A 286,817-nucleotide genomic window follows, 5' to 3' on the forward strand; every position below is an offset into this window, starting at 1 on the left:
GCCTCTGGACAGCGCAGGGCTCGGGCTCCAGAGAGGGACATTGCAAATGGCACAGAGAAAGGGGCACAGAGAAATGCTATTGAATAGGATAGGGATTGTTGAGAGAGAAATGGAGCTAGAAACAAGTTTCAAAGGATGTAAATAAGACTGGATAATTTGGAGAAATAGAGCTATGAAACATGCATTGTAGTAGGACTTATGAAGGGTAATTTTAGATGACTGGCTTTAGGGCATTTACAGCATGGCCTGGCCAAAGCTGATAGGCCAAGAAACACTTCTAATGTAATTAGGAAATAGTTGGTTTTTGATTGTGATGGTGTGAATTATAACATCTATATTGTCTCACCCTTCTCATGAGACTGAAAATGGAATAAAGGTTTTTAAAATGCCCCTCAGTTGCCCCATCTCTGGATCAGAAAAGGGCACAATCCAACACCCAGGGTCCCTCCATGGCCAGCCCTGCTCCCCTGGGTCCCTCAGGTGGGCTCCCAGCCGGGCTGTGCTCAGCTCCCTGCAGGTGGCACTGCCACCCTGTGCTGCAGCAGCCCAAGGACATGCAGCCTTCTGCTCTTTGTGGGTATGTATGGCTGAGCAAGATAACGGGTTTATTTTAGTGGCTGCCCCCGTGCCTCCTGCATTTGGCTTAGTTTGGTCTGTGGAATGAAGAGGTGCCTTTGGGCTGCAGTCACCCCCAGTGCCTGCCTGTGATCCATTCGTGAGCAGGGCAGCTCCTGCCAGCCTCTCCCAGCAGTTCAGGGTAAGTGATCCCTCAAACCTCAGCAATTTCCTGTGCAGTTTTGCCCTTTGGGTTAGCAGAAGCTCAGATCCTCTGCTGGGGCTTTGCCTTCCGTAAATAAGATAAACTCAAGCCCCTCTACCCCCGGAGATGCTGAGCTCAGAGGAGCAGCCAGTCCCAGCCAGGCACAGGGATGGGGAAGGTGAGGATGGTGAGGGTGGGAGCTCCAATTCCCTGTGAGGAGCAGCCCAGTTGAGCCTGGCCACCTGAGCAAGCCAGTGGTGATGTATTGAGAAAAGAATCTGCTCTGAAGCTGAAAGGCAGCTCCCTAAATTGCCTAAATTACATCTGTATTTCAGGGAAGAAGAAGAAGCTGTAAATCGCATATTTACACAGCGGAGCACGCGAGTGCTCATACGAGAGCCAGATGTTCATTAGAAACATGGGCTTCTCTGCCTTGCTGCTACCCTGAAACTGGGAAAAAACTCAGCTATGTTGAAGGGTTACAAAAGAGCGAGTTAAGTCTACAAAATCCAGGAAATTTCCCGTTAAGACGAAAAACCTGGGGTACTGTTGTAGTCCTTTAATTCAGCCCCAAGACGTAAATTAAAGCCAGAGGATCAGGTCAGGTGCTCAACTCCTCAGACCAGAGCTGTGGAATTTCCAGGTTAAGTTACTTAAATTTTCCTGTTGCTGAATAAAGCTGAAATCCTGTGTGCCATATATTTGCTCATCATAAAATGTTCTCTCCTAGCCAGTAACAGCTTCTTTGTTGGCCAAGCCTGTCTGGTTCCTGAGGCTCCCAGCCTTTGTGCAGGGCTTGGGACTTAAGAACTTCCACGTGGCCCCTGCTCTGAGGCTTTTGTGAATAAGCAAGGCAAAACACTTGCTCCATGGCCAACAAATGCATGGAATATGGTTTGAATTCTCTGGGTTTAAATGCAAAGGATAATATTGATTTTGTTAAGGTAAATGTCTTTAATTGAACGCTGCATAAACTCGACTCTCACTGGGCCATAATGGGCTCTGGGCATCCCTCCAGCACAGCAGTATGAAAATGTCTCTTTTAGTGTCTCCAGCAGAGAAATGCAGAATTAAGATTTAGATGAAAAAAAGTGAAATGGAGTCCATCCCCAGTCTCTAAAAAAGCATCTACAGATGCAGAAGGAAATTACTGCTTTATTAAGGCTCTGCAGTACCTGCTGGTGTGGATTGTTTGGGGCTTTTTATTGGGGTTTGGGGATAGAAAATGAGAAGAGGGAAATGAAGAAGTGTCAGTGAGAGCAGCCTCAGCCACAGGGCCTGACCCAGAGGGGAGCTGAGCAGCCCATTAGTGATGAATGCTCCATGCTCTGCAATCCTTTGGCACAACACTCCTGAGCATTCCTGAGGGTGACAGGACAAGAAGACAAGTGGGTGACTCAGCCCCCTGATATTCATTTATCAAAGGCAGTAAAGGTATTCAAGAACAGACCAAACACTCTTGCAGCAGATGATGCCCTTTCATTTATTGCTAATCTACCATAGTACAGGCAATATATAAAAATACTTTACAGATAGCAAAAAAATCATTACATTGGAGGTTAACAACGTTGTTGTAGGAATGTGAATGATATAAACCCCTTTTCAATTGTGAGAGCTGGGTTTTTGAAAAGGCAACTTGATTCAAAAGACATCAGTCAGGATGATGTGAGTGCTCACTCGTGTGTCTGTTAAAATATGGCTTTACCTGAACACCCAGGGCAGGGAGGGCTGGCTGTGGGGGAATCACTTCAGAATGACACACTCAGAGGAAAATGTGAGTGCCAGCACTGGTCAGGCTCTCTGTGCCCAGGTGCCACCAGCACAGTGGTGCTCCAAGCAGAGTCCATGCTGCAGAAACTGCTGGTACAGCAGCACATCTGGGCACTCCTGGCCTTTACAAACATTACTAATTTCTGAGACTTCTGGAGCTTTCTGCCCAATGTTGCTATTTTAGGAGTTACAGAAGGAAACTCAATCCCCCCAGGTAACTTTTTGCATTTGAGGACATCTTTGCACCATCAGCACCTTTGGATGAAGTTTATTGCAATGTGCAGGTACTAATTTATATTTCTGTACCGCTGAAACAACACAAATGGCAAAAAAACCCTTGAACAGACCAGGGTGGGTTGGACACTGGCTGGTAGCTAAAGCTGGTGTCAGCTGGGAGCCCTGCAGTTAGAACCAGCAGATATTAAAGACACAGATGCCAATCTGATGTCAAACATTCCAAGGGAGGATTATCCATTGTGAACTGAGATGAATAAAGAATTACAATCTTCCACGTGTGATGGCAGAGTGCCGCCTCACAGGTAAGAAACCACTGCAATGTAAATGATGAGGAAAAGAGTTGCTTTCTGGAGAATCTTACAATTCACCCCACTGAGACCCAGCAGTGGCATCTCTTCCTATTGCACAGGAATATGGAACATAAATAACAAACACTCGGAATTGCAGCTAATCTGGAACATCAGATGATTTTAAGTGGTGTAAAAATTACGAGGATCTGAATCGTTTTAAGATTTGAAATTAAGACAGCCATTTTCCTGAGTCCCATCTGGCAGATCATTGTTCCCTATTAAGTAGCAATTTGGAAAGAAATGCAGGGGAAAAAGTCAGATTGAAATATTTAGAAACATATTTCTGAAGCGTTTAAAGCTGTCTTTGAAGTCTTTGGGAAATTTATCAAATACATCTTTTTTTTCTTTTTTTTTTTTTTTTAGGACAACAACAATTCAACAACAATTGCATAGAAAAGTAAGGCATTGAGAAAATGAAAACTGATCCTTTATAAATACAAACCTTAATCCAAAAGTTGTTGCATATTTGGTCAGACAAAAAGCACAGTCACTTTTGTTGTAAAGATATGGATTACAAAATGCACTTTAAAAAACATGCTAGCTACTTTGAGGACTGGTCTAGATATGTAATGAAGCAGCAGCTTTTTATACACTGGAGAATAACATAGTGCTGGTTCTGGAAATCCTCTACATTCAGGAAACGCTGTATTCCTATGGGGAGAATGGGGGAATACATATTTACATGGATACAAATAAAGCAAGTGCAAAACCCATGACTCTCCTACATTCTTTCTCCCAGTAAAAACAACATACATGAGACACTTTCACTCCTCTGCTGTTGCTCAGATCTCATTTTTTGCTCATTCTCATGGAGAAAAACAAAACCAGGACTTTGTATTTCATTGCAAGTATCTTCACAAGCAATTCCTCTCCTGGCAAACTCGACTTCCAACACTCATAACTGACAAAAAAAAATCTTCCTGATATCTGCCCACTCCCACTGCACTCTCAGACTGTTTACATATCATGAATGATGATTTTTAGTCTACGTATATTTGATGCAGAGTTTATAGAAGCTCATCCTGTATTCGCAGCCAAAGCTCGGATGGAAAAATGGAAGTTAAAAAAAAAATACACACACACACACACACAAAAGACAAATAAAAAGAGATGAACCTTTGAGTTCCAACATGAACTTCACATGGTGCAACTTTGATGGAAAATGCATTAGAGTTGTTCACCCCGCAGACAAGATATTTGTAGGCCTTTGGTACAATGGCAGGAAGGCACTGTGGTGAAACATTCAGATAACTGAGGAAAGAGAGAATTTCCTCATGTGCAAATATGGCTATCTTCCAGATAAAGTGAGAACAAATTGCTCACAAAATGCTATTAACTCTTCCAAGGCTAAGCTCGTGCTTCTACAGAGAGAAATTGTACTAAGGAACAGAAATACTAATACTGGAAAAACTCTGCTCAGCAAGGACAGGAAATAATTTAGTGCTGTATATATTGAAATTCTTCAGCCTAGCTATATATTTTAACATATCAGTTTCCTTTTTAAAGAGACAACAATGCACAACACTACATCTGAGGATGCTCCTTTTCTCCGGAAATAAATACAAAGGTGGTTGAAGCTGAATTATTTAACTACTGTTGCATGGAAAAGCAGGTGGGGCAGCAGAGCCTGAGCTCGTGCAGCTGTGGCTGAACCCCTAAAATTCAGAATACACGGGGTGAAGGCTCCAAGCTGAGCTGCTGGGAGGCAGCACAGGAGGGACCCAGCTCTGCACGGGTGTTCCTTTCTAACCATGGATGAAATAAAAAATGCACCCACAGAGAGCAGGGCATGGCCTGGGCTGGCAGGGACCTCAGGCACACCCAGTGCCACCGTGCCATGGCAGGGACTGTCCCACTGTCCCAGGATGTTCCAATGTCCAGCCTGGCCTTGGGCACTGCAGGGATCCTGGGCAGCCACAGCTGCTCTGGCAATTCCAGCCCAGCCCCTCCCCGTGCTCCCAGGGAGGATTTTTATCCTAATTTCTGATTTAAAGCTGTTTGAAGCCATTCCCCCCTTGTCCTGTCACTGCCAGCCCGTGTAAACAGCCCCTCTCTGCGTGGGTGTATTACATAAATGACATTGTGCACTGTATATGTACACAGATTAATACCTATGCATTAAAGAGGAGGAGGGAATACAGCCAGTGCAAGCATGGCTAGAGCACCTGTAGCACATTAAAAACCCCTTCCCCAAAAAACCCCCAAACAAAAAAATTCAGCCCCAAAAAATAAAAAAAATAACACCAAAACCAAACCCTAAAAAAATCCCTCCAATCAAACAACAACAAAAAAAAAGCAAACAAAAAAAAAAAAGCAACCCCCAAAAATAAATCCAACAAATGAAAACCCAACCCTCTGTCCCCTCTATAGCAAAGGGCCTGAGAAACACATGAGCACAGTGGAAATCTGGGGTATTTTGGCTGCAGGGCTGTGCCTGCCTGGCTCCCCCTGGGCCCTGAACAGCCTTTGCTCCAAGGTTTCAGCTACTCCTTCCTTTGGGGGTTAATTTAATTAATTAAATTTCAGCCTCAACAATCCAGAAGGCAGAACTTAAACACTGACCTTTTCCTTTGCTCAGATCCAGCACTAGATTTTACTTCCAACACCCTTTTCTAAATTGATATTATCTAAAAATAAATATGCAAAAAATTCTCCTAAATTGATGAGTAGCTGCTGCAGACAATCACCAGAGCAGCAGCAGCAGCACATCACAGATCTGAAAAGACCTGCCTGGGCTTCTTTGAGCTTCTATTTAAAATCCAGCAAAAGAGAAGGTTCTGCCACTAATCTGAAGATTTTTTTTTTTTCTGTGGATGGGTTTCTGGGTTGTTTTTTAAATTTCTCCTATACTTTACAGGTTGGATCATGGAAAACGTTTGATACATCCAAGTGTGAAACTGGGAGATGAATTTGGTCTGTTCTTTTACTCAGCTATAGCACAGAACTTCTGACAAGGCAACTTTTGGCCTTTAGAATATGTCAGAATTGTCTCATTCATCAGACTGCACTAAAAACCCCTAATATGTGTCAGATTCTGGCCCAGTGACAGCTTTGAACAATCCAAAATAGCTTTTTGAGGCGTGTGAGCCAGTCAGTCCTGCTGAGAGCTCCCTAACAGGAATTCCCCTCTTCAGCAAGGCTGGGCCTCACTTTTGTTTCTGTAAAAATCAGCAATTAAAAAATTAAAATGAAAAAAGGCCATTTTTAAGGCTTGGCCAGGGCACCTGCAGGGCAGAGCTCACCTTCTTCCTGATGGTCCTGAAGAGATTTCTGTTGGACCAAGCCATGCTCTGCAGGGATTGTGCAAAATCTTCCTTGAGACATTGGGGAACCAATTTTGAGGCTGCTCTGCTGTATTCCCATCCCCTCATTCCTGCTGTTCACGCTGGTATTCTGCCAAGTTTACTGTGACACAACTGAAAACGGGATGAATTTCACTGTGCTCTAGAGCAGAGCTCAGGCTCTGCATTCCCAAAAATATCAGCATTCTTTATTTATAAAACCAGGAAAGATTACTATGGAATTCCTACAATATTATGGCTATCTTTTACTGTACACTGGTTACCCACTCAGAAGCCTTTTTATCCCTGACTCCCCTAAATATTCTAACTTGTACAACTGCAGGTGGCAGTGGTTACCTGGAATGTGCTAAGCAGGAGTCAGGACAGGATATTCTAACACACGAAGCAAAACATAACAAAATGCTAACTCCCATGGAAATGGAACCTTTCCAGGAATTGCTGGTAGCTTTGCAAAGCTAAAGAGGCCAGGTGAATATAAATAAGTGTCTATTTTCTCTGGAATGTATGGCTTCTGCAAGATGCAATTATTTTCCTCTGCAGCTCGGGTGAGTAAATGTTCCAGCTGCTAAATGAGACAAGTTATGAGCCAAGAGCAGGTTCTACATGGAAAGAAACAGCAATGATTTGTTAGAGAGAAAATATCTAAGGTGTGTTCATACACTGCCTAAATACTAACAAGGATCAATCATAAAATCTTTGGATTTACTGTGACTCCTATATATTAATCTCTGGTTTACCTGGGTTTATTTTACCTTGGGGCAGGCATTGCAACTGCTGAATTGCTCTTTTCACTGGTTGGTTATGAGAATCCCTCTCCTTCACATTCCTATCCAGTCTGACAAGAAAAATGAAGAAAACTCCTGGATTCAGCAGAGATCTCCTGTCTGAAACACCAACCCCAGTGCTCAGAGCAAACTTTGATCCTGGACTGGCTGAAGGCTGAGCGAGCTTGGCTGCCTCAGTTTCCTACAATAATAACATTTCTCAGGAGGGCTTTGAGACCTGGAGGGCAAATCCCTGTCAGTGCCCTGCAGGATGGTGTTATATTCCATGAATACATACAATATAACTCTGTTCCCACCCCCAGTGCCCAGCCCAGGCTCTGAGCCCTGCCCAGGGACGGCTCCTGTCTCCCCCCACGGATGGATGGATGGATGGACGCACGGACAGATGGGCTGCAGCAGGCTTGAAGTGTTTCCTCAGACAGATGCTCTGTTCCAGGAGAACAATGAGGGCTCTGGATGGAAGGAAGGGTGTCCTGCGTGCTGTTTACACACAGAGGTGGCGAGCTGCTCAGCCAAGGCTGTCGCTTGGTGCCAATTCATTGTTCCTTGCACTGAGTCTCTGCCTGGAGATGAACTGCAAAGGAAGCCAGAGGTTGCAGGGGCGCTGGAAGGATCTAAGAGGTCACTTGTGGAAGGATTTGGTAAAAGTTGTCTCACAAATCTCTTCTTCTATGTCTGACTTCTGGCAGGGAGTCCAGAAAATTCCTTCCTGATAATTTCGTTAACTGGGAAATAAAAGAAAGAGGAGGAAACATTAAAGCACTTCCAACATCATGACAAGTAAAAAGTAAAAGCAATCCTTGGGCAGTCAAGCTGCAAACATCCCCCCTGCATTCGTAACTCAGTTTTATTAAAATCTAAATAATAAATAATGATCCTGTTTGCCCAGGTTACACATTTTTGGAAGGCAAGGGGGAAGGAGGGGAGAGAGGGGGTTTCACTGTGTTCAATGTGATTCAGGTGCCATAAAACAGAGAGAGGGATGTGCCCAGGGCCTGTCACACACACTGCCTGTGCCACAGACACTGCCCTTAGCCCAGGGGAAAAGGAAGGAACAGCTCTTGCTATCCAAGCATTTCAACACTTCCACTGGGCTGAACGAAAAATACTTTAAAGAGAAAAAGGCCAGGTGTGGAGGAAATATAGGGAACAGTGATGAAAACACAGACACTGCAATTCAGGTGGAAAAGGTTGCATTTGGGTGGTTTATGATTGGTATTTTTTAATCCCACTCTAGACTCTAGCTGCTTTACACCTTTATTATCATTTATTTGCAGAGTGGAGCACAAACAGCCTGCACTGTTTGTGGGAGAGGCTGGGACAGGCTTGTCAATAAGGCTCAAGAGAAGACACTGAAGAGCCCTGCTGTCTGTTTAAAAGTCAGAACAATATCACTTTAATTACAACAGCCAATGTCTCCTGGCAACTCTTCACACTCACTTGCCTAAAGCACCCTCTGGCACCTCCTGGAACAACAATTCTCTCTCTAGAATTCAGGTGCTCCCTAGAATTTAGGTGCAGAAATCTCTGCACTTTGATAAGAGAGCCCTAAACCATGAGCAATTGATGCAGAATCCAGAACTGCATTTTTGGGGCTCCATTTCACCTGCAGCCCCTTGGTGCTGTATCCATCACAGTGTGGAAACTGCTCAGTTACTCTGACTAATTTGCTTTTAAACAAGAACACTACATTTTCTAGATTTCAGACCCCAGATCTAAATGACTTCTCCCTGCTGATATTTAAGGGCTGGAACAGGGACTAACAAACCAAAGCTGGCCCTCGCCCAAGACTGATTAATCCTCAGGTTTGCAGCTCTAAGACTCCTCTATATTCTATCCAATTTCTAATAAATGTTTATGAGAAACATTAATTAACACAGTATTAATTAACATAGAATTTCACTACTTTCCCCTGTCTAAAAGACCTGGTGCCCAGTCTGTGGCAAGTCTCTGGGAAGGGGAGCACATGAATTAGTTTTTAGTATTTACAATTAATGGTTTGAAATCTCCTTCCTCTCTGCATGCTGGGATTTGTCTCTGAGGAAGTTAAATCAGTATTTTTGCAAAGCTCCTGGATGTGGGGGGCTGTACTCCAGGAACTCCATGCTCAGAAATGCCACCAGTAACAGCCCATGGCTCAGCTTTGCCTAACTCCAGCTGGAGATGCCTGATTTGAGCCAGATTGAGATGATTTGGGCAAGAAAAGCAGAATTCCTGCCCAGCATGCCACCTGCCAGTGCCAGCTGCTGGCTCTGGGGCGAGCTGTGGCACAGCAGGAAGGTTTGGGTGCTCGGGGAGGGCTCTGTGCAGTGCAGGGCAGCAGCCAGAGGGAGGGGAGGTCGGTCCAGCCTGAGCAGAGCCTCCTCTGCTCACTCACAGCTTCCTGCCTGCCCTACCCAGGAAATGACAGGAGCAGCTCTTCAATGGAAAGTTTTCACAGCCTCAGCTAAAAATAGCAGTGAGGTAAAAGAAGTGGGCACCCACTCTTAGAGGGTCATTTCCTTTTGAGAAACAAGTGGGCTGAGGCTGCAGGCAATTTATTTATCAACACACTTGTTTGTGCTACCAAAAATACCACAGATGAGTTTTACCTATTCCTTTTATCTATACAGTCATGGAAACAGCAGAGCCAGCAGTCATCTGCCTCTAGGAAGGGTTAAACATGAAGTGAAACACAGCAGATAATTCAGTGGAGCTCCCTGAAGAGGCTCTGAGTGTCCAGCTTTGGTTGTTCCCTCTTTAGGGCCGGCTCTGGGCAGGTGGGATGCTGTGGTGAAATGCTGACTCAGCCTGCAAACTTCACTTTCCCTCCCCTGAGGCCAGCAGTGGCTTCTGTGGGCTGAGCTTACAGGGGCTGCAGCCTGAGCAGGGCTGAAAGGTGCAGGGGAACAGTGTGAGCATTAACCCCATGGACAGGCACACCCAGCACCGCTCCCTCCAGCTCTCCCACATGGAAAATTGGGGGTTTTGTGAGAACCTGAGGGTCCAGAGCTCCCTGTTATCCCTGGCCTGAATGTCCCACAGTCACCCTGAGCTTCACCCAAATCCAGTCCAAGAGAGGAGTGTTAGGTGCAGGTGAGGCTGGGCATCACTAGAGTGTGTCAGGGCTTGTCCCAGCACTAAACCCTACAACCAGAGTCCCTAAAGGCAAACAAAATGTGAATTAACAGGAATGATCCCAAGGCATGGCTGGAAATCACCTCCAGCCCGAGGCCAGAGAGGTCACACATCCCTGGGGATCTGCTCCAGGACTGAGAGCACGTGTGCCCACAGCCAGGTTTGACAGAGGGCTGCACCAAAGCAGGAACTGAGCCTGGACCAAAGCAGAAACTGAGCCTGGAGCAAACCAGCAAACTGAGACTGGACCAGATCAGAAACTGAGCCTAGACCAAAACAGCAAACTGAGACCGGACCAAACCAGAAACTGAGCCTGAACCAAAACAACAAACTGAGACTGAACCAAAACAGCAAACTGAGACTGAACCAAAACAACAAACTGAGACTGAACCAAATCTGAATGGACCAAACCAGAAACTGAGCCTGGACCAAATCTGGCTTAACCAAAGCAGCAAACTGAGCCTGAACCAAATCAGAAACTGAGCCTGGACCAGATCAGAAACTGAGCCTGAACCTAAACAACAAAGTGAGCCAGCAAACAGAGCCAGGACTAAGTCAGCAAACAGAGCCTGGACCAAATCTGGCTGCACCAAACCAGAAACTGAGCCTGAACCAAACCAGAAACTGAGCCTGGACCAAACCAGCAAACTGAGCCTGAACCAGATCAGAAACTGAGCCTGAACCAAAACACCAAACTGAGTCTGGACCAAATTTGCCTGGAGCAAATCAGCAACTGAGCTGTGCCTAAACCTCAGAGGAAGCCCAGAGCGTGTGCTGAAGCTGCTCTTCTGAACTCCCAGCTATCTCTTCTTGGCAGTGTGGTTAAAATGTATCTCAAGTATCAGTTGTCATTATTTGCTCATTTCTAGCTGAGAGGAACAGGAGATGATGTGATTAATAAATAAAACATTGTTGTTTAAGGTGCCTGGCACTGGTTGCTCTGGAGCACACCACTATTGATCTGCTTAATGAGAGAACTGATTAAATGAGGCCACAGGCACACATGCAAGATAGTGAAAGATTAAATCATAAAGAAAGATATTGAAATCACAGCTGCCAGCAGCCATGCAGGTCAGGGAAACGCCTGCCTGGGCACCCTCAGCGCGTCCTGTGTCACCTGCTGCTGCTGTGGGAGTGGGACAGAGCCCTGGGGTGCCAGGGAGGTGACCCAGGGGCTGCTGGAATTGTGGGGGCAGTCTGTGTCCCTGGTGGGCACCAGCCCTGCCCAAGCCCCACTGACAGCCAGGCCTCCCTCATCCTCCCATGGAAACTGGGGTGTGTTCCTGTGGGTGACACTGGGCTGTGTGCCAGCAGCCAATGGCACCCTGTGAGGGTGCCACACTCACACCCCTCTGCACTGTGCCACCCACGCATCCCAGGTACCAGGGATGCCATGATGTTCCACACAGGTGGCACTGACCCTCTGGGACAATCCCACAGATCCTCTGGGTACCAGGGATGCGATGGGTATTCCATACATATGGCACTGACCCTCTGGGGACAATCCCACAGATCCCCTGGGTACCAGGGATGCCATGGGTGCCCCACACAGGTGGCACTGACCCTCTGGGGACAATCCCACAGATCCCCTGGGTACCAGGGATGTGGCACTGACCCTCTGGGACAATCCCACAGATCCCCTGGGTACCAGGGATGCTCTGGGTGCCCCACACAGGTGGCACTGACCCTCTGGGACAATCCCACAGATCCCCTGGGTACCAGGGATGCTCTGGGTGCCCCACACAGGTGGCACTGACCCTTTGGGGACCCTGCAGCAGTGAGGGCTCCTCAGGAAGGCTTGGCTCAGCCCAGTGGCTCCTCCCTGCAGTGCTCCATGGCCAGCAGGAACTGGGACATGCAAAGCAGAGCCCTGGGCAGGACCTGGTGCAGCAAAGCCGACCCTGGCTGGCACAGTGCCCTCAGACCTGCCCTGCCTGGAAGGATGGGATCCTTTAGCCCAGCATGCACAGCCCCACCTCTCCTTCCCTGCCCACCAGGCCCCAGCTCTGTGCTACACAAGTGGGGAAGAAAAAGAATATTAAAATAAATAAAATTAAATAAAACTATATATTTTAAATCTCTACGCCAAATAAAAAGGGGCATGACTTCTTAATTGAAAAACTAAATAAATAAAGGTTAAGAGAAACACACAGCTGGAGAAAAGGCAGAAAAATACCAATTACCTTTCTTTTTGATTGCTTGGATCAAAGATCACAGTCATTCTTTTTCATATAATGTTTTGTATCCAGCTAAGGTGTGTATCTATCAGCTCTGAAAAAGATTTGCAAAACCATTTTTGAGAATAAAGGTAACCTTTGACCTATGCTGCATGGCCAAGTGTTACAGCTTTCAGCTACTCTTCCATTTGAGGGTTAATTTCATAAAAGGACATTTCAGCATATACAACACACAAGGCAGAATTTAACCCCTGACCTCTCTGTTTGCTCAGCTCCAGCACTAGATTTTACTTTTCCCCCCTCTTTTCTCAGCTGATATTATCTAAAAACGGATATTCCAAAACTTACAGTCCTGGATTGGTGACAAAAGGTGAAAAGCTGATGATTTGGTCTGACACTCCAGGGGTCCCTGGGACCTGTGAGTCAGGTCAGACTCGTCACTGCCTTTGCAAAATTCACTCCTGAAGTCAACCCAGTGCCCAGATAAGATCCAAACTCAGTCCCTTTTAGCTGAGAGATCCAACCACAGTGGCTGTGAAAATCAGACTTTGCCTTAATTGTACAGAACTGGAAAGATCTGGGCAAAGAAATCATGAAAGTTACAGTCCTTGCTTCAAATGCAAATACAGTGACTTATTTTCCTCAGGAAAAGGCAGTATTTAAAATTTTCTGCCTTTTTAAAATTGCTTAATCTTTTTAGATTTCTTTTGAATTCACCATGAAAGAATTTAGCACTCCTGCAGAACCATGTGGAAATAATAATAAAAATTTGCAATATTAAGGAGTAAAAAGTGCTTCTTAAAAACTCAGTTTTGAGTGCAGGATTCAGAAGTGTCTTTGCTGCTGGATTTCAGGTGCCTATATATAGAAAAGCAGTATTTTGCTTGGCTCCCAGGGATTGTGCAGCCACGTATCATGCCCTGGAACCTCCCACTCAGTACACAGCCTATTTTATACTCTGCATTTGGAAAATCAGCTCCTGCACACAGGGAGAGCACAGCGACTCCCTGGCTAGGAAACGCCACTTTGGGTGCTCCAGGCACAGGAGCCCAAACCAACAAACTGTGCTGGGGAAAGTACTGGGAGTGTGAGGGGTTGTTCTAGAAACCAACAGCAATTCAAGGCTTTATTCCTGGAAAATGGGGATACACAATCACTGAGAGGTTCTCAGTGTAAAGGTTTAATTGCACATCAAACCCAGGGCTCCCTCCTCACTGAAATAATGCCAAGGGATGCACCCTGCATCTGTCTTGGCAATTTTCTGTAACCCATGGAGTCTGTGTCACCTGAGAGCCTCCTCCACGCCCTCCAGCCCAGCAGCAATCAGCTCACCCCCACTAATTAACCAAACTCTTGGAAGAGGTTGCTGACCTCAAACTAAGTGGCAACTCAAGTCCCAGGATGCATTTTTGCTGAGGGAGTATCAATAGACTCCAATCCCATTGGCATCTTTCCATGAATTTAGCAACATAATACAGATATCTGATGAAAACAGCATCTAAATAAAATGCATATTTTTGGCTAAAGCCCATCCCAACTGAAATCAATATCTGAACTGCTCTGGATTTACAGGATCTGGATTGCACTATGACATTTCAATATCCTTCCCTTATATTTGAGCACAGTGCCAGAGTGTGGTGCAAAAATCAAACAATTGGTATCTTTAGTATTGTCCTACCCAAATTTAACAGGAAGCTGGGTGTGCCTGCAAGAAAAGAGCAAAAAATAAAGATAGCATTTCTGCTAAAAAAAATGCAATGCCCTAAACACACTGTAGATCAAAACTAGCAGGAAGGAAGTACTCAAAACACAAATCTGTCTGTGACACCACCTCAGAAACACTAAGGGTTCTCTAAGCACTTTCATTATTGTCACTGTACTTCCAGACAAGTTCAACAGCCTCAAAGCTGGCAGGAAAAGTGACCCAGAGGGGAATGGGGGGACTCCAGGCTGGGAGCTCTGTCATCATCCTGCCAAAGGGCCTGGCCAAGCATCCCTGAAGGACCAGACCTGCCACAGATCTGCTTTGGGCTGCAAAACGCACAAAGGCTGGGAGGTCACACTCCTGGAACTCCAACAATCCTGCTCAGCTGAGAGAAAACGGCCTGAGAGGTGACAGCCTGCACAGGATGAGCTACACCCTCTGCAAATGCACTCTGCTGGCTGTGGGGATGGGGCAGAGAGCAGCACCCCCAGGAGCCCTGCAGGGCTGCTTTGAAGGCCTTAGGCAGGGCTTGAGACCCTTGAGAGCCCAAAGCACCATCAGGTGCTGAGCTCACTCAGGCAGGAGGACAATTACAGCACAAATTACACAGAAAATGGAGCAGGAGGACAATTACAGCACAAATGACACGTTCTCCTGCAGAAACAGCTGCCAAAGGCTGCCCTATGAGCTGAAGGGAACAGTGCTAAGGCTGATGGGTGCCATTTGTGGTGCTTTCAGTTATTCCACCCATTTGATCCCTGTTTGAATCTACTGAGTTTTCAAGGCACTTGTCCATGCCCCAGGGAATTGTGATATTGCAGGACACACATGCACACACGAGCTGGGATTCTGTCCTGGCTGCTGGCTGCAACACCACAAAGAGCAGTTTTTGCTCCAGTGTGATTTCCTGTTTGCTCGATGGATTTCAGCGTATTGTCACCACTTTTTTCATCAGGCAGTTCTGAGACTGGTGCAAGCCCTGCCCACACATGGACTGGAGGAAGAAGAGGAACCTTCAGGAACAAGTTCATGTCCTTTTCCTCCTGCCCCAGCAGGCTTCAGCAGATGCCTGTAGGCAGCCCTTGGAGCTGTTCTGCAGGCTCAGACCCCCTGAGCTGGGTTTAGGGGGCTGTGTCAGACACTTGGAGCACAGCTGGGAGAGGCACCCCAGCAAACTGGGGTGTTTCTGCTTCTTTCAATCTCATTCTCTGCACCCTTCCTCTGCCCAGAGCCCTGCAGACACTGACACCAACCCAAGGATGGTGCTCAGGGTGGCACCCAGGGCCAGGCACTGCCCAGGCCCTTCCCAGGTTACTGACCAAGGACTGGCTCTGGGTATCAATGCTGGCACTGCCAGAACTACATGGGCATGAAAGAAAAGCTCCTGTATTCCTGTTTGCTAGGATGGTGATAAATATCCTGTGCTTTATCAGGCAAACCCCTGAAATCTGTTTGGTCACCACACAGGAGGCAGAAAGGGGCTGCAAGGAGCTGAGCTGGCTCTGTGCAGCTCCTCCACCAGTGTCAGCAGCTGCTTTGGGAAGAGTACCTTGCAAGTGGAAAACTAGATCAGCCTGGGTGTGATGAGGAACTCCAGGCCACCGTGGATTTGGTTTGTAGTAGCTTTCCATAACAAAGTCTTTTTTTAACTGACTTTCTTTCTGCTCACATATATTTAGATCTGACTTTCATTCTGCAGCACTCTGATGCCAGAGAGTTTTGGCTGCAACTGCAAGGAAGGGACACGTGTTTGAGTCATGGAGTTGGCTCTCTCTCCTTGATACTCAGTGAGTTACTGAGAAAAGATGAAGTTTGTATTTAGCTTTAGTTTACATGCAACAAGACCAAGTAAAATATTCCAAGTAGAATGAGCACATAATAAATAAATACACAAAAACTTATACCAGAAGGGGATGGAGTTCATTTTATAAACCATGTAACTTGGCTAACCCATGCAGAAATATGAGGCTGATGGACTGAGACTTAGGAAGCACAAGGCAAGAGCCCTCATTTTGTCACTGCTAACTCTTGACTGCGCTGCTGCAAAGCACAGGGGGGAAGTTGCTCCTGTCTGGTTTATTGGGCATGGTTTGGACCTCAGGGATTGATCCAGAGCTGCTGAGATAAGCAGTGCCATTTGTACTAAGACACATTTCTTTTAGATCAAAACCAGCACAAGCAGAGGAGGTTGGTGATGCCTTTTCCCTGCAGCAGCACCTCATGGTTTAAAACCTGATGAAATTGGTGTTGGACACCACAACAGCTCTAAAACAGCAACTGCAGGGAAAGCACACGACAACACCTCTCTATCCACATGTCACTGTGCAGTTTCATCATTCTCCTAAAGTTAACCTATTTACTGGGGCAGGATGAGTCATTCAGCAAAGTGATTCAAAAACAGAGAGAGAAAAGGGAATGGATGCAAGAAAGGCATTTTTACAGGAAATAATTGGGGGGAGGGCAGAAGAACAGCTACAGCACGTTCAGGATTAGCTGAAAGTACAAGATAGGCAATGCTGCTGCTTTTTTATTTCTGTCACAAAGGAACAACCAGAACAAATATTTAATTGAGGGGAAACAAACCATGTAACAAATGTTTAATTAAGGGAAAACAAAGCATATTAAGCCTTCCCTTTAGGCAGTTTTGCAGGGGATGAACAGTCAATAATGGAATCTGTTTCCCTCCCTTGAGCTCTAGTGCTTATGTCTATTAATCCACAAAACTATTCACTGGCTCTAATTCTCTGGCATCTTATCTTGTGCTGTGTCCTCACTCTGACACGTCCCCTCTGAAGGGCTGAGAGCCCTGCAGAACCCCAGCCTCTCCCCACTCCAGCTTGCCCTCCTGACATGTCTGACCTGAGTCCTGAGCCTGGTTCTCAGGGGAAAACAGCAGAAAATCCCTGTCCTAAGGTAACAGGGAAGATACACAAGTGGCCTGTGAGGAATTCTGCCAAGCAAACCCAGACATGCAGATCTCCCTGTGCCTGCAATTTCTCTGCTGGACAAGCAGCCCCAGCCCTGAAACCTGCACGAGGCATCTGCTCCCATCTGCCTGATTGTCAGCAGGACCATGGGCACAGCACCACTCTGAGCAGGGGAACACACAAAATCACTTTCACACACGGATTATTTCTTCTATCGTGCCTCCACATCCTTCCACAAATGAATATTTGGGGGAAGATTCTTCCCCCCTTTGGGAAGTGCCTCCAAGGGCAGAGATGGGCAGCAGCTCTGCAGTCCTGCCAACAGCAGCCCAGCACTTGGGGGCTGCAGTTACTGCTCAAAGGCAGCTGGAAAGCATCCAGACCATGAAATATTTAACTGCTTACTGACAGAGTGTTACAATTCACATCTAATAATGTCAAGGAGGTGCCACATACAAGATACTGTGTGTCTGCCCACATCCAGCTGTTTGCTCTTATTTTGCACTCTGACTGGAACTCCTTTGAGAGAGGAACTGCTTTTTTTAACTTTAGTGTCAAAGCAGCATCTGCCACAACAGAGTGCTGAGGTTTCTACCATAAAATAATGTACTAATAAAAATACTATACAATACTATGGGGTGTATGTATAAATCAGAGACCATGAGACAGACCTAATTATAAGAGACAGGGATAACTGGAAAAAGGAGTGCAAAAGACCAGATACTGTAACTGGGTTTACATCTTGCCTCAAGAAGGCCAGGAACATCTGACAGTAAACAGCTTGAGAGAACAAGAAAAATGTTATCTGCATCATCCAAAGCCTTCAAACTTTCAATCTGAATCAATGGCTTGAACAAGAAAACTTTTGTTTCCAAAATGAACAGAAGATGAAAGAAAAGAAAAAGCATTAAAGGAAAGAGAAAAGAAGAGCTACCAATTACCAGAAACAGAATGAGCTCCTCCATGTCCAGCTGAGGTTCACCTTCAGCTGAAGTGCAGCCCATACTGCTGAGGTTGGGCAATTCCCAACCTCACCACAACAGCAATAACCTACATTTGCTCAGAAATTAGCCCTCAATTATTTCCAGATCTCCCTCAATTAGTTCAGATATCCCAATTCCAGATCAAGATGTAGGAACCACCACCCAAAGAGACTGCCCCAGGGAATCCTGCCTGGGATTTCATGATGAGCCATGCCCAGTTTTCCAGCTGTGAGGTCTGGGAGCTGTGTGGACCCCAGGCCAGGCAGGAGGAGGTGAATCCTGTGCTCAGGCAGTGTCCCAGGGGCACGCTGCAAGGTCTGGGATGCCTGGCAGGCCCATCCTGATCCCTCCCCAGCTGTGTAACCACGTTTTCCTTTAAACACAAGTGTGCTCAGCCAGCTCACAGCTCTGTGCCTCATACTGAACCTATTACTCTGCATTTAACCATGCACTGCTACACTTCCTGGGAGAATTCCAACCCACCAACAGCGGCCTTGGAACCACAGCATGATAAAACACCCTCCTGCCCAAGAGAAAGATCAAACTCGCTTAGGTCTGACATGATCTCATTGGAGCCCAGCACACACTCAGCAGCAGTTGGCAGGCCAGGAATGGGGATTCAATGGGAATGCTGTCTGTCCTGCAGAGGGAACCAGCCACGGACAGCTGGAGCACACAGCAGCAGCAGGGCCAAGGGCACATCCCCAGCCATCCCTGTGAGCAGTGCTGGCATGAGGAGGGCTGCCAGCAGGACAGAAATGGCCTGGTCACTCACACAGAGCAGGGCCACCACACGGAGCCTGCAGCAAGGCCAGTTCCTCAAGGGACCTGGGTGCTCATTCTGAACTGGAGCACTGGGGTCACACACCCAGCCATGTGTCACATCACACACACAGGGACAAGCACGTGTCATCCTCAGGATGGGGCACAGGCCGTGCCCAGCACCTCCAGGAACACCACAGGGAGTCCTGAGCAGGACTGGGAACAGCCTTTGGGATGGCCTAAGGGAAAGGCCTTAGGGATGGCCTAAGGGAAAGGCCTTGGAATGGCCTAAGGGAACAGCTTTGGGATGGCCTAAGGGAACATCCTTTGGGATGGCCTAAGGGAACATCCTTTGGGATGGCCTAAGGAAGCAGCAGGACGTGTCCATCCTGAGCTGTGCTCCCCCAGCTCCAGAGGCTCAGACACCTGGTCATGGGCTGCAGGCCATGTGCAGAGCCTGTCCCAGCCAGCCCTGGCTGTCCCCTGGCACTGCAGGCCTGCTTGGCACGGAGCGCATGCCACGCCTCCAACCACACTGGAGTTGTGCCAGAACAGGCCTGGTGAAGGGAAGGGAATGTCCCAGGTACTACAAAAATGCCACATTAAGAGACCTAAACATGGCAGTGATGGGAAAAACCATCCCCGAGGCTGTGTGCTCCTGCTCCTCGGCCAAGAAGTTGAAATTTGCTCAAGCTGAAGTGGGTGGTTAAGCCTTGGAAACTTCAGAACAAGTTCCTGCTGCTGTGGGTGCTGGGAGAGGGCAGAAGGAGCATCACAGAGCTGGAAACTTCCCCTGTTTTGAACTGGCAGCAAGCAGAGGCCTTGGGAGAGCCCCCTCAGGCAGAGCTGGGCTATGTCTCATGGCCAAGTCAGCAGCCAACATCCTGTTGGTGGGCTGGGAGTGTGCTCTGCCCTGCCTGGGTCACACACGGGTCACACACGGGGCTTTCCTTGGGGTCCCCTCGGCAGCACCTTGAGCAACCCCTCAGCATGACTAATCAACAGTGAAAATAATCACCCTGTTTGTCTTTGGGCTGGAGATCACCACGGGGAGTGGCCACAGCCAGCAGAGTCCCCAGAGGGTTTGGTCACTGCTGACCCTGGCTGGGAGCAGGATGACCCCCAGGAGAGACAGGCTGCAGCCCTCTGGCCACAGCTCCTGTGACTCAGGAGGGTGGCTGGCCCCACTGGGGACTCCCCCTTCTCATTCTAGGTGCTCAGAAACACCCTCAGCTGTTTTCTTTCCCTCCCAGGGGGGTGAGGTGCCCAGCCTGGCCCTGCATGGGAAGGGGCCAGACAGCAACTGCGTTGGGCTTGTCTTAATTTGAGAATGCCATCTGCATCCAGCTGTCAGCCTTTAGGAAATCTGCTGGCCTTTGTCTGCCTCGTGTGGCTGATGCTCCAGCTGCACACCCTGGCAGCCAGAGAGGTTGCTTGGAGGACCCAGACAGGAAAGGCTGTCCTGAGAGCACCCCCCTCCTCACTCAGGTGGGAATGGGGCTAAACTCCCCTCAGTCACACCAGGGGAGTGGGGAGGCTGCACAAGTGTGTACTCATCAACAAAACTGCAAACCATTACGGCATTGCTACCCACTTGCTCGTTTTCTGCTTTTTTCCAGTTGTTTTTTTTAAAATCCCACCTTGTGATGGGGAAAAGCAATGCTATCTGTGACTGAGAAAGAGGACAGGCTGGATCAGAGAGTCTTGAAAGGGCAGGGCAGACTGCAGAGTTATGAGCAGGTGGAGGCTTGCTGAGACTTATTTCCAAGGAACAAATCTTTAACGGGGTGTGGGTTATACGTGTGAAAACAGGGTGATTAGGTTAAGTTAAGGGACAGAGCTTTACCACTTGAATTCTTCCATTTGACAGCTGAATATCAAATCCCCTGCTTTTATCCACAACAGCTCCAATTCCACACTCAGTTACCCAGGGACATGGACAAAGCCATCCATCAGTGAACAGTCAGGTAAATACAAACCACCACTAACTGCAGCACGATCACAAAATTGGCCTTCACACCTTTCCTAAGCAACCACAGGAACGATGTGGGGTGATTATAACTCCTCATTATTTACTAAGTAAGCCATAAAATTAAGTCTAAGTGACAGCAAAGTGCATTTGGAGCAGTGCTGTGCCTGGGGTGCTCCCCTGGCAGGGGCAGCATGGCCCTGGAGGCAGCGATGCTGTGCAGGGCCCTGGGGGAAGGAAGGGAGGCAAAATCCTCTCTAGAGAATCCCCAACTCCTGCCGATGCTAAGCACATTGTACTTAAAATTCAACAAAGTAGAAAAGAAAACACATAGTGTGGGCTGCCTGTAAGGTCACTGAGCCAAGGAGAAGGAGCTGCTTTAATTTCCCTTTTACCTGGAAAGAAAAATAAACTGGAGAAAAAAAAAGCAGCCCAACAAAATAACCCCATCACCTTTTCTAAGGGCTGGAAAAAACCTGCCTGAGAGGGGGGATAGGTGCAAACACCTCGTTGAACACGGGCTGTTTTCCATCCCCAGCAGAGGCCTTGCTGTGCTCCCAGCTGGGCTGGACACAGGCGGAGGGCTGGGCGAGGAGCAGGAGGACGTGAAGCTGGCTGTGCTGTCCAGAAGATGAAAACACTACTGCTGTTTATAGAGGGAAACCCAATTCGTCAGCCCAAATGAATTCCTGGGCTAATCCATGCAGGCTTCATGTTTTCCACCAGCCCCAGCCACTGTACAGACTATCTTTAGGAGGCACAGTGTGTTTGGAAAGGAGCAGCTGGAAAGAGGGGACGCTTATGCCAGCTTGGAAGGCTCTCTGCTATGGAAAAACAGGAATGCTCTCTTGGGTCTCCCCACAAAATTAAAGCATCTTCATCCAGAGCAGAGCGATGCCAAGCACAACAAACAAAAGCGGCTTTCCCCAACTCTCCTGGGCAGCCTCGCTCGGGGCTCACAATGGTTTCCATAGAACTTGTTTTGCTATCACAACAAATTCGAGCTGTCCAGCCGGCATGGCCACGCTGTTTTCAAAGACAAGAAAATTCATTTCCTCACTTCTTGCCCTGCCAAAGCATTTCTGCCTCCGTGCCACAGACGGGGGCTCCCCAGATAACCCAGCATCCGAGGGGTGGTGGGAGAGACCCCAGAGGCACCCAGGGGCTGTGCAGGCTGCCCTTTGCTAATCCTGAGAGGTTCTGTGGCACTCAGGAGCTGGGCAGGCTGTGCCCTGTGCTACCCCTCATCCTGCAGGTCCCATCCTGCCAGCCTGAGCTCGGGCACTGCACCCATGTGGACCAGCAGCGTGTGCTCACTCAGGAGAGCGCGAGTGCCTGGTGCTGCTCACACAGACTCTGACACCAAGGCATCATTGCAGCCTCACTGGCATCAAGGGCTGGATCATCTGCCAGGTTCTGGTCCTGAGAGCTGCACTGCAATGTCCCTGTGGGATCATTTTCCAGGTTCTGGCCCCGAGGGCTGCACTGCAACGTCCCTGTGGGATCATTTTCCAGGTTCTGGCCCCGAGGGCTGCACTGCAACGTCCCTGTGGGATCATTTTCCGAGGGCTCTCAGCCTGGCACCAGGCTCCGAGAGCTGCACTGCATGTCCCTGTGGGCCCCTGCAGGCTGTGCGTCCGGAGAGGCTCCAGCCCCTGCACTGACACTGGTGCTCAGCAGCAGCCTCTGAAAGCAGAGATGTGTCCCTGCATGACAGACTGCAGGAGCATTCAGTGCTGCATCTAAACCAAGACTGTTATCTGAACAACCTGAAGTTCTCTGAAGCCATAATCTTGATCTAAAATTTACGTTGGTTTTGAAAAGCTATTAAGTGTAACCAAGAAAAAAACAAAGGCCCAGAGATACTAATTTCTAAAACAGACATAGCACTAGTTTTGTGTTTTAATAACAGCCTATAAAAATTGTCCTGAAGAAAAATTTTTATAAAAAACAACGGCATTTTTAAGAAAAGGAAACATATCTTACAACACCACTAAGTTATTTGAGGGTATGAAGCTGCAGGATGGCTTCAGAAGAGCCCTCATGTAACCCAGCCTACCTAGCTGAAAATCAGGGTCTACCTGCTGGAATCTTAGATGCTGCAATCTTGGACTCCTTTCCAAGGAAAGAGACAGCACCCACTCAAAGCAAATGAAAGAAGAAATCAGATAAGAGAAAATGTAATGCAGTTTTAAGGAAGAAAGATACACAACCGAAACTACAATTAAAAATGCAGCTGCTAAAAGTTCCCCTCATGTTTGCCTCACTCCTGATTTAAGCCTGGATCTGCCTGATGTCTGGTGTGTCCAGGCTACTTCCAGCCTTTGCAAACGTCATTTGTACAGAATTAGAATGACTTCATCTGCAGTGCCTTGAACTGGGGCACTTCCCTGAGTCCCAAGCTCAGATTCCTCTGCTGGTGACCAGGGGCAGAACTGGAGGCCCACAAGTGGCTGATGAAAACCCAGCTCTGGGAGGAATCTGACCCCAAAGGGAATGCAGTGTCTGCTCTGGCCCTGTGGCTGGGGAGTTTCTGGAAGCCAGATCCCACCAAAGAGCAGCTCATAATGACAGATGCTGAGCCCAGGGAGGTTTAAGTGTCACAGTACTTTCACCACCGACCCCCATACTTATGAAGTGATTCCCCCTTCTTTTAGTCACTCTCACTCTTTCCAAAGAAACTTAAAAACCACCTAAATAAACCAGCAGCCATCCATTGCAAATGTCACAGGAGTCATTCCTGTGCCTCACTATTTGTCCTACATTTGACTCCATTCATTCAGGGCTGATGAAGTCATCCATCATTAAGAAACCAAACCAAACCAAACCACACCACACCACAATTTGGGAACCTTTGACTAGACTGCCCTGGCAGAGCTGGTCACAGGGAATGATTGCAAACTCACACTTCTCTAATTCACTGCTGCCTTTGCCCTCCTTGCAGAGAGTCAAAGTCACCCCTGAGGAGGGACCACGCTGCTGGCACAGCTTGTGCAGGGTCCCAGCTTCGTGCAGAGCTCAGGGTCTGGTGCACACCCAGCCCTGTCCAATGCCACAGCCAGGAGCAAGGGACAGCCCCTTCTGCCCTTTACTTCCACACCTGACAATTATCCACGTGGAAGAATTCCCCCTCAGGTGCAAGCCTAGCACTCCAGCATCCACAGGCAGAAGTCAATCATCCTTTTCTCACTACATCTGAATTGTAATCTCACTCTAAAGAAGCAGTGTTTGTTCAGCTGAAGGCAGAGGTTAGTTTATATTTTGGAGTGCAAAGTTTCCAAACTAAAAATCCACAAAAGGACATGGCTTGGTTAAAATGGGAACTGTGTGGATTAGGAGAACGTGTAAGAAGATGAGGAGTGTCAGCCTTGTTTGTCACTGGGTCACCCAGAGCTGCTCCTGGTGCAGCTCTGTGATCCTCAGTGGTTTAACTCCAGCTAACAGTAGCTGAAGATTTAACTCTTTTATACCTAACACTGGCAAAATCCAACTCAGACCAAGTTTTCTGTCATTTGCAGACCATTAGTCATGCAAATTTGTAGAATCAGAGTTTTAATTCCAAACAGACTGCAGCATCCCTTGGAGATGTGCACACAAACTGGAGGATACGAATGCTTGCAAAATTGGGAATCCTTGGATTTCAGGTTTTTGCACAGACCCCTCTTAGAGCGAGGAGTCATCTGTGAAATCCCCAGCTGGATGCGTGCCCAGATTTCTGTGCTTGCAAAACTGCAGCATGGGGACTCAGTGATGATTCAGACACAACTGCATTGTTTATACATTTTAGGTTTCTCTTGGTAAACACAGAAAAAGCTGTATTACAGAGCGAGAGTGTGAAAGCCAGCACCTGCCTGAAAATCCAAACCAGCAGCTCAAGTTTTATGGTCTCAAGTATTTGTTCTTCCCCCATCCATCCTGACTCTCCCCTGGCACAGCCAGGATGTGCTGCGTGCTTTTCACATCAGAGGAGCTGCAGTGACCTATTAGGTCATGGAGCACCTCGCACAGCCAGTGCAGGACTGTCTTGTACATCTGCTTTAAAAATGCCTCTAAGCACTCCTTGCATCCAAATGGAGCTGGTGAGGAAACTGCAATAAAAGGGTTGGGCAGTGTAAGGCCATAGCAGCTTCTGCTGGGCAGAAAAGCAGCTCTCACTGCTCTGAGTTCTCACAAGAAAACTAACTCAGATGGGAAATTCAGATGATTCATCCTCATTTTCTTAATTTAAAAACAGCCAGAGATTTATCAATAAATACTGATTACAAATTATTATTATATTTCTAGATGTATAGTTAATTACAAATAAATTACATTATTATTTATAACAAACTATGAAAATCAGGTGGAAAAAAACAGATTTTAAGCTAATCAATTCTAGATCTCCATTCTTGTGAGACAAGAGGTCTATACAGACAAAAACTCCCCCACCAACTATCCCTACTCCTTGGCAGGAGGTGACCTGAGCTGAGAAATTCTGCTTGTGCAAGTAATGCTGAGAATCCAGGCATTTTTCTACAGTAGAAGACTCCATAACTGCCTTTCAGTTTGCACCATAAAAAGATTGTAGATCTTTAAGATGGTTATTCTTGCCAAGCATTTTATTTCACAACAGTTAAAAAAAATGTGCAGATGTTTTCCAAACTTTTCCGAGCAGCAAGGCTCTGTGCAGCTGCTCCCAGCATTTCAAACTGCAGCTCAAAAAGGAGTCGAGTCCTTTTCAGGAGCCATTGCAGGAGGAGCTGAATCCTCCCCATTATTACATCGAGCTTTAAGGGGAGAAAAGCCCTTTCCCCACCTCTGCACATTCCCAGCATGAACTCAGTTTGTACCAAACGAAGCTGTGAGGAGCAGCAATGCCAAACCCAGGCGTTCAGGGCTCATGAGTCAGGCCTCCAGCAATCATGAGACTGGTTTTTCAATCATGCAATCAACCTCCCGCCCCAAAGTTGCATCAGTTTTGTCTGTCTCAGTTTTGAAAGCCCGAAACACGCCACTTGTATTTTTAACATTTTCGTTTTTTCTTGGATAGGACGTAAAAAGATCGGTAAGAAAAGTTACACAGGGACTTTTAAATTGCTATTAATATTCCAAGAACTGCAATGAAATTTGCAAAGAATTAGCAAAAGCCACGAGCTGCCATGCGGACGTGAGCTATTCACTGATTAATATTCAATTACATCATGCTCATTCTGAAGGGGAGCTAAGAGGATTTTAGGATTTTCCCTATTTGTGAGGGCAAACACCCCCTTGCTGCAGGTACCAGGTCCCTCAGCAAAGCCTGGTCCTGGACATGAATCCAGCTTAGGGCATCACCTGTGCTGGGAGTTACTGGGACTCACCCTGAGGGGCTCAACAGACCAAGCAGGCTGAGCTCTGCAATTACTGCCACAGAAAAATCCCTTCTATTTCCCCACATGTTCACATTTACCCTGTTCCCAGGAGCAGGAACCAGCCCCCTGCCCTGCACAGCCACCCCAGCACAAAGCCCTGCTGCAGTTCCCTGGCTGTGCTGATCCCAGGCTCTGACACCAGCAGAGCTGTGTCTCTGCAAGGCTTTTCACCAGAATAGCTGTGTTAGCAAAATAAAATTAAAAACCAAAAAAACCCAACCACCTTAACCAGCCCAGCTCTGTGGTGAGCTGCTGGAGTGTAACACAAGCCCTGCTCGAGGTTTGCAGAGAGCACTTCTCTGGCTCAATGCAAAATGGAGAATTCAGCACCAGAATGAGTTCATTCCCTTTCCTACTTCACATGGTTTTGTTATAAACCATTTTCTAGCTGCACACCTCTCATCACCAAAGTCCTCATTTTTAAAAACTGCTGTCAAAACTGGTACAACTCTGACTGCACTGAAAGAATTTCTGTGTGAAGCAGCCAGAAGATCCCTTTTCCTCACACCTGCACTTGCTCACACAGCAGCTTTGCTCAGTCTCCAGATTCATCCCCAAGAAATGAGAATGTTTCTGCAGGCTGGCCCCAGTGCCAGTGACCTGCAGCCAATGCTCACTGCTGGGATGCACCTCCTGCTCTCTGACAGGTACAGCACGACAGGAGAGAAAGGAGCCAGGAGCTCTGCCAGTCCCTGCCCTCAGTGCAATGTGATTTAACCACCTCCAGCACAGCCAGTGCTGCTCCAGCTCCTGCACACCTGGGGGCACCTGGAAGTCTGGGATTCTCCAGGAGAGCCACAGTTCCACCACTGACTTCTTGCCTCAGCTGGAGCCAAGTCCCTCAAAGCTCTGATCCTGCTTCACCCAGCTGTGAGAGCTGGGGACAAGCCTGTCTGCCTCCTTCTGCAGTGGAATAATGTTAATCCATTACCATTTCCCTGCACTGGAGTGAAAAATGTTATTGTTATTATCCCTTTAAATTGAAAGTGGATTGAAGGAATCAAAGTAAATGTACGGTCTATTTTGGCAGATGCCTCCCAACAGATGGGTGTCTATGGTCTCCTTTGTAAGAGCTGTCTGCTGCCTGTGATTCAGACTGTCTAAGGAATGCCATGAGCCTGGACTAAATGGACAGCAAGTCTGGGAAAGGACTTTATTGTGGTTTAGAAGCTTTCAATTCCCAACTGCACGAACAAGTTCTTTTTTTCAAGTAACTCTTTGCCAGCATTTCAAAACTATCATTGCAAATGGCCGGCTGCCTCCCAAAAGCTGAGTGCTTTCAGTGATAACAGCCAGCCTCCAAAGGGGAACGTGCCCTGCTCCTCAAAGCCCTGAGCTGGGCTTTGGTGCCCAGGGAGAGGCAGCGGTGCCCCCGTGCAGCCCTGGGCTCCTCTGGGCTCTGCATGTTCCTGTGTGCTGCACAGGAAACGCTTTGTCACACAGCGCCTGTGGGCACTGCCTGCACCAATTACAGATTCCTGAGCTCCAGAACAAAGAGGTGCCAGTGGAACGATGGTTTTAATCACTCCGTTCATTTTCTTCCTTCCTCTAGTGCTGATTTGGGATGTAAGGGTTTTTCTTTTCCTCGCTTTGTTTGGGTTTGCATGCTTTGAGGCTGCTGGGAAAGGGCAGTCTCCAAATGGGGCTGGATTTGTCTGAGCTTTTAACAGAGAATTTTTGCTAGAGGTGAAGAAGAAGAGCAGATGGAGCCTGCTATAACAATACAAATACTTAATTCATATTCAGGTATGCAAGTGTAGGGATTTTTCTGAGAATCCATGTCTGTGCTACTAACACTAATTAATTAATGCTTAACTGTACAAGAGGGAAGGATAAAGCACTTTTTAATGATGGTAAACTGAAGTGCAGGGAAGTTGAATACTTTGCTGAAAGACCAAGCTCAGACTGAACCCAGACCTTCCTCCTCCCAGACTGATCCTTCTGCTTCCTGCCAACAGACTTGAGGGGTTTGGGAGCAGAAGGATGGTTTTTCCTCTTTTTACGTTGCCTCTAGAAAAACAAAGGCACAGGACAGGGCATGGAGATCCTGACACAAACCCACAGAGCAGTGATCCAAAAATAAAGCTGCAGTGTACTGAGGGAGGGCTGCAAGGTCCCAGCAGAGAACAGAAAATCTGTAATAATGTGAGTCAGAGCTCCAGGAATGAGCCTGATGAATATATAGATTTGCTAGAGTGTTTGAGCAAAATGTTTTGGAGAATATACAGGCTTCACTCTTAGTCAAACTCTGCCTGAGCAGAAGTGACCACACCTTCTATGAAAAGGAGTTCTAATTAAAAACAGAGCATGGCTTTTTTAGATGCAAGTTGTTGCTCGAAACTGAACCCCAGCCCATTTGTAGGACTCAAATTCACCCTGTCTAAAATGCCAGCAGACAAGAACATTCCCCTCTGCCCTGCCTTGCTACTTGACTCCGTGCATGGACACAAGATGGAAACAGCTACAAACCAAGCTAAAATCTGCCCCTAGAGCCACCAACCTCTGTGCTGTCTGTGCAGGGGCTCGGGACAGGGTTTAGAGAGAAAAGCAGCTGCTCTCAGGCAGCAGGACCCTGCCAGAGCAGCTCCAGAGCTCAGAGGGTTCCCTGTGGACCCCCAGCTGCCAGAGCTGCCTGTGCCAGCCCTGCATCCATGGGCAGGGCCAGCAGGATGCTCAGGACGTGCCAGAGCCCCCAGCACTGGCTGGCACAGGGAGCTCAGCCCTGCAGCAGCACTCTGGGCTCTGACAGGGTTTGCTGGAGTACTCCTGCCCAGGGAGAACAGAGCTGGCCTGAAAGGAAAGCTTCCTGTTGGATGTGATGGAAAGAAGTGAATTTCATGTCACTGTACCCGGGGACAGACTGAGGTTTTCTTGTACTGAATGAAAGAACACAGGAAGGAAATGCAGGGATGAGATGCAACACACTCTGAGTGGCGCTGGATGAGCAGAACTGCACACTGAACACTCAGCTTGTCATGGAGGGGATCTGAGGTGCTGGGTGGTGTGAGGACCACACTGCACATCCTGCACAGCCGCTTTCTAAAGAAATATCTGACGTGTCTCGAGTTTTCTGCGAAATACCTGAGCTCACTATAAAACATCTCTCTGATCAGCAGCCTGATAAACCACTACACAGCATCTGCCTTGCTCCTCTCCTCCCCAAAGGACATCACTGTGCACCAAAAATACTTTAGAGCTGCTGTATCCAGCAGACTTGGGAGTGTCAGATGTGGTCAGGCAGTTACTATTTGAATAATGACAATCATTTTTCTTTGCAAAGATCTCAATCTAAGGCAGGCAAGCTGATAACACTCAAGCTACACAAGCATGATCTGTGTGTGGAATTGAGCCTCGTGTCTGTGTCCCAGAGGGGGAACTGGCCCTGCAGGAGGAGCACAGTCAGTGCCCCAGCCCTGGGCCACCCCTTTCAATCCTGCCCCACCAGGGGACTGCAGACAGTGCTGCAAAAAACTACATTTGGGCTGGGTTTGTGCTTTAAAGAGTTAATCTCAGTGCTCTGAGGGCGCTACAGGAACTACATTCTATTTGTCAACATATTGATGTGGTTGTTTGGGCAACTTTTACCATCGTGGGCGGTTTGGTTATGAACAGTATTGAGATGAGGCCTCGGCTGAAAGGAGCTTATCACTGTGTCACCCCATGGCTTTCACTTGCATTTGAGGCTGGTCCCTGCTTGCCAGCCTAGCCTGGACACCTGATGCACCCCTGGCACTCAGGGACACTCCTGCACTATCCTCACTCCCCACGTAATTCCACAGGAATCAATCTCTGAGGCAGAGCTGTGTAACAAAGGTTCCCCTGACACTTTTTCATGAGCAGCCCCCTCCTCTGGGGACTCTTCCCAGTATTTGCCATCAGAAAGTTACAGATCTATCTATTTTACACCGAAATATGGAGGGGTATATGTGTGAAGGCAGTCCTGTGTGGCAATGCTGAACTTGCATCAGTCCCTGATGGGTGCACATCCAAATCCACCCTCTCTGTCTGGGGAGTGAGCCTTCCTTCCTGCAAGCCTGTTTGGCACCCTGGCTGGCAGGGCAGGGCTGGGAAGCTGCACGAGGCACCACAGCCTGGGCAGAGGCTGCACAGAAAGAGGAGAAGAGGGGCCAAAGTCTCCTTCCACAAAGCAAGTGGCAGCTCTGCACATCTGCAGCAGGGCCAGGAACCAGCTACAGCTCTGCTGAAATGGTCCCCAAGGGCTGGGGAGGGCACCAGCTGGCACCAAGCACTCCTGGCACATGACAAAGCCCATGGGAGGATGGTAAATCCTTGCCATCACCTGCCTTGGGCTCCAGGCTGGTTTGGCTGCACTCAACCTCAGGAGCCCCCAGGCCTGGAGTCCTCCTGCAGAGGGGAGAACAGCTCTCACCTTTTCAAGGCAGGTTAAATGTGCTGCATTCCCAGTGCTTTGTGCCCTGGGGGGCAGTGAAGGCTCTGAGCAAAACCAAGCCATGCTCTCAGGAAGGACAAATAACATCTTTTACAGCAGGGAGAGAAGACAACAATGAGGGGTGCTGCCAGCAGTGACTCCAGGGAGCTGAGAGGGGTGCAGAGAAATGACATGGTGTCAGCTGGGGATGCTCTGGGCACTGCCAGGACAGCCCAGCACCCTCAGCCTGCCCACCCTGAGAGGCACCAGCTCCAGCAATGGGGAACTGCCAGTGTGGGCCATGCCCAGGCCCCTCCACACAGCTCAGGATAGAAACAAAGCCCAGAATACCCAGGCTGTGGGTTAACCACCAAGGCAGTGAGCATGGGCTGCTGAGAGGAGGCACCAGAGCAAAGGGACAAAGCTGGATGTCAGCAGAACCCTGGAGAAAGGAGAACAAAGCAGGGGCAGCAGGAAGATGTGGGAAGGGAGGAAGGGCAGAGGGAAGTGAGAGATTGCCCAAGGGCAGCAGCAGCAGCAGCACTGGCCCGTGCCAAGCCTGCCTGGGCCAGCACCAGCTCCGTGTCTGTCCGTGAAAATCACTGCAAGGCCTCACAGCTCACTTTATCTCACAAGAGCTCTCTGGATAAAAGGGATTTAAGGGCAAAGCCTCCGTAATCCTTTGGGTTTGCTTTCTTTTAATACCATAAAGCACAAACCCAAACTTTCTAGTCAGGAAAAACATGGCTTTTGTTATGTTCTGAGTCACTTTTCCCCAGCAGCAAACAATGTGGCTTTTCAATTCAAGTCCCAAACATTTCAGAATGAAATGCTTTGCAAAGCCCTAAAGTAAATCACAATTCTCCAAGTCACACTTCCAGCTGATATAAACTCACTGAGATCAGTAGAGACTGCATGTGGCCCATCCTGCCTGGCCTGACTTGGGTGGCATGATTGATAAAGCAATCTGTGGCTGAAATCAACTGAAGATGATGCAGCCAGCCAAGGACAAGCCTGGGGTTTCATTAATTGCTGCAGTTCTGCCTAAAGGCTCCCTTAGCAGGAAGGGTGAGTGCATTCTGGGTGAGCTGTGCTGCCCTTGGGTGTCACTGGCCTGATGCAAAACTCAGCAAAATTAACTTTGCAGTCTATCTTAGGAGTTCTTTTAAGTGGACTATGGCCTGACTTTGAAGATAGAACCTTGAAGTAAAAGCTTTCTCCTTTCTTTCTTTTACAAGGTGTGTACCAAGTATTCTTAGAAATGTGGAAAAATATCTCAGCTTCTCATTAAAATTACCCTAAACAACAGTGCTTTGTTCTCCTGTCAGAAAGATTCTCTTGCCTTGTTATCATGCCCAGTTCCCTGAATGAAAAGTGAGTCTCCCAAGTTAAATTCAGGACTCCTGAATCTCCTGCTCAGAGAAAGGAGCCAGTAAAAGCCCTCCAGATTTTACTGCGATGGCACCAAAGCTGCATCACCCCTCTGCAAACACAGTAACAGAGAAACCATCCAACCTCTGCCCACAAACCCAGCAGTGAAGGCTGCACACGGAACAGAGCACTCAGCACCCAAGCTGAGGAAAGCAAAACTTTCACAGACACAACTTCACAATTACTCAGGTAAGTGCAGCAAAAATCCCGAACTGTTGGGTGCTTGGAGCACATCGTGGTGCACACCAGGAGATCCAGCCCACACTGCTGGCACAGAGAGGGGAGCAGAGCCACCATTTGTGACAATCAGGTCTGTGCTTCCTGCACAGGAACATCCTGCATTTGCAGCAGTGTTTCCAGCAGCCTCACTCTGCTCCCACTAAAATCAACGTTGGGTTTGCTGCTGCTCTCTGTGATTGCCGTGTCCAGCTGCACTATTAATTTTGCATTGATTTCCTCCTGCCAGAAACATGCTTTAATAAAAGAACCAATCAACCAGACTGCCAATGGCTGCCTACCTAAGAATAAGCAGGATATGTTCAAAGAAAGCTTTACTCTAACTTATGTTCATTCCTAAAGGCTAAATCAGCTGGCTCACAACAAAGGAACAGCATTGTTTAACTTATCAATGTCCCACTGTTCATCTAGAACATCTGCAATGGTTTTGCCTGCAGCACTACCCCATTCATAACAGGCCTTGATAGATTGCTCAATGGGCTTTTTTTTTTGGTACAAAATGTACAAGAGCATTTTACAAAGTGGACTTTGCCCTGATATGAAAAAATATAATAAAATAATGAAGAAGTAATTTCAGATCCGCCATTTTCCAAATTGCCAATGGGACCTTTGGCAAAGGGAGACAAAATGGGACCAGCTCAACGTGGCACAGAGCAAGCAGAGGGGTCCTGTGGGCGAGTGGCCAAAGTGCCTTGCCATCAACCAACAATGCACCTAATGAGAGACCCAATCCAGCCTGAAAGCACAGCAAATGCCCACAGCCACCAAGGGGGCCACGCCAAGCAACAGCAGCATTGGGAACTCCCACCTCCCACTCCAACAGAGCAGCCCTGAGAGGGGCACAGCACTTACCATCGTCCAGGTAGGCCTGGTCCAGGTTCTGCTCCTGCTTGATGGTGACTCCTGCCGGCAGCACGTCCTTGTGCTCGGTGCCCGGGGGCCCGTTCTTGGCCGCCCTGGTGCCCGGGGCCGCCTGCTGCTGGATCACCGTGGGGTACGAGCTGGGGCTCAGCCTCTGCGCCGGGCCGCCCTGCGCCTGGCCGGACCTCGACGCGCCGCCCGCGAAACTCTCGCAGCACATGATGTGCTGGAACTCCTGGTGGCCGCCACACCTCAGCTGCTGGTTGGTCGGGGAGTAGTGGATGACGGGAGAGGGCTGCTGGTGGCCCGGGGAGGGCTGCAGCACGGCCGAGCCCTGCGCCGGGGAGCCGGCGTGCACCAGCACGGACCTGTGCCCGTCCCCGAGCGCGGCTGGCGTGGCCATCAGGCCGGGCTGCTGGTAGCCCAGCTGGCTGGGGCTCAGGCTCTTGCTCCTCTGGTAAATGACAGCCGGGCTCTGCTGCTGGTACCGCGAGTCGGGAGAGGAGAGGCCTGAGCGCAGCTGCTGGCAAGGAGCCATGGTGGCCACGAGGCACGAGGGCGACTCGGTGGCCAGCGTGTGCTGTGAATAGTAAGGCTGTGTTACTGTCCCCAGAGCACTGTGCACTGGACTGCAGATTAGGGCTGGATCATAGTCATCAATGGGCTCTGTTTTGATGGATGGTACTAGAACAAAGCATGCAAAGGACGTTATTTGTAACCAGCTGAGGAGAAACAGACAGGTTTTCCTTGAAGCAATAAGAGACTTAAGCCTTTTACAAGATTTGTGTATCTAAATTCATGTGTCACAAGCACTGAGTTTAATAAATCACCCACATGCAACCACTGCAAAGATTCTTCAAAGCTAAGAGGTTCTTAAAAAATCTTAAATGCACTAAAGAGCCACAAATTGCTAAAGCTGAAAAATTCAACACTTCAGCTCCTGTTTTAATTCATTTAAGGGCCATTATGGAACACACACAAAATAAGAAGTCATAGATAGGTGTTTCATGCAGTACTTCCATCTCAAAGGAGACTGAATCAACAGAAATCCCAGGACATAAACAACTGCCCATCTTCCTGTCAAACCTCTAACCAGTGACCAAAGGCAGAGCTGAATATTCTAGAGCTTCTGTCTCTGCTGCACAAATTTCCTCAGTGCTGAGAGCTGAAGACCTGTCTGACACCATCATTTAAAAGACCACGATTTAGTAAGAGTTGTGTGAATCCAGGTGGAGTAAATGATGGTCCTCTACATTTCCAATGATTTTTTGGTAGAATCTTCCCCAAAACTCACTACAGAAACACCACACAATGGAAACCATACAGTGGTCATGCAAAACTCCTGTCTGGAAGTAAAGCTTCCTCGTCCTAAGTGGTCTATTTTAGGTTTTATATTGAGAGAGAAGTGTCCTTCTCAATGCTGTTCCAGAGCAGAACAATTTAGCAACTGTACAAACCCTTCACATTGGTGATACCCTATAGAGTTCATAAATTCAGGGAGAGGACCAGAGATTTTCAGGCTGGAGGAGACCAAAATAAGAGTCTGAATGAATGTTTGCCTTTCCTTAGAGACAAGTCAAATTAAGACATCATTTGAAGCTTGCATAAAATCTGGTGGGGTTATTTTATGCTTTCTGCTTTCCACAAACACAATACTCTGGTTTTCTCACAAGATTTTCCCCCCAGCCAAAGCTGAGAAATTCTGGGAATCTCATTAGTAATCCTGTTGCATTTATTGTGACATGGCTCACCAATCCCCCAGAGGAAGAACATCACAAAAGCATTCATATTTTTCTCAGCTAGCCTCACTCTGAAGAATATATATTGCTTGCCTTCCTCCATCCCAGGCCCTTTCCCAGATCTGATGTTTTCTTATTGCTGGACACGTCAGAGAAGGCAACACTGATGGTTTTCAGGGTCACACCGTGTCCCAGACTGAGCCTGTTCCCACTGAGGCTCTTGGCAAACTTCCACCAAGTGAATGGGGCAGCATCAGCCCATTGCCAGAATAACAGATCACTGACACCCCAAACTGATGGAAATTCCTGATCATAAATCACAGGCATCTTTTAAACCAAGCAGCTGCTGAGGGCTGAATTAAATTAGCAATATTTAGATCCTAAAAGAACAAGAAAACATCAGAGCAGAAAATCAGATCCTGCTCATGAACTCAGATAGCAACTGGCTCTGTCGCTGAGAATTACCTGGGTGGTAGGTGAAATGCTGGGGTTGGCTTCTTTTCCTTTTGCCATTGATGACATAGAAATTCACCTTGACGGCGGTGCGGATGTGCTTGTTCCTGTACTCGGGGATTTCCACAAAAAGCATGCTCTGAAAGAAACAACACAGGGGACAGCAGGGTCAGCACTGAGGCTGGCCAGGGCTGTGGGCAGCTCCCCCTGCTACACCTCCAGCCACGACAAGGGGAACTCCCTGTTCATCCCTATAAAGAAGGGTATGAGAAGAAAGGGGCAGATGGTGGAAGACCAGAAGATTTTTGGCTCTGACAAGTTGCTTTCTATGGACTGTACCCCTCCTGCACTTGGAGAGAAGTCTCAGCTGCAAATAAAACATGAAATGGTGACAAATGCAGAAGCTCTGCTAATCCCACAGTGCCTGATAAAGGAGCGTGCACTGCGGAATTCCCTCTTTTTGTCAGAGTAACTCAATTATGCTGTAGACTTTGGATTTACCCGCAGGCAGAACCAGCTGCCTCCAGGGCAGGCACAGCCCATGGCAGAGGCACTGCTGGCTCCTGAGAGCTCTGCCTGCCCAAGCAAGGTCCCAGCAAGCCAAGGGAGCAGAGGGGCTGCTTCCCTCCAAAGAGCACTGGGAATCCTGCAGGGCAAACCCTGGATGTGCCACAGCAGCCAGGGCTGGCCAGGGGCAGCATCCTGCAGGGCCCGGGCTGGCACTGTGGGTGTGCAGGGCAGCATCCAGCAGGGGCTCCCTCGGGGGGCTCTGCTGCAGGAATCAATCCTTCCTGCAGCATTTGGCACTTGGTCATTGTGGCATTGCTGCTCTTTCTGCTCCTGATTTGCTCCTTGGAGGCTCCCCTTGAACACAAGCTGGCAAGGACACCCCCTGTTTCATACTCACAGGCTGGCTCTTGTCTTTGTCCACCGTTGCCTCCATCTCCCAGATCTGCTGCCCATCTACAAGAATATCACAACATTAACTTCACTGTGGTGTGCTTTTTTTTAATCATAGAACTTATTTTTAAAAAGAGAGACAAATTAAGGGCATTAAGTTACCAAAGCTTTCAAAATGGACTTGATTTCAAGCACCTTCCCAGTCCTAACTGAAGGTACCAGCATTTCATTGAAACACATCACTGAACACTTCTCTCGCCAGGAAAGAGCTCACATACATATTAAAGTTCAATGTTTATGTAGAAATTAGCCAAACTGAGGAATGAAATATTTAGCATAGGTGCAACATCTGCTTTTTACCAGGCCTGAGTCCAGCCAGCCTGACTGGTGGAGGGCACCAGGAGGTGACACAACTTGGGAATGGTCACCCTGGGTCAGCAGCTCAGCAAACTCTGCTGCTTTGAGCCAAGACCTCTCGGATTCCCACAGAATGACCTGACAGCCCTAAAGCTGTGGTAAAACACCAAATATTCACTGTACTCAGTGCAAAAGCACTTCACTCCATGTGGGACAGCCTCTGCCCTGAACCCCTGCAAGCTTTGCTGCCCTTAGTTATTGCATCCATGCAGCTTGTCTCCATCCTGAGTTACACAAAATTACATTTATAGGAAAATAAAATGTGATCCCCCTGTATGGAGCAGCACCACAGTAACCCCTGTGCTGTTAAGAGTGGATCAGCAGTGACAGGACATTCATTTACAGACTGGCTGCTTCCACTGCTTACAAATATTCCTTAAGTATAAAAACATTTTTGCAGTGCTTTCATTCTTTATTTTTTTTAGATTTTAATCTTTACCCCTTTGATTTTCATATTCCATTGAGCCTTTTAGCCAAGCAATTTGCAGAAGAAAAATACTGATGGGAGGGAAACAAATTGCCTCATAGCTTTCTGAAAGCTTGATTTTAAACTGGCCAGGGGACACGTATCCCAATGGCCTGACGGACTGGGAATGCTGTAGCCAGAGCTGCTGCCTGCTTTAGGGTCCCCACACTGGGCAGGACAAGGGGGAAAATCTCCTAAACCCAGTCCTTCTAACACAGCTTTTTATTTTTCCCAACTCTTGGAAGTTCTGCAAGAGCTGCTTTTGTCCTCTGTTATTTAAGCACTTCTGCTTCTGGCAAAAAGGGAAATGAAAGAGTATTTTTAAATGCATTTTGCATTTCTTGTGTTGTTATGCTCTTTGTTCTGCGCTGGGCCCAGACAATGAGCTGACAGATGTGCCAGGCTCTGGGGCAGCCTCTGCCCAGCTGTGGCCAGGACACAGCCCCAGGGTCCCTTTGGGGACAGAACTCACCTGTCCCTCACCTGGACAGCTCTGCTCACACCCACGGGACAGGAGCCTGTCCTGGAGCTCACAGCTCTCACTCCTGCCTTGGGACGGCTCCTGGGGCTGCTGTGGGGCAGGGGGCACCAGGACCCCGCTGGGCTCCCTCAGCCAACCCTCCCTGGGCAGTGGGCACAGCCAGGGAGCAGCTGGGAAGAGGCTGCCCCAGAGCCTGGCACATCAGGAGACCCCAAAGAGTGGGAGTGTGGCCCATCAGGAGACCCCAGGCTTCCAGCTGCAAGGAGGGAACACTGAACAACTCTGAATTTTCTCTCTCTTTTTTGAAGTATGTATCACTGCCCACCCCCAGGGACTGCTGCAAAGGCATGGAAAAGATCCCATTATTTAATGTCATTTAACATCAGCCTCCACTTTGGCCACTGCTATATTCCATCTGTACCTGTGTTAATGCAGCCAGCTCCTTGCTGCTGTTGAGACAGAAACAGAAAAGGGGGAGCCAAAATATTGAGTTAATCCAGCAAATCCTTGTCTGATTATGAGGCAGCAAATGCTCAATGGGGAGATTCCCCTTCTAGGTGAGCTTTGAGAAAAGAAACCAGCACAGTGTGTGAGGAACCTCCCCTCAATCCTAAACATCCCAAAGGATAATTTTTTAGAGTTCTCTGAGGAGAAGAAGAGGAAAAAGGAAACAAGAAAATACATCATGAAGGGAGAGCTCTGATAGAGACACACATGGGAGCTGTCCCAGCAATGCCACATGAAGATGTCCGGACAACAAGGACAGCCAAGCAGGAATATTTGACACTGCTTTTGCTCCAGGCAGAATGTTTTCATCTTTGTTTCTGCACTGCTAAATTCAAACAGTCTGTGCAGATACAGCAGCACTAACTCCACAAAGAAGGTGGAAATCAAAAGGATTTGCTGGTCCAAAATGCATTAACTAAAGTAGAAACGGGCCTCCAAGTCATGTGCCACATCCAAGGAGCCTGTGGAACACATGCAACCACAACCACAGGGGATTTGATTTAGTAACTGAGCCACTGAAACTGCACTAAAAGCTAATGAAGCCAACCATAAAAACCAAATGATGTTCAGGCTGAGTCCAAAGCCTGTGTGGGTCAAAAGTAAGAATGAGAAAAGGCAAACAAGAAGTAAATGTATTTGGGGCTATAATTCCAACAATGATAGATGCTTCTGTTTGGATATATTCCATATTTGTGGCAGCTGAACAGGTTTCTAACAAATCTGTCAGCAGCAGCAATCCCTGTTCTTTGAGCCCTGTTGGATTTAAGCACTCTGCAGTTCACTCCCTGACCTTTATATTCAATATGATGATGTGGCTCCATCTGTCTCACTGCTTCACTTCAGCTCGAGACAATCAATATTTGCTTTTCCTTTAACTGCTCTGGATGTGCACATTATGGGGAGCTTTTGGCAGGAGGGTGAGGGAGGCTGTGAGGAAAATGAAAAATACAACTGCATTCACAAGTCTCTCTCTCTACTTTAACCTATTCTTTTTCCTGGTAATGAAAAGAAATCTTCTGATTATGCACACCCTGGGAGCTAATGGAGAGCAGGAGGAATAAACTGAGAAGTCTCAGGATCATTTCAGGAAATTCTGAATAGAGAAAACCTGCACCAAACTGTCAACACATTTATCACCTTTACAATGTGCATAAATGCAAATGTTTTTAGGAGGAAATTAAAGCGGGGGTTTGGAGAAAGCCCTCAGCAAAACCAGGATTCTGATTGTAAGGATGTACTGAAAATCCCAAGGCTGATGTGACAGTGGAGCACAGCCCCAGTGCAAACCCTGTCAGACCAAAGGCCCTTCCCTGAACCCAGGTGATGCCTGGCACCAGAAATGTTTAGCTCTGAGCAGGAGGCTGTGCTCGACCCTCCAGAGATCCCTTCTGGCCTCAATTACCCCATACATGCCACAATGGGGCAAACAGCTCCTGCTTGGAAACACAGGAGACTAAACGCAGCTTGATTAATAATTTAATCCAAAGTCTACAAGTGCAGATAGCTGCTTATTGCACAGAATTAAACCATGCCCACCATGGACAGGACAGAAAGCTGTAAGGATCACAGAGGAGCCCAGGGCCAGGTCTGTGTGTGTGGTGCCTTTCACGCTGTGCCTCCAGCACAGGGAATCCAAGCCCTGCCTCAGGAAAGGGCAGCACTCAGGATGATAAAATATTCCTGGATTTAGACCCTGAGGTCTCACCAGCCATGGCTGCCTCGTGCAGTATTTTTACTGTTGTGGTTCCCTGCTCATTTAATGGTTTGTCTTAGTTGGCAAGTCTTTAACACCACAGGTCAGTGAAATGTTCAGGAAATAGAGATTTTTGTGCTGCTTCAGGGCTATGAGACTTAGCATTAAACCCCGATGAGAGATCTGATTGTGTCAGCACTCTTTGGGGAATGAATGAGTTGTTGGAAGAAAGTAATTCTACCCTTCCTAACCCAAACTGCCATCATACCAAAAGTCCTGCTTCAAACTGGGGGAAATCAAAACGTCAGGCTGCATTAGGAACATTCTGGGTGATTCTCTGCAGCCCCTTATAGGACCCTTTTTAATTAGCCAATTAAAGGTTTTCTGAACCAGTTACAGCCTTTACACATTATTCAGGATCCCTTACTCATGACTTTGGGGTCAGTAACTAGCAGGGAAACAAACTCACTGCTTTATTTGAACAAGCATGACTGATGGACTGAGAGGCTCAGGAAATGTTCTTTGCAGTTCTCTGCAGCTGAAGACTAAATATACTATTGTGCTGATTCTGGATGGGATTCCACGCCTGCATGTGATTTTAGGCCTGCAAAGGTACACTGCTTTTCAGTCAAGCATTACACAAATTACTTAATGAACAACCTGTTACTGGTTCCCCAGAGAAAGCCAGCCTGGTCACCAGAGGGGCAGCGCTCTGACTGCACAGTTCTGAACATTTCTGAATATTTCTGCACAGTTCTGAACATTTCTGCACATTTCTGCACAATTCAGTTCTGCACAGCTCCCCCTGGGCCTGCAGGAACTGTCCCCATGCACTCTGATCCTTGGAAGGACTTCCAGAAAAGCACAATTATCTCTGTCAGCTTTTATCAGTAGATGACAGACACCTCTGGAACACAAAGAAGGGTTTTTAGAGCCACCCCAAGAACAAAGGGAGGGCAGTGAATGGTTTCCAGTTGGACAAAACCACTCTGGGCAGCAGAAATCTTATGAGGAACCCTCACTCAGAGTCTCTGCTGCTCTGGACAAATTCCAGACAAATTCAGGGACAAATTCTGATTTTAGCTGGGAACTTACTCTGCTTCAGGCCAGCACAAGGCTGCTCAGCATCTGGTCCTGAGCGGTTGTCTCCTTCTAAACTCTTACTTCAAAACCATTTTCAAACTTTACAGCAACTCAGCACAAGTGTATTTAAAACTCATGAAAAGCAGAACTATTACATTTATTCCTGAGTTTCATTTCCATGGATTTCTTTTTCTTTCTGAAGCAAGACTGCCCACTGCAGTTAATGGAGCTCTGTTTGTTGAGAGCAGAGGCCAGTGCCTTCACTGCACTGAGGACACAAGTTTGAGTCACCAGGGCTGGAGATACAAGGCAAGGTCTGGGAGGTAAAAGGGCAATGGATTACTCATCCCCCAGCCAGCCCAGCCCCAAATCTGACATTTTGCACAGTGAGAACAAGTCTAGAGGCGAATTCTCCCCATCTATTGTTGAGGAATTCAATTCCCATTAAAATAAAACATAAATACAGTAGTTGAACAGCGAAGCAGGAGGAACAGTATTTCATTCCAGAGCTCTTCCAAATGATTCCTTATGCCAGTTCATCAGAATAGATTTGTTGTTTTTTCAAGATTATAAGTGTGTTTGTGTGTGTGTATATAAATTATTAAACAAAAGCTTCTCTCAAAATAAAACCACTGGGAACCTCCATGTAATAAAATGAGTCACACCAGGATGCGATGACTAAGTGGGAGAACAGGGAATTCCACTCCCCATGCCAGCTTTCTTCATGATCAATTTTCTGTCAACAGGTGATGGGAGCTTGTCTCTCTGCCTTTTGTTTATGCCAAGAATTATGATTATTTTTTAATATTCTCCCTAAACAATTAAGCTGAATAATCAGGACCAGGCACACTTCCATCAGGCGCCCCCATAGTAAACAGTGAGCCAGGGAATCCAGGCCAGCAGTGGCTGCCTGTGTTAATAAGGATTTACCAGCTGTAAAATTCCAAAATCTTGTGTCATACGGGGAAACCTTCCAAAACACTGGATTCCACCCTGTCTCGCTGAGTCTCCAACAGCTATGGCAACTCCGTTTCTGCAGCCACACTCTTCTGCATTTTTCTCTGGGTGAGCCCTGGATTTTTTCCTGTTTTGCAGTGTTTTTTTGGAATCCCTGTTTTTTTGGAATGCCCCGTAGGATTACAAGAACACCTGGGGAGGCAGCACATCCCGGCCAGGGGGAATCCTTTGGGGAGAAAGGTTTGCTGGCTTTCAGCGGCTACAGCAGCAAGGAGAGGCACAAGGTGCCCCGTTACCCTGAAACTTTCTAATTTGCACAGCAGAACCTGGCAAACCAATCCTCCTGCTTAATACTCATTACCCTCACAGTCAATATTCAAAGTTGTTTATTTGCTCAAGTAGCAAACATCTCTTTTGAATGAACCTGGGAGAACACTGAAAGTTTTTTAAAAGCTTTTTGTCCATTTTATCGTGAATTTGCCTGAGGAAATTGCATCATTAATGTTGCACTATTAAGTTCACAGAGTTAACTGCTGAAAATCATTTGCTATTTTCTGCACTCCCCAGGAGGTTTTGGATCATTCATGAAACTGTCAGACTACAAAAAGGGCTTCAGCTCCCTGTTTGGAGCACGGGGAGGAACTGACCTAGCAGAAAGGGGAACACTGCTGTAGACAGAGTAGGAATTTCCTTCCATGTCTCCCACAGAGAACACGATCCTACCATCAAACCCACACAGCAGCAACCTTCTGTCCACATTAAACCTGCCCTGCTGCCATCCCACCACCGTGTCCTGCAGTGCATTGTCCTGCAGGATTCCTGGGATCCCCTGGCACACATCCCATGGCTTGTTTCCAGCACGTGGGGTGCAGCATTTGGGCACTGTGCACACAAAACCTCAACCTGCACCCAACCCTGCACACCCCAGCCTGAGCCTGCAGCCAGGACACGTCCAGGTGTGTCCAAGCACCACTGCTGGGCTCCAGAGCTGGCCAGATTTACCTTGTCACATTTATTTTGTTATTTTGTGGATGTGCACACCTGGGGGCCCTGGCAGCTGCCCCAGTTCAGAGGGCACAGGCAGCACCTCCTCTCCTCACCCTGCCTGGCCCAAGCTGGAGATTTCTGGTGGAGCCTCTCCAAGGATGGACGTTGTGTTTGGGCTGTTCCTTCACCACCCACATTGTCCTAGAGATGATTCACAATGTCCATGTGGCCACCAGAAGAGTTTGGCAGGGGAAATCACAGCCCATTTGCACTTTTCTCCCCGAGAAATACGAACCTCCTCTATCACTGACAGCTGAGCAGCAGTAACCAGTACACAACTGGGAGTAAACACAATGCAACCAGCATCTGACTAGCAAATTATTACATGACAATTAAAATAAATAAAAGGGGGAATTCCAGATCTCGTCTTTTTTTAACTGCACTGTAAGATCTGGGCCCCAACCAAACACTAACACCCTTGACCTTCACCCTATTCCAAGTCCTTGATAGCTCCAAGACTGCTTTTCAAGCTTTGCCTTCCAGATCAGAATTACAAGAACACAGTCCAATCCAGTTACTTCCCTGACCTACTTTAACTTAGCTGGGCTCAGTTACGTGTCTCCAAGTTCAGATCTCCAAACTCCATTAGCCAAACTCTGCCTTTGTGTGCTGGGCTTAGGGAATTCATGAGCTCCCCTGGCTCACAGCAGCTACACTTTATGATCTTGCATCAGCACGAGATAACCATAAGAAGAACCCAGAACTCTAAGGCCTGCGTGCAGATAAACTTTAGCATTCAGAAAATTAATGCTATTTATGCATCAGCATTTCAAACACAAGCACTTATCCCTCGGAGCACTGAGCTCCAGCCCCTTCTCTGTTTCCTGCTGCCGTTTCCTGTCGTGAGGCTGCGCCTGAGCCTGTCCCTGCCCTGTCCCCAGCAGCTCCTGCCACCGCCTGCGGCTCGCGTGACACGCCACTCACTGCCACACTGACATCCCCCACAATGCAGGAACTGTCCTTCTGTTCCAGGTGTTTCTATGGAAAAATGTGCTATCTGCACTTCTGTGAAACGACAAAGCAAGCCTGCTCATTACTGCGGATGGAGACGTATTTTTGTCACAAATGTGACCAGTTCCACGCTCCTCTGCCTTCCTAACAGTGGGTGAGGAATCGTCTACAAGATCCAGAGGAAATGGACAGAGGTTCTGAGTGTTCCCCTGAGGGATGAACCTAATTTACAACTGTGACCCCAAGCAGCAGCTCCCTCAGCTCTGTAAAGCACACGAGTGATGCCCTCCCAGCATCACTTCACCCGGATCCAAGGGCACCCAGAGTTTGGAGTCTGTGGAACAATGAACAGCACAAAATCTGGCTGTGCAAAAATACTTGAAGAAAGATTTTTTTGGGGGGAAGAAGAGCCCTCTCACCCTAAACCCTGGACACCCAAGCCAAGGAGCTCTGTGGAGCCTGGTGTGCCCAGAGCTGTGGGATGTTTGCCTACACCGCTGCTCTCACCCTCACTGTTACCACCACAGCTAAAACTGGTGGCACAAGTGGGAAATGCAGCAGCACTTGCCAGCACAGACAAGGCTTGTGAGCTGTTAAAATGAAACTCTAAGCAAACCAAGCTTCCCCTGCGAGCTTGCTGCATCTTCCTGCCCTGCCAGAGGTGTGATTGTCTCACAGGCTCTGCGGCACGCTCTGGAACAGACAGAGCCTGCTGCAGCTGGGGTCAGCAGAGCTGGGCTGTCACCCACCCCAGCGCGGTGCCTGTGGCTTCCCCTGCCCCTGAGCAGCTCAGCAGCACTTTCTGCACGGGCTGTGCAGGGCAGGGGAGCCGTGGGTGGGTGGCTGCTCCTCCTTCCACCCAGGCACTGCTCCATCAACGCCTGGGGCTGCGCAGCTGGGCTCGCTGCTCTGCGCTCCTGCAGCCCAAGGCAATGGCAACTACCAACAGAGATATTTAGAATTGTCTACAGTGCAGAATGAGGGAGGCTGAAAGCCTCAGGTGCACAAGATGCTGATTTTCAGGTGAGCTGGGACACTCATCAACCTCTGACAAGGCAGGCACAAAGCAATTGTCAGTTTGCAGCACTCAGCCCATGCATGATCTCCACATCCAGCTCAGCTTAACCTTCCTCACCTTAGGATACACCTATTAAACAAAGCAATCTTCATTTAAAAGCCCTTCAGGCACCTCTGCCAGAGGTGCTGCTGCATTATGGAACACATTCAGCACAGAGTCCCCCAGTTAACCCACTGCAAACCACACAGACCTCTGACTCAGCCTGAGGAATTGACTCTGGACCTCCCATCCTCCAAATCCCCTTCTGCCACTCATTTACTCAGAGTCCAGCAGGCTGAGACCGCCTGCAGAGGCCAAGGGCTGGGGAGAGGCAGGATATGGAACACCAGCAAGCAAATCCCTGCTCCAGACTGGGCACTGCTGCTGGGATAAGTCCTGTCTCTCCCCTACCAGGAGGGAAAAAAAGAGGAAAAAACCCTGCAGTTTCCCCAGCAGCGAAGAAAAGCTTTAGATTTAGTGTGGAAAATATTGTTGTTCTTTTTACTTTCTAACATCCCTTGCAGCCAGAGCCTTCTCTGCTCTCCTATGGAAACAGGGGCAGGGCGTTTGGGACGTTTCCTCGAAATGGCACCAAGAGCTGCCTCCTTTGAGTGGATCATCTCCTGCAGCTACTGCAGAGCATTCTTGGGACAGGTAGCGCTGCAGGCTGCCAAGATGTTCCCCAGCACCTTCCCCAGGCGCTGACATGGTGGAACAGTGGCAGCCCAGTGGGAAGGAATTAATCCATGGGCTGAAAGGAAACAGAGCGTGCCAAAAGAAATCCTCTGACTGCACAGGCTCATCTGAACCTCCACAGCTCTTCAGAGCCTTTCATACCTGCACAAACAGCCTGGCTTGCTGCTGCTGGGGGAAGGAGCTGGCACCCACAGGATGCTTTTCCCCCCCATGTCACCAGCTGGTGCCTGTGTATGTTCATGGATGTACATTCATTTTTGGCTCGATTCTGATTTTTTTCCAATGGCATTGCCCCATAGATCATGCACATGCTGCTCACTTGGGCAATGCAATCTCTTAAACTCCTTGCAAGTCACTGGACATATCACTTAAGATACCTCTACCTCAGTTCACTGACAGAAAACTTCCAAGCACCAGGTTTTCTTAACAACACAAAGGGAACACAAAGTTTACAATCAAAAATATGGAAGGAGAAGGGATTGATTATGTATAAAAATAATTTTATATAAAAGGACACATGTTTGTTTTTCCGCCACAGATTTCTAGAGGGAAGAAAAAATCTTTGCCTGTGGCTCACATCAATAAAAACGTTAATTTCAATGATGATTTCTATGGTAGCATTCACTAAACATGAGATTAAACAGGCACAGAGGAACACGTAGTGCTCAGCTCCTTTCTCTGCTAACAAATCCTGTCCCTGCTGATTCCCAGTGCCTGGATTCTTGTGAAGCAACAACACAAACAGTTGCTCCCAAGTCTAACTTTACTCACATGGTTTTACTTACATGAACTTCAATGGGACAACTCACTTGAGAATCATGACACAAATCTTATGATGAGATTTGGCACTACAGCTTTGCCTTATCCCGTTAGGGAAAGTTAGGAAAAACCTGCCTTACCTGATGTTTTTTCTGTGAACACCACCTTGGACTCTGCTGTGAAATTCTGTCCGGTGAGGATCATCTGCTGTCCTCCATAAACCAGGCAGCTGTCAATGTCTTGTCTTTCAACCATTGGAAGCTCATGAGCAGACCTTTGGGCTGTGGACAAATTGCAAACATGAATGAAACCAGCTCTGTTTTACCAGGACTTTCCAAATCTTCCCAGAACTATCCACAGATTGATCTTGTCATCGTTACCATCCCCTGACTGCCAAAGCAGCTTCTCCAGGGCGCTAAATTTAGGTCCGAGAGGGAAAAATAAACTTACTCAAGGCATTTTATTTGGAAACATTCAGGAGTTGGCTGCAGTGGTTCAGCTGTGCTGGCCCTGCTCCTTGTCCTTGAGAAAGGACAGCTTGGATGAATGAGCTGAAACTTGCCCATGCCTGTTTCCAAGTCAACGGCCAAATTTTCAAGTGCAGGCACACTACAGCCCTAGAGCCCAAAAATTCCACCTGCACAGAGGATTCCACTGAATAACACTGAATTCCTTCAGAGGGGAAAAAATAAAATAAAATGAACCTCTTTTCCAAAATCCCAGTGCCTCCCACAGGGCAGGCCTGGCACAGGGGTTGCCAACAACAGCTCCATCTCCAGCTCCAAGTGTGGGCACCGAGCCCTGGGGACAGCCATGAACCCCAGATGTGAGCAGGAGGGGTCACACCAGGACTGCTGCAGCCCAGGGCTTTCCAAGCACGTTCTGAACACCTGAGGAGCAGGCCCTGTGTCACAGACTGAGCCTGACTGTGAAAGGCAAGGGAAGGAAAGGTAGGGTGGGATCCAGATGGACACGGACATCAGCAAGGCTTTCTAAGGTCTTCACTGTTCTTGGCCACGAATCTGGAGCGTGACTTTAGCAAGTTATTCTCTCTTTCCCTGGCCAGAAAACCAGGAGAGCACCATCTCTCCACCTGCTTTCCTCTGATGCCATTAAACAGCCACTGCATGGTCAGAAAAGCCGTTGGGAGCCCTGGTGGCCATCCCTGCAGAGCCATCCCAAGTGTCTGCTATGGAGAGGTGAGAGCTGAGGGAAGTGAGGATGTGAGAGCTGTTCCCTACAACACAGACAGCTGGAAAACATCAGGAGCTCCCTGTGAGCAGAGCAGGTGGGCAGCAGCTCGGGGCTGGTGAACTGTGAGTTCATGACCTGCACTCCAACTCCTCCAGATCCATCCGCCCCAACGGCAAAGGCCTCCAGAGGCTCCTGCTCATCTCTTTCCCAGCTGCCTTGGCTGGATTTCAGCTCTCCCTGACAGAGACCCTGAGCACTGGTGCCTTCACTGAACGCTGGCTGCGGAGCCAGAAATGAGGGAATGCGATCCTGGACGTGCAGGGCTGGCCCTGACTCACACCCAGGCAGGCTGTGACCCGACCTGGCACTGCTCTGCAGCCCTCGCAAACACCAAATTCTCTCGTCACCTGGAGAAAATGTTGGAGTATTTGCTGAGAAAACTCAAGCATTAAACCTTTCACAGCAGCTTTTCTAGCTCTGCTGAACCCTTCAGACCCCAGACAGAGATTTTGCTCTTATTAAAGAATAGAGGTAATTCAATAGTTGTAACTTTCTTATACCATTTGAGAGGCATTTTTGAATTCTATTTGAAACTACTTTAGGACTCATTGTTCTTTTCAAGTATGTAACATCTGGGCTAATATACTGCCAGTTAAAAAATATATATATTCAGATTACTTTCAAAGACATTGCTAATTTCTTTCACATAGCTGTAGGATTAATTTATTTCCCAAAATACTAACAACATTTTTGATGAGTTCCTAATTAGATTTATCACAAAGACAGATCTGTAACCACAAAGGCTTAAGAGTAAATAGCAATCATTAAAAAGCATGTCTACAACAGTCAAGAGAAAACATTTAAGTATTTAAGCATTGCCCTGGATGCTCTTTATTCCTATTCAATCACCAAATTTCACTTCCAAAACATCCTAAGTCATTGAAATTCCAGATTAACCTACATCTCTTTGCAGCTTTGTTGTGTTAACAGAGAGCTTGGTACCTGCCACCCCACAGATCAGTGGTTTCCAAGGCATTTCCAGCGTGAGGAAGGACAGATTTTAGCCTGGAAGTGACACTGACCCATCTCAGTGACATTTGGAGCTGCTGTGCACTCCAGCTTTGGGCACCCCAGAGCTGCGCCTGCCCTGACACAAGAGGGGTGGGTGTGCAAGGCTCCTGTGCCTCAGATGTGCTGCACAACAACCCCACCTGGAGCAGTCCCACTGGTTTCCCCTGCCCTGTTCTACCTGAATTCCTCTTCTCCCTTTGGGTGGTCTGAAATCTTTTTCTAATAATGAAACCCCAGCCACTTTTCATTTTCCAAGGTCTCTTTTTCTCACCCAGGCATGTAAGAAGGCTTCACCCCTTTCCCCATTTCCACCAGCACAGAGGTTCAAGGTTCAGTGTGGAGCTGCCTCAATAGGATTATTTTTTTTTCCTCTGCAAGAAATATTAATTGCTAATAAATCCCCTTCCTCTAAGGCTCATGATGGGTGCACTGCATGCAATAATTTCACACTATTCCTTCTCTTCCCCCAGGGGTTGGCACTTCATAAAGTGACCTACAGCTACTGGAGTTTATGAGCTTTGAATAAACAAAACACTGTTGATTTAACCAGTTGGGGTGTTTACTTTCAATAGCAACAGTTACTGACACAAGGCAGCAAAGCAAATGCTATAGAAATACTCACACTTGGCCTGAAGCAGTGTGTCAACCTATTAACAGGGGACATTATTTTTCTATTTTATTTGACTGTTTGCAAATCAAGATGTCATGGATTCGTGGTGCCAAGAAATACAATGCACGCAGTGACACAAGGCAGAAAGGGAGGCACTGTCTGAGCCCTGCAGCCCCTCCAGGGAGCTGAGCCTGCAGGGAGCAGGGGCTGCCACAGCTCTACCCTGCTCTAGCAGCTGCAGAGAAGCTGAGGGTGGGCAGCAGGCTGAGCATCTCATGGGGATGCACCACTCACCATGGGGACTGTGCCAAGGCAGGCAAAAGTGGGGTTTGCTTCCCCCCTACCCACAGCGTCCATCCCTCTCCTCCTCAGCAGAGAGGAGATCTGCCTTTCAGAGAAAACGACATTTTGAGAAAAGTGATGACCTGGAGAAGTCTCCTGCAGCTCCAAATGTCCCCCACGAGGGTGTCACCCACTGCTGCTGGGAGGTGACAAAGGACAGTGCTGGGTCTGGTGGAAGGTGTCCCTACTCATGGCAGGGGGTGGGACTGGAGGAGCTTTAAGGTCCCCTTCAAGCCAAGACATTCTATAATTCTATAATTCTGTGATGACCTCCTGCTCTCTCCCACATGTGCAGCACTGACCCCAGAGCTCAGGTTCTCTGTTGTCCCCAGTGCTGACAGTGAGACAGCAGAGATTTGATGCTTGGGACACCTGATCAGGAGGAGCAGCCTGGGCTCAGTGCAGCCCAGCGAGGACAAAGCCACTGCTACCTGTGACTACCTCACAAGCCAATAAACCAAAACTGTGGCTGTTTAAGAGAGGTGGGGTCACAACTGGCACCCCAGTGCAGTGGCTTCACCAGAACAATAATTCAGATCCTCTCTGGACACCTCTGTCCTTCCCCTGCCCAGAGCTCACCCCAGCTTGCTGGAAGTCTTCAAGCTGGGCCCCACCACCCCTGACATGTCTTTGCAAACCTCCACAGGCTCTTGGTCCAGCCCCTGATTCCTGTTGGGTTTGAGAAGAGCAGCTAGAGCAGGATGTCTGCTGCTGAAGAAACCCTGACCCCTGGAAGCAACAGCAGAGGTGTAATTTGTTATGGGATTAATTCTTCCACCTCGGTGCAAACCTCAATGAGCCAAAGCAAATATTTCATTCCTGCTGCCACACTGGGTTTATTTACCACGAGCTGCCTGTGGTAGGATTGATAGGGGCAGAGCTGCTGTGCTCAACACTCATCCAACAATTAATGTTTGAGAGACTTTGATCCCCTCCATCACTCCCTGAAGCATCCTGGGCTCTGCAGTGGGAGCAAAGACAAAGGCTGGGCAGCCATGGGTGCACCAAGGGCAGGAGACATCTCCAGCAGCCAGGGAGACACCAGCAAGGCACCCTAGAGAGGAGCACATTCTGATCAGGAGGACAGGATCATTTCCCTCCTGGTAGGAGCGTGGAGCAGTGGAAGGCATACAAACCAAGTAAATAAAGCTAATTTCCAGCCCTCGTGGGGAAACCTTGAGAATGTGGTCTCAACACTCTGAAAAGAAGAACACAGTGTGACTGACAACAGTTTCTAATTTGCTGCCAGCAAGACTTAATCAGCAGTTTGTGCAGAGCCATCCAAGCAAAAAGCACCAAAAATAGAGAGCTTTTCTGCACCTCCTCCTCTGCAGATAATTTACGATGTCCTCGCAAAGGAGAAGTGACAAGCAGCCATGGCAGCAGTGTCAGATAAGTGTGAAACTTTCTATGAACTGCAGCCAGCTCAGCAAGCCAGTGTGTGATGAATGACAGGGCAGCCATGGCCTGGGTTCCCTTCTCTGTCACTCATCCCTGTGGGTATGCACAGCATTTCCCTTCCTTGGGCAGGGATGTGCTCTGTGGAATGCTGCTCTGTGTGCTGGGCTCTTTGCTTGTACCACAGCTGCACTAAAGGCAACAAGTGAGCAGGAGCTCACCCACAGCAAGGCTGGCATCCCCTTCACTCTGACTCCAGCTTTAATGACTGAAATATTTCAGCCGCACGTTCAGAGTGGCAAATGTTGTCAGAATTAGCTTTTACATTCTGTGCTTCAAGAGAGAGAAGGTGCTCTTTAGAGAAAGCACCAGTTTGTCTGTTTGCAGCCAACTGTGTGACTGTCTTGAAGTTGAAATGAAAGGGGGAAAAAATTTATCTAATTCAACTGGAAACCATGAGACTCCCATAATAATCAGGGTTATGGTTAAACTTGCAAATAGGTATCTCCCAAGTGCAAAGAGACCATTTGTTTCTGCTTTTCTAGCTGAATAAAGCAGGGCTCCTTCTTGCCTGCTGCTGTGTTCCAACAGCACAACTCCCAGCTGAGGAAAAGCACTCGCTGCCTTGCCAAGACAACATTCTTGTACATGACTAGCTCTTTCCTCTGCAGTTATTAATGTGTCACAAATCATAGGCTCAGATTGTCTCATATTATGGGAAAATCTACTAGAAGGAGAGAAAAATAAAGGAAACTTCCAGGGAAATTGATTAAAGGGAAATAAGAAATTTGACCCAATTTAACGGAACAAAATACGGTCAATAATAGAAACTATTTACATTCCTCTAGACGGACACACGGTTCTTTAGCAATAAGTTTTGTTTGTTTTGCTTTTTTACCACCTCGGAACATCTATTATAAGAACAAGATTTTAGTCCCCTTCTCTCGTGCCAAGTGCAATTTAAGTTTGCATTTTAGGGGATTCTTGAGCACAGCTCAGAGTCAGCAAACATGGACTCTGCAAAGCAGGAACTGTGACGGACTTTGGGAAGGTTTAACAGGATTCATTAGAATAAAAGCTGGGGCCCAGTGTAGGACACCCCTGAGCCTCACACTCGGACATTTGCATGGAGCAGTTTTGGTTGCTGACAGCACAGAGCACAACAAGCTGCCTTGCTATCCTGGATTCCATCCTGCTCCTCCTCTGCTCCAGGATTCTGCAGTCCAGGAGTGCAAACAGAGCTGGGGCACGCAGCCTGACTCCCAGAGGTGATGACAAATCTGCCCTGGAGAGGCAGCCCAGGGTTAACAATTTCTGTAACACCAGAGCCCACCCACCCCCCAAGAAACGAGCTCTAGCTCTTGGGGAAAGGCAAAGGAACAGAGCTGATGTTACAGAAATCGTCCTCACGGCTCAAAAATAACAGGCTGCAGTGTCCAACCTCTCCAGGGGCGATTATGTACATGGCTGTGTTGGAAGGGCCAGGTGAACTCAGTCACCCCTCACCTGCAATGTCACCAGCAGCTCTGTGACAGCCCTGCTGGCCCAACAGAGCTCACCCAGCACCTGCTGGTTCCAGCCCAGAGCAGGGACAGACCTGGGGCAGAGATGGGACAGGACCTAGGCCAGGCCAAGCTCAGGGTCCCCACATCCCCTGTGGGGCTGGCACTTCATTGCCCAGCCTGCAGCACACCAGGAGAAGGGATCATTTCACCTCTCCAGCACACACCTACAGCAGCGTGGTCTCCCACACCTGCCTGAGCCATGGTGCCACAGCTCTCAGAGGGATTTCAAACGCCTGTGCCTCCCCAGGGGCTTCAGGATGAACCAAGAGGCAACAGCAGAGAAAAGCTGCTGAGTGCTGCAGGCCTGTGTGGGTCTGAGGTCCATTCTAAGGCACAAGTGATCATCTAACCACACATCACCCCCTGCCCTCCCACACAGCTCCTGGGGAGGAGCCTGCTCCGGGTGAGGCTCCGAACCTGTGAAATCCCCTCCGAAAATCTGTCAGTGCCGAATGTGACACAGATGAGGTGGAATCAAAGAGCCCTCTGAAAAGCAGCTGTTTCACAGTTCTTGCTTCACTGCAGCTAATGATCTGCTGACACTGCTGGGAATTCCTGGGGATCAGCTTCTGGGGAGGAGAGAGCTCGGATACTCTGTTGGTATCCTGGGAAGGGAAATGGGCCGTGATCCTGGAGCTGCTGCTCACCAAGGCTTCCCAGAGGGACAGCATTTCTGCTACCAGATGGGGGGATCCTGAGGAGAGCCCCTGGCATTAGGGTTCTCAGCTGGCCAGGGCAAAAAACACCCGAACAAACCAGAAAACAAAGGGGGAAAAAGTGAATCCCAGCAGCACAGAAGGTGGGACGAGAAGAAAACATCCCCCAGCCCCAGGGCCCCTTCTTGGCAGGGCACCTGAGCCCACCTGGGACTGCCTGGGAGCCCTGCGAGGTGTGCACACTGGCTGGGACAGGCTGAGGTTACACCTCTAATGAGATCTAGGTGCACTGCTAATGCTGGCTGAGCCCCCTGACGTTTTAACTATCTTCCCAGAACCAGGCTGAGATAGGAAGTGCTACTGAAATGCAAAACCAGTGCTAAATATGCAACATACACACTAAATGGCAGAGGCTTAGTACTCCAGATCACTTCATTCCCTGCTTCCTTGAGTGCAGAAAAGCACAGTCCTTAACATATCTCCCTAAACTGCCTGTATATCCACTATTCCTAAAATAAAACTTTCTCATTTTATTTCCTTGGGGATCAAAGTATAAAAGTATTTAAAAAAAATACTTTTTTTTCTTGTAGGAGCTTTGCCGTCTTCTATGCAGCCAATATTTTAATAGTTTAATTATAAAAAAACTCCACTAACAATAAGCCACTTATACTGTATCTCCACCCTTGGCTTTTTAATACCCCTAAGACTCATCAATGCAAAGACATCTCAGAATAAATGCCTCAACATCTTAACCAAGGCTCTGCCACAGCACTCACTGCACAGGCAAATTAGGTGTGTGCATACAGCTCAGAAAAATGTGATTTATTCTGCAAACCATGCCTGGATTTCTGCTTGAAATGCAGCGATGGGCACAAACACAACATGCCATTGTGGAAGGCCCCAGGAATGCCTGGCTTACTCATGCTTGCTTTTCCTGAGGAGAATTTGAGTAGGTGGGGGTGATGTGTGGGGCTCCCTGTGGGATCCAGGCCAGCCTCCCCTGTTTTCCTGCCTGCAGGGTGTAGGAGTTACACCTGGAACTTCCCCACCCTAGGAGCTCCTCTCTGAGAGCTTCCTTTGGCAAATGGACCTTTGTTCCAGCAGGGACAGTTTGGGGTGGAGGCCACTATTGTTCCAGCCACCTGCTCCCACGGAGGAACGGGACAATTTCCTATGGACAGAGGTGCTGGCTGCTCCCACTGCTGTCCCTTCCCCATCACAGTGCCCAGACACTGCACACAGCTGCTAAAATGTTCTGATAGTTGGTACCTTCTCAGAAACACTGCCAAGAGACCATCCATAGCCATCATCCTCTCCCAGCATGGCCTGGGTTATTCACTTGTGCTGCTTTTTTAGAACTGCCATCAATAATTCATCAGCCAGTTTAATTTCCCACCCAGAACTGGCTCCTCTCATTCTAAGCAGCTGTATTTAAGTAAAGTCTGCATCTCAATAAATACAACTCACACATGAGAGACTCAGTGACTTTCTTCACATGACTTATGGCAAGACAGGTTCTGCTAAAGGGGTGAGTCATTCAGCAAAGGTAGAGGAAAACTGTTCATGATGTATTTGTGAAATCCCCAAACCACAAAAAGGCACCATTTAATAACAAAAAGCATCACAGGATGCAGAGGAACCAATAAAGTAGGTAGAACCCTTCCAGAAATGACTGTGACACGGGGGGCCTCATCAGAGGCCTCTCTTTCTCAGGATCCAGTCAGTTATAATGAGTGGGAGGTGCAGGTTGCGAGCTCACACATTTATGGGATTTGCACTTCAGAAATCAAAACTGCCAGTTTTCTTCTGTCCCTCAGGGGAATACCAGAACCACCTGTGCTTCAGCCTCCTGAGCTGTGCACCCCTTGGCACTGACAGCTAGCAAAAACAGCGACCAGAATGCACCTGACCTCAGAATCAGAGCTGTCCCTCCGCTCCAGCTGCGCTGCTGCCACAGCTCAGACCAGAGGACCCTGGTCACACTCCTCTGGCACAGGCTACAGTGCTTGGAGCCAGCCCAGTGTGAATTCAAACCTCCAGCCACCTGCCAGTTCGTGGAGGACGAGTTCTGATTGTGCCTCCACTCTAAATAAAGCCAGGAAAGCAGACAGCTTGCACACTTCACCAACAGGGACAGCACAGGTGTGTCCCTACATACACCCCACGCTGCTCCTAGGAGAGCCAGCAGGACCCAGCAGCAATGCACTGATAAATAACTCTGCAGAAGCCCCCAGACTTGCAGCACAGAGCTTGCTGTCCTCACAAGCCCCCCAAACCTCTCCGAGGACAGGGAATGCCTGGAGGGAAGGCAGAGCCGCAGTTGCCAGGCACGGCTGGCACAGGGGGCAGAGCACAGCAGGGATTGCCAGCCCAGAGGCAGGGCAGCAGAGCAGCAGCGCAGGGATACTCACAGCACTCGATGGGGTTGGAGGCCGCCTGCAGGGACACCACCCTGCCGCTGGGCTCGGGGATGTGCACGCGGAACACCAGGCGCACCCGCGTGTTCTTGCGGCCGATGTCGGTCTCGCCCTTGCGCAGCTCGATGTCCGCGTTGCGCAGCTTCAGGATCCCCGCGCAGTCGATGCTGCAACACACACGGAGCCCACTCACTGCTCTGCCCGGGGCCTGCTCCCTCCCCGGGGCTCACAGCAGCCCCGAGGACCTGCTCTGTTTGGGATCCACACATTCCCAAACGTGCAGCACACAAGGGGTGAAGAAACCTCAGACACACAGCACACGAAGGGTGCTGAAACCCCAAACGTGCAGCACACAAGGGGTGCTGCTGGACCTCTCCCCACTCTCTGGCCACAGCAGAGCTGCTCTCCAAGCATTAAATCCCCAAATGTTGTTTCCCAGTGCTAAGCACAGGAGAGCAGCAGGCAGAGCCCTCCCCAGGGCAGGAGCCCCCATCAGCCCAGCTGCCAGGGCCTGCCCAACATCCCTTCCCTGCCCACACCTGTGCAGGGCAGCTGAGCCCCGTGGGGAATCACAGCAGCTGGTTACAGAATCCCCACTGCCTGCACCAGCCAGGCACATGGAATTCAGCTCCAAAGCAGGGAGCACACTGCTGTCTCCTCCTGACTGCTACAGCCTGGCCCAGGTCACTGTGCCATCCTCCAAAGCCCGGGGACATTGAAAATCTGCTCTTGCCTTGCCTGGGAACATTCTCCCATTCACTGTGTCCCTGCACAAAGGGAAAGTGCAGGGAGCAGGATGGGGCTGAGCAGCAATGATTGCTTAAATCAGCACTGCAACTTAAATTTGGTCTAAGTGCAGATTGGCTTCTCCAGAATCCAGTGTAACCTTGCAAACACGCCTGTGTTAGGAAAATGTGACAATTATTTGTCAAACTCAGCAAGAGTTCTCAGAGCAGGCAGTGAGCACTGCTATTAAACAGGCACTGCCAGCCCATTTTGATATCAGTTCTAAAAACACATAATTTCTCTTCTCTTGATATGAATTAAAATCACGTTTGGGGAGGTATAAGCCCCAAGCTGCTTCCTACACCCACACTGCTCCTCGCCCTTGCATAAGTGCAGGGGTTTATTATTCCAGGGTTCCTTGTTAGGAATGAGGTATATTTCCTAAAAAAATATGAAGAAAGAATGCGGATTTTGCAATGAAATAGGGGGACTTAAAAACAGAACTGCTGTGCCAATTTTGTCAGGCTCCTCTGAAGGATGGAGATACAGCTCTTCCCTCTGCAGAGCAATCACTCTCATGCCTGGCACACATTCAAGCCTGAAGTTTTCAGACTGGTGCCCACTTCATCCCTCTGCCTCCATAAAACTGGAAGGAGTAATACAGACAAGATGTGCCTGTATTTGCTTTTCAGTTAACCTATTACAAGAGGAGCTCTCATGGCCAGAGCACTTGACTGAGTTTAGAAGAGATGCTTTGTATTCCATTAAATGTTGGAAAATGCATCCCAGCCCTGTTCCTCACAGTGTCCCTGCAGCACAAGGACCTGAGATTTGAGTCTTCTTTTCCTGAGTGCACCACGAACCCATTCTGACTGTGAGATGATGGATTAATGAGACACTGGCTGCCCCATGCCTGAAGTGTCCAGGCCAGGCTGGACAGAGCTTGGAGCAGCTGGGACAGTGGAAGGTGTCCCTGCCATGGCAGGGGTGGCACTGGACGGGCTTTAAGGTCCCTTCAAACCCAAACCATGCTGTGATTACAGCACAGTCACTGCAGAAACTGGAACACTGAGCAGAAGTGCCTGCATGGTCACCTGCTGGATGGGAACTCCCCCAGCAGCTTTAACCCAGGAGTTGTAGCTGCTTTTGTAAAAGGGCCTTGCCCTCACAAACCACCCCAGCATGCTGGAAAGGGGAGTCCCTCCAGAGCATCACTATTCTTTTAAGTGATCACTATTATTTTAATCTCCTTTCCCAAGAGAAAGAACTTCAGCGCCAACTCCATCCACCTCAACCTTGCTAACAAAAAGAAATCTACTTACGTTGCTTTCATGTTGTTTTTGGGCTCCAGGGGGATCTCTAGCACCTTGGTGTTGCCAATGATCTTCTCGTAGCTGGTGGTGGTGACGGTTTTGCCGGTGATGCGATGCACCTGGTAGAAGGCGTGGGGCTTCAGGATGCGCTCGTCCGCCGTGCCAATGAAGATCTGCAGCCCCAGGGGCTTGTTCTCCATGTAGCCGTGCAGCTGGCAAGACATGGAAACTGCTGTCACACACTGCGCCTGCAAGGCCTTCAGGACACCAAGGAGGCTTGCAGACACGTGCAGATAAATGTGGGTATCTGCACTGATTCACTGCTCTTGGAAACTCATCCTTCCCCCAGTGCTGGTTCACCTTCAGCCATTCCTCTTACACTATGCTAAAACACCACCTGTACAGGTAGAGATGGCACTTTGGGTCTGGGACTGAACAGCACAAGGATGTCTTAGTTGACCTCAGAGCCTGGGGTTTCTAGGCCTCAAGGACACACATTATTCTGTCTTCTTTGTTGTTTTTTTTATAAACACCATTTGCTGCAAGGAAACCAGAATGCCTCCATAGAGCAGGAGACAAGGAAATTTCTCCTTCCTTATTAACATTCAAAATTACAAATCAAACCATTCTAAATTTCTCACATAACCAAAAATGAGAACCAGACATTTATCTACCACATAGCCAGGGATCGAGCTGAAAGGGAACTTTATGGTCTGAGACATGCTAAATTTGTTTCCAATTACTCTGTCCACATACAAAACCTTGATGAAGCCATACAAAGCAAATAGTACTGGAAGATCAGAGAAAAGGAAGATTAAGCTAATGGTATTCATGGCCAAACCAGGGTTTTTTTCCTTTTTTTTTCTTTTCACCAGTCAGCAGGAGGTATCCTTGCACAGAAGGATTAATTCCCCCCTGGAAGGGGACCACATGCAGCATCAATGCAGTGCTGGCAGCCTTCCTCCAGTGTGGCAGATGTAAGTGACACTCACTCTGCAGAGCCACCACTCCTCACCCAGCACACGTTCTGGAGGCAGCAAAGCCAGGGGCTGTGCCCCAGAGACCCCAGGCAGGGCTGAGTGAGCAAACACCCCTGGCATGGACAGCTCCAGGAACAGCTCCATTGAAGGCACCAGGCCCTGGTTTTGTAGAGCAAACTGCAGAGCCCAGCCCAGGCACGGCCCGGCCCAGCCCACACCTCACTGGCAGCGTTCTGGAGCTGGGCAGGAGGGGAATGGGGCAGGAGGCTCTGTGCAAACCTTCAGCTGCCGCTGGGAGCCAGGGCAGGAGCAGGGAGCCGGGCTCGGAGCACCAGGGCTGGTACTGGAGGCACAGCATGGCCAGGAGCGTGAGAAATACAGCAGCAGCCACGGGCACATTCAGAAATGGATAAAGCAGATGGGAGATGAAAGGAAACAGAGGCCCAAATGAGAGATCTGCTGGGAACAGGCACTGATGGAGGAACAGCCCCTGCTGATCCACAGCCCAGATCCACTGGGAGCCTCACAGAAACTCACCCTAAGCACAGGGCTTTCAAAATCCAGCCCTTCCTGGCCTTCAGTGCAAAGCTCTTGTATCACCAAAAGCCATCCTGTCTGCACAAGGGGTGAGGGAAGAGAAGGTTTTGAGCATTGAGTGTGTTTATTGTCATGCCTGACAGAGTAATTCTTGGTGGAGCCAGCTACAACAACGAGAGCATCCTTTGGACAGGAGGGGTTATTACAGTGACAGCAAAGCAGCTTTTGCTCTCCCCTCTATCCTGGCAGAACAAAATCCCAGAGTTATTGGTGGGAGGCTGAAATGGAGGAAAACAGATAATAAATTACAAAAGAGAATCTGCCCCCAGTGAGCACAGTCAGTAGCAGCTCTAACAGAACTGGCTACATACACAGGGTTTCATACTGGCCACCTTTAAAAGTCATTTTAAGTGGTGTTTGCTCATGTACAGAATGAGTTCCCAAGACAAAACTGCTCATGGTTGTCCAATAATGTGCATGTCTGTGGGTGTGTGTTGTATGAATGCATACAGACTTAAAGAAGAGAGGAATTGATTCCCTGTTCATTGGCACTGTCTGTATCATCTGCTGGCCCAGGGGCATAAAACACACAGTAAAAGGCCTCCTGATCCTCCACAGAACCAGATTTTAAATCAGTTTGGTCAGGGGAAGAAAATTACTTCTTTTTTTGTAATTTATGGTATTATGGCAATGCTGTGGGATGACGTAATTGTAAAATCAGAACAGCATTATAAAATGCAAATACAAAGAGAAAAAATATATGTAAAAGAGTCAAGTGTCCCCAGTTAAAAGGGTTTATCCTTGACCTAATTGACTGCATTTTCAGGGCTAATATAGGTGGTCATTTACCATAACCAATTCCATCTACCTTTCACTTGCTATGAACACAACAGGATGACTAAGGAATTAGAAAACGGAGATGAACAGCTCAGGGAAACACTCCAGGAACTTGAAAATCAGAGTTTTACACTCATCTTCACCACCAATTTAGCACAGCTGTGGTCATGTCACAGCAGCTCTCTTTACCAGCACCAGGGAACAGTGACGCTCCCCCTGCTCAGCAGGGACGGAGCATCTGTGCTGCTTTTGTGTAGAGAAAATTCTGTGAGCTAGAATGACAGAACCCATCAGAGCCAGGCTGCAGAGATATGTCTCTTCTTAAAACTGAACTGCTGAGGATTGTCACTGTCAGTAAACACTCACCTCCACTACACCAGGCAGCTGCTTTAGTATTTAACCAAAGCGCCAATCTTTTCTTTGGAGAAGCAAAGGTGGAATAAATTTGACCCTTAAACAAACTTTGGGAGGTGAAGATTTAAAATGCTTTTTAAAATACTAACTTTGAAATTCATTTTTTCCTCCCTTAGCAACAACGAAGCTGCTCTGAAATCTCTGTGTTTCAGAGTTGTTCTGCTCATCAGAGCTGCTCCCTCCAAGCCCTGTCAGGGGAGCACCAGCCCCACACCAAGGTTTGCCTTCACTCCTTCTCACTTCTCTTTCCATGAAGAAAACAAAATCTGGATTTCAGTTTCAAGAGAGTGAGGATCAAGAAAGATTTATGAATACAGAACTCTGGGAGGAAATATTTTTGTGTATTATAAGGTGACCTATTCACAATAAAACTCCCCCAAACTGTATACAGATCGAGTTGGAAAAAACCCAACTCCTTTGAGTCACATTTGCCACAAGGGGAAAGAGAAGCCAGACATGATGTGTACCTTTCCATACTCTATTTTGGGACTTTAAGATCCTATTTCTTTCAGTTGAAAGATTTTTCTTAAACTTTGCTTTTGCCTAACTCCTACAATATTAACACAGCCAGACATAGGCTGGTCTGTGACCTGAGGAAATGCAAAGCACTTTGGCAGATAAACAAATAACATCATTCCGAAAACAAGGAGACTTTTCTTGTTTGGTTTGCTGCTATGATTGGGTTTCTAAACAAAATGGAAATGTGTGGCACGATTAAAAGCATCATCTCACCTCTGCAGAAATCAAATTCATTCTGCACTCCATCCATGGATCAATACCAGTCAAATTTGGGAAAGGGGAGGATTTGAGTGCCATTTGCAGAAGGCACCTGTGCAATTCTGTATGCAAAAACGAGCAGATGTGCCCTTGCTGCTGAGTTTGTTCAGTTACACACCCAACACCACCCTGTGATGGCCCTGGCACCGCAGCCATCGGGAGCACACATCAGGCACATGAAACACACCTCCTGCCCTGTTCCAAAACTCAGATCTCCTCACAAACTGAGACCCCAGCTCCAAATACACAGCACTTAAACCCAGAGGTGTCAATTCCCTTCTAAACCATTCCTTACCCAGTGCAGAGATGACCCAAACCCTGCACCCATGCACTGGCAGTGCCCCTGCCCGGGGGGATGTGAAACACAGCGTGAGTGCTGGGCTGCACAAAGAGCAGAGCTCTGCAGAGGCTGCAACGCTGCTCACTTGTGCTGAAATCAAGGGATACATTGACAGCAGAGCCAGAAAGCAAGGCAAATTCCTTACAGATTCTGTAGGTGATCGCCTGTAGACAACAACATACCTATACAGGGGGAAATCAGTGCAATTTTGAAATTTAGATCATTCAATCTGGGATATGCTTTCTTGAATTTAAATATTATTATAATTTATGTAGAATTACATTATCAGCAGGAAGAAGAGAGATTCATAGAAAATAAATACCTTTTTTTTATTCTTACCCAGAAGCCAGGCCAGAGAGGGGCAGTGATTTCCCAGGTCCTGCAGAGGGTGAGCAGCCAAAGCTCAGCGAGAAACCTGTGGTGCCATGTGCCCTGCTGCAGGGGATACTGATCCCATTCTGTCCTGCTGCAGGGGATGCTGCCAGTGAATGCTGACCCTGTCCTGCCAGCACCCCAAACTGGCACTTCAGGCACCGCTCAGCAGCTGCAGCACCTCAGTTCCCAGCAGCATTGCAAGCTTTGTCTTTTCACTGCTGGGCTGCAGAGCCAAATTTTCTCGGGGATTTCTGGTTTGGCTGCTGCACATCAAAATGCTCCGTGCAGAGCTGGCTTTGCACGCCGAAAGCAGCAGCATCTGCAGCTGGTACTGTGTGCTTGAAGTGCCCCAGTAAGAGCTGTGTGAGCCTGACTGCTCTAGAGAGTACAAGGTTGTCATGTATTTCCCTTTCACCCCAGCAGAGCTCTGCCTGTCGGTCTTTCTCCCTGGGATGGACCAAGCTGCATCTTTAAAGCACTTTCCTGTCTAGACAAGGCAAGCCGTGGCCAGGAGCAAAGTATAAACGTGGGGAATGGATTCTCTAGGGCTGGGGTCTTATCTGCTCGAAAGCACTCGGTCCCCCGGTCTCTGAGCTCGGGGTAAGCCGGGTTTGGTCCGTGACCGTGGATCCCCGGCTGTGTCCCCTGGAAGTCACTGGGATGTGCATGTGTGTGGCCAGCTCGGTGATTCACGCTCATCCCGGCCGGCAGCGAGCAGCGTTCAACGAGCAGCGAGCACAAAGCCGTGAGAAATCGCTTCCTCCGGGGCTCCCTTCCTGCTGCCGTGCCCGAGATAAGCGGGGCTGCCCGGCCGGCGGGGATGAGCTGTCCCGGCCGCCTGCCCTGCTCCGCTCCGGCACCGCCAGCCGGCCCCAGGGCTCCTCCCGAGCCTCTCAGACCCTCCGAGAGGATGCTCCGGGCCAACTGCCCCGTTTCTGTCCCCCCTGCCTGCTGCAAACAGCTCCAGCCTCGGGTTTAGATCGTTAATCCCCATCGTTAATACCCGCTGACCACAAGGATTTTTTTGGGAGGTCTTTGCTCAACAATACTCATCGCGAGATGGAAAATGTCACTGCATTGTCTCAGGGAGAGTGGCATATCAATAACTGTCAGGAATTCAACAAAGACCTCGTCCAGCCACTGTATCATGTAGCAGCTCCTCTGCCTGCTTCACTTAGAGCTGACATTGAGCAACAAAGCCCAATCTTCTCACATGGTTTTGTTCAATTTAATGTACTTGGGACACTGCAAAAGAACGCAAACCAGAAGGAAATCTTTGCCTTAGTTCCTTTTGCTCCCTACCAAAGCTGTCTAAAAAACCCTCTGTAGACAATCCTTTGAACATCTGATTCTGCTAAATTATAATTTTTTGATACTCAGTTTTAAGTGTTTCTTATTTTGGTGACAGTTTAGTCAAAATTCCAAGGGCTGAATCTCACTTGCTCTGCTGTTCCTTACAGTAAATGACAACCAGACTCCCAGTGTCTTACTGGGCTTTCTGCTTTCAGATGGGGATAATATAATAATAATTAATGTCTCTGTCTGGGACACAGAGACAGCAGCCCCTGGAGAAAGCAGTCAGGAGGGTTTGCTCCTGACTGACCTCACACTGCAATGTAAGCAAGTTGTTTCCTCTCTGGGCTCCAGTTTCCCTGCCCCTGTGAGGAGCTGCTCCTGTTTTCAGGATGCTTTGGCTCTCTCAGATGACACTTTAAAAGAAGAGGCACAATGCATCTGTCCGTGTGCAGGGAGGAGGGTTTGGAGCTCTCATCTTCACAGCTGGCTAAGAAAACCAACTGTGCCATTAAAGCACTTCCATGCACGCTCATGACAAAGGAGCTAAACCTCCCCAGCACGACAGAACTCACTGTGCCGCCAGGAAACCAGAGGGTGAAAATTTGATGATTTTGACAGAATCACACTGGAAGAGTCCCTCAGCACGGGGCTCTGGCACCAGTTAGCAAGGCTGGACCCTTGCCAGCTGTCAGAGGCACTGTGGAACAGCCCCAGCCCAGCTGCAGCAGAGCAGAGGGTGGCAAAGCAGGGCTTTTCTAAAACCTCACCTTCCTCTGCCACACTCAGCTCATCCTTCCCCAGGAGCCTCCCCCTGTGCCACCCCGGTGTGGCACAAAGCTTGACAGCAGCCATGGTGAAAAGGGCACTTCCAACTGCACAGACATCAGTCTGGAGAGAGCAAGGGAGAGCTGGAGGCTCAGCTGGGCAGGGAAGCCCATGAGCAGAGAGCTCTGGTGGGAGTTTACAGGATATTGCCCACCCTGTGTGAATCCTCCTGAGGACACTCCAGCAGGCTCTGGATGGGGTGAGCTCTGTGCTGGAAGTGCCCACATCTGAAATTCCAGCTTTGCTTTACAGCACACTGACCCCACATGCACAGTCCTGCAGTGAGAACGTACAGCAAAGAATAACTAAATCTTGCTGCTGCCTCTTCCAGGAGTATTTGTGACCCACAAAACCTGCACAGCACAGGCATCCCCCTCAAACCAGCTGGTACACGCTGCTTCCCCTGACCTCTGCCTAAACTCCTCTCCATCAAAAGCAATGTATTCTCAATCAGGCTCAAAAGTTTCAGTGAGAGCTTTTCATTCACCTCCACTCAGAATTACAGCCATGCTTGCAGCACAGCACGGGGCTGCTGACCTACCCTCACATTTGATGGCATATTGGTTCTGAAGAGGATTTCCCAGATGCAGCTGAAATCTCTGGTTTGGCCACTGCACATCAATCCCCGCAGCAGTAAATAAACCCAGGGCCCAGAGCTCAAAGCTCAAGAGGCCCCTGCAAGGACCCCACAGTGCAAACAAGCCCTGTACCCTGCAGTAAATCAGGTGTGAAAGGCGCAGGTGCTCTGTCACACCAAACCCTGCAGCAGCCCAGCCCAGCTCCAGAGCAGGCCAGAGGTGGCACAAAGGTGCTGTGCAGCACCAGCAGCTCCAGCACAGCCCTGCCCTGCACAGGGGCCTGGGGAAGGTGGGGAAAGGACAAACCCAGCTCTGGGATGTGCCCTGGGCAGCAAACCCCCCCGGCAGGGCTGACAGGGTTTCAGCAGCTCAGCTCCAGCCCGGCCCCACGTGTGAGAGTGCGAATCACCCCATGAGCTGTGATTTGGTTTTGAGTTTCCATCAAAGGCTCTGGTTTCACTAACACACCAATGAATTAGCTGAATGTTGGAAGTCACATACAGTTAAAAGTCAGAGCCCCATGGGAAGCCCAGGCTAAGAAACAATGTCTCCTTTGACTGTGAAACCACAAGAAAACACAGACGGCAAAATTCAAATATAAAAGGAAAGTGGAACATACGTTTGTTATTGTAAAGCAGCTCCTGTGAGCTCCACTAACAACTCTGCCATTCCAGCTTCTTTTTAATAAGAAAAATAAAAAGAGGCAGTGAAAGCCACCACAATTTTAAAAGTTAAACCCAGGGGAGCATTGGGCTGGCTGTGCTGAACAGGAGCCCCTCTCTGCACAGCTTTCCTGCTTGGAGAGAAGCAAGGGGAGCCTGGCACACAGGGGTGGAGGGGCTGGGGGTCCCTGTGCCTGCCCCTGCCCTCACCTGAGCACTGGGGTTTGGCAGCTCTGCTCTGCATTTGGATGTTGTACCAAGGTAAACAGTGGGAATTTAACCTGTGCCATTCCACTCCAGGGTGTGTTTGCTCTGCCACCTCTATCCCAGCTCTTTGCACAGCAGCAGCCACTGCCTTTCCCAAGGGACAGGCTCTTGCACAGCCCTGACTGGAGCAGCTGGGTACAAATAAGCAGCTTTGGGAAAAAGAGCTGGGAATCAAACGTGCCTTCCCCTCCTCTGTGATCTCAGTGACCAGGGGGACCTGCAGGATGGAAGGAGCAGGGAAACTTCAGCTTTGCTCTAGCTACAAAGCATCTCCTGGCTATTCTCAGCACCTTAACATCCAGGGGATACTCACATCCAACTCACAGCCCTAACACTGAGCCTCCCTACAGCTAACACGAGCTGTAAACTCCTGCCAGGAGTGACGCAAACACCTGAGCTGGGAGCCTGTGCTCCCCCATGGGACTCTGCACAGCCCTGAGATCAGACACGTGAGCATCCCATGGCCTGCAGGGCTTCTCCCCTGCTCCTGGCACAGCCAATGTCCCCTCCCCATGTCCAGCTGCCCTGAGGCCCTGACCACCAGCCCTTCTCCTGCCATGCTTGGAGTGCAGAGCCTGGAGCGCAAACTCGAGCCGTGACACGTGAAGAAGAGGAAGCAGCATCAGAAAGATAAACCACAAGATAAGGCTTGGGGGATATGAGATCTGCTGGTCTGTAGCTTCAGAGCACCCAAAAGAAGAAATCTGCATGCAAAATGCATTTTCCAAAAAATAAATATTGCAGGGCAGCACCGTGCTGCAAAAACCAGCCAAGATCTCTTCTGCCAGCAGGTTCAGCTGGGTAATTAGTCACATGAAGGGTTAATTAAAGGCTTTTTTAAAATCAGATTTGTTTCAAAAGGGATTGTATTTTAGAAACATGCTCTGTTTACATCTAACAAGAAGACAAAAGTTAAACTTCACAGAGAGGAAAGAAAGAGAGGGAAAGAAAAGATCCCCTGAAGCCAAATAACTTCTGACATGAAAACTTTGGATTTTACTAGCCTCCCCCAGCCTGAGATGTCATAAACCATACAGGTGCAACTATCTCATTACTTGGCATCCATATGAACCTGGTTATGTTCAAGTGAACACAAATTCAACAAATACTTCCAGCTTTACAAGAAACCTTCAGAAAGACACTGTCCATATTTTCCCCAGATGCAGACCCAGCTGTGCAGAAGCACATCTGCTCGGGGAGCTCAAGTGGACATTTGAATTTATAGTTTTAGATCCTGAAGCTTGATGGCAAATTATGATAAAACTAGCAATATTGGTTCCTGTCCTCAACAGAAAATCTAAATGCCTCTTTGATTGATATTGATTGCAGGAAGGAAACAAATTCTATTTGCCCATGTCACAAAAACTCCTTCACTGCAATAAGGACCCTGTTGATAGGAATACCTGGGGAGGGTAAGTGATACTGCAGTTGCAGCCAAACTGAGAAAGGAGCAAGTGCTGATTGCTATCATTCCTGCTTCTAGGCAGCTTCAAACACGCCACAGGAGGCTGTGAGCTTGTCAGCCCCAAACCAAAAAGCCTGCATTTCTGAGGTATGGCAAATGGGACTGCTGTTTATTATTACCCTGCACCCTTTACTCAAATACCCAGGCCATACATGTAAGTCCAGCTCCATCAAAGCAAACAAATTCATTGATTTAACAATTTATGGCTTGATTTTAAAAGGGGGTGAGCCTGCAGGGGAGTACTGAACATATGCTTGAAGTTAAGCACAAATCAACCCAGTGAAATTAGTGGTATTGATCACATGCTTGAAATTACACATAAATGTTAATGTTTTCCTGGTTCCTGCAAGCCCTGAGTGTGTCAGCAACATCTGTGGGATGCAGCCAACTTTGTTTAGTGAGGGCTGAGGCTGTGGCTGACCTGTTCAGCTTCCACACATCATTCCAGCACTCTCCCAGTGACACAGCACAGCCCCGACCCCAGCCTGGCTTTGGCTTTCCTTCAGGAAACATGGGCTGAAAACAGGGGAAATGAGGGAAATGACTGATGTGCCCCCACTTGGCCAAGCTGCAGCTACTCAGCCAGTATTTTACACCACCCTTTGAAAGGTGAAGGAAAAGCTGTTCACACTCCAAACAGAAGAACGGTTCAGCTCATTCAGCTCTCAGGTCAGCAAGGGGACAAATTCATTCTCTCCACCATGGCAGCCTGAATTTTGCTTCAGCAGTGACTTCCCAGGCACCTCATGACAGTCATGACAGGGGATCACACGAGGTTCATACAGCCCAGAAAAAGCAGCAAATACATTGCCCACATTTCTGAGCTTTCAGAAGCCAATCCAAACCAACCTTCCTGAAATCCTGGACTTCACCACGGCTTAGCTCACACCCTTTAAGCACATCCCAAGGTTCACAGGGTGAGCTCCTCTTTCAGGGACAGCCCCCAGACAGCATCTCAGAGATAAACTTGCCCCCCTTTTTCCTGCAGGAGACCCCCAGGCCTTACCTGGACCACGGGGTGGCCCCCGGTGGGAGCCTTGACGGCGCCGCGGCTGCCCTCGGTCTCGTAGTGCGCGCGGTGGTGGGGCTTGGGCTGCACCTCGATGCGCAGCTCGTAGGGGCCAGACTGGCTGCACAGGGGCCACTCCAGGGGAGGCAGGGACTGCACGGGCAGGCTGGGACACAGAGAGAGTCACACACCAACAGGGAGACTCCTGAGAACCTCATTTCCCAAAGCCCGGTCTCCCCTTCCTCCCAGCGCCCCACCCGGAACGTTCAGGAGTCTGCTTCAACTCCCATGAGGTTCTGCTGGACTGCTCACACCTGACTGCAAGCTCTGCTGAGAAGACAACTTCTGTGGGCCCATCACCTTGCAGAATAGGGTAAGATATTTCTGTTTCTTAAACAGAAATATCTGTAGCAGTTACATTTTTTCAAAGACCCCTCCCTTTTACCTAGCTCTTCTTTTTTCAAAGATCCCCCTCTTTTACCTAGCATTTGTTTATTCAAAGATCCCCCTCTTTTACCTTGCTTTTATTTATTCAAAGACCTCCCTCTTTTATCTAGCTTTTGTTTATTCAAAGATCCCCCTCTTTTACCTAGCTTTTGCTGTGTGTCTCCAGCTTGGATCACAGCACACGTGTTGTGAAATATTAACTCCATTTGCCACTACCTATCAGTTGTGTAAATTAACAGTTGTAAGATTTCCATAAATATGAAAATGCACATCAATAAAATGCTAAACATTCTTACCTGGTACTAGTTTTCCTGTTATGAAAATACATAAGGGTTTATGACATGAAATGAATACACTGCAAGGTACAACTAAAGCCTGCACTGGATTTTAAGCCACTCTCACTCTGTGAGCACAGGCTGCTGCCAGGACCGGTCTGACAGGCCAAGGGAGTCACAGCCTGTGCTCTTTCACTCACAGTTTGTGTTCAGCAGGTCAGGAACACCCTGGGCCAACCTCAGAGCCAGCAGGATGGCACTGACAGGGTGCCAGCAGGGACTGGGAGCAGAGTCACACACTTGGCACCCTCGGTCCTGGCAGATGCCATAGGGCCAGACAATGGAGGGCTGAGATTTGGGCTAAGGGACAGCTGACAAAGTGACAACCAACACAAAGTCACCAGAGTTGACTGAATGCTCAGTCTGACCTGGAGCAGTGAGCTCTGTTTGGAATCAGGCATTACTTCAAGCATTTTAATCCTTGAAGGAAATTGGTAAGTGACTTTACAAATTTTAAGAGCAGCAGGATGGCACCAGAGTGTTCAGCCTTTGTCAAAGGCTGAATCTACAATCTGCTATTTAGACAAATCATTTGGAAATTTGAATTTATAGTGTACTGTGCTATCAATGAACCTCTTTGGTGATGTTTCTTAAAAAACCTGACTTTTTCATCTCAGAATCCTAATGGACCAGGCTCCCATTAACCAGTGCTGTCCCTGGGCACTCAGCTCTGGCCTGCAGCAGGACCTGCCCAAGAAAACCCTCCCTAGGGATCATCAGCCATGACAGAGGACACCAAACCATGAAAAACATGGAAAACACCCACAGGAAGCATTACATACCTGCAGATTGGTATGGCAGGCACCAGCTGCTTCGTCCAGGATGGAGGAACCAACAGAATGGATTCTGGGGCCGAGTTTCTCCTGTCCTCCTGCTCACAAGGCCCGTGGAAGTCGACAGTCTGAAAGACGTGACACGGAATGCTGTTTTTGTGGGAAGCCATGGGCGAAGGATCGGGGCTGGTTTTCCAGATCTTGGTGGGGACGCCGCAGGAGGGATCCGTGGGAAGGCTGCTCATAGCATCCATGGCAAGGGCAGCGCTGGCCAGCTGCGTGTAAGTGGCTGCAGAGGCGTCCTCTCTCGGGGGCAGGCGAGGAGAGGGCTGTGGAGAGGGGCTGCGGGACTGCCGGGGCGAGGAGCAGGGCAGCTGGGCGCTGTAGAGCCCCGTGCAAGAGAACCTCCGCTTTGCGCCTGGCGACGAGGACCTTGAGTTGGGACAGGGAGATGGTGAGTGGCGTCCCAAGCAGGCTTCCTCCGTGGTGCTTGTTCGTGGTGACATTATTGGAGAGGTTCTAGGAGAATAATGAGTATGGATGTTTTGAAACTGCGGACAAAGGTCATCACTAGGACCATTATTTGGTGAAACACATGGAGACGTGCAAGGAGATACATTTGTCTCTGAAATGAAACTTGCAGAGGAGCCGCTACTAGCTGGGCTCAGACACAGTGGTTCTCTGTAGCCCTCAAAGCCAGGGACAGGCAGGGTAACCCTGGGGCTAGTGGTGGCTGAGTTTGGCTGATGTTCTGCCAACAGAACATCTGTGTCTCTGCTGCGGAAGGGCCCCCCCGAATGGATCAGTTCATGATATGGAGTTATTTCAATCCTAGGGCTCGGAGCAGAGGCCCCTGCAGCGTTGGCAGGGTGAGTAGGTGTTGGCCCTATGCTATCTGGCTGTCCATATCTGCCCATGGGATCTGCAGCAAGGCTAGGAAAAGGCAGGGGGCATGGCTTGAGGCCACAGTCCAAGACATCATGAGCGTATGTAACTCCAGAGGGTGGGCTGTTGCTTTTATGTGGAGTCGGTTCTTCTGGAAAAAGAAGGGTCTCTTTCAGACTGTAAATATTGTTACAGAAGCTGAGCAATCATGGATTAAAAAAATGCATATTTATAAACTGGTTTTGATCTGATATTAGCTTATTATTTCATTCTTTTTCACTGTGAGAAGTACTGGATTAAGAGCCAGGGAAGCTCAAGTGCTCAGGGCAGGTGCAGCATGGACAGAAGCACTGCAAACACCTCCAGCCAGGCTCCTGCTGCCTGAGCCTCACCTGAGGGATCCCTGGGCAGGTGAGCAGCGTGTCAGCCCCTCTGTCCACAGCCTCCTGCCAAGGACACCCGGGTGCTGTGACTTTGGTCGCATTTTGCCAACCAGGAGCTGGACTGAAACCAGCACATCACAAAATCGCTTCCAAACAGGTCTACATAAAACCAAATGTTGAGGAACAGCTTTTGGAGAAGGGAGAAACACCTTCCTTACACAGCCAAACCCAGCCAGGAAAGGCTTCATGAACCCAAGCTGAGCTCAAACTCTTAAACTGAAAAGTCAGTTCTGTGTGATGATTTGTTTGGCTCTGCATCATGACAGCAAGTTTGGTGACAGGATTCATGTGAGTCAGAAAACACATTCACAAATATTTGTTAGAGAAGAGACAGGGAGGAAGAATCCAGCCCTGTGGTTAAGGGCAATCCCATTCCAATTTCAGCCCAGGGAACATTTTCAGACAGGGGTTATAAAATACACAATAACAAGTAAGTGTTCAGTAGAACCCTCTCTCTGCTGGTACCCAAACCCCTCAATTTTCAGAGATTCCCATTTTGCAAACTCTGCCCAGGTTGCAGAGCACAGGGATGCTTCCAGGGAACACAGAATTCCCACCAGCACTGCAGAGCCCAGCTCCAGCCTGGTCCCAGCACCTGAGGATGTGCAATGGCAGTGGCATCCCAGAGAGCAGAGCCATGGCAGATATTCCCACGTACATCAGCCCCTGGAGCTGAAGAATATTTGTCATGACACAAAAACATGCAAAACATTACCAGGATTTGTATATGTTTTTAAAGATTTCAGTGTTTCCAGCAGGAAATACCAGAAACAGCTCCACAATTTGGGATTAATTCACCCTATCTGCTCACTCTGGGCACAGATCAGTGCATGTCACAGGCAGAGGGTTTCATTTAAATATTTAAATTACTGCTCCAGCATTTTGTCTAACTCCTACATGACATTAGACAGCAATTCCCATGAGAAAATACCACACAGAAAGCCAGGCAGGAGCTGACTGTGCTTTCTGCAAAAGCAGCAGAAGTTCCCAGTGAAACTTCTACATGCAGAGATATTCTGACTTATTTTCAGCAGGCTTCTGTTCATTTTTAGGAACTGCTGAGCCTTTGTGTTCAGTGGGAAACCCCAAGAGCAGAGCAAACAAACCAACACACAGAATGGCTGGGACAGGAGGGGAGCTGCGCACGACAGCCCAGCTTGCACATTTCTTAAGGTTCCCTCTGGCTTTTAATCCCAGCACACAGCTGGTTTGGGGATAGGAAAACAGCAACGAGTCACTGAATTGTGAGCCAAACGTATTTTTAGCGCCGTTGATTTCAGAGCTTTGGCACTCAGGAGCAGTGTGTCATCCCCATCATTCAGGTCTGACACATCGAGCCTCGAGATTGCTGCTGAGATTCCCTTTGAACAGAACTCGTCATGTCTGCACGCTGAGCAGAGCAACACACCCCCACAGCCTCAAAGCATGGCTCTGGGGACAACCATGATGCCAGGGGGCAAAACCAGCCCCAGGCAGGGCCAGGCTGGATGCCAGGCTCCAGGCAGGGTTTGTGCACCAGCAGGAGCAGAAACCTCTCAGGCTGAGCAGCTTCACCTCAAGGAACAGGTGAGCCTGTCAGCTCCCCGTGCAGCACACCCACAGCTAAGGCTGCCCCCCACACCTTAAACTGAATTATCTGTGCCAGGTACAACAGGTACAGAACCAAAACTCAACACAGCAGCAAAGCCAGTGGCGGGAGGTTCATGTTTGGTATGGGAAACGCAAATGTATTTGTATGTGCACGTGTAATTTAAAAGTCTGCTGAATAAAGAACACACCCCTTACTCACAGCGACAGCCCATCAAAACCCGGGCTTCAGACAGCGCACATTCTCCCAGCTTAGCCCTGAAACACCGCGTTTCAGAGAGCGCTTTCAGCCTGGCACTGCCCCACGGTGCAGGTGTGAATAACAACGCTCACACACACACAGAGCAAGCCCCAGCCTGCAAACACCCCCAGCTCCTGTGCAGCAGCGATGTTTATTTACCCTCCCCGCATGGCAAGCTGTCAGTGCTGCCCGTGGGCACGGCGGGGCACACACCCTGCCCTGCCCGGGCCGTGCCGTGCCGGGAGAGGCCGGGCCTGACTCACGGGCCGGGCTGGGGCTGCGGGAGCTGCACAATGCCGGCACTGTCCCGCTGCTCTGTCCCCACGGCAACGCCGGGATGCTGCAGCGGCTCTGACCTCAGCGCGCAGGGATGCGGGCACCGCGCTAAACAGCGCCGGCTGCTCCCACAAATAAACGCCCTTCCATGGAAATCAGCAGGAATGCTGCCTGTTGCTTCAGCAGCAAGGGACCGGCTGCTCCGCTCCGGCCAGCTCGGCTGAAGTCAGGAATCTGCTCGAGGAAAGGGCAGGGCAGAGCCAGCAGCCCCGGGAGAGGAGCATCACCAGCAGCTGCTTCTGTGAGCAGCGTCCAGCCCTGCCTTTGTGAGGGGCACAGGATGCTGGCCAGCAGCTCGGCTGCTTTCTCGCTGCCCTTGCAGCTGCCATGGGGACACAGAGCCCAGGACACAGCACTGGCTCCAGGCACATGGCCCCAGCACCACTCAGGCTTCTCCCTGAGCTGCCAAGGTGAGCTTGGGTAGGAGCTCAGAGCATCAAACCTCACAGTGCTGGCCCTCTGCCACACTGGGATGGCAGGAACAGCCCTGCTGGGCTCCCAGGGAGGGAGAGCCCTCACAGAGAACAGGTACAGCATGGATCAGCCCAGCAAAGGTGTTTTCCAAGGAATGAAGCAACTCAGAGATAAGCTTTGCTCCCAAGGCTGTGCCAGCATCCAGAATTCATCCATTCCTGCATATTGCACCCCAGAACACAGCCTGCAATACTCCAGCAAAGCACTGGCCTCTCCATGCTGTTCTGATGGAGATCTCACAGGCAGCCCTCAGCACAGGCAGCTCCAGCACTCCCCCCCTCCCTGCACTCAAGCATTTCCCAGCCTGAGGTTTCACTGCTGATTCACCCTCTGATTCAGTACCAAAGGATCCTTCCGCTTTCACAGGGGGGGTTAAAAGAAAGCGAGTCTCACACCCAGGCAGCACTGGCACCTCCTCGTGCTCTCAGTCAGCTCTGCTGTCAGCAAACACCTTGTGTCACTCACTCCTCTTCCTAGAGCAGTCTGGCCCAAGCCCTCTGGGATTTCACCCAATCTGCCAGCTCTCACTGCCCCTTTTTCCTACAGATCTTACACCCATGACTGTGTCTCTCACCACAGCAGGGCCCTGGATGCTCCTGTACTGCAAATAACCACCAAGGAGCATCTCTGGCCAGGCCCAGGAAGGGTGCAGACACAGCCCCACCAGCCTTGGGGAAGCCAGGCAGCCTCCTCAGGGGGAGACCCTCAGGAACCCAGGCAGAGCTGAACCACAGGTAAAAGACATCAGGGGATTTCAGTTCCAAAGGACATGACCCTTGATTGACCAAACTCCCTTTCACACATCTCTGAATGGCAGAAAGGAAAAGGAAGAGGCTCCCGAGGCTGCCCAAGGCCAGGGCCACAGCAGGGTGAGCACACATGGCTTGGGGACGGCCACCCTGCGCTGGTCTGAAACAAGGCAGCGCCTTCAAAGCCACCACTCAGCCAAATGTGACAATTAGCATGAAATGAGGGAATAAAGGCCCACCCAGCAGCTGCATTCCATGCTGGGTTTATCCAAACCATGCTCTAGGAAAAGCTAAAGATAGCCCTGTGCAGGCCAGGGGCACGAGTTGGGCTCTGACCTCACATCCGCTGGCTGCAGCTCCCGGGATTGAACTGGAGTCCCTTATTTGCATAAGGAAAAGAGTCCATTTTTCTTTTCTTAATTAACTTGCTTCTTGTCATTTGAATGGCTAGTCCAGAGCTTCTTTGCATTTTTCAAAAGCTGAGCTGTCTGTTATGTACACTAACTGCTTGGAAGCTCCAAGTGAGAGCTGGTTTCCTGAGTGAAATCTGGAATTCTCTGGTAGATGTGCATATTTGTTTCCTTATGGCAGCGCTGAACACTGCCTCCTGTGTTCCTGAGCCAGCCCCAGGACCCAACTGCATGCACTTTCAGTTTTTTTTCTTTTAATAGCTTTGCATCTGGAAGAAGAAAAAAAAAGGAACTAGGCAAATTATTCAGGTCTTGACACCTACAAGACGTGGCAATGTCCCTGGGAGCCTGTCTACATACAAACAAGCATTTGGAGGAATATTAATATTTATGGATGCTCCCTGCTTCCCCTCCCTACACTACACACACACACAGACCTTGTAGATCCATATCAGCAGATGCAGACTCAGAGTCTAATGAGCTACAGCAAGGGCCTGAGCCTCCAGAAAATACTCCTTCCCATGTGCATTCTTACCTGCTGTCAGGGCAGGGTTTCATCTGGAATCTTATTTAAACACAGATTTTGTTTGGATTTGCAGGACACCCCTCAGAGCATCAGCTCCCAGAAGGGCTGAGCTCAAGCATTAAAAATGAAGTGGCAGCTTTACCTCTCAGCAGATCATCCCACAGCAAACCCGAGGGAGCTGCTGGAGCACAGCACTGTCTGCAGCTCAGCATTTTGTCTCTCAGCAGCCAGCAACAGGTGTGAGGGAAGAGCACACCCAGCAGAACTCACTCCTCTGGGAGCCCTGTTTGCAGGAGCTCATTTGGAAACGCTCATTAACTCACCTGGCATGTTTGAAATGAGCTAAAATTTGGGCTATCACTGATACCACTACCAACACCTGCACAGGAACTCTGCAGGGAACGCATCCCACACTTTTGTGCTCAAAGGACACAGAAAACATCCTCACTGACCAAATGAAATCACAGCTTCCCCCTGAAAGCAGTGCATGCCTTGCCCACACTCCCAGATCCTGTTCACCTGGACAGGCCCCTGAGTTCAGCAGATGTTTCTTGTTTGCAAATCCTGAGAATATTGCCAATTAAAGTCTGGCAAGTAAAGGTAAAAAGCACTCTCAACTGCACTGCTGCTTTTGGAAATGGCTGGCTTCAAGAGGAACATCTAATATCAACAATATTGATTGCAGGATTTCTGTTGACCCTCTTTTTCCCTGTTGCTTTTATATCAGTCCACGGCACACACAAGCACTACTGAATGCCAGACACTTTCAGGAAGGATATTCTGGCATCCCCATGACAACAAGTTGTGATATAGGTCCTACTTTTAAAACACAACTTTGGATGGACACTGCCAAATTCCAACCTCTCAAAAAATTGTTTATCAGGAATAAACGTTTACCCCAATCCATTCCTAGAGCCACAAATTTACATTTTCCTGCATTTTTTAAATTTCAAAAATCCCTTTTAGCATGCTTATAGACGTGTTATTTCAGGACTTGTCATGAGCAGTGGGTGGAGCAGCCCAGGCTGGGAGGCAGGAACCAAATGCAGGAACCAGACTGAAGAGCTGGGACCCACTCCTTTGGTTTTGGTTCCACTTTGAATCCTGCTCTGCACAGGACTGTTTGCCCAAGTGCAGTTCAGATGAGGCCAGGACTGCACATGAACAATGAGCATCAGTTACCAGCAGCATGTGGACAAAGCCCTTGCTCAGAAATTGACCATTTTCTGCTCTCATGTAAACACGCTTTAATCTTTTGTACATTAAAGCTTGCGGATGTATCCTGGATTGCTTACAGACTGGAGCTGCTGCCTTTTCAAAGCCAGGGAGAATGTTCTCCAGATTACAATGCTCATATATATGGTTGGGATCTTTTTTTTTGTTTTAATGCTAATGATTTCCATCTTTGGAACAAAATTACTACTAATTATGGTTTCCAGTCATTCAAAAGTGAAGAAAGCAGGCTCAAGAAGGAAGTTACTTCTACAACAAGCACACACTGCTCTGCATTTATGTGGTTTGAAGATTAAACTTTCTACCCCCACCTACGTATGATTATATTCTGTAGAACTTCCCACTAAAGGCTTCACAGCAGCACTCTGTACTGTAAAGATGTGAACACACCAGCATCTGAAGCTTTCACTGACATTCAGTGTATTTTCATTAAAACCATTAACCCCTCCCCATCGTAGATTTATTGTAGCTTATTTTGATCTGCGTGAAACCTTGAAAGAAAATTCAGTTTTGTCCACCTGCTGGCATGAACCATCCCCAGTCAGCTTTGATGCTGGTGCAGATCTGTACACTTAAACAAGGACAGAGAGAATAAAACTCAGCAACAACTCTCCATTTCACTGACGACACCACAACTCAGCCCTCAAAGCTCTCCTCTTTCAGAGGAACACAACATCTCTGAGACACCCTAGGGAAAACCAGCTCTCCACTGAGTAGAATCCAAACTAAAGTATCTTAGAGACAATATCCCAACAAATCATTCCTCTGGGTCGTCTCTTTCGGCTTTGTCTTGTTTACACAAATCTATACTTTATGGGAAGTATCCCTGTTTCGTACCACCAACAGACCGAACTAAAATTTAGAAAGTCAGGGAACACTTGCCGCTGCTCTTTTAAGTATCACAGCATAAGCCTAGAAAAGCAGAACAGCCCGCAAAGCTTTCTCTTTTTTTTCTCGATTTTAACTTAAGCTGGTGCTGTTTGTCCCCAAGCTGGAGCCATGGCTGCGGGCGGGTCGGGCTCAAGGCTGGCAGCGGCTCCGAGGGCGCACAGAGCTGACAGCAGCTCCGAGGGCAGACAGCGGCTCCGAGGGCTGCTCGGGGCCGGCAGCGGCTCCGAGGGTGCACAGGGCCGGCTGCGGCTCCGAGGGCTGCTCGCCCCAGCGCTCCGGCTGCCCGGGAGCTGCCCGGGCACGGTGCGGGGACAGCGAGAGCCCGGCCGGGCTGTGCCGTGCGCCTCCGCTGCCCTGCCGGCTGCACGGCGCCGGGACAGCGGCGATGCGCCCGGCCGGCCCGACACTGCAGCCCGGCTCACACCGAGCCGCCGGGCTCCATCCCGGCTCACACCGAGCCGCTCGGTGCAGCGGCCCCGGGCAGGCACCTGCCGGCCCAGCAGCCCCCGACGGCCGCGGCCCAGCCCCGCCTGCCGGGCCGGCCCCGAGGAGCTGCCGGGGGCTCCGCCGCGCCCGGGCGGCCCCTCACCAACCTTCGATCGGCTTGTAGTCGTAGTCGTAGTCGAAGAGGATGGAGAAGTCGAGCTCCTCCTGCGGGCTGTCCGGCCGGGCCGGGCCGGGGCCGGGCCCCGGGCCCCCCTCCTGCGGGCCGGGGTCGGGGCCGGGGCTGGGCCCGGGGCCCGCGGCGCTCATGGCGGCCCGGGAGCGGGGCTGCCCCGAGAGCCGCGACCCGGCGGAGCCTCCGGCAGCGAGAGCCGGGCGGTCACAGCGGGGAAACGGAGACAACAACGCGAGGAAACGCCAAGAAATAAATGCCCTGGCTGGGGAGGCTGCGACGGGCGCGCTGCCCCGACGGCGGGTGCGGGCGGCGAGCCCCGGGCGGCACGGCTCGGCACGGCTCGGCACAGCACAGCACAGCACGGCACGGCACGGCACGGCACGGGCGGCAGCGGGGCAGCTTCCTGCTCCTCGCAGCCACCTGCGCCGGGGCCGCCCCCGGGGAGGAGCCGGCACCGGCCCGGCAGCACCGCACGGGCCCCGCGCCCGCGGCAGCAGCACCGGGATCACGGGGCTGGCCCGGCTCGGGGGCTCCACAAACGGCACCCTTGGCCGAGCATCTCCGCCCTGGTGCCCCTCGTTCGCTGTGACCGGCTGTCTGCCCCAGCCCCGCTCTGGAGGGCTGCAGCATCCCCGCCGCTCCCTGCCTGTGCGGGCTTCGCGCATCCCGCGCCATGTGCTCCCTGTGAGCACAGCACAGCCTCTCCTAGCTGGGGCACCTTTACAGGCACCGACCACCGTGCACAAGGGCTCTGTTCTCCTCCTGCCTCGCTCACAAACAGCGTTTCAGAGGATGGGCGCTCGCCGCCGTCCCTGCTGACCACAGCCGGGTGCTGCCAGCTTCCCCAGGTCCCCAGGCACCTCCACCACATTGACTGCATTCATCCCATGTGCCCTGGCCCTGCACAGGGTGCTGGCCACTGACCGACAGCCTCCTGCCCCTGGGACAGTGCTACCAGCAGCAGTGACTTCACTCGTGGGTGACAGGGGACCCTGGTTTGTGTGCTCAGCCAGCTGCGGTTCCCTCGCTTACCTGTTTGTGTGCTGCCCTTTATGAGTGTGCAGATGGCTGTCATCAGGTCTGTGAGTTTGAAAAATGCTCCCAGTCTGTAGACAGGGCAGGGAGGCAAAGGCTGAGGGACCAAGATCATTAAAAAGGTATTTTGGTGTTTACTTCAGCTTGTTTTTATTTGCTGAGCCTGTCAGCACAGTGGCATTAACTGCAAGACAAATCTGTAGGTTATGTTACTTGTGCAAGGTCACAGAAAGCCTGTTTTAAAGCACACATGAACCAGAATCTCTGCAGTCGGGTTTATAACCTACTGCCTTTCTCATTAATGCGTCCAGCCAAGTAATGACAAATCATTCTCATCACACCCTTTTGCTCCATCCTGTGCTCATCCAGAGGACAAGATCTCAGACTTTCCCTGCAGTTTGCAGTCAGGTTCTTCACTGAGTTCTGGAGAAGCCCAGGACTGGCTGGTCCCCCTGCAGCTCCTGGGGCACCTCTGGGTGAGCAGAACCACCACACAGGGCTGGGAGGCTGCACCAGGCCAGGTGGGCAGCACTCACACCACAGTCAGGCCTTGTGGCATTAATTTGTTACTGGGAGGTGCCAGGGGACAGGGAAAAGTGCCTGTGAGAAAGGGCAGGTGAGCCCGCAGACAGAATGTTCACTGAGGGATTCACAGACACTGCCAGCCCTTTGGGGAACCTGTGCTGCTCTCTCTGACAGCCTGGCTTGTTCTGAATTGTTTAAACATCTATTAAATTGGATTGTTTGTATCTGTTATCCAGTGATCCTAACCCTTTGCTGAGCACTGACCTTTTATCATTGCCTCTTCTATTTAAAATTCATTAGAAAAACAAAATCTACTTGCTGATCTTGGCTTAGCACTAAAGCGAGCTGTCATCCTCACAGCTGACACCACACGGAGCACGACTGGAGAGCATCAATTGGATTAGCCTCAGAAAGAAATGGCACAAAAACTTTGGGCTTTTCAAGTGAGATACAGGTGATTGGCAGGAGGGCATGGGGAGATGACCCTGACTTCTGCTAAAACTCTATCCCGTCCTTTGCTTCCCATGTGAAGCTTCAAACTTATCCTCAGCTACTCCTGTGATTAGCAATGCCCCACAAATGGAAATTGTACCTTTTGCTTTCCAAGAGCAGCGTGTCACTGCTGACACACAGAATCATCAGCCCTGCCTCTGCCCAGGAGCGAGGGCGACAGGACAGCAGTGAGAAAAGTGCTAGAGAAATGCAGGAATTAGCTCAGCTTATAGGATTCGGGGATTTTTGCCCAGCAGCCAGCCTGACAGATGTCAGGGAGCGAGAGGCACCAGGCTGTAATGCAGAGTGTCCCTGCTGCTCCTCCCTGCAGGGCACACCAGGACACCATCCATATGGTCACTGCTCAGAGCCTGCAGGAACAGAGTTCCCACATGCTCTGAGAGCACTGAGATGTGGGTTGGAGTGCTCTGTGGGCTGGGTTTGCACCTACCTGTGTGTTATTCCCAGCAGAAATGTTACAAATGCACAAAATGCATCAATCTGGCCTAAATATTAGAGGGGCTTGAAGCCGTTGGTAGCTGCAGAATCCAGCTCAAGTGACAGCTGCAGTTTTTGGAGCTTTCCAAAGGCTGAGTGGAGTTTGAGCCCACAGTGAAAATAAAACATTATAAATTAAGTTTTAGCTGTTAATAACTACATAACTGACAAATACTGCCCACAGTCTGTCATTAATAATTAGTGGTGAAGGAAAGGCAGGGGAGCTCCTAGACTTAAATAGAATGTGGGCTCTTCAACCCAGTTTATACACTCAGAAACATCAAAGAAAAAACCCCAACAATGTGACAAATGCTTCCCAAAGCTTGATTTTCACTAGGGCTGGAGTGAAAGGCTGCAGTACAGTGCCCAAAACACAGAAATACTGCTTGGTGTTCCTAAATCTCAATCTTTTTCACATCAGAGCCTTCCTTTCCCCAAGGATCCTCCATGCATTTCTCCTGTGTCCAGGGTCCTGGAGCTCTGCTCAGGCTCTCAGCACCCACCCTGGGATCCAGGAGTCAGCCCTAGCTCTGGGGTTTTTCTATAAAGCTGTTTTCACGAGCCAAAAAGGTGTTTGAAGGACTGAAGCAAAGCCTGTCCTTGGCAGCATTAACAGAAATTGCAGCCACGTATGCTTGCAGCAGGCTGCACACAGAGCGGGGCTGGAAATCACTGTGCTGCCATTTCAGGGAACTGCAGCATGGGAGCAGCCCTTTTCCACATACTTGGATCCGTGCTGCCCCTTGGCAGGGCTGCACTTCAATAAAACTCCTGAAGAATGTGAATCCTGGGCTACCTAGGTGCTGGGGGACGGGGAATCCAAAAACAGAGCTGCAGAGAGCACTCCTAGAGTAATACTGACTGGGAGTTAGAGAGTGCTCCACATAATTCTCAGTGTTTAAATGCACTGCCAATGTAACTTCTCATTTACTATTTTCAGTTTCTACTTGTACTGCCCCACTGTGTTCCCTGCACCAATAACTTCACTAATGCAAGGGAGCAGAGGATGCACTGAGGTGAAGAAATTCTGTTTGATCTCAGAAATATCTGTGCTAATTATTATTTGTCCCACATGATACATAATTTACTCTGGACCTCTAATACTGCAATACTGTCACATTAAACTTTTTAAGAGAAAAAGAGGTAGAAAAAGTGGATTAAGAAAGCTGCATGTCTATTTAGCTGCTAAACCCCAAAGAAAATATGAGTCAATGCTGTCTTAAAAATCTAAGTGTTCTAATGGTGTATGTGGCAGGCATTAGAAATTTAACAGGCAACTAAAACTTGCACATGGACTTAATCCAAGCTCTTTAAAATGAGCTCAGCCTGTGAGTGACTGGTTGCTTGGTCTGGAGAGTGGGGAGTGTTATTAGAGAAAAAAAAAGGAGGGAGAGAGAAGGGAGAAATATCTGCTGGTTCCTTTGAGAGGCACAGGCACACACGCTACTTTTCAATTTTGGGGTCAGCTTGAGTCAGAGATATTACCCCCCAATTTCAAGCTTAAAGTGGTTTGGCAAGAGAGGACAATGGAAAAATTGCTCATATCTTCATGTTCCCATTAAGTTCTGAAGTCTGCTGGGCAAACCAAAGGAATGCACATATCATAGTTTTTATAAAAAATAGATTAGACCAGTAGTGGAAAAGAAGTTCTAGGATATTATTATCCTTGGCTATTTTTTAAAAAATGAGTGATGAAATTTCACTTAGAATATCTGCTGGAATATTATAAAAGAGTTCTGACAGGGTCCCATCTGTGAATGTGATTCCTGCCCTGCACGAAGGACTCTGCAATCATTTGCTGGCTGTGGCTGCTGTCCCACAGGACAGGCTGGTGGAGAGAAAGGTCAAGGGACAGCCCTGGGAGCCCAGGGTGGCACAGGGACCCAGGGGCACCTGGGCAAGGTCTCTGCCCTGGCTGAAGCCCAGCTCGGGGAGCAAAGCCACCGAAGCAGCTTTTTGCTGGCAGGGTGTTTGTGCAGAGCCCTCATTCCTCATCCTGAGCCTGCTCCAATCATAAAAGGGGATGAGGGCTTAAAATTATTAACACATCATCATTTACACACCCTGCATTAGTAAGACTCCAACACTTTGTTGTGGGTGCAGGAATCCTCCCAGAGGCAGAGACTGATCCCAAAAATGCCATGTATTATTAACCCCTTGCAGTTTCATGCTGCTTTTTCCTTGTGGTAATGTGGGGAGCAGCCTTGTGACACAGAGGACAGCCAGGGGCAGGGACTGCTCCAATCACTCCTGCACCACTGACAGGGGCAAGCATAAGGCAAAAATACATTCTGGGCCCAGGAGCACGTTCTTTCTGGAGCATCTCAAGGCTCTCTGTGCAACTGATTGCACTGCTCCACTGGCTACTGTGGTCTCAAATATTCCATCTGGAAATAAAAAATACAATTAATGCTTTTCCTTCTGGGTGTGACTGCAGGGCCCTGGGGAAAGCAGAGCTGCCCAGCACTGTGGTGGTTGTGGTGCTGCCCCTGGTGCTGCCCTGGGGTTTGGTGCTGCTGTCCTGCAGCAGGTGAGGTCCCTGGCAGGAGCACGGATTCTCCTGTTCCCTTTGCTGCTCTGCAGAAAATAACTTCCACGGGCTGTTGTGAGAGTGACTAAGAGCAGCTGGAGCGCTCAGGAGAGAGGGAGTTTTGTCTGGAGAAAGCGAGGAGACACGAGGCAGGGCAATGGCCTGATCCTGAGGCGGTATAAAGCCACTCGAGAGCCTTTCCATTGGCTTGTCCGAGAATCGGAGCTCTCGGATGATCCCCTTTGGGTGTAGGTGTTAACGAGTGTGTTTTGGCAGGTGCCCGGGGAGCTCGCTCCGGCAGGAGAAAACAAACAGCGGCTACCAAGGGCCCTCAAAGCGGCCGCGCCGCGCTGCCCCGTCCCCCGGAGCCGCGCAGCCTCCGCGCCTCTGACTCAGCTCCGAGCGGCGCTGCCAGCGCGGGCGGGGGAATGGACAATCCAGGATGGAGCGGGCCGCTGGAAGAGCCCTTCCCCTGTGCCCCTCGTGCCCCTGCCCCGCACCGGCAGCGCTGTCACAGCCGAGCCCGCCCGGCACCGAGCGCCCGGGGAGCGCCGGGCTCGCTGCTGCTCGGCTGCGCTGCGGGACGGGGCTGCGGGAGGCGAGGGCTGCCCCGCTCCGAGCCGCACCCGGAGATGTGCCCCGTGCCCCGTGTCCCGCTCCGTGCGAGCCCCAGCCCCTCCGCCTCCGCCCGGCCGCGCCCTGCCCTGCCCTGCCCCGGCCCGCAGCCGAGGATGCCCGAGGGAGCCGCAGCATCCCCGAAGGCTGCCCCGTGCCGGGCCGGGGAACAGCCGCGCTGCGGAGCGCCCGGTGCCTCGGGCCGGGGCTGACAGCGGGGCAGGCTCCTCCTCTCGCCGCGCTCAGCTCTTAACTCTTAACTCTTGGCTCCTCCGTAACCCCGCACGCCGCCCCCAGCCCCGACCCCCGCCCGCCGCCCGGCCCGGCCGCGCCCCCGCCCGCGGCACCGGCCCCGCCGGGACCCCCGCGCACCCCGGGCGGGCCGAGCCGAGCGCCGGCCGTGCTGCCGCTGCCTCCGCCGGGCCCGGGCAGCGCCCCCGGCCCCCAGCCCCCGGGCCGGCCGGGCGGCGCAAGGGTTAAGCGGCCGCGTTAGTCAGCGAGACTCCGGGCTGATGGCTTGGATGAGGAGAGTCCCTCTGGCTGCAGTTGAAAGGACGCTGCTCCAGACGGATTTGTATCGCCGTGGCGGATCGCTTCAAACCAAAGCAAGCCTAAAGGCAGCCCGGTCCCTTCCCCGAGGGCCCTCCTGGCCGCGAACCCCTCCTGCCCACCCGGCTGCCAGCGGGCCGGAGCCGCGGCAGGACAGAGCGACACACACACAGCGCCCGGACACGCAGCACAACACCCTACCTTGATCCATAGACCTCATGATGTGGTGGTAGTGTACCAGCCTGCAGGCAGTTTCTCGCTGCATCAGGAATTAAAAAAAAAAAAAAAAATCTATAGCAGAAAAAATAATTAAAAAAAAAAAAAAGGGAAAAAAATCGCCTTTAAACCATCTTCAAGCAGTGCCGCCCGGACAGAGGGAACCCCTCTTACTCGCCTCCTCAGTAAGTGTTTGGAGGTGCAAAGAGGGATCCGAACTGGGCTGAGCGTGTTCCTGAAGTGAAGTCAGTTCTCTGCTCTGAGATGAGGGTTACTAGAGAGGGAAAGGCCACTTCCTTCCCTGCTCCGAGTGTTTATAGTCTTTGAATGCTGTAAAATAACGGGATTCCCTCACTGTTTCCTCCTGTTTATCCCAGTGCCATGGAAACCCCTGGATCGGCTCCATCTCCCAAACTGAGGGCTTTCCTGCAACTTCACACTCAGGAATCCATGACGTCTCCCAGCTCCGGGCCAAGGCAGCTCTGCGGCTTTCTCAGTCTGCAGCACAAGCACTTAATTGTTGAGCAGAAAGTTAGAGAGCGAGTAAGAAAGAAATATGGATGATGTTAAAAATCCCAGTGTGTGCTTTTTAAACAAAACTTGCAGGAACTGCAAAGCCTTTCAAAGCAACGGGGCTTCTGTGCAGAAGTTTTCCTTCTTCCCAGCAGAGACAAGCTCAGGCTGCTGCTGCATTTACCTTTGAATAAATCATTCAGAAAAGCGAAGTCCCCAGCTTATATTTATGTCTTTTAAATTCAGCAGCACTCTATTAATACCCATCTTGTTACTGGCACAGCTTTTGGCTTCTAATTACCACTGGCTCAATTCTTCATACAAAGACGAAAAGAAAAATTAAGAATCGGTGAATTTGTTTAGTGGCATTGCACAGACCTCTCTCTGTTCCTATTTTTAGATCAATTTAGGAGAGGAGCAACCCCATGGATTTCCACTGATACACGTGGAGCTTAGCAAGAGCGAAATAGCCAAGGAAGCCTCCGAAACCAAGACAACCCGTGTGTGTTTACATGTCCGATGTATAAACAGGAAAATAAAGCAAAAGAAAACAGGAAAATAAAGCCGGGGATGTCATGAACCGCGGCGGTCTCACAATGTATGGCTGTCACTGCTGAGTGAGGAGCATCTGCCTCTCTCTCCGGCTCGGTGTCTCCGTGCGGCTGCACTTGCACGGAGCTCATTCCTGCAGGGATGCAGGGTCACACACAGAAAGGATTCCCCGGGGAGGGGCAGCTCTGCGCCCCTCGGGGAGAGCGGCCGGGGTCAGCGCAGCCCCGGTGAGTCACGGCCGCCGGGCTTGGCCGGGGCAGCGCCGAGGGCTGCCTGGCGCCCGCCCCGCATTTCCATTCTTCACTCCCTCGCTCCCCAAATCCACTCGAAGGAGGTATCGCAATCACACTTTCTGCTGCTCGCGTTTGTTGTCCTGCAGGCTAGCAACTGCAGCAGCCCAGGGAAACTCAGCGCACCTCACTTTCCTATCCTTTGTCATCTTTGGACACGTCGGGGCGGAAATCCCTTCCCCGGCCCCGTTATGCAACCGGCCCGGGGACCCCTCTGGCCGCGGCTGCCCCGAGCCCCGCAGCGGGACCCCCTCGTACCCCGGGTCCCGGAGCCTTTTCGTGCCCGGCCGCGGGGCTGAGCCGCTGTCCCGTGAGGATGCTCCTGCTCAGCCCCGCCATGGCACGGCCCAAAAACTGCACCGGACCCTCAGGCTCGCACCTGCAGGCTTTTCCCTACACAGCCCCCTCCGAGAGCAGCTTCGAAACACGGGCGAGGTCCCGCAAAGCCCCGGCGCTGCTCGGCAGGCGGCCCCGGCATCCCCCGGCACAGGTATCACACCAGAAACACCCGCACCTGGCACAGGGGGCACACCTGAGACCCCCGCACTCCAGCACAGGTATCACACCTGAAACATCCGCACCCCCCTGCACAGGTATCACGCCTGAGCTCCCCCACCCCTGCACAGGTGGCACACCTGAGACCCCCGCACTCCCTAGCATAGATGGCACAGCTGACACCTCCCCATCCCCGCACAGGTAGCACATCTGAAACCCCCACACCCCTGGCACAGGCGGCACAGCTGAGACCCCGGCACTGTGGCACAGGTATCACACTTGGCACCCCCACCCCAGCACAGGTGGCACACTTGAGCTCCGCATCCCCTGGCACCGGTGGCACACCTGAGCTCCCCGCCGGCTCTGAGTGCATCCACCACCAGCAGCAGCACAGTCAGAATCACTGGATTCCTATTTGGGAACAATTAAGGGAAACCGAGGTTTCCCAAAGCTGCTGCTTTGTGTGGAGAAAAAACCCAATTTTAATTCAATACTATTCAGGAGAAATAAGCAATTAGCCCAGCCTCAGCCTCGCTGCGCTCTGAGCAGTGCCCCCAGTTAGAATTGCCCTGGGGAGCACAGGGGGCAGTGGGCACAGGCCTTGGGGCAATGGGGGCGCTGAACAGAGCTGGGCAGGGGCAAACTGCGGGCGAGCAGGATGAGGGGGGGCACAGGCCGGGGGCACCTGGCCAGGGGGATCCCGAGCGGATTTTGGGCCACCCCGACGGAAAGCTCGGCCTGGAGCCTCCCACGCGGAGCTGCCGGCCCCGGGCACGCAGGTTGGCTGCCCTGGGCTGCACCGTTTAAAAATACAATGTCTTTCTTTTAATAGCCCGGTTTGATCGGCTCCCGCTAGTTCACATGACAGGCTTTTCCTAAAATATCTTCTTCCACTAAGTTTTTTCCAACTTAAAACTGCTGAATCCTGCTGCCCAAATTAAACTCAGTGCAACGCGAAAAAAAAAAAGAGAAATAAATAAATAAAGAAGTGAAAGAGGGCTGGCGGCTGCCTCCGGACTAGCATTCCCCAAACCAGCATATGACACAACTGTAAGATTTCCAAGGCTTTTGGAGAGTTCAGCGAGAGAATCGTGTCCTCCACTGGCTGCAGCTTCCCCGCTGAGTTAAACTTTCCTGACGGAACCTTTCTCCATCTGGCCGCGGCTCCAGCGCGTTGTGAGCGGCCGCGGAGGAGAGGGGGATGCAGTTCAAGTCTTATATAACTGTGCAGCCTGGATGCGGGGGCAGAGACTTTCCCTAGAAACGAGAGATTTTTATATATATATAGTTATTTTTAGCTTCCTTTTTCAAAGGAAGGCCAAATACCTCCGACTTTCCTTTGCTTTCTTATTTTGGTATCACTAAGGGATTTTATTTTTGGAGGTAGGGAGCTATTAATAGCTAATATTTTTAGCTATTTATTCCCTCTTTAGGAGAATACTTCCTCTTCCTTTTAGGGGCACGTTCTGGACCGCATCCCTACCCCCCAAAAAACCAACCCAGCTGCCCCCCATGCCCCTGGCACCCTCTGGGACGTGCCCGGCAGGTGCCTGCCTTTGGGGACAGGGCAGAGATGCATCTGCTGGCCCCGACCCCAGCAGCTCTGGCTCGGGGGGAGGATTTGGAAGCTGAACTTGTCCCCGGGAACAGCCCGGCCGGGGCTCACCCCGGGCTCACAGCCCAGGAGGCCGAGCAAGGAGCTCCGTGCCCGGCCAGGGAGAGCTGCAGGAGCACGGGGAGAGCTGCAGGAGAGACAGGAGAGAGCTGCAGGAGATATGGGGAGAGCTGCAGGAGCACGGGGAGAGCTGCAGGAGATATGGGGAGAGCTGCAGGAACCTGGAGAGAGCTGCAGGACAGACCAGGGAGAGATGCAGGAGCCCAGGGAGAGCTGCAGGAGATATGGGGAGAGCTGCAGGAGCACAGGAGAGCTGCAGGAACCCGGGGAGAGCTGCAGGAGATATGGGGAAGCTGCAGGAGATATGGGAGAGCTGCAGGAGATATGGGGAGAGCTGCGAGGAGACAGGGGAGAGCTGCAGGACAGATCAGGAGAGCTGCAGGAACCCGGGGAGAGCTGCAGGAGCACGGGGAGAGCTGCAGGAGATATGGGGAGAGCTGCAGGAGCACGGGGAGAGCTGCAGGAGCACGGGGAGAGCTGCAGGAGAGACCGGGGAGAGCTGCAGGAGCACGGGGAGAGCTGCAGGAACCCGGGGAGAGCTGCAGGAACCTGGGGAGAGCTGCAGGAGACATGGGGGGCTTGGGGGCTCTGGGGGTCCCAGCCCCAGGGGGGTCCCTGACTTACCCTGGCAGCCGCCCACAGCATCGCCCTGCTGGAGGATGAGCCTCCCTGCCCGGCTCCACGCAGGCATTTGGCAATACAACTCATTATTTTTAAAAATTATTATTATTTCTCATGCTCTTTGGGAGATAAGGCATCAAGGCTTCCTGAGGATGTGCTCTCAGGCCATTGGGGCAGCTGCCTGGATTTTATCATCAGAGACTTCATGGAGACATCTCTGTTTTCCACTTGCAAAAGGTATTTCAGTCTCACAGCAACAATAAGTATTTTTGACAAAAGCTGCTGGCCCTTCCAAAGTAAATAGTGCTCTCCCCGAGCGTCCCTCGCACCCGAGGCTCCCGGAGCAGCCTCCACACGTCCGTGTGTGCTGCAGAGCGGGGCTGAGCAGGATTCCCACCCTCAGCTGTGCCCTCGCTGCCCTCCTGGCTCCTGCAGCCCCTTCCTGAGCAGCCCCGGAGCATCCTCACAGCCTGGGGCTGCTTCGGGCTCAGTCCTGCCCGTGCACCTGTCTGAATTACCTCTTCTCAATGAAGGACGTTCTTCTCGACTCTCTTGGCTGAGTTACACAGTGTTGGATCTTCACTGAGCTCCGCCAGCCCAGGGAATCCGCCCACACAGAGCTCTCCCGGTCTGCAACCAGAGCTGCTCCAATTTCCTCCCAAAGAGAGCTTGCTTTTCATCCACCATTGGACATTCTGCGTTGGGAAGAGGTCTGCAAGCAACAGCCATGAGAGAGAGGTGTCAATTCTTCTTCTTAGCCCTGGATTTTCAGGCCCAGCTACCTGGAAAATTCCCATTATTGGTTATATCAGGACTAGAAGTGGCTTGTGAAGCTCCTTCCCTTTGGATGGTGCAGGAGGGAAAGGGAGAGGAGCAAACAACAAGGACAGGCCCTGCAGGCCCAGAGGTGCTGGATCAACCCACAGCATCCCTGGAGCTGCACCCAGATTTCTGCCCTGCCCAGTGGAGCTGGGCACTCTGGGGTCTGTCCCTCAGTGTCACTGCACGCAGCAGCACAAGGGAGAGCTGCTCCCTTTGGTACCTGGCTCCCATGGAATGAGAACAGCATCATTCATTAATCAATTTTGTTTCACATAAATTCCCAGGGAATTGTAGTTTAGAGTGATATTCTCCAATCTAAAGACAGCCAGCCGCCCACTGGCAGGGCAGTGCATAAACTGATAGCATTTATTTCAGTTACACTGAGACATAAGTTGGTTTAATAATAATAAACCCACCAATTAATGAGGTTAAACACCTGTGCATTAGGTTCAGGATGGAAACACTGATGCAGTCATTCATTATATCATATGATGGCTAAACTAAATAAAGACAATAAAGAAAGGTTATGACTGTTTTGAAAAGGTGCCTTTAGTCCTTTCATATCAGCACCAGGGCAAGGGAATCTGATATTATATCCTGAACAGAATTTACAATTCATTACTGGGGCTCTGGCCACACCCGGCAGCTAATCTAGAATTTCACACATTTAATGAACTTCATACTTGAAATATGTGGTCTGTAAAATCTGATTTACACTGTTGTTAAAATAGCTGGCGTTTGAAAGAGAATATATTTTAAACTATGTATTTGTGCACAAAGTTTGTTGTGTTTTTTTTCTTTCCAAAACCCCCCAACCCATTCATTAATTCACCCCAACACGTATAAAACCTTCCCCACAGTGTAATTTCTGCTGCAGTATTTCTTTCAGCACCTCAGATTTACTCTCCCTGTTTCTTGAGGAGCCAAGTGCATGCAGTTATGCAGAGGGGCAGAGAGCCCCAGGGTGAGCAGGGCTGACAGCTCAGCCTGTGATGGAGTGCAGGGGCTGGAATTAGTCCTTACCTGCCCCCTCCACACAGCTCTGCATTAGCTCAGGCCTGCCTGGGCCGGGCCCAGCCAAGCGTGGCAGCTCTGGGGGATGTGAACACCTGGGTTTGCTGCAGGCTCTGCTCTCACCGAGGCTTTGTGGCACTCTGCTCTGCAGGGAGGATGAGCTGGGGCTGGGTAAATCAGCTCTGGGCTCCTGGGGGACAACCAGGGATGCTGGCAGCCAGCTGTCAAACACAGAGCTTCCTTTCCTTTGGACGCAGTTCATGGAGAGCACAGCACCTGTAAGGAGCAGCTCCACACTCCAGCAATGAGCACTGGCAAGAATTCAGCTCGAGCAAAACCCGAGGGTTGTGTGAGGGGTGGGTGAGGGTGACCTGTTCCTTTCCATCAGCCCCTGGTCTTGCAGCAGACACCAACTCCATGCTCACATTTCATCGGCTTTGGGAGCTCCTCTCCTCAAGGGTCAGTGCTGCCAACAGAGATTTCACTCAGAATTTGTCTTCTGGAGCCACTCTAGGAAAAATCAGGTATTAAAATCTGACAGAGGCAATGCTGATCCTTATAAATGTGCCTTTTATTCCAAACCCTAATCTCAGAACACAAAGGTGCAGAGGAGTTCTGCCTCTGTGGGCACCATCCTTTGCCTTTCCCAGCGCTTGTTTGAGCACAGCTTCTCCCCATGGCGATGACATTGCTGCTGGAGCAGGGAAATGCCTCAGTGAGACCATTACAGGGCATTTGATTTGTTTTATTTTTAATAGGAGTCCTGCTCAATAGCAATTTGCATCACTTTTTGTCCCAGGTTGGTGCCATCTGCACCAAAGGAACCTGAGGTGAGGTTTAAAGGCAGCAGAGGCAGCACAGGGCAGGCACAGCAGTGCCAGAGCTCCAGCAGGGCTCTGTGCAGCAGATGTGAGGCTCAGGAGTGAATCTGCTGCCTGCCAGCAGCACAGGGCAGCACACCCCTGTGTGTCCCAAGGCCACCAAGGGCTGCTCTGGGCTCACTGGGCACCTCCACTCACCTCCATTCATCCTGGGGGTAACTCTGCTCTCACCCTGCCAAACAACTCTCTGGATATCGTTAAGCTACTCAGAGTGTACATTTAAAATAAAATCTGTTTCACATAAAAGGACAAATGAGAATGACTATTACCCCCATCTTTACTGCGTTAAATTCTTTTGCACAGCTTGTTCTTGTTACTCCTCCTTTCTGAGGGAATCTGAAGAGCAGACAATATTCTGCCTTACGTGGACAATTCCAGCAAGCCAAGAGTGGAAGGCTTTAAAGAGGGAATGCAGTGATTTTAGAGCCCTTTTTGTAACCCACTCAGGCCTTGGCCACGAAGGGAGGAAGAGCAGCAGAGGGAAGGACATTCTTCTCACAGATCCTGCAGGAGTTCATCATCTCCAGCTTTAATTACAGCAGCAAAATTTCAGAGATGCACCACATAACCCAGAGAGCCCACAGCTCCCAGAGAGTTTTAGGCCATCAAATGCTCATGGCCTAAGGAATCCTCAGCACCAGCTTTGGAAGGAATCCACTGAAATGTTTGGATTGGGGTTTATCAACACTCCCAATCAGAAGGTTTTTAGAGCCTGCAATCACATTTCTCATTTGGCACCAGACATCTGAATACTCTGTGGAAGAAGGAACTTCCCTGGAAGATTGACTCCTATGTTTAAAGTGCTGAGAAAATCTTACCACCAAAAAAGAAATATTTTTTTGCTTCTTGCGCTCTTCCTGTGGGGCCAGCCCAGACCACTGGTTCTCCTACCTGGGAAAGGGGAACAGGAGGAGTTCCCTCCCTCTAGTGCAGATGGAAGATGATTATTTATTGCCACAGCAATTATTCAATGCCCCAGCAAGGCAGGGGAGAAGAGGCAGTGGCTGAAGGTGAGGACAGAGCAGCTCAATGAGGTTTCCTCTCCCCAAATGGTTCATGTGCACATCAGGCTCAGGGCCAGAGTGAGACACCCATTCCAGCCAGCACCTATTCTTTCTCCTCAGAAAAAGGAAAACCAGAGACACACCAGTGTCTAATACAACCCCAGTTTGGAAAACAAGGCCACTGGCATTCTTTGGTAAACCCAGGCAGAAAACTTACCCCAGGATGTGTGATCTTCCAAAAATCTGCCAGCCCCTGCAGTCTTCAAACTTCTTGCATGACCACAGCCACATGAAGAATGAAATGAAACCCCATGGAAATCTTTGACATTTCTACTATTATGCAATGTTTGGGTGAAAAAAAAAATTGCTGAAATTCTCCTTCCCTTCCAGAGTAAGTTTAGAAAAACTATTTCTAGCTTTTTTTAATTACACGTTTCACCATTAAAAAGAAACCGTCCATAAATTAAAGGAACCACTAGCCAGGGCTTATGTAACCCATTTAGAGTGGGAAATTGGTAACACTTGGGAGCAAAGTCTGTTCCTGTGATTTCTGGAGTCTAGACCATTCATTTGATGTGTGCAAACATCACAAAAATGGTTTATTTAATATTTGCATTAACTACTTTATACCAAAAAAGAGTTAGTCATTAAAAAGGGCATCTGTGTCCTATAGAATCTAAAAGAAACACTTCCATAGATGGCCAGTGATCCCAGGGATAGCTCATCACTGCTTCCAACAAACAGCCTCCCAAGTTAGAGATTTACTTTATCCAATTGCACTCTTAATTTTCTTGTTTTTAGGAGTGTTTATGGCTCTATTACATTTTTGTAGAAAATTGCTGTGTTTGCACTCACCATTATTGACGTTTCCCCTGTAGAGAATATTCAGTGTTCAATCCTGCCTCTCCCCCTGCCCCTGGGGCTGCTCTCGTGCAGAGCCACTCATGGATTCAAGTGTGCAAGGGATGAGAACATGCCCAGAAGAGCTGGTCCTAATGCTGCTGCACCCCTGCTCTTCCCAGGGCTGTGTTCAGTGACAATTCCCTGCTCATTCCCAGCAGCGCTGCCAGCAGCATGACCACTCCTGTTAAACCAAAGCTGGCTCTAGAAAGAATTTAACACAGCAGCTCTGATCAGCTCTTGGAGATGCATTTCCCACCCACAGGTACAACTTCCCTGTATCCTGACAATTCCCACACCTCTGGGACTGCCCGTGCCAGGACTAACCAGGTGCACCATACAGGGGTGAAGTAAAGAAGTTGCATAAAATTTATTTTTTCCACCTTGTTTTACAACATTCCCTTTGAAGGTCTTACACATCTGCGACATGTAACTCCACAGAACAATAAATAATTGGCATTCATGTTTCTCTTGACTCAGGATATTTACAGGTTGTTTAGCTGGATGACAGGTACAAAACATCGGCATCACAGTAAATACCAGTTTGACACCAGAATCCATTTCCCCATTAAAAATTAAATTAACTTAACACTGAGATTTTAAACAATTTTAACAATGAAAACTGTTCTCAAAGGCATATAAGTACACAAGTTGTCGTAGGCAGTAGTAATGGACCATATTGGCAAAGCTGTGAACCACAGGATTTCATGCAAATCATAGGGTTTAACACTTATGAAATAACTAATAATAAATAAAGAGCCCATCGTGCTGAAATGGCCCCAGACACTGTGGGACGAGCCCAGTGGCACAGGAACAGCTCAGGACACTGAGCTGCACAAGGCAGGGCTCACATCCCTGATGGGGCAGAGCTCTCTGGGCAAACCAGGGCCCTGTGGGGCAGCAGAGCAGCAGCAGCTTTCCCACACAGAAACCCCAGAGAGCAGCTGCAGGATTCCCTGACAAACCCAGCTCCCCTCCAGCACCACTCCCAGGCAGCTCCAGAGGCCCAGGCTGTCCTGGGCTGGGCTGGGCCAGCTCTGGGAGCACAGGAGAACACCCTGCTGCAGCCCCAGCACACAGTGCTCACCCCACGGGGACACCAGGGATGGTCCTGAGCACCCCTCAGCTCAAACAGCCCTGATCAGACCCTGCACAGTCTGTGGGACACAGAATGTTGGGTTTCCACTGCCCCACGAGCTGAGCTGAACAAATGTTCGCACAGGTGAACAGGACAAGCTCTGCAGAGGAGAGAAATGCAGAGGAGAGGGGATAGGGAGGGTGTGACACACCTGGAATTGCTGCAGAGTGTGCCACAAAGCCTCACCCTCAGCACGGGGTGATGGCAGCCACGGGCAGCAGGAGCACAGTGAGACTGCACTGGCAGCCAGGGGCACCACCTGGGGCAGCCCGAAGCACACAGGTCACACATGAACTGCTACAGCACAGAACCCACACTGAAAGGAATAGGAAGAACACTAAGGCCACGAACAAGATACTGCACAGAAGAAGAAAACAATGCTTCGCTCCCCAAAAGTACAAATTATGAGCATACTAGAGGAAAAGATGAAATTTCCAGCAGAGAATCCATTTATTTTAATGTACAGTAAATAGGAACATGTGTATTAAATTTTGTTTTTAAAAACATTTTTAAATAACTTATGAGAAATGGATTGCAAACATAAAGTGCTAAACTTGAAAAACAGAAGTGTTCATCTTTCCTGCTGTTTGTTAGATGGCAGTTTTAGTCTCTGACTGCTTTGAAAAGATGTAGTATATATCCAGGCAGAAATGACTTCTGGATTTACTACCTTGTGCAAAAACACAAACTGCAAAGAACATAATCCACGCCCCAAAACACAGCTCTAGATCACTATCAACTCTACTAAATTGCTACTAAACTTATGATTCAATAAATACAAATGAAATCACAGTTCACTCCCTTTCTTGGTGTAAGCTAATAGTTTGCAAATATGGTCCACTCAGTGTAAACTGTATTGACTTGAGGAAACAGTGAATTCTACCATTTATATGTCTCAAATATTTACACACAGTAGCTTGGCACTGTTGCTGTTGCAGGACACTGAGCTACCAACACACAGGAGAGGGGCAAGGCTGGGGACCAGAGCCCAGGGGGACTGGGCTGCCCAGTCACCACCTGGGGCCAAGAGGAGTTCTTGCTTCTTGTACTTAAACTAATGAAAGCAAATTGGATGGGATATTGAGAAGAAATTCTGGGAGGGTGGGCAGCCCTGGCACAGGATGCCCAGATCAGCTGTGGCTGCCCCTGGATCCCTGGCAGTGCCCAAGGCCAGGCTGGACAGGGCTGGGAGCAGCCTGGGACAGGGGAAGGTGTCCCTGCCATGGCAGGGGCGGCACTGGATGGGCTTTAAGGTCCCTTCCAACCCAAACCATTCCATGATTCTCTGAAATGCTGTCTGGGGACTCCAGAGCAGTGGCATGGCCAACACTATCCTGTCATGATGAAGACAACGTTGAGGACCTTTCTGGCAAAACGGCATTAATTAATTAATTCACAGGAGGCTGTGAGCCCAACTGCCAGAAGGGAGCCCTGGCTCTGCCTTGAGACAGGAGCCCAGGCCCCGCTCTGGGACAGGAGCTCAGGCCCTGGTTCTGCTCTGGGACAGGAGCTCAGGCCCTGGTTCTGCTCTGGGACAGGAGCTCAGGCCCTGGTTCTGCTCTGGGACAGGAGCTCAGGCCCTGGTTCTGCTCTGGGACAGGAGCTCAGGCTCTGCCTTGGGACAGGAGCCCAGGCCCCGCTCTGGGACAGGAGCTCAGGCCCTGGTTCTGCTCCGGGACAGGAGCTCAGGCTCTGGTTCTGCTCCAGGACAGGAGCTCAGGCCCTGGTTCTGCTCTGGGACAGGAGCTCAGGCCTGGGCTCTTTCCCCCTGGGCAGCCAAGGAACAAGGGTCCCAAGCAGTGCCAGCTCCACCCATGGTTTCTCTGATGTGGGAAGAAGACAGCAAGCAGCTAATTTAGCACAGACTGAGGAGCCTCAGACAAGGATGGCTGCCACTAAAAGCCCATCCGTGCTTGATGCACCAACTCAGCTCTAAAAGGTCCCTGTAAGTCTCTGTCCTTCTACTGAGAAGCCCAAGTACGTGTGGCTCTCTTCATGAAATGATAATGTGGACTAAATAATTATAATAATGACAGAACTCACCGAGTTTAATTTTTGAGAACAAAAAACACATAAATTTGCTCTGCACTCAGCCTAATGCCTTTGTCTGAACCCACTCTTGTGATTCAGGTTTGGTTTTTAGAGCCAAGCAAGTGCAAGGCTCCAAAAAGTGCCTCTCTGCAGGGAGCATGTCATTAAAACATCCACCTAGGAGTGCCTCTGCTTACTTGCAGCTCATCCTCAAAGTTTCACACTAACAGGAAACAGATTTCATGGAGCTGTGAGGAGTAGCAGCTCTGTGACCTCTCCTTTCAGTCTCCAAGGATTCAAGACACGTCTGCCACATTGTCTGCAGAACAGTACGAGACTCTTCTCACGTTGTCGACACATTTCAAGGATGATCAACTGCAAAGTTCTGTTCCAAAGAGGATTTGCTTTAGTTTAGATAATTTTCTCCTACACAAATAAATACAGAGTGAAACTATTATGTCACTGCTCCTTTTAACAGGAAGGACAAAAGCTAAACAAAACTGAATTTTCTCGTTTTGAGCTACCACTTTTCTGTCTTTATCAATGGCTGGATACCTCCAAAATCACTGGGGTGACCACATTTCAACGGAAGGAAAATCTCAGACACGCTCAGATTCTCCAGTGTGTGTAGATCCGACAGGCTGGAGCCCCATTATGGAAACAACATGCCATAAATCAGGAATCAGCTGTCAGCAGTGTAGTGCATCACCTACATTAAGGGATTTCCAAGATGTAAAAAGAATGTAACTACTTGAATCAAAAAAGACGAATAACATAAACTTAACAAAAGGTAACACAATGCAAAGGACAGTGTAGACACTTAAAAAATTCACTTCAAATTGTCAAATGTAAATCCCAAGGTCAGGTAGCAGCTTCCACAGACTTTGAACCATGCAAGAGAAACCCATTGCCATCGCAGTTCCATGCATTTGACCCCAGTTAAGTAGAACAAAAGTGCCAAGAACCGGATGAACTCAGAGCCTCCACCCTCCAAACAGTCCCTTGTGGTGTTGGGGTCCCGTCCAGGGCAGTCTGGAAGTGCCTCACCGCAGCAGCAGGTACCAGAGATCACCACGGGGCCCTGAGGGCCAGGACTGCTCATTGGGGAGCAGCTGGGGGGTCTCGGGGCCCTGGGCAATGCCTGTCTCTGTGTGCCAGCAGCAGCAGCCCTAGGACGTGAGCTTCGAGTAGCTGGGGGGAGAAAACCTCCGTCTCAGGTACTTGAGCACGTAGAGGGGCAGGCAGCTCACCAGGGTGATGACAGTGACCTTCCACAGGAACGACAAGGTGGCAATGAAGTAAACATCTGTGTGGAGAAACGAGCACAGAGTCAAAACCACGGGGAGAACCTTCTGGGAAGGGGTGCAGAAATGCAGCTCAATCCCCCACTGCTTCCTTCTGCCTGTGGGACAGGGTTGGACCCAGATCATCTTTAAGCTCCCTTCCAACCCAGGCCATGCTAAGAATTTCACAATTCTTAAAGCTGCCCCATCTCCAAGATCAAAGCTCATATGACACCTGGGTCCTCACTCCTCTGCCCTGCTCTTCCCCAGAAGATGCAGAGATGTGCTGAGCAGTGGGGTGTAAGGAGTGTGGCTCTCACAGGTAACTGCCCTCCCAAACCCCACCTGGAACAGGGACATCCTCCTGGCACTGCCAAGCACTGAGTGTCCTCCTGCTCTGGGAGCTGCCCCTGCTGCCTGGCTGAGCCCAGCAAACACAGCTCCTGACCCAAAACACCTCAGAACCTTTACAAAAAGAGCTAAAGCATCGTTCAAAATGGAACTGGAATAACCACATGCAAGAGACAGATCCAGCCAGGGGTAGTTATCCCTGTTGTCTTCAGTTAGGAAAGAGCTTTATGGAAGAAGCAGTGACATCTTGTGGCTCCTGAATGAACACTGAACAAGCCCATGGGTCTGATATTGGCAACCCGACAGTTACTGGGGGAATCTGGAACTCCTCACCCTTCTTCCTCTAGCCAGGGAATAGGATTAGCTCTGCCTCAGGCAACTAAAACACAAACAACCAAACCCGTAAGAGAATGGTCCCAGTGAACAGATACAATAAGGTAAGTTTTAGGAGGCAACTCCTTCTCCCAGTTTAAAAGACAAAATCTTTCAATCCAACAGCAGAGACTTCACCCTTCCATCTCAAATTCCCACATGGAAATAAAGGTCACTGCTACATGAGACAGCTGACATGTGCTGGTGCTCAAACAATGGATGAGATTCACTGGGTATCAGCACACCCTCCTGACCACCTTTACCTTCTCTAGCATTTTGCTGTGGGAAGAAACCATAAAATATCTTCCAAATGCCTTCAAATCCCACAGAGCTTACTGTGGCACCACTGTCACTGTGCCTGCTGCTGGCCCCACCAAGAGCCTTCTGCTCAGCTCAGTCCTGTCACCATCCAGGCCATGAACTGAGTGGAGGAGAGCGCGAAACCTCACCAATGAACTCGTGCAAGAAGACCAGGGAAGCGATGTAGCAGGAGAGGCTGAGCAGCTCAGCCACGATCATCAGCCAGTGCCACGTCTGGATGGTCAGTGCCACCATCAGCAGCTCGGTGAGGATCAGGGACGTGAAGGAAATGGCAACAATGTGCACAAATTCGGATTCAAAGAGGAGGAGAGCTCCATACATGATGATGCTACCTGCAAGGGAATGGAACTATTTCAGTCAAACACCAGGCTCAGCTCTCAAACCCACAGTTAGGTCCTGGAAAGGCTGAAACAATCCTATCTTGAGGCTGTTTTTCATGAAACCTGATGAATGTAATGACAACAAATCAGTTACTATTTAGGAGACAGAACTGATGAGAAGGCAGGGAAAAGTTACAGCAGAGGTACCCAAAGTTTTCTAACAGTCTATCATGTTCATAGACACATGGAGATAGGAAATTAATACATGCTGTTTTGGCAACTGGAGATCTCTAACATCATGAAACCCTATCCTCCCACAAAAGCACTTGGTCACTACTCAGAAGCTAAAAGATATCAAATTCTTCTATATCCTACCACACTGCCTCATGCCAAGAGGCAGCCAAGTGTTGAAATGCTCAGTGGATACAAGTGAGGCTCAATTTGCACTGCCTGAGCTGAGATCTCTCCCCTTTACACTCCCCTAAGAGGATCCCATTAAAGCCCTGCTAACGAGGCATTGTTTGTGCTCCGATGCAGCCTGGCCAGGGCTGTCCAGGCCACCTGCACAAATAACTCATGTGAGCAGCATGAGTAATCCACACCAACATCCATCACTCGGCCGCCTCCGGAAGGGAAAACCTGCGAGGGAACCCAGCTCCAGCCACAGAGCTCAAACCCAGCTGTGAACTTTCCAAACTTTTGGGCTGCTCAAGTTTTGGTCGGGCTCATCTCTGCTAGCAACTGGCCCCGTTGTTTGGCCGCTGTTTGCTGGTTCTTGAGCACAGCACTGGTGAAGTCACTTTAACCAAAGCCTGTAACCAGAGAGGGCTCTTAGCTCAAGGAGCAATCTTTCCCCCCATGCATCACCCCCTGGCTGCAGCCTTCCACCACTTGGGAGTGTTCTCTCCATGCCTTGGCTTTGCCATTGTGTTACTCAGCATCCCAAGCCCTTGATCCCTGTTGTAGGATGCCTGTGATAGATTTCAGAAAATAAAGTTAATGGAGATTTTACACTCCTAGATTCACTCCCTGCTGAGGATGGCAACATTAATTAAATCTGTAAGAATTACCTGCTTCTTTTGACCCCTTATTCTCACTCTTGTTGACAAAGAGAAAACAGAGAATTTTGCCACTTCAGCTTTTAGCTCCACATTATTGACCTATTTTCTACAACTCCCTGATTAATACCTACAGAGACCATTTGAATTTGAGAGTCCTTGATTTTAGAAAAAGACAAAATGAAAGAAAATACCTTCTTAGATACATACCCAAATTACTACATCCACTGTTGAAAATGCATTGTAATTAAGGCATTTACCTAATTGCTTTAGCAGCCTAATTAGAGTGTATCAGATATGATCAATAACGTGAGTTCTGAATCACAGATGCCTGTGAAGCAACCAGAACTCTTGCCACTTCCATTTTTGGATAAGATACAGAAGGCTACAGATGCTGCATTTTACATGCCAACAAAAACCTGCAAAATCCATATTGGAGAACTTTTCCCAAAAGAAGGGGAGGGAGAGTAATGAGCTCTGCTTTACAGAGGGGTAACTACAGCACTGCAAGGAACTTGCACAGAGTGACAGTGGATGGCTCTGATGGGAAGAGACACAATGGTTTGAATTCTACATCACAGCGCTGACCAATTACTGCCAATATTTGGGTTTAGATAATTTTTTCCTTTGGTAACGCTACCGACATTTTCCGAGACGAAAAAATATATATTCATCACCACAAGGATGCTTTGGGAAATTCATTTCATGCCTTACTTAACTTCTGCAATACCAAAACTCAGATAGCCACACACACTACAACATCTAAAGGCACAAGCAGAAGTTGATTTCTTACCTTGATAAATGCTTATCAAGACCCAGATTAAAAACGTTTTGTATGACAACGGTCGTCCCTGGGTGGGGGAAAAAAAGACAAAGCTCCATTGGGGTTTTCTTTTATGAAAATTCACTTATTGATCAACTTAGAAATCAATAAAAGAACTGGAAGGTGCTTTGGAAAAAATAAAAGAAAATAAAACAAATCAAGCAACGCTGAGGTAGTGTCCCTTTATTCTCATTTTTCTGTGTCGGATCTCAAAATCTCAGCCCTGAGATTCTGAGCCTCCGAGACCACTTTGGGGGTCTCGGGAGTCCTGGAATGTTGCCAGAAGTGTCTGGTAGCTGGACTTTAACCCTACACAGGAGACGACAAGGATGAGGGCTTCACCGGGTGAATGGTGAAGGGATTAGTTAATTAGAGGGTGAGACACAAGGTTTAGGATTTATGTACAGGGGGGTTTAGAGGAGTAAGATGGAGGAATTGGGGCGTGTCCTGTCCTCCTTCTTCTTCCTCCTCTCCTCCATCTTCTTTGGCCACGGTGGCACCTTTCTATTGGTTATTACTAAGAGTACACCGAGTTATAACAATAGATGGTATTGGGGAAAAATGATAAATATTGTATACGTAGCAAAGGGTATAAAGATAGGTGCCTGCCCGGAGGGCAGAGAGTGTGCCCATGGCTGACTGCTGAGCAGATCTCTGTCTGGCTGAAAGAACATCTTTTAGATAAACAATTAATAAACATAAAACCAGAAAGAAGAACTGAAGCCTCTTCTCGTCCTTTGATACGCGGGTGCCCCAAGGCCACCTCCGGGCCACCTCCGGGCTCCCAGGCCCCTCAAACAGCCGGGATAAACGGACACTTGGCGGTCCCTGGCTGGGCTCCACCACCACAACCTTTCGGGGGGAGATAAACCGGACATTTCTGCATGCATGGAGGGGCTGTGGTAGCTCAGGGCTCCCCAGCACAACCTGGCCCTCAGTGCACACACAATTCATCCAGTGCAAAGATGCCTCAGGAGTTGAATCACCATGAAATAGAAGATGTGTGTACACACATTGATGTGAATACATTAATACTGTATTTCTAGACACACACAAATCACCCTCATATTGAAGGCAGATAGATTTTAAAAACCCATCTCCAGCCAACACAGCTATACCAGCACAAAACCCCCTATGTTTAGACCAGGCCTAAGGATGGTTGAAGAATTAGTGGTTTATGACATAAGAGACAACATCCAAGTGAAACCAGATGGAGACTTATTGAGGCTCTGGAAAAACAGGCAGTGCTTCTCAGAGTATCTGTTTAACAGCAACCCTTGAGGGAAAGGAGCTGGGGAAGACTCAGTCCACCCTCTCCTCCAACTGAGAAAGATGTTCCCAGGCTGCATACCCCAGTTATTCAAAACATTTTCCAGGGAGGAAGAAAAAAGCAACCTAAGACAAGATCTACCTTCCTCATATTTCTATGGTAAACATCAAATAAAGTTTTCTTTGTTTAAGGAGAAGGGCCTGACATAGATGCTAAAGCTATAAAAATGGCACAGCAAGCAAACCTTTAGACCATGCTGCAGTCACATTTCTACTGCAGAAACTCTGGGATAAGCCCCTGCCTCCATCAAATGAGCATATCCCTTCCCCTCTTCCCTTTTCTGGCTTCAGGACAGTGCCAAATCCCCAACAATTTCTCTTTTTCCTTTATTATGGAACAAATTGGTAATATTAAATCCCCAGAATTTCCCACAGAATGGAACCTCTACTTGCCCAGCCGCTTTTAATAAATTGCATTTCATGCAGCATTCAATAAACAACTGCCAGAAATTCTGGTTCTATCTGTGGATTCAAATTTGACTTTAACACAGTTTTGCCTGAAAATGCCTGGTAAAGTTCTGGATCTCCTGGCAATATTTGACTTTACACATTTACAGTTTCAAATCAAGATGAGGATCTTGCCTTAAAGCAAAACGCACAAACAAGAGTCTCACACACCTTAAGAAGATCTTTGTAGAGCTCTGGGTACAACATTGCAACTTCAGACTTCACATCCTTGTCCAGGACAAGAGAAAACACAGGAAACATGGTGTAAATTGTGGAGTACCTGGGAAGAAGTCAGGAAATCAGTAAATTATCTCAGGTAGACATGAGCAAACAAATGCTAGGCTCCAGAAAGGAAATACCACATTCTTTAAGTGTCCAATAATGCACACATTATAAAAACTGGCAATTGAGCACATCAGAGTTTTGCAGGTAGGGAAAAGCCATCAGGATTGGCTTTTTGAGTGACTCTTGATCAGGAACACTCATACAAAAGTGACTGGCTCAAATATTGCAGTGGGTTTTTAATGGAGCCAAGGGCTGACCTGTGCCCATCCAAAGTCTGCTCTAGAGCTCAGGACTGATTCTGTTTGCATCAGAAGGCAATGAAAATGAATTTACTGGTTTTTAAATTATGTACTTGAAAGTATAAGAAGTCATGCTGGGATTACAGTTGCAATGGCCTGTTTTAGGGAGTTTTTGGGCAGGAACTAAGGTTGGGTTGTCTCTCTTCCTGGCACTGCCTCTCACTGCTGTGCAGACACCAGCCCAGAACAGCTGTCCCTCTGCTTTTACTGGGACCAAGGGAACATTCCTGGAGGCTGGGCTGCTTCACAAACACGACAAACCATCCTGCTGGAAAGGTTTCTGCAAGTGTCTGCCCTGAAGGGGACAAGGCTCACACCCAGCTCCTGAAGCAGAGTGGAGATGTGCATGGCTTGCATGTTAATCAGCCCAGGAGTGCTCACTGTGCAGAGATTCTCCTCATTACCAGTAAAAATGAGCTCTTACCCAATGATGAGGAAGCCTTGGTAGAGAGGAACTGAAGCAAAGTAAAACACTGATGAGAAAACAGCCTAGAAAAGAAATGAGCTTTTTAGACACTGAGATACTGCAGTAAAAGTAACAGCCTAAAAATACACTGCTCAAACTGGAACATGTTTGCAGTGGGCTCTCCCAACTCCTGAAATAATGACAGACTAATGGAACATCAACCCCTTCTATTCCTTTGGAGCAGTTGCTGGTATTTGTCCAACACCAGGAATTTTCTCATGTGCTTTCATATCAAAGTAACAATTTCAAGTCCTAACCCATGAAAACTTTCAGGGGAAGAAATAGCAGCATTGCAAATGAGACACAGGACCTTTCCTTCATGATTTGGCTCTTCCACCTCTTTTGGAAAGCCCCTCCTGGCAGCCCCTTTACCTGCATGGTGCTGATGCAGAGGCTCCTGTGGATCACAAACTGGCTGAGGGCTGCAGACCTCTTGTAGCTGTTCCTTCCATGGACCATGAGCAAACGGCCCAGGTGCTTGAACTGAGTGATGGAGAAATCAGCTGCCAGTGATGCCTGCTTCCCTTCCTGGGAACAAGGGCAAGGAAAGGCACAGTGAGATCATTCAGCACTGGAAACAAAGAATATCGTGTTATTATTATTGAGTTACCACTGGCACAATTTCCAGGAATATTTGCACTATGCTAGGTGAGGGAGAGCATTGCCTCAGTACTTCTCCTTCCACTGTGAGTTTTAAGCAAAGAGCAAAAATATGAGGAGAATTCCCATTTGAACCTTGGCCTCCAATTCTAAGCAGCTCTGGATTCTGATCCACAACACACATGTTAACGTGACACTCCTATCAAGTCAGTGCTGAACAAATTCTCAGTCTCAAAAGTTCACACAATTTTGGCTCGCTGCAAGCAGAGTCTGTCTGCTGCTGCCAATCCAGTCCTGCAGCTCCACACAGCCCCAGGTGCAGGAATCAGAGCTCCAACCCAGAGTTTGTTTTGCAAACTAATGTGAGCAGTTTTTAATTGTGCATGTGGGGTATATCTTATCAGTGTAATTATAACTCCAGCATTGGAGCATCAAAACCCCCCAAAACTAACCATGAGGGAACAAATTCAGAGATTCTGCCAAGAACCAAATAATGAACTTTAACTCCCTTTACCGGTAGTCTCCTTTATAGTCAAATTATTTCTCATTATAGGGCTACTGGTCTGATGATGATTCTTGTGGGAGCTTGTTTGCCTTCTTGCACAAATATCTGAGGATTCATTTAAGAATGGCCTGAAAACTGGCCACAGAAATTCTCATTAAAGATGAGGTAATCTCACCTTTCCTTCAACTCCAACACCACAGTCAGCCTCCTGAATCATGCTAACATCATTCCCTCCATCACCTGCAGGGCAGAACACAAACAAAACTGGGAGTTAAGCAACAGGGGCAACCTGCAACCCCACCAAAGTCATCTGCACCACACTGCAATATTATAACACTTAACCCAGTCAACAAAAGCAAGATTTTAAACAGAAATCATGAATTTAAGCTCTTAAGTTTTGTTTTAATGGACCCCCAGATCAGTGATTGATGTATCTCAGTCGCAGGTGGTACCATTACATCTCCAATGCTGAAAGCAGGTGGCACCATTACATCTCCAATGCTGAAACACAGCTCAGATTAACAGTGGCACTTCACCTGATCAGGTTCAAGCTCTGTTTTGCAAAGATGCCACCTGAAAGGGTGATGAGGAGTTTGGTATTGAATTTCCACGTGCAAAATTTCGATATTTTCTCTATCACCCCACAAAACCACCGCTCCCTAAACCACCATCTCCAGGGGGTGTGAGATGAGTGAGAGCTCACTCAGAGAAGAGATGGCAGCTGCCATTCCCGTGTGCCCGGCCCTGCTGGGACTCACCCACGGCACAGGTGAGCTTGCCCGTCCTCTCCTGCAGCAGCCGCACGATCTGCGCCTTCTGCGTGGGGGCGCAGCGGCAGCACACCACGGCGGGGCACTGGCACGCCAGCTCCATGAACTCGCACTCGTAGTACTTCAGGCACACCTGGGTACACACAGCACACCCAAGTTACACGCTGCACAGCCCTGGGTTACACACGGCACACCCCTGGGTTACACCTGCTCTGTGGGCACCAGCCTTTCCCCACAGCCCACCCTACTAATACCTTGAGAGGCTGCCTAGAACAGAGCCTAGACAGCAGGGATTTAATAAACTACACTATGAATAAACTAAATAAACTATTTCAATAAATACTTTAATAATGTAGGGATTTATTAAAAGGCCTTCAAAGGACACACCTTGGGTAGCAAAAGAGCCCAGCCCAAGATGGACACAAGATGGACCCTGAGTCACAAGTTTTCACACTTTGATAAGTTTTGGTCCATTTCCATATTGGGGTTAATTGTCTAAATTCCAGCTCCAGGTTAAGCAGTCCCAGACTGCTCTCCTCCATTCCCTGTTGTGTGCACTTTTCGGGCCTGAAGCTGCAACAGTGTCCTTGGTTCTCAGGCTAGAAAAGGATTGTTTTGTGTGACTGAGCTATGAAGAGAACTCACTAACACTTTACATGCAGTTCAGAGTTACACACTATGCAGTGCAGAATCTGGAAAACATGCAAGCTGACACTTGGGGCATCAGTACCTCCAGCGAGTCCCCTGAGATGACCAGGGCACAGTCGTGCTTGCGGCGGAAGGCGTTCAGCTCCAGGTGGGCTTCTCCTCGGTTTGTCACCTGGGGGAGGATGGAACTGAGCAAGGTGTGCTCCACTGGGGTGAGAAAACAGCAAAGAGTCCCATAGGGAACAAAAGTGACACAGCCAGGACAGGCAGCACACTGAGTCAGGGCAGCAGTCACAGAAATAAAAACTCAGAGTAGAGAGTTGGGGCAAAAGAATAAAAATACCCTGCTGGAAAATAGTTGGGATCTCACAGCCCTCCTGTCCCAGAGCTTGGGCCCCTTGAGGCAGGGCCTGTGGGTGTTACTCACTAGTCTGAATATATGGATGTCCTGTGTCCGTGTCACCAGATGAGCGTTCTTGGCCGTACACGTGGCTGTCTCCAGCTTATCCCCTGTCAGCATCCACACCTAAAATCCAAACATTTCATGTGTTAAGTGAAGCTCAACAACCACGTCTGCAGGACCTCTGCAAGTACCACCTGCCCCTTCAGGCTTATAAAAGGACTGTTAAAATACATGTACAAATTATTCTTCTAAAAACCCCTATTTTAAAACACGCAAGAAAATTCTCACATGCGAAAGAAAGCAAAGCTCTTACAGAGGCTGAGACACAGAGGAAGTTACAAACTCTGGGTAGCATTTTTCCCACCTGCAATATTTCAAGATTCTGCTGATAAACCCATGAAATGCAAGTAAAAAAATGTGTATTTGTGTGTTAATGTGTCCCTCCCCGGCCATTTCTCAACCGGGCCCTGCTGCAGAAAGATCCCTCCTGGCCCAGCCTGAAATGTGGATGATGCAACTGGGGTTAGCTCAGTGCTGATGTGTACGTCTGGAACACACTACCTTGCTTGAGGGTTTTTTTTAGATTTTTTTTTTAAATCTACACTGCTCCTTTTATTTTGTGCTGGTGAGGGGAGGGAGTCAGAAAGCAATGTCAGCAGCAATGGCTGGGAATTCCTTCTCCAGTGTAAATATATCACAGTGAGTTTGGTTTTTTCCACTGGTGTTTTTATTCTTTCAAGACACTGCCCAAGAATATTTAATGAAAAATACAAAAACATTAAGAAAATCTCAAAGCATCAACAAAAAAACCCACACAAAGACTCATTCATTTGTTAAATAATCTGAGGTTGGAAAGAGATTTGATCCTAACAAGACAGTCATGAACTGCAAGACCTCCTCCATTCTGGATTTACTCCTCACATGCAATGCCCTGAAGAACACTGCAGTGCAAGGGGTGCTCAGCACATCCCACACCTCCAGCTCCAGCCAAGGTGAGGAGAAAGGGAAGCAGAAAAACCTTTTTGAGTGCTGGGCCAGGACTCCAACATCACTGAGGAGCTCTGATTCCCTTGGTCTCACCTCTCTGCTGAAGTCTCTGTTGTTTACAGGGGTGGCCCCAAACAAAAAGCACTTTTGGAAGCTCATCCCAAGTATTGAATTCCCTGTCCTACCTCAGCCCCCAACACACAGCCCTGCTTTGCATTCACAGCACAGCTTTGGATTTTTGCTCACTTTGCAACTTAAAGCAGAGAAACCACAACCAGGACCTTTCACCTACTTTGCTTACCCAAATCTGAATACTTAATCCACTTTTTTCCCCCCTTTTGCAAGCCTGGCAAATTTTTCAGTGAGAGAACCTACACAGGCACCACAGCAGCTCCCTCACAGCTGGGCTGTAGGTGTGGAGTCACAGATGCCCAGAAAGCTGGGAAAAAAAAAAATCCAGTCCCTGATTCTCTTGGCTCAGACTCCCCTCTAGTGGCTACTGAAACGTGGATATCCACAGCTCCAAACCCAGCACAGGGGTTCATGCAGCACAAAGCAAACACAGCCCCAAACCTGCCTTGTTTCATGCAACTCCCTGAAGGAAGAACTGCCCCTAAATCTCCTGTTGGACGCCCCTTGTGCCTACCCAATTCCTTTCTGTGCAGGAAGAGATGAAAAGCACTAGAGGTGCCATACTCATGTGTTAAGATTTACCACCTGCAGCACGTTCTGTTCCCACAGTGATGTTTAAAACCCTCACAGGGCCCCCCAACATTTGAGGCACTGCCCGTGGGACAGTGGCACACACTCCAGAGGGTCTCAGTGCCCCTGCTGGAGCAGCCCTGGGCCAGGCAGACCTTAATGCCAGCGTTCCTCAGCGTCTCCAGCGTGGGCCTGACGTCCGTCTGCAGCTGGTCCTCCACCCCAGTGAGACACAGCAGCTCCATCTCCATCTCCAGGCTCTCGATGACCGTGGCCACCTTCAGGGAGCGGTCGTGGACACTCAGCTTGGCCTGGACGTAGCGTGCCTGGGGACACAGTTGCCTGGGTTATATTCTGGTTATTCAGGATTCAGGAACTGCTTGGGAGGGTCTTCCCTGGGATAAACACTTCATAGCTATCACTTGAAAAGCAACTTTGATAAAAAGAATATCAAGACATTTCAGAACAGCAATTCTAGCAGAGAGTTGGGAGGTGAGAGGCAGCATTATCACAAGAGTTTTGTGAGAATCACTCTAGTGACTGTTTAAAAACAAAGGAAAAAAACAAATAAAAACTTACTTCAAAGTCTTGGTACTGCTCTTCTGTCAGAGACTTCTTGGCCACGACAAGAACCCTGAGGCCTTCCCGAGCCATGTTACCACACTGCAAAGAAGGATCACATTGTAAACCATAAACTGCACTGAAATGATTTATGCACAGCAGCATGGAGATGGCAGTGTAAGATAGCAGGTTAAGAAAATAACCATCCCATTTGAGCAACCCCAGTGAGTCTGCAATATCTGATAAAGTGCATGATAAACTCGAGAGGAAAGAGGGGATCTGCAGTGGTTTGTGACCTAGCCCAGAGATCAGGAAGAAAAATGTCCTCACTACTACACCACGGGGGCAAAAACACCCCCACTGATTAGATTTTCTCTGTGTCTAAGTAAAAGGGGACAAGCCTGTGATTTGTAGACTTCACATCTTTGGCAACCAACTCTTTAAAATAAGCCCAAGTTATTATTATTTCTCTGAACACCAGAGAATCAGTAAGTGAAGCTACTCTTAAGGATGCCCCTGGATCCCTGGAAGTGTCCCAGGCCAGGCTGGACAGGGCTTGGAGCACCCTGGGAAAGGTGTCCCTGCCCATGGCAAGGGGTGCAATGGGATGAGATTCAAGGTCCCTCCCAACCCAACCCATTCTGGGATTCCATGAACTCTGTGCCCCCATTACTGCTAACCTGACAAACACACCCCAGCACAAAGCTGCCAAATGTAGTTTTGAAATCAGACCCTTCAGGCCAAAACAGATCCAAACACAGAATCAAGCCCAGGACAAATCTGGTGAGTGTCAGTCAGTTTTGAGCCAAACCCATTTTATTCCCAGGACTTATTCCACATTAACTACGCTGAACTCGCCACTGACACCCTTGTTCCTGTGGGTGTATCTGGCTGAGGACTCATCCAAGGAACTGCCAGGATCAGAACCTTCTGCCTTGCAGCCATTTCAGCAGTGAGCTGGACGTTTGAGCCCTGCTGCAGTGGCCTGGAGCAGAGCAGAGCAGAGCAGAGCAGAGCAGCCCCCGTACCTCCTCCTCCAGCCAGTCGTTGTACTGCACGATGCCAGCCATCACCACGTCTGCCCCCTTCATGTAGAACGTGATCTCTCCTGTGGATTCATCCTGCAGACACAACACAGCACTCACACAGCTGGGGGGCAAAGTGAGCCAGGAATTCTCAGCACAGCAGGCACAGAGCTGTGTGCTCTGCTCAGCTCCTGCTCTGGGGCCAGAGGATGCCTACCCAGCTCCTCCCAGCAGGAATTCCTGCTTTAGACAAGGGGGATCAGCTTTTAAATCAGCATCTCCACACAGACAGACCCTGCCCAGACAGCCCTGAGTGCCTGTGCCTCCAGAATAACCTCAAGCCCTCACCTTGAAACCTGACTCTGCTTACCTGAACAACAGGACAGATGCACAAAGTTTAGCAGAGTGAAAATCACTCTGATTTACCTGCTCTGTTACACCATATGGAATATGCATAATTAAAGCTCGTGCTTGCCACAGAAAGCTTAGACTGCTGCCTGCCTTATCTGATACAAGGAGTTTATAGGCTGCAAGCAAAGCATATTTACATTACCACAAATTAAAAGGTCCCTTCTAAGCAGGCAGATACGTAAGGAGGCCACAGCTCTGAGTATTACAAGCTAATGGAAACACTGGCAATTTCCTCAAATGAGACAAAACTATGAGCAAGGAACAAACTGCTCTGTAAACCTTGACAGCCACCAGGGATAGGAGGAAAACAAACGTAAAATGCAAAACCAAAAAGCCCAGGAAGGTCTGAAATAAATAGCTGTGAATAAAGGGACCAAAGAACTTTGGGAATAAGAAAAATGAAAGAAAAGCAAAGTGGACACTTCATTCTCTCACCTAATATTTGGGTCAGTCTGTTCCACCGTTACAGAAATTAATGTGGTGGAGGTTCTCACACATGAATAGGTTAAAAGCCCCAGGTTCTGTGGCACTGGCAAAACAGAGTTTAAATCCATAGCAAAAAAAAGAAAAATTGGCAAAATGTAGCACCTGATGTGGACACTAAAACTGCAAAGAAATAAAGTGTTTCTGCTGAGGAAATGAAGAAGCAGCCAAGGATAATGAAACTCCTTTGCTGAATATCTTTGCCAAGCTCACAGAGATATTCACAAGGAAGATGCTCATAACTGAGTCCAAGTGTGGTTTTCAATGTCCTGGAACATCCAGCCCTCACAGAGTGATACACATCCCACATCCCCAGAGGAAAATGGGTGTCACTCTTCCAAAACAACCAGAATCTGTTTAAATAAAACACACCACTTCTGGCAGTAGCCAAAGGTAAAGGTTTATCTATGAAATTATTTGATTAAAGAGTGTCTAACAACATCTCTGTAGGAAGCTGAATAAAGACTGCACTTCCCGTGCTGCAGAGCTGGCTTAAGATAGTTTAGATTTTTTGTCCAATATAAATACTGTATCAGCTATCTCCTTGCATTAGTCACTTCCTCTGCCCGAGTTCAGGAGGAGGTTAGTGCGTTCTCAGATCATGGCAAGATCACTCTATAAATCTGCACACAGATTTGCCAGTTACATTGTTTTGGGGAAGCATCTTTTTCCACCATGGTCTGCCTCTGGCCACGGTTCAAAGGCTCCTTTTCAATTCCAGATATGACAATTGCACTATCTCTGCTCTACAACAAAGATCATTCCACATGGGTAAGGGGAAAAAAACAAAGCAAGCGAAGAATGGAAAATATTGTGGTCAAACAAACAGGCCTTCTTCAAAGAGGAAGATAAGTCAGTGCACACTATGGTGAGGAGGCTGCTTGGGTAGAACAGGATTTCTTAGAACTGAAATAATCAGGTACAGAAATGACAGTTGAGTGCAAGGAAACACTCAGATATTGTAAAAATATTCCAAAGCAGGCAGCATCTGCTGCTTGTTTTCACTATTAACTATTGCTTTATTTACTAGAAGCTGTGTTGAAGGAGATCATTTCCTAGGGGCACAGCAGACAGGATGTGCAGGGAGATGCTGCCTGCAGGGCCAGCACTGCTGGGCTGGACACAGGAACTGCTCACTCTGTCCCCAGGCTGGGCAGCAGGCCTGGCAAAATACTCACATTCTCTCAAGAGCCTGAAAATTGCAGTTTGTAAGGACAGGGAATAGCTGTGCAGGTGAGCAGGAATGTTTCCCTTTGGGTCCTGCTCACTGCAGTGCTGGGGGCAGCTTCATCTCCCTCCCTGGGGTATTTTCTTCTGGATGCTTCATGCTGCTCTCCCTCCCCCTGTTTCTGTTTTTTAAATAGGCAGCACGGTTTAGGAGATGCACTGAAAAGGGGAACACCCTTCAAGCTGTGGATCAAACCAAATGGAGTGCCTACACAATCACAAATAAATGTCTAATTAAAGCAAATTTTACTTAAAAACTATCTATTTATAAATGCTTTTTTTTAAATGGAAATTCAAACCCTGCTTGAAGATACGATTTTGGAATATACAGAAATGTGGCAAAGTAACAAGCAGTCAAGGTCTGCTACTCAACCCTAATTCTGCAGAGGGCACACAGAGCTGATTTTAGTGGCTTGGAGCAGCTGAAGGGCTACAAAACAAAGGCAATTCACAGAGAGGGACCAATGCTCCTTTAAAGGTATTTACAGCCAGGATCTAGGCCTGATGTTGCTCCCACTGACCACAAGTGGGAGTTTTGCTGCTTCCGCCGAAAATACAAATGGCAAAATCTAAACAGAGAAATACAAACTAGAAACCTTTTTATTTCTAGTAGTGGAGAGGATAAAAATAGGTAATTTAAAAGGAATAAACTTCAAATCAAAGAAGGGAAAAGAAAAAGGAGCACTCTTACATTCATGATAAGAAAATTTCAGGGCATTCACTTCTGTTGAGCATAAAACCACAATTTTTGAAGCTCACCACAATTTAATGAAGCTCACCCTGGTTTTGATGGTTAGTCCACCTCTTATGCTATTTTATCAAATGTATTTCATCAAAAGTTTGCACTTGCAATAAAAGCAATGGGGAGGGAGGTTCTTTTGTCCTCCCTCTTCTATTGACAGTATTTCTATTCTAAGTTGTAAAAAGATTGCCCTTAGTGTCCACATAATCTCCATTATAGAAGCAATTGATTTGAAGAATTTACCCTTGCTGCACTGCAGTGCATACATGCTGCACTTGCTGCAGGTATTCCCTGCAGCCCAAGGTGCTTGTGGGAGCACTCAGTGTCTGCTCAGTGCACCCTGGGGCTCTCTGAACTCCCAGATTTAGCACAGTGATTCGTTTGTACCTGTTCAGCCTCTCATCTCCCTTGCCCTGCCATCCCTGCTCTGGGCCATGTGTTCCTACTCCAGAGCCTTCCAAGTGTTTCCCCTCGTGCTGCCAAGGGAGGGAGAGGATTGCCTTGCTGATAGCCCAGCCCTGGCTGCCTGCCCTGCTGTGCTCTGGTGACACCCCAGAGCAGGAGGCCAGCCCAGGTGAGCCCCAGGTGTGGCTGTGCCCAGGTGTGGCTGTGCCCAGGTGTGGCTGTGCCCAGGTGTGGCTGTGCCCCAGGTACCAGCCCTGGCAGCCCTTACCCGCACGATGATGCCCATGCGCTTGCTCTCGTAGGTGAAGGGGAAGATCTGCAGGATGGTGAAGTTGAGGATGTGCCCCCCTGGGCTCCTCAGCTGCACTGAGGACTGGTCTCTGCCCACCAGGGTCAGGCCCACGCTCTCTGTCCACTGCACCAGGGCCACCTGAGAGGAGAAGGGCACGGTGAGGGCTCCTGCCACAGCTCCCGAGGGGAGGGCTAGCAGGTGGCTGCAGAGAACTCACCAGTCATTAATTCACCAGTCATTAATTCACCAGTCACTAGCAGTGCTATCAAACACATCCACTGACAAACACAGGTGCTCCTCCATGGCTTTCCCAGTGGCTTTTTCCTGATTTAATCCCCAATTTTCCCTTCCTGTCAGGCTTTGGGCAGCCCAGCCCGTGTCTGATGTGTGTGGCACTGTCCATGTGTCCGTGGTCACCTTCTGCCTTTGACAGCCATGTTCCACTGGACACCAGGAATCTCCCCATGGAAAGGGTGCTCAGGCCTTGGCAGAGGCTGCCCAGGGAGGTTTGGAGTGCCCATCCCTGGAGGTGTCCCAGGAATTCCTGGAGGTGGCACTCTGGGCTGGGCACAAGGTGGGCACTGGGCAGAGTTTGGACACAATGGGCTGGGAGAGCTTTTCCAATCTAAATGATTCCATCATTTCATTCCAAAGGACAGCCCTCAGCAAGGGGCAGGCACTGCAATCCTCCACCCAGCCCTAGGGTGCCCAAACCTCGTGGGCACATCATGGAAACCCCTTTACAAACACTTACTTTTGGAAAGAGCTATTTCCCAGCTTGCTGTCTATGAAATTAAGAATTCAAAACAACACATTCACTCTGGATTTACAATTTCAAAGCCAGAGACACTAATGCAGCACATTAAAAATTCATATTAAAAAAACCCAAACAAAATGAGCTCTGTGGTATTCTCTGTGTATTCAGCAGTAACAGCTCATCAACAAATTTCAACAATTTTGCAGTGATCAGCAAGACAGCTGAAGGCTGGCTCAGGCACTTCTTAGCAGAGAACCCTTCTCCCTACACATTAAAAAACCAAAAAAAAAAACCACCCCCAAAAAAACCCCAGACTGGTTAAGGTTTAACTGAACTGAGGTGGGCATCATTTTGATTGCAGCCTCTACTATTTCAGGACCTAAAAATCTGAGTTATCTGCAAGCTTTCACTCAATTGCAACCAGACCAAAGCCTTTATTTGGCTTCCCCCAGAGTGCCCAGCTCAGCTGACACATCCATCTCAGCCTGAGCTTGCTGAGATTTAGCTCCAGAAGCTGTCTGGGCAGTAACAGATGGAGCAGCAGCTGACACGAGCCCATCTATCACTGGCCCCCAGAAAGGATCAAGGGATACTTTCCCTAAACAGACATGAAATACTGGAAGTGTTTTACAGTGACATTTTCAAAGGCACAAGAGTGCTGGGCACATGGTTGCTGTCGACTTGAAGGTTAATTATCCCTTCTGCCTTTCAGGTTCTGCCTCTACTGCCTCAAGCGACCACAAATACCTCAGTTAAAAATGGAATTGATTTTGGAAAATCCCATACCAGAGATACAAATGAAATCAGAACCTGTAAATACTTGCACTGAGTTGAGATTTTATTAATGAATTGATACATTTGGGACTAACTGAAGAAGCTTTTGTGAACTCGGCTCCTTTTCATCCAAAAGCTTAAAAGAGAACCCTAAACCAAACTTTTCCTTTCATAAAGTAGTCTTAAATTGTCAGATTAAAAAAAAAAAGTAACTGAGTTGGCTTTGCCTTGAAAGACCTTTAAGTCAATTTGAATCAATATTTGGCTTAATATTAACAAGTTTGTGCAGGCTTACTCCCAAAGATTACGACAAATCAAAGGCTCTTTCAAGCTTATCTTTCTCAAAAGTTTCTTCAAGCCATCCTCAGTGCATTAAAGTGTGCAGTTAGATAATCCTCCTAGAGCAGCCTCCCAGAGCAGAGATGGAGCTTGGCTTTCTAATGCACTGGTTAATAAATAATTATTGGGAATTATTCCCAGCATGATGCTGCGTGGCATTCAGCGTGTGAACAGCCCTGGCTGTTCTGCCTGTGCTGGTGAGCTCCAAATGCCTGGAGCTACAAACCTCTGCTCCAGCCTGGCCTGGTAAAGGTCTCCTCTGCACAGACACCTCCTCCCTCCTTCCCTGCCAGCACCTCACTGCCATCCCAGACAGCTCTGGAAGCAAAGCCTTGGAGGGACAAACGGGAACAAAGGGAAGCGGAGGGACAAACGGATGGGCAGCACGTCGGAGGTGGCACAGGGGACACCAGCACCCATGGCACCGGGGGACACCAGCACCCATGCACGGACACGCACCATGACAGGGACACCGCACCCATTGCACAGGGGACACCGGCACCATGCACAGGGACCCGCACCATGGCACAGGGGACGCCGGCACCCATGGCACCGGGGGACACCGGCACCCATGGCACCGGGGGACACCGGCACCCATGGCACCGGCCCCCATGGCACCGGGGGACACCGGCACCCATGGCACAGGGGACACCGGCACCCATGGCACCGGGGGACACCGGCACCCATGGCACCGGGGACACCAGCACCCATGGCACCGGGGGACACCGGCACCCATGGCACCGGCCCCCATGGCACAGGGGACACCGGCACCCATGGCACCAGGGGACACCGGCCCCCATGGCACCAGAAGCACTGCCAGCTCTCCTGCCATGTCTGGGCACTGGGCTGGGCTGGGGAGCACATCCCAGCTCCAGGTCAGACAGAACAGGTTTGCTCTGCCCCCTGTACAACTCAAGGTGCTCTCAGCCACAGCAGAAAGATGAGAAATAGTCAAGATGCAAAAGTGTATTTACAGCTTAGAGGAAGGAGAATTCAAAGCAGGCTTGAAATCCTTCAAACACCTTAAATGGAGCCCATGCTCACTGATGAGGGAAACCAATGAAGTCCCTGGCAGCGTTTGCAGCTCCAGCCAGGCCAGGCCTGATACAGATGTGAGCATTTCAAAGCACAGCAGCCCCAGCAGCCCAGCACAGTACCCTCCAACTCTGCTCTCCCCGACAATTAAATTACCCAAGCCACCACTGAAGTGAGTATCGACTAATAAATTTCATTCTAAAGAGACAAATTGATCCTTGTGTGCCATGAGCTGCTCTGCAGGGCCCCCTCTGGGTTGCCTAGGCAGGCAGACAGCAGGCAGAGACCAATTGATCCCACACCCTTTCATGTCCTGGCAGCTGCCGCCCTTGTCAGGGTTAAAGACTGTTTGCCCAGGAATCCCAGCCCTCTTATCTCTGATCAGATTATATCTATTTCATTTCCCCTGTTAGTTACTGTATGGCTACAACTGACAACTGGCTCGCAGAGCCCCAAGGCTGTAACTGATACCTGAATAAAGATACTTCAAGACTTCTAAATGGCAGCGTGCACAGGAAACAAATTTAGGAAATCCTGCTTTCTGTTACAGGAAATGAATCCTATGCCAACTGGTAGAAATTACCCTTGCTGTTAAAGTAAAGAGAATACAAGTTTTTGTACTCATTTCATAAACTGACCTTCCCTGCCATGGCAATATTTTATTGATATAGGATTTCAAAGGCTGGCTTTAACAGGAGTCCAAAGCCATTCCCCTACAGGGAATGTTATTTAACAGCATTACTCCCTTCTCAAGGGCTCCACTTGTGTAGCTCCTGCATTTTGTAACATCTAGGATGACATACAGAGCACGGCTAAATAATATTTGTATATCCAAGACCGACAGACAAGATTTCCTCGGTGCAGCAAAGCATATCTGATTTCTGAACCTGCTGTAATTCTCTACTTAAGAAAGGAAAAAAGAATTTAAACAATAATCTTGGAAGGATTAGTTATCATGCTATAGTAAAACAAATAAACAATATCCCCTGGGTATTTCAGACAAATTGCTGTGTAAATATTTTAAAGACAGAACAGTATAAAGAGTAAAAGTAAAAGAAAAATCACTGACTTCACCATATACCATAGTATATATGTAAATAAACAGAAATCTGTGCAAAAATAGCCTGTAAATGCTTTAGGAGAAAAAAACCCCTTAGATGCAGATCACAAAAATGACCATCTGGAAATCATTCAGAACTCGTTTCAGTGCAAAGGCAGTTGCTTTCTGTACACTGCCTTGTCAGGGGAGAGCAACCCTGCCCCAGCCACGTGGGACAGGACACCCACACCCTGCCCAGGGAGGAGGTGCTGCTGGCACCTCACTGCAGCCCAGCCATGCAGGGGCACTGCAGAAATGCAGCCTTTGCATGAGGCACAGAAGAAAATTAATATATATAAATATATATGAAACAAATGAACTGCCTACTGTGGGAGAAAAACACCATAGGGAAATTCTGAATTATGTAAATGGGCAAACCAGCTCTGTGCCAGTCTTTCAGCAACACAACAGCCCCAAAATCCTCTCTCAGTTGGGCTTCCAACAAGTGCATTGAATTCCATATCTCCAGCAATGAGGCAAGCCAGCTTCTCTTGTGATGGCACAGGTGGGAAGGTTATTAGCAGAGGCAAAGCTGGTTTGTCTGAGGCAGTACATGGAAAAGCCCTTTGAATGTAGTCAAAAGGGTGATTTGATCTCACACTGTCAGTGGGATTCTCAGGGGAAATCTCAAACTTCAGTGTCTCTCCAGCACAGAGCAAATATAATTATACATATTGATAGAAAGCAAAATGTGTTACTTTTGTTGCACTAAAAGGTGTATCCAAGAAGCATAACCAATATATGAAACCACATTTTATTCCTCCTGTCTTTATCACACAAGGAAATTACACTATAATTATATTTCCCAGATTTTGCAAGGGGTAGCAAACAGCATTTAAACTGTAAGTGCTGAATTGAACCTGATTTCCCAAATGCTCAGTAAAGGTCTCCAGTGAGTGTCTGAAGAGCTCCAAAGCTTCTCCCCACCATGCCACCTGCACAGCCCTGGCTGCACTGGGAGCTGGCAGAGAATGGCAGGGTCCAGCTTTGCTCTCCAATTACCCTGTGCACTTCACCCCCTCCCCAGAACTAACCTGGGCACTGGCTCTGCCCACCTGCACGTGGGATGTGCCATGGTTACAGCGATTCCCAGCTTTTCCCTGGTCTGGAAGGTCACACACCTCGCACAGCTGAGCTGAGGGAGCATTCCAGCCCTCTTCCACAAGCTGTCCTCCCCCAAACGAGATAAGATTGCTCATAATTTACCAAACCTGGTCAACGGGATTCCCAGAGTCGAAATGAAAAATACACCCAGGACAAAAGGTGCAGAAATAGGGACAAAATTCTGTGATGCGGAGGCTTACAGAACAGCCAGATACCAGCCTAGAGCTTCAGGCAGAGAGGCAGAACAGCCGAGAGGGCACTGACAGCCTATTCCCAGCTTATCAGAGCAACAAACACATTACAATATTATCCCCTTCACTAACCCCGAGCCCTTCCCCAAGGAACCACAGGGCTTTTAGCAGCCAGCAGGGCCATGGGGCTGCTCTGACTGACCTCGTCGGGGCTGGAGGCCTGGTACACCCTGCAGGAGTCCTCGTAGTGGCGCTCGGCCTCGGCCTGGTCGGTGACGCCGTTGCTCTCGTAGACGGGGGTGACGTTGTGGCACAGCGCGATGGCCTTGACGGCCTCGTGCACGCGGCTGCTCATGCTGCGCCGCACCTTGGTGGCCAGGGACAGCCCCTTCACGGCCGGGGGGTCCTGTGCCTGCTGGGGGACACACAACACGCTCTTACTGGGGGAAAAGTGACATTTGGGATCAGTTTGTATGGACTGCGCAGGTCCGTGTCCCCACAGACCAGGCACGCCCTTACTGAGGGGAAAAATGACATTTGGGATCCGTTTGTACAGGCCTGTGTCCCCACAGACCAGACATGCTCTTACTGGGGGGAAAAAGTGACACTTGGGATCCGTTTGTGCAGGCCACTGTCCCCACAGACGAGGCACGCCCTTACTGAGGGGAAAAATGACATATGGGATCAGTTTGTACAGGCCTGTGTCCACACAGAGCAGGCACGCTCTTACTGGGGAGAAAAATGGTATTTGGGATCTGTTTGTACAGGCCCATGTCCCTAAAGACCAGGCACACTCTTCCCACCCTGCAGCCCCACATTTCTCTTCACAGAGAAAAGCAAGGCACAATTCTTCCCAAGAATATTTCTGGGTTTTGCATTCTCTGAAGCTCAGAGAAAGAAAACACAATTCTTATCATTTGCTGTGCCTGTGTTTGTGCCAAACATGGAGATTGTTTACCCAGAGTGATGGTGTCTTGTTTCCTTGGCCTGTCAGGGCCACGTGTGTGTGTGTGTGGGGACAGTCACGAGATTCTGGGCAGTGTGTGCAGGGTTGAGTGCTTGGCAGATTCAGTTTTAGATGTATAGAATAATACAGTATAAGAAAGTAATTAATTAGCCGTCTGATATCCATGGAGTCCTCCTCATCATTCCTCCTTTGTCGGGGCCCTCACAGCATTGCCATACCACCCCTCACTCAGGCCACTCAGTGTCTCAGGGAACTCTCCAGTGCAGCTCAGCTCCTGGAGCATCGCTCCTCAAGGGCCCCAAAAGATGGAAGTTTTGGGACAGTACACCAAGAAAAAGCCCCTTAGCTGCAAATCCACCAAAAGGAACACACCATCCTCAAAAGACTCAGCGAAACCACTTTTTTACTCCACAAAGGACCAGTAGTTTGGGAAATTTAGTCACTTGGGTTTCATGTGAAAGAGAATACAATTGGTGAAAACACAAAACAGACGACTGGTATGGAGCTAGAAAATCTTAATTACATTCATTTATTTTTTAATACTATTTTTAGTATCAGAATGGGAGTCTTCAGATAATTGCACAATTACTAAATTATCCCAGTTGAAGAAGGGACACACAGTGATCCAGTTTCCTGCTCTGTTAACCTTTAGTGTCAAAAGGACAAAAGTTTCACTTCCAGGTCAAAGGGCCACAACATGGTAAAAATAAGAGCAAAGAATAAGAACTACAGTTCAAAATGAATCATTGCCAGCAAATGCTTCTCATTATAAGGAATCTCACTTGGTAATTATGAAAGTTTTATGAGACATATATCCTTTACCAGGCTAATTCCACACGTTATTTTCCACACTAGTGATTAGGACCCATAAGATCCTCAAATTTAGTATCACTGCCCATCAGCACTGCTGCCAAAATCCAACAGCAAACCCTCAGCTTAAGTGCACTCAGTCGCTGCTCACACACTGGACTAGTCAGTCACCCAAATGGTCCTGACAAATACTGGGCACTTTGGCAAATAATTAATCAGTAGTCAAGTTTTCTCTAGACATTCAGTATAAAATGAAGGCAAATAAAGCTGAAGTCTGAGGGTTTTTTGTTTTTTTTAAATACAGTTCCGTCATTTAAGAGTCTCAACACAAGAGAAGAACCAAATGCTAGGAAGGAGAAAGAAAAGAGATAGCGGGATATCTAAATAAAAGTTATTTTAGACTCAGACCTCAGCAGCAGGACACACTTGCACGTGATGTGAAACAGCCCACAGAACATAACGAGCAATCGTGGCATTATTTATGAATTAAGCATCCAGTGACCTTCAGGCTTTCCCAAAAGCAGCTCATAAGCAGATCCCTACCACATGAATTCCCCACTGGTGCAGTGATGTGAAATTTTGGGCAGAGGGAGCCAGGGGATGCAGCTGGTTGTACCTGTGTGTAAATGCTGAATATGTGGCTCTGCACCTCATCCATGGAGTCCAGGCCGTAGGCCACCGTTCCCAGGTGGAGCCTCTTGAAAACCATCTCGTTCTGGGTGAGAGTCCCTGGGAAAACAGCACCATGGCGTGGGATCAACACCCCTACCCAGCACACCTCCTGTCCCTGCTGTGCCCCCAGCACACAAACCTGAACGTGGGCCAGCAGCTGAACCCATCACTGCAGCACTCCCAGCACAGCCAGGGCTGGCAAAAAACCCAAAATCAACAGACCCGAGGGCTCATTCTCCTGGGAACTGGGGGTGTATAAATAACAGTGAGATTCACCCCACAGACAATGCCAGCAGGAGCTGCAGGCACAGTTCTGGTTCCACTGGAACCAAAAAAATTGGAAACTACTTCAGTGGGACCAGGATTTTATGTCAGACCAAGCTTTTCATCACATCTCAGGCCTTCAATTCAAGCTCAGCTTCAAAAGTGTAAGGGCAGCAGCAGACAGCTTCTTCCTACATATATGTTATCTTAACCTGGCTTTGAAAACCAGCTCTAAAAAGTTGATTTTAATTTTATTTTTATCCTCAGCTTTTGTTGTAACAGCATGCTTTAAGTATTCATTCAAGTAGTATAATATTCCTGTCCAACCTTACTTACAGCACATTTGGAACAAAAAAAAACAGAACTTTTTTTCAAAATCTGAATAAACCATTTGTCAAAGTGACAGGAAATGCATATTTCTTCCAGTCCTAAGAAATAACACATTATCCTCTTTTCCTGGCCAAAAACATAACAGAATCCAAACAACATGCCATGACTCAAAGCTGTATTTTCTGCACCAGTACCTGTTTTGTCTGTAAGCAAATAGGAAATCCTCCCCAGCTGCTCAGGGATGGTGCTGGACCGAACCACAGTGCCAGGGATTTTGGAATCTCTGCGGATCACCCAGCTGTACACAATCTTCCCCATGTCCAGATTCACACGCAAACTGCACAGGAAGAAAGAGAAAAAGGAAAATAAAAATTATCACCAGGTAAACTTTGGAAAAAATCCTTGTGCACTGCCACAGTGCAATGAAAGGACAACGAGTTCCACAGTGAACCTGAGTGCCAAAGAAGAGTTTCAGGAGTTTGTTCAAAGTCAGTGCTCTGGTGCCAATGTAATTACACTGTCATTCAAAGACGGATGACAAAATTGAATGAGAAGAGCAGATATGATTTGAGGGGAAGGTGGACAGAGTAAGGACAGTGATGGATACCAGAGAGCAGATTAAAAATGGAACTGAAATGAATCCCAGTCCTGCACCCAAAGTTACTAATCTACTTTCTAACACAGTACAATTTAATATCAAAGTTTCATTGCCCTCTAAATGCATTCCCCTACATTCTGTATAAAACACCCTCCTTTTCCATTTTTTACTCTGTTCTAATCACAGTAACCAAGTATTTCAAACACTGAGAGAAGGGAATTTAAATGCCTAATCCACAGTCTGAGCCAGTGAATGGGTTAATAAATTGAACAAATTCAGCAGAAACTACAAAGCAATTCTTATGTTTGAGCTTCATTTCTACTTCTGGCCTGGCTGAGCTGTGCAATGAGGAACAGTAAGAGCTCAGGTGCCCGAGCAGGCAGTGCTGTGCTGGGAGCATTCCCAGCTGTCCCCTCACCTGATGGGAATGATGTTTGAGAACAGCAGCAGGAACCTGATGATCTGCAGGTACCAACGGCCTGCAAAGTGCTGGAGGGCCACCATGACCAGGGACACCACCACCAGAGCCCCAAACAGGATCTTGGTGAGGCAGTTCACCTCCAAATCAAAGAGGCCAATCTAGGACAGCAGGAGAGAGAGAGTTCAGGCACACAGATGAAGGTGTCAGCTCAGTGCAATATTTACACAGGAAGTGAGCTGCCCCCTCCATCCAAAGAGCCATTCCATAGAAGCTACTAGTCAGCTTCTCTTCTTTCAAAACACTACAAACATATTCAAATTTATAATCAACACTCTTGCCAGCTTATTACATGAGATTTCCATCCCTCAGAAGCTCAGCAGAGGATGCAGAGGTGTGAGAGGGCTCATGCTGCCAAAAGCTGCATAAACACCCCTGCACTGTGTCTTAGCTGTGCTACAATGGAAGAAATGCAGCAAAATAAAGCTTTTCTATTCTAACAGGGACTGTCTCATTATAAACATATAAAACAACCTTTGACAACCTTAAAAAAGTGTCATGACATATATATATTGGATGAAAAAAATCCTATAGAAATCCAGGAGAAATAGGTTACTGTTCTGGTAACTATCTTAAACCACAGGCTGGAAAATATGAGTTATTCATATGAGGTTGTTCCTAGAGTGTGTACATAGAGTATTTAGAAGGATCTCCTTGTAAAAAATGATCTGTTTCTGCCCCTTGTTATTTATTACAAACCTGTTTCTTCAGCATACCTTACTTCTGGGGTTGGAGGTGTTCATCACACTGCGCAGCTCCCTGCCCGTGTAGAGGACAACTCCCACCACAGTACCTGCACACACAGAGGTTTTCTCCATAAAAACACTCCTCAGGTGGAGAGCACTTTCAGCAGGCTAATTTCAGAAGCAAGCAGAAATTCAAAAAGCTGGAATCTGCAACACCACACCTATGCAAACACAGACTGGAACAGGAGACATCCTCGCAGCAGTAATTCAGTCTCAGGGCTGGACTTGATGCAGCATCACAGACTCCATCAGCTCATGGGAAGAGCAGCCAGCTCTGCTCTACCTTCCCTGACCCCCTTTTGATCCACTATAGTCTCTCCAGACTATAAATAAAAGTTGGTAGGGATGGAGGATTTCTTGGATTTCCTCCCACCACTTGGAATCCCACTTAGGTGCTGCCTTCCATTGTATGTCCAAATTACACCAGCTCTGGGCTAGGGTTATTTACTGACAAAGGTTGAAACAATCAGAGTAAATCTAATTAATTCCAGAGCTAACGACAGAATTACCTTATTTTAAAATCTACAATTGACTTAAAGTGTTATCTAAATACTGTTCCTACCACAAAGTGAATCACACCAACTCCTACCTTCCTGGAACAGATGGAGCTGCTCGCAGCCCATCAGTGAATTTGAATGCTCTGTCCCACAGTTGCTAAAGAGCTGAGAGCAACAAAGTCCCCAATTTTCTTCTTGCAGAAACATAATTCACCATTAAATACAGGGTTTCTATGGGCTTTCTCTTAAAGACTTTGCAAAGAGCCATGAAGAAAAAGCTGTCTACCATCAACAGTTTAAAAGCTGCTATTGCCCAGAGTTAGGAGTCTGTAAAAATGGAGAAAACCAACTATAAAAAAAACACTATGCCAATACATTGCTACTTTATACTCTACTGTTCCCCTGCTCTCACTAATGATCAGTTTTAACAAGCTGCAGGTGACTTATTTTTAAATAAGGCTGATTCAAGAGAGGTGGTTTCTAAAAATATGCTGAGAAACATTCCTTTAAAAAAAACCACCCCCAAAAACAACAACAAAGCCTTGGAGCCAGATGGCAGGTGGTGGTAAGATCATCACAATTCAGATCAGCAGATGGCACAGCTACTCCAAATCCACTGCAAACAGTCAGAGTCAGACCCAGCCCTCCTGCAGCAGATGGAGAAAGACACATTGCTCTGCTTCCTCTTACAGGGGCTGCCCCATGAGATGGCACCACAACCCGACAGCAGAAGAAAAATAATATCCACATTTTCTCCTTACAGAAATAACCTACAACATGCTATTTGTTATTACCACAGGAGAAACAAAATCCAGTATTGTATTGATAAGTCAGTCAAAATGAGAGGAAGCACCTGCCAGGACTACAAGAAGCTTGAAAACACATTGATCTGTGAAAAGGGAGTGTTTCTGGTTGGTTTATGGCCATTTCAAACAGACTCAATTGCATAAACCCTTTGAAATTATATTTGCAAATGCATTGTCAAGTCTCTCCATTTGACAAGTCTAACTCCAGAGCTGGACTCCAGAATTGCACTCTCCTCCAGCTCCTGCCCAGCAAACACACTGGGCAGGAGAGGAACAAGGCTTTTACTTTGACAAGCCTCTACAGGGGGGCATTGATTAATCTCAGGCCTCGGGAGTTTATCGGACATATGAGTCAAAATCTGTCAAAGACTTGATTTTCTTTCCTTTCTTAAGAGTATATAGGACAAACTCAATGGCAGCACTTACCTGGAAATCTTTCATCTCAGCTTCTGTTCCCAGAATCCATTTGACACCATTTCTGTTACAGATTAGGATGTCAATGTGCAGAGCAATTAAGTGCTATTCTGCTCCTAGATGCTAAAGAAGGCCCCAAAGGCCACTCCACTTCTTTCTCATCTAGGAATGTCCAAGAGGCAATTAGATGTCAGCTCAGCCCCCCAGAGGTGTAAGGACAAGGGGGAAACCTCATTCCAACTGCTAATTTCTCCAACTGACAGAATTATTATTCCATCACAGAAATACCTTTAAAAATTGCTAACATATTCCCTTAAAAACAACTTTACATGGGTCTCCACCTTACCTGATGCAATCACTGTGCTGGCCCACAGGGTGTTTTCTATGCTTAAACTTTCATTTACTGGAGGGTCACTGTCCTCCTACAATGGGAAAAAGAGAAAAATAAACAAACTTGTAATGGAAAAGAGCAGAGAATGAGAGGTATTTGGGGAGTGATGCTGGGTGAGCTGGCAGAGGGATTTCTGATAGAATGGAGAATTTTCATAAACCCTGGTGACTCTGTGGTTGATTTTAGGCCCTGCCAGCAGACTCACCCTGGTGAAGGTCCCCACAAAGTTGTGGATGTCAATGTTGGGTTCCTCTGCGTAGACATAGGAGCGGATTTGCAGCAGGTCCTATGAAACAGACACATCCATCAGCCCTATCAGCTCCTATCAGCCAGGCACAGCTTATAATGTACAGGAGTTTTAGCACAACACTGCTCCAAGAGTTACTTGGCATGGTTTAGAATTGACTTGATAGCTACTGCAGCCCAGGAGTCCCCCAGAAAACACACCTGGGGTAGCAGGGCATTTCCTGGAGTAACACCCGAGAGACTCCTGGGACTTATCTGTGCCCAGGAAAGAAACCCCAGCCTGAAAACAGGGCTGCAGCATGCCCAGGTTTTCAGGGAAAGCCTGTCCAAGCTCCCAAGCACAGAGTGGCAGGCAGGTGCTCACAGAGGCCGTGGGCAGGCGCTGGGTGCAGGTGACAGGCAGCCGCAGCTTCCAGTCGGTCTCCCCGTCCAGCTGGTCCGTGCGCAGGAAGCAGGAGCCTGGGGATGGGAACAGCAGTCAGGGACCCTTGGCACACCTACAGGTAACTCAGGGGATGGCTTCCCCTCTAGGACACCCACATCCTTCTTTCTCTGGAAACACGGCCTGATTTGCATTTGTTAATAACAGAACGATGACGTTCCTGCACCACATTCCTCTCCCTCCACTAGGACAAAATTCTCTGTGCTATACTTTTTTTAAGACACTTGAAATGTTCCCATTAATCTGTTCTCTAACCCTTCTGATCAAACATTTCCTTATCCCACACTTAAAACGAGCCTGAACAGTAAGTAAATATATCTAAAATGCAACCAGATTCATTTACCCTGGACTCAACCCCTACATTCTTTGATTAGCAAACAAAACTAGAGTATAACATCCTGAGAAGTGGTGGTCCATAAAACCACTTGAGTTCCCCCTCTCTCTAAAACTTTACTATTATCTATTTCTTTCACATTTCCAAAAGATAATTTTCTCCAAACAACCAGTGAAAGGTTAATGGCTATTTTGACAATTGGTTCCAGATGTTTACCATTCTTCTCCGACGTCCTCAGGAAGATCATGTCAGCAGGGACCCTCTGGTTCTGGGGGGAGAAGAAAGGCCATTATTGTGCAGGCAGCCCTGCACGCGTGTGCAGCGCCTTCCCCAGAGCAGCAGAGGCACAAAGAGGATTCCTTTGTCAGCCTGGAGCCTGGGATTCAGTTTGCTTTGAATCCTCAACTCGCTTCCCTGCAGAATTCCAAGTGCACGATAATAACTGGTGCCAGCTCCCACTGATCAGACACAAGGGTTAGGTTTACAAAAGGGCTGGAGAGTAATTCTAGAAGTATGAAGAAATCTTAAACTAGTGCTGGTTTCCTTTCAAGGAGTCCCATGTTAGCAGAAAGGTTGTACCTGGAATCTGCAGCTACCAAGTTTCTCATTTTGTACTGAGCATTTCCATACTAATGGTTTTAGAGGTCACAGCTGCTTACAGAGAGTGGGTGGGAAAAACAAAACCAGTGGATTAAAAAAATACATTAAAAGTTGTACAAAGGGGGAAATATACGTCTATATACCAGTACCTACAAACAGATCACGTGGTCTCCCAAAACTGCAATGCTTATACCCAAAGAAACATCTGGGTGCTGCTTTTGTTCCAGGTATTTAACCTGTGTCCAACAGTCACAGAAAGGACAGGGAAGCTCTTTATCTTGCTATATTATAAGAAAAAAATTGGTTATAGGCATACCCACAGATTTGCCCTCATTTGTAAAGATAATGATGTTATTGGTGAGGTGGGAGAGCACTGTAAAGTGATTAAATATTTAAACTTGTGTTCAACACCTGATATTCTAAGCCTATTGTAAAGTAAGTAGGAATTCAAAAGACCTCATTTTCTATGGTCTTGCAAAAAAAAAAAAAAAAAACCCAAAACCCCAAAACCACTTTACACAGGAAAGAAGAGCATAAAGGCAAACCTTTTCCACAATGATGAGGTCACCCACTTGTATGTTAGAGCTCTTCACCTTGACAGTCCCTGCAAAGGAAAGGTGTTGGTGTCAGAGCAGAGCAGGACAGGGTTTGGGTGCTGTGTGCTGCTCCTCCCCTCCCCTCCTTCCCCTGCACTATGGGGCTGAAAATGGGAAATGTTTCCACTGCAGGGACTGGGCAACGCTGCCCTGGAAAGATTTCTGAACCCACTGTCCCCACTAAGGGGTGGCTCTCCCAAAAAGGGCTGGAGCCCCTCCTGTAACAGCTCCAGACACCAGCCCTGGCTGCAGAAAGCCCCAGCCACTCCCTAGTCACAACTCTGAAACAACTCCTTAAACTCCTTTTTGTAGTGCCTAACTCATGAATTCAAAAACACCTTCAGCATCAGGCAGGTGCCAGAGCAAGAACAGAAAGCTGCAGCAGGGAACCATCAAATCCAGCTCCTTTTCCTCAGGTGCCTGGAAATGCAAAGCTCGACTCTCAAGCCAAGGCCTGGAAGTACAATGGTCCTTCCAAATTCCAGCCTCATTTCCTGCCCTGCTGCAGCTCCAATCTCTGGCTCAGCTCTGCCACCTCTCCTCTGCCTCTTGCAGGACTGGCCAAACAAGCAGAGAACAGGTCCTACAGAAATCATGTAAATATTTATTCCTGTGCAGCTGTCAAACATTTCCCAGTTGCCTTAAAACAGGGGATTAATTTAACAGTTGGCTAGTAATTTCAAATCATTAGCCAGCTCTAGATTTGGCTTCTCAGACTAACTAGTGATTTATAATCAGTTAATTTGAACCCTGCCTCCACGTGTCTGTTATATTTCAACAAAAGCCTCTTTAATCTGCTGTGATTTGAGTGGAAGTGGGGGAGGCACGTGGAGCTCCCCCTGGCACGGACAACACTCCTACTGTACCTCAAAATTCACGGGCTAACTGGCCAGATAGCAGCTCAGGGGAAAGCAGGAGGGGGAAGGGAGGGGGAATAGAAATTAGCACAAAGCACAAAGGTCACTGGGATTTTACTACTGGCAGTCCCTTCATTAGCATCCTTCTCAGGATATGCTTCAGTGTTTCTGCTCCAAATTAACAATGAAAGCCATTCTGGGCTGGGGCAGCCTGCTGCTTTGGTGACACACTGTGTGCCTAACAACATGCTTCATCACTGCTGCTAATAAATGCAGACTTCCTTGCATGCTGTAATTATTCCTACAAATTATAAGCAGTCATGGCCCATTTCACAAATATCTCATAGGTCTTTCATGGATTCTGGAGTTTGCCTTGTGAGGGTTTTTGGTTAAAAAAAAAAAAAAAAGGTAAACAAAATGAATGCTGGGCTAAAGACATCTCTGCCGGGGCAGGAAGCAAACCGGGGATTAAGAGTCCATTACGCTGGGGCTTGAAAAGAAAAGCTGCACTCCAAGAGGATCAAAAAAAGCATCCCTGGCAGTCTTCTGTATGGGCTATACAAAGTTAGGTACTATGACACTAAAAGGGTCTGACAGATAACATCTCTTCCTCCCCTTTTAATACGGTTATTCACAAAGCAACAAAAAGTGCTTTTGAATATTCTCCTGTGCAAAGGGAGGGGGGAAAAGCCCGAGTGCTCTCCCCACACAGCCACTCCTGGCCCAATGTGCAGAAAAGCTGTGGATTTGTTTAACCATATTTTCTGTATTCTCTCCAAGATCACAAGGATTTATCTGGTGACTGTCAGCAGAAGCAGCGCTACCTGCAGGGTTCAGACAAACTTTTTTAGGTTTTCCTAAACAAGGTAAAAAATCATTTTGCAAAAGAGGAATTAATGCCTGGACAAAGCTGTAACGTGATGATTTCCTATCATTACGTACATAAAAGGCTTTTGGGATCATTATGCTGAAAACAGTATCATCTGCTGTAAAATTTTTCCAATTTGAGCAAACCCAAAGCAGCTGGAGCAGATTTGTCTTGCTCAGGAACCCTCCCAACCTCAGCTGTTGGAGGGTAAAACAAAGAGGGGACCTTTCTATAAGCAGCACACGTTTTTCTAACTCCTGGATAAATGAGATGCCCTTTTTAGGGAGCTAATTCCGCTTCTGCAGCCTCCCTGGCCCCCGTGGGTGACATCTCTGCAGCGTGCACACACGTCCTGCTAAGAAGGGCCAGGACCAGATGTTTCCTTTGACTCGGGACTCCCATAAAGAACTTGCTTGAATTAGTTTTATTTTGATCTTGGGAATTCTGTAATTCCCTTTTCTTTCTGTGGGGAAACTGCCACCTAAACATCAGATGTTTTCTCATGCATGTTTAAAACCAGCTAATAAGCACAACTGGTCCATTTCCCACAACTGCTCTATTTAAGTAATTTGTAATTATAAACTCCTGGTTTTGTAAGTGCAACTAGAAATGTTTCCTCTAAATACACACAGGTTTATCCAGCATTTATATCACTTTCAGTTTGTACTTCCTTAAGTTAATCAGAATAGAAGTTGGTGTTTATCACTTCTTAAAAGGAACTAGTCTTGATCTCTCATTCAAAAAAATCTATTGTTAAAATTTGTCCGGTATTTGTTTCATTCTCTGCTATGCCCTGATTTATCTTTCTTAAAGAAAAGAAAGTAAACAAAATCAAATGCAAACACTTTGCTCCAATTTAAGCTATGGTTTTTGAAATTATCACCAAATTTGCAGCATGATGGATGTACCAGAAAGCAGATAATTTCAAGTAATAAATATATTTGCCAGAAAAGATTCCCCTTTTTACCCTATGAGCACTTAGGTCAAAATTTCACAATAGTTCTGCAAAGCTGCACTGAAGTACAGATCCAAACAGAGGTTTACTAAAACAAGTTAAATGCATCTAAAACATAAAAAAAAAAAGAGGGGTGGGTTTGTTTGATGTGCTGCACCAAACTTTCGGCTTTTGTAGACTTATGCTGTGGAGCAGGACTCGCAGAGTTTGGGAAAATATTGTTTTTTTATGGCTGGTAAATGCCAATGATCTGTATCCTAAGTAGCACCCCTCAGTAGGAGGTCCCTTCCCACTTTTCTGTGGAGTTTCTCTCTATTATGCAGTGTTACCCAGGGAGGGGGGGCTGCAGGAGAAGAAAAACAAGCCAGGAATTTGCAAGCACAGTTCGAGCTTTCCATCAAGCACATCAGAACACAGACCCCTGAACACAGGGAGGCTTGTGGCTTATGAATAGGGGATTGAAATGTGATTATTTTTTATAACAATCCAAACAACTCTCCTTTAAATGCAGAGCTTTCCACTAAAAAAAAAAAAAAAAAGCTTTCCAGAAGTCTGCTGGTTTTGTCATTTTGGAACATAAATGGATCATCTGGGTAAAAAGATAAAGATTTAGGGTGGAGGTTTTTGTCATTAGTCTCAGCACAGGGCTGTGCCAAACCCCTGCAGCATGACCTGTGCTGTTCCACAGCAGCAACAAAAGAAAAGCCTGTAAAAACCCCAAGTCCTACTGTCAGCTACACTGAAAATTAATTGTTCACATCAGCTGTTCCAAATTTATTTTGGTATTTGCTGCTTCTGCCTCTGAGCTGGTGACACTCTCCCATGAAAACCCAGCTCCTTGTATAAAGGGGTGAGATAAATCAACCCCCAAATTTCCATCCCCAGCCTCACCAGGCCCTGCCCTGCTCCCAGGTAATTCCCAGAGGAGCTGAGGTTTTAATCAGTGGAAAAGATGATGAGCTCTCCCAAAAAACTAAGTTCTGAGATTGGGTGAGGGACAGAAAATTACTCTTCTCCCCAAACCATGTGACAATCATAAAAAATTTTCTATGATTTTTTCTACTCTAAACTACACTACAGTCTCATTCCTGTTTCTGCACAAAACTCATGTTAAATACAGTGGTTTGAGATTTTCAGCTAGTGCCCAGCTGCCAATCCTCCTTGGTTTCTTTCACAAAAATTAGAGAAGTTAAAGGACTGGGGGGAGGGAAATCATTCATGGGAAACGTAATAGCAATATGAAAAGAACTAAAGGAGAGGTCAGGCCCCTTATAGATCATTGAATAGAATCCAGAAGGCAACTCTTTTATATCTTTAAATAGATGTAGTACACCCCTCTTGGATGAGGCTTTTGTTGGTTGCCAAGCATTTTAAGTGTTGTACTAAGAACATGTTATTAAAAGGGGATTTAATATTCAGAAACTCAAACTCCCTAGTTTGGAGTTGCCTCATAACTCCTGGCATGTGAAATATATCCAGCCTTAAGCAATTATATTTGAAAAGCAGCCTTATCCCTACAAATGCAGCATTTTTTTACTACACCTACATCACTGCATCTTAATTCAGGGGTATAAACTTTTATAACTAAGAAACTGGAAATGGAAAAGAACCAAAACTTGCTCAAATTCAGTTCATTCCCTTTTTGAAACAGAAGCCTGGCCTCAGCATCTTTGTCATGGTATTAGGAGTAACTCCATAGTGAGGCAGCACTGGATTGCTCAAATGAGAATTTAAATGTCTTTGTTAGGTACAGCACAGCTGGAAACAATGGCCAGAGCAGGGTCAGGCTCAGCTGAGCCCAGCCTGGGCTCCCTCCCAAACGGGGGCTCCAAAGGAGCTCCAGGGGATGGACATGGAAAATGCAGGAGCTGACCCTGCCAGTGCTCAGGAGCCACAGCACTTGCTGCTGACAAACACACACCTCATTGTTTTTAGGGTCTTTTTTTAGGCTCTGTAGCGTGGTGATGCCCTGGCACAGGTGCCCAGAGCAGCTGTGGCTGCCCCTGGATCCCAAGGCCAGGCTGGACATTGGGGCTGGGAGCTCCCACTGTCCCTGCCCATGGATGGGGAGGCTCTGGGTGATCTTTAGGGTCCCTTCCCACCCAGCCCATGCCATGAACCCCTCAGCAAACCCAAGCCCCACCAGGCCTGCTGAGGAGCCCCCCAGGAGCAGCCCCCCATGCCAGGGCTCCGTGGCCACACAGCCACGTGCCTGGGAGCCCGAGCCCCCTCCCAGGCTGAACTCTGGCTGTCAGCAGGGCTGCAGGCCCAGCCTGGGGCTGACCTCTGGCTGTGAGCTTGCTGTAGATCTGCGAGTTCACCTCCTTGTCCCTCATGTAGCAGCGCAGCTCCTCGGCCGCCTCGCGGATCACGGTGACAGCCAGCACAAACCCCTGCCAGCAGCACGGGGAGACACAGGAGCAAAGGGTCAGCGAGAAATCACAGCTGCCTGCAGCAACAGCCACATTTATCAGTGCCAATGTAACAATCTGCATTTCCTTTCTCTGGCTGATGCTCCTGAATCAGTGCACTGAGATGTGCTGCTGTGCAATCCCCAGTGCCAAACCCACACCAGCTGCTTAAAAACACACTTGCTGCTTAAGAAACTGCCAGTTTTATCATGGTGCTCTCCCCAAGCACATCTTTATAAAGGTAATCCCCCTAGCAAGTCTTTGTAAAGTTTATCCCCAAGAAAACCTTTGTGGAGTTTACCTGAATAATGTAAGAACCAGATCTCATTTCACCCCACAGCTGAGTAACTAAGAGTGAGAAACCCAGGGTAAGGCAGACCCCTCAAATCCCAGTGCTCAGCACCTCAGAGCCACTGCAGTCAGCACAACTCATCTGGGAGAGTTCTTTGTACAGAAATATATACAGAAATGTGTATAAGCCCCTTTTTATATATTCAGATAAACAGAGGATGCATGTGCCTTCATGTGTACGTACACAGACACTCCACCTACACAAATAACACTCTAAAGATATTTATGTGCTCTGCTCATGGTATAATTACATGTTTGCCTGATTAGGGCTTCAGTCCTACTCTTCTGTACATCTGAGCAGTCATTTCATTTCCTCTTGCCATGAGGAAATGCCTGCATCACATCCTTCACTGCATAAAAAATAATTAATTAATGCAAGCCAATTCTTTATGGCCTTGGTATCACAAAGTCATGTTTCTACCAGAGACTATTAGCTCAGACTAAACAGTTAAAACACTCCTCAAGCACCACAGAAAATGAACTTTTTACAGCTTGTGCTGAAAGCTGCAACCAGCTACTGATTACCTCTGTCAATAAGGAGTTTTAGGAAGGGAGCAAGGTGATGATAGAAACTGCAGGTTTCTAGTACTTACACATATCCAAATGTGTGATCTAATTAATTAATATAGCAATGAAATGCATTCATTCATTTACCTGGAAATTCCTAACTGCTTTCCAAAATAAAACTAAAAAAGCATCAGCTATTTCCAGCTTAGGTTTCAGCTGTTTGAAAAGCCTTCAAACAATCACCCCAAAATATTCCCACATGTTCCAGCTGACTGTGTCATCTCATGTGTCATTCATGGAGATCCAGGCTTTAAAACAAATAAAATTCTAACAGCAGCGTCCCAAAGCTGCTTCTTCACTTCTTTCTGGCATTTACCAGGGATCTCACTGAAAGCTAAACCCTGCAACATGCACAGCACAGACCTCAGGAAGCAAGTTCAAAATATGATTGAAGGTGCAAACTTAACCTCACAGAAAAGGCAGCACAAGAAATTTTGTCAAACACCAAAACCTTTTTGGAGAAATAAACCTTGAAGGACCTACCAGAGGAACCCAGTATGTGTAAAGTGCACCAAGCCTCATCTCAACCACGAACTGAGAGCAGGCCAAGAGCAAGAAATAAAGGTTGAAGAAGTATTTGAACTGGTTAAACAACACCTAGAAAAAAAAAAAACAGACAAAAAGAGAAGGGAGGATGTTATGCATGTTGAAGTAACCACCAGAAACATTTCTGCATGCTTTCCTAGTGACTAAATGCTGACTTGGGGCAGTTTTAAAGCAGTCCTGGACACTCAGGACACTTCTGTGTCTGGCTTGCTGCTGCCCTGAGGCAGCCTTGGCATCAACTCCACCAAACACAACCCCATCATTTTCTCCAGCTCCAGATTCTGCACTTATCTCCTGTAAAACCACTGAAAATGGGGAAAGCAGTGGGGTGGGACGATGAAAAGCAACTTTAGCCATGCTTACCCCAGGGAGGAAGGTAAAGAAGTTGTACTTCTGGTTGTTGATGACATTGCGGGGGTACCTCTGCTCTCTCTTCTCTGGGTGCCCGAGCCAGACGCTGCGAGGCCTGGGGTCCCTCCTGCCACAGCACCTCAGGCACTCACAGCACCTGCACAGGGACCAGGCATTCATTAAGGAGCTCATTTCTGACACACCTGGGCTCACACACACCCCCTGCATGCAGCCCCTGCCTCAGCTGCTCCCCGGGCAGCGCCACACAACCACCATTTATATAAATATAACCACTATATCAGCACTTGCCCTTGAAACTCTCCGTTTTTGTCACCTCTACAAACTGTTTTTGCTTGTTAAAAAACAATCTAGAAGATTCTTCCCCCCCCCCCCATTAATGTATAAAATCCACACTGAAAGGCAGCTGGTTACCAAGACCAGACAAACAGCAAAACTGGTGTTAAACACTCAAATTCAGAAACTCTACTACAGAAATGTATTTTATGAGCTGGATACCTTTCAATTGCAGTTTGTTTTTGTGTTTGCAGGTGAAGACCTAAGACAATAGCCACTTGCATCCCAAATATATTGGAATAGAAGCTACTATAGATGGTGTTATTTGGATTCCAACAGAATATAGATAGACTCCAAAGAAAAAAGGGAGAAAAATGTGGCTTTCCTTCCTTCACAAAGGCGAAAAGGCTCCAAAATGAAGCTTTACCCAAGGGAGCAAATCTGGTGCCCACACAGCCTATTTCATCACAACGTGCTTTCCAGTTAGGAAAAATCAGTCAGTCCTTGCAATCAGACATCTGAAACCATTTACCTTTGTTTATTTTTGAGGCTGGGCCTCTTACAGGGATTGTACTCAACAGCAAAATAGCCCCACACCTATATCATAATATTTACAATAGGGTGACCCCTTGCAGCATTTCCCCCACAAACACACTTGTTGCTGTAAGAATGGGAATTTACAAATGCTCTGCTACTCCAGGCCTTGAGAAACAATCTAAAAAGAATGCAGCTCCAAGAATATGCAAGAAAGGGCATGGGAGAATCTGCTGAGTAAAAATAACAGGTTTGTGAAATCCCTGCCTGGCTGGAGCCAGTTTTTGCAAGCTCCTGAATTACAGGGAAAGCAAACTGAAAACCTAATTAAACAAACAAAAGGAAAACTTCCTGCCCAGCAAGTTTTGAAGGCAAATATCAGGAGTGTGGATGCCAGAGTAAAGAATATCCAGAATTTCTGTGGGAGTCTCCTCCACAGCCTTACAGCACGAGCTTCCTGTAAAATATTTAATTTTAAAATTGCCAGTGAACAGAATACTACAACGAGCACTGGGAGCCCCAGGTTGCAATTGGGGAGGTTCCTCAGCTCTCAGGAATCCCATTATATTACAGCCCTGCGCCAGGGAGGAAAATCCTGACAGCAAATCCTGACTCTTACCCCAGAAACGTTGCAGGATTTTTGTTCTGCAGGCACCAACTCAACCCCAGTGCTGGTGTTTAACCCTCAGCACTCTGTGACCGTGATTTCCCTCCTGTGCTGTGCTGGGGGGGCTCAGAGCAATCCACCACCCAAACCCTGCTCCAGCAGGAATGCTATCCCACAATAACTGCTCCAGGGCCAGCCCAGGAACTGCTGAAATCACTTAAAAGTGAAGTTTTGGTCAGAACAGAGCAATTTCTCAAGCACAGAACCATGTGCTCATTCTTCCAGGCAGATGTTTATCACTCCTCTCAAAGGTAGCCAATTGCCTTAATTTTTAATTATTTTTAAACTGTTGAGTGATGTCTTAAACTTCACTGGGGAAGAATCAATAAGATTATTAGTTCTTCTTTTTCCTCTGGAAACTGAACAACCTTAATGTAAAAAAGAAAAATTATTCATATGGGCACCAGAAACAAAGTACTCTGAGCACATACAAACGTGTTTTCAGATTAGCTTTGGTGCCCATTAAATAAGAAGTCCTTTTGACTGGAGCTGTCAGCTTTTTCCAGTTACTTTATTTATTCCTCTCTGCAAGAGTTCTGCAGGCACTGTGTAGTTCTGTGATCTGCTGTTTCTCTGGCTACCACCCCTGTTACAGATGCAGATGATGAGGGAAGAGGCTTCATTACTACAAAATTCTCTGCTCAGAGCAAAGGTAGTGGCACAGGAGGAAATTTCTGGCAGAGAATTATTTGCATTAGCAGGAATAATAAAATGTTTTCCATCACGAAATCTAAAGACTGCATCCTGGAAAGGGAAAGATTATCTAGAAAAACAGCTGGGAGTTTACATTGCTGCTGAGAAACGCTGATAAAATGAACGTGCACTTTCCAAGAGGAGGAATCACAATGTTACAGAAATGTAAACAGTTTCTGTAATAGTTTGGGAACACGTTCCTAAACATTTCTCCTTCTCCATTTTGCAGCTGAAGGACTGAAGGACAATCCTGCAATAACCCTGAAGTATAGAAAACTATCAAGTGAGGATAAATAATGGACTTTCAAAATCATCACCTTGCAGAAAGACCACGAAAAACACACGAGCACAGCTTATCTAGCACTGTGCAATTCACATTTTAAATCGTAACTTGGCAAAAAAGCAATAGGAAACAAACTCACAAGTCCTCAAACAGAGTCACAAGCACTGAACAGAATCTCCCAGGATGCAAACTGTACCTGAAGCTCAGTCCTGTAAGGGAGGCTGCCCTTAGTCTGCAGGGGGATCCCAATGAACAGGAGGAACTGAAGAACAGGTCTGCTCTGCACTTCACCTGGGATTATGTTTGCTCACAAAAACACGTTCCCAGTGGTGATGTAAGAGGCAGGAACAAGCAGAGTGACTGCCAGTTGCCAGGTGAACAGGCACTAGCAAGAAGCAGGTTTTATTTATAAATGTTTGACAGAGAAGTGTTTGAAGATCAAATAAAAAATACTCCCATGTAAAACAAACCCAATAGGAAAAAAGTGCCACTTTTGTAGGTGTGCAAACCTACAACCAAACCTGTTCTGAGGTGGCATTTGTCAAATTGGTGCTGATGTTCACTGGCATATTTAGTCACTTCTAAACCCAGCCCATTTCTCAGATTTCGTTTCTGTGACCCTCATGGGCCATGCTTGGCACCTTTAACACACAAACCAACCCCCACGTGACAGCATTCCAAAAGGAGGAGATAAATTTTCCATGGCTAAAGAAAACCAGAGTCATGCAACCACCTCACCCTTTAATGCACCTGCCCATGAGACACTGCAGGTGGAACACTCTGGAACATTCCCTCTGCAGGCCATGCAGCTGGTGTGGCTCTGGAGGGGCAGGGGAGCTGCAATTCCTGCAATGCCCAGGCTGTGGGAAGGCAGCCCAGCCCCAGGCTGCACGTGCCAAGGCACACCCACACAGGCTCTCCCAGGGCAGGAGCTGCCGTCCCTCTCTGTTGGCTCTGAGATGGAATTTGCCATTTTAAACAGAGCCAGAGTACACAGGCAGCACAATGGCTTTACAGCCTCAGCAAGTGTTCCTGCAAAGCTCCTCCTTCCCTCTCCTTCCCCTGCAGCTCTGGAGCCAGGCCTTTCCCACACAGCAGCTGCATGAGCACAGCGGTTTGCTGCTTTAAAAGGAGCCCTGCAGGACTGAGCACTGACACCATGAGCTATTTAGGGGGGAATTTGTGTCATGTGCTGAGCAGAGCACCCGGGGTGCTCCAGGAACCTGCAGCTCCTCCCTGCAGGACTGGGCCCTGGGCTCACTGCCACCCCACCAGGGCTGCTGCAGCTCTGCCATCCCTCCCTCCCTCCTCACAGTGCTCACAGGGCTCCAGAGCGATGCAAAGCCTCGGAATGAACAGGGCTGAATTCATGGCCCAGCACGGGAATTCAGAGCTCAGCCTTGGTGGCAGCCTCTCTGAAGCTGTGCTCAGGAACAGATCCCCACTCTCCCACTCACTTCTTTAAGCTCGTGGTTCTCTCCAGCACAGAGCTGAGCTGTCTGAGCCATCACTCATCTCTGCAAGGCTCCCGAGCCAGCTCCTCCCTGGCTTCCTTTCAAAGCATGCCAGAAACTGAGGGAAATGAAAGCCTTGCTGGATGGCACCTGCCCTACAGGTGAATTAGCCATTTCTTGCTTTTATTTTAACAAAACTCAAGATTTCTATAGAGACGTTCATGACCAGAAATCTGCTCCCCACTCCAGAAGACCACACCAACAAAAATCTGTCTGAAAAGTCACTCCCACTGCTGGGGGACCCCCAGAGTAGGAACCAGCTGGGGCGATGGCAAAGTGAAGCCCATCAACACTTGCCCATCCTGGTTTTCATATGCATCGAGGAACATAAATTGGATGCTTTAGTGTGGGTTTTTCCTCAGAGGGAACAGAAGAAAAGAGGCCTTGATTATGGCCTAGGATTTCCAGGCTGTGACACCAGGGACCCCTCCACTTGCTGGATGATTTGTTCTATGGTTTCTAACGCTGGTTTGGATTGGCTTGACTTCAATGCTTTGCTATCCATCGCTTGATCAAACACCAAGAGATCACATCACTAAAACAAGGGTTCCTCATGTATGACAAATCCCACCCCCAAACAATTACTGCACCGAACAGAAACCCCAAATCCAATTTATTTCAACTGCTATTGAGTAAAAGCCCTAGGCAAGCTTCCTTCCCGGCCGCTGGAATTTTTGCCAGCACTGGAAAGCCTCTCAGTGGCTGCTAATCAGGCAGGATCCCCAGGCAATGACCCATGGCTCGGGTTAGCTGAGGGCAGGCTCTGCTAGCAGCACTAACCACACTGAACACCCAGGAGGCTCCTGCTGGAGATTACAGAACTCCAGGAACAGAATCCATTCGAGCAGCTTGGAGAAATTTCCCAGGCCCTCACCTCTCCCCGCTCCCTTCAATCACGTCACCAAAGGCAAGGCCGTGGTGGCTGCACCTTGTGGCACTTGCTCAGCAGTGCATGTGACACAGGCACCGGGATTGCTGCTGCATCACACACACCTCCCTGCCCCGGGTACAGCACCAGCAACAACCCGACAGCAAGGAAAACACCTAATGCTGAATGAACTGTGTAAGCAATGTCAGCTACAGGGCTCTGAACACAAACTACCAACCAAAACATAAACAAGGCAAACGTGTATATTTCCCCTTGCTCTAACAGTGAAGATTTCTTTCGATATTTTGGTTTATTTTGCTAACATCACTCGCCACATTTAAAAACCCCAAATTCTCCAGGGACGAATGAAATGCTGTGCTAATTGACAGCCAGGTGACTCGGATACCACGTACACCCTGCTGTGTGCCAACCAACCTGTCTGCACAGTGGTGCGGTTTCGTAATGGAAGACTATTGGAAAACCATTTTCCTTATTTAACTTCCTGCATGGGCACACCGGTATAAACACTTCCCTACGTCTCCTTTAGGAACGCATCGCAAGCCCGGGCTACGGCGACATCGCCACCAAGGATATTGTATTGCCGAGCTGATACAGTAAATGGGAGCCGGGCCTTTGTTACACGCACCGCCGATGGATGCTCCTGCGCTCCTCCCAGCCGAGGCCGGCGGTTCTCCAGCCCCGGCTGATTGCACAGCGGGGATGGACGATGACAAGCATAAACCGGGCCGAGCCGAGCCGGGCGGGTGCGGCGGTGACACGGCCCGGCCCGGCCCCTCCGGACGCTGCTGCCCCGCCGTGTCCGCTCTGCCGGCGCTGAAGGCCGGGCCGGGCCGGGCCGCTCCCGCCGGGGCTGTCCCCGCTCCCGCAGCCCGCCCGCATCCTGCCGTGCGCCGGGCGTGCCGAGGCAATGGCGTCAGGAGCAACCTGTCAGCGCCGCCCGCCTGCCTCCCCCTCATCCTCATCCTCCTCCTCCTCCTCTCCTCCTCCCTCCCGGGCTCGGGCCGCCGCCCCCGTCCCCGTATCCCGAGCGCGGCCCCGCCGCCGCCGCCCCGGGATCGCGCTGCCGCTCACCCGCCGCGGTGCTTGCTGTCCATGCGCTTCTTCTGCCGGACCGGCTGCAGCGGGATGTTGTCGGTCATGGCCGCGGCTGCGGGGCGGAGCGGGGATGCTCCGGCTGCCGGCAGCGCCCAGCCCGGCCGCCGCCGTCTGGCGGCACCGCCGAGGGGCCGGCCCGGCGCCGCCGGCTCCCAGCACGCAGGTGCCGCGCCCGCCCCGCCGCCGGCTCCGCCCCGCCGCTCCCCGAACCGAGCGGCCAGGGATGCTCCGCCGGCCCGGCCCCGAGCGCCGGCACCCGGCGGCTCCAAGGGGCCAGGTGGGGTTGGGTAGGGTCGGGTCCGCTCCGCCCCGGACCGGGCAGGGCAGCCCCGCCCTGATCTGCCACACCCTCATCTGCCACACCCAGCCACACCCTGATCTGCCACACCCTGATCTGCCCCGCCCAGCCCCGTCCCCGGCCGTCACCTGCTCTGCCCTTCACCCCTTGTGCCCTTTCCCCGGCGCTCCGCGCCCGTTTCCCGTTCTCTCGCAGCCTCAGCAGCTCCTGGCCGGCCCGAGACCAACACCTCACCCCGGTGTGCTCTGCCACAACCCCGGTGTGCTCTGCGCTCTGCCTGCCGCAGCTGCGGGCTCAGCTCCCCTCCTGTAACGCACCCCACCCGCGGCACAGGGATGGCATCGCTGCTCCTGCTGCTCCCTCCCTGCCTGCTCCGTGACCTTCACCCCCTCAATGCCCCTTTCTGGATCCAAATTCAGATGTCCTCTGCAAATACAGGCTCAAATTGCTCCAGCATTTGTGGTTCTGATTTCAGGCATCTCGTTACACTATGGATTACAGCAGCACAAAAACTGCAACTGTCATTTAATGTTCTCCCTTACAGTTGAAGCAGAGTCATCCTGGCATTTTGCAATGAGGACGTTTCAGCAAGACAATGAAGAGTTACACCAGTTTCAGGCACCAGTACTGTTCAGACAGATATTTCCAATGCCATCCTAACTTGGGCTGTCTTGTTACAAAAACTGGTTGTAGGATTGATTTTTAGGCTGTTTGATTTTACATGGAGCAGCTGAAGCCCCTCCAGGTCATTCCTGCCCCACTCCAACATCCAAGAACGTGGGAGAAGGAACCACTGACTGCTGCAAGGTGACTCAGTCCCAGAAATGCTACAGGAGGAGCAAAGAGAGGCTCTGCAGCCTTACACAGAATCTGAGGAGCCAGAAAACCCCTCAAAGCCTCCTTATGGACACTGGTTTTCTGCCTTGTATTGAGACACTTTTGATTTTTAGTTATAAAATCACTCTGGAGGGTCTAGACCAGGCTGTAGCCCAATGGGCTAAACCCACTCCTTGGCATATTTCTGGCACAACATTTGCTTTGCTGGAAGGCTCCACTTGTGATCTCAGCAGCATTCACAGCAGGTATGAGCTCTCCTGGTTTCCAAGCCTTTGATTTTCATTCTCCTGTTGAGAAGGAATGCCCAAGGGAAAACCTCCAGCCTCAGTCTGAGAAGTTAGAATTGTTAAATCAACTGAAATAAACTGATTTTGTTTTTTTCTGATGCCACTGGCTTGCTTTGATGCTCTATTTTTGCAAGCACAGAACTTCAGCCTCACAAAGCAGCCCTGCAAGCTCCAGAATTAATATTGCACCGCTGCTAACTAAAAGGAGCTATTTTCCATAATTTTAAATCATTATCTATGTTGGTTTGGGTTTTTTTTTTTTCTCCCAGATGATTAAATTAACAGCAGAGCAAGCAGTTTTATATCCCTCCTTGTGATCCCAGCAAGGGATTTATCTTAGAACCAGAGCTGGGCCGTGTGGCCCCTCTGAGGTTGTGCTGTAGGGAGAGCCCCTCAGACTCTGTCAGTTCTCACCACTGCACCCCATCAATCCCTTTTAGCCCAGGAATGGTTCATTGGCAAGTCCAAGGCTGAGCCCCATTTGAACACAGAGGTTGGATGAAAGCACCAGGCTGTGGACTGGGGTGATTTAAGGCCTTTTCCTGAGCAGGCAGCACAAGCACCCCTGCCTTGCCAGCAGGATTGTGTTTGATGGGTCTCCCATGGCTCAGGCTCACACAGACAAATGGAAGCTGATCCTGGCAAAGCCCAGCCTATGGACACACCTGGCTGCAGGTGCATCTTAATCAAACCAGAAATTCCTGCGTCCCTCAGTCTCTGCCACAGTTCCCCACTGCTTTTGGAAGCCTTGCTGCCTCATCTCCTGCCTTTCTCCCCCTCAGCTCCGTGGTGCAGAGCTCTGTCCCCTCCTTGTCCCCTGGCTTTGCCCCCTGCTCTCTGCCCATGACACCAATTTCTCACCCACACCTGAAGCCTTCAGGGCCCCCTGATCCTCAAAGGCACCCAGGTCTCTGAGCTCCACTGATCAAACAACATGTGAATAAATTGTATTTTGGGGAGCAAGTCCTGGTGCCAGTTTCCCACTCAAACAATGGATGGGTGGTTCTAACAATGCATTTACAAATTGTACTCATTACCTGTTTAGTACAATATGCTATAAATTTTGTTCCATTACATTTCCCTAGTAAATAAATAATTGGGTATTTTATGCATAGGACTATTGTATTTTTCCTGATGAACACAGAGGAAAGTCATAATAATTATATCCTGTTTGACTTCTTATAAGCTGAAAGATTAATTCCATTTTGGAACTACTTTTGGGTTTATTTTTTTCCCTAACTACGAATATCAAAATATAGAGAATTCTGACATCTAAGGAGTTGTCTCAGACTAAGGGTGTATGACTGGTTGAACAAAATGTTTATAATTCCACAGGCAGCCCGAGTTGTGCCATTATTCTTTGTACCTGTTCTTATCTGATCCCATAAGTGCAAGTTTCACAAACACCAGGGTGCACCCCTTTGTCTGGAAGCACAGCCCGTTGCAGATGGCATTTGCAGCTTTGTTCCAGGGCTGTGTTTGCAGCTGCCCCGTTGGTGAGGAAGGCAGGAGAAGGGCTTTGGTTGCCAAGGGCAAAGGGGCAGCACTGGGCTCTGCACTGGGATAATTCCCTGGGCTCTGACTCACTCCCACAGTGACAGGCAAAGAGTTTGGTGCTGTGACACATCATGGATCCTCAAGCAGCACTGAGACAGGGCTGGGCTGTGGCATTCGATCCCCCCAAATCAGAGCCTGGGCTGGGGCATTCAATCCCCCAGAATCAGAGCCTGGGCTGGGGCATTCAATCCCCCCAAATCAGAGCCTGGGCTGTGGCATTCAATCCCCCAGAACCAGAGCCTGGGTTAATAGGCCTGTTCATATCCCCAGAATCAGAGCCTGGGCTGTGGCATTCAATCCCCCAGAACCAGAGCCTGGGCTGGGGCATTCAATCCCCCAGAATCAGAGCAAACCTGCCAAAGCTGCCCATTCCCAGCTCTGCACACACACACAGCCACTGCTGGAAGGAGCACTGAGAGCCAGGTGCTGCCCAGAGTTTCAGCTTTCATATTTTCCAGATTCTGTACTGCATTGGTACATAACTCACATAACTCTGAACTGCATATAAAGTGTTAGCAGTTCTCCTCACAGCTCAGTCACACAGAACCAACCTTTTCCATCCCCAGAACCAAGGACACTGTTGCAGCTTCAGGCTCCAAAAGTGTAAACAACAAAGAACTGAGGAGAGCAATCTGGGAAGATGGGACTGCAGAACCTGGAGCTGGGATTGGACAATTAACCCCAATATGGAAATGGACAAAAACTTATAAAAGTGTGAGAACTCGTGACTCACCGTCCATCTCGGGTGTAGGCTTGGCCAGGCTCTCGCACTGCCCAAGGTGTATCCATTAAGGCCCTCTAACAAATCCCTGCTTTATTCCCTAACTCTGCCCAGGCTCTGTTCCAGGGAGCCTCTCAAGGCACGCAGGGAAGCACAAGCCGAGCTGGGACAGCCCAGCAGGAGCCATCAGCAGGGTGGGATCGCTGTACAAGTGCCCTCAGCCTCCACGGGATGCATTCATCTTGGAAATTTATCTCTGAGAGGGCTGGGCTCAGACAAGAGCCCTGCCACTAATTGGGGGCTGAAACACTCCCAGATTAGTGAGCACTGTTAACACCTGCAGCCCCGAGCTGCACCCATGGCTTTGATATTATTTTGGCTTTTGACAAGTGGGCGATAGCGGATATCCTTTAAGCCGATATTTAATGAAGCCCTCCATAAATCCATCAACACTTGCTAAGGGAAACTACAATAAAGCTCCCACTGCCATGGGCTCTGCTGTGCGGGGAACATTTGGCATTCTCATAATGAAGTTTCAGAGCAGATACTGCTCTGAGGAAGTGCAGTCTTTGTGTAGGATCTTTTTCTTCCTCGCATAATTATATGTTGTGGATCAAGAAGAAAACAACCCTTTAGCACCTAATTTTTAAAACTGTAATAGTCAAACTGTCGTTCAGCTAGGACAGCTGTCAGCTTAAGAAATGAAGAAAGAAAAAGGCTTTTTAGACAAATACACTCCCACTTTTAGTTTATGTTTGTATTTTGTTAGTTCTTGACATGATCTGGCTATTAGCTGTAGCTGTTCTGTGAATTCTTGCCATACTGTTTTTGTGCTACACCTCCTGTGAGTGTGATAAAAAATGTAAGGCCATAAACTAAAAATATTTGTTACACATTTCATATGTGCAACTTTTATAAAACATTAAAAAAACCCAAAATCCCTACATAATGCAGTTATTTTGTCATTTAAGACTGGAAGAATTTAGGGGGAGACAGAAGAATAAGTAATGAAGGAATCTGATGTTTTTCAAATCTGCACTTTGGGACTTGAGAGGGGTGGAGTACTTTTAATACACACAGAACTTCAGGTACCCTGAGGCAGCAAATCACCTGAATGTGTGCTGAACTTTCAGGACCTAAGTAATCAAACTGGTTTCATGGGAAAGAGAACCAAAACAGTGTGTCAAAAAATAAAAAAAATTAAAAAGTTATGTTTGGTATTCTGAACATGTAGACTGCATGGAGACAAACTTTTCTAAAACAAACTTTGCCAAGTGGATGGACAGGACTGTGCAGGGCTGTGAAGCCAACCCAGGTAACCTGATTTACAAACATGCTCTGTCATCATGTACAGGGCTGCAGAGCCAGGGAGAAGCAGTGAGCAGAGGATTTCAGGACTGATTCTCTATCACTACTCTGAGAATACAGGTTATTTGTCATTCTTTTCCCCACACATTCTTCCTGCATCACCTTCTGTTCACAGCACACCATGGTTTGTGTCCCTGGCCCTCAGATTCCCATGGGTTCATAATCTGAGTGTTTGATTCAGCTCAGTTTGCTCAGTTTTGTCCCTCCTGGAAAGGGGGCTCAGGCCTTGGCAGGGGCTGCCCAGGGAGGGTTGGAGTGCCCATCCCTGGAGGTGGCACTCAGAGCTCTGGGCTGGGGACAAATAAATAAACATATATACTTAATAACATATTAAATATTTGCTACTATATGCTATATATTTAATAGATATTGTGAATTTTACTGGATGTGGGGTTTTAGTTTTCTTTAGAGAGTCATTTACACAAATGTTTAGTCGTGTCTGGATTTTGCCTAAGCCAAGTATGGAAAACAAGGCCCATGATGAGATCCACCTGTTCTCATTCTGACTTGAGACTCCCCTTTCTGCATGAAGCAATTGAGTCAGAGAAGTGAATCTTTGGCCTGTGAGATGTGATAATCAGATATGTCAATGAAGAAGTTTAAAAGGAGAGTGATGCTGCCAGAGAGTGGCTGGGAGTCCAGCACAAAATCACTTACAACAGGCACTAACAAACAAGCTTTCCAATAAAGCAGCAATCAGAACGCTGCAAAGGACACAGCCCCTTATGTGCAGTGAACTCAACGTGCACAAAGCAGGAGCCATGATAACAAAATAGATAGCAGGGTAATGGGCTCCAGGAGTGTGTAATTGCTGGCTCTTTCTGTGCCTCTGAGCTGTTTCCTGTCCTGCTGTGGCTGTGCGGTGCCAGGAGCTTTTCTAGGTCAGTGGTGAATGTGAGCTGAAGTCAAACACGTGAGGCCAGCACTCAGCACAGCCGGGCCAGCAGGGAGGCAGGGCAGGGGCAGGCACAGAGGAGCTCTCTGGGCTGAGCACTCAGCCACAAAAGCACCAAGAGAGCCTCAGCTCTGAGCAGGAACTCTGGGGATCACACAGACAGCAGGGCAGCTTTCTGTCTCTGCAGACAGAAATGACCACCTTCCCTGACTCCAGGCTGCAAACCCTGCCACGAGCACCATGGCCTTCAACAGAAAATAAATGAAAATTAATGTTATATTCATCTCTTTCCTGTTGTTTCAGCCCCTCTCTGCCATCCCATCAGTTCAAGCACCTCAGCCAGGTCCTTCCTGCACTGCCAGCTGTGGAAAGGCAAATCAGCCTCGCTGAGCTCAGCCCTGAGCTGCTCACCTACAATTGTCAAATTCCCTCCTCAGAGTTCCCACCGACTTTTTGGGAAGCTTTGAACAGAAAGGGCAGGTTAAGAGAAATATTTCCTTAGAGGAATACTTGAGGTAATACAATAAGGTAAAGCAAATGTACTTACTTACTGTTCAGGTTTTTGTTTTAAGCAATGCAACGTTTAAGTTCAAATTTGACATTTTAAACAAGCCAGATTTTACCTTAGCTCATGCAAGCACATCTGCTACTTACACACGCCTGCAAATCCTGAGTGAGGGGCAAAGCAAGCAATAACAAAGACCAACAAGTCATTCCTCCAGGCAAGAGGAGAGGCTGATGAGCAGAGACAGTGCCCACACCGAGCTCACTGTGCTCACACCACTGCAGCTGCAGCTCTGTAATCTCGCTCCTGAGCCACATCAGCAAGGCCACAGCACAATCAGCTGTCTCTTGTAATTGCTGAGATGCCACTGCAGCTGTTCCTGTGAGCTGAGCACACTTGCCACTGCGGGCAGTTCCAGCACACTGACTCGCCCAAGGCGTGGGTTCAGCTCTCACACATGGCAGAGCAGGTAATCCCCAGCTCGCTTTGCAAACACTGTCCCTGCAGCAGGAACGTCCCTGTGGCCCAGCTCCTGCTGTGGGGACAGGCTCAGATAGGTCCTACCTGCCACCCAGGAGCTGTGGGAAGATCCAGGACTTGCTGGCTTAGCCAGGGATCTCACCCTGCTCCAGCCTGGAGCTGCCTTGTCACCAGGCTGTCACTGCCAGCACCTGGCACACGGCCTGGAGAGCAGAGCCCTGAGTGCCCCAGGCCAGGAGAGCCAAGCCCTGAGTGCCCCAGGCCAGGTCACAGCATTCAGGCTCTGCCCCAAGGCAGGCACAGCCCAGCCTGACCCATTCCCCCATCACAGCCTCGTGCTGCCCTGCTGTGCCAGCACCTTCCTGGCTGCTTAGTTCTAGAGCAGCACTCAGGCTTTATAAAACTCCTTCCCTCCTCATCTCCCCTCACTGTCCACCCTGCTGGATAACCCACCTGAAGGCAGCAGAGCCCCACAGCTTGGCCAGAAATCCAACCCATGACTGTCAGGGACAGAACTTGCTCAGACTCATCCTGCCCTCCCCTACACCTCCCTTCAGAGCTTGGCAGAGATGAGAAAGCATTTGTTTTTGCCTCTCTTTGCATTCCCAAGGACTGAGCAAGGAGCACCACAATCAGGCAGCTCTGATGTTGGAAAGGTGCAGCTTTAGGGCTTCCTTTTCCTCCCCTGTTACCTCCCAAAGGCAAAAGACATTTTCTGGATTTTGTTGCCAGCATCAGGATCTCAGCACTCTTCCATTTTATCAGGGCTGCTCTCTCTCCTCTTTGCTCTTTAGGGGAAGTTATTTATCCCTTTTCCATGCAGCCAGCATCTTCAGGCGCTGGCAATTTGACAACTTAATATTCTTTTTCCCTTTGTAGGATGATCACAGTACAAAAATGATTGCACATACTCCTGTCATTCTATTCTAGTGGGGAAATCAACATCCCTGGCACATCCCAAGCCTTCCATCAAACCCCAGCTGTTCCTGAGGAATGGATCTCCAACTCCTCCACAACTCCCTAGCCCCTGTTGTTCTAAGCAATGAGCTAAAGCCCAGCTCTGGCTCCTGGATTTCAGGTCCCTGGAGTGAAGCAGCATGCTGCCTCCTGAACTCACTCTTCAGCAGACTAAAAGCTTTTTGCCAGAAAAACGTTCAGCACCAAGTGTGAAAAAGCCATCCCAAAATTTATTCTCAAAAATGTCAACAGAAACGCATCAGTAGATACTCAAAACTACAGAGTTCTTCCAAGTCATACATTCACAATGTAGAAATGTGACAATTGGGATGCCTTTTGCGTGGTCTATGTAACAATATCCATTTTACAGTGTAAACAGGTACTGGTATGTTCTTACCCACGAGTCCAGCAGGAAAGGCACAACTCGGCATACAGAGATCATCAGCAAAATCAGGTGCAACAACATCACACAAACTTTTGGTAAATCTGCATTTTTGGGGCCTTCCACAAGAGACTGGACTTGAAGATTTCCTGCAGCCAACAGCCAGGTTTCTCTCCCTCCTTCAGTCCTTCCACACCAAACGCTCCCTTTGCAGCCTGGTTCAGATCCCACTGCACATCCAGTTCCAGCAGGCGTTCGAGGAACAGTGAAAGGTCAGTCCAGCAACTCCTCAGCTGCTTCCACTAATAATACAACAGGTTTTGGTTTCACATAGTGCATGGAAGCATCTGCTTGGATCTCAGTCATTACAGTGGTCATTATTAGAAAAAATAGACACTACAACTACAAAAGGAAAAAAATGAGGTAGATAACTTAGAATCCAGATGACTATCCCAGCAACCTTCATACAACACACGAGGGTCATTAATGCCCATTTTGGTGGAATGCAAGCTCACAGACCACCAAAAAAACCTTAATGACCAGAGTAGGAATGCCATCCAAAAACCCACAAAACATTTAACCTAAGCATGAATACTTCATATTTAAATACAGGTTTACACAGACTGATCTCCTAAATTACCCAAACGAAAAATAAAAAATAAAAACAAAAAGTCTCTTGCTAAGGAAACCAGTTCCCATGGCAAATTGCAACAGTCACCTGAGATTCCTTGCAGAGCTTTCAGACCTGACTTCCCAAGGCAAGTCTTCCCTTTCAAGAGGAAACAAAACAAAAAAAAAGTATATACATACCCACCCATGCTTGTTTGGGGCTCTTGGTATTGAAATAAAACATCTAGGAAAAACTGCACATCTTTGGAAGCAGGAATTTTGGCACTATACTTGAAGGACTGTCCTAGTAGTAGTATTAAATAAGCAGCAGTCAACAACACAAAGAATTAATTACTTAGGAGCAGTGACTAAAGAAAAACAGCAACTTGCTTTTCATAGAACTTCTGAGGCAAAAAACCAAAGGAATTAAAAAAACAACTTTGTAGTTTTTATAGCAATTATTAAGAAAAAGTACATTCAGAAACCACACAGAGCCAAAAATCCAAACAGAAAAACTCTAAGAGGGTGGCAGACATTCTAGGATATTTACCCGCATCAATAGTTTCCATTTCTCATCAGTAAATAGAAGCTTTTCCATCAACAGTAGGTTGTTTCCACTCTCTTCAAAACCCCCATTATCACTCTAAACAAAGAGGTAAATATTCTAACCTTTGGAATTTCAAGTTGTAGAAACTTCTGTAAGGCTTGTACACATTAAAGTCACACGTAAGAACTACTTTGCAAGACCCGCATCTTTCCAAATAGAAGGAAATCCTATTCTTTATTAATTACTATTTGCAAAGCAATATCATGATTGTACTCTGGGCAACTCTTACAAAGACAACCATAAAATCATTTGCACGTCAATAGGAAAATAGGAGGCCGAAGTGGAATCTCTTAAAAATATACGTTTGTGTCTATATATATTTGTTCTTTCTGTAGGCGAGCTCCTGTCGAGTCCTTAGCTGACGGCGATTTTGTTCTCCTCCAGGAAGAGAGGGAACTGGTGTTTTGGCACACTGTCTGCAGCAGCAGCGCCCGCCTTCTCCGCCTCGGCAGCGCCAGCCTGGGCCGGCTCTGCCTTGGCGGCCGGGGCAGAGTTCAGGGGCGAGCCCCCGGGCAGGGGCACGGGCAGGGCGGGCAGGGCCCCGCTCTGGATCACCGAGATCTCGTTGGCCTTCACGGCCAGCCCGTTGCTGAGCACGGCCGCGTACTGGTTCCACACGGCGGGGTCGATGCTCACCGAGGGCGCCACCATCTCCTTGGGGAACATCTCCGACACCTTCTTGGGGTCGTTGCCCAGCAGGGCCATGGGGTTGTCGATGGACAGGCGCCTGCCCCGCCTGGCTGAGTTGTTCCACATGTGGGTTCCTACGTGGACCTTCCGGAGAGGGGGGAAAGCAAAGAGAATCGTTAATTCTGCAGTTCTTCCGTGGCGGACCCAAATTCTACTGTGCTTGCAGCCAAGTGGCCCAAAGAAGTCAGGCTTGCAAAGAGAATCGTTAATTCTGCAGCTCTTCCATGGCAGACCCAAATTCTACTGTGCTTGCAGCCAAGTGGCTCAAAGAAGTCAGGCTTGCTCTGTTTGCATTCAGGTAAATATTTGAGCTGGGTGGCTCACGTCAGAGTTCCCTTCGTGGCATGTGTCACACACAGTCATTCACTGCCTGACATCACCGTGGCTCTCTGGAGCTGGCTGCTAGAGGGCTTGGAGGACTGTGTTTTACACTTGGAATAAGTGCTGTTGGCAAAGACACCCTCTCTGCCCGCAAAACAGAAACCACATTATCTGCTGCAAACAGACCATGCTGAAAAAATTCTGGGTAATGAAAAAAAACACCAAGTAATTTGGCAGAGAGGTTCATTTAAGCTGAAATCTCCCACACCACATTCTGCTGGTGCTTCCAGCAAGGCACTGCTCACACACTGGAGTGTTTTCTCTCCCCATCAGTATTTGTGCAAGAGGATTGAAGAGCTTGAAGAGGTTTTCACAGGGAGGGAGAAGCCTCTGTGCAAGTGAGAGAGCTGAATCCCTCATGGGGCAAGTGGATTCATCTGGCAGAAGGACAGACTCACAGCACTTCTTCAGCATGTGCTTAGCCACAATCCCCAAGCACTTTGTGCCATCTCAGGATTATCCCAGTTTATCCCTCCTCATCTCTCAAAATTTCAAGCAGTGCAGTGTAATGCATTTACTCAGCAGGCAGCATTTTGTAGCAGTCTATGAAATGCTTATGTCTTGACACATCCAAATCCAAATTAAAAAAGAAAGCAATCTGCTTAGTGAGGGCTAAGCCTCCCCTTCCATCCCAAAAGGAAAGTCAAGGACAGCAGCAAAGACCCGAGGGTGATCTCAGTAACACTTACACAAAAAACTGTGTGGAGAAACTCAGGAAGGAGACAAGGGTCACAAGTAAGTATTCGAGGAACTAAGAGAAATCAGTGCTGCCTCAGAGGCAGGTCAAATATCAGAAACCCTAGTTTCTAATCCCCAGCGTTAGTCTCACAGACCAAGGAGATGACAACAGACAGGACCCACCTTCAGGTTGCCCTTGGTGGTGAAGGCTCTCCCACAGATGGTGCAGGCAAAGGGCTTCTCCCCGGTGTGGGTGCGCTCGTGGATCTGCAGGGCGCTGGCAGAGGAGAAGTTCTTGCCACAGGTAGTGCAGATGTGCTGTTTGGCAGGACGGCAGAACTTGGGGCGCGGCACCAGCAGAGGGGCGACCCCGGGGGACAGAGCTGGGGGGCCGATGAAGGGGCCGGTGCTGAGGGGGCGATCGCTGGGCAGCTCCATTTTTATCAGGGCTGGTGGGGCTCTGACAAACGCAGCTGGGATACTGCTGCGACCTGGAGGGAAAGCAAAAGCGGTGCTTATATCCCAGCCTAATTCTGCTTCCAAGCTTAAGCCTGGCTTAGAATCCAGGCTCTGCCTTTGAAGCTGTATGTGCCTGAAGAGCATGTCTGCAGAGGCCACCACACTTCCTAGGATACCCCAAAACCAATCAGTTCATCCCTGGGTTTGTTGATAAGCTTATGAGATAGAAAATCTTTCAGGTCAGATTTAGATCAACCTTAACCTCAATGCTACAGAGCCTGAAAACCCCACAGACTATTTCAGGGTTTCCACATCACACTCTTGGGATAACCACTTTTCCCTTAAAACACAAAGGTGTATTTTTAAAGAACTGTAAGGACATGTCAAATGAGCCCATGAAAGACAGAGAGGGCACAGTCTACATTAATTTCAAGGCGATGGCAGCAGTTAAACCTGAGAATTTTGGGCTTGACTTAGTCAGGAAAACTTTACAGGGCCTGTGTCCTATCCAAACAGAGGAGCAGGAAGAGGGGAAAGCTGAGGAAGTTTTGTTTCCTGTTGGTCCTTTTAGGATTGATTTCCTCCTGCCCCACCCCAAATCCCTGCCAGCACTCTGCATCACTCACCATATTCTCCATTAGCAAAGTGTAGCCCAGGCTCCTCCTTGATGACCTTCCGCCCGATGTTGCCGTACGTTAAATCCAAAGCTCCCACAACCCCTTCCACTTCTGCAGGAGCGTTCTCAGCGCCCTCAGCTTTACTCCCCGTGCCCGAATCCTCCTGGCTGGTGAAGGCAGGTGACTTGGACCTGACGCTCTCAGCCTGGCTGTTGGCTGGGGACGGTGCCTGCAGCGAGGCGGCCTCGGAGGCGGCGGGGCTGCGGCCGTTCTGGTAGTCGGCATCGCCCACCACCGAGGACGAGTCGTTGGTCATGCCATCGCTCTCTGCCGAGCCGTTGTCGCTGGACTTCAGACTGCTCTGCCGCTGCAAGCTCAGCGAGGAGCCCACCATCTTCATCTGGCTCTCCAGCGCTGCAGCCCCAGAGAAGGAGGCAGCTGCAGCAGGCGACTCTGATTGTGCATCATAGGGAGTGGGAGGTTTGGAGGAGCTCCTGGGGCCATCCTGAGAGTCCATGTCGTCTTCCATGTCTATGCTTTCCACGATCTCCTCCGGGCGCCCGATGTCTCCGTTCTTCTCGGGCAGGGCAGGATCCCCCTCGGTGTCGCAGGGGGGCTCTGGCATGGGGGTGTTGGGGATCTGCCCGCCCATGTGCATGCGGATGTGCTGCTGCAGCACCACGGCGTTCGTAAACTTCTTCTGGCAAATGGGACACGAGTGCTGCATCTTCAAGGGGGTGTTGGCCCGGTGGACACCATAGTGGGTTTTGAGGTTGCCTTTAGTGGAGAAGGCACGGCCACAGATCTTGCACTTGAACGGCCTCTCCCCGGTGTGGGTGCGGTAATGCATCTTCAGCGAGCTCTGGCAGCTCAGCACTCTGTGGCAGATCAGGCACTCGTTGGGGTCAGAAGTGGACTTGTCGATATTTTCAACGAGCTGCTGGAGCTTGGATGTCTCTGAGCCTTGCTCGTTTGACCCACCTACGTGGAAGATGCTCACGCTGCAGGCAGCTTGTGGTGAGCTCAAGCTCTGCTCCGTCCCCGACTCGTGGCCGACCGCCCCCGACGAGGAGGAGCCACCCTCGCTTTCGGGAGAGGGCCTCGACTGCAGCTCACTGGAGAACGTACCAGGCAGAGCCTCCTTGATGCCCGCCAGGCTGGAGATGGCCTGAGGTGTGCCGCTGGCCGCAGAGGTAGGCAGAGTTGTTAGGAGAGGTTTGCTGTCCACAATCAGGTTGGATTCATCCAGCGGCACAGACATCCCGTACGGAATTCCAGTGCTGGTAGGGACATTGTCCAGGTGCTCAGGAACTGGGTAAGGATTCATCTTTATGTGGGGGTACTTGTCTTTGTGACGCTGAAAATGCACTTTGAGGTTTCCTTTGGTGGTGAAGCGGTTCCCACAGATGTTACACTTATAGGGCCTTTCCCCGGTGTGGGAGCGGAGGTGGATCTGCAGGGCACTGTCGTTGCCAAAGACCTTCCCACAGAATTTACACTTGTGTTTGAAGAACGGCTCCTCCGTGTTGGGTTTGCTTTCAGACACGCTGATGTTGGGCGGTTTCCCCTTGCCCTTCTTTGAGGAATCCATCACGGACGAGACGGCCGAAAGCGGGTTCTGGAAGATGACCGAGCCGGAGGACTGAGGTAGCAGAGGATTTGGGAACTGAGAGATGGAGCCGGGCAGGCCGCGGCTCCCCTCTGGCTTCAGGGGGAAGGAGGAGGAGAGCCCAGCAGCCAGCGAGCTGGCGGCCGCAATGCCAGTGTTAGAATGAGGTAGTTTTCCTTGCTTCAAGGATTCCAGGGATAGGCTCTGGCTCCCAGCCTTCTGTCCGATTAAAGCCACGGCAGCCGAGAGCTGCTGGGACATGTGGGCACCCAGAGCCTTGAGCGGGTCAGCAGCAGCTGCGATGGAGGGGTGCAGGGCGTGGGGAGCCATCATGGCGATCTGGATGCGGATCTGCTCCGTCAGCTGGATCTGCTGGAGCTGCTGCTGCTGCAGGCACACCAGCTGCTCCAGGATCATGGGGATGGCGTTGAACCCGGCCGCCGAGGAGGAGATGGCGTCCGACGTCCGCTGGTTCACGGCCACCTTAGTGCCACGGATGGTCTGCAGGGTCACGTTAGTGTTCGGTACCTTGGGTTTTGGTAGATAGCTCAGGCCGGGGGCCGCAGGCGTCAGGGGGGGCTCTATTTTAAGGTACATTCCTCCCACCGGCTCAGCATCCATTTTTCCTTCTCTCTTTTCCACGGAGGCAGCGCAGCCCTTGGCCTGAATGTCCTTGCGCGCCCTGCCGTCCATGCGGTCGCTCGGGAAGGGCCCCAGAGGAGCCTCGGGGAAGCTCTCAGGGGGCACCGCTCCCTCGCTGTCGTTCATGATCAGAACAGGCGGGTTTTTAGTGCAATTTTTCTTATGCTCAAGGAATTCAGAGAGAACAAAGAATTCTGCACAGCATTTCTCGCAGATTTTGGTTTCCTCCGTGCGGCACCTTTTGGAACTCATTTCACCATCTCTATCACCTGGGACGTCTTGTGGACTCCCTTAAAATAAAAGAAAGTCACATTATTAATTGCCAGATTTAGACCAAGCATTCACTGTTAAGATCACTGCCTCCACCCCAATTGTAAATTAAAATACAAGACACTGGAATCAAGTTTGCAGATCAACCTGAAGTTCTGCTCTTTGTTTTGATGCCAATTCCTTCACAACCCAAAATAAATATTAATCTCAGTTCAGTTTACAAGAAAAAACATATTTTAAAAAAACTCTCACAAGGCTCAATGAAAAAAAGATTCATTCCAAATCCCTTTACACCGGTAAAAATCCCCTGGAACAGTTCTGCAAGGCAGCACCTGCAACACAGCTTAAAAGGAACACCAGGACAGAGGAGGCATTGAAACACCGAGCAAAACACCACACATGATTTCTGCTGTTTACACTTCAGGTTCTAATTCTTTGTTAACCATCTCTCAAAAATTCATAAAGATCGTTAACACAGGAATTTTAAGCAATTTTTACTGTACCGATCTAAACGAGTTTTGCTCTGCCATTATGAAAGTAATTAAAAGCCAAGAGGGCTGACAACAGCCGAGACAGGCCAATATTAACTCTGAAATCCTCTGAAAGCAAACACACCCCACCAACAATCTCAACATGGACACAGTAGCAAAGAATGATTAAATCCGGAACTTGGCACTCCAGTATGCGCCTCCATTGACACCCATGATTATTAAAATAATAATACAAGTAACAGGTCCTGCTCACAAAACTACACCAGGGCATTTCTGACCTGACAGGGGGCCTCCTTCAGCTGCCCCCACCACTCACCCACTCTGGGAAGGGGCAGGGAAAGCCAAGGTGGCTCCAAGTCCCCTCCTGCCCTTCCACCAGCAGCACAGCACGGTTCAGACTGAGCAGAATTGGTACGTGGACAAAAAAAAAAGAAAAAAAAAATCGGAGAAATATCTGAACTGCAAGAGGTTAACAGAAACGATAACCAAAACAGGATGTTTTTGCTCAGCCTTGCCATCCCTCAAACAACAAACTCCCAGCCTGCTGCAGGTGGGGCAGAGCTCAGGGCAGGAGGGAAAACTCCCAGCGAGGGGGAGCAGAAAGGGCTGGGGCAGGATCCCAGGCCCCAGGGCTCCCCATGGAGCTGCTCCCATTCCGGGGTGTCACAGGGGCAGGGGGTTCAGGGAAGGGTGTCACCACAGACCCCCCAGCTCCAGCCCCCATGGGCTCCCCATGGAGCTGCTCCCATTTGGGGGGTGCCAATGGTGCAGGGGGTTCAGGGAAGGGTGTCACCACAGCCACACAACTCCAGCCCCCATGGGCTCCCCATGGAGCTGCTCCCATTTGGGGGTGTCACAGGGGCAGGGGGTTCAGGGAAGGGTGTCACCACAGACACCCCAACTCCAGCCCCCAGGGGCTCCCCATGGAGCTGCTCCCATTTGGGGGTGTCACAGGGGCAGGGGGTTCAGGGAAGGGTGTCACCACAGCCACACAACTCCAGCCCCCATGGGCTCCTCATGGAGCTGCTCCCATTCGGGGGGTGCCAATGGTGCAGGGGGTTCAGGGAAGGGTGTCACCACAGACACCCCAGCTCCAGCCCCCAGGGCTCCCCATGGAGCTGCTCCCATTTGGGGGTGCCACAGGGGCAGGGGGTTCAGGGAAGGGTGCCCCCCCTGCCCAGAGCCCCCAGCTGCCCCCAGGGTGGGACCAGGCGAAGCTCAGGAGCTTCTCGTGGCTTTGGTCTGTGCAAGGTGAGGCCAAACCACACCTGGGTGTGTCCTGAACGCGGAGGGGACAGGTCCAGGTGACAACGCGAGCACATCACCCTGCCTGAGGGAGGGTATGGCAGCCCCTGCCATTTCTGACCCCAGCAAGGGCACTGTGTGCACTCAACAAAGCCAACTTCAACCGCTTAATGCTGTGTGGCACCAAGCGCATGTGAAGGTTTATTTGTAAAGATAAACATCTGATCAATAACAAAAATTCGCAAGTATCAGAGGCCTGTTCTGCTGCGATGTGCACAGCAATAAATCCAAACCTGCACAAGTCCTTGAACGGGGAGGAAGGGAGTTCTCAGCACAGCTATGGTCAAAAATGTTCCAATGCCTCCCATTTAAACAGGGAAAATTAAACACTTCCCCTTCAGCCCAAACAACTCCTGTAAGTGACAGAAACAAGAATGGCAGCACACATTTCCCACCCCAGATACCATTACAGGGATGTCTCTAAAGCTGATTTAACTCTAAAAACACAGAGAAACCCAGCCTGCAGGCAAGTACAACTACTGCACAATTCAGAACTTGGTCAACAGAGTCAACCAGCATCAAGAACAGATTATTTTAAACTCGTTTTGCAGGAGTCTGAGCAGATATACTTGGAAAGAAGGCACCTGGATTAAAAAAAAGAGGAAACCTCTAGAACTACTCTATGCTGACTTGGGAGGTTTTTGACTACTTTCCTGTTTCACAGAATACTAAAATAGGATTTCATAGAATACTTAAACATAAAAATCTCTTCCAAATCCTTTAATTGTTTGGGGCTTTCCCAGTCCCGTCCCCCAGGCAGAACAACACTGTTTCCACGTCACAAAATAATAAAAAATAACCTCAGCTTTTACTTCTTCCAGTGGCACAGAAATGTCTGCACCAAACACTGCTGCCCACCCCCAAGGAGATATTCCAGGATAATGTCTAGACAAGTCCTCAAACTTTAACTGCTTCAAAGCATCCGATCATTTATCTCCTTTCCCATGATAATACTTCTTATTTTTCTACTTCTGCGCTGATAAGATCACACTCAATTCAATGCCCCTTTCCCAATCTCCAGCACAGCCCACGCTCTTCAGCTCTTCATTTTTGTAATCCTGAGGAGCTCTGATGACTTTCCTGGCTCTGAGCACCAGAGAAAGAGACCCCAGTGCACGGAGGGTCCCTGTGCTGGGCAGCAGAGCCTGGCAGCCCTGCCCTGTCACACATTCTCCTTTCTCCCACAGTGAAGCATTAGCTGGACTCTGCATAAATTCAATTCAGAGCCTGAAACGACTTGCTGCATGACAAATAGGGAAGTTATGCATTATTTTACCTTAAAGAAAGGGTTTTAGATAAATTCACAAGTAGGACGCTGGGTTATTTTACAGTAGCTGGAATAACAAAAGGAACAATTGACGGTTTCTGTAAAAAACCCAACAGCTTATGTGAAAATCATCCTGATTTGTACCCAGCTCATCTTTCCTGGCCCAAGTGCTGCCATCAGAGCCCCTCAGTTACCACCAAATGAAATGACAGCCTGAACTCGGGGTTTTTCATGCCAGGAGGGCAGCTCTGCCCACAGAAATGAAATGACACCTGACTCGGTTTCACCAGAGGCAGCTGCCCACAGAAATGAATGACAGCCTGAACTCGGGGTTTTCATCCAGGAGCACTTGCCACAGAAATGAATGACAGCGACTCGGTTTTCATGCCGGAGGCGCTCCCCACCGACCGATGAGGATTTACCCAGCACTGCCCTGCCACCACAATTCCCCTGCACTTCACTTAACCCTCTCCAAAGGCTTCCCAGGGACAGGACTTCTACTGTGGTTTTTTATCTCCCCACCCCCGAATTTCAGGAATGTTATCTCTCAGCATCTAGTTATCCAATAAGTTAGAAGAATGCAGTAAACCCAGCAGGGGGGTTAGATTGAATCACTGGCAAATGGATGGATAAAATCCACTATTGTGTAGGACAAGGCAGTCATCGACAAGGAAGGCTGATAAAATCCACACCGCTCAAATGATTTTTTTTTTAAGGAAAACAGTAAAAGAAGTTAAGTAAAGCTGGTTTGATGTGATTTCAAGAAGGGTGCTGTTGGCCTACCACTCATCTAAGCCAATAGCGACTTTTTTTTTTCCTCAACTTTATTTCACTTGAATTGGGATGAAACAGAACTCAAGCCTTCCCGTCCACTTTTTTTTATTCAGGAGTTTTGATACCTTTGGCGAGCTTCCTTTCCCCACAGCCTACATCTGACCAATTTTACTTTAAAGTTAACAAAGACCATGCACCTCCCCGGTTTAAATTAACTCAGGGAGGATTGATTACCACCCTTCACTCCCAGACACGAAGCCTCTGCCATCAGCTCACTGTCGCTCGCAGGGTCCCTGATGCTTTTCTCCTTCTCCAAAGCAGAGGGCTTCCAAAAGCTCTAAACTGCCCCAAATCGCCCTTCTCCCACTACCAAACACCATTTAGTGCATTTTAACTCTGACAAAATCACTTTTTTGAGTAAGTAAAACGCCCAACTGGCAACTTACAGAGATATTCCAAAGGCCTCGATGCTTTCCACGCTGAATTCACCAGCTGCGTTTTTCTACCCAAGAACGAGGCAGAAACGCGTTTCCCCCACAATCACCATTTCACATCCTTACAGCCTCTCCCCCAAGGCTTCAATTATTTTATTATCTACTTACTAATTCCCCCTTTGGCCTATCCACAACTTCAAGCGAGATATTCAGCCGAACACAGAACAAACCACAGCGAACGAGCGAGCAAATTCAGCGCTGAAACCCGCGGGGAAAGCGGAGGCGCTGGGCCCCGAGGGCTCACCCCGCTCCGGGGCCGGGGCCGGCCGGTGGAGGGCCGGGTTGGGCCGGGCTCGTTGCCGCCCGGTGCTCGGTGCTCGCTGCCCGGGCCGGTCGGTGGAGGGCTCGGAGCCCCCGGTGCTCGCTGCCCGGGCCGGTCGGTGGAGGGCACTCACGGCCCGCGTTCGGACCCCTCCGGGCCAGCACCACCACCCCGGGCGGGGCCGGCGCCCCCCGGGCCCACCTGAGCCCCGCACCGCGCTCGGTGCCCACAGGGGGGGCTCCAGCCGGCTCCGAGCCCCCCGCCCTGCCCGGCCCTACCTGGAGCACACTTAACACCCGCGCGGTGTTTAAGAGCGAGCTAAACGGCACAAACCCCGCTGCCAAGGTCAATTGCATGAGAGTCCTAATTGTGAGCCTGACATCAACTTACCACCCACAGCAAGCAGGAGGAGGCAAAGGTTAGAGCAGCAGCTCTGTCAAAACGTCACATGCCGCCGAGCGCGGCGAAAGGGCTCCATCATCCCCGCTACCAATATAATGTTTCACTCACGTAAAAGGAAAAGCAAGCCGGGCATCGCCCCCCGCCGCCCCCGGTACCCTCTGCCCCTCGCCAGGGCTGCGGCACCCCGGGCACGGCGGGGATGCTCCCGCACCGGGGCTCCCGGGCCCCAACAGCAGCTTCGGGCAAGCGAAACAAACCTAGGATAAACCAGCGCAAAACTTGGGCTTTGCTCGTTCAACCTCTCCTCGGCCAACAGCCCTCTCCAGTTCTACAGAGCTCCGCACACGAACCGGAGATATAATTGAAGCAAAGCTACGCTAATTTTACCCTGAGGGAAAAAAAAAAAAAAAAAAAGAAAAAAAAAAGTTGCAGTTTGATACTGTATTTTTAAGAATGAATCCGATTTTTAATGGCAGCAATCCGGCACAATAGGCATTTTCAAGCCCTTTGTGGAAATGCTAATTTTCAGTATGTAGCATTATTCCCCTGTGACCACCTGCTGATTTTTTGACCTGTTAATGGATCCCCAGGTTCGCGGGACACTTTAACCCGCTGCATTGTTCACAGAGGTGGGTCCCAAATCGCTTTGCGAAAAAAGGGAATACTTGCAAAAAAGGAGATAAGGGCTTGATTTTATTATTACGAGTATTTGTATATCCTCGCTAATGCCCCAGACAAATCCCTGCGGAATTTCGACTTTGTTATGCAACTTCATCACTTATTATTTACGGGCACACCTGGAGCGGGGAATATCAGGACTATTCGGGAGATTGGCGGGCGGTCCGAGCCGCCGGAGCCGCAGCCCCGGGTTGCATTTCGGAGAGCGGAGATGCCGCAGGACGGGACCGGCCCCGACCCCCCAAACCCACAGCCCCCCACGAGCAGCGGGAGAATCCCCCCACAGCCGCAGCTCCCCCAGGTCCGCCGGCCTGGGCGGCCGCCGAGCGCTCCGGAGGGATCTCATCCCGGGTTTGGTTGTTAAAATTGAGAACGGGAGGGGGGGGAAAAGCCCGAACAACAATAACAAAAAAGCAGCTGGCCATTGCCCCGGAGAGCGCGGTGTGGAGCGATCCTCCCTCCCTCCCTCCCGCACGCCTCCCCCGCCCCAGCGCCGCATCAGGAGTGATTAACCCTTTTGTTTCAGCGCGGGGCCGGAGGTGCCTTTCCAGCAGCGGGCAGAGATTTACATGTGGAAACATCACCTCCATCCCCCAACCTAACCATATGCACAAAGGAAAACAGTCATGCATTAAACATGGGATTTATTGCCTTCTGGCCAGCATGCTGTTTCTTAAGTCACCATTAACCGGACCCAACAATTGCACATTTCGACTCAAAGAAGAGAAGGAGGAGGAGGGGAAAAAAAAAAATTAAAGAGCCCGAACCTCCTGCGGGCTGGGAATAAGCAGCTCCCGTAACGTGCATGGGTTTTCATCAGTTCTAAGCACGGAAACAAAACCAGTCCCAAAAACAAACAAAGATCCCAAATAAAGTTCTTGGGGGGCACACGGGAACATTTGGGCACAACAACAGCAACAACTCCGAGCAAACTCTGCCCGGCCGTGCCGGGACGTGCCCCGCTGCCGCCGCACTGCGCCCGGGAGCGGCACGGGCACGGCGGGAGCGTCCGAGCTCCGCGGGGAGCGGGGGAGAGCCGGGAGCCGCCTGCCCCGCATGCCCGGCTCGGGAGATGCCGCTCCGGCAGCCCCGCTCCCGTGGGGCCGGCACCGAGTGCCCCCTGCCCTGCCCTGCCCGCTCCAGCGGCAGCCCCGGCCGGTTCCGGCCAGGATTTCTGCGTTCCCCGCAGCGCGGCCCAGGAACGCGGGCTCCCCCGAAGCGGGAGAGCGATCGCGGTGCCGGGACCCCCTCGCCGCCCCAATACAAAGCGTTCGCGCACACCCCGCATTAGCTCACCGGAGTTATTTTAGGAAGTCGGAAATCAAAGATGGCTGGAGGTCAAGCTACAAAAGGTCCAGGGCGATTGTGATCTCCAACAAAAATAGTCCGAGCGTGGAGGCTTTTTACCCAGTTTTTGGTGTTTTGTTTTTTTTTAAGCCCCGCAAAAATTCTCATCTAACTCCCGACAAAGTGCTGAGCACGCCGAGGAAACCCAGCCCGAGCCATTTCCGAGCCCTGCGAAGTTCTCTGTAATTTCTCCCCCTGCTCCCCCACCCCTTTACCGCCATCCCCCCAATTCCCTCCGCCTCGGGGAGCCTCTGGGGCTCCCCTCCCACGCGGCCGCGGCCCCACGCGGGACCGGCGGAGGCTCCGCGGCCGCGGGGGAGCGTGCGGGGCAATGCGGAGCATCGCGGGGCAACGCTGCGCTCCGCGGCCGCCCCGAGCCGAACCCCCCCCCGAAAATAACGCGGAGCCCGCGCCTCGCTCAGCCCCCCAAAAAAACCCGGGGCGAGCCTCGGGCCGGCTGGCGGCGGAGCCCGCGGGGGGAAAGCGCGGGGGGCGAAGCACGAGGGTGAAAAAGCGCCCCGGGAAGCGCCGCTCGCTCCCGCCGCGCACCAGCCGAGCCCGGAGCCGCGGCCGCCCCGCGCCCCTCTGCGCTCACCACTTGCAGCATCTGGGGGCTGCTCCTCGGAGTTGATGTGCTGGGGCTTCGCCTGCTTCCGTCGCGACATGGTGCACCAGCATCGGGAGCATGCAATAGTAGCAATTATTTTCCTCTTCACAACAAATTCCTAGAGTTGGGAAATTTGGGCGGAATGCGCATGTCAGAGTAATTATTATTATCAATAATGCATTGCGATTTATCATGGGTCCCTGACGGCTGATTGGCCTGAGTCCAAGGGCTCACAGATTATTCAAATCAGCCCCATTGATCCGCGCAGCGGGGCACGCTGGGCCATGTAGTCCCCGCGCCCGGCCCGCCCCGGCGGGCGACAAAGGCGAGAGCCCTCGGGGCCGGGGCAGCCCGGGCCGCCCCCGCTGAACAAACACCGGGCACCGCCGCTCTCTGCCCGCACACCGACAGCACCTTTGCTGTCCCACCTGCGCGGTTTATAGCGTGCTTTAAAGAGTTTTTCCCCCCCTCCCCTAAAGCAAGCAGCAGCCCGGGACAATGCTCATTCTTCCCTTTGTCGCTCCATAAGGTGGCACGGGAAGAGCCCCGGGAGCTGCGCGGGGTCCCGCGGTGGGGAGGGCGGCTGGAGGGGCTTTAAAAGCGGATGCAGACGGAGCGTAATTAGGCTGGTTTGGTTCAGCTGTTTGAGGATTCTTTAAAGTCTCGATTTCTGGGAAGCAGGCGAAGCTGAGCCAGTAGTATTTTTAACAGCGAGTAAAAACGTGAGGCACGTGTGAAAAAGTTGAGGCAGCAGCGCTTTGAGAGTGTTTTCCCACACTAAGCTGGCTGCGTTAATGCAGAGCGGAATAATTTTCATCTTCGCTCCCCTTTTCGGCTGCTGGGCTCCATGGGAACGTGAGCCACGCGGAAATCTTCCCCCCGAGCCCAGCCGGGTGGCCCCGGCGCTGGGTGGCACCTTGGGGACACTCCGGGGGGCTGCGGGACCCTGGCACTGAACTGGGCTGCAAAGCCCCGAGTGCCACGGCAGAGTCACCCCTGCACAGCCACTGATCCCACAACAGCAAAAATGTGAGGATCCCTGAATGTGTGGGGATGTGGACTGCACATCTCCAAAAACTGCAAACACCCCAAACAACTCCAAAAACTGCGAAATCTCTGTGGGACACATGATTGCTTTTTGATTTAATGTAGAACACGCACACCCCAGGTCTATGCAAAATGAAGTGCTTTTCTGGAAAACTCTGGAGACTTATTTGATGAAGAGATGATGATGTTGATTTGGAGGAGGAGGACGCGAGATAAGGGCTCAGGAGAATCAGGTCCAGCTGAAGGCACACTGGGTTTGCCATTGCCATTGCATTCATCAGCGAGCCATGGAGCAGGGTCCGTGCCTCAGTTTCCTGCCTGTGCAGGGAGGGCTCAGGCTCAGGGAAGGTTCAGCTCAGGGAGAGTTCAGCTCACTGAGGGTTCAGCTCAGCGCTGCACCCACCCAGGGCCCGGGGCGGTGCACAAGGGTGGTGCACACTGGAAACCCCAAACCTGACTCGGCAGCGGGAGGGAGGAAGTGATGGCACCTCAGGCAGCCACACAACTGCCACAGGACATTGCACAACACCAGGGGCTCGTTTCACCTGGCTCTTTACTGGCACTTTTACCCTGCAGAACCCCCGGGGGCTGTACAACCTTTGCTCTGTACCAAAATGCGTGCTTGTGCCCAGTCATGCCAAGTACTGGTCAGGATTTTCTTTATTTTGGGGGTGCTTGAGGAGGGGGGACCTGGATGGGACAGGCGTGAAATCTCTTGCTGCTGTAGATGGAGGTGAGCAGTGCATCCTGATCTAATTAGCTCTGTGTCCTCTGGGGGTTGGTTTTGTTTTTACAGCGTCTCATAAGGGGGTTTTATTTAGCTAAGGATAACACAAATCTTGCAGAGCAGAAGGTGTCACCCTCCTCCTTGGACAACTACTGAACATGGAGGTCAGGGGACAAATGTTGGTTTCCAGGCCACTTTCTTCTGCAAGCAAAAAATAGTTTAAAACCCCCATTCTTGGTGCATTTTAATGGGCACATTGCATCAAGAGAAACTCTGTATTTACTAATATGAAATGAGAGAGATTACCAGGTATTTGAAATCGCTGACCGTTTTTATCTGGTGTTTACTCCACCCCCACGTTGCCCAAAGAGCTTCTCTATATTTGTTTGTTTAACCAACAGTTTGAAATGCTCTTTGTTCCCAAAGTGTGTCCTGAGGAAATAGACTGTTAAACAAGATTGATACCCATCGATCCACAGATAGATATTCACATTGATGAATCCTCTCCTTTTACACTTGATATGCTCAGTATGACCAACAGATTTTCAGTTATTACACGCAAAGCTCCCAGGCCACACCAATGAATTTATTAAACCACGCTGGTTTATGTATCCAGCTGAGAGACTGACAGCCCTGTACAGTAGATCCATACTTAAAATAGACAACTCCTGTGGAGCATTTGTACTGAATTTAAAGGAATATATTATATGAAATCAATAGAAGTTTTGGTATTGATTTCACAGGGCTGCGATTTCACTCAGCACGGCTCTAAAGCACAGATAAAATAGAATGCATGGGAAGCACTCATTTAAAATAAAAATTAAAAAGTTGCTGGATTTAAGGCTGGGAAGGCAGCACAAGTAGGTGAAAAAGCACAAAGAAAGTGAAGAATACGGGGAGGAAGAGGAAGAATGTGAGCAAGGGAAAGCTGTCCTGATTGTATTTTTCTGGGAAGGTGTTCCCAGCCCGTGGTGGTTATAAATAGGCTGCCCTGGCTGATTACATCATATGCAAAAGGCATTTTGCTTGGCTTCAGCACGATCATATGGATTAGCATGATTACAGCTCCCGGATTTGAAAAATAGCAGGCTTCCTTTTCGGGCTTGACATTTTATTTATTTTTTTAAGAAAAGCGCAGAAGAACAATCTTCTACCACCAAGGGAGCTGCGCAGCGAGTTTCCAGGAGCAGCTCGGGTGGTGATAACAGGAGCTGTTGGAACACCCTGCCCCAGCAGCACGTGGAGCTCCTGCCACCAGGAACTGCCAGCAGCTGGCTCTGCCCAGCCCTGGGAATTGCTGTCCTCTGGAATGGTTCCATCCATGGAAAAACCGGATAGGGATGTGTGTGCTGATGTATGTGTTGTGTCTGTCTCCCTGTGCTCATTGCTAACTCTCACCGAGGGAGAGGACACTGCCTCAAATCCTGCCTTGGCTCCTCTGGGCAGCTCCGCTTGTTGCTGAGAAGAACACACAAGTTTCAAACTTAAATCTTTCTTTATGTGTTCAGAACCCAAATGTAACTGAAAATGTCTTTTCGCGTGTGTTACCTACATCTTTAGAGCTTGGAGAGCCAAAAAAGAGAAGGGTCTTTGAAGCACAGCAGTTCCCTTGGTGTTCCTGCGCTGCTGCAGCTCCTGCCAGACAAAGCTCCCAGTGCTCACTCCCAGGGCTCAGTGCTCATTCCCTCACTTCCAGTACACTCCCAGTGCACACTGATCACTCCCAGTGCACTCTCCACTGCTCACTCCCAGTGCTCACTTCCAGTCATCCAGTGCCTCATTCCTCACTCCCAGTGCCATCTCCCAGTGCCATCCTCTCCCACTGCTCACTCCCAGTGCTCACTTCCCAGTATCACACTCCGCTATCCCAGTGCTCTCACTCCAGTGCTCATTCCCTCACTCCCAGTGCTCATCCACTCCCAGTGCTCATTGCACAGTCCACTGCATTCACACTGCCACTGCTCACTCCCAGTGCTCATTCCCTCACTCCCAGGGCTCCTCTCCAGTGCCCAGGAGGCACGGGGGAAGTTCCCAAGTTCCCCGTTGGAACATGCCAAGGGAGCTGCTGCGAGGTTGCTGATATGAAGTTGTCCATAGCTCTGCAGGCAATGTAAATCAGGGTGATTAGCATTCATGGTCGGGCCAGTTTATCAAGATTGAGTGCAGAGACTCAGACATTCAAATTCAGAGGCAGTTCATAAGGGTGTTAAACTGAGTGTTGGCAAGGGCAGTGACTCTTCCAGACTCTATCCCAATCCAAACCCAGGAGACTCCTCCCTAAACGCCTTTTATACCATTATAACTGTGATAATGGAGGGACTTTTTATTTGTATTTTTTTTCTCCTGTATAGCAAAACAAAGGTTATGTTTCCCCTCAGTCCATCCTCCATTCTAGAAGCTGCCGAGCGCCTCGGTCAAACCTGATCACAGGGGAGAAGTTCTGAAGACATGAGTTTGTGTTCATGGTGTGGCAATCATCACCTGGAGAGAGAAGAGATACCCAAATTAATGTGGTCATTGGAGGCAGAATTAGGGTTCAGACCTCACCCAGACGGCAGCCAGCGAGGCAGAGGCACCAAGTGGGACTGAGCAGGGGGACAAGGATGGAGAAAATCCTTCAGCAGCCTCAGGGAACAGCTCCCTGCTCAAACTGGCGGTGCTTTGGGTCCAGCTGCAGAAAACGCAGCACAGCGCTGCTGAAAGAGGAGAAGCAGCTTTTCCATGAGGGAATTGATGTTAATGCACTCAGGACTGAGCTGTCAGCTGGCCATGTGCCTGGTTTGATGTGTGATTTCAGGCTGATATCATCACGGGGTACCCTGGTCATTACTACCCTTCAGGCCAAAATCAGAAACCACCTTTCCAAATTCAACTGTCCCCCACAAGGGAAGGGAATATCACAGGAACTGGAAGTTTTTAAAAGAGCCACCAAAGAGCTGCCAGCCAGGAGGAATGAGAGGCATGTGGGTTAGGCAGGTAAACAAACAAATCTCTGGGTGTTTGTTAGAATGCCCCAGCGTTTCACCTGTGCAGGAATGAACTTCATCAGCTCTGATTTCTCAGTGTCCTGTGCAATGCCTTGCATTAGATGTCAATGCAAGCTGAGAGCAGGAGGTCCAGCCTTCCCCAGGAGTACCAGCATATTTCAGAATGGGTTACCTGGGTGTAAAGTGAATAACATTCCCCCTGCTCTGCAATATTTGTTCAATTACAAACACTTACTTGCTTCTGAATCAGCCCAAGATCAGAGGTAGGTGTAACTTGGCTTTGTCTGCTGTCCTCTTTGAATTTCATGGCCCAGTAATACATCAGGGAGAGTAACAGGAATGCTGTGAGATCCTCTCCTCCCAGACAAGGTACACAAACCCTTTCTTTAGCACGGGGCTGTAACGGAGCCCAGGGAGATGTCTCATTATTCCCCTTTTCACAGCAGTGCTGTGAGGGTGCACCAGGGCTGCCACAGCCTGGGCTCAGTCCCCTGCATGCTTTGGAATTGCATTATGAGGATTTTTTTTTTTCCCAGGGAATACCAAGCAATGTCTGAATGTGCCAGTGAAATATTGAACCAGATGGCAATGAAAATAAAAGTTAGTGGGGAGCCAATGAGGACCCCCTCCCCCGTGTCCCTGTCTCAGATACTGAGGCAGTGCTGCTCCATAACCCATTTCTTGTCACACTTTGTTATCCCAAAAAGCAGCAGGTGAAAGGCACGGGGAGCACTCAGCCTGTCCTGGCAAAGGGCTGGGCTGGGTCCCAGCTCTGTGTTCTGCTGCTTGCAGAGAAAATCATCCCTGTGGGGATGACTTGAAACAGCAGCTCGAGAGAGAATTATCAATTTCCTTGCTCGTGTCAGCAGAGCACCAGGATCGAAACTGAATTATTTTCAGATGTCAAAATACCACTTAGCAGGGGGCTTTTACTTAGTAAAATTAGCTTTCATTTTCTGCTTTTATGACTATGATTAATAACATTTTTTGAATGTGGTAGACCTAATTCCATTTCTTCTGCTACAGCAGTTTTTCCAATTACTTTTATCAGTTATATCCCAGTCCTAAATTTGGCTACTTTCCATATGGGTGAATTTGGTTCATGCCACACTTGGAGAAGGACTGGCAACCAATTGTTAGTGGAGATTCAGAGCAGGTTAGGGAAGTGCCATCTGCTCTTTGATAACTCAACTTTTAGTTAAAAAAAAAGAAAAATATTATCACCAATTAAAAAATTCCCAAGCCCCTTGTCTTCAACTGTTGTGGCTGGAAGTCAATAGGAAAACACCCAACCCAAAACATTAACACTTAAAAGCATGAATAGGAATGAACACAAAACTATCCAAATAAAAGCTGATAGAAAAAGGAGACAAATGTATGAGTTGGTTTTCTATGAAGTGTTAGGTTGGCATGATGACTTTTAACACCTAAAATGATCAAATTTAGTGCTCTACTCTCTGTGCCAGGAGGGAGGGGGAAATGCAAGGGACAGAACAGAATGATCACCCTTCAGCATCTGCAGAATTTACTGAGTGTTGTCCTTTTCTCACAATTTATAGATCTGGTTCCAAGAGTAAAGTGTGGAAGAAGCTCATCCCTTCCTTCTCCCCATTCCCTACAGGCCATTCCTTGTCCAACACTCAAAGCTGGTGCTGTGCTCTGCCTGCCATAATTATCTCAAGAAACCGATTTCAGTGCATTATCTCCAGCTTTGGTGACATTTCCAATACCACCCTTAGAAATGAACTGAGGGATTTTTGTCTGACTCCCCAGAGGTGCTGAAGTGCCGCAGCAGAGCGAGCCTGCTGAAGTTAGGATTAAATTTTTAATATTATTTGTATCTCTGCTCAGCCTGGGCACAGCTGAGGGTATCAGCTGCCCTTGGGTGCCAGGGAGGGCGGGTTTGTGGCTGCTCCAGCTGTGCCAGGGTGAGCAGGACGGGGCCAGGCAGCTGCAGGGCTCCAAGGGATGCCCCTGTGTCTCTCCCTCTGTGGGGGGAGCTGGGATGGAGAATTCAGGAGGAAGAAAACAAGCAGCCAAAGCTGAGGCAGCTGCATTTGGCTCAGAACAAAAGTACTTTTTAACGCCCTTCATAATAATGATAAACTTGGCAGGGATTTGGCTGCAAGGAGAGCTGGTGCAGGGCTTGGATTCAAGGAGGATAAACCCATTTCCATTGCCAGCCTCCCACTTTTCAGCTAGTTGTGTCTTGTAACTTGGTTATCCCTATTAACAGCTAAATTTTAATGTAGTTATGTTAGCTAAGGTCCAGTCTACTCCACAGACTTTAACCAGATTAAGAGGCAGATCAGCTATAATTGGAGCCCCTGATTGAATTAGATTGGGATTACAAATATAATTGGATACTACCCTATTTGAGACACTTCAAAGGAAATGTATCTTGGGAGCATGAAAGCTGAAAAATCAACAAACCTATGGGAATCCTCGAGCCTGTTTCCTGTGGGGACACAGCCAGGCCCGTGGAGCTCCAGAAGGATATTTTTTAACAGACAGTTCACCCATAAAAACCCTAAATCAGATTCCTGCTGTACATTCAAGTCGAAGGCAAGGTAACCTTGCCACTTTTTAATCTTGTGGTAGTGGTACAGCCAGATCCGGCTAAAACTGTTCCTGAAAGAAGCTTTAAAACCTGGTAACAAGTCCTAAGTATGGACTAAGGCCTCAGGTTTTATTGGAATAGGAGCAGGAGCCAGGGTTGAGGGAAAGAAGCCCTTTGGTGGATGTGGCTTTTGCAGAATTTCCATTTGAAAGGGCACTTGGGTGAACAATCCCAGCCTGGCTCAGTGCTTGACACCTCGCAGCACGGAAAGGACAAAAGCTGAGAACGTTTTTGGTTTTTTTTCATATGATATCTTTTCCTGTTTGTGGCCTCTGGTCTGTCACTGCTGTGAGCTCCAGCCCCTGGGTAAGTAGGTCACACCGAGAGAGAGCGGGCTCATCACCACAACAGGGCTCATAAAAACCCTCCTGTTTGGGGGCAAAACCAAAGGTGTAACTGCCTCTGCAGGGACCAGCCTTGAGAGCGAGGAAATCACAGCTCCACCCTCCAAAGGCCAGCCTGGCTCAGTGTGAGCCTCCCTGGGCATCCCAGCACTGGGAGGATGCTCCAGCACCAGACCACCCCAGCTCACATCTCACCCTCCTTCCATCTCCAATCCAGGCTTCCCCAAGGCCCCCAGACACTCAATTTTATACATTATTATGTGGGAGTGTTTCCAGGGGAAGCACCCAGCCCGGGCTGCTCTTTTTGCTGTTTGCTCTTTTTTGGATGTTCCCTTTCTTCACCTTCTCCTTGCACAGGAATTTGGCTCTCACAGAAGGAGCTGTGCTCACAGAGGGTGCACAGCTCAGCCCTGGGCTCTCCAAGTGCCTTCCACACATGAAATATGGGTTAAAAACACAAAACAGCCTCAGCAAACCACAATCCCTGAGCCATTCCTCACAACGCTCAGTCCTGGCTCTCCCCACCAATACTCAAGAGCAGCAAAGCCCCTTCACAGACACTGGAATACAGTTAATAAATTGTAACCCCCACACTCTTTGGCTGATTAATTGCTAACAACATCCCTGTTTAAAAGTGTGCCAGGACACGCTGGGTCCTGATTTATTCTTTTGACATCCCCCAGTTAGGTATTTTTAGGCAAAAAGACAAATGCATTAAAGTAATTCTGTGGCCCAAAGTGAGACCTGTAACCATGAAAAAAAAAAAAAGGAGATATGGGGCTCTTGGCTCCTTTGTGTGACAGATCACAGGTATCTGGGACGGGTTTTATTTATATGTTATTTGTATACACAAGATTTATGTTTGCAATTAAGTTTCAGTGTAAATTGGCCTGGCCTGGGTGTCTGTTTAATTGCAGGTGCAAATCCAGCTGGTAACACATCTCTCCTGCCCCTTCAGATTCGGTATCCGCTCACATCTGAGCTCCCAAAATCCGCGTGGGGATTTACAGATGGCAAAAAGCCTCACAGAAAGATCTGAGCGCTCACCTGTAAATGGGCCCTTACATGGATTAATTAAAGAGGTTTTTCCACAAGAAGCCGCCCTTGCACAAACTCACTCAGTTTTGCACATCAAGAGAGTAAATCGTCTCCAAATATTGATGTATGTTGAAACTATTGCTCCGGCCGAGCAGGTACGGTCCCTGCGGCTGAGAGTGCCCCATTTCCAAGGGCGGCGTTGTGTGACATCTGCAGCACGGGCAATCTTTATCTCGGGCTGGGTAATTGGGAGGGCTCAGGTTTCCTCCGGAGCCAGCCATCCCGGTGGGGGTTGCTGCCACTCGGGACATCAGCAATTCGGGCTCCAAGAACGATTCTTTTCAAACTTCTCTTTTCATCTCCAAGATCGACTTGGAAATTTCCAGGGAGGGAAGGGAGAATGGGCCGGGGTGGAAGCGCCAGGAGATTGGCAGTCACCTTGAGTGTGCTAAGGGGTGACCAAAGAGAGGAAGAAAATGCAATTTCCTTTATTTACTAACCTTGCTCCATTCCCGCTTCTGTACGACTTGGCAACAACGTATTGATTTTTCAGGAGTTTCTTTTTGCAATTACAAAAGAAAACGAAATTACTGATTGGGAAGGAAAAAACTTCTTTGTTCTGTTTTGTAAAAGAACCGGGGAGTTTTGTGTGTTCGGAAGAAATAGAAATGCATTAAAAGATGAAAAAGGGAAGGAAGAAGATGATGCCACAGAAATCAATACAGAGAATTAGGTGAAATGGAACACCTTGTATGTTCTTCAGAAAAATCATTTTCCATACACTAAATACATTTGCAGACTTGTTTCCTACAAACCTTTCCAAGTTGTTATTGGAGTAAGAAGCCACAAGTTTTAAAGTGGCTGAGAAATATTTCTTCTTTTCTGGGGGGGGAAGCAACAGACTGGGAAGCACTTGGGCTTTCAGAGATGAGATGAAGTCATCTCAAGAAGTGCACAGATTTTATCCTCCCTACAGCAGCTAGAGTTATTGCCTGGGGCTGGAAGGGCCCATCAAGGTGTGGGGTGTTACCTGCAGGTGAGGGGAGCAAGAACTGGAGGTGGAACATCCTCATCCTCAGGGCTGCTTCTGGCTTTAAAGGGAGTCACTGAACTCAGATGAAAAATGGTGAAATCAAGAACCCTGAGTTTGGGTGAAATCAAGGTTGGGGAGCCTCAATTTTGGGTGAAATCAAGGTTGGGGAGCCTCAATTTTGGGTGCTAATGCCTCTGGCAGAAATGGAACCACTGAATTTTGGGTGCTAATGCCTCTGTCAGAAATGGAACCACTGAATTTTGGGTGCTAATGCCTCTGGCAGAAATGGAACCACTGAATTTTGGGTGCTAATGCCCCTGCCAGAAATGGAACCACTGAATTTTGGGTGCTTATGCTCTGTCAGAAATGGAACCACTGCAGCCCCAAACCCTCAGCCTGCCCCTGGTTTTTATTCTGGGCCCTGGGTGTGCTCAGGGCTGTTACACCAGAACATGGCAAAGCCCAGGAGGCCCAGCCAGGAGCCCTGATGATGATGATGATGATGAAGTTACAGGTTGGGCAGAGGAAGGATGGTGGCAGCAGGGTTTGGGGAGGGTTCTGAGCCCACAGAGCCAAACCCCCCAGCTGAGCTCAGTGACACAGGAGCAGCAGCATGAACAGCATCCTGGCTAAAGCAGCTTGTGCTCCCACCTCGCTTTTGTTCTTTTTGTGCTGCACTGGCTGAAAATAACCCAGGGAAAAAAAAAAAAAAAGGCAAAAAAAGCTGCAGGCTCAGCTGGGCCGTTTCCTCAGCCCAGGGCCACAAAAAGTGTGTGAGGGGAGGCTGCACGTGGGGCTGGACACCAGTCCCAAAACTGCCCACCCAGGCTCAGCCCCGGTTTGTGCAGGAACATTTCTGCTCCTGAAAAGACTCTCTGGGTCCTTTTTTGCCACCAGTGTAACTTCACCTCTAGGAAAGGGGAAATTAGTCTGCAATTATGTAATTATCAGCCACCCTGAAGCTCAATTAATGTGTTTTTAGCTCTTCCGGAGGAGGGGGAGCCTGTTGGGTGCACGGTGTAAATGTGAACCGGGGGATTCTCCTGCAGCTCTGCCTGCTCTGTTTGTCCCAGCAGCGAGGGAGGGCTGAGCTCAGGGCAGGGATGGTCCCTGTCTGTGTGAGCAGAGCTGCTGCAGCCCCTGAATGCTGCAGGGACAGCCAGGGCAAGGCACACACACAGAGCCCTGCAAGGGATGCAGCTCCTGGGCCAGGCTGCATTTACCTCCCCATGCACAGCACAACTCTCTTAAAATCCCCTAAAATCCTCCTCTCCCTGCACTGTGGGTGCTCCCCGGGTGAAGCAGCTTTTCCAATATTGAGGTGTCTGCAGAGCCAAGCAGGGGCAGTGATACCCAAAAATGGCTTGGTATGGAAAAATAACTTATTAAGACCTTGACATTTGGTGTAACGAGGCAAGGCTTGATTCTGCCCCTGGGTTTCTCATCCCAAGGGGTGTTGCAGCCCCTCTGCAATGGATTCGCTCCCTGAGGCTGCTTTGCCAGGGAGTGCCAGTGCCATACAGGAGGGAAAGGACAGAGGAATCCACAAATTCGCCTTTTCACACTTACTGAGTCCTGAGGAGTGGCATGTCCAGCTCTGCTCTTGTTCCACAGCCAGAGAACAGCATCTTCTCCCAGCCCCATCCTCCAGAGCCCTCCTGGGATGGGTGGGAGTGCTCAGGATGCTCCTGGGCTGGCCCTGTGGGATAAATGGGGTGCTCATTAGCACTGGGGTGATGGGGAACACCTGAGCCTCCGGCCCCACAGGGCTGCCTTCAACATTTCCTCACAGAAAATGGATTTTATTTCATAGAACTGTCCCAAATAGGCATCACTTTTAGTACTGGGAGCGTGGCCCCATTTTTAACAGCACCACGGAGTGTGCTGAGTTAAAGGGACCCACAAGGATCAGCAAGCCCAGCTCCTGGCCCTGCACACACCCCACCTGAGAGTCCAGGTGATCCCTGAACTCTTGGCTTACTTTTGTGAACCAAACCTTACATGTGATTTTGTTATCTGTGAAACACGATGGAAGTTCCATCCATGAGTGCTCAAAACCAAGGAAAAAGGGGTTTAATTCACAGTGTGAGGGGCTGTTTGTGCAAACTTCCATAATTTTGGGGCTCTGCAGTCACAGAGGCAGCTGATGGTGATTCTGGAGATGAATGAGGATATTCAGAGCCCCGCTGCTCAATCCAGCAGGTTCTTGGTACAAACTCTGGGGTTTCGGGTTTCCAGCTCCCACGATATTTGAGGTTTCATTTAGAACTGGAGCTCCTGGAGAAACAAATGCTTGTCAGAGAGGCCTTTCTTCTGCAGATCTCGAAAGTCATCTTAAAATACAGGATAATAAAGAAGAGCTTGGAAATGTGGGGTCTTGGTGGGGTTCATCCTGAGGTCACAAACCCTCAGAAAGTAAACAGAATCTTTTTGGTATACATATTTCTAGTATATAGATATTTCCAGTATTTATATATAACCTCTCTCTCTGTGTATATGTATATATATGTATATATATATGTATGTGTATATATATATATATATATATATATATATGTATGTGTATATATATATATGTATATATATATATATATATATATATATGTATATATATATATATATATATGTATTAAAGTCTCAGATAACTTAAAGGTAATTTTGGAGGTTTTGGGGATAATTTAAGCTAATATCTGGCAGTGTCTGTATGCCTGTACTCTACAGGGATTTTTTCCTCCTAAAACTGTGAGCATAATGCTGTGTTTATCTGTTATGTGGAATTTATTCATCCAAACTCAGTGAATATTCAGCTTTCCAGATACTCTCAATGACAGGTGAATAAAGCAGGCAGGAAATCAGATTTCAGCCTGCTGGAATCTGAGCTCCAGCCCCTTTCTGAGTTTATTCTGACCATCACAGCAGGTGAATGGATTGTGGAGCTACAACTTGGAAAGGTATCAATAGTAAGGAGAAGAAATGGGGGATGCAGGAAGGGAGGGAGAGGTGGATAAAGGGAAGAGTTCTGGGGCTGGGGAAGGGTTTTCACCTTTCCTGCAGAGTGAGCACCAAAACTCGACTTTAGGACAACAGAAATGAGTGTGTGGGACAGAAATAACTAAAGCAGGAGGAGGGGAAGGTTCCTGTCTCATCCAGTAATGAGTTTTGATACTGGGCATCATTTGGTGCTCAGGAAAAATGGTGTCAAAGAGCAGCGAGATAACCAGGCACCACATTGGGTTCTGCTTTCAGTGTAGATCAGACTCTGAAGCCTGAGGTTAACCTAGCCTTGCAGAAATGCCATGAACACCACCAGTTAAACAAAGATACTTCTGTCATCCACTCTGTGCATGAAACTTCTAAACTCTCCTTGTCTGGGTGGCCACGAGTCCCACAGCTCAATAAATCACTTCCCTAGAAAGCATTTCCTATGAAGTTGCTGTCTCATATAATGAAATATCTCTTGAATGTCATGTCCCCTTTTTATGTGTCTCTCTCTGCTAATTTTACATGATTTTACTTCCTGCTGGAGTCGGGCTATTGTTTAATATTTCAAAGCCTCTTGCCAGATTTTCAGGAGTGCTGAGCACCCACAAAAGGAGTCAGTGGCTCTGTGAGAGCCTGAGATCCCTTTGGGACCAAGGTAGGATGTTCAGGCAGCTCAGTGCTGCCTTTATTGAACCTGTCGGATGTGCTACCTGCTCTAAAACACATTTAAAGAATTAAATCCAAAGCTGGGTCCAGATCCCAGCTGCTGTTCTGCACTGCCAGCTCACCTTTGCCTCTCCAGAGGTGTTTAATCCCCAGACCAATGCAGCACAACCAGCACAGGATGTTCCACACGTGCTGCAGTTCCAGCTCTTGCTGTGCTGATGTGGGTGGGCTGAAGGATGGATTCCTAAATAAAAGATGCACAGGGAGCGTTGGACCAGCCCCTGGTGCTGTTCTGTAGCTGAACTCGCTCCATGCAAGTAAAATATTTTGCTTATAAAGAATTTTCATAAACATGTCTGGGATGTGTATGGGAGGTGGGTGCTAGGATGTGCATTAGGGGAAAGCTAAACAAGCTGCTATAAACACAGGCCTGGCTCTGCAGGGGGAGCAGGATAAATGGGCTGGCTCTGCTCTGTCCTGGACCTGCAGCACCAACCCCAACCAGCTGGGAGAGACCCCAAAACAGAGAGCCTGCCTCGTTCACTGCCCCTGTCCAAGTGTGTTTAAACTGCACCCATCATCTCCAGCTAAAACACAAAGGGCAGGTCTACCCCAGGGGTGTAAATATCTGAAATGTCTCAGGCTTGGAAAGGACAAATCACAGAGAAGGAGGAGGTTTTGCTGGGTTTGCTGGTAAACATTTCCTCCAAGTGTCCTGCCAGGTTCTGAAAGGGTGGAGTTGGGCATGGAGGGGCTTTCAGGTGAGCCTGAGCATTTCAGGTGCCCAATTCCCACTGGAATTCAGACACACCTCAGGATTCATTTCCCTTTACTTTCATGTGCAGCCTTGATTCCCATCAAACCCCAACTTAGGCAAACCTCAGCTGGAAAAATCAGATGTTCAGCATTTAAACCCTGCTAGTTGCCTAAATATAGATGCAAGTGCCTAATTTGAGACTTCCACTAAACCCGAGTTTAAAACTACCACCCCTACAAAGGCACAAATCCCCCCTGAAGAATCAAACCAATAATTGAATTCAAACTCTTTCATCCAGATAAAGGGCAGCAATTGAATTAAAATCTGCAAGGATTTTTGGAGCCAGGGTGGACAGTGTAAGTTATAATCTAGTTTATGGTATAAAGTACTAATTATATGTCCATGGTATTCATCAGCCTAAAATGCTTCCTGTGTGAGGTAAGAAAAAGTATGGTAAAGATTAATTTAATTATACATTTTATAGATGAAACCATGTTTCTAATATTTTGTAACTAACAATAACTTTAAAGGGCAGCTGTAAATATATAGTATTTTGGGACCTTTAAAGATTAAAATAAATAACATATGGAGCAAAATAACGTGTGAGGCCTGCACTTTTGCTAACATCACTTTCAGAAGTACAATACCTTCCTGACAAGTGTGAGCAGCAGAACACCCAGCTCAGTGTGAGCTCTGAAATATTGCCCAGAAAAGGACTTTGCTGGGGGAGTTGGGAGGCATTGAAGCTAAATGGACAGAGAGTGGGGCTGGGAGGGCTGGGCAGGAGGAGGCAGCTCAGAGCCTGTGCTGCATTAGCAGAGCTGCCAGGGGATCTGCATTTCCCAGCTGTCAGCACTATCCACTGAGAGCCACCCAATAAATCACAGTTCCCACCTCTGATCTCATTCCTTGTGCTGCTGGCACCTCTGTGGTGGCACTTGGGAGCAGGGATGGATCCGTGTGCTGGGCAGGGGCTGGGTGCTGGAGCATCCCCTGTGGGTGCTGGAGCATCCTTTGGGTGCTGGAGCATCCCCTGGGTGCTGGAGCATCCTTTGGGTGCTGGAGCATCCCCTGTGGGTGCTGGAGCATCCTTTGGGTGCTGGAGCATCCTTTGAGTGCTGGAGCATCCCCTGGGTGCTGGAGCATCCTTTGGGTGCTGGAGCATCCCCTGTGGGTGCTGGAGCATCCCCTGTGGGTGCTGGAGCATCCCCTGGGTGCTGGAGCATCCCCTGTGGGTGCTGGAGCATCCTTTGGGTGCTGGAGCATCCCCTGTGGGTGCTGGAGCACCCTCTGGCTATTGGAGCATCCTTTGGGTGCTGGAGCATCCCCTGTGGGTGCTGGAGCATCCTTTGGGTGCTGGAGCATCCTTTGAGTGCTGGAGCATCCCCTGGGTGCTGGAGCATCCCCTGTGGGTGCTGGAGCATTCTGTGGGTGCTGGAGCATCCCCTGTGGGTGCTGGAGCATCCCCTGTGGGTGCTGGAGCATCCCCTGTGGGTGCTGGAGCATCCTTTGGGTGCTGGAGCATCCTTTGGGTGCTGGAGCATCCCCAGGCCCTGCTCTGCCCCTGCCCTGCCCAGGAGGGTGAGCTCCAGAGGAGGCAGGGCTCAGGTAAAGCTCCCTCTGCTCCTCCTCATCCTCAGCTGGAATTCAGGACCCTGCCTCACTCCTGGTGCACCTGACAAAGCCATTGGGGACATTGGGGACATCAGGGATGGCCCTGCTAACCAAACACCTGCAGTTTGCTCTCCCTGTGCAGTAATTAATTGTGATGATTATTTTTGAAGCAGAGGCTCTGCCCTGCTCCCTGCCTGGGGACAGGAATGGAATCAGGGCTGTGAGGAGGCAGCAGAGCTGTGGGAAGCACTGGAGCCCCAAAGCCCCAGCACAGAGGGAGCAGAGGCATTTCCTGGGACAGCAAACAAAGAATATCCATGGCAGGGGGTCTACGTGTGCTCTCTCTTGTCCAAAGCCTTTTCCCTTCTTTTTTCCCTGTTTATTCTGTGGCCTCTCTCTGATTAAGGCCCCTTTTTGTGTTCTGCTCAGCCTCCTAGGCTGCATCACTAACAACTTGGTGCTATTTAGTTTTATTTGCTCTTAAAATGAACAAGGCATTCTTAGGATGTGTTATGTGATACTCCTGGTTTGTTACTTCCCCTGGATAATAAACAGTCTGGAAATTAATGATTTATAGAGGGTTAGTGTTTGGGTGACAGAAACTAGGACAAGTGGCTTCACTCAGATCTCCTGTGCCTGTAACTCCAAATACCTCAGATGATTCTGAATAAATTTGCATTTATCCAGACTCCTGCCCCTCTTTCAGCACTCAGAGCTCAGATGAGCTTTTCAGCACTGATGCTGTGGCCTCTGATGAGGGAACCTGGTGCGAGCCATGGCTGTATTTTCTTTGCAATGAAATACACACACAGCTGAGTTATATTAGGGGGACAATTCTGCCTGGTAGGCTCCAACTGGGCCTTGTTTGATGTACAAATAAGCTTCAGCCCTCCAGGAATTCCAAAGACAGAGAATCAGGCCCTGCTGGGAGGGATTCTCCCATGGGAACAGGCTGGGGCCATCACCCACCTGAGCTGCAGATCCCACAGCTCTGCTTTCCAATGATCCAGGGCTCCCTTCCATGGCCCAAAATCCTTCCTGTGCTTGCCCACCTTGTTCTGGGATCTGTCACCTGCCCGGGGAACTGGTCCAGCTTAAAACCCCTCAGAAATCAGGGGATGAGACTGGGAAAGGTGTGATGGGGCAGGGGTGCTCTGAGCCCTGCTGCCATGGAGCCACAATCCAGAGGTTTGGGCCTCTGCAGTGGTTATCAGGGTGAGGATTGTGCTGCCTGGCACGTAATGAGGCTTGGTTCTACAATTAAACATAATTGCTAATTAACTAAGACAGCATTTGCGCTAAAATGAACTTATGATAGCTGCACACATCCTCAAATGCCTGGGGATTTTGGCAGCCAAGTGCATCAGCAGTGCTGAAGGAGGGATTGGAAGCTGCTCTGGACACTGGAAATTGTTGCTGTATTTCTCTGATAGATCCGTGCCAGCTTTGCCAGATAAGGGCCTGTCTGCAGGCTGCTAATTTATCACCACTAAAGCTTGGTTTAATAAACTTGTGGGAAATATTTTCTGCCTTTAAGAGCCTCTCAGCTTCAAAGGCCCCCGTTTGCTTTAGGGTCCCTGGGGATGCTGGTGCCAATGGGACATGTTTCATTAATTACGTTGCACAAATAAGCCAAATATTGCACAAGTGTGTGCACAATGGGTGAGGAATGCACACCCAGCTGGGTGCTCCTCTGAAGGACACTTGGTGCCTGCAGCACGCCTGGGACCTGCCCACAGCCCAAACTCTACTGTTCCTATTTGGGGCAGCACAGAATTGCCAATAATTGCCAATAATTACCAATAATTTCCCCCCTGGAATTCACAAACACCAGACTGTTCTTCCCAGCTAGGATTGGGATAGAAGGGAACAAGCAGAGATAGCCCCATCTCCCTGGGCTGGGAATTGTGCAAACACCATGAGATTGCAGGGGATAAGGAAGCCTGAGGTGTCCCAGAAATCTTCTTTGGCTGGCCAAGGGTCAGAGTGGGGCAGCTTGGTGAGGGCAGCCTGGGGTGGGATGTTGGTGCTCAGGCTCAGAGCACCAGGCTCAGGGCCCTTTGGGGCTGGGAAATGAAACAGCAGTGCTGTGATGGCACAGAGGGCAGGGAAATGCAATGCTGTGAGCATGGAAATGCAATAACAGCAGTGCTGTGATGGGACAGAGGGCAGGGAAATGCAATGCTGTGAGCAGGGGAATGCAATAACAGCAGTGCTGTGATGGGACAGAGGGCAGGGAAATGCAATGCTGAGAGCAGGGAAATGCAATAACAGCAGTGCTGTGATGGGACAGAGGGCAGGGAAATGCAATGCTGAGAGCAGGGAAATGCAATAACAGCAGTGCTGTGAGCAGGGGAATGCAACAGCAGCAGTGCTGTGAGCACTGGAAAAAATCTACAATGTCAGCAGGAACAAATTCAAGGGATGTTAATGTAGCTCTCATCATGCTTCTAAAAATTTCCCTGTTTCTCCCAAATTCTGATTGACTTTTCCATAACTCCTGCTCTGTCTGATATGAGAGGGGCAGGCTGGCCAGGGCAGCAGGGCAGGGGGCTCCGGGGTGCTCACACAGCCCTGACAGCCTGTGCCACGCTCAGGGCAGTGCTGCTGCTCTGCCCTGCCCTGCCCGGGAGCTGGGCCTGCCTCCTGCGCCAATTTTAAATGAATTGTTAACACATTTTATGAATCTGCTAAAGGGGTGCTGATGTGGGACAGAGCACGTGTCTGTTCTGCAAGATGGAGTAAATAAATCAGGAGTTCCACGAGATAAAACTTTATTGAGCAGCAATAAACGACAGAAATGCTGCTCACAGCGTTTAAAGGCATGTAAAAAATAAAATAAAGCACTGAGGGCTGAGTGCTGGGAACAGCTTGGGCTGGGCTGGGGGAGAGGGTGCCCTGCCAGGGGCAGGGGCTGGCACAGCCTGCCTGGCACAGCCTGGGCTGGCTGGAGCCTTCCAGCCCTGCTTTTGCTGCTCACAGTCTCTCCAAAATTTGGGTGCCTTTCCTCAGACAGAATCCTTCCCTCTCTCTCTTCCCCCACCATAAATTCCTCTGCTCTCTTGTCACCAGCACAGCTTTGGAGCAGAGGGCACATTGGCTGTGCCACCCTCCTGCCTGGGCTCACACTCTGAAGTTATCTGCATTACTATTATTATTATTATTATTATTGTTATTATTATTATTATATTGCTATTATTATTGTTGTTATTATTATTGCTATTGCTATTATTGTTATGATTATGGTTATCTATTACTACTACTATTACTACTATTATTGTAATAATAATAATAATCATCATTATTAGATAATAATATATAATTATATAGTAATATTATTAAGGATAATAATAATAATAACAACAACAACAATAATAATAATAGTCCCTAACCCAAACCACACACCCCCTTCTAGAGATATTTACTCCACCTGCAGAGAAGTTGGGCTCTAAATAGAATATTTGCTATTTCTACCAGCAGATTTAGTGTCAAATCCTCTCAGGCAGCAACAGATTCTCACTTTTGTTAGAAAGCACACAGATAATTTGTCTGGACATTCAAAACTGTAGAACTACAGTTCTGCATTATTGGCATTGCTGCTATGGATTTACTTTACAACTCTATTAATGGCAATCTCTAGTTGTGAAGGAGCAGGCAGCTCCTGATTGCTGGGCTCTGTTTGCATCTCAGGTTCTCTCCAGCATCCCTCTGGGCACGGGGCTGCATCTCCTCTCACTGGGGACAATGGCAGCCAGCCCTTGCGGAATTGGGGTTCTCCAGATTTACGTCTCTGCTGTGACTTTGCTCCAGAACTACAATCCCAGCTGTTATTTCTTTGGTCTTCAGGGATGTTGGGATGATTATAATCAGTCAAAACTAGGAAATGAAAATGATACAAAGATGTCAAATACCTAAAACACAGGGAGCATCACTGGCTGCTCCCAGGGAAAGCTGGCACTCTGCACAGACTCAGATTAATGCAATTATTCACTTAGCCCAGCTCAGTGCTTACAAAGAGGAATTTCCATCAGCCTAAAAGTTTCTTGGTTTCCAAAAAGCTCCCTTTCACCCCCAGAGATGCCCACAGAAGCAGACAGATAAATCTTCCTTCTTAGTAAAGTAAAGTAGAGTAATAAAGTTTAAAAAAAAGGGAGAAAGCCACTTGTGTGATGGATCCCTTTTGGCCGAAGGTGGATGGGATGAGCCCTCCTGCCATGGGCCAGCCTGGCTGTCCCTGCAGTGCCCTCCCTGGGGCTGCAGCCCCATAAATCTGCTCCTTGGGGTGTCCCCAGTCCCACAGCTGATGCAGGCAGTGCTGGGGGAGCACTGGATGACTCTGATGAGCCAGCAGAGACCCCAGATAAGGAACTTTATGTCCTCATGGCACTAATCCCCTCTCCATCCAGGCGTTTTTAAAACATCTCCATATAGAACCCAACCAGGGAGATGTGAAACGAGGTGAAATTATTCAGGATATACAATGGAGGAATTTTATTACCAAGCTGACTGCATTATAAATCAAGTGCTCTGTAAATGCAATAAAACAATTGTTTAGTCTGCATGATTCATACCACAAACCTCAGTATTCTGTGTTTTGATCTTATTGCAGCAATAAACTGTCTAGACAGCAATTAACAAACTGTTTTTCCTTCAGATGTTTGGAGTGCCTTTGCTGCCTGATCAGCACTCAGAAATACAGGGCTTTCTCTCTATTCCTATTAATTATCAGGTTGATCAAGAAGCAAGGTCAGCTGCAGTTGTACAGCATTTCTCTTCCCATGAATTGCTACAGGAAAGGTCCCAATAACAGTGGGTTTTATTAGCGCTAAGATAAGGATTTATTTACCATGATGCTCCAAAATGAAATTTATAAGAGCAGAAGGTGCCACTTTGGGTCCTGATTCAACAAAATGCTTATGCTTGTACCCAGGTTTGAACATTTCAGTAAAGCCAGGAGAGAGTGCCTGGAAATCAGCGTGGGTGGGACAGCCAGGGCTGGCACCAGGGCTGAGTTTGTGCTCCTCAGCCTCATCCCTGCCCTCCTGCAGCAGCAGCTGAGGCTCTGCTCAATTCCCAGCAGCTGGAAACGCTCAGTGCCCGATTTCCCCGCGATTGTGCCAAGGGCAAAGCAGCAGAGCAGGAGCTGGGGCTCTCAGAGCATCCCTGCAGGAGCTGCTGGGGCAGCCCTCGCTGGACAGCTCCCGGCAGAGCTCAGCTCACCTGGGATGGGATGGGATGGGATGGGATGGGATGGGATGGGATGGGATGGGATGGGATGGGATGGGATGAACTCAGCTCCCAGCAGAGCTCAGCTCACCTGGGATGGGATGGGATGAACTCAGCTCCCAGCAGAGCTCAGCTCACCTGGGATGGGATGGGCTCAGCTCAGCTCACCTGAGCACTGAGAGGGGATGGGATGGGATGGGATGGGATGGACTCAGCTCCCAGCAGAGCTCAGCTCACCTGAGAGGGGATGGGATGGGATGGACTCAGCTCCCAGCAGAGCTCAGCTCACCTGAGAGGGGATGGGATGGGATAAACTCAGCTCCCAGCACAGCTCAGCTCACCTGAGAAGGGACGGAATGGGATGGGATGAACTCAGCTCAGCTCACCTGAGCACTGATAGGGGATGGGATGGGATGAACTCAGCTCCCAGCACAGCTCAGCTCCCAGCAGAGCTCAGCTCACCTGAGCACTGAGAGGGCATGGGATGGGTTCAGCTCCCACTCTGCAGTGCCCCAGGAAAACCCACAGGAGCTGGGAGGGCACAGAAAACCCAACTCAGTGCTCCATGTTCTGTTCTGCAGGAATAGTTCCATGGGATCTGACTATAACTCCAAGTCATCAGTAAATACTTGATGTTTTCAGAACAAAATGAAGGAAATAACTTCTGAACAGCAGCCCCAAAGTTATTTGAATAATAAAAAGTGTCGCCTAACCCACAGACAAGTGCTTGCTGTGTTGGTTTGGGTTTCACATTGCACACCACTGACAGAACCCTCCTCCTCCTCAGTCACCTTTTTCTTTTTTGATAGAACTCATCCTTTTGGGAGCCTTATAAAGGAAGTTGTTTTCATTCAAAAATGGTTTTCCTCTATTCTGTACAAAGGCTGGGCACATTTTGCAGGGCAGCCCATGGAGTCAGACCTGCAGCTTTGATGTATTTCCCTGGAGGAACTGTTTTTCCTCCCTCAAGATAAAAAGATGTAGAACTATGCAGACCTTCCAAGCAGTGATTAGGGAACATGCACAGCCAGTCAAATCAAATTCTGAGCTTCCTAGCCTTGGCAGTGCCCCTTTAAATTAACTTTGCAGCCTGAAGATGCACAAACAAAAGGGTTTAAAGACTTTCTCTGAAGCAGCAGCATAGAGGAGGAAAATAAAATCCCATCTTGAATTTTTCCTAATTTAGCAATTTTAATCTTGGGCATGAAAACTCATTGTCACTGTTCACTTGGAGATTTTCCTTTGGCTCAAAGACAATGCAGAGGGTCAGGGCTGTGCGGATGAGCCTTGGGAAGGTGGGTGGGAGGGGGATACAAATCCAAAGTGTCTCTTTTGTGCTGCTGCATGCAACACTACAGCCAACCAGCAAAACAGCTGCATTGTTAAGCTAAATGGCTGAGTTTAATTAGCTTCTATATTTATTCCTTTCTTTTACACAGAGGTAAACCCCTGTTCTTACAGAAGATGGGAAAGGAGACTCCTTTAATTATTTTGGAAGATTTTTTTTTTTTTTTTGTAGAAGAACAAACCAGTTTCTGCAAGAGGGAGATGCTGCTGTAACTCTCTGCTAAACTAAATTCAGCTGTTGCACTATTTTTTCTTTCAGGTTATTTTTTTATGAATTGATGCTGCATCCTGTAAGTAACAAAAACATTGCTGGTACCCTTCTTGCAACCCACGAACTCTTTGGGGAAAAAAATTTAAAAGCATAAGAAGCAGGAATTGTTGAAAACAGAAATCCCATAAGGCTCACCTGCTTTGTAGCTTTATTCCAAATTCTACTTCTGTCATTTTCCCATTCACTGAATTCAGTGAAACACCAAAGTTTTATAGCAGCAGAGCCCCCCAGCTCAGAGTTTTATATCCACATAAAGGAAAAACCAGTTTCACCTGGCTGTGCCTCAAACCTCAGGTGATGTTCATCTATTCCAAACAACCTTTAACTACCAGAAGCTGCAGGATTTTCCAGCGACACCCCTTATCTGTCACCATGGGGCTTCACACCGCCCCAGTGCAGCCTCGGACACAAACCCAGGTTGAAATGTCAATATTCCGAATCCATCCCGGAGCTCGCTCCCAGTTCAGCTGGAGCCCAGCGAATCTCATTAAGTGGGCACAGGAGGCTCTTTATGAATGGAACGAACATAACCACCAAAGTAATCTCGTTACGTTGGAACAAGAGGTTAAATACCACTTCCTGCTATGGAGGAGCTGTTAAGTATAGTATTGATGAAAAATATGCTAATAACGCCTCGGAGAAGAAAGGCTCGGTTCTTGTTAGCTAATCTCCGCGGGCCGGTCCTAAGCGGCTTTTGTGCTCCGCTTTATCACATGCACATCAAGCACGAGCTGCTGCTCCATCTCCCACCCGCTTCCAAACCGGGGCTGCGAATTTACATATCCACACAAATAAATGAAAATGGAAATATAAAAATAAAATAACTGTAAATATCATTGTAAATGTCATTTTATATATAAATATAAATGTGATTTAAAGCATAAATACAACTGTAAATAAATATAAATATAAATATAAATATAAATATCTAAATATAAATACGAACATAAATATAGATATAAATATAAATATAGATGTAAATGTAAATATAATTTGTCTGCCCTCCAAACATCTGAAGAATAGGCACTTCCACCTTTTAGCAGCTCTGAGCTCCTCATTTTACTGCATAACCCAGCTGCACTGTAAGTCACCTTTGTAAGTCACAGCGGAGGAAAGAAAGTGAAAGAGGCGTGATTTCAGAAAAAAAATTATAACTGATTGCTTAAGTTCACTGTTGAGCTGCTTTGTTTCTCTGCACATCATGAGGGTGAGCAGTCGTCAAATTATTGTGCTGTGTTTTCATGCAAATAAAGTTCCCCAAGGAAAGAACATGTAAAGAATCAGAAGCCAAGGGAAGTGCCAGGAATCCAGCTGCTGTGGGCTTGCATCAGGTTATTGTCACCCTCCTCCCAGGAGCTCCCTGGGGTGGCTGAGAGCTGTAAGGAGCTGTGACAAAATGGGCACATGGGGAACTGCTGATGATGGCATTCCACACAAAGGGCTGGGACCCAGCAGCAGCACAGAGATCCCCACTGCAAGAAACAATTGCACAGCAGCTCCAGTGCTGCTAATGCAGGAAGGGATAATGTAAAGTCACTCAGCTCCTCCTGGGATGCCAGGTCAGAGTCAGAGCTGATGTTTCAGGGGAATTCAAAAATGAAATTCAATTGTGCCTGAAAAAATTATAGATCAGTGGAAGAACCACTGCAGGTTGAGATCCTTTATCAAACTTCCTGGGACAGAGCTGGAAAGCAGAAGCTGTGCTGGTGTTCTGTGTGGGACTGAGCTCTTCATTTTGGAACTGTTCTGTTCCAGCAGAGCATGGCTACTACATGTAACAATAGAGAAAGATAATCAGGTCACACGTTTGATTATTCAGTAAAAAATAGGTTGTAAATGATACATTTCAATCCAAATAAAGCTCATGGAGTGCCCTTTGGAACCAGCTGAAAAGCCAAGGGCAGCAATGGCCTGAATGCTCAGTGCTCCCAGAGTGGTGCCCAGAATCAGGGATTGCTCTCTCCATCCCACTGGAGATTCCCAGCACCCACCAAGGCCCAAGGCAAGGGATGAGACCCTCTGTGCCAGGCTGGGGCTGGCGCTGCACCCCAAATTCCCCAACCTTCCATTCCCTCTATCAATGCCAGGCAAGGAGGCAGCTCTGCTCAGACCAGGGGCTGGAGCTGCCCACAAACCCTCTTCTCTAACACCTTTGGGCTCCTCTGCTCTCCTTTTCACTGGCACCCACTCAGCACCTGGGGGTGCAGGCTGCTGCCCCTTCCCAAGGGACCCCAGAGCCTCCCTCCCTCTGCTGCACAGCCTGCAGGAACCCTGAATTTGGGGTTTTCCTGGTGCTGAGCCACCTCCTGCCCCATAGCTGAGGAAATTTCAGTTCTTTGCCCTTCCCAGACCCAGTGAGAGCAGCCCCGCTGCCCCAGCCAGCAGAAACCAGCAGATTCATAAAATGATGGTGCCAGTTGGAATTTGGGGCCATTTCTCCATCCAGGAATGGATGGGGAGGTTTCCCTGAGCCATCTCCCCACCCTGTGCACAGGGGAACACGGGCTGGGGCAGCTCTGAAATGAAAACAGCAAATTCCACAGTTATGACTCCAGTAAAACTCACCCAGGCATTTAAATAATGGAACTTCCTACTCCCCTGATATCTTCCTTTCTGAGGGATTGTCTCAGGAAGGGATAGCATCAGGGATCATAAATTGTCTTTTGGCTTTTCAGCACTTTACAGGCTCCCATGCATCGCCAACAATAGGACTGGGGAATGACTCTTAACAGCTCATTAAGGCGGTTTTTGCCAAATGCAAATAATAAAAAGGCCTCTTAAGAGGCTGTCTCATTTTTATTCAGAAAAGGCTACTGCAGAATATAAAAAGATGCCATAAAATGGAAATGCAATAGAAGACCCAGTGCAGTTATCTTTGGGGTCCCTTTGAAAGATTTCCAGGCTAACTTCAAATCTCATGGGAGGATTCTGGATGGTTAATTCAGGAGGAAAATTTAAAAAAACCCACAGATACCGATGCTGTGCTGGCAACACACAAATATCCGGGGAGTAAGGAGCAGAAACAAACTGGAATGAGATATTCACGGGCTTGCCTCACATTTGCCAGTTTTTATGCTCACAATTCCCTTCTGCACTGGTCTGGCTGCAGGTCTGGTGCTTTGGTGCTTTTGACCTTCCCACAGACAAAGAAAATCACTTTGGCCATGCTTGAAGCACAGTTTGGTGTCTCCAGACAGGAAACTCTCCCCACTCAGGGCCAAGTGCTGGATGAGTTCCCTGAGCAGGGCAAGCCATGGAGGAGCACCAGGGTGGGGTTTGGGGTTCCCAGGCACATCTCCCCCTTCCCCAGCTCCCCTTGGCTCCCCGTGCTTGGGGGGCAAAGCCCAGTGACCCCCATGGCCCCAGCGCCCCTGGGCCCATCCCAGTCACCTGGGAGAGTTTTGGCACTGATATTTCTTCATTTTTCCTCCCCACAAAGATGCAGGATTCTGGCTTGGTGATGTTGTCACATAATTTTTAGAGATGTTTTCTAGCTCCTCTAAATTTTCCTTCATTCCCTCATTCAGGGGATTGGAATATTCATTAATTCAAAGCCAGGCCTGCAGGCAGCCTGTGGTAAATGGGATATCTGAAGGTTCTTTTGGACACTGTGACATCCTGGTTTGTATGGACAGGAGCTTTGGATCCAGCTCCTCCTGTTGTTAAATCCCAAAGGCATGGAACAAAGATCCATGGATTTCAACTAAATAAGACAATTCCTCCTGCACAGCTTTAGAATGGCTCCATGGAAAAACAGAATGGCAATGAATAAAACAGATTGTCATTCTCCTACTGCCATTGATTTACACAGGTGACCAGTGGTGATGTATTTTTGAGATATTTACCTCATCTCTGTCCCAGAAAGACTTTCTTATATTGTCTGGGAAAAAATGCTTCCCAAAACCTGAACAGTTGCTTAGCTTTCAATGGTTTGAATGTTGGTAGATTTTCCTTTTTTTTATTATAAGAACTGGGATTTATTATGTAGCAACAGCAGAAATCCCCCAGCAAGAGCCAAGCTGCTGTTGTGGGAATTGAGCCTGTAACCAGAATTCCACAGAAAATCACTGAACACCCCCATGGGGAGCCTGCAGCCTGCAGAATCAAAACTCTTCATAAATTTACTCCTCTCTCTTAAATCAAGTTTAAGTATTAACGTGAAAATTGGATCTGGTTACTTCTCTTGAGCAAGAAAAAGAAATGAAACATGAGGAAAATCCACTTGTAGAATTTGGACCAGGCATGATCCATTCTGGGAACTATTCTTGGGCCAGTGCTGGCCCAGATTAACTCCTCCATCACCTCCCTCAGCACTCACCTCTGTTATAAACGATATATATACACATATTACACCTCTGTCCAGCCTGAGCAAGCAGGGCCACACCTGGAAATCTGGGCTGGGTTTTCCTGAAACAGAAATGGGGAAGAAAAAAACAACACAAACCAAAACCCACAGAACAAATCCCAACCAGACAACCAAACAACAGAAAGAGAAGGAGAAACAATACAAAAACTTTGGTTTGGGGTTTTTCTCTGGGGTAGGACCCAGGGAAGGATCCCTGGCTGACGCTGTGCCACACACAAGCTCAAACTGTGATTTATTGCACTTCTCACTTGGTGTTTCAGGGTGGAAGGAACGGGCAGACTTGACTTTTTAAAATGCAAATGAACCAGAACCTTGAAGGGCCTTGGAATATTTTCCTGACTTCCTGAAGCCCATAAAAACCATAAAACCCATACAAACTTTTCTCTGAGATTGTGTTGTGATGGGAGCCCCCCAAGAAGCAGCAGAATGCAGAATGGGCTGGAGCTGCTGAGGGCAGAGATGGAGCCAGCCCTGAGCTGGGCTCAGGCTGGGAGGTTCTGGGCCTGCTGTCCCTGTGATCCCACACTGACAGATCCCATGGATCCCACAGTGCTCCTCAGGCTGGGAGGTTCTGGGCCTGCTGTCCCTGATATCCCACACTGACAGATCCCACAGTGCTCCTCAGGCTGGGAGGTTCTGGGCCTGCTGTCTCTGTGATCCCACATTTACAGATCCATGGATCCCACAGTGCTCCTCAGGCTGGGAGGTTCTGGCCCTGCTGTCCCTGTGATCCCACATTTACAGATCCCATGGATCCCACAGTGCTCCTCAGACTGGGAGGTTCTGGGCCTGCTGTCTCTGTGATCCCACATTTACAGATCCCATGGATCCCACAGTGCTCCCCTGGCACTGTGCCCTCTGAGGCACCAGGTTTCCATTGTGAGCAGCCCTGAAAACTGCTGAGCTCCACCGTCTGGGCTGCTCTGTGGCAAGGAATATGCTTTATTGGCATGGCTTGGAGGTTTACAAGCAATCTTCTTGAAGTTTTAATGGTTGCTGGGGTGATTTATCCTGCCTCGAGAGTCAGTGCTGTTAGGAGGCACCCAGTTCTCGAGCTCTCGCTTTCCTTTATTATGAAAACCTTTAATCTTTCCTACATGTACCATAAATAACCCCATTATGGCCACCCAGAGCAAATGGAGCAGTCCCCACGTAAGTTTGGACTTTCTGCCCCACACTTTTATGAGCTGCTTTCACTTCACCAGGGGGATGCTGAATATACAGCAGCAGGACTTGGGGGTCTGAGGAGTGGCAAAGTGTCACATTCAGTTTTTGGCTTTGCAGCCATCAGGCCCAGCAGCATTTTCCATTTCCATTGCTGGCATGGACACAGGCACAGCTTCCCTCAAACCCTCAAGGGCATCTTTGTTTGTGCTGCTGCTCCGGGGCGCTGGTACCCCATATCTGGTACCTCAAGCTGGTGCTTCTCCCCATGTTGGTGACATCTGTTGTGTGTGGAAGGCAAAGGGACACCCTGGGAGCCTGGGCTGCACTGACAGAGTTAAACCAAAGGCACCAGGGTTCAGGTTCACAGCAGGACAAACATTTCACTCAAGACACCCCCTGCATGTATTTCAGACCAAATCCACAAACCTGCAGGACCTGCAGCACAAGGGAAGGTGGTGCTGCCCTTGCTGTGTCACCCTTTATGTCCTCATCCAGGAAAAAACAGGGAATAATGGCAGCAAATGCTCCAAACCTCTGTGCTGCACACCAGGGCTGCCTTTCCAGATCCATCAATGTGACTTTCTGGTCTGGCTCAGCTCATCACCAAAGTGCAGATGACAACGTTCACTCCTCTTGGGAAGCTCTGCCAGCTCTGTGGAGAGAAAAAAATCTGCATTAATGGTCAGCTCTAGTATGGCTATTATTTTCTTTAGCTTTAGTGATTCTGCCCCAGGGGATTTTCTTTAACAAAACCTGGTTTGCCTTTGGGACTATGATTACCACACCCATGGGTGGAAAGCCTCCAAATCTCTGATAAGGAGGGAACAATTAAAGAATTCAGACTGCTGCTTCATGCAAAAGGACGTTGAAATCAGCATGGAGCAGCAGAGCCCGGAGAGGAGGGATCTGTAATTGAGTCCAAGCTCTAAGTGCATCTCTTGAGCTAATTGCCATCTCAGAGATTGTAAAAAAGAGAGAGAGAGAGGCCAAAAAGGACTGCAGGGCAAATTACAACTTTGGAGCAGGGATGGACTCGAGTTAGAGGATGCATGTGAGAGTTATGCAGGGAATTTGCAAAGGGTTGGGCAGTGTTTTATGGAACATTTGCCCTTAAGTTTTAAATATGTCCTTGGCTGGGTAAGGGGGATGGGGAGGGCAGGCTCTGAGAGGCTTCTCAATTTGGATAGAGGACATTTGGTTTGAAAGGAGATACAAGAAACACATCAGCCATAACAATAACATATTAAATTAGGCCATCATTTCCTTACTCACAGCAATCCTGATGTCACAATGTGAAGACCAAAGCCAAGCCCAGTCCCAGCTCCAATACCCCAGCTGTGCCTGGGAGGTTTCCCCCTGCCCAGAGCACAGACATTGTCCCCAGGCAGGAGCAGGAGCCCAGAGCTGGCAGAGCAGTGGCAAACTGGCAAAACCCCACCAATAAAATCATAGAAAATCCCTGCTGGCTTAATTAGCACCAGCTCGTTTCTGTGGGAAGTGCATTAGTACACAGAGTAGATGGGGATGCTTTATCAATATCCCCAATAAATTGTCCAGTTAAAATCTAATCATAAACCTATATTGCTGGAATTCCAGAGGTTCAGATTCTCAACCCAATCCATTTGCTTTCTGTCCCACTTTGATATCTTTTCTCACAAAGAGACTGAAGACATTTGGAAAAGAAAGCACTTTTCCCCCCTCAAAAAAAAAATATTTTCAGCACCTAATACATTCAAAATCACGGATATTATGTATTTATATACTCCTGCAGCATGGAATAAACATCTTCTATTAAATTGAGATTTTAATTGTACTTTACTATTGTTATCACAATAATGTGGCTAATTTCCCAGTAAGATCTATGGGTGAAAAAGAGACATGTCAGTAGTAAACATATTTTTTTCTTCACATGCAGTGATTCTGGTGAGGGGAGCTCCATGCATGACACTCAGACACCAGTCCTGGAGCATTCCAGGCTGGGCAGTGGGCTCTGGAAGCAGCAGGAGTGAACCTGGCTGTGGGTGAAGAGAAACCCAGCACAAAGGAATCACATCTGGGCTCGAGTGCATCCCCAGGGAAGGGATCAATAACCAATCCTGCAAAACGAATTCACTTCATTTGCATTAGTGCAGAAACAGCCCCTTTTGGGGGAGGCCAAGGCAGCCCCAGGGCAGGCTGGTGCCGTGGCAAGGGGCACTCAGGGCTCTGCTCTCCCCTCCTGCCTCACCCACACTTCTCCCTTCTCCTGAGAGGATTTGGCCTCCAGAGGCAATTTGCTGGGATAAAGGCAGATTATACAAGTTAGCAATATATTATCAGATGCTTTCAGCTGCTCCTGCTATCACACAATCAGTTATGGATCCCAGCAAGCTGATCCCACGGACAAACTGCCATAACATCCCCAAAAGTGAGTGTTCCCCCTTTGGGGCTCCCACCTGTGCCTGTGGCCACACAGCCTGTGAGAGCTGTTTAACCCAGCAGCATATTCCCATCGGTCTGGGGCTGTTTCCCAATTCTGAAGATGGTGTGGGGAGGGGATTGGGAGCTGATGATAACGGGATGGAGGAGATTAGGCAGCTAAGCCATCCATTTTAGTTCCAGTGATCAAATTTCACAGTCTTTATCTGAAGCACTGCCCAGCTAACTCTCCAAGGGAGGCTGAAATGAGGGAGTGCAGCTATAACCAATAACTTAATGCTGCTGATCACCCCCACAGAATCAGCATTCACCCAAAGGTGCTGGCTCTTTGTGCCTCAGCTGCAGTTTGATCCTAGAAATGTTTGTTCTTGTTGTCTGCAGCATTACTTGTGGCACAAATTGATTGCAATCTCACAGAGAGCATCAGGAATGGCGTTTGTGAGATCTCTGCAGATACCGGCTCTGCTCTGGGGCAAACAAAATGCTCAAGGTTTGAATGGAAAATCTGCACTGGACCATTAGGCAGAAATTCCTTATCAAGGAGAGTTAAAAACCAGCTCAGAAGAATTGAAAGTCGGTGTTGCCCAGACATTTTACAAGGAGCTGTAAAAGCTTAATACTATGGGTGCAAAATGCTATGAAATACAATTAAATGTTATTAAGCTTTTTTATGGTAAGTGGGAACTTTTTCTTACAAATAGTTTTTAGCTAGCAGCTTTACTTGTTTATCCTCAAAAAGAAAGGTCTTTACATGTTGTATTTAAAACTGAAAATGCAGTGTTATACATATTAACATTCTTTGAAAGCTCCCAAGAGTTTTCCAGACCTCCCATAGGTACCCTGAGGGGAAAATCAAAACCACATATGGGGAAGTGTGGGGGTGAGAAGAGAAAGAAAAGTTAGTTCCACGTGGATTTTAATGCATCTGATCTCAGGAGGCATTAAACAAACAAAAAAAAGTGCATTTTACAAGGTGAACACTGTATTGATTTGAGACTTTTATATCAGAAGGAGCTCAATTAATCTGATTCCAATTGAGTGACAAAACATCCCCACCTTTCAAAACCAGAGGCAACTACCATAGCAACAAAACCTAAATAAGCTCCCAGCAAAGCCCACCAGAACTAGTGGTTAATAACTAAGAGCTAATGATGTGCATTGTTAAAAATGGCAAAGATTTTAGCTGAGGTCCCCAAAGCTTCTGAGGAGCTCACAGCAGTATTTCTGTGCCAGGGAAGACTCCAGGTCACCTTTAAATACAGATGGTGATTTGATCTTTGTTGTTATTTTATTCTAATGATTACATGCTCTATAAACAGAACTAGACAAGTCATGTTTCTCATGAGCTGCTGGAGTAATAAACAGGTTATTTGCATTATCCCTGCAGGACTGACTGGAGGGAGGGGCAGTGAAATGAAAAGGTGGGGAGGGGAGGGCAGAATTCAGTACCAGGCACACAGAACTCGGGTCCCTGTGGCTCAGAGCTGTGCCATGCCATGGCAGAGCTCTCAGCTCTCACTGGTGGCACTGCCCAGGATTTCCATGGGCACTGGCAGCAGCTGTGCCCAGCTGGGACACTGCCAGTGCTGCCATTTGTAACCCAGAAACCTCTTTGTGTTTGCTCCTGGAGGGAGATGTGTGACCTGGAGCTCCTTTGGGTATCTGGCCACAGAAGGTAAAAGGCACCTCTGTGTCTGAGTGTCCTCAGCTGCCCCCCAGAATGGACAGGGACACTCAGGGCCTACAGTCAGGAACTGTTATGCATATTGAAACACATTAAAATCTCATTTTCAAACGAGATTGGAATAACTAATTCCCATTATTTTGCCTTAAAGAAACACCACAAACCAAGCCAGTGAGAGCAGCAATTCCTGCCCGGTTTGTTTAGAAGGGATGCCCCAGGGTTTGGGCTGCAGGGCTGCCTTGGCATTGCAGAAATGGCAGCAGGAGCCTGCCAAGGGACTGTCCCTTCTCCAGGGGACACCTGGATGCACATTTCCAGAGAATCTCAGCCACAGAGTGCCAGGACAGGGCTGTGACCATGAATCTGCTGCTGCCCAGGCACCTGCTCAGCAGAACATGACTGAGACCTTCCCCACTTCCCCCAAAAAGGAATTTCTGGAGCAGGACGGTTTTCTTATCAAGAGCAGCAGCAGCTTTCAGACAGGCACACTCATGACTGCCGGATCAGATAAAGCAGCTATGGAATTTATATGGTCCCCATTAGGGAGTAGCTGAATATGATGTGTCACAACAGCACGCTGGCCTTGGGAAACACTGAAACCTGCACAGGGGGAAACTGAGGCAAAGGGAGCAGCCAGGGTGCTCCAGGTTGCCCAGGAAGGGTCCAGCTGAGGGAGGACAGGACGTGAGCACTGTGAGTGTCCTTGGCCAGCAGGGCGTCCTTTCCCTCTGCTCTTCTCTTGCAGAGCTCAGGGGCTGGCACAGTGATGGATGGACAGGGGGTCAGAGCTCTGCAAGGGCCCACACGTGTCCCTGTCATGCCCTGGGAGAACCTGTGCTGGCACAGAGAGTGACCAGGGCTGTCAGCAGCCCAGAGGACGGGCAGCTCCTGCTCTGTGCGCTCAGGGCACAGTCAGGCTGCCCTGCAGCTGAGAACTTCCCTCTGCCTGGGCAGTTTGGGATCTCAGGGTCAGTGAGGACACCAGAGGGCTGGGCTGGGGTAGAGGCAGCTCTCCTGACAGAAACCAGTGCTCTCAGACACCACCAGCCCCAGCTCTCAGCTTCCCCCTTCCCTCACCCCACACAGGGACCAGTCCCTACCCTGCAGCTTGAGCATCACGGGGATCTCTGTGTCCCCTCTGCAAGGAGCTGGACCCCACACCTCTCTGAGGGACTGATGGAACTGCCAGGGAGCTCCTGGAGGGACATCCTGGCCTATCTCCACTGCTCTGCTGCTGCCACTGATGCCTTGTGCAGGCTGAGCCAGAACAGAGGCTGGATGGAGCTACAGAATAAAGCAGAGATTTATCCAAAGGATCTCCTCCATGGATGCACCTTGGGCAGCACCAGAGCCCAGCCAGGGCTGCACCCAAGATGAACCAAAATGGCCCCAAAATGCACGGCCGGGCACGGGCTCTGTCCCTGGGATCAGCTCTGCTCCATTTGCACCTTGCAGTTCATTGTCCCATCCCAGCTTTAGCCCAGGCAGTCCCACCCTGCTTGTTTTTCTCTCTCCAGCCCACGGGGTTTGTGCTCTGGGCTGAGATTTGGGTCATTTGTCCTTGGTGCCCAGCTGGGGCAGGAATTGTTTTGTGTCCCTGCTCTGTGCACAGAGCTCACCATGCCCTGATGTGAAGCTCAGAACTGCTCACTAAGGCAGCACAGAATCTGAAAATAGAAAAGCCAAAAGCTGAGGCATCATCCCCAGACTGAGCAGGCCCTGTCCCTGCCCTGCTGTCCCTGTCACTGCAGAGGTGCCCAGGGCTCCCTGGCAGGTGAAGCAGCTCTGTCTGTCTGTCTGTCTGTCTCTGCCTGCAGCGACCACAATAACGGCCCCGCAGCAGCTGAGCCTGAGAAGAGCAGCAGCAACTCTGTGAATTAACCCCAGAGCTTTGTGCTCACACACAGATCTTATCTGCTCTCAGCAAAAGCCATTTTTGTGCGAGAGAGGAAGAGATAAGAGAATATGAAAAACATCAGACCTGTATTTCCTCTGCTCATAGTCGGATGTACAAAGCTTTAAAGTGTTAGAGGGCACTTTCTTAGGAGAGATTACAGAAGATATTGCCAGTCTAATCAAAGTTTAAGAAACAGGCTTGCTCAGGCAGCAAATTAGGAGTTGATAGACAGCTCTAATGAAGTTAACATTATTTAGATTCGAAATCAGAACAAAAAATTATTTAGATTCTAATCAGAACAAAAAATTGCCAAGAAGTAATTGCTTGGGTTTGATCATACTAAGCAAGAGAGGCTATTGAATAAATGCAACTGTTGCTTTTCAATAGTCAAAGTGCATCTATCCAGAGTGAGAGCACACGTGTAACACGGATTATATCATCACATGGATGTTGTAAACCTAGAGATAAACCTGGACCTTACATCTATAATCTCCACTGTATTAATTTTTTGAAAGACAAAAATCATGTTTATGTGACTTAAAAACCCCAGAATGCTCTCCCTGAAAACTTATGAATCCTGTCTTTGTTCCAGGTGATTGTAACGCTTCAGAATTAGCCAAACCATTTGGTGTGTGCGTGGAGAGCGGAGAATGAATTTTATTACAGCTACAAAACAGATTTTGGGAGTCGCTGAGTAACTGTGAGCAGATGAAAGGGAACCAGCTGAGATCTGTTCGCTGCAAATTGTTTCCCCATGATTAAACTATTTCATCCTCCAGGCTAACATCTCTGTACTTGTTTGGCAACAAGTGATAATGTTGGTGATAAAAGTCCCTCCTGGATGAGCAGGGAAGGATGAGAACAGTTATTAGTACCTTTTTTTGTGGTTAGCAATCCCTTCTTTTACACGTATTTTCTGAAGTACAATGAAATATGATTAATTAAAATCATCATCATAATAAAAATACTCACATTGTGCTACTGCAGCTTTGCAGAAGCTGGTGAAGAGTTTGTAGAGTTCTGCCTAGGGAAAATGCTGAGAGCACTTTGTTGGTATTTAAAAAGTACAGTATGTGGCTGTGTTCCAGTTTGCTTAATTATTTTTGCTTCAATAATAATATTTTTTGGCTTAATTAGGAATGATTAATGCAGGATTATTTTTTTTTTTTTGTACTCACAGCAAAACCTACAGCCAGCTACTAAATAACTGACTCTACAGAGGGAGAGAAATATTACTTATTGCCCAGGGTAAAATTTAATTAATACGTTGAACAAATGTTGCTCATTGCTTTGTTTTTTACTTTTTTGACAGTGCTACATTTTGGGCAGGGCACTGCAAACCTGTGATTTTCCAAGGTGAGTGCAGCCCAAAGCTGTACACCCATGTTTTGCTCAGCTCAGTGGGGATCTGAAGCATTCTGTAACTTTGCAAATTAAATCACAGTCACAGGTGCTGTCACAGGCTGAATTTTGATCAGTACTTAAAAATGTGGTTTGAGCCATGTCCTAAATAAAGGCTTAATTATCAATTCCTATGTTTGTTTTCAGCCATCCAAATTTACAGTTTAGCCTTCATTTGCATGAGTGTAAAAACTTTGAATCACCAGTTTCGAGAAGCACAGATAAGCACAAAGAAAGATTTTTTTTTTGAGGCATTTAAAATCAGATAGAGATTTTAAAAAAAAGAAATAATCTCAGGAAGCTGATAGCAATGGAGAATCACTGCTACAGGAGTGTGAGCAGCTGGAGTCCCAAATGCTGCTGGACACAAACCCCCCTGAGCCCAGCATCCGTGTGGGAGCCTGGGAGGCTCCTGGGAAGCAGCCAGGGAAGGTTTCTGTGCAGCCTATTCAACTGCACAACTTCTGCTCCTAAATGGTTTTCAAATACAGTTCATTTTCATGGCATGATCTTTAATGAAAAGTGCCTGCTGAGTGCAGTACAAACCATTTGGTGCCCCAGTGTCAGGGGAGGAAAAGAACAACATTCAGCAAAGCTGAAGGTTTTTATTATCACGTCGTAAATGAACAAATGGCATCTGTCAATACAAAGGAACTCATAGGGGGTATAGAAAGGAAGCTTAGTTATTACACTCAGGGTGTGCTGCTGAAGTGACAAACTGGAGTTTTATTAACATGCCAGTTATAGATCTCCTCTTCCTCCCCCACCAGCCAGCCCTTTTACCTCCCTCAATTTGGTCCTACCAGGACTGCTGTAAAACCAGCTCTGCTCAGACAGCGCTCACCAGCTCCTGCTGGAAGCTGCAATCATCACCAGGAGCAATTAAAAACTGGGGGGCCCCACATTGGGAATTAAAGCTGGCCCCGCGTTCAGCCCCTCTTTGGGGAGTGTCAGCACAGGGACCAGGGAGTCTCCAGGAGCCCTGATCCCATCAGAGTTTTCTATCTGGCCAATAAACATCTCTGCTGCCCTGATAAATGACAAAGGTGTTTATGAGCTCCAGGAAATGTTTATACCAAATGGATCAAGCCAGGGATGGGTTTGCTGCCAGCACCGAGGAGCTGGAGCTGCAGAGGGACGGGACGGGAGGCTCAGGGGGTGGCAACCTCAGCAGGGACTTTACTGGAAGGAATTAAGGTTTTCCTCATAAAAGGGGTTAGGGCCTGGAGCAGGTGTGGCTGCAAGCTGGCAAACAGCAGCCAGGGAGGCAGGGGGCAGCCCTGGGGAGCAGGGTCCCCCCTGGAGAAGGAAATGGGGCTGGAAGTGCCCCAAGGGCAGCCCTGGGGACCCTGCTCCCCTCTGGGGAAGGAAATGGGGCTGGAAGTGCCCCAGGGGCAGCCCTGGGGACCCTGCTCCCCTCTGGGGAAGGAAATGGGGCTGGAAGCGCCCCTGGGGACAGCCCTGGGGACCCTGCTCCCTATCTGGGGAAGGAAATGGGGCTGGAGGTGCTCCCTGTGCCCCACTGGGGCTGCAGGGTCACAGCAGGAGCGTTTCTGGGCCTTGGAAAGGGGAAACCTGGGGTTCTCTTTGGGAAAATGGTACAATCAGACCTACAGTAGAGAGAAAAGAGCTTAGCAGGCCTGAGCGAAATCACATTGGCAACCGTGCAAATACAGGACGTGGAGCATTTTTAATGGGAACAGGAAAATACCAGAATCACTTATGTGCTTTCCCAGCTTTTTCAAGGGCAGGGAGCAGGCTGCATTTATGGCCAGCGAGCATCAGAGCTGCATTTAGAGGGAGGCATGAAAGGAAGGGGCTCTCAGTTATGATGGTAAGCAGCAATTCCAATGAGACTTCCTTTGCAAACTGCCCAGAGCACCACGGCACTCTGCTGATGGGCTAAATGCAAGCAGGACTTTCATTCCATGCCCAAAAGAAAGGATTCCATTCAATGAGCCCAACTGGCCAAACAGTGAAGCCAGGAAATTCAGAGGATGCACAAACAGGTCTAGGTCCATTTGCAGCACAGACTGACCTTGTAAATTCAAGGCTGGCTGGGGCCTGGCAGTGTCTGGCAGTGCTGGGATGGTGGTGCCCACCCTGGGCTGGCCTGGTGGCTGTCCCCCTCCAAAGGAACATCTGTAGCTCCCCTTTCTAACACCAGGAGGGTTCCCCAGGTTTTAGGGAACACCACAGTTCCCAAAGGATGTGCTGTCCTGCTGGGGATGAAGCACAGACAGCCCCTGTTGCACCTCTGGCAGTGAATTACAGCCCTGAGTGCTGGAGCAGACTTGTCACAAGTGGAAATTGTGCAGCCCCTGAGCAGAGTGCCTGGGATAACACCTACTCATGATTTGTCACCTTCACCTCCCGATTCCACCTTGTTCAGACGTTACTAATGAAAATGTGTCACAAAAAGAGACGTGCATCTCTCAGATAGGCTGTGATATTGAAGAAAAAAACCCAAAAATGCTTGATCAAAGCCTTTTTGAGGTTAAGCTGTGCTTTGCAGGGATCCTGCCCTCAGCTACAGCTCTGGGTGGGCACAGAGCCTTTCACACCTGCAGGGAATCTGCCCCTGTGCCTTGTCCACTGCCTCTTGTCACACAGAGATTTATCAGAACCTCTGCACAAAAGCCACGTTTCCTTTCACCCAGGGACCAATTAAAAAGCCTCTTAAACCCAGAATAATCTCAGGGATGTCACCTTTTGTAGGGGATGGCTTTATGTGCCCATTTCCTTGTGCTGCAGACTCCTGCTTTTACAGCTTAATGACAGCAGGGCCTGGGCTCTGCACTGGAGAGAACAAACCCCAGCACCTGGCTGGGCCCTCCCTCCCCTCAGAGCCTCAGCCCCTGCTCTGGGAGCTCACACTTGGCTGACACAGGGAATAAACCTGACCTGTCCCAGCCACCAGAGCCCTCAGTGAGCACAGGACACTGCAGAGCTTCCCAAAACACTGATGCAGGAGCCTTGCCTGAGTAACCCCCGCCCTGCAGCACAGCCACACTGGGGCTCTGGAAATGCAGCCACCTGTGCCCTGCCAGGGATGTGGTGACATCCACAGAGAGGAACTTGCCTTCAGCAGAGTTTTAACTCAAAATTATCATAAAATGCTGATGGACAAGATAAAAATGGCCAGGCTGTTCTGTGGCTTGATGGGTTTTAGTGTGACATGGTGGAGATGAAAGGGGTTGTGTGTCTTTGGCACAGGGAACAAACTACAGGGTTTGTTTCACATTTAAAAACCTGCCTTACAGTAATTTTTCTTGGTTGTGCTCATGTCCTTTTGGTTTTGCCCTCTGCAAGGGATTTACTTGCTAGGGGAAATCTTATACAGAAAGAGCATCTGTAGCAGGAGTAATGAAATTAAGGAAGGTTTCCTGTGTATTTGGATACTTTGCAGCCCAATAAAGACTGAACATATCAGAGCCCTTTCTGCAGCCTGGAAATAAAAATGCCCTTCTGATGAAATGAATCACAATCTTTGAGACTTCTGCTCCCCCTCAAATTCGGGTCAGACCAGGCCACAAGTCTGGGAGCGGCTTGGGGTGAGCTGTGTGCAGAAAGGGACAGACACCACGTTATAACTGGGTCCCCTCTCCTGCATAAATCACCACAAGAGGCTTTAAATGAACAACTTGCAGTTTATAAAGGTTTACTTTGTCCCATGGGAACTGCAGGCTGTGATAAGAATACTGACTGTTCCTGTAGGTGCCCGAAATGCTCCCTTTGCTGGCTGCCCCTGCTCCTACAGAGGGTGGAGATGGTTAATGAGTTAATTATTGTGAATGAGATACCAGTCACGTAAAAGTTGCCTATTTTCTCTCTTAATGCAGATTTATACATAACATGCCAAAGCTCCTTTTGTAACTGATACGCATGTGACACGGTCACATGAGCAGTTTAAGCACAAAACTCTCCCCCCAAATTGTCATGTACAAACAAAGGAAAAATCCATTCAGTTGAGAAGGGGGAAAAGCTTCAGCTGAGGGGTTTGGGGTTTTTTATTTTAACGAGAAAGTAATTTTCTGAATCATGTCAGGAAAGGGGGTTTTATGAAAGAAAGCCCAGACACCATCCTTATCTAAGGACCCTAAAATAAACAGGGTGAGATCACCCAAAGAAGTTCTAAAACACACAAACTGTGCTGAGCACAAGCTCTGTGACCCACGGTCATCTTTGGTGCAGTATAGTGACTACAAAAGGGATATAAAATGTATGGAACTTTTTCCCCTTTTAGCTCATGCAGTGGTAAATTGTCTCGTCCTGCTGATACATTGCTGTTTGTCATGAGTGATCTAGAAATGAAAGGAACAAACACAAAACAAATCACTGAAACATTTCACACCTCACCATCAAACCCATGTTCAGAACTCTTTTGTTGTGCTCTACCAATAATCAGGAGGGGAGAATCAGCCCATATATTTTTTATGAGAGGCACTAAAAGTTCTGCTGTCACTGGATAAATCTCTGCTATGGATTTCTGAAATCTGTAATCTTTTTAAGAAGCGAAACCAATGTGGATTTATTGCTGCTAACACTTGACATCTTTTTAACACTTTTCAACTACCAAACTTCACAAAGTATTCCAAATGAGGGGGAACACTCTTTGTGTGATGAGTGTAACTGAACCTTTCTAGTATTTTTTCTTTTTTATTTTCTTTTTTTTTACGCTAGAAAATTGAAGCACCCAGACAATTTCTGTGCATTTTCCAGCACAACCAAGGGTACGCTGGGAATCCTCCCTGTCCTGTTTGCATCTAATAAATAGTTTATTTCACCAGCTGTTTAAGGAACTTTCCTTTTGCCATTCAGGGGCAGCACTGTTGGTTTTCTGGGACAGGCTCATTGTACTTAGAGCAGCTCAGACAAGCCCCAGGCTCACTCAGGGCACTCCAGAAGCCAGACTGGTTCACAGTAAGAATTTCCCACCGTGGCCCTGCTCAGATTCACAGCCAGAGAAATGAATCTGCCTAAATCTCTCCAAAGCCTCTGGGCATTGCACTAAAATTGTCAGGGGTGAGCCCAGGAGTGTCACTGGCAGCACTGCAGGGTGGCTTTGGACATCCAGGAGAGGAGGTGGCACTTGGGGGCACCCTTGGGACCTGGTTCTGCCAGCTCTACCTCGGGTTTTATCCCCCTTCACAGCCTCCATGTCCTGAACTGAACAAATCAGCAAATAAAGCCATCATGATGTGGCTTTTGTTGAAACTTAAGGGGTTTTTTTCCCCATTTTCCTCCCTGTGCCCACAAGAGCTGTGCTGGCACACAGAGGGGACAGTGGCTGAGCCCAGCATTATTATGGGCATGTCACATGAAGAACAAGTGATTCCAGGCACCTAGACACAATTCCCTGGCAGATCTGTGCTGGACAGACCCCTCGTGTGCTCAGGAGCAATGCAGCTCCTCCTCCTCCAGAGTGGGGAAACAGCCTCGTTTCTCAGAAAGGAAAACTCCCACTTACAGTGAATTTGAAGAAATTGAGTGTAAATATCTCTTAGCCTGCCCTGCTCCTCCTGCCATAAACTGCTGCATTCCTTGAAGATTTATGAAAGATGATTGGAGTGAGAAGCCAATGTCTGCCAATGGCTAACTGACCTTCCACCTGTGATCATGACCCTAAACCAGATGAGCCTTTTGAAGAAATATTTTGGATTGAGTTAGGAAATGGCAGTGTAATTGAAACAGACTTGGTGGGGCTGTTCAGCACTCTGGGAGGACAATGCCATGGTTGGGAAGCCTTTGTGCACTGCTTTGTCCTCTGGGCTGAACTCAACACTCCAGTTTTGCCATGCAAGACAAGACATGAGGAACTTCTCAGACAGCAGTGGTAATAAAAAACAAGAGTCATTTAAAAAAAAAAATTTCATGTCAAGAAAACAGTTTTCATCAGGTCTATAAATCAGCTGCAAATTGAGTACTTGAAGTGGTTTTTTGATTATTTAAATTGGTTTTCAGTGTCTGTCCATATTTCTGAACAGGGAGCACTGGACATCCAAGGGTTTATCTTTCAGTCTCTCAAAAGGCACCCAGACATTCAGACAATCAGTAATGCCTGGGCTAGGGAATAAAAAAGGAAGAGGCAGGAACACCACAAAGATGAGAAACTGTGTGTGGAGACCATGAATGATGACATTACAGCTTCCCAAGAGCTGCTGAGCCCAAGGTCCCAAGCACAGGTGGGGTTCCTGTCATGCCCAGGCACCAAAGCAGGTTCTGCTGGGGTTTTGGTGCCACTCTGGGGTGGCACAGACACCCAGGGGCTCTGCAGGGCTCAGCTCTGCTCCTCACTTTGGGAACAGCCCCCAGGGAAAAGGCTTGAATGCTGAACAGCTCTTGCATTTCAAACAATGGCATTAACAGGGCAAAATAAAAACCTGGAGGAATCTCAGAGACTGATTTCATAAAGGGATTGACTTGGGCAAGAAAGGCTGACAAGAGGAGAACTCTCAGCTGAAGCCACAATGGGGTTACAGACTATCACTAATTAACCCAATTTACAAACGAGCCCAGCCAGTGCCCTGGGCAGGGAGAGCAGTTTGCATCCTCTGAGTCTGGAACAAATAAATTTCAAACCATGCACTGGGGGCTGCACAGACCTCAATGACACCATGACATCCCTAGGCTTATTTCTGGCTTTCTTTTTCTTAATTTTAGTTCTTTTTTTTTAAAATTTTCATTAAGTGCTGCAGTTCAGATTCCCCTTCACTATTATTGCCTAAAAGAGGCTAAAATTCCAGATTAACTCTTTTTGCATGTTTTAAACAAGGGAGGGGGGATCCAGTGATTTATCACAAACAGCAATAAGATACAGCCACAGTGCAAGCTCTGCTTAGACATTTTAGTCATATGACCTTCATCTTTGCAAGGATCTATTGTTACATTCCATTTATTTTTGTCAATATTGACATCTGACCATGGACACAAAATGATCTTTTTTCCCTGCCTATACTCTCCTGTCCAACTTTGCATTAAGAAAGCAATTCAAAAGCCTAATGCATGGAAAGTGAATCTTTTGTATTCACTATAATGCCCAATTTTTCCTTTGGAGTTACCAAAGCTGTCCAAACAAGAGCTAGATTTTCCTTTTCAGGAGAGAATAATGGAAACTTTAAATGAAATCAGAAGGTTACTTGACCTGTTAGAAACTCTGAGGTAAAAGTAATGTGAAATTATAATGTGAAGCCATGTGAGGCAGTTATATAAAACATAGGAGTGCATTATGCAATCTCATATTTTCAACAGGGCTAAAGATGAAAAGAGCTCAGAAACTTGCAGTGATTAAGCCAGCTGCTAAACTATCCTATGCTGTGTTGTTGCCAGGATGGGAACCCGAAGATGATTTTATTTCAATTTACTCGCAGTGAAAGATTGATTAGAAATAATCAATCTGTCCAAAGGCCTTTGAAAGAACGAAGGAAAATCTTGCTGCTTGCAGCTGAATTTCCCTGATCACTGCAGGATGAGTGCTGGGTACCTCCTGCTCACCCCAACATTTCCATCCCATTCCCAGTCTGACACTCCTGAACCTCAGCAGCACTTTTACATTTCAGCTCCTGAAGTGAGCTGTAATTTCAGATATTCAGAGCTCAGCTCTTTCAAGGAGAGCTCTCAGAAAGCAGAGATTCTACCCCAAATAATAGAACCCCTCCTTGGAGATGCCTCCCCAGCCCTGGGTGGGAAGGACAGGGGAACAGAGGGGCACAAAGCTGATTTTATCACCTCAGCAGATCTGGCCCAGGGCTGCCCCACTGAAGGTGCCACAGAGAGGAAATTGGGATTTTTGCTTCAGCTCAGCTCGGGGTGTGTTAAAGCACCAGGGTAGGGACCAAATCGTGGGACTGCTCAGAAAAACCAGAATTTACTGCACTCAGCTCTCTCCTGGCTCCCTGATAGTGTGGGAGACAAAGAAAGGAGGTGGCACTGTGTGGCAAAAAAGGGGAAATTGTGTTTTCAGTCATTTTCCCAAAGCCTGACCAGCAGCCTGTCCCTGCTGCACTGGGGATGCCCCAGGCCCTGCTCACTCTCCTCAGGGAGAGGGAACCCCTGCCTTGGACCACCCCAAGCCCAGATCCAGCTCTGAGTTTCACCAGGCTTACAGGGACAGAGCCAGCTAAACACGCTTTCCCTTTAGTTTTCAGGAGAAAGCAGAATATTGTATGGAGATGGTGGGTAGCACATGAATATTTTGCCACACAGCCATTGCAAGCTCCAGCATTTCCCAGCATTATCCAAATGGGATCAGGAGTCTGCCTGGGAACTTTTTGCTTTACATTACAGACAAAAAAAAAAAAAAAAAAAAGAAAAAAGCTAAAAAAAAGCATATTTCAACAACTTAATTTTTTTAATGTACAAAAATGAAACGAATGGATCATACTGTCAGTGCACAGATGGGTTTGCCCTTTGAATCTTTTTGTCTTTCCACATGCATTTTGCAACCATTTCTTTGGGATGAAACCTTTTCTCCCCCATTCTGTGCATTAGGTTGACAATGCACAGAATTGCCAGACAGTTTTGTCGCTTATGCCTCAGACTTTACTCTTCCTTTGAACCCTGCCTGCGCAAAAGAAGTTTTTCTTAATAAGTAGTTGTTCATCCTTTGATATGCACATCTGGATGTGCCTCTTATCTGCAGCATGGTAATGCTGCTTCCTGAAGATAGTGATAAAAGAACAACTGCAAATAACACACACACAAAAAGAAAAAGAATGAAAAAAAAAAAGACCAAAATGCTTTCAGATTTCTTTCAAAAATAAAATCTGTGTGGAGAAAAAGGGAAAACAGTCTGCTCTCATTTTTTTGGGCTTTTATAGTAGCAAAACAAACACAGGAAGCCAAAAGGAAAATGGGTGAAAAATTTACATCTAGAAATGCATGGTATTATCAGTGTGATGATATATAATGCATTTGAAATCTTACACAGCTCAAACAGACCTTGTTTTGAACTCACTGTGCTACCTAGAATCAATCACAGCAGAGATGGGAATATTCCTATTTCAACCCCAGATTTCCCAGTGCAGCTGATGAACTGATGAGGAGGAGCAGCCTCTGCAGTGGGGCTGAGTCCTTCCACTCTGTGATCCTGGGCTGCATTTTGTGTCCTTAACGTTTAGGATAAAACTGTTCAGCATCACTTTAATCACACCCCCACCAGTTCTGCAGTCAGTCCCTAATCTCAGTTTCTTCATCAGTTTTCACTGCTGGATTTGAGGCAAATGCTTGGTGGGGCAGGACCCCCACCCCACACAGTGCCCTGCACAAACCCCTCTGAGATCCCTTCGTGCACAAGGTGACATCTGCCTTTTCCCTCACAGCCTAAAACTGCTCCAAAGAAAACATTTCCAGGGCCCCAAGTTCAGCCAAATTCACAGAAATCTCAGTTTTCAGTGCAGCTGAAGGGATTCCTTATCTCCGTGAATATTTCACAGCTGCTTTTCCACAGCACAGATCAGGAAATAGCAAATCAAACTTTTTGGTGGCTGCTCTGGGTCGTTAGCCCTGGCTGCTGCATATCCTCAGCCTGCCCTGGACTGAAGGTGAGCAGCACAAATCAGCCCTGCAAACCGAGGTGCTGAACGCTGCAGGGACTGGTGCTGGGCCCTTCCCAGCCCTACAGATAACAGTCATGAATTGATCCCTCATTAGTATGCAGCAGGCATGGGAAAATGATAAACTCCTATTAACACTGTCATGGCAACTGAAAAAATGGCTGCTTTGGAAGAACAAGGTCCACAACAGAAGAAAAGCAAAGGCCTCTTTCCTTTCTTCTGTTTGACATCTGTTGTTTAACATACGAAATTGTATTATAGTGCCACACACTAGCACAGGCCGGGGAAAGGGTTGGCAGGGATTGTTATCACTATCAGCTCCTGTTTGCAGGGCTCATCTCCCAAATTTCCCTCTGGGCTGGGACTGCCATACAGCATTTCAGCCCGGGGCAGGATTTATTGTACACATTTCAGCTGCCTTGTGGCTGGGCAGAGAAGAGAAATAAAAGTTGTCCTTAATTCATTTTCCTTTGGGACAAAACCTCAGCAAATATACTGTACATTTGCTTAAACCAAGTTAGTTTAAGTCCATCTCTCAAGAAACTTAGAGAAGTCCTAGATATCTTTAAAAACCTTGGGTGACATAATTATTTAAATCCAACTAATTATTTAAATTTAAATCTTTATTGCTAAGACACTATTAATGTATAATATACACATTTTATATTAATTTATATTTCCAGAATCTACAGAGTTTCCTTCCAGAATAAAGAGCTTGTGCCATTTCCCACTGAGCTCATTGATCAGAAGGTGGATTTTTACCACTGATGGATAATACCTTGTGTTGTACCTGACTGTAATTCTGGTGACCTTGGGGCTCAATTGTCTTGTTTTTAAACTGAGGACAATTACCTGCAGTTATGAAATGTTTCATTTGTCACCCCATCACGCAAAACAAGCGCAGAGTTGTCACGGAGGGGGAATTGATGGGTCAGAGGTCCCTGTGGTTGGTAATTACTGTCCCTTCCTCGTTAGGGAGTCAGAAGGAGGGAGGCCCATGGGCTGTGCTGCTGGGCTGGAGGGTCCTGCCCACCTTCCCTGGCTCTGCAGGGACAAACTGAGCTCCTTCGGGCACAGGAGACTCCTCTAAGCATGTAACAGAAGGGAAAACCCAAATCCAGCAGCCCAACCAATCTGAGGGTCTGGTTTAGGTCCATTCAGGTGCCATCATCTCCATCTCCATGGATCTGGGGCAGAAAGTTCCTGCTGACACAAAGGCCCTTCCTGCCCTGGCCTCCTGCCCTGTTTTTAGAGATCCATTTTCTGTTAACTGCACCTCCCCTGTCCCAGCTAACCCCACGCATTCTCTGGCTCTCTGGATTTCACTCCAGGATTTCTGGGCGTTTCTGACCCCACATTCTGCTGGGACACAGCACCAGCCAAGGCTGGGGTGTCCCTAACAGCTTTCTGCACGAGCTGCAAACGATTTACATCCCCCGCCTCAGACCTCTGCTTCGTTACTTCTGGAAAGGAGCTCTGGAGAAACAAGACATTTTGCTAATTATGAAATTTGTGTGAAATAAATCAGCCCCGGTATCTGTGAAATTTGGTGATTAGCATGTCAAAGGGCCTAAATATCATCTGCATACTTCAGAGATCTGTAAGAAATGCAGTTTTTTTCCTGTGCACCTGCATCTATTAATTGCTTTCCCACAAGAACTCCCTCTCCTCGAGACTGAAGCTGTGCTGTGTGCAGATAAATGCACAGAGGTGATCTAATTTAATTTCCTCTCATTAATAGCCTTCCTCCATGGCAACATATCAACATCTCAGCTGTGACAATGAGGACACCTGAGTATACACATATTCTGTGCAGCCTCCTTATGGGCAAGAGCCTGTCAAGCTTATTAAACGAAATAAAAAGAGACTTTTTAAATGTGTTTCAAGCAGCTTATGGAGAGTTTCTTGACCAGGGTCATATTTCGAGCAAGACATGGGTTTGGAGGGAAAGCTAAAAGCCAGGACTAGGATTTTAGCTTTTTATAGCTGCTGCTGGATGTTCATTATCCCTGCCAAGATCTCAGACAAAGGAGAGAGGCGCTGAGCAGCTGAGGGTAGGAAAGGGCCGGGGCAGAGGTGTGAACCCAGCTCTGCCACCCTCCCATTACTCTCACCCAGTTGTTAACTACAATGCTGGCCCATTTAAATGCTAATATTATTTAGCATGCAACAATCGTTCAGGTTGGAGTCCCGGATTTTCTGAGAGGAGAAAGAAAAAAAAGAAACTTTGAAAATGTTGCCTGAGTGTTGCCCAGCACAGCTCCTCAGTGATGGATTTTGGGAAGGAAGTGCTGGCAGTGCCTCACAGTCAATACACTGTGGGTTTGGTTTTTACCTTTCACCTTGTTAAATAGAGACAAGTTTTGCTTTTCTCTATTTTCCTGTCCTTTATCTGAGTGCAGGTTTGCAATTTTCTTTGTGTCAGAGCCCGTAACACTCCTCCACTCTCTCTGTTATTTTTCAGGGGAAATTTGGAAATGGAAAAGTCACAAATGGGTAAAGTGCAAGGCCCAAGGTGAATCCGTCATGTGAAGAGGAAGAAGAAAGGTCACAGGCTTTGTGTCTGAGCAGCTCTCAGCTTCCTCACAGGCTGTGCTGAATATCCCAGCACAGAACCTGCTCCTTGCTCCCATCCCAGGGCTGGGCCAGGCAGAACCACCAACACTAAAGGAAATCATCGCTGCCAATTCTAAACAGCAGCTCTGGACCTAAGGGAACACACCAAGGGCCACCCAGATCTGCTGCTCTCCAGGGAAAAGAGCAAAACCAGAGGGCTCTGAGGTGGCTGAGCAGGAAAACAGTCAGGTGGAGAGCTGCACAAACCCCACATCCATCCATCCATCCATCCATCCATCCATCCATCCATCCATCCATCCATCCATCCATCCATCCATCCATCCATCCATCCATCCATCACTGACATCCTGGGTTTAGAAATTCCTCTCCCAAAATCTCTTCATTCCCTTCAACATCCAAAAAGAGAATTATTCTGATAGGGTAACTGTGCTCCCCAGTAGCTGGTGACTGAAGGAGCTGCTGCAGTGCTGGCCAGGGGGAATTGCTGCCACAATCTGGGGGAAATTGGCTGGACATGAGTCACATAAAGCACGTGAGGAATTGAAGGAGCCTCAGGTCAGTTGAGCCATCTCAGAGGATGCCACACTTCCTTCAATCCCTAAGGAGCAGTAATTCCCATCACCTCAGACAAACTGGGGGAACCAAACCCTTCCATGAGCTGATTTCAACACTCAGGTTTCTCCCTGCTCTCGTATTAATAGGGACCTTGAAGTCTGCAATGGCTGTGATAAGATATTTGGTTACATTGATGTAATGTACTTTTTCTTATCAATATGCAAACAGGGCCCTAATCTATTTATCTCCTCCACCTTTTATTTGGAGGATGGGGGCGAGGAGGGTTGTTTGAAGGTACTTTGGTATCGAATGAAACCAGGCTGACTTCTAAGGCAAATGATAATGGTGATGTGCAGAGGGGATTGTTTCATTTCTCAGCAGCATTTTCCAGGTTTTATCCATCAGCTTTTGGAACAGCTGCAGAGGGGGTTTGTGTTGGTCACCCACTGCCAGCACCCAAATAAGGGATAATAACAGCAAAATAAGGGATAATAACCCATGGATATCCCTTGGGAGACCTGATGTAGGAGGGAAGTACATGAGAGCTTTCAGCTTTCCAAGGGGAGAAGTCACTTTGGGAGCTGTGGGGAGCCACTGACATCTGGACAGCTGCAATCAATTCATTTCAAGCAAACTACAGTGGTTTGGATTGCAGGAAACATTGATCTGGGTGATAACAGCTCCTGGTGCCATCCACTCCTCCCTTTCTGTGGGGTTCTCAGTTGTCCTGTGTGTGACTGGAAATCCTTGGCACAAACCCTGAGCCTTGGGGCTGAGAAGGGAGCTAAAGACAGCAGAAAAAGATAAACAGAGTTTTCTTTTCCCATCCATTTTCTTTCGAAAATTTTTGCTATCATTTTTATTTTCCCATCCATTTTCTCTCTAATCTTTTTTGCTATTCCTTATCCTTACCCAGCAGCCCAGAATATTTTTGGTCCAACAGATCATTGCCAAGTCCCACCTCATGCAAGTGGAAGCACAACACAAAATCTTGCACTAGCAGTAGGGAGATCAAGCAACCCCCTGTCCTTGTAATTTCCTGATTTCTTTCAGGGCAGGTTCTATTCTAGTTTTATTTGAATGATCAAATCTTTCTCTTGCTCAGGGAAAAACCAAACAAAACCAACCAAAAGCCACAAGAGGTAAAGGCACTGAGCTATCTTTTAAGACAGTGTCTCAGCAGGGAAGCCCCAGGGGCTCTCATGGTTTAAGGACCATCTGCAATCCCCCTGAACTCGCTGCTCCCAGGCACTCCCAGTTATCCCTTTCCTCTTTAGGCTCTTCTTTTCCAAATAACAGCAAACTGAGGGTGTGTATTTTCTCTCTGCTTATCAGAGGATCATTTCAAGCTGAGCCATCTAATCCAGAAGATTTTTTAGCCAAACAAAACTCCTGCACTTTATTGACTTGGACTGTGGCACGTCCCCAGAGGCTGAGCTGGGGCTCGTGGGCAGCCACTGTGCCCTTGGGGGTGCAGCATTCACTGCCTGGGGTACCACATCCTATGGATTCTACATTTCACTGCAGGATTTTCACTGCCTCTCTCTGTTGGCAGATTCTCTGCACGACTCTGAGCTCAGCACAGCGCAGGCCTTGCTTCTGTTCCATCATTCCCACAGCCCAAATATTTATTTAAAAAATATCTGCAAGGAACAATGCAGTGTTTGGCCTGGGCAAAGAACTGCCACCAGCCGTAACTGTGCACCTTATCCCTCTGTTTCACAGAATCATGGAGACATTTGGGTTGGAAATCCCTCCAAGACCATCAGATCCAAGCTGAGCCCATCCCCACCCTGTCCCCAGCCCAGAGCACTCAGTGCCACCTCCAGCCCTTCCTGGGACACCTCCAGGATGGGCACTTCAAACCTCCCTGGGCAACCCCTTCCAAAGCTGATGTCCAACCTATTTCCTCTTTTATAATAGTGACAAAACTCTCCCTTCACTCCCAGTCTGTTCCCATAACAAACCACAACAAAAAATTGCAATATATTACTCAGGGATCACAGAATGGCCTCCTTGCCAGTTAAGTCCTTGGCTGCTTTGTCACCAAAAAACAAATATTTGCATTGCTCCATCATAAGAGAATATGAAATGTGTAATTCCTGCATCAGCAGCAATTCCCTGCAGGACATCCGACAAACAAATCCTGATCTGTGACTCGTTTCACACCATGCAGGTCACTGCAACCCCAGCTCTGCCTGGATAGACAGAGTGTGAACATTTCTGCCCTGCCTTCAAGAAATGATTTTGGAGCATAAAGCTCAGAGTGTTTACAGCTGAAACACTAACACAACACGGCCGCATTTCCATACAGTGTATGGGAAACACCTGGCCCCAAAACTGCAGCTAAAATCTGCTGTCAACCTTCTGTTTGTCAAAAGGGTATATTTATCCTCTGACTTTCTGTCATGACCTCTGCATTCTGAAATGAATTAAAGGTTTATGTGCAGGAATGCAGAGAGCAGGAAATCAGGAAATAGCCTGGGAAATGGCTTTCCTGCCCGTTTCACTGCTTTACGTACTGCCACGTCACGGGCAGCACCATCCTGTCACTGAGAGCAGTGTCACAGCACCCTGTCCCTCCCTGCAGCACCATCCTGTCACTGAGAGCGGTGTCACAGCACCCTGTCCCTCCCTGCAGCACCATCGTGTCACTGAGAGCTGTCACAGCACCCCGTCCCTCCCTGCAGCACCATCCTGTCACTGAGAGCGGTGTCACAGCACCCTGTCCCTCCCTGCAGCACCATCCTGTCACTGAGAGCGGTGTCCCAGCACCCTGTCCCCCCTGCAGCACCATCCTGTCACTGAGAGCGGTGTCACAGCACCCTGTCCCTCCCTGCAGCACCATCGTGTCACTGAGAGCGGTGTCACAGCACCCTGTCCCTCCCTGCAGCACCATCCTGTCACTGAGAGCGGTGTCACAGCACCCTGTCCCTCCCTGCAGCACCATCCTGTCACTGAGAGCGGTGTCACAGCACCCTGTCCCTCCCTGCAGCACCATCCTGTCACTGAGAGCTGTGTCACAGCACCCTGTCCCTCCCTGCAGCACCATCCTGTCACTGAGAGCTGTGTCACAGCACCCTGTCCCTCCCTGCAGCACCATCCTGTCACTGAGAGCAGTGTCACAGCACCCTGTCCCTCCCTGCAGCACCATCCTGTCACTGAGAGCGGTGTCACAGCACCCTGTCCCTCCCTGCAGCACCATCCTGTCACTGAGAGCGGTGTCACAGCACCCTGTCCCTCCCTGCAGCACCATCCTGTCACTGAGAGCGGTGTCACAGCACCCATTGCAGGCCATGGGGCTGCTTTAATCCCAGTGCAAGGCACGAGAATATTCAGGAGAATATCCCAGTGAATACCCAGATTTCAGAGGTGACTCCTGTGGGGTTCACTGGGACACTGGCCATGTTTGAACCACCAGACACAATCAGCCCTCGCTGTGCTGCAGCTTCCAGCCCTCCCAAAAGGAACAGCAGAAGGACCAAATCTGCCCAGGAATCACAGAAATCACCCAGCACTGTCATTGCCACCAACTGATTTCCCTGAGGAATGCTCAGTGTGGAAGTAACGTTTCTGAACTAAAAGTGCAAGAAGAAAATTGTATTTTGCAACCAATTTTTTATCAGACTTCTACGTTTTTAAGCACTACACACCAAGGAGCCAGGTGGGCAAAGTGCATGACCTGTGTGGTGCTTAACAGCCTTATTGAAATGCATTGAAATACCCTGGTGGGGGGAATTGCTCAATCTGTCTCTCCATGGTAGCAACAATAAATTGCCTGAATTATTTTCAAGTTGCAGCACTGAACTAAAGGAGATACAATTTAAAAAGAGGCAGAAAAAATAGTAATAAAAAAGAAAACAAAGAGGTTTTACATGAGCTGGATACTTTCCATGAAAACTTATTATTACTATTTTCTGAAAGTGCTTGGTGGCTGCTGCTTAGTAGAAAATGGAATTTCTGAGTGTCTTAAGCATCAAATCTCTTTCACTCAAGTACTTAAATATGAGCATCAGGATCCAGCCTTAAATTAGCTGCACTTTGGCTTGGCAGCCTTTGGAAATAAGCAGTGTCTGTGGAGCTCAGTGGGAGCAGGGAGAGCTCCCAAAGCAGCAGAACTCAGGGATCACTCTGAGACCCTGAATTCTTATTGTCTTTCCTGCTGAATTTGACAGCAATTGTCAAATGTAGGACAGTAAAAAAGGCCTTTTTCTCAGCTTTCTCAGCAATACCCCACCTAAGACAAAAGGGCCAAATACTACAGTAAAGATGATCACAAAATGTCCATTAAAATTGTGCTCAGCTGAGCTTTCCCTTTGATTACACTGCTGCAAACAAATTCCAGATATACCCACATCATTAACTCTCTCCTCCCCAAAATAAATCTCACTATTTGTTCCCATATCTGGATTAAAAAAAAAAAAAAAAAAGACAGTTTTTTAATATTTTGGTTTCTATGCCTTTGTTTTAACAGGACTAAACCAGAGAGGTTTTCATTTGCCTGTTTAAATAGAGCATTTGGAAGCAGCGGGTGCTTACAGGAAGCTCCAAAACAGGGATGTATATTTTTATGCAGTAATTAGTGATTGTTTAATATACCAACTGGGAAGGCAAAGCACAGCATAAACACATAATTGTTACCAGGCAGGGAGAAGTAGAGCATTAGGAGATAGCATAAATAGTCAAACGTGACCTCCAAAGGTCAAAAGAGAACTAAACAATTTTGTCACAGCACTTGCTTATTTAAGTCAATGCAAGTCCAATTTCCTCTCTGCTGCCTTGCCTGCTATTTTATACTGTCCAGCATTATTCTTATTTGCCAGGGACACACAGGATCAGTTGTCCTGAGTACATTTACAAGTTGTGTGTGGCTGTTTAGAAGAATAATCCGGAGCATTTTGTGAGTCAAAGATGAGTATTTTAAACACAGAGCACTGAGCTGAAAATGCCCACGTTATATTAATTTCTAGCAATGATTTACTGAGGTCAATGACAATAAAAATGCAAGTCAGCTACAGAGGCATTTTGTAACCTCGTTGATTTTTTTTAACCCCCTTCATGCCACCATGTACAAGATTACCCTGGCACTGACTAGCAAAAAATTTAAAATTTAATCTCTGAAACAAACTATTTCCACTGAATTCATTCATGTTTCCCCCCCCCTCCACTCCCTCCTGAGAAAGAATCCCCTTTCTATTGCAATGCAAGGCTAGGATTTCACTGTGGGGGAGAAGCCCCTATGTATGAACCACATGGAAGACAGGATTATTTGGTTACACTTTAAAACATGTTCATTTTTAGTCCCTGTTCTTCATAACAAATAAGGCATTTTATCCTCATATTCTTTCTCCCTTTTTTTTTTTGTCCTTTTTTTTTTTTTTTTAAAGTTTCCTTGGAGTGATTATAAAAATCACTTAAATCCTGAAGGGGAACTATGCCTCAGTGACAAAACAAATTTGCCACAAATCATTTTACAAAAGAACAGCAGGACTTTAGACCAAACTCGGGAACTGTTCCTATTCATCATTCATTTGTTTTGGAAACTCCACCCTCCTCCTGCCATGTTCAATATCTAATTGGCATTCTGACACTTCAGATAACTAAACATCTGCTGCATGGATGCTTCTCAGAAGTCTTTTGTTCTGTAAGTTGGAGTTCAAGGGATACAACTCACCGATACACTACATTCGTGCCATTGTTAGGGCAACTACTCTTCCTGAATGGAGAGAAAACAGTCCCATAAAAGCATTTGGCACAAATACTTCCCCCCTCCCCAGCAGCTTCCTAAGGGGTTGCTGTATTAAAATTCAGATGTCAGAGCTCTGCTGTTTCTTGGCTGTTTCCTCACTTTAGGAAGTGGGGTCTTTGCAGCCCTCCTGTTAAGAGCTGTTGACAAAAGGTTAATTTCTGTTGCAGTGACAAGGAGGTTTCATCACCAAACAGAGCTGGATACAGACTCCATTTGTTTTCTTTGTTTTATTGGTGTAGCAGTTCAATGAATGTAAATGAACAAGGTGGGTATCCACCACCCAGGGCTGCTGCCAGACCTTGGCAGTTCCTGTTTTGAAAGCAGTTTGAAACACTTAGATCAAAAGATACCTGTGAAGCAATATTTGGTGGATCAAGAAATAAATTTTGTGAGCAAGAGCTGTTTCTGCTGCACGGTGCTCCTTAGCCTAAAGGTTTAATTACCTGATGATCCAGCCAATATTGTGAATATATTATCTGTATTTTAGTAGCTTCCAGAGTTTGCAGAGCAGCCTCTGTGTGCTGGGCCTGAGGAAAAAGCCACGACCCTCATGTGCTCATGGAAGGACAGGACAGGGAGAGCTGGGAGAGGAGGAAGGCACAGGTTGGTGCCTAAGCTGTGATGAGTCCTGGTAAAACCAAGCCTAAACCCCACAGGCTCCTCCTGCCCCACCATCAGATGTTTCACAAAGTGGCTCCTGCTTAACTGCAGCTGCTTCTGACTCACCCAGCAGACATTCCCCTGTTCATGACCACAGCAAGCACATTCCCTTCCCAAGCACAGCCTTCATGGCCAGAAACAGGTTTTTAAATGCCTAAAGGAACTGGCCAAAAAAAAAATACCCAAAAAAACCTGGGCAGAAAAAGGCCCAAGAGGTGCAGTCCCCAGGAGTGGAAATGGCTGGGCCCAAGGACTCTGCCAGGCTGAGCAGCTGCCCTGATGTCCAATGTTCCCCTGCCTGACAGGATTTCCAAGCTTTGCTTGATGCATTTTTAATTTTTTTTTCTTTTTGGAAAGCTAACATTTCCTGAAATCAAGTTCTGTGAACTTTGTGAGGCAGGTTTCAGAGGAGGGCACTGCTGAATGCCCCTAAAACCCCACTGTGCCCACACTGCTGCATGGAAAATCTGCTGAATACACAACATAGGAAACAACTCAGCCATTGTCCTCCTGCACACACAATCACTCAAATGATGCATGGAAATAAGAGATTTTATAGGCACATTCACTTTGCAAATCCTTCCCATCTATTCCAAAAGAGCCACACGGTAAACATGAACAGGCTGATGGTAAGGCTGAATTTAGCAGAAATGCTTCCAGTAACACATGAGTGGGACTGAGTTAGCCAGACCCTGTATTCCAGATACCTCACTGCCTACAGCCTCAGACTTGGGCCTGGCAAGCGTTCAGTGAGTTCAAAATCTCTTCTGTAACATCTAAATACACTGGCCTAGGAGCAGAGGAAGGGGATGAAACTGTGCTATTTGTCCAGCCAGGAAAAGGGATTGAAGAAAAAAATATCACAGCTACTTATTCAAAGTAATGTCTCTGCAGGAGCTGACACAGAATGGTTGGTTCACAAAAATATATTTGATACTTCTCTGTGCTATTTTTGAGGGTGGTTATAAAGAGCCAGATGAGACAGGTGACAGTGGAATAGCCACTTCTACCTCCAGATAACTACAGCCAAAGTGATCTTGCCCTTGTCAAAGGTTGATTTAATTCACTGTGGGTGAGCCCAGACTGGCAGGATGGAATTTGCATGTGGATTTGGGAAATCTGGGTTTAATTCCTTGTTTTCCTAAGCAAAATCTCTCTTGAGCTTGGCCAAGCATCTCAGCCATTGGATTTTCAATTCATATCATTTGGTGCTGCTGAATGCAAAAAATGCTTGTAACAGAGCCTGAAACAGCAAATACATCCCATTTCCTTTCATTTTCTCAGGGGATCTCCTAGTGCACAACTAGGATAATTAAATCCTCTGAGTAATTTTACTGAAACCACCTATCTGGAGGAGCTGCGGCCTGGGTGTGCGTGGGGCTGTGTGCGCCATGGCTGCAGTGCCCTGCTCCCAGGCTGGTACATCCCAGGAACATCAGGGTGATGCTCCCATGTGTATTTTCCAAACTGTTGGCCCAAAGCATCCCTTGCAGCACTTTTCCTCCTGCTCCATCCCCTCCCAGGCCTGCCCTCACATCCTCTCACTGGATCACTTTCTGGACGTGGCTCTTGGGGCCTTCTGCCAGCCTGTCCAACCCACTTTCCCTTTTCTCCCCCCTGCCTTTTTTTCCTTGTAAAGAAGAGAGATGAACATCTATGTCAATGAATCCCTGACCTACATAGGCTGACCCTGAGGAGTCAGAGATAATACACCAGAGTAAATGAGGTCAGAAATGGAGAAAAGCCCCCACACAGTGAACTTCCCACCGAGGCTTCGCTGCACCGCGCCTTCCCGCAAATCCCTCTCTGTGGCCTTCCGGCTCCTTTAGGCAAACTTTTTGGCAAGTTTTATAGCCAGAAAGGGTCACCCCGGGGAAGATAAGGGGAGGTTTTCCCCCTGCACCCTGGGCAGGGCTGACACGCTTGAGCGGAGGTGACAAACTCGGTTCTGCTGAGGACAATGCTGGGGATGGCCTATGGGGAGAGGACTGTGTCCTGTCTGGAAACCCAGCTGCACCCCTGGGACCCCTCACCCACCTCAGGGTGCCCTGGGCAGCCAGGGAGAGCCTGATCCTGGGTAAATATGGATAAATATGGGTCTGGAGATCACCACTCAATGGCAACCTGCGTGCTTCAGCCACCCGTACCTGGCACCAGGCCCCATGGAAACGTTCATCTGCATCACACAGCCAGGGACAAAAAGATGGGAAAAATGGAAAAAAGTCCTTTCACAAATGGGGCTGAGCAATTTTACCTGTTGCTGGCAAAGCAACAATGTCAGAATCCCATAAATTCCCCCCCAGCATGGAACAGGCTCCTGGGCTGCTGCTAACACAACATCCAGGTGTTAGGCCTCAACCCCACTTCAACTATTGTTTATTGCCTTTGCATGGATTAATCCCTGCTGTCAGTCCAGCCCGCGAGATGCTCTCAGAAAGAAAGGTCTGCATAGCATCACGAGTGTCAGATCCTGCTTTGATACACTTTATCTTCCCTTATCCCTTCAAACTCACCATGACTACTCTGCCTGACATGCTAAAAATGCTTTAGAATTGCTGCATATAGGCTAAACTCTGGTTTCAGGGGAAAAAAACCTGCCCACCCCCACTTTTCTTTTTTCCCCCCCTTTTTTGACAGAAATCATTGTTGATCTGATAAGAAGTTTGTGGAGTATCCAGTTACAAACTGAGAATCCCCAGAGTCGGTGATTCATTAGTAGTTATCCTGGTGTTACAGGAAGTAAACAGCTTTTAGATGTGCATTTTGCATCTAATTATGTCACAGTCCACTGGCCTTCTCAAAGGTGTGTTGTTTTTCAGGGTAATACATTAAAGATAACAGATTTTACAACAACAGCTGGGAAAAACAAAAATAGATAAGTCATGGGAGCTTTGTGAAAGAGGTGGGAGATCTTTGCTACACAGAGGAGACAACTGGGTGTCCTTTAAAGGAGGTGAAACTTTATCCAGCAGAAAGGGGTCTGGCAAAGCAGCTCTATTTTTGTGCTCATATTCACCTTCCAGAAAGATCCTGAATCCATTTGCTTTTGTACCTCATCACTAAATGATTAATTGCAGTGGTTTTGTTGCATTCTCAGATTTATCAAAGCAAACTGTTCTGGATTTACAAGGCAGCACGAGGGACAGAGCTGAGCCCTGGGATTGCTCCCATAGCAAGGTTTGCTTCACTCCGGGGGTCAGACCTGAATTGCCGTGTATCCACCACTACTGCCTTTTATTTAATGTGAATCATCTCTCGTTTTACCCGAGTTTTTAGGGGCTCAGGCAGCAACAGGCTGGATGCCAATGCACTGCTCCCTCTGCTCCCTGGCTTTTCCTGCTGCCCATTCCCCAGCCCAGCTGGCCTTGATGTTCCTCACCCCCCAGCACAGGACGGGCACTGAGCTGGCACAACCTGGCTGGTGATGGGCACTGGCACCAGCACAGAGGGGCTGATGGCACAGGCTGCCACCAGCCAGGGCACACCGAACCTGGGCCACCGAGTCCCACACCCAGAGAGATGCTCCTGCAGGCACAGCCTGCCCTGGCCTGGCACCAGCAGCACCTCCAGGATTTCACTTATTTTCAGAGATGCTAAAAAGGGGAGGACAGCCCAGTTTGGACACAAACAAGCACATTCCTTTGAATGCTGTCCAGGATGTATTTAAGTAGGGGATGACTGATCCCATTAGTCTGCTAAATCCCAGACTCAGAGGTGCAGGGAGCAGCTTTCTTAAAAAGCAAGTAGTATTATTTAGTTTTGCTTTTAGCATGAAATCAAATGAAAAGTCTAAATTACATGAAGATGAATAATAATCTGATAACAATTGAGAGGCTTCATTAAAGCACTTTTCCTCTGTCATACATCCTAAGATTCTGTCCCCCATGTGCCAGGAAATTGTTTAGTGATTTTAAAGCACTCATGCATCCCTTTTCAATTTGGGAGACTTCCGCTCTGTCATTTTGCCCTGTTTTATTTTGCTGGTTTGCCCTGCCCAGAGCTGTCAGACTGCCTGCCTGCTCTTCCCAGCCAATTCCAGCCTTCTCTCCAAGAGCCCCAGCATGAAATGTCCCCCTCCTTTGCCCCTGCCTTCCCTGGAGCTCTGTGTGCTCCTGCCCAGCACAGCACTGCCCACTCCAGCTCTGAGCACCAGAGTGCCTCAGCCCCTCCCATCCCAAAGGGAAATCGAGATTTCCTTCCTCATCCTGGCAGGGCACTGCCAAGACCTTCCTGCTGGGTGTGAAATAGTTCAGATCTGCTGATGGAGAGAAAGCCACATCCCTCCACCCCTGCAGCTGGACCTGCTATTGCACACAAGAGCTGAATTTAAGGAATGCCTGCGTTTTATTGTCACTTGTTAAAAGCAGCGTTCCAGTAACACAAACTAAAGTAATCTGCTTGAACTCCTAACTAAAGCAGTGGTTATGTTTCTAGGAAACTACCAAATGAATGCATTCGAGAGCACATTTAAAAAGAAATGCAAAAGTCCTGCTGGCAATGACAAAACAGAGTTTGAGCTGAGAATGGAAACCGGATGGGTTATAAATAACTGATGGCAAAACCTCAATTGATTCAGTTCCACAGTTAATCTATTATATTCTTCCAGTGGAATTTGTTTTGCTTCAAAAGGATTATATGAAATCATAACCTTCATTAACTTTGAGTGATTCATTTTTTTTTTTGTAACCAGATGTTTAGTTACAGCTGATAAAGCATGAAAACCTGCATTCCTCACAGCTTGCTCTGCATGGGTGTGTTGGGTAATGATGACAAATATTAAGGTACAACATTGCTCTTCTCAGCTGACATGGCAGTGACTGATCTGCTTATCAGATTCAGCTGGGGACTGGAATGCCAAAAGAAGGGCAAATATGAATGTATCTGATAGGGGCCTAATGGCTCCTGGGAGTATTTATAGCTCAGAACAGGCTGGGAGAAAATGAAATGCAAAAAGAATTGGAGAGAACCCAGACTGCCATTCTGTAGGGTAAAGAAGGCATTGTGTGGCTTTGAGATGGGATTGCTGTCCAGAGTGGAGGTGAGGGTAAAAGGAGCTACAGCTTCTCATTGCTTTGCACTGAGGCCACCTCCAGGGATGGGCACTGCAAACCCCCTGCCAAAACCTGAAAAGCACCAGCCAGAGCCCTGGGATCAGAATTGCTCTGAATAGCAGCTCCTCAGCCTCTAACCAATGGGAAATGTAACTCAATCTTTCAGAAATCAATGAAAACCTAGAAGGAAACTTCAAGGCTTTTCTTAAGGGAACTTTTTCTAAACAGATTAATCATTTCCAGAAATAGAAAATGTCACTCAGATCATCTTGTTTGACACGAGGTCAGCTTTCTGCAAGTGGGGCCAGTGGCATGTCAGATGTGCAGATAAAAGCAGGGCTCTGCTTTACGTGAGCCCAAGGTGCAGCTACCTGGGAAAGGCTTGCATTTCCCTTCTCCTGTTTGTTCCAGGGCTCTGCCCGGCCCTCTAGGAGCAAACTGAGGGACACAATTTTAATGTTGCTCTTTTGGACGTGCCTGTGCAAATGAGCAGTGCCCAATCTTTGGGTGAACACGCAGCAGTGTCAGACTGAGCACACAGCAGGCTGACAAATGGAGCTACCTGGAACAACTGGAGAATTTCCTTGTTTGTTTGCAAGCACCTCTCAGGCAGTCAGCACCAAGGCAGAGCCAGAGTGACACAGGGGCAGGCAGGAGCTGCAGCAGCCAGAGCTGCAAATATCACTGATCACTGCCTGTGTGACAAACTGCCCTGCTCCTGTCCAGGGAATTTCTATTTATGCCCCAGTGGTTTGGGAATGCAGCAGCACCCCAGCACAGCACCACTAACTCCAGCTGGGCTAAGGATTGGTGCTAAAGTGACTATTTTGGTCCTTCTTCATGCAGTAATGAGGTATGGATAAATGTGGAGCGTTTCTAGCAGGAACACTGATTGCCCCTCCCCAAATACTCAGGTACTTCATCCCTGTGCCTTTAGGCTCTGGGTGCTACAGGTAAATATATGAAACACAGCTCAGAAACCAGCACATGTAAATAAACATTATTATTTTCCTTCATTAGAAATGGAAAGTGGATTTTGAGGTAAAACATCACAGCCTCGCCATACTTAGCAATGAAACTTCAAATAACTTGCATTCTGTTAATGCAGACTGATGCCCTGCTGTAAATAAAGGAATTTAAGGCTGCATTTTCTGAAATATTGGCTGTGAAGAACACAAACCTGGGGCCTGAGTGGCTTTGTATGTTAAATTCTTGCAGCAAGCGCCTCACAAATGCTCACCCTCTCCTTCCCTCCTCTCAGCAAACCCTAATGTCTCCCTCCTGATCCCAAATATTCCACTGCCCGAGCTCACCCTTGGAGGGAGGCTGAACATGCCTTTCACTGATTAGGAACAGCATTTACTGCACTTTAGGAAGATGCTCACAAGGTGAATCTGAGCAGGCTCATCCTGACCTTGGCTAAAACCTGGACCATTTGAATGTACGAAGCACAGCTGGAGCATGAATAAGTCAATGTATGGTAAGGATGACACCCTGCAGAGGCCAAGAGATGCACGTGGGAGGGAGAGCTGAGGCCAGGCTGTGTGTTAATAGAGACTGACTGGTGTGACTTGAGGCAGAGCCTGGTGCAAATCCCAGCCAAGCACGCAGTGACAGCCTGGCAGGCTGCAGGATCAGCATGTCCAGCTTGCTGTGCAGCCCCAGAGCCAGGCCTGGGCCCCCACAGTGCGAGGTCTGCCCTGGCTGGGACCCCAGCTGGGCTCTGTGGGCTCAGGTCCAGCCCTGCCCAAAGCCCCTGGGGCCAGCAGGGAGCACGAGCTGCCCAGGACTGGCCAGCAGTGACAGTGCAAGCTGCCATGCCTGAGAAATAATGGCGATTGTCAACAGTTAATAAAACTGCTTTAGGAGGTGGATTGATCTCTTTTCAAAGGCAATCTTGCACCTGTGAAAACTTGTCCCTAGCAGTGTGTGTCACTGAGCTGTGCAAGTGGCACTGCAGTGGGATCAGCTGTTTGCACCTACAGAGTGCAAATCCAGCTGCCTGGAGGGCAGGTGAGCCCAGACTCCTGTTCCCTGTGCTTTCTCATGATTTGCAGTTCACAATGGGACATTAAATAATGCAGATATTTGCTGGAACAGAGCCCCATTTACCTCTCCAGTACAGTGCCCTAACCCTGAGTTAGGAAAATCACACACAGCCTTGTGCTCTCCTTGCAACTCCATTTTACACTCTCGTGATTCCATGGAAAGTGAAGCAGTTTCAGGGGGAAAGGCTGAGGATGTGCTGCTGGTTGAGAGGCGCTTTGGGGCAGGCTGGAGGAGGTGAGAGCTCCCTGGAGCTGGGGAAGGGCTCGGAGGGGAGGTGGGTGACCCTGGCAGCAGCACTGCCCATCCCAGGCTGTGCCCTGAGCTCAGGAACACCCAGCCAGGGATGGCACCCTCACATTCCCACCTCCTCCTGCTCTGCGGGACAAGGACAGGCTGGCTTTGGCACAGAACTGATACCTGGGGACAGCAATTGCTGAAGCTGCTTCAGATGGCACCGGCCCCTCCTGTCCTTTCAGAAACCCCACAGAGGAGCCACGAGGCACTGCAGCCCTCTCAGGGCATTTAATGAACCCAAGGACTAACCAAGAGACTTAATTTCTTTTTTCCTGCTTTCCTTTCTCCTCCCCCTGCCCAGGCTGGGTGCATTTCTTATGCAATGCTGATATGAATGACAGCCTGCAGAAGGCAGAGCAGAGGATTTCCACAACACCCGGGCTGGTATTGTGCTGCACCTTATTATCATTCCCTAACCCTGCACATATGGTCATCTTCCATTCTTCTAACTGGTTCCAGGGCCCTGGAATTCAGCATGACCCCTGAGGGCTATTCTAATGCAATCAGTAGGAATACTATATCCAGGGCCAGTCCAAAATCAAAGGCCTGGCCAAAGCCCAGGATAAATTACAGCTGTTATAAAGAAATCACCTTTTCACCTTGGCCCTCATATTCTTTCAGTTTACAGTCATAACTCAGCAAGGCCAGCAACATTTGTCATTAATAAACCTGGTTGGATAAACAAGACTGATGGATTAACAAGTCACATGTAAAGAAATCTGAGAAAGTGAAAAGCTTTAGACAGGAGGGAAGGATAAGCTGATTTCTTTTTTTCTCTCAGGTATGAGGAAAATTGACACATTTTTACATCTCTATCTCTGTACATCACGCTCTCCTGCGATGTGTGCTGACATCAGTGACAGCCCCATGTACAGTAGGGATGAGCAGCTGCTGATGGGAGGACACGGCCCTGGCCTGTGGGATTTGGGATTTCAGGATGCACGATGAGCACATGATCTCCCAGCCTGGTGTTACCAGACACCTTGGTTTCACTAAAGCTGGGACTTCTTCCCAGTATTTATCTTTTATCTTACTTGGACAACACTGTTCTCCTTCAAACAAAACCCTTTTGTGATTTTAAGTGAGAGGAGAGAATATCTGACTCAAAAAGATACATGGCCAGTTAAGTCCCTCATTTCCAAGTGAATTAAAGGAACACCTTGCATAAAAGTAATTTCATTAAGGATGTTAAATGGAGTTGTTCCCGAATGTGCAGTTCTCCCACTTGAACAACACAAGACTTTCCATTAATGAAACAAATACTCCACAGAGAGAATGGCATGCCAGAAAGGGAAGGGTTAAAAAAGAGCTCTTGGAGACCTGTGAGAAAGAGGAAGAGCAGATTATATTCCCTAATTCTCTTGGGAAAACCTAGGGGCCTATGATTTTTTGTTATTAATCCCTCTGTGATTTATAGGATCTTGATTTGAAAGTTGGTAAACACCTGTTAAAAACAGGGAGAGCAAAGGCTGTGAAACACATACAGTATATTGATCATTTATATAAAAGATTTATAGGAGTATATTACATTAAAAAAAACAAGTATCTGAACTGTACAGTAACAACAAATCTCAGATTAAAAATCCTCCCCAGTGCAACTCTGAGAGCACACAGGCAGCAAGGGACAAAACAGCTCTAAGAAAGTGATGTCCAGGTGTTCAGAGATGTTTGCATTGAAATTCAAACTGATTGAGAAGTCTGTAATCTCTCTATTTTTGTTTCTGACACAATTTGGTCTAATTAGTCCTAATTTGCCACTGGGGCAGCGCTCTGCAGGCAGGGAGGGAGGCTGGGTGGGGGGAGCTGTGAATGAATATGCAAACACCCCGTTCAGAGGCTCCAAACAATATCCGGGGGAAAAATAATTTATTGGGGCTCGGATGGGTGTTTTTTTAAACTATTTGGCCTTAAACTGTCTTCATGTGGCCATCAGCTGTTTACTCTGCAAACATCCCCACCCAGCCGGCACAATGCGGCAGCTGCGCCGCACCTTTTGTGTTTTCAATTTAAAGCCTCTGGGTTGATAGTTCACATTAACATGGAGAGAAATATACAACTCGTGAGTTTGAAAAGCAGTTTTTACTCATAAAAACCTTTGATAGTTTAGCCATCTGGTCAGAGTGAAAGAAGCTCATAAAAGAGGCCCAAATAGGGTCAAAGGTCTCTTGCTACGTGGGTCAAGGGGGCCGAGGAGGGTTTGCTGTAGTGGACTTTACTAAAAACTTGTCAGTGAGGATCTTTGACAAATTATGGCACATTCCATGGCTTTTTGGGAAAGTATTTGATTACAGTGTGCAGGAATGTTGTTGATATTTGCAAGCTTTAAGGAAAAAAGGCCTTTAAATCAGAAGCTGTGAAGGGCCTTTCGGAACCGCGGCGTGCGTGAACACGCGCGGGGAGGATTTTTATTTCACTCTGCTTTAATTTTTTTTTTTCTTTTCTTTTTTCCAGTATAAAAAGATTCAGGGGAAAACAAAACAAAAACCTCTCTACTGCAGAAAGCACAAAGGCTTTGACCTTTGATTCAGGTCATTTATTCTTTTAAATGGTCACAAATTATAAACCATCCAATTACTTTTTTTTTTCCTTCTTTCCAACCTTTGGTAAGTGACAAAGCAATAAACAAAAATGGGGGGAAAGAAAGTTAAACATCTCCCTTATTTTTCTGGTTTGTTCTTATCAACCTAAGTTAATTACACTGCCTCTGTTTAGAAGAGGTTGTTATGAAAAGTAACAGGATTTGAGCAGACTGAAAGCAATTTTCTTGTAAAGGCTCAGAAGAAAGCAGAGGAAATAACATTTTTATGAGGTGTTTCATGGCACCGCATTATAATAAGTCATAGTACAGTAGTCATGGCTTAAGGGACAGGGCTACATCACTAAAACCCACAGAAATCATTGTTTTGGAAGTTTTGGGTTGTTCTTTCATCCTGAGGGAGGGGTAAAAGCAGCAGAGAAATGAGTCAGTTAGGACTATGTACTTAAATATGCAACACTAACATTCCTTAGTAGAATTCCACCTATTTCAGCTTAATCCAACTTCCAGTTGTGCACACCATGGGCTGTGGCCTCAGAAAATGGGATGCACACTCATTTCACTTGGAGCAAATCCTGCATGGCATTTTCTGAGGAGCAACCTCAGTCAGGGCAGGGGCAAAATTAGGACTATTGCGATTTATTAAAACTTGGCTGGCAGGGCTGGCAGTTCGAAAAGCATTTTGCAAGTTTTGATGGAAAGGTATTTTGTTGTTTTTAAGGTGGCCGGGGCAGTTTACAGCTCCTGGGAGGGCGGGGTGGGGGTTCAGGGTTGCAAAAGCTGTTTTTTCTGTGCATGCACACAAAGCAGGGCTGTGCTGCTCCTGCACCTCCCTCCTGGGGACAGCTGAAATCAGACTCTGACCTGAAAACAGCGAGACATCGCGGCTGCCCGTGCAAAACAGAAATGCAGGATTACACCAAGGCAAATAAAGATATGCATCAGTCAGTTGTCACCTGACTGTTTTTTAACAAACATAAATCAGCTTTAATAAGTCGGATTAGTAGTTAAGTTTTCTTTTAAAGGAAACTCTGATTTCTGTACCTACTGCTGACCCTGAAATGTCTGTGTGTCATACAAACACACCAATTTATCTGACTTCTGCATATCCATATATCTTCTACCTCCTGGCTGGAATTTATTTTACATGGAGATTCTCAGGGGATGTAAATCAGTAAAGCCCCATTGATTTCAGCAGATCCTGGCTGCTGGGGGCAGGCTGATGCAGCCACAGAGGTTCTGGCCCAGGGTGTTTATACTGCCTCTAAATAAATAAATAAGGAGCATTAAGAGGTCATTATGTTTAGAGTGCAGCTCTGCTCCAAGCAGGTTACAGTGGGACAGTTAAACAGAAACCTGGCCTCGTTAACTACCCCTGAACAGATTTATAATAAATAAGCTCTTCCATTACTCATAATGATCGCTGTGGAGGGCACTGGAAATAAAGAAAGGAATAAAAAAACGTGGGAGGGCAAAGCCCCAAACTGCTAAAGGAATGGAATAGTCCTGGCCTGCAGCACAGGGCCAAAATAATCCTCCCAGAGCAGGGAGAAATTGGGCTCTCAGGACAGTGTTTGATTGACAAAAACACTGATGCATCATCCTGGTCCAGGACAGGAAAGCCTGGCCCTGGGAAGGAGAGCCTGGCCCTGGGGAGCTGCTGGGGCCACAGGCTGGAGAAGACATTGCCTGTCCTCATGCTGGTGGGTGTTTGCTGAACTCATGTATTGAGTTGCACAGGGAAGAAATTACCTTTCCTAAACCTGGAGAACGTAACCAGTAAATGCTCCTCTTCATCTCTCTAATCCCTAAATCCTACTAAACTATTTGCCTCAGTAATATCCCACTGCAGTAAATTCCAAGGGTTAATCATACACCAAACACAAGATTATTTGCCTGTATCCATTTTTGCTGATTTATAAATGGACTTTTTCTCTGCCATTTAGCTTTAATCAGACTCGTGGGCATGGGTGGTGGCCCCTGCCTTCTCCAGGACCTCATGGCCAAACCTCCAGGCACAACTGAGGCAGGAGCACCAGGACAAGGCAGATGTGCTGTGATTTCTCCCGAGCACAGAAGTTGGTTTCTATCACTGAAATTCCTCAGAGATCCATTCAGTTAATGTGGGACATCAGTTGCCCTTTGATGACAGAGCCCATGGAGGCTGGATGTGCCAGCAGCTGCTCTTTAATTATAACATTACCCCAGGACCTGTGGGGACAGGCAGTTGCAGAGCAGATGTGGGTCAGTAGCTGATGAAGCTGAAATTTATCATCGGAATGATGCCCAAGTGCTTTGCAAAGCAAGAGAATGATTAAGTATGAAGGTAGCACTAAGCAAGGTTTAAAGATTAGGTTCAGAGGAGAGGTATTTAAACTCAGATAATGATGTGAAAGCAATGGACAGTACTCCTGGTAAGATGTTAAAGGTTAGAAATACAAGGTTTTACAATAGAGAGGCACCTCTTGGCTCAGGAAAGCCTCTCTGCAGTCAGCAAGAGACCAAATCAACTCCCAGTCACACTGGCTTAAATCACAGAGTTACTGCCACTCATTCCTGGGTGAGGGAACTGAACTGAGCACTTCCCACTTGTCCCCACCTTCAGTCCATTCTGTTTCATTGACATATGCAGATGATTCCATTTGATACCACCCTGTAACACAGGAATAAAACAAGCACTGCATGGAAATGCAGACAGACACTGTGTCTGCAGGAAATTGAAATAGTTCAACAGGAGTGAGAGAAGAGCTCTGGTCCCAGCGCACATCAGGAATTGGCTTTCACATCAGCACTCCCAGACCCAAAGCTGCCCTGGCTGACAGAGCTCAGACTCTTTCCCTTTGGAGAGCCACAGTCCCCAGGTCTGTGCTGGCTCAGCTCCACCTGGGGCAAAGCTCTTCCCTGAGCACACACTGCAGTGCTCTTCTTGAGACTATCATTTCCTACAGGAAAAACCTAAAAAACCCCATCCCAAAACCTAAATCCACAGGCTGGCAGGTGACAGCAGGCTGCAGGGTGGACTGACTGTATTTCAGTCACCTCTGGTAGCCTCATTTTTACATGCCAGCTCAGGTTAAGAGACTGACACAGCAAGAAGTGACTAAGGTTTGAGTCATTCACTTGAAATATTTCCTCCTGAGAACAGTTTGATACAAACAAGGTTCCTGAATTTCTGCACCGTGGAATAGCTGCTATTTTTAGGTGAATGTATGACACCAGCAGTCCCATGACCATTGATTTAATTTTTTTAACAAACTCTTAACTCATCTGTTGCTCAGTTATCAACGGCTTTGTACTTCACCTGGTGGTTAACATTGGCCACCTCCTTCAAAGTCCTTGATATTCATAAAATTGCACAGACTGTAACCTGAGAGACTGTTTAGGTGCTATTACCACCCAATTTACACTCCTTGGTTTGTTCTGTTGCCTTCTGAATCAGGATTTTAAATTATCACCTTTCCAGCACAATAAACAAAACATGGCTGTTGTGCTGAACTTATCAATCCCCATTAATGATATCAGCAGCGTGGTGAAATCATCTCTTCTGCCATCTCTGGAATATTGCTTGCCTTCAGCTTTGGCTCTCTCAATCCGATTTGTAGATACTTATTCTGGCACTCCTGACCTCCTGATTGGATTATTGGAATTCTTTGCTGACAGCTCTTCCTGATAAGGCCTGCACAGGATTCAATTAATCCAAAGGCAGGAGTGAAGAGATTCTGTTGAACAACTGTTCTCCCTTGTGGTGAGCATAACCCTTGGGTAGCTGTGCTGGGAGCAGCAGAGGAGCCCAGACTGCATCAGGAGCAGCAAACATCTCACTGTGCCCTGCCCAGCCCTTTCACCAGCCTCCTCCCTGGCCCCAGAGCAGCATGTGCCCGTTTTGGGGGCTCTTAGCCTCTTTATCTATTCATCTTCCATCTGCTATTCCCTAGAAAATGAAATTATTTCATCCTCAGTATCACTCAGTGATTAAGGTGCAAAGTTCCCTCCTTCCCACCCTGCAGTGTGGCACTCAGCTCTGCAGTCTGTAAAGCTGAGTTTCCACAAGAGAAGATCTCGTGGAGCATCACAATTTTCCACCCCTCTCTGAGGGCAGAAAAAGTCTACAGGCTCTTCCTATATATACATATATATATGTATGTATGTATATATGTATATATATATGTGTATATATATGTATATATATATGTATATATATATATGTATATATATTGTGTGTATATATATTGTTATAATATATATATATACATATATATATGTATGTATATATGTATGTATCTTCCAGTCTATACAGAACCATGGATTCACTGAGGTTGGAAAAAACATCTCCCAGTCCATCCAGTCCCAGCTGTGCCCATGCCTTGTCCCCAGCCCAGAGCACTCAGTGCCACCTCCAGCCCTTGCTGGGACACCTCCAGGGATGGGCACTCCAACCCTCCCTGCCAAGGCCTGAGCACCCTTTCCATGAAGGTTTTCAATTAATTTTTGAATTAAAGTAACGAAGCAAGACTCCACTGAATATTTTTGAGATTTTCTCCGTAAATTCTTGCCACCATCTCAGGCCCTGAGGTACAGCAGCCTGGGGTGCACCCAGCCTGCAGTCAGGAATGCTGGACGGAGCCTTCCACAAGACCAAACCCTGCAGCACAAGCTTTGCTCTTGCTCCCAAGGTAAATTCCCTCCCAGATCTGAGGGCACTATCTCTTTGGGTTTCACCTTTAGATGAAGGGAAGAGTCTGGGTGACACCTGCCTGTGCACAGACCATGATGATTTCCCTGGGATGGCACCTGAGGATCAGTGCTTGATGGACCTCTCCCAAACCCTGCTGAAAGCTCTTTTTTGTTTTCATTATCATTCTAAAAAGATCTGCCACCATTATTTTTAATATGACCTGTTTTAACAACAACAGGGATGACACTTTCATATCACAATTATCACTTTTATATCACAGTTTCAACCTTTTAAAATAGCTGACTTCACTGACAGACACCAGAAAGCCAGAAAAAGAATTTCAGTTCTTTTTGCACAGAGCACTGATAATATTTATCAGTCAAAACACTAACTGGCTAAAAAAAGATACGGCTTTAAACTGATATGAACCAGGTTTAGACCTCCTTGGTTGTGCTCTCAGGACACAGAGGGGTGCAGGACCTGGCAAGCCAAGGTGCTGCTTCCATTTGTGAGACAAAGAGGAGAAGCTGGAGGTTATCCACACCAGGGCAGCCACGTGCCCACACATCCTGCTCACACACAACCTGTGCAAATATTTTTAAAATTCCAGAGCCCACAGTGCACGTGGGAGGGATGAGGGGACCCTCATGAATCTTCCCAGTAAATCCTGGGGCTTATTGAATATTTATCAAAACTTAGCCGCTGCATTGCCGAGGGTTTCTGATAGATAGAATTGAGATAAGTCCTGAAAACGAGGAGGGGCTCATGGAGCTCCCATGAGGAGTTTGTTGGTGAGGATCAGGAGCTCTGTCTGGCACAGAGTTCAAGGGTCCTGGTCTGGTGATATTTAAAGATACCAACATTTCGCTGCAGATTTCACTGGGTGGGTTTTACAGCACAGCAAAGCACGCTTGTGTCAGCTGAGGGGAGCAGAGCCCTGGGCACAGAGATCCAGCCCAGGACACAGAGATCCAGCCCTGGGGATGGCCCAGGCCAGGCCCCTGCCAGGCAGGTGGCACAGGGACGTGCCAGGTGGGTTTGTTTCAGACAGCAGGGACAAAGCTGCACGTGCCAGCACCCACTGGAGCTCTCACAGCGCGGCCTCCTTGCCCAAGTAAGATGTTCCCAGCCAGTGGATTATAAATGCCATGCTTCGTTACGTCTGCAACAATAAAAATGAATGACCCATCTCAGCGAGTGTCATATTTCTGGAAGGGAGGATAACCTGTGTGGTTAGGAACATGTCCTAAATCTATCTGCTCCATTAACCTCTGGGAGCTGGAGCAGCTCTGAGGTTTGAGAAGCAATTAATATCTCACAGGCAACAACATTCTTGAATGGATGACCCAGGACTTCAGTTACACCTGAGCAGAAAGTAATACCTCAGCAAGCTCTCCCAAAGCAAGAAAACCTCATTTGAAAGTGCAGTGAGAGGTCATAAAAATTGTGGATTACTTTAGTTAGTCATTTGTAACAGGTAAATGCAGGAGTATAACTTCCTGGAGTGGGGGGAAAGGTCTTTATGATTTTTCCAGGGTTATGAATACATAAATAGCAATGGTCACTTAAGAAGGACAGAAGCTTTGGGATTAACCTTTCTACACATTTCTAAGTAACCTGTTGACCCAGCAAAGGATTTTTTTCTTGTTTGCTCTCCACATCAATCATATCTATAGGAGATGTAAACATTTCACCATCTAGCTCAAAATGAAATCTAGAAAATAATCACTCGACCTTTCCAATTAGTTGTTTACACTCCAGCTGCCTTTGGGTCAATGCATTACTACAAGAGCTCTTGTGTAAGAAATGAGCACTTTTGGCACGGATTTCTCCCAGCCCAGCCCCACAGCAGGTTTACAGTGACCCTCCCCACCCAGGGACAGGAACCCCCTGCCCAGCACAGCTTCTCCAACAGGATGGCTTGGATGTTGGTCCCTCAAGGTGGGTCTGTTCCCAACAGGTGACCCCCCCCGAATGGGCATCTCCACCTGCCCAGCCTGGGGCTGGGTCAGCAAGAGCCCCAGGAAGGTAAGATTGGATATGTTCTTGTGGGCTTTGCCAGGGGATATTCTTCTTTACACTCCCCAACACATGGGTTTGCCTGGGGAGAGGAGAGGCCCAGAGTCAGGCTCTGCTCCTCCTGCCAGCATCCAGAGCTCACAGATAACTCCCAGAGCTTCCCCATGCAAGATTTCCAACACAAAGCACCATCACATGTCCAGAGTGGGCAATAGATCACTGAGCCAGCTCGCCATGGGGACTCCAGCCCTGCTGTGGCACTGGGATGGCCTTGCTGGGCAGCATCTCTTGGGTAAGAGCTCATTAAAGTGTCTCAGCTGAGACACTGCCTCACCCAGCAGAGCCCTGCTCAGGCTCCTCTGGAAGCACAGCTATTATTTATAAATTGTGACTCACATGGAGGGACACAAAAAGCTCTGCACTGGTGCTTTATGGAGCCTTCATCTAGTAAATAACCAGGGAACAAGGTTTGTTGATCTGAAAAGAAAATCAACTCCAGACCAAAGGCTCCATCCTAATCACAGAGAGTACATTAATCTCTTAATAACACGTCAGGCTTCCTTTGGGGCAATTCTGCCTTTTTCCACAAGCTTTTTGCAGGCAAGGAATTCTTTCTGGGTTCAGCTTGGTCTGGTTTTGTGCCTTTACAAGGCAGGCATGGAATCCAAGTGCTCAGCCAGCTTCCCTCCAGTGAAACCACACTGTGAGCATTATCACAACTCTGGTCCAGGCTGGAGAGAAAAACTGCCCAAAACTGCCCTGCAATGAATGGCACTACAGAAATGCAGCTCCTGCTTTACACTCGGGCTCCTCAGAGATGGCCACAGCATCTGGCACGTAAAAAAGCATCAAACACCAAATTGTGCCTTTAACCTGTCCATGAATACATCAGGAAATAACCATCCAAACTGAATTGCCCAATCAGCAGTGCCACCACTGCTGCATGCAGTAAATGCACATCCAAATTCAGAGTAATCCGCATGGAGACTCCAGAAATATAAATTCACAGTTTGCAAGTGCGTGATTTCACAGTGCAAAGACATTTGCAGTGTTTAACTGATTCAGTTTTGATTAAAATACTCAAACATCACCTACAAGTATCAGTTTGGCACCCATGGCATAGCACAGCTGGGCCTGAGTGCCACTCAAGAGTTCTGTTTCTATTTGGAGAAGGGAAACAAATAGATATAAACAGATATAAATAAGATTACTTGTTTTTCTGTAAAGGCTGGCTAAGCACTGGCATCAGAGATGCTCTCAGATTTCTCCCTTTCAACCCCAAAAGCTTTACTTAAAGCAGCCTCTGAGCTCTTTGCAATCTTTAGTGGCTTTTAGCCACATTCTAGAAAAGCAAAAGGAGCCACAACTCCTGCCTGGGGAGGAGGCTGAGGCTCACCATGGGCTGAACAAGGGGCTCAATGTCAAACAAGAAATCTGCATCCAAGACTTTTGCTTCATGGCTTATAAATGTAAGTAAAAAATCAATAAATCTTGAAACAACTTAATTTCTGCCAGTCCCCATCCCACCAACAGCACTGAGCAGTGCTGAGGCAAACTGCAGACTCCTCTCTGTGCCCTCGTGTCTGACAGCCAAGGAAATGGAGCAGAGAAACTGAAATTAGCCCTTATCGTGAAGGGGGTAAAGCGTGGCAGGGAATGTGCTGCTGCCTCCCCTCCTGCAGGAGCCCCTGTCCCTCCCACTCCTCACCGTGACTTTATTTGGCTGCTGCTTTTACAGAGAACTCCCAGGCCTGCCCCAGCACACACCTTTCTAACACCCTCCAGCCACAGAAAGGGATTGGCAGCACAGAAAGCTGCAGTGCCTTTAGGTCAGCACAGCATAGACATCCCCAGGCATTTGGGATTTCCATTCAACTCCAGGCAGAAAATTATCGCAGTCCAGTCCATCAAATCCCAAAATGATCCTTTATGGTGGGCACATTTCAAGGGGAGCAGAGGGATGGAGCACAGACTAATGAGCTAAAACTCATCCCAGAGGGGGAACACCCCAACTCCTCCATTTGAGAGCCCCAGCCTGCAGTCCTGCTAATACAGCACATGCTTTTATTAATGCCCAAGAGCAGCTGAAGTGGGGCAATAATTGGCAAGGACTGACCTTGGGCTAATTTGAACAAACCAACTCCAAAGGAAACTTGTGCTCTCATGGAGCACCTCTCTGTATTCACATTCCTCTATCCCAGGCACGGGTTTCTTTTTCTGCAGTAGTTTTCTTTTGTTTCTTAATTTTTTTTATTTTTTGGGGGTGGGGGATGACGACGGACTATACTAAGAAAAGATTTGAGGTTTTGACGTTATTGATAAACTTTAAAATCAAAGTTTTGTGTTTTGGGGTTAATTTCTCCCCCAGAACATACACATTGCCAAAAGTTCCCACAAGTTAAATGACAGAATTGTCTTCAAATGGCCACAGCGCCAAAGCTTGCTGCTAATGAGTTGCAGATCTACATCATAATTGAACATCCAGATTTCCACGTACAAAAGAAGGATGCGGTCAACAAGAACAAATAACACCAGAGAGCCAAAGAAACAATAATTTAGAAGAAATCTGCCGAGAGGAGAGTACAGTAAGTGCCATAAATATCGGCCTAATTGCTGCAGACAGGGCTCGTGAGAAGCCCCACCAGTGCGGGCAGCGCTGCCTTTGTGTGCCCGCAGCATCATCGATGGAGCCAGCCCAGCAATGGCCGTGCGCCCTTTCCCGGCTCTGTGCCCCGGCACAGGCAAGGCAGGGCAGGTTTCGGTGCCCTGCCCGGCTCAGAGGGGCAGGAGCAGCCAGGGAAGGCGGCAATGGCCGGACAAGGGCACGGAGCAGCCGCGGTGCCCGTCCCGCTGCGGGGCACCAAGCGCGGAGCGGGCACGGCCGGGCCCTCGCTGCGCCGCTAATTAAAACAATTACCGACACAAAGCGGCTGTCGATGGCATTCCGAGCGGCAAACAAAGAGATAAACTAGCCAAGATTTAAATCGCCAATGGGTGATCTCTCCAGGATGGTTTTCATGTGGGGACCACGTCTCTCCCCCAGTCTCTCTGTCCCCTCTCAAATCGGGGAGCTCCTTAATTTTTGGGTATTTCAGCACAAAGGGTGTGGGAATGAGGCTTCATTTTTGGGTATTTCAGCACAAAGGGTGTGGGAATGAGGCTTCATTTTTGGGTATTTCAGCACAAAGGGTGTGAGAATGAGGCTTCATTTTTGGGTATTTCATCTCAAAAGGTGTGGGAATGGGCCTCTAAAATAGTTTCAAAAAAAACTGCGGTGAAGTAAGGGTTTGCTGTTTGGAAGTTTCTGTCTTGTAAACTTGGGGTGGTTTTGTGTTGGGATTTGCAGGATGATTTGTTTAAAGCTCACTAAAGAGATTACAGCTTTTATGCATAACCCCCATCTCCTCTCTACCCGCAATTACAGGCATAAAACAGAAATGCTTCGGTTTTAATTCCAGGTTTTCACAGGCAGGGAGGATAAACATATATCATGGAGGGAATCAATAGGAGGAGAATAGATGGCTGCATAAATTAGGCAAGTCTCTCAGATCCTGTTAAAGATTTCCCCCAAAGTTTTGATAAAGACAGTTCCACAGAGCAGTCTATATATAGAAAATGGTAAGCAAGCTTGGAGTGTTTGCAAGGCAGGCTGGGGTAATACTTTAGACAAACACGCTTACCTTGAGCGAGCAGTGTAAACAGCGACAGTTGTTTTTCTCATACACCGAATTAAAGGCAGCTTCTCCAAAAGGGCCGTTCCATTCCATACCATCCATGTGCCCCAGCACAAAATGTTACTTTACAGAACCCCATTTTTCAACAAAGAGTTTTTTGGAAGCCTTTGTTGCACTGATTTTGTTATCTCCAGGCCAGTTTACCCAAGGCTTACTGTGAACTATAGAGCAACTATAGGCAAAAATATGTGAGTTTACAGGGGTTTTTCATTTGCTAAATTAATCAGAGTAAAGCAAAGAGCAGGGCTGGGTGTGGCAGCTCTGTAAATGCATTGCATTCTGACTTCTCTCAGCTGTTCTTTTAATCAACAGGATAAAGAGCCAAAAACTCCAATTGGCCAAGCAGAAACCTGGAGGGGCAATGGCAGCTTTTTCTGATTGTTTCCTCTGATGGCAGAAAAGTGATTGGGGATGCAATAGTTAGGGGGGTATCAGCAGCTGAAATAAATCAGTAAATAAACTGTTAACAAGAAAAATTGCAAGCATGGATTCTTTTTTCAGAACTGTCCCTTCAAAAATGTCTTTAATAAACTTGGAATTAAAAGATGCATAAAAGTATCTGCATAAATGTGCAGTTTCCCACCAAACCACCCCTGCAACTGTTATTAGGAAAACACAAACATTCTACCCACGTCTGAGAAATGAAGGACTGAGGATGGTAAAAGAGGAGCTCTGTTTTTAATGGGTTCTAAAACCTCTGCAAACAGCCTGAGAAAAACATGATTCTATGATTCTTTGTGAAAGAAGATGGTAAATCTGATTTTCCCTGCAGGTTCCATTTGAGTACATGTTTATACATGCAGTTCTTTACTGATGCTGATGGATCTCCATAACAGGGAAGAGAGGACAGAATGCAGTTTTATAGCTTATTAAACATATTTTTGCATGGGGAAGATTATTGGATTCATAGCCTCAGAATGCCAAAAGGCAATGGAAGCAAACCCCCGCTGAATTAGACTCTCACAATTTATTTGGAAAGAACAGAATGGCAGGAAATATCTATTTGATGTTTTAAACACGTCCTAAATGTAGTATGACTTTGTGAAGAGGCTTCATGAAATGATTGTTGTTATTGTTCTTTCATTGCAAAAGCTCCATGAAACCTCTGATTTCTGCTGGGAGATTTCATGCTAATTTTGTAGTCACTTCTACATGAGCAGGATGTGAATAACCTGAGGATTTCATAAATGAAAGCCTCCCAAACATCAGAAGGATTAGGCTGACACTGAACATTTAACTGCTCTGCCAAACAGAAAGAACACATTACACCCAGCACAGAAACATCAGCAAACCATGAATTCATTTAAACCCTCAAAACTCCCCTCACTGAGCTGAGCCCAATTTGTGATCTGAATCCAACCCTCAGCAAAACTGGCCCAGGATGGGTTTACAGCAGCCCCCTTGCAGGTGGCACCAGGGTGGGTTTTGGGCAGGGGCAGCAGCAGACACTGACCCCCAAGAGAACACTACATGTGAATTAAGGCCATAAGGAAAAATTCCAAAATTAAATACTAAAACTGACATTATGAGTGTGTATTTTGAATAGAAGTGTATAATATCACATAGTTGAAAACCAAGAGTTTAAAGGTTTAGAATATAGCAATACATGGAAGTTTTAATATGGAAGCTAGTCCTTCTTCACCTTCTTCTTCATGAGTTTAGGTAGTACTGTGTAATTAGATTAAAAAGTCCACATTGCGAAACACAAGTAGTTAGTTATTGAAGTAAAAATTATTTAAGTATCATTTCTTAATTAGACAGTTTATCCTTAAGCAGCCTTGCAGAAAGAGAAATACAGCTCCATTTTTAGTTTTAGGATTCCCTTGGGAGCTCTGGATGCCCCTCTGAGCCCCTCTCAGCAGTGTCCCCACCACTGATCCTGACTGGACCTGCCCATTCCCCAGCTGATACCAGGAACAGGAGGCAGAGCAGGCTCAGGAGGAAGCTTCAGGGCACTGAATCAAAGTAAAGAGGGACAAAAAGGAAGATTTGCTGGCCAATGTTAAAATATTCCTTCATACAGCCCCCTGTTTTCTCTCTCTCTGCAGGTTTTACAAAGCCTCTGTGGCCATTTCAGTTCTAACAAGGGAACTCTTTCTCTCAGCCATAAGTTGCAGTTACTAACAGAATTACATCCCACAGCTTCTGAAGAGGCTCCAGCCACTCCATTTTCTGACAAAACCCAAAACTTGTCCCTGGTTTTTATTAACCAGTGCAACTGCTTTGAACACATCAGGGAGAAAGACGAGGACTTAAAGCCCTGTTTGTATAATAATGGCAGCTCTGTGCGTACTGTTGGGCCCAACTCTGAAAACATCCCAACTTTTGTCTCTGCCACCAGCAGCAGCTTTAGGATCCTGCCCCACCACAACACTCCCTGGGCACTGCCCAGATCCTTGCCAAGCTTTCCATCGCACCCACGGAGCAGGGATGGAATTCACACAGAGATGGAATTCACTCACCTCTTGCTGTGAGCCCCCCTTGGTGGGCAGGGAGGTTCATTCTGAACAAAGCTCTGCAGCAGGGAGGGATGGTGAATGTGAGTGTGAGCAGTGAGCTGGCACAGGAGGGCACAGCCACAGCTCTGGGCACAGTGGGAATCCTCTTTCCCAGACCAGGACCTCTTTTACCATCCTTAGTCCTTCATTCCTCAGACGTGGGTAGAGTGTTTGTGTCTCCCTAATAACAGTTGCAGGGGTGGTTTGGTGGGAAAATGCACATTTATGCAGACACTTTTATGCATCTTTTAATTCCAAGTTTATTAAAGACATTTTTGAAGGGACAGTTCTGAAAAAAGAATCCATGTTTGCAATTTTTTATGTTAACAGTTTATTTACTGATTTATTTCAGCTGCTGATCTCTCCCTAACTATTGCATCCGCACTCCTCTTTCCCAGCCCAGGACGTTTGGGATGCTGCTGGGATCTCCAGCACAGGTGAGCACAGGTGGGTGCTGCTGCCTCCCCGAGGCACTCAGGGTGTCCCAGAGCTGCCTTCAGAGCTCCCTCCTGGCTGGGTTTGGTGCTCCCAGCCCAGCCCAGTCTCTGTGGGCTGCTGAGTTTGCTCCTTGTGAGCACCAAGTTTTGCATGTCCCAGAGCTTCAACCTCAGAGCATCACAGGAGCAGCCTTAGGGAGGGGGACTGGGTCTGTCTGAACACCCCAAATTCCCCTTTCCTGCAGTTCCAGAGCTCTGGGTGCAGTGCTGGTGCAGTGACACATTTACTCACTGTGTAACTGTTGTTCCTCAGGGCAAGAAGAGTTTAGCAGGGTCTGCCTCGGATAATTTCAAAACTCAGAGCATCCCCCAGCAGAATTTCTGGCTGAAACAAAACTAAAGTTGCTAAACAACAAAGGAACTAAAGCTGCTGCATTTGACAATTGTAATACACATAAGATTAAAAATTCCCTAAGAAATAATTCCTTCTGCTTTTAATAATAGCTTCAGTTAGGGACCTTTTCTACTTAATCAACCTGCTTAAAATTCTTGCCTCCAGCAGGAAAGAATCTCAATCACAGGGAGACAAACATTCATTAAGCCTTGTACAATAAACCTGCTCTGCAGCTGAAGTGCTATTAATATCATTTTACAGAAAGAGGAAATGGAAGAATAGTGAGATGGGAGTAACTTGCTCGGGGTCACAAAAAGGTTCACGAAGCCATGGTCGAGTAGTAAACCTTGAATCGAGAGCTCTGCCCCAGAGCCAGCACTGCCTCCCTCGCTGGGCTTTTCCACACTCCGCTGTTTACCATCCATTACTGGTTTGATTTTACAGCCATAAATTTTATAAGATGTGGATACATTGTTTTCTTGGAGATCTGAACGTTTAACACCAACGCTTCAACGTTCCACTCCTCAACACCAAGGCAATTCCTTTCATCCTCACTGATATCCCTAATTAATGAGCACTGGGAAAGGGGTGCAGCTCCCTCACTGCCCACTTCTCTCCCAGTACAGAGAACTTGGAGGAATCTGGCAGGCAACAGCTTTCCCTGCAAATAAACAAATAAATAAATAAATATTAAAAAATTAAAAATAAATAAAAATAATACAAATAAAAATTAAATAAAAATGAAAAACAATACATACTAAAATACATTAAATAATAAAGTTAATAATAATAAAAGATAAAAATTTAAACATGGAAAATAAATAGAATATTTAAAATAATTAATAAATAATTCATAAATAATAAAGAATAATTTTTAAAATCTCAGACCAACAGATATGATGGGTTTTGTCACAGATTTGTACTTCAGAGAAGTATCCTTTACTGAGAATTTATACATTGATTTTAGTCCTATGAATTAGATATAGATATGGAGTTGTTCCTACTGTGTTGTACTGGCTGGGCAGGAAACAGGGCAAGGAGAGCTCAAACTGCAACATCTGACAAAATATTTTTAAATTATTTTTTTCCTACTAATATTTTCTATTTTTATAGATTTTAAATATTCAAATATAGATGTGTATTTCTATATCTACCAATTGTATGTATGGGCAAAGGGGATGAAAAGTAGAACCTCTTTCCCAGTTTAACCTTGATCCAGTGCCAGATGCTCGGGGGACCTGCAGCATCTCTGAATGCACTGGAGTAGAAATTCCACGTTCAGCTCAGCTCATTGCAGTGCCCGAGGACTTCTCAAGCCAAGAGAGCTGTGGCACCAATCCCAGCTCTGTGGGTGTCAGCGTGATGGGCACTACATTGGAGGTTCTCAGCGGTTATTTTGGCCAAGGAACCTCTGGGAACAAGGAGAGCCCGGGGAGAGGCTCAGCAGCTGAGCACAGGGAGAGCAGAGAGTGCTGAACCTGGAGAAACCGGGACAGGGCTGGGAAAGGCAGAGAGATGTTTGGGTAGGGCTGGGAAAGGGGAGGGAAAGGCAGTGAGATGTTTGGGGAGGGCTGCCAGGGAAGATGCTCAGCTCTCGCAGGGATGCAGGAGCATCAGAGCCCATCTCCATCCCAGGCAGGAGCATCAGAGCCCAGCTCCATCCCAGGCAGGAGCATCAGAGCCCAGCTCCATCCCAGGCAGGAGCATCAGAGCCCACCTCCATCCCAGGCAGGAGCATCAGAGCCCATCTCCATCCCAGGCAGGAGCATCAGAGCCATCTCCATCCCAGGCAGGAGCATCAGAGCCCACCTCATCCCAGCAGAGCATCAAGCCCAGCCCATCCAGCAGGAGCATCAGAGCTCATCTCCATCCCAGGCAGGGCATCAGGCCCAGCTCCATCCCAGGCAGGAGCATCAGAGCCCAGCTCCATCCCAGGCAGGAGCATCAGAGCCCATCTCCATCCAGGCAGAGCAGACAGAGCCACCTCCATCCCAGGCAGAGCATCAGAGCCCATCTCCATCCCAGGCAGAGCAGACAGAGCCAGCTCCATCCAGGCAGATGAGTCTCAGGAGCAGGACAGACGAGCCCAGCCCCATCCCAGCCAGGAGCATCAGAGCCCAGCTCCATCCCAGGCAGGAGCATCAGAGCCCACCTCCATCCCAGGCAGGAGCATCAGAGCCCATCTCCATCCCAGGCAGGAGCATCAGAGCCCAGCTCCATCCCAGGCAGGAGCATCAGAGCCCAGCTCCATCCCAGGCAGGAGCATCAGAGCCCATCTCCATCCCAGGCAGGAGCATCAGAGCCCAGCTCCATCCCAGCCAAGAGCATCAGAGCCCAGCTCCATCCCAGGCAGGAGCATCAGAGCCCATCTCCATCCCAGGCAGGAGCATCAGAGCCCAGCCCCATCCCAGGCAGGATGAGTTCTCCAGGAGCAGGAGCAGACAGAGCCCAGCTCCATCCCAGTCCGAGCTCTCCTTCCCGGCTCTCCGGGCTCGGCAGAAGGAAATGGAAACGAACGGCACTTTTAGGGAGTTGCTGAACGCCTGTAAGAGCAGGCAGCTGCCATCAGCACCTTGTCCGTCCCTGCCGGAGGAGGAGATGTGTTATAAATAACAGCGCGTTTCCTGCCGCACACCGCGGCCCGGCCAAGGCGGGCAGTGACATCTTAAGGCTGCTCACAGAACTGAGGGCTGGACTCGTGTTACACAGCCCCAGAGCTCAGCCACAAACACCTGGGCACTGCTGGGGATCGGCTGGGTACCCAGAGACTGCTGCAAAATAACCAGCTTACAGAGAAAGTGCAAATTGTTTGAGAGTAACAATAGTAAAAATATAACCTCCCCCTACTATTAACAGTTTTTCCACGTGTAAACTGACCAGAAGGGTCTCTGAACCAAGCAGTGAGTGAGAGAAGGGCATATCTGAGACATCTCTTGTCCTTCCAGGGAGTGTTTGCAGAGCCCAGCTCAGGCTGCTGAGTTTAACTTTGCTGTGGATAATGCGGAGGAGAAACTTCCCAAGGGAGACTCAGACCCGGAGAGAACTGCTTAAAGTGCTTCCCTGTGCCCAGAGAGAGCAGGAAGGAGGGGAGCAGCCCCATTGGGGTGCCCAGCCTTTGTGACTGCCCCCATCACTCTGGACTGCCAGGTTATAAAAGGAGCTTTAAAACAAAAATGTTTTGAAAAGATGATTTGATTTACCTTCTGTTTGCACGCCACTGGAAGAGCAGAAGGTGCTCTATAAGCAGAACAAGGCCACTTTTATCAGCCCGCAGTGATAATCCCGAAGTTTCCCATCCACAGGAGGACTCGGTGCTATCAGCCAGGGCTGATACTGGGCAGGAGGCTCTGTCCCAGGGCCGGGAGGTTCCCCCAGGTGGCTCCAAACATTGCTGCTCCTGCTCTCTCCTGGAGCCTCAGAGCTGTGCCCAGCCACAATAACCCCATTTTCTCTAGGAGGGTGGGCAGAGCAGCAGCAGGGCTGACAGTGCTGCAGAAAGCACTGCAGACAACACACGGTGTGGTGCCCAGGAGGGCAGCAAAGCAGGGAGCAGCTCCCTCACACGGACACTGCCCAGGCCTGGAGGATGCACCTGAGGTGGGTTTGGGGGTGGTGGAGCTGGAATACCCAAGAAAAGGATGCAGGGAATGTTCTCCACCTGTGGCCTGTTGGCCACAGCAGCTCAGCCAGGACCAGGAGCGGCTGGGTGATCCTCTGGGCTTGGCCTTCAACTGAGGATGGTCTGAAAAGAAACCAAAGCACTCAGCAATTATCAACAAAACCTCGCTGATCCCACCCCCGTGGGAGACTCCGAGGAAGAGGGGGGTCTCCAAAAGTCCCTGTTTGTCTGTAATGCACAACACAGCTACACCTCAGCACGAGCAGCAGCCAGAGCCTTTGCAGAGCTCCAGCATTAAATTACTTCCTCCAGTCTCAGCACAGCGTAATTTATGTAGGATACAGCTGAGAGGATTCAAAGGGGGAGCTGTCCTGGGGGATGTTTCATTTCCCAGCCTGTGAGCTCACACGCAGGCTGAACAAGCTGCTGAAAAGCAGAGGTTGCCCTCCCTGCACAGAACAGGCTCCACACCTGCTGCCTGAGGACAGCTTTGCTCGTGGCCAGTGCAGGGAGGCTTTATTCCCTGTTTTATATCCACTCCTGCCTTGAAAGCAGGCTTTGAAAAGCCTGGCTGCTCTGTGGAAGCTATTTGGATACAGCTTGCTTTCAGTGCTGCTTATTCAGGGAGTCCAGGAGAGATGAGATGTCTGAGTGGCTCCATCCTGGCTGTGCTCTCACACAAGAAATGGCTGGTGCTTTTGAGCCAGTGGAGAACACCAGGTGTAACACAAATACACCTTACCTCCCTCTGCAGAGGTGCTTTGGGAGCAGCAGCTCACAGCTCTGTGAGGGCACACATTGCACGTCCTGTGTAAATAGGAATTCACTTGTCCTTACTCTTTACTCGAGGTTTAATTCATCACCTGATTGACAAACTGCTGCAAGGAGCTCCTGCCCTGCTGGCATCAGGGGAGGGCTGTGAGAGGTGGGCAAGAGCAGCCTGCAGTGGCATTTCCATGAAGTTTCTCAATTAAATCACTGAGATAGCTCCTCTTTTATCAACTCACCAGCCAAACACATCCCCCCATGTGCTCCCTCTGAGCCATGGCCAGATTTTGTCAATCGAGCTTGTTGGGAACCTCTGGCACACAAATGACAAATCACAGTGCTACCACAGCTATTGACACACATTTTTAATACATAACCAGCGTTGTTATATATAATCAGAGCTGACAGAGTCCAGCAGAAAGGCTATTTTAAAGTGCCAATAAAACCACTTAGCTTTTACAACACACTGCGTTTACTCCGGTCCCCCCTTCCTCCAAAAAAGCTTTTCTTTTGAACTGAGCAATTTATACATTGGGTCAGTGTTATAAAGTCGGTATTTATAGCAGATTTCAATGGAGTGGGAGCTGGAATAAAGGCAGCTTGCTTTTAAATGCAGCACGGAGGCATCTGTGCATTGATAAGATTAGCAGCTGTTTGTCCATGGGAGATGCTCACGTCCTCCTCCTGCAACTGTACCCACATCTATTTGCTTTTCTAACAAATCACTCCTGCTTCCATTTTTCTTCGATTCACTCGGTGTAAACTGAGTAACTGCTTTAACGACCAGGAGCCGAGCTGAAGAATTTGGCTGATAACACCACGATGCCTTTTTAATTGAATCCTTTTCTCTGCAAAGGCCACAATAAATGCATCACCAGGCCGGTGATAAAAGCGGCTCTGAGCTGTGTAACCACTGTAAGATGATCACATAAGCACAGTTGGCCATCACTCGGGCTTTGTTATGCCTCAGTCGGGTTTATCTTGGAAATCAGTTTGGTATTGATGGCATAACTCATCAGCAGGATGCTAAACAGCCCCATGCCCCAAACTGCTTTGATTGCCTCAGTGATACCGTGCTCCTTCAGAAAAAACAGCTCGCACAAAAGTAATCAACACCCAGATTTTTACCCAGCATGAATACAGGAAATTATACTCGATATTTAAATTGTGTACGACTCTTAAATGTTTACAAATTTAAAAGTTTTGGAGAAGTTCCCCTCAAGGAAATTCTGCTTTGTAATTTTTTTCCCTCTAATAACAATGCAGAAGGAAGGAATGTTCTTAATTTTATGGTACAGTCTCTGTGTCTAAATATGAGCTAAAACAATGACAGTCCTTGGGACTTAAAGAAATTAACATCTTTATAACATGGACAGGCACAAAAGGGAAAACCTTTGAAGAAATGGATTTTCTGTGTGAATTAATACTGATTTAATGGGGAACGTTTGTTTATTTTTTTTTTACTACTTGCTGTTACTTGTAGTAAACAGAAGATTTGTGTGTGTGGCCCAGATTTTTCTCCAAAGACAAAATATTTCTACTTACCAAATGCAAAAGCTGAACTCATGCAGTGGAACAGAGACAGGACAAAGAATAGAAATTTGCACATGCAAATTGACCAGTTCTGCACCAATGGGCCAAAGGCCTCTGGAATAAATCGGTGAAAGCTGAACCCAGAGCAGGAAACTGCCAAAAGGTGAAAGAACAAGTCAAGTTTCTGGTTTCTGTACCAGAGTCATTTCACAAAGCAGATTTTAAGGAGGGATCTGACCTGAAGTCAGTGGAAAGATCACTGCAAAGTTCAGTGGCTACATGGATAATTTATTCAGAGCTTAATACACCCAGAAACTTGTGTTTCTGCCCATGGGTTTTATGGATCCTCCCTTATCACAGCTGCTGGATTGATAGCTGGGTTTGTTATTTCAGATTTACTTACCTGAGGAGGAAAAGTGGATTTATTCTCATTGGAATTCCCATCCCATCCCATCCCCTGAGCTCTTCCTGGCACAAACTTTCTCCACATGGCTGATGGGGTCTCTGCTCTGCTGATTCCTCAGCCTTGTGCATGCTCATTAAATAAAAAAATAGGGCAGTGAATTTAGCAGGGGAAAGGGGAACAAGTGTCAGTTTTTGTTAAACGTGTCCTCTGCATTTTTGTGAATTTGGTGTTGGAAGGAGATGATTTTACTGGGAGGCATCATTGTTAATTTATGGTGCTGCCCTGAAGGACAAATAAAAGGCAGGTGGGTTTGGCCTGGGTTTGATCCCATTTTGCCATGGCCAATGTGCTGAACAGCACTCCGGAGGCAGTTTGGGGTTTGGTGTAGAGGATTTATGAAGCTGTAGAAGTTGAAAACAACCAAAGCAAAAAATCCCCCAAACCAAGTTAAACAACAACAACAACAACAAAGAAAAACAAACAAAAGCCCTAAAACAAAAACAACAAAAACCCAACAAAAAAAAACCAACCAGAGGAAAAAAATAAAAAGAAAAGAAGAAGAACCAAAAATGTTTACATGCTCTTTACTCCACTGCACAGGAATATAGGACCACTGGAGTGGAATTTAACCTTCATTTCAACAAAAGCATTCTCTTGTTTTCTTGCTTTATGCAGAAGATACCAGAAATCCATAGGAAAATGGCAGTAGGGGATAAGGGGTGTTTTCCCAAGACAAACACCTCCCCATCCCCAGGTATCCCTGAACCACTTTTCCCTTTTCCTTAGACAGACATTCCCTCCTCGACCTCCAGCTTCTCCATGGGTTCTACACTGACCACTCTCCCTTCCTCTCCCTCATTTTCCCTTCCTTTGGGAGCCTGGAATATTCTGGACTTGTTTGGCCCTGAGGAGCAGGCAGGGGGAAGGAGCAGCGAGTGTCTGTGCTCTGTTTCCACGGCAACAAAGATTCAAAAAAATGAGGAAAAAGGCACCTCCTGAGAGCTGCTGAGGTGTCTGGGGGCTGAGGAGCTCCCTGTCCCCCTTTCTCCCAGGGAGGATGAGGGTTAGGGTTAGCAGTCACTCTGGTGAGTGTGCCAAGGGAATTTAGGTTGGGTATCAGGAAATTTTGGATATCAGGAAAAGGTTTTTTCCAGCAAGGTGATAAAGTTCTGGAATGGCTGCCCAGGGAGGTGGTGGAGTCACCATCCCTGATGTGTTTGAACAGCCTGGATGTGGCACTGGGTGCCAGGGTCTGGGCTGGATGATCCTGGAGGTCTCTTCCAAGCCAGTGATCTGGGATTTAAGGGCTGTGAGAATTCAGATTGCACTCAGGCAGCACCCCCTGGTCCCAGGGGCTGTGGCACCTCTGCCATGCCCAGGCCAGCAGGGCTGAGCCATTCCTGGCGTGTCCCCTGCCCTGGCCAGCACTGTCCCTGCTGTGGCTCCATCCAAGGTCTGCCTTTGCCCAGGTGGCTCCAGAGCTCTGAACTCCCCTCCTGACCCCAGAGGCAGCACAAATGGCAGCCACTGACACCACACTGAACTTTTAGGGTTGCCAGGCCACTCGGCACCTTATTAATGCTGCATCCCAGGGAATTCCCACCCTCCATCCCCTCCCAAGAGCTTTGTCACACTGCAACCATTTAAATTTCACTCCAGTTGCCCCTGGAGGAGCTGGTGAAAGTTATAGCAGCTGTACATCCATTTTACTGGTTTTACCTTTCTTTTTTCTGACCATCAGTCTGTCAAGGCTATCGAGATTTACATTTAAATGTAAAACTGGACTGTCCACCAAATAGCCTTTGAAGCTATTAGCTGTGAAAGATAATCAATTGGGAATGGGCCCCTGCAGAGCACTTTTCAAGCAGAGTCATCACCAAAAAGCAATTTTGCTGGCAGGCTTTTTTTTTTTTTAAAGGAAAAAAATCATGAGCATCCCCAGCCAATTAAAGTTCTATCAATGGCTGATCTGCATGATTTTACAACAAAAGCAAAATTTAACATTGTTAAGGCAAAGTGATTCAAAGGATGAATCCTGAACTTTTAGGCAGAACTGAGCAGCAAGGATTGGCAAGTTTTTAATAATGCCCCAGCAATTTCATGTACTTTGAGAGCCAGAAGGATCCAGCGTGCCCAGAGACAAGGAAAAGTGCTGCTATTTAAGGTAATAAGTCTTACATCAGCCTTGTAAAAATTTAAACCCGAGGTACATTTTTATCACCTCTTTAGCTTTACAACTCTAACATGGCATCTCCCATTGCTGCTCTGTTCAAACTGTGCCACCATTTGTAGTCCCTTCCCTTTATTAGAATAAAAAAGCATGTTTCACAAAGAACTTTAATCTATTAATTATGACTGCCATGCATTATGCAGCGGAGCTTTATGCATTCCTGTTCTTTCAGATTTTCCTCTGGGCCATCAGGAGATGTGACTATCTCCAGGATCTATCTGGGAATTTGCATCTGGCTCATCACTGAGGTATCCAAGTTATTCCCATGCTCACCATATCCTTGTGAGGCACCTTCTGCAGGTGGGGAGTCCAGCAGCACAGCTCCAGTGCAGGAATGACAGCTGATGGACTGACATTGCTGATGGAATCATGAATTATGGCCAGTAATTAATTATGGCAGGAAGTGCAGCCACACTTTGGGAGGAGGAAGCTGAGAGCTGTGCTAGGAAAGGCTGTGGGGAGGATTTTTCCTTCAGTCTGACATGTAGAAAGTGCAAATACAAGCACCAGGCAGAGGAGGTGAGGGCTCAGGGCTGGCCTTGCTCTGCCTCTGCTGGCCCAGGGCTTGGGGAGCAAAGTGATGGGAAATTGTCTGGCAGCTCAGAGCACCAGGGACCAGGGCCAGCCTTGATTTCAACCCTGCCAGCACAGACAGCACAGGGATTTATCAGCTTTCCTTCCCTTTGCAGGACATCAATGGGAAACTCAAGCTGAAAACGCTGGAGGTTTCTCCAAGGCTTTTTTATCAGGTTGGATAAACTGGAAGACATTGATAACAGGTTGTTTTACCCAGCACCACAAGAAGGCACAAATGCATCCTTGTGCCTTTAAAATAAAACCAAAGACAACAACCAAATAAAAATACCTCAGAGCATTCTGCAGGCCCTCAGTTAATTATTTCCCAGATCAAGTTCAACTTTTACCTTCAAAATGCAGCCACTCTCACTAACCAGAGCTTTCACTTTCAGAATTAAAGGTAAGTTTACACAAGGTCTGAATCGAGGAACATAAACATTTCTGTCAAAGCTGAATCTGCAGTCAGTGACAATTCCTGGTTCTAGAGAGGCAAACACAGCTCCTGAGGCTTGTGGAACAAACTGGCTGATCCCACAGGTACAGAATTCACTGGTCCCATGGACACGGCTTGTAAAAATCCACCTCTGCTCTGCCATGGCCGCTTTTCCTTCCCTACAACATTGTGGAGCCTCTAAAGACAGCCCTGTAACCAAATCCTGGATGTTTTATGAGTCCTTCTCCATGCCCAGCCACTGGAATAAAGACAAAGCAGAACTGGATACCTGAGAGACAGAGAAAAGAAAGCTTTTCCTGCCACAGACTTTTAATTCACGCTGATACCTGAGACATCATTTCCTCGGGTCACTATAGAAACCTTTATCACCTCATGAAAGGTCACTGGGGAAGTGACAGGAGACATCAGCTTCTTGTAACAATATTGGTTTCTCTTCTTAAAATTTAAATAACAAGGCTAAAGATTTTCCAACTGGAGATGTAAAAAGCCATTAGAGTAGCCAGTCAATACTCCTGAAATTATAGGATAGAGGCCTTGCCATTGAGGACACAGAAAATATTTTTGCAGTCACCAGAATAGCACAGTGCAAAAAGGACAGCTGACTATGCTTTGACTTCAAACACAAATAAATAAAGAATCAGAAATACAGAATAAAACCACCTAAAAGATACAGCATCAGTGATAAGGTTTAATCCCCCATGCTGTTCAAACCCTACTAGGAACACTGAGCTGGGGTCCAGTCAGAACCAGCCTCCCCAAAACACAGTTAAAGGGGTCCCAACACATTTTTCTTCAGCATTTTTTCCTGTTGTGCTCCTGCCTCACAAAAGCCCAGCAGAAAAGCACATTTCAGCAGGTCTGCTGGAGGATCAGCTATGTGGAACCGGGTCTGGCTTTAAAAAGCAGCGTCAGGAACAGCAACAAACCCCAAAGGGCTGGGAAGGCCCAAGAGCTGGGGTTGGTTTGTTGGAAATGCACACAGGTTTTGCACCTCTGCCTACCCAGTTTAACCTCAGGTCTCTGAGCAGGCTGAAGGTCATCCCCAGAGAGGAGGGAGGCTGTGACACACCATAAACCCACACATGGGAGCCCTGAGGAAACCTGGGAAAAACCTGGGCAGAGAGCAGAGCCTGCCAGGGCTGTGCTGGGTGGGATATCCAAATTTACACCTCCCTCTGGAGCCAGGGCTGTGCTGGGTGGGATATCCACATTTACACCTCTCTCTGGAGCCAGGGCTGTGCTGGGTGGGATATCCAAATTTACACTTCCCTCTGGAGCCAGGGCTGTGCTGGGTGGGATATCCACATTTACACCTCCCTCTGGAGCCAGGGCTGTGCTGGGTGAGATATCCAAATTTACATTTACCTCTGGAGCCAGGGCTGTGCTGGGTGAGATATCCAAATTTACACCTCCCTCTAGGAACCAGGGCTGTGCTGGGTGGGATATCCAGATTTTCCCTTCCCTCTGGAGCCAGGGCTGTGCTGGGTGGGCAGCACTGAACACTGAGCTTTGCTCCTGGGCCCAGCACTTACCAGGGAGCGTGGGGATCTCCAGGCAGCAGGAACAAAAATCCATCCCAGTATTTGGTCCTGGAAAGAGCCAGCCTGCTCCAGAGCTCTGAGGCCGTGGCAGACCTCAGGGAGGGAGGGATGGGATTTATTTACCATGTGCTCAGAAGCAGGAGAGCTCTACAGGAGACACTTGTTCTGAATTACCAGGCTCCCTCCTGGGATGGTTCTGCTGATAACATGAAGAATGTATTAAGTGAACATCAGAGATTAAAACAATCTGCTGCTGCCAGCTCCAAACCACACACACCATTACTGTCACACACACAGAAATCAAGCCAGAATATTGGAAGGGAAAATTGAAAAGAAATTGCCCCCGTGTCAGCCTCGCTTCTCAGCTGGTTTTTCTCAGGGTGGAGGAAGAAGCCTCTAGATTGTTCACATGATGCAATCAGCCACACCAGGCTGGAGCAGCAGCACTAAGCTCTGCCTATTCACTCACACCATTTCCTTATCTTTCCTGTTCATCTCTGAGGCCCAGCACCAAGGTGAGTCTCTACAATGTGACAGATCTACTGGTTTCCTACTTGAGAAGGCTCTCGAGGCTTCCTGAGCAGCTGCAGTGCAGATAACAGAGCTGGGGCATCTTCAGGGTGGCTCTGGACTGGAGAGGACACTCCTGGCCAAGGGAAGCACAACCTGCAGCTTTGCCAAAATCCCTCGGGTGTTATCATTCCTGTAGTGCCTGACACCTGTACAGGGTGAAATTCATTGCCAGGGAGCAAAATATTATCAATTTTACATGAATTGTGAGGTTAGGTTTTGGCCCCAGATCTGCTTCTCGCAGAAAACTTTGGGCATTTCTTTTTATCTGCAGCTTTTTCTCTTAAGTGAGACTTTTACAGCTGAGCTTTTGGTAATGTCTTAAAAAGCTGAATTTTGCAATGTTTTTACAGGGAAGTGTTAAAAGAGGAAATCTCATCCAGGAGCCAGAGCACACTCCAGAGCTTCCCTGGGCCTCTGGCACCACCTATGGATGACAGGGAACACTGGGAGCTGAGGAAAGCCTGCCTGCAGTTCACCTCCACCACCCAGGACGGGCAAATTCACTGCTTTCAGTCTGTGCTACCTGTGCACGGGCAATTGCATAGCTCAAAATACAGCCTGGGATTCTTTCATCAGAGAAATGTCCATAATAAATCATATAAATATAATAAATAAATAATAATTAATTATTCATTAATAATATTTACTCCACAAACTGATTAATTTGCTTAAACTACAAACGGATTAATTTGCTTAATTATATAAAGAAATTAATTAATAAGTTATATTTAATAAATTAATATATATATTCTATATTATTTAAATATAATAATAAATTACCATCTCCTTGTGATCCAACCTGAATATCTGCTGGAGTGAAAAACCTTGGATTAGAAGATTTAAAAAAAATTTTAAATTAACGTGAAAAGAAGACCCAAACTGTAACACACCTTTACCACCCATTCAACTCCCAAGAGGCAGCATCAAAATAAAAACAAAGGGGAAGTAGTGTTTATAAAAAATATATTTCCCGTTGTTTTGCTCTTTAACCCACAGGCACTCTGACAGCCATCACCATGCCAGAGAGGATTTGTGTTGCTGCTAACAGAGTTAGTTACTACTGACAGAGGGACAAATTCTTTTACTTTCTGAAAACAATCACCTGCTCTCTGCACCAGCATCTCAAGTGCCAGGGGCTACTGATTCTACAGATACTGAGGAGCAGCCCTCAGATTTCACCTGGGCTGGAGCAGCAGTGGGGTTCCTCAGAGCCCAGCCAGGAGCACTGAATGTACACAGAGCACAGAACTGAGACCTCAGTCCAGCAGACTGCACAAGGGCTCAGGTTATTGTCTTTTCATCTGTGCATCAAACAACAAGGCTGCTCTGGAGGTAATTCAGCACAAGGAGAGGAATTCTTCTTCAGGCAGCACAGTACAGGAGCCATACCCGGGGGTGTCACTGCTGGGGGACACTGGCAGCAGCTGCTTCCCAAGGAGCAGGGCCTCTGCAGCAGAGGCACAGAAATACAGAAATACAAACACACCCTCCTACTCCTCACACACGAGATGCCTCAGTGTGCAGACAAACACAGCGTGGAAGTGGAAGGTATGTGGCTCTGGAGGACAAATCTTGTGTTCAGTCATGTGCTGTGTGTTCCTGGCAGGCTCAGCACTGCCACAGGAGAGAGCAGTGCCTGGAGCAGCCCCCGTGCCCAGAACACCCCCGTGCCCAGAACAGCCCCATGGAGCCCCGTCCGCAGAACACCGGCAGGGCCCGTGCAGACCCCCCGTGCATGAGCAGCCTGTGGGGCCACTCCAAGTGGGATGAGGCGAGAAAGGGGGCGTGGAGCCAGCTCTGGAGTGGATGCTCTGCGCCCTCAATGGTGAGACAGAGCATGGGGGAGGACAGCTGTGACACGGTGAGCTCTCCGCCATCGTGAAGTCCCTCGTGGCCGTCTGGATGAGGGCGTTGAGCCCCTCCAGGTCGGAGCAGCTGATGCCGGAGCCGGCGATGAAGGCCTGGCCGGCAGGGGGCTCGTGGCCGGGGGCGGCCCCGGGGAGCAGGGCCTGGTGCAGGGCGCTGCCCTCGCCCTGCTCGTGGGCGGTCAGCAGCACGGCCGGCTCTGCCCCCGTGTCCCCCGTGCTGCCTGTGGCCGGGGCCAGCACGCTGACCTGGCCCAGCAGCTGCAGGCGGCCGCCGCCCAGCACCTCCTCCTGGCCCGCGCCCAGCAGCCCTGGTGGCACCACGTTCACCGAGGCCGCCTGCACGATGCTGTTGGCCTGGGGAGGCACCTGGTGGCCCACGATGATCTTGACTCTGCCCTCGTTGTACGGGGCCACCTGAGCGGCCTGAAGCGGCACCTGGAGGTGGCTGACGGTGATGGGGGCGCCCGGCTGGCGGCCGGGATCCATCTGGAGCTGCAGCACGGCCAGCTCGCCGTTCTTGGAGCTGCTGTACAGGCTGTGCTGCTTCTTGTGGCTGCGCAGGGAGTCCTCCCGCACGAAGGACGCGTCGCACAGGTCGCACTTAAAGGCCTTCTTGGCGTCCAGCTTGGCGACCTGCCTGGAGCCGCCCTGCTTCGGCCTCTCCCCTTCCTTCTTGTCCGGCGAGCGCTTGCCGCCCTTGGCCCTGTCGCCGTGGGCCTTGCGGACGTGGGTGGTGAGGTTGCTGCGCTGCTTGGTGTCGAAGCTGCACAGGTCGCACTTGAAGGGCCGCTCCTTGCCGTGGATGCGCTCGTGCACCTTGAGGGCCGCCTTGGAGGAGCACGAGTAGCTGCACTCGGAGCACTTGACGGGCTGCTCGGGCTGGTGGCTGCGGATGTGGTGCCGCAGGCTGGTCTTGTTGCCGCACTGGAAGTCGCACTCGGGGCACTTGAGGGTGTTCTCCGTGCTGTGCTTGATGCGCATGTGGGATTTCAGGTTGCCCTTCATGGCGCAGCGCACCTCGCAGAACTCGCACTTGTAGGGCTTCTCCCCCGAGTGCACCCGCAGGTGCCGCTTCAGGTCCGAGTTGATCTTGAACTTGGCGGGGCACAGCTGGCACTGGAAAGGGGCATCCCCTGCCAACGGAAGGCACGGGTTACACAGGGGTTACATGCCAGGGGCCACTGCTGGGATGGGGCCCCTACAGCTGCCTCGTCCTGAACTCCCAACGCCTTTCTCAAAGTCAAGAGAAATTTCATGACACAGTATTATCACCTGGTCTGACACACTCGGATCTAAACCCATTATTTTGCATTTTCTGTATCTGCAGGCTGGCGTCACTATATCCATGACCACGTTAATGTGGAGCTCTGCTAATCAATTCCAGTGAGGCTGTTCTAAGGCCATTAAAAAAGAATCCAAAGCAAACTTAGCAACCTAACTAAATAACTACTCCCTTTTCTTTCTTAAATCTAAAAATACAGTTCTCTGAATTTTTCATCCAAGGATGAAGTCCTTAGGTAGGCATTATTTTGAACAAGTGGAAGAATTGTTTTTTTAGGTTCTAAGACACTTTTGGTGAAAGGAGGAAAAAGAAAGTGTATTTAGTTCAAGAAGCATTTATCCTCTTTAATAATCAAACTGCAAATGGCTGATTTATTTTAGAAGTTAATATTTTATAGAGTTTGTGAGAGCTGTATAATTTTGCATAATTTGCTTATCCAGCTACATATGTCATAGGTTTAGCCGCATATTTTTCAAATCGAGTTGTGGCCTACTGTGCTAATCCATGTATCTGTTTAATAATTGAGATACATGGTGTACTATCTGTATTAAACAGACTTTATTAATGAAGATGCACTGTTTGTTCATCTAGTTTATTTTACAGCCTCAGCTGCACACTCAGCTACTGAATTTTTATCTGCTTTGCTGATGAAGGCACAGTTCATATTTCAATGACTTAATTTTCATATACAGAGTAGCACAATATATATGAAAAAGAATATAGCAAAAAATTCTGTTTGTTTAAAGAGTGGCCTACTCTGTATTTCTTTACATTTCTGCCCATCCCTAACTGACACTGCCAGGATTTAGATAAAAATTTGTGTCTGACCACAGAATTACTAATTCTAAGAGTAGCTTCACAGGAAGCTGATGTTTAGTGATTAGTTCAACAAGTGAAGACGATCTCGCTCTGAGCAATGGGCACTACACTCACCTTCTAGAGGATTATTAATTTAATTCCAATAAGAAATATATTCTACATACCAGTCTTACTTTTCTCCTAAAATTGGGTGGTTGCATGACAGCTTTGAAAAAAAGATAAATTTTGGAAAAATAGAAGAAGCAACAAAACTAAAGCTTGAGTTTTAGCATAATTCCATTGCTTAAGATGCAACAGACTGAAATGCCAAAAAGAAAGGTTAGTCTAAAATCCCTTCCCAGCTACTGGACTATTGAATGGCACAGAAATCTAATTCTGCTGGAAATACCAGAGAGCCACGAGCATCCCCAGGTGCTCACTCAGGGCTCACTTGCCCAGGTTAGAAGGGCACAACCTCACCTGTGTGCGAGCGCAGGTGCACGAGGAGCTGGCTGGAGCTGTGAGGACAGGTCTGGCACTTGAAGGGGCACTCACTGGGAATTCAGATAATCCCTTTTGGACACCTATGCATGACTTAAAATCATCTCTGTGATCCTCTGACCCTTCCAGAGCAGAAGCCCACCTGCATGCGAGCGCAGGTGCAGGGTGAGCTGGCTGGAGTTGCGGCTGGCACAGGGGCAGATCTGGCACTTGTAGGGGCACTCATTGGGAACTCAGATAATCCCTTTTGGGGATCTGAACACCTATACATGAGTTAAAATCATCTCCATGACCTTCCAACCCTTAGTGCCATGGATATGAGCAAAGCCCCACCTGCGTGCGAGTGCAGGTGCACGGTGAGCTGGCTGGAGTTGCGGCTGGCACAGGGGCAGATCTGGCACTTGTAGGGGCATTCAATGGGAACTCAAATCATCCCTTTTGAGGATCTGAACACCTATACATGAGTTAAAATAATTTCCATGACCTTCCAACCTTTAGTGCCATGGATATGAGTAAAGCCCCACCTGTGTGCGAGCGCAGGCGCACGCTGAGCTGGCTGGAGTTGCGGCTGGCTTAGAAGCAGATCTGGCACTTGTAGGGGCACTCATTGGGAACTCAGATAATCCCTTTTGGGTATCTGAACACCTATACATGAGTTAAAATAATTTCCATGACCTTCCAACCTTTAGTGCCATGGATATGAGTAAAGCCCCACCTGCATGCGAGCGCAGGTGCACGGTGAGCTGGCTGGAGTTGCTGCTGGCACAGGGGCAGATCTGGCACTTGTAGGGGCACTCATTGGGAACTCAGATAATCCCTTTTGGGTATCTGAACACCTATACATGAGTTAAAATAATTTCCATGACCTTCCAACCTTTAGTGCCATGGATATGAGCAAAGCCCCACCTGCATGCGAGCGCAGCAGCATGGTGAGCTGGCTGGAGTTGTGGTTGGCTTAGAAGCAGATCTGGCACTTGTAGGGGCACTCATTGGGAACTCAGATAATCCCTTTTGGGTATCTGAACACCTATACATGAGTTAAAATAATTTCCATGACCTTCCAACCTTTAGTGCCATGGATATGAGCAAAGCCCCACCTGCATGCGAGCGCAGCAGCACGGTGAGCTGGCTGGAGTTGTGGCTGGCTTAGAAGCAGATCTGGCACTTGTAGGGGCACTCGCTGGGAACTCAGATAATCCCTTTTGGGGATCTGGACACCTATACATGACTTAAAATCATTTGTGTGACCCTCCAACCCTTCCAGAGCAGAAGCCCACCTGTGTGCGAGCGCAGGTGCACGGTGAGCTGGCTGGAGTTGCGGCTGGCGTAGGGGCAGATCTGGCACTTGAAGGGGCGCTCGTTGGAGTGGATGCGCTGGTGCTTGTTGAGGCTGCTGCTGTCGGCCGCCGCGTACTCGCAGTGCTTGCACTTGTAGGGCTTCACGCCCGTGTGCGAGCGCATGTGCATCTTCAGCTTGTCCTTGCGGCTGAAGCACTTGCTGCACACCTCGCACTTGTGGGGCTTGTCTCCTGCAAGAGCAGCACTCACACTCAGCCCTGGGCACGGGGATGGTAAAGCAGAAAGCACAGACTGACCACAAAAGAGACTCGTTTGTAGGGCATAGCTGTGACAAACAGCAGGGCCTTTGGAGCCTTCGCCCTTTGCAACTCCAAAATTAGGAGCTAAAATCGTGGAACTGCTTTAATATAAAGAGCAAAGCAGTGTGCACTCCCACCACACTGCACCCTGATAAACTCATGGTGTGCACCCAGAAGTTAAGCTGTGCCTCAAATCAACCTCCAGTGTTCTCAACTGTGCCTGACAGGGCATGTCCCCAACAGGCAGTTCCTCAGGCACAGGCCAGGACAATGCTAGAAAGTGCAGACATGTCTACATCCTGTTTATAGAGACATTACTTCATAGGAAAATGGCTTTTGTGAAAAAGCTGAAAGGAGGAAACCAACCCAAAAGCAAATATAGGAACACAAACCTGTGTGCGTTCGCCGATGACGTTCCAGATCCTTCATACCATAGGAAGTCTTGAACTGGCACCCTGAAAACAGGAGGACAAAGATCATTAAATTCAAGGAAAATCTAGCAAATAATAAAAGTACATTACCGTATTCTGGACGTGTTTATTTTCAACAGCATTTTCTTTAAAATTCACTGTTAACAGAAAGTTAATACCTCATCTTGTTTACTGACATCTGCTTAAAACAGTGACCAGCCTACCCATGAACTTGGATTTTCTAACGCTTCCCCTCAGAGGCAGCTCACTCCAGAACTGCTGCAGGCATCAAACCTCCTGTGTGCCACTAGAGGAAAGCTCTCCACACTCAAATGGTGCAATCCCATCTCACCTGGGTACAGGCAGCTGAGTTTCTTCAGGGGCAGGGAGGAGGAGGATTTCTTGGACCTTGCTTTTGGTGGTGTGGAGACGACAGCAGCAGCTGGAGGCTCCGTGCTCTCGCTGGGCAGGTAGGTTTGGTAGCCATGCTCAAAAACAAACTCTGGGGCAGAGACTAAACACACAAAAAACTTCATGAGAGAGCATTAACTTCTTAATCAGATTTAAAAAAAAAATCTAGTTATTGCCTAGTTTAATGAATTCTCTTTTCTGTTTTTTTTTCCTAGCAACATTCCTGTTCCTGGGTTGCTCTTTACCTGGGGGAGGAGGAAAGGAAAAAGGTTTTTCTCTTCCAAATACCAAATAAAGATATATTTGTTTTTCAACTCTGTCTGTGTTACAGCCCAAATGAGAAAAAAGTATCACTATTTATATGGCAAATGTTGTCAAAAGGCATCACACAAATTATTTTTGTAATTGTTAAAAAAGTTCAGCCTCTTTCAACTCTACTGTTTTTAGCTGTTACTCACAAGAATAACAGGTGAAAATATCTCAGCCAAAGTAACAGCTTTTAAATCAATTAACCAACACTATAGCCCAAAAGGGCAAATGGATAGAACTGTCCTCATTTTAAAGATGAGTAAATATGAAGCAGAAAAATGACTCACCCAAAACCCACACTGAGTTGAGGGATTATAATACAAAAATTCCTGGAAGTGGGCCCTGAATTCAGTTTGTTTCACTGCTCTTCCAGATTCTCTGCCTTAACCTGTCTGTCCAAATTAGAGTCAAATAATTTGGGGTTTAGCAAGGTCCCACACCAAAATAAAACAAAACTATATATAGAAGGGCAAACCTTCACACACGGAACAAGATCCTAATTTTATTTAAATGTCTCCAGGATCAGGACCTCACTTGAATCTTCACATAGGCAGAAATTTTGAGTAATATTTTTCCTGCCAATTAGTTGAGGGAGCAATGTTAGGGAATGCAGTGTTCTCACATAAAAAGGTCTGGATGGGTGCCTGACAGCAATTCTGTGTGTATTTTCCATCTAGAGCACTCTTAAAAAAATAAAATGCATAGTAATTTCAGTATTTTTCATAAGTATCGACAATTCTAATTAATTTGGACAAGCTGGTTCCACAACATAATAGACTTGAGCAATTCTCTGAGAGAACTTGTACCTCAATTAGCAAATTAAGCAACTATTGTTAGAATAAACCCAAGAAAGCAGCACAGCACTATTTCATTTCCTTAGTTACATGACAACTGATGTGAAAACTGTTATTTCAGCTGGGTGATGGGGACACAGGGACAGAGGGCTGGCACCTGGCAGGTGACACGGAGGTGCCTGTGATGGTTGGATACCTGTGAAGGTTTGTGCCTCAGTGATGGCTGGGTACCTGTGAAGGTTTGGGTACCTGTGAAAGTTTGGGGGTACTTCTGATGGGTTGGGAGTACCTGTGAAGGTTTGGGGGTACCTGTGCAGGGTTGGGTACCTGTAAGAGTTTGGGGATACCTGTGCAGGGTTGGATACCTGTGATGGTTTTGGTACCTGCGCAGGGTTGGGCACCTTTGAAGGTTTGGGGGTACCTGTGACAGTTTGTGCACCTGTGAAGCTTTGGTACCTGTGATGGTTGGGTAGCGGTGCAGATTTGAGTACCTGTGATGGTTTGGGGGTACCTGTGCAGGGTTGGGGGTACCTATGACGGTTTGTGCACCTGTGAAGCTTTGGTCCCTGTGAGGATTTGGGGGTACCTGTGATGGTTTGTGTCTCGGAGGCGATGGTCCTGCTGCTGCTCTGAGCCTGTGTGCTCGGCACAGTCTCCTCGGACACGAACTGGACGGTGCTGGTGGCGCCGGCGGTGGCACTGGTGAGCTGGCAGCCGCTCTGCTTGTGCCCCACGAAGGCGTCCAGGTTGTTGAACTGCTGCTTGCAGATGCCGCAGATGTGGATATCAGGTGTCAGCTCCACCAGCACCGTGGTGCTGCCGGGGACTGCGGGGACACGGCGCGGTCAGCTCGGCCCGGGGGCGGTGATGGGTGACACCGCTCCGGGTGGCACGGGGACATCCCGCTGCCCAGGACCCCCGAGCTGCGGGGACCCCGGGCAGGGGATGCAGCCCCAGGGGGCTCGGGGGACACTGCCAGCGGCTGCGGCACCGCTGCAGGAGCGCTCCGGGGACACACGGACAGCGCCCAGCGAGCGGGGACAATCCCCCCGGACAGAACCACCCAGTGAGCACGGATCAGTGCCCCGGACATACGGACATCACCACGCAGTGCCCATGGAGCGGGGATAATCCCCCAGGATCCACGGACCACTGCGCCGTGCCCATGGAGCATCCATTCCCGAGATCCACGGACCACCGTCCGGGTCGCACAGACCATTACCCAGGACCCGTGGATCCCCGCTCCGGCCGCACTGACCCTCCGGCCCCACTGACCCCCACTCCGGCCCCGCTGCCCCCGGTCCCGCCCGCCCGCCGCTCACGCAGATTCCCGGGTTCCCCCCCGCCCCCCAGCCATGTTCCCGGGCTCCGCTCCCGCCCGTTTCATGCGCTACTCAGGTTTCGGGGCCCGGGCAGGCCCCGGCTCCCCCGCGCTGGCGCGGCGCGGGCCCCGGAGCGCGCATGGCGCAGCACTTACACTGCACGGGGCCGGGGAAGGCGGGCGCCGCCCCCGCCCCGCCGCGGTTCATGGCGGGCCCGCCGCCGCCTCGTGCGCGGGCCGAGCCCGCCGGCACCGGCACCGCTCCCACAGCTCGGCCGCCCGGCGCCGGCGGATGTGCGGGAGCCGAGCATGCTCAGTGGCGGCCGCGAGGCTGCGGCGGTGCCGGCCGTCAGCGGCCCGGGCAGGCAGGGCCGGGAGGCAGCGGAGCGGCGGCGGTGGATCCCGAGCCGTGCCCGGTCCCAGCCTGAACCCAGAACCGTGCCCAAACACCAGAGCCGTGCCCATATCCCAGAGCCGTGCCCAGTCCCAGCCTGAACCCAGAGCCGTGCCCAAACCCCAGAGCCGTGCCCGGCCCCAGCCTGAACCCCGCTGTGCTGGTGCATTATTTGCTGTGTTGTTAATAGGACACTACTAACGGGATGTGTTAAATTAACGTACACAAATTCAGATGAGCTGAGCTGCTGTGGCATGGCAAAGAGGAATCCCTGCACCCTTTCCATCTCTCCTCCTTGCTGTCCTGCAGAAAGGCTGGCTCAGGAGCAAACCGCACTGCTCAGTCCCTGTGCTGTGCTTCCCACCGCGGGAATTTCCCAGCAAATGTGGGAATTCTCAGCTCTTTTCCTTCAGGGAGAACGTGAGGTGGGGCCGAGTTAATGCTTTTCGTGGGGATTGCTGAATTTAGGTAATGGCTGTGCTGGGAAAGGTTTTTCAGGTCATGGCAGCTCCACGTGGTTAAAAGCAGAGGGGAAGAGGCACAAGCAGCAGAAGCAGCAGTGGCTGGGCAGGCGCCTGAGGGTCAAGGCCTTTGGTGTGCCAAGGGAATTGTGACTGTCAGATCCCTCTCTCTGAGCTCTGTTCTACAGGGATGGTCAGAAGAAGAAAAACTGATCACTGGCACCGACTCTAACACAACTCAGAGCTTGAAACTGCTGCAGAGAACAGCAGGTTTCAGACCCATAGCTGCCCACGGGGGCCTCCGATATATGGCCTGGCAAAATAGAATTATGGAAGGACCGGAATAAGAAGTTGTGCCAGGGGAGGCTCAGGAGGAATTTGTTATTGGAAAGGGTGGTCAGGAAGGGGCTGCCCAGGGAGGGTTGGAGTGCCCATCCCTGGAGGAATTCAGGGAATTCCTGGAGGTGGCACTGAGTGCTCTGGGCTGGGACAGAATGGGCACTGGGAACAGTTTGGAGGTTGTTTCCAACCTCAGTGATGATGGGATTCTGGCTTTGGCACAAACATTGCAAGCACCATTATTATCTTATGAATAACTAATAACTCTCCCAGCCCAGGACTTTGTGGATGCTCTGCAGGAGCTCTCCCTTGCCTGGCTGAGGATTGATGTCTGAGAGTGCACTGAGCGCTTGAGTCATGGAGCAGAGCTGTGCTGAGATCACACTTGACACGATTTGCAGCCTCTGAGGCATAAATCAGTGTGCATGTGTAATGTTCCTCACCCTTAACCCCGCTGACATGAAAATACTGCACTGCTCCGGGCTCCCCACAAGTGCAGTGCAAGCAAACAAGGCCCAGAAACGACAAATGCCAATCATGAGGGACAAGGGAGAAGGAAATCAGAGGCATAGAAAAGTCAGAGCTCGTCAGAGCCTCGCAGACAGGCCTTCCCTCACAGCTTGGACAGCTGTGGCCTCAGCGCTCTCCTGCAGACAGGACAACAAGAAATGGGTGGATTTTGCCTTTGTGCAGAGCTGCCATCCATCTCCTGTCACCCGAGACCACACAGGATCCCACCCTGAGCCCACAGAAAACACAGCCCAGACCTGTGCAGGTGTGGGGAAGAGAGGTACCTGCTCAGGCAGCCAGGAGAACAAACCCTGATCCTTGAAATGCAACACCATTCATTGTTCCCTTTGCCTTCACATGGAGGAGGGTGTCTGAAAGAGAAAAAGGCATTAACCAGCAGTATAAATGAATAAATGATCAGGATATACCAATAAGATGCAAAAGCCCCTCCAAACCCATCTGTATCCTAGGGAAAGAGCAGAAACTTGGTTACAAACCTGAGGTCACTGAAGAGGGAGAGCTCTTTCCTGAAGGCCCTGGTGCAAGATCATCCCAAGTGAGCTTGGAAATGTGACCTAGGGGACAGACAACAAACTGAAATGCCAACTGTAATTAAAACTTAAAGGTATTGAAGGTGGAAACAAACAAATTACAGATGTGGAGGAAAAAACTTAAAGATTCAACCCCCAATTTTTAGCATTTTGATGGATAATGACACACACAGCAACAGAAATGCTCTGAGCTCAAATTAATTATGTTAAAATAATAGGTAATTTGTCTCTGTGTTGAGAACATATAATTATGATGATTTTTTTTTCAAATGTTTTAAAATAATGTCATTTCAATTCATAATGTAGGGTAGGGATTTTGCTGCTCAGTGTATTTGCTGTTTATACAATATTTTCAATGTCATTGCTTTCCTGTACAATAAATAAAGCCAAAACAATCAGTTAGTACCCTAAGATATTCCTTACTGCTGTAGGAACTGTAAAATAACTCAATATGAAAATGTTATTCACTGCAATGGCACATTGACAACTGTGATTAAGCCTCAAACGAATACTGGAACAAAGTACAAATGTATTTTTTGTTGAGTTGTTTAATTCTTCTCTGTCAGGACTCGGCCCAAATCCACCCAGGGGAAATGTCAGGCATTTATGGGGTTAAATGTGCCTCAGTGCCTTTCCCCCCATGGAAAATGTGCAGTTGGGATAGAGAAGTAAGGGATATCATTTCAGGACAGAATTCAGCTTCCTGCATCTCTTATCTCTTTGCATTTCTCTCTCAAATAATTTTTTTTCTAAATGCAAATTGGCTGTTCTCATATGAGCAAAGTTTGAAAACAAACTCACATGATGATGATGATGATGGTGGTGGTGATGATGAATATGTCACACCTGCAAATGAACTCCTTAATTTATGGAATATATTTCAGCACTTTTTGTATAAATATAAAAGCACAGTAAAACTCCACAGGGATGAACATGATAACAAATAAATGCTGAATCTAAGGCTGTACAGCTCCAGTCTCACATTTAGTCATTTTTATGATTATATTTGGGTTAAAAATGGAAAGCAACACCAGCAGAGGGACTCCCTTGATACTCCGTGGAGCTCTGCCTGCTCCCTGGCAGGGCATAGAGGTAATTTTATTCTGGAAGCTTTTGAATGCTTTACAAGTAATAGGAACCAAGTGGGAAAAGCATATTCCATATTTTAGTTCTGACATCCTCATAGAATAGAATATAGAAAAAAAAAATTAAAGATTCAAAATAGTTGCCTGTGATTCAGTACCTAAAGGCTTGGTGGTGTTTTTCAGAATCCCCTTGGGATGTGTAAATGCTTCGGAGCTGGGAGTACCCAGGGGAGCTGGAGGCACTTTTGCCACTTCATCAAACTAACGAGCCTTTGAGTGATGCTGCTCCCAGCTTCGGCTCTACTGGGGGGGAAAGCAGAAAACCAAACTGAAATTTAGACAGAATGGAATTCCTAAGAGCTGGGACAAGCAGGATTTATTAATCCATGCACTCCCAAGCTTACAAAAAATAATCTTCTGCCTTCAGTTGTGCTCTATAAATCTCGCCCTCCTTCACGAGGTCTGTGCTTCCAGAAGGCTGCAGAGCTCTGGGACAAGCAGTGCCTGTCAATGAGGCACAGAAACCCTTTTGGGGTCACAGATGGGTGTTTCACTGCAGGGACAGCAGCACTTCTCATTTCCAGCCCTCTCCAGCTTCTAACTGACAGGAGTCCCTCACTGAATGAGCTGCTGGTAGAGAAAAAGAGAATTCTGTTTGTACTCCCTAATTATCCATCAGTTATTAAATACCACCTCCCACAGCACTGCAGCTACAGGAAGGAAAGTCCTGTTCTGAGTTTAGTGGGATTGTCCAGGTGAGCAGGAGCTGAATCTCTATTTATCCTATTCTGGATGACATTCGATAATGTTAAAATGATGAACAAAATATAGCAGACACTTTCTTGTGTGCAGATTTTAATTTACTCAGATATGGCACAGAGAACTAGTGTGACTGCACATATTCTTAATCAGAAATTAATTTGAGCTTTGCTGTTGTACAGAGCATGCTGGGATATTCCAGCTAAAAAAATTTGATTTACTGGTCCTTAGTTAGCAGGTATTTAGCTTAGTCTGTCTTGCTGTGAACAAATAATAATAATAATAACAACAGCAATAATTTTGGTTTAGTATCACAGTGCTGCTATTTGTGAACTCTGTATCACCCACTACCAAAAAAAAAATAATCCTTCTGGAAAAAAGGCTTCTGCTTTGTGTTTGTGTCACAAGATATTGGTACTTGACTTTTTCAGGCACTGAAAAGATCATGAAAAGGGTAACAAAGATGAGAGGGTTTGCTATTAGAATAATGTCTGCACGCAGAAATGACAGCCAGGGAAATACTATCTGAACTTCAACTGCTGCTCATTGTCATTTTACAATTAAATCTTTATCAGGCTAATATTCCCCGTGGTCAGAGGTGTTTGCTTTCCAGGAATCCTGCAAAAATTCATTCATCTGTGAATTTCAGAGAACATGGCAGGGTATTCATGGAGAGCAGATTTTAAATGTGAATTGAAAACTTCACCATCAAATGTATTTGGTCAAGAGGCAGAAACAAAAGAGCATCTTCCTGGAGAAGGCAGAATATCAAATAAATAAAAGATATTTTCTCTTAAAGCACTACAAAGTAAAGTGTATCTCCACAAGTAATTTTTCTATAGTGGGAAAACCATCTTATTATAATAATCTTGGAAAAGGGTCAAAATGCAGCATCTGCTGGATACAGAAAATGATTAACCTCGATGTGCTGAGTGACCCACCTGAAAGATCTTCCAGTAACGATCAAACCATGCTGAAAATGAACCTTTCATAATTAACACCTCCCTTTACAGCAAACGGAGCCCCTGCTTCTGGTAATTCATCGTGATTTAAAAGAAAACACAGAGGAAAATCAGAGCGGGTGGATATTTCCATGTTTTCCGTGGGGATGGATGGGAGCGCTCTCCAGGGCAGCTCACCGTGTCCCCGAGGATCGGGCGTGCAGGAGGAGCGCTCGGAGCTGTGGCCAGGAGAGGGTGCTCTTTGGTTGGCTTTGGCTTTTTCCTCCTTCTCCCGAGCCCCTGCTCCGACTGAGGATGCTTTGAGATCTCCTTCCACACACACAGTTTTATTTTAGGCTCATTAGGATGAAATCCCGTTTTAAATAGCACAGCCTAGCCTAGCTGTGAGAACTTCGGTGCCAGCAGAAATTCTTGCTCAGCTGCGTTGAGCAGAGCACCAAAGAAGTTTAAGTTCCAGAGGTCCTTTGTGTCTCCTACGTGGCTCTTGTGACAGAAAGGTGACTTCAGCTAATAGAGTTCTGTTCCCTGGGGTCTTCAGAAAATCCTCGGGAAAATGAGAGGCACATCCTGCAAGGATATTTCTGGGAGCGCTCACAAAGGGGAAAAATATCTCAGCAAAACGAAGAAATAAATCCTCCTTGCACAGCAGTTGTTCTGTTTAAAACAACCTGAGAGTTATTATCTAATTATCAGCCTCGCCCTCCTTGCAGGTGAGTGTTTTTGGGAAGGGAGGAGAGGGGAGCTGGCAGTGCCAGGCTGGACCAAACCTTCTCCTGTGCTGCAGCTGCCACTCCAGGTCCTTGTTCCCGCTCTCCTTGGACCCTTGTGCTTCCAAGGGAATTCTCACCCCGCTCGCTGGGATGGAAAGCAGGGACAGTGACACACATCAGCCCTTTCTGGCATTTCTGGCACAAACCAGCTTTGTGTGGCTTCCCATGCCCAATGTCTCCTTTTCCACTCCTCAGCCCTGGCCTTGTCCGTGCTGGGGATGCTGCAGCTGCTCTGTGTGCAGGTAAAACAAAAGGTTTTAATTAAAAGTGACATTGCTGCACCTTGTGCTGCCAGTGACAGTCTGGTGAAAGGTACCTGAGACGTGTGGAAGCCACTGTAGGGTCCTGCCCTCCTGCTTGCATCCCAGCATCCATGTGCTTCCCATGCTGGCAGGTGAAAACATCCCCTCAGTTTTTCTTTTGTAATGGAAAATAACTTTTCTGACTAAAATCATCCTGCAAAGCATACAAACAAATATTTGTAATGCTAGTTTTGGCCAAAATGTGAAGGGAAAAAGGTCATTCAGAGCTCTTGGAGCTCTCAGCAGACAAGGACATTGTCCAAGCTTTTCAGGGGAAAACAAGTTCGCAGATGTAACTTTTCCAATTAAAAATCAATTTTTGCCAGAAAGCCGCTCTGATTAGTTTTAATGAGAGGTAAGCAATGGTAAATGACATCCTGTGTCTACAAATTATGCGTTTGGGTTCAGAGCTGCCCTGCAGCCTCCACTTAGCACCACGAGGACCTGGATCAGCGCCTTGTTTTGTAGCGCTGTGACATTTGCAGGATTCGCAGGAGCCGGATTTCTGCAGGGCACTGCCCATTAACCCTGCCTGGCAGGGCAGGGAATTCTCAATTACTCCGTGCCACGTGCCCCCTCCCCGTCTGCATTTCCATTTAAAGCTTGGCTTTTCGGCTCTGGAAGAATTGAAATCCTTACGGGAACCACGGCACGGGTGGGTTTGTGTCCTGTTGTGTGCCACCTTTGGGGCTGTGCTGTGCAAAAGGGAATTTCGGGAGGGACCCAGCAGCCTTTCAGCCCCATGTGGACTTCATTAGCCCCTAATTTCCTAATGTGTGTCCGACATGAAGCTTAAATGCTCCTAAATTGTGGGGAAGAAAGCACAGCTTAAAACGACATTTTCTCCACAACTCAAATTTTGTGCATTCAGCCAACAAAAAAAAGTTCTATTTCCAATTACATTGTTTTTAATTGTAAATATAATTATGAGTGTTGAGGCATGCATTTTTAATTCTGAAACACAAACTCATATTTCTACCAACATATTCCAGGGAAAAGTCAAGCAGCAAAGAGTTTCCCACTGATAAGAAACTGCAAAACTTCCATATCTTCCATTTTTCTGGTTTGCTGCTCCTCAAAAAGTGACTACATCCAGAGTAGAAAAACCAAACCACCATTGATTTAATAAACACAAATAATTTGAAAATATTCTGGACAAGTCTGGAGTGATTGACTTTGTTTGGTGTCCGTGATCTGCCAGCTGGAGCGGGACACTGGGCACAGCAGTGAGGGGGCAAGGGCTGGACACTGGCCTGTGGCCACAGCCAGTGCCAACATTTGTACATTTTTATATGGTTTATGCTCTTCATTGTACAGGCAGAGCCACAATGATAATCCCAGCCTGGAGGAGTTTCCAGCTCCTGTAAGATCAAACTCTGGCTGATCAAATCCTCTATGATCAAACCCACTGAATTTCCTTCCACAACTTTTTCTTTTTTAAATTGAACATTCACCTCTCAAAAGTTCTCTGAACCCACAATTCTCCCCCGACACCAAATCCCACAAGTTTGGAAAGTGCTGCAATCTGGGGGACACACAAAGAAAATTCCAGAGATTTGGTCAATTCTTAACCCTAAACCACTGAGTGTGCAGTGACAGCTGTGATTCCTGCCCTGTCCTGAGATCCCTCTGAATCTCTGGCATGACCAGCCCAGGAGCAGCCTCAGGATGAGGTTTGCACCTTTAAAAACCAAACAAGGAGAGCAAACCCCAGCAGGGCTGGCCATGCCCTGTCCCAGGGGCACCAGGAGGATCCAGGGCTGCCCTGGACAGGGCTGAGCACACCCAGGGCACAGTGTCTGCTAAGAACCCTGCAAAGGCCAGCCCTCAGGGACTGCAGAGCAGGGCAGGCAGCAGGAATCAGCACAGCATTCAGCCTGACACGAGTTCTGATCTGCTGAGGAGCTGAATGGATTCAGGCTACGCTTGATAAGCTTATCTTGAAGTAAGACAGAAGCTGGGCTGCTGGAATTCCTACTGTTGCTCTGTCATTATACAGCTGAAAGTCAGGAACTGTCAAATGACATGAATAATATCTGTCCATATTTAATCCAGCCAGCTGCTGACAATTGCCTCTCACCCTTCCCCTCGGTGCTCGAGCTCCTCCAAAGGGTTTGGAGCGATCTCACTGAATTCAGGCAAATCTGTAGCTGCAGAACCACGCTCCAGATAAGAACCTCACTGTGTCTGAAATGGAGAAAAAGAGGAGATAGCAGCAAGCACAAGAAACTACAGAGATAATTCTTCCTGGACCACAGCAAGGAAAAATGTTGGAGATTGTGCTGACACTGGTGACGTTACAAATGCTGTGGGGCTGAGGATAATGCAGAGCAGACTCTTTTCCCCCTCCCCATTTCGAAACAATCACATTCTATCTTCTTATAAGATATGAGGAAGATTGTTATCTCACATAATGAAAAGCAAATGACAGGCAGATAAACTTAGGAGCTGTTTATAAAGCCTTGTACAGTATTCTCCATGGTACACAGATAAGGAAATCGCATAATTGAAATGGCTACAAACAGCATTAAAAAGGCATAGAAGAGGAAAATGAGGAGATCAAATGCAGAAGGCAGACAAATTTCACATTACTGGTGGAGGCATTTGGGCACTCCTCTCCTCGTGGGAGCTGAGCCCCTCCTGCTCCTGCAGCCTGAGCCCCCAGCCCCATTGCCCTCCTTCCCAGGGACCCCGAGCTGTGACACTTGGGCTCTGGAACAACCCCCAGCTTTACCTTCTCCTCACCATTCTTTGCCCTGTCGTGCCTTCAGAGATCTCCTTGTGCTTCTTCTGAGAGCACGAGTGGAAGGCTCCAGCAGCTGCTTATTGTTCTCTGCAGAAACGGGAGAAATTCAAGTCCTTTGCTATCTGAGTAAACAGCAAAGTGTTTTCTGAACTTTCTCAAGCACAGAAATACCATGGAAATGTTTTCAAGCGTAGGTAGAATAACAGCAGAGGAGTTTCTGCTCTGAGGCAGATTTAAATGGAAACCTCATGGTTAATGTGAGATTTCCTGCATGTCCCAGACCCCCCAGACCTGAGCCAGGGCCCTGTCGTGTGTTCCAGTGCAGCATCTCCCAGGAACTGGAATTCAGGTCACACTGGAAGCCCTTACACTGCAATAATCTTCCCTAATTAGAGGAGGAAAAAAGAACTCAGCTGGACAAATGAGCTAAAATCAGGAGAATCTTGAACAAACATCTCAAGCATTAATCATTTATAGAGAAAGAAAAAGAAAATCATCAAAATAATTGAGCAATTGCAGACAAATGTCACAATGCCTTGTATTGCCAAAATCTCATCATTGGAAATGTATACGTCTGATTTCCAGGTTTATTAATGAAACAAAAAGGCATCTACAACAGATAAATAATACATCATATGGAATTCACACAGTCTATTTATAATAGAGATCAGTGACACCTATCAACTCACATTAAATCACATCATGCAGATTTTGCCTCGTCTGCACATTGTCAATCTCTGCTTCCTCTTTCCCTGCCGTGGTGACAAAAAAGTCACTTGAAAAGAGTTGTCTCCAAAATCCCTGCAAGAAGGCTGAAAAGAGCAGCAAACCAGGCAGACTGGGGGCTGGGGAGGTGCTGCCCACCCCTCCCTTGGCCCAGGAGCAGCGCTGAGGGCACAGCAGGGCCTTGGCTCACACACTGGGAAATCAGGGTCACACCGAGAATCGAGGCCGTGGGATGAGTCAGTGCCAGGTCTGGGAGCAGAATTGGGGTATCAACCTTCTGAGCTGCCAAGCTGAATTCTCCTCCATCCCTGACCTGCGCCCTGATGGAAAAAACCATGGAATTAAGCGGGTTCTGGAAAAGAAGGTTGAGTTTTTACGAGCATCACCATTAAAACATAACGTGGGTTTAGAAACATCCTTCAAAAACAACATAAATAAGTTATTTTGCAGAAGAATTATTTACCATGAGAAGAGATAGAAGTTCATAAACCAGCTCAGAGATCTGTAGGGGAAACATTCTCATTGACATCATCAGAAATGGGGGCTGAGGAGGCTGAAACCCCTGGATTTTGCATGCAGCTCCTAAAATATAATTAGTGATCTAACATCAACAGACGTCACTGGCTGTGGTAATGTCTGTGGCAAATAAATAACAGTGGAACACAATAAAACTCCCTGTAATGCACTCTGCTGTAATATTGATGGCAGCATATGGCAAACATCTGACAGCTGTTGAACAGATGTGGCAATTAGCAAACCTTCTGGCCATGCTGGTGGGATTATTATGCAACACGTTCTCCAGGAGAAGCTCTCGCTCTGCACGAGGGCACTGCTGCTCCCAGGCCCCTTCCTCACAACCCCAGTTTCTGTTGGAGCTGCTGCCTCGTGGAGGATTCAGAGAAATCCCCAATTTAAACAAGAACAATATCAATTCAGCACTGGAGCAGATACTTCAATTATAATAGCTAATGGACAAATTGAGAGATAAAAAGACTTTTCTATCATGTTGAAATTCAATGAACAGTTTTCAATTAGGCTCTAAGTATAAAAGGGGAAAAAAGGAAGATACTTTTCCTTGATGTTAACATTGCAGGAGAAGATGAGAGTAACTTCACTTTTTCATTATACAGAAGAGGTGCATATAATGATGCATATTTAAATTATAAATCAGGTCACTATCTGCCAAATGAAAGCAATATCAATTAGAGCTGGGGTGGATCAGGCTTTAAAACTCCTTATATTTAATGACAAAAGTATGACTGTTACCCTCACCCAGCCAACAAAGGGATAATTTAAGGCAGTAAGAAATCAAAGAGTGATGTCACAAAAATAAGCCCTCACAGCTTTTTGGATGGGATTATTATAATTAATGGACTTCCAATGACTTTTTTTTATATTTTTTTGCAGGTTATGGGCTTTCACAAAAGCATTTATTGCAGGCATAAAACATATAAAGCTCTAAAGAGTGGGTTTGAGTAAGGTTGACTTGAGGGTCCTTAGCCTTTCTACTCCAGTAATTCCTGTAAAATCAGAGTTTCATTTATAGGCTCAATTTATAACGTTGAATTTATGCCAGTTCATCTGATATCAATCATGATAATAGCATGATCTATTGTATGTCACTTGTGCTAATGCAAATTAAATATCATTACATTACAAAAAAGCCTTATGTTAAAATAACACGGAGTGTGTAACTTGAACCAAAAAAATTAAGGATGAATTAGCAATTTGGGCTGATCATATGTACAGATAATAAATGTAAACCCTTGCATATCTTATATATAAAATGATATGGATGCTGAAAAAAGGAAAGCTAAGCAAAAAATAAAATAGATTAAGGTTTGTGTAGCAAGATTAACACTGATTTTCCCTCTTCCTTGTAGTTAAGGTCAAGTAGTGAGCAGTTTATTATCTTCCTTTTAACCACTGTGGTTTTGAACCTCTGCCTTTGACACAGGAGCCCTGGGAACCAGCTTTTAAAAATCTTCAGATTTGCAAATGTCGTGGTTTGAATCCCCCTATGTCTTTATAAATTACATCCCCACACTCTCATCATGGTAGCTGTGCATTTGGGTATAAAACTCTCCAATTCAGGGCAGCTGAAATGATGAGTCCAGCCAGGTAAGATAGGGTGAGATTAAATGCAACCAAAGATTTTGTTTAAAATTGGTTCTTTTTGAGTCTCACTGCAGTCCATGCCCTCTCTCCCCTGCTGAAGGGTCAGGACACCCTGTCTAGATTAAGTAAGAGACATTTCCGTGCATAATTGCAATTTTCAGTGTAAAATTTGGGAATATAATAATAATAATGTGATATATAATAATAATAATAATAATAATAATAATAATAATAATAATAATAATAATAATAATAATGTGATATTTGTGCAGATCCTCATGCTGTAAATGTGCTGCAGTTTTAGGCAGAACGAGCATTTTTCAGCTGTGTCTCCTGAGCATTGCACACCATTCACACAGCCCAAACCCCACAGGGCTGCTCTGCAGTTTGTTCTCAAAGCGAGGAGCAAGGTCTGTGAGCTCTGCTGGCCAAGGGGCTCCTGTGGCGTTTTTGGGTCTAGATCAGAGATTTTCCTTTGCAGGTACCTGTGGGGGTGAGTGCTGCCTGTGCTGAGGTGAAGCTGCTCTCAGTGCTGTGTTTGTGACTGTGAGCAGTGAGAATTTTCCTGTTCCTGAGTGTCTGAGCTCTTGGCCATCACTCCCACATCCAGCCATTTACCTCAGAAATGGGGTGCTTTCCTTCCTCAGGGGGAAAGCTGCTGCAAGAGACTTTGGGGTCACCTTCCAGTGCCTGAAGGGAGCCTAAAAGAACATGGAGAGAGTGACGGACAAGGGGGAATGGCTTCAAACTGCCAGAGAAAAGGTTTATTTCAGAGACTGGGAGGAAATTATTCCTGTGAGGGTGGGGAGGAATAGAATAGGAATAGAATAGGGTAGAACTCCCAGAGCAGCTGTGGCTGCCCCTGGATCCCCGGCACTGTCCAAGGTCAGGTTGGACACTGGGGCTTGGAGCAGCCTGGGAAAATAGAAGGTGTCCCTGCCGTGACAGGGGTGCAGCTTTCAGGTCCCTTTCAGTGCAGGTCACTCCATGATTCTGTGATAGCAATAATAGTAGCAATAGTAATAATAATAATAATAATAATAGCAGCATTCCCAATAACATAATAAAGACATTCCCAAACCTCCTGAACCCCCATCCAGTGCTGCTGTCCTGGGGCCTGGGAACCTTCATGGAGAAAAAGCAGATAATTTTTGAAGTCGTGGCTGCTGAGACTGGCTCGTGTTGTGCTGGGATCCCCTTCTGTCCCCGACTCCTGGAAGGAAGGGAACACCCAGCACAGTCCTTGGAAGGAATATATCAGTAAATGATCCACACCTGGGTCAGTAAATGATCACACCTGGTCCCACATGTGATGAAAGTTAATCTGCTCACATTGTAAAGTTCAAACACATGGATGTGGCTGCCAGGTTGTCCTGGTTATACCAAAAATATCCCAGTCCTTGAAGGAGGGGAGCTCCCAGCCCAGCCAATCCCTTGCAGTGCTCTGTGGCTCTCTGTGCCAGGGTTCACATTCTGGGCAATGCCTTCTCCAAGTTTTACATACTTACCTGCCCTCCTTAGAGGTGGAGAGGGGAAATCTGGAGATGAAGCCTGGCACGAGGCTTTGCACATCCCCTGGCACACACAGCAGCCTGATCTGCAGAAGCATATTCATTATTTCACATTTTCCTCCTTCAGATGGTGGCACTGCTTGTTTCAGAAGCAGAGCTGACACTCTTCACTGCTCATCGCTACAGATGTTAGAGAGATTCTTTAATGTTGGAAGGAAACACAAACCTCCTAATGGAGATCTTGGCAGCTAAGTGAAAGGAAAATAGATTGTTTTAAAATATATTTATAGGTCTTTTAACACATATATACTTTGACAGTGATCTGGGAGTTTAAAAAGTCTATTATTAAATTTGTTTTAACACCTCTGTTTACAAAGTTTCATGTGCTGCTTTCATTGCCTGCTTCATGCACTAAAATTCCAGGTTTTCCATTGCATTTGGACAAACCTCAGCGTATTTTCATGGACCTCTTGGAAACTTTATCCCCAGTTAAAATAAACCCAGTGCTAGTGCTGGGCTTAACCCTTTGCCATGAGATGAAGTCCAGTGTTTACAGATCCAGAAAGGTCTTCGATTTTCATTTTCATTTCTGTCTGGTTCCAGGTGGAAATTCTGCTGTACTGGAATGGTGCCTCAGAAAATGCCAGGTTCTGAGGTGTCTTCCCATTCCAGAGGAGCTGACAGCCCCCATCAAACCCCTCTAAATGTGCCTTGGATTTCCCATGAATTATTCAGTCTGCAAATAATTTATTAGGTGAATTTAACCCCCTTTTTCTGTTCACAGATTGCCCCTGAGCATCTTTCAGCTTTCTCTTTGAAATTATTAAGTGGGTATTTTTAATGAATAATTTTGAGGATCAGACTCTCCGCGACACAGAAGTGCTCAGATCTGTCTGAGGGGCCTCTGTGCTGCTGTTCAGGTGTGACAGGGCTGGGGGTTTGCCTCAGAAACCTCAAAAAAGGGTGAGGAGAGAGGTCAGAGCCTCAGCATTTCTGCTTCTCAGAGCTTGGCAGGTGCCCCAGCCACAGCCCTGGCTCCTGTGCTGCTCACCTGGGGATGCTGTCCTGCACCTGCAGGGGGATGCAAACAGCTCTGGGGCTGTTGGACCCTAAACACAACCAGCAAAGTCCTTGGAGCACCCTCAGAATGCAGAAATGAAAATCGGGGCTTGTGCTTTGGATCTGCAGAGAATGGAGCCAGAACCACCTGCCAGAGGTGTCCCTGTGTGACAGGAGCATCAAAACCACAACTCTGAGAGCTGATGGGAAAACTCTGAGAGAGCAGCAAATCTCCAACATCCCAGGGAGGTCATGGAGAAGGGTTTGGGTTTGGGTTTGGTTTTGTGTTCGATTTTGGGTTTGGTTTTGGTGCCCTCCCAACTCATTCCATTCCTTGGGAAATAAGAGCAGAGGGAAGATGGGGTGGAAAAGAGCAGCATCAAAAGTGCCAGCACCACGAAAAGATAAAACCAAATCAGTATTCAAATTACATGCGTGTCTCAATTTTGCTTTGTTATTGTGTCACTATTTTGAAAAGCCCAAATTATGCTCATAAAAACTTAAGCTATCCATACATATGTATGAAACCCTGAGCTTCAGCAGGGCTGAGACAGACAAATCTGGGAGTGGGATTCTTTTCAGGCTGTGAGAAGCAAATAATAATCAAGTGTAGATGAGTTGTGTGAGATATTGGGCCTGGAACCTCCTCCTTTGTCTGGCTCTCCTGCAGGAGGCAAGGAGCAGGCTGAAGGAATCCTGCTGTCCCAGCTGGGGACTCAGCCCCGAATCCAGGACAGTGAAAGCTGAGTTCAGTGCCTGGGCTGGGCTTTGCCAGCATCCTGCTGCAGAAATTCAGCTTTGTCCTGACCCAGGTTCCCCAAGCTGGGCATGGAGCAGCTCCTGTAGGATGGCTTTGACAAGGGGGAAATTCCAGATGTGTTCAGTTGTAAATTTACAATGGATCTGTAATATAAATAATAATGCTTTCTCCACAGGTGCGTGATTTCATCTTGAAGACACTTTTTTCTCCCTGTTGGGTTTTTCTTGATGCTCTCCCTGCTCTCGCCTCTGAGGATTCACAGCTTCCCCTCCTGCCTCAGAAGATCCATTTCTGCACACACTCCCCGCTGTTGGAAAGCCAGGGCTGTGGCCAGTCTGACAGCTTTGACTCCCATTTGGAGAATTCAAGGAAAACCAGCAGAAATCTATAAAACCATTATTAACAGGTTTGCTAAATGGACATATTTCACCACTTTGCCAAACTTTTGAGACTGAATTGTCTTGGACTGCAGCCCCCAGTTTTGATTAGAGCCTTGTAAGATAAATATTCAGTAATAACACCTGTAATAGAAATGGAGAACGCAGTTTCACCCCTTCCTTCAGGAAAATGTTATCCCACTCAGTGATTGCAAAGTGGCCCCAATTCCAAGAGCTCAGTTTCAGCCTTCAGCACATTTCTGGGGAAGATTAGAATATTCTCCCGCATTCTGTGATGAATTAGCTGTGTTTGGTTGTATTTTTGAGGGGGGCAGGGGGAATTACCATATCACTATAGGCACAAGAGATCAAATGTATGATTAAAAATATTTATAATACTGATGTGGAAAAGAATGATATGTTAAACAGATAAGCGTATAATAATGCATGTCTTACCCATAAAATTTAATTTATCCCTTGGGCAGGGCATAAACTTTGCTCAAGAACAACATGTTTTCCATCTATAGATTGCAGAGCTAAACTGCTTAATTTTACAGCAAATTGATCACTGCTGTAATATTTCAGGAGCAAAATGATCCTCAACAGTCAGTTCAGTTTCAAAAGCCCAAATTTATAGTTCTGCCTCTGATTTAGTGATAAGGTTTTTTAACATATTGGGCATTTCATCACTTTCTATCGGGAGTCAGCGTTGCACCAACAAAGAAATATTTTTTGAAATCAACAACAACAACAATAAAAAAAGGGCCATAAATAATATAGATCCAACTGACAGAAGAGTTTAATATTCCCTTCAGCCTGGGAGGAGATTACTCAGGTTCCTGTCCTTGTGCTCACTCGTCCTGTGCAGGGGACCTGCTGCTCTGCTCCCAAATCCCTCCCCAGCTGCTCAGGAAACTATTCCCCTCCTTTTCCCCGGTGGCCAAACTTCATTCCACCCAGAGCACATAAAATTTAGTGGATCTAAAGTTACTTGACACTTCTGATATGTTTAAAATAAATGTAGAGGGATTTAATGATGTGAAAGTTCATGACTCAGTAAAGATTGCTCCCTCGCCAGGGTCTGAGGATAGACACCTATAAAATCAAATTATTATTATCACAGGAGCCAGGAGAAAAAAGTAGGCCCTGCTGAGCTCTATTCACAGAGATTTTGCATTCATTATGCTCCATCTAGTTATGAAACAAAGGGACCAGGTAGGCTGAAATCTCAGAAGGTTTTCTCAAGTAATTCTCTGCAGCAGCTCTTTGTGATTACTACAGTGAATTTTTAGAAATCCTATCCTCGTGAAGAGGAACAGGAGACGTCTCCCTTGCCTCAGCGTGGCTGTGAGTGCTCATTCTTGAGCAGCACCCCCTTAATTAGGGACTGTGGCAAAGCGGAGGTGAAGGCACGGAGGGGATTTGCTCTCTTGAGCAGAGAATTCTGGCAGGAGTGACTGGGAGTGCACCCAGCCCAAGCTGTGTGTGATGCACAGGGCAGGCTTTGGGGCTGAGGAGAGCATCAGCTTCAGCTCCCTGCTCAGCCCCACAGCTGCCCTGTCCCTATGGGAGCTGCTGGCAGGGCTGTGGGCACATCTGTGCACAGAGCATCCCAGATGTTCTGCACAAAACATCCCTGTGGCACTTCCACAGGACAGGGAGCTGCCCAGAGCTGCTCCTGCCTTCCTGCAGGGTCTGCACGCTCACCTGGACATGGAAACTGCGGCCTTTCCCTGGCCCTGGTGCTCCTTTGGAGGCTCCAAGGGTACCAGGTCTGTGCACAGTGCAGTGGGAAGGTTGTGCTGTGTAACAAAAACAAGAGAAAGATCGAATGCCAGCAGGTTTGTTTTTGGTGTGTGAGCAAAACAATAATTAAGGGTGCATATTTCACCTGCAATTATTTACAACTGGAGTTTAGATCAGGAGCTGGGTAAGCCCTGCTGGAAGCTCCAGGATGGAGTTAAGATCAGGAGCTCTGCTGGGTTTCTGTGCCCTGCTCTGGCCCTGTTTGGTTTGGGTTTCTCTGCCCTGTTATGGCCTTGTTGGGTTTCTGTGCCCTGCTCTGGCCCTGCTGAGTTTCTCTGGCTTTTTTGGGTTTCTCTGCCCTGTTGGTTTCTGTGCCCTGCTCTGGCACTTTTGGGTTTCTCTGCCCTGTTCTGCCCTGTTGGTTTCTGTGCCCTGTTGGTTTCTATGCCCTGCTCTGGCACTTTTGGGTTTCTGTGCCCTGTTCTGCCCTGTTGGTTTCTGTGCCCTGCTCTGGCACTTTTGGGTGTCTGTGCCCTGCTCTGCCCCGTTGGTCTCTCTGCCCAGGCACACACGGCCCTGCCTGGCTCCTCACCTCTGCATTTTCCCTGTCCCTCCATCTGATGCAGCTCCCCACAGCCCCCTCAGCCAGGGTTTGTGTTTGCTGCTCCTCCTGTCCTACATATGTCAGTAACTCCTGCAGAGTCAGGCTGTCTCCCCTGAAGAGTTTTGTGTTGTCATCACTTCTGAGCCCCACTCCAGTTGCTGCCCCTGTTAATTCCCTGCAAAAGCTGCTCAGTTTGTGCCACCAGCAGGGCTCTGCTGGCTCTCCTCCATCCTTTGGCACACCACACAAAACCTATTTTCTGGACATAAAAACAGCACAATTTCTTGGCTGATAGATCAAATATTAAAGTCTTAGTTTTATATCAAATATAAAGTCTTAATTTTAATATTACAAATATTAAAGTCTTAATTTGTTATTAGCTGGTGGTGTGTGTGCTTTTGTGGAGATGCTCTTTGCTAAATACCATAATTCTCCCCCAAACAAATGCTTTCACTGCATTCTTTACACATTTTTGTGCCCCTGCTTTTTCAGCTCTTTCAGAATTATAACCCAGGACATTACAGAAGAGAGATTTTCATAGACACAAATGGAATTAAATGTCCAATTCAATTGACTTTTAATTGTACTGAACAACTAGAAAGCCTTTGAAGAACTCTGCTACACTGAACCTCTTAATTTACCCTGAACCTGGTTGTTGATGAAAATCCCAACTCCTCAGTTTCCCTTTGCTCCAGTGGCCACATTATCACCCACAAATATCCAAGGAGTCTGGTGTTAGTTCAGTTCATACCTGCCTGAGACACAGACTTGCTCTGATTTTCTACCTTATGGTCAAACAATAGAGAAATGTAACTACAATGAGCAGGAAAATCAATAACTTTTACATCACTCTTATTTTAGCAAATAAGTTATTTGTTAAATAAGTTATAAATTTGTCAAATAAGTTATTCTATGTTTCAGTCAAACATGATTTCCTATTGCCAAAAAACCTCCCTGTTTTGTAGTGGAAATGGACAAGTGGGGATATTTTTAGTAAAAGGAATATTTTTGAAGTTATTTCTTTAAATTATAGTTGTGCTCATTAGGACAGACCTTAACAAAATGCAGTTCCTGATTAAAATAATTACAGAAACTTGCACAAATTTCCCCAGTTCTTTTTGATGCATATAAAGATAAGTAAAACAGATCTTTAATATATCAGAAAGGGAAGCATCCAGCCCAAATCTGGTACCAGGGAGGAGTCAAAAATAGAAGTCCAGTTTGCATCTCTGAGAAGACAATTGGGATTTTGGAGATTCTGGCTCAAGCCATGGGAGATGTCCTAAACCAAGGATAACAGGAGCACCTTTTCCCCACATTCTCTCATTTTTCTCTCCAATCCATCCCCTTGGTGTGTTTCTGTGGTGGGGCAGGGCTGAGCAGGGCAGCCCCTCGAGGCTGGCTGATCTCTGCCCCTGCTCACCAAATGCAGATTTCCCTCTCTGCCTTTGCATTCCCCATCTCCTGATAAGGGAGACAAATGCCCTCTCACTGCCAAGGCCTCCAGGGAGCTCTGGGGTGCAGAGGATATGTGGTGATGGTATCTGGAGCAGTTTGTCCCCCTGCCCCTGGCAGGATTGATTGCTGTATCAGGAGTGATCCCTGATGGATGGCTCCTGGGGCTGGGCATCACTTAGAAGTGAGGATGATAATTCACTTTTACTGATGCCACTGAAAGGGGAAGTTAATCTATTAAATTGTTTGGAAGTTTTACAATTCCCCATGAAGTGTTTCAAGCAGAGCTTCTCCACCTCTGCCACTGCCTGACCTGCTCTTTCCTCTCCTCCTGCTCTTCATCCATGGATTGTGTGCTCGCGGGCCTCAGAGCAGGTGCCTGCCTGAGGCAGACCTGGTGATGGACATTGGGTTGGGCCTTCAGCCTGCAGGGGCTCCGAGGAGGGGGATCCCACACACACATCAGGGTGATGGGAGCATTGGTTATGGGTTACACATTACAGAGCCTGCAGGAGCCGAGTGCTCCTGCCCCTGCAGGGCCAGGGGGATCTGTAGCAGATAGGGCCTGGCGTTCGGAAGATCTCGTGATGTTACGGGAAGACAGGGCCCCTGCCCCCTTAGATAAGAAAATTAACATAGGAATGTAGCCCCCTAAACCGGATTCCGGTAACTTTCCACTTGCCCAGGTAACTTTGCATTCCCTACTAACCATAGATGGTAAGGACAGACCCTCACCTGACGTAGAAGTCCCCTAGACTATAAAACCCCACGGGAAGAGAGAATAAAGGCCTTTGATCCTCCACCATATTGGTGCCCGCGTGTTTCTTAGGCCCGAGCGGCCCTGGGGAAGGGGGTCGCCGTGCTGTTTCCTGAAACCAGGCCGCCTGCCTTGTATCAGAAGGCAACAGGGATCCCACACACACATCAGGGTGATGGGAGCATTGGTTATGAGGTTACACATTACAGAGCCTGCAGGAGCCAAGTGCTCCTGGCCCTGCAGGGCCAGGGGGATCCCACACACACATCAGGGTGATGGGAGCATTGGTTATGGGTTACACATTACAAGGGCTGGGAACGGGAGCAGCTTGGGGTCACATTTAATGGCTGGGCTTGGCCAGCCCCTCTGTGGGCTCAGGGCTGGGCTCCTGCTCTGCCCTCCCTGCTCCAGGCCCTGCAGGGCATTTCCTGTGCCCACCTGGGGCTGGGGGCACAGCTGGCACCTCCTGCTCTGCCTTTCCCTGCTCCAGGCCCTCAGGGCCTCTATGGGGTGCCAGAGCCACAGCAGTGCCCACAGCCCTGATGGGACAGAGCAGGGGTGCCCTCCTGGCACAGCTCCTGCCTGCAGTGATGCTCTGTGACGCCCCAAAGGCAAAGCCAGCCCAGCCCCAGCCTGATGAGGAGCAGGGACAGATGGAAATGAGAGGAAATTAGAATAAAAGAAATTAATATTTGACGTGTACAAGCGTATGCACATAAATATAAATACATTTCTAGCTAAAATCAAATAGTTTCTCCCCAGAGTGAGGGAGCTGTGGCTGCTGCTTGGGTTGTGCTGTCACTCCTGGAGATGATTGCAGAGCCCCTCAAATTGCAGCACAGCCTTTTACCCACCCCGGTGCCACCCATCTTCCCTCTGTGTCAGATGTTGATTAGGGAGGGCTCTGAAAGCTCAGCAGAGGAAAAAGCTGGAAGACAGAATTATGATAATGGAGAGAGACAAAGGTACAGAAGAAAGGGAATGGATATTATCAGCATGTTACATTTGTGTGCAAGGAGCCAGACAGGATTAAGCTGTTTTGAATAATGCAGCTGACAAGTGCAATGAAGAAAATTTGCCAGGGTTGGACTCCACCCCAAAGAACCCAGTTCAGTCCATGTCTGACATCATGGACCTGGGGTGGGATGCATCAGAAATTCTCTTGCAGGGACAATGGCCACAGCCAAGGCTCCTCTGGCACAGTCTGTGCTCCCAATGAGCTGGGCAGGCACTGCCCAAGCTGGGCTCAGGTACCACTGGCAGGGCAGGATTAGTCAGATAATAGAGATAGCTGGGTGTGTTCTTGCCTGAACAAGTTTTCACTGGAAATTATTCAGTGTTTAAACCAGTTTATACCAATTATTCATTATTTGAACCAATTTCTTGTGTGCAAAGGCACAAGTGTTTGCCAGGAGGATTTTTTGAGCTTCAGGGAGATTTTCTAGTCCCAAGCAAAGGCGCAGAACCAATGGTAAGATAAATCACTCACCAGCTCTGGGGGTGTGATTCAGATGCCTCCATGAGGTTGGTTGCTTGTTAAAATTCACCTTTTGTAGGCCCTCCTGACACAGAGCAAACAGAGAGAGAAATGAAATCCCAGTTTTTGGAGTATTTCCCTGTGAATTCTCTGTCCATTCCCTCATCCCACCCCTGCTCTCTGGGGAAAGGGGACAGTGCCAAAGTGCCACTGCAGGAATAAAGGGATTTGCTGCTGCTTTTGTGGCAGGTCAAGCAGAAAGGTGCTGCTGTGCTTCCCCTCCCAGCAGGGCCGGGGTGCTAATGGATCCAGGGGAGCTCAGAGCTGCAAATCCCTCTGCCCACCCTCACCACTCCCATTTCAGCTGCTCCAGCTCCCCACCCTCACACTGCCCAGCTCAAAGGGAATCATTGGGAATAACAGGGAAAATCAGTGTTTGGGGAGGTGTTCCTCACCTTTGCAGTTCCTGTGATGTGGAACCAGATAATCCTGGTCCCTTCCCATGGGAATCTCTGAAATTCCTGCCCAGCAGGGGAAGGTCATTTCAATTCTGGCTTTCCACGTTGGCACAGATCTTCTGGAACAGGAACTTTGCCTCTGAACTGCACTGAGGAAATAGCAGGGGATCTTCAGGAAGCATTTCTAAGCAGTGATAACAAAATCAGAGCACAAAGCAACCTTTGCCTCAGATCAAAAATACTGGGAAAATAAATAAAAATGTCTAAACAACTCAAACTGAGCCCAAACCCTCAATTCAGCCTTTGCAGATTTCCACATTAGTCAGTGGAGAAGAGAAGGGAGAGTCAATGGAAATGATAATTAATAAATCTATGGAAAAATAGGTGGTTCAGATAAAGCAAAACCCTGAGTGCAACTTTGCCTCAAACTGAGCAGAACCTTTCTTACATTTCAGAAAAGTTTGGAGCATTTTTTTTTGTACAAGGCAGGATCCAGGAGTGCTCCTGCCAGGATCCAGGTGTGCTCTGGACATCCCAGCAGATCCAGGTGTGCTCTGCCAGGATCCAGGTGTGCTCTGGACATCCACAGGATCCAGGTGTCTCGATCCGTGTGCCACATCCCAGCAGGATCCAGGTGTACTCTGGCCCATCCATCAGGATCCAGGTGTGCTCTGGCACAGGTGCCATTAGAGGGCAGCCCAGGCTCCTCTCAGCTCTCCTGGGCTCTGTGTGGGCAGGACAGACCCTGTGAGCTCAGCTCTGCACAGGAACCCTCAGTGACAGCCTGGTCCATGAGGAAGATCCTGCAGGATAGTGAGATTTGGCTGTTTTATACACACAGAAACACACATTTTACATCTTCTGTGGTTTTTGTCAGGTCCAAAGAGGATCTGAGCTTGCTGAGTGCATCCTGAGCTGCCCTGCCCTGTTTCTCATGGCTAAAATGCCATTTTCCCTGTGCTGCCCCAAGCATGTGGGATAACATCCCCAGCACTGCAGAACTGCACTTCCTTCTGATGCTGTGATCCTGGAGAATGGCACAAATGGATCCTGCCCCAAGCTGCTCCTGGAGCTGCAGCAAGGGGTCCCTCAGGGCCAGGGGGACCTGTGGGGGCTCACCTGGCCCTGCAGGAGCTCAGAGTCCTGAGCAGCCCCTGCAGCCACTCTGAACCCCAGATTGGGGAGGGAGCTCTGGGGATGCTCCAGTGGAAGGTCAGGGGGACCTGTGGGAGCTCACCTGGCCCTGCAGCCACTCTGAACCCCAGATTGGGCAGGGAGCTCTTGGGATGCTCCAGTGCAGGGTCAGGGACACCAGGAGCACATCCAGGAGGGGCTGGGATGTCTGCAGAGAGGAAATCACAGCCAGGCCCATCCTCAGACACATCCAGCGCGAGCTACAAGTGTGAGAACAGGGTAAGAACACAGAGTTTCAGGTGTGCAGCCTCCAGAATTTAAGCATCGTGTGCCAGTGAGGTGAATACAATGCAGTTTTTAATTTCTCCACCAAAAATTTCATTTCTTTTCCACTTCATCCCGTGGAAGATGGAAAAGGAGTTTTTGCTGATCTTGCCCAGGCAGTGGCTGGTTGGGGTGTTTGTGGCACAGCTCCCAAGGACAGTGAGAGGAACCATCCTTGGAATGCATTTCTGCCCCTCCAGACCCTGTCACCCACCCCTGGGCAGCTGCTGCAGCTCAGATCAGGGCTGCAGTACTTCAGATTAGGGCTGCAGTTATTTTCTGCTGACTCTGTGGGCCTGAGCTTTTGCAGCAGAATTTCTCTAGAGGGCAGTCAGGACTCGGGGCTGCCTGGGAATAAATAAATATATAAATAAATAAATATATATATATATCTCCTGTAGAAATGACAGATCATCTTTGCACAGCAGTAAAGGTTACAAGAGTGGGTGCACATGTTGCAGTGTAGGGTAGAACAGCTAAAAGCACATAAAGCAAACTGCACACTCTTCCTTCTCATAGCATCACCCAGGCTGAGGTTGCATTGCACATTTGGATTTGAAATTACTCAGAGTTCTGGGATGAGAAAGGGCCCTTCTGGTAGGGAAGGTTCACTTTGGGTTAGTGCAGGGCTTGGAAACAGGGAAACAAATTGGGAAAAGAAATCAGGGTCCAAATGGCAGCCTTTGGGCTGGGCTGGCTCCTGTGGCTCCAAACTGCTCCTTGCAGAGCTGAGCTGCCAAAGGCAGAGCTGG

The 286,817-nt window shown here is 48.2% G+C and overlaps 4 protein-coding genes and 2 long non-coding RNA genes across 13 annotated transcripts; all 6 read right to left on the reverse strand.

The window, feature by feature from the left end:
* Positions 1 to 7,584: 7,584 nt before the first annotated feature.
* On the reverse strand, positions 7,585 to 84,459 carry NFATC2 (nuclear factor of activated T cells 2). 4 transcript variants are annotated; one of them, XM_064729923.1, is made up of 10 exons: positions 84,408 to 84,459; positions 69,578 to 70,087; positions 68,011 to 68,179; positions 57,661 to 57,863; positions 55,607 to 55,779; positions 46,500 to 46,640; positions 36,253 to 36,308; positions 35,358 to 35,484; positions 33,145 to 33,837; positions 7,585 to 7,929 (listed from the first exon to the last, which is right to left on the reverse strand). In XM_064729923.1, exons 2-10 carry the CDS (start codon positions 70,072 to 70,074, stop codon positions 7,874 to 7,876), a joined length of 2,115 nt encoding a protein of 704 aa, XP_064585993.1. In that variant the 5' UTR covers positions 70,075 to 70,087; positions 84,408 to 84,459; the 3' UTR covers positions 7,585 to 7,873. The 4 variants fall into 4 exon arrangements, with proteins under 4 accessions (XP_064585993.1, XP_064585990.1, XP_064585992.1 ...); XM_064729920.1 differs by lacking the exon at positions 84,408 to 84,459 and adding an exon at positions 77,937 to 78,096 and having other exon boundaries at positions 69,578 to 70,604; XM_064729922.1 differs by lacking the exon at positions 84,408 to 84,459 and adding an exon at positions 75,543 to 75,694 and having other exon boundaries at positions 69,578 to 70,604.
* A 9,076-nt stretch (positions 84,460 to 93,535) lies between these two features.
* On the reverse strand, positions 93,536 to 140,969 carry ATP9A (ATPase phospholipid transporting 9A (putative)). 2 transcript variants are annotated; one of them, XM_064729617.1, is made up of 28 exons: positions 140,815 to 140,969; positions 134,882 to 135,026; positions 134,456 to 134,569; positions 132,928 to 133,036; positions 127,913 to 127,971; positions 126,984 to 127,035; positions 126,356 to 126,450; positions 125,951 to 126,031; positions 125,701 to 125,776; positions 123,608 to 123,684; positions 122,832 to 122,992; positions 122,010 to 122,152; positions 121,166 to 121,278; positions 118,975 to 119,184; positions 113,450 to 113,611; positions 109,917 to 110,009; positions 108,907 to 108,990; positions 108,483 to 108,653; positions 106,663 to 106,761; positions 106,318 to 106,407; positions 105,576 to 105,720; positions 104,993 to 105,057; positions 104,085 to 104,240; positions 103,671 to 103,735; positions 102,834 to 102,942; positions 100,857 to 100,914; positions 98,814 to 99,017; positions 93,536 to 97,664 (listed from the first exon to the last, which is right to left on the reverse strand). In XM_064729617.1, the coding sequence occupies exons 1-28, from the start codon at positions 140,880 to 140,882 to the stop codon at positions 97,528 to 97,530; spliced, it is 3,141 nt and encodes a 1,046-aa protein (XP_064585687.1). In that variant the 5' UTR covers positions 140,883 to 140,969; the 3' UTR covers positions 93,536 to 97,527. The 2 variants fall into 2 exon arrangements, with proteins under 2 accessions (XP_064585687.1, XP_064585686.1); XM_064729616.1 differs by having other exon boundaries at positions 118,975 to 119,187.
* Positions 140,970 to 149,970: 9,001 nt separating this feature from the next.
* SALL4 (spalt like transcription factor 4) lies at positions 149,971 to 163,928 on the reverse strand. Of its 2 annotated transcripts, XM_064730149.1 has the most exons (5): positions 163,743 to 163,928; positions 163,303 to 163,432; positions 153,176 to 155,707; positions 152,274 to 152,581; positions 149,971 to 151,115 (listed from the first exon to the last, which is right to left on the reverse strand). In XM_064730149.1, the coding sequence occupies exons 2-5, from the start codon at positions 163,370 to 163,372 to the stop codon at positions 150,696 to 150,698; spliced, it is 3,330 nt and encodes a 1,109-aa protein (XP_064586219.1). In that variant the 5' UTR covers positions 163,373 to 163,432; positions 163,743 to 163,928; the 3' UTR covers positions 149,971 to 150,695. The 2 variants fall into 2 exon arrangements, with proteins under 2 accessions (XP_064586219.1, XP_064586220.1); XM_064730150.1 differs by lacking the exons at positions 163,303 to 163,432; positions 163,743 to 163,928 and adding an exon at positions 162,657 to 162,713.
* Positions 163,929 to 165,931: 2,003 nt separating this feature from the next.
* LOC135456208 (uncharacterized) lies at positions 165,932 to 186,608 on the reverse strand. 3 transcript variants are annotated; one of them, XR_010442478.1, is made up of 5 exons: positions 186,109 to 186,608; positions 176,881 to 177,002; positions 175,112 to 175,387; positions 174,680 to 174,809; positions 165,932 to 167,569 (listed from the first exon to the last, which is right to left on the reverse strand). It is a non-coding gene; the product is annotated as an uncharacterized LOC135456208 (long non-coding RNA). The 3 variants fall into 3 exon arrangements; XR_010442480.1 differs by lacking the exon at positions 176,881 to 177,002; XR_010442479.1 differs by lacking the exons at positions 175,112 to 175,387; positions 176,881 to 177,002 and having other exon boundaries at positions 186,109 to 186,555.
* Positions 186,609 to 253,907: 67,299 nt separating this feature from the next.
* On the reverse strand, positions 253,908 to 262,934 carry ZFP64 (ZFP64 zinc finger protein). Its single transcript, XM_064730310.1, has 7 exons — positions 262,837 to 262,934; positions 261,946 to 262,185; positions 260,198 to 260,359; positions 259,828 to 259,890; positions 259,115 to 259,366; positions 255,249 to 256,389; positions 253,908 to 253,911 (listed from the first exon to the last, which is right to left on the reverse strand). Exons 1-7 carry the CDS (start codon positions 262,886 to 262,888, stop codon positions 253,908 to 253,910), a joined length of 1,914 nt encoding a protein of 637 aa, XP_064586380.1. The 5' UTR covers positions 262,889 to 262,934.
* A 4,894-nt stretch (positions 262,935 to 267,828) lies between these two features.
* On the reverse strand, positions 267,829 to 275,611 carry LOC135456384 (uncharacterized). The gene is made up of 5 exons (XR_010442524.1): positions 275,485 to 275,611; positions 271,548 to 271,646; positions 270,894 to 271,000; positions 268,828 to 268,967; positions 267,829 to 268,743 (listed from the first exon to the last, which is right to left on the reverse strand). It is a non-coding gene; the product is annotated as an uncharacterized LOC135456384 (long non-coding RNA).
* Between the last annotated feature and the right edge of the window lie 11,206 nt (positions 275,612 to 286,817).

This window comes from Zonotrichia leucophrys, chromosome 20, assembly GCF_028769735.1.
Source record: "Zonotrichia leucophrys gambelii isolate GWCS_2022_RI chromosome 20, RI_Zleu_2.0, whole genome shotgun sequence".
Lineage (NCBI taxonomy): Eukaryota > Metazoa > Chordata > Aves > Passeriformes > Passerellidae > Zonotrichia > Zonotrichia leucophrys.

Bases quoted from the DNA above. Each gene is read 5' to 3' on its own strand.
- NFATC2 (XM_064729920.1), bottom strand. From the start codon at position 78,096: ATGAGCGCCGCGGGCCCCGGGCCCAGCCCCGGCCCCGACCCCGGCCCG. The intron at 68,180-69,577 runs GTATGTAATGCT...TCTGTGTCCCAG, and splicing joins CCTGCCATACCAATCTGCAG to CCTGCCCGTGCAGTCCCTGC. The intron at 55,780-57,660 runs GTAAGTAGATTT...TGTGTGTTGCAG, and splicing joins AAAAACAACATGAAAGCAAC to CATCGACTGCGCGGGGATCC.
- ATP9A (XM_064729616.1), bottom strand. From the start codon at position 140,882: ATGACCGACAACATCCCGCTGCAGCCGGTCCGGCAGAAGAAGCGCATG. The intron at 127,036-127,912 runs GTTTGCCTTTAT...TTCTCCCCCCAG, and splicing joins ACCTCATCATTGTGGAAAAG to AACCAGAGGGTCCCTGCTGA. The intron at 106,762-108,482 runs GTCTGCCTGGCC...TTTGGATTTTAG, and splicing joins TGAGGAACGCTGGCATTAAG to GTGTGGATGCTGACAGGGGA.
- SALL4 (XM_064730149.1), bottom strand. From the start codon at position 163,372: ATGTCGCGACGGAAGCAGGCGAAGCCCCAGCACATCAACTCCGAGGAG. The intron at 152,582-153,175 runs GTGAGTGATGCA...CTTTCCCTCCAG, and splicing joins CTTTGCTAATGGAGAATATG to GTCGCAGCAGTATCCCAGCT. The intron at 151,116-152,273 runs GTGGGTCCTGTC...CCTCTCCGGAAG, and splicing joins CCACCAAGGGCAACCTGAAG to GTCCACGTAGGAACCCACAT.
- ZFP64 (XM_064730310.1), bottom strand. From the start codon at position 262,888: ATGAACCGCGGCGGGGCGGGGGCGGCGCCCGCCTTCCCCGGCCCCGTG. The intron at 259,367-259,827 runs GTTTGTGTTCCT...CTGCTCTTGCAG, and splicing joins TCATCGGCGAACGCACACAG to GAGACAAGCCCCACAAGTGC. The intron at 256,390-259,114 runs GTGGGCTTCTGC...TTCCGTTGGCAG, and splicing joins GCACCTGCGCTCGCACACAG to GGGATGCCCCTTTCCAGTGC.